This window comes from Homo sapiens, chromosome 5 (genome assembly GCF_000001405.40).
Source record: "Homo sapiens chromosome 5, GRCh38.p14 Primary Assembly".
NCBI classification, from domain to species: Eukaryota; Metazoa; Chordata; class Mammalia; order Primates; family Hominidae; genus Homo; species Homo sapiens.
In genome coordinates, this window is record NC_000005.10 from 95,605,314 (window position 1) to 95,890,166 (window position 284,853).

Here is a 284,853-nt window from a genome sequence, read left to right on the forward strand (position 1 = left end):
GGTCTTGATCTCCTGACCTGGTGATCTGCCCACCTAGGCCTCCCAAAGTGCTGGGATTACAGGCGTGAGCCACTGCGCCTGGCCTCCACTTGTCTTCTTTTATAATTTTATTTTTCACCTTTGGATCTTTGACCCAGCTGGAATGTATTAAACATATTAGAAATCTAACTTTGGTTGTTTTTTTAAATATGCCTACCCATTGATCTTTTATTGAGTAAACTGTCTCTTCTCCCATTCGTAAAAATGTCACTTCATCATATAATACCTTTGGTTGAGTACATTATCTTTTCCTCCATTGATTTGCGATGCCATTTTTATCTATACCAAAGTCCCATTTATACTTATGCCATTTCTGAACATTTTATTTTCCACTGGACCATTCTATTTTCTTTGTTTCTGTTTTGTTTTTTGTTTTTTTGAGACAGGGTCTTCCCTTGTCACTCAGGCTGGAGTGCAGTGGCACAATCACTGCTCACTGCAGCCTCAATCTCATAGGCTCAGGTGATCCTCGCACCTCAGCCTCCCTAGTAGCTGGGACCGCAGGCACGCGCCACAAAACTCAGCTAATTTTTTAAATTTTTATAGAGACAGGGTTTCACTGCATTGCCCAGACTGGTCTTAAAGTCCTGCACTCAAGCAACCTGACTGTCTCAGCCTCGCAAAGTGCTGGGATTACAGGCATGAGCCACCACACCCAGCCAGACCAGTCTATTTTATTAGTCTGGTAGACAGTATCTGGTAGGACTAGTCCCTTTGCAATAGTTTTCTTTTTTCAGAATTGTCCTTCCTAGCAACTCTTGATTTTTCCATACAAATTTAGAATAAGTTTGTGTAGTAACAAAAATGAAAAGTCCTGTTGGCTTTTAAATGAAATCATTAAATGTATAACCTACTTTAGAGAGAATTTAATTCTTTATGATAGTTATTCTAAATAATTAGCATGTTTTTCCCTTTATTCAAGTCTTCTTTTATATCCCTCAGTAGTAGTCTAAGTTTTCTTCATATAGATCAATTTGTCCGGAAAAATTTTTGAAAAGCAGAGACTTTAAAAAATACCCCCCTAGGCTCTACACTACACCACTTGATTAGAGCTTCTGAGACAGCCTGGGCCTGCTGTGCTATTATTGTTGTCTTGCTGGTCAATCCCTCCAGCCATGATTCTAATATGTAGCCAGAGGTGGGTTTATTTCCAGTTGTTTTATCAGTTATTGTGATTTTAAGTGAATCTTCCTTCCATTATATCCTCTAAGAGAAGATCTTCTTGTTTATATGTGCACTCCATTTCCATATATTTATTTTATGCTGAATCACTTCATAGTGAGTAATAGTTTTTCAAGTGATATATTATTTTCCAAGTAAAAATCTTACCTGCAAATAATTTTACCCAACTTAATACTTCTTCAAACTGTCTTTGAAGTTTTCTTCATGAGTAAGTTCATCTCCTTTATTTATTTGTTTATCGTTCTTCAGTGAATTTATATGAGCTTACCTTTGCAATTATGAATTTCTGAGAAATGATTTTACTTTTGAATATATCTGATTTTTATTACATATGTATATACACATGCATACACAAACACACATATTCTGAAGTGAAACCCTTAAAAAGAAAGACTGAGTATTAAGGTTAAAATTAAACTATACAAATCCACCATCCATCTCCTAAATAAGCCTAAAGAACACAAGTAGCTAAAGTATGGGTATATATGCTAATCATAGAGAGAAAAGCAATAACAATAGAAATGTGGTCCTGAAAATAGGCTTGTGAAGATAAATCTACTTCATTCTACCCAAACCCTTTAAGATACACATTCATTGTAAGAATTTACCAAGCATCTGCCATGTTTTAAGCATATTAAGTACAGGATCATAATTAGGTACAGTTGAATATTCAGGACAATATCTAATTCAGAATGGTATCTAACAATCATGAAAACCGAAAATTAAGAAAAACGCACAAAATCAAGACAATTATCTAATGCCAGAATCTGAGAGGAACTGACACTAATTAGAAGCTGGAATGAGAATAACCTTTGGGCTTCCATTTTTACTACCTCCACTACTAACTTCTTGTTCTAATCCACCATGATCTGTGCTTGGAATTTTGCTGTTGACTCTTAAGAGGTCTCCATGAATCTGTCCTTGGCTTCCTTCAGTCTGTTCTCAACAGCAGCCAGAGTGAGCCTGTCAAAATACAGATCACACCCCTGGATACTCAAAGCTCCCACTGGTTTCCCATCTTTTTCTGTAAAAGCCAGAGTCATTACAATAGCCTGTGGGCCCCAAATAATCTGGTAGCATGTTCTCTCTAAGACCGCTTCTCCTCCTATACTCCTACCTGATTTACTGTGCTCCAGCCACATGCATCCCTGTTGCTTTCCAGACAGACACACCAGGCATGCACCACCAAGACCTCTTTGCGCTTGTCAATTTTTTCTGCCTAGAGTGCAGTTCTTCCTTCAGATTTTTTCATGGCTCACTGTTATTTCCTTGAGGTCATGGCTCAAATGTCACCATCGCACAAGGACTTTCCTGCTTTATTTTTCTCCATAGAAATTATTACCATTTAATTTAGTGTGTGTCTTACATAATTAATGTGTTTGAGCTGTCTTTTACCCTTTCTGACGGTACTAGAATAAAAGCTCCAACCAGGCATGGCGTTTTGTCCCTTTTCTCCATAAAGTATCTCAAATGCCTAACACATAGTAGAAGCTTAGTAAATACTTGTTGAATTAATTTACTGGGAATTACAGCTTTTCAAATATCACATTAGTTTAGAAAACCAACAAATTTGGGCTGTAGCAGGGTGGGGAGTAAAAGGGAGTAGGCTTTTTTTTTTTTTTTTTGAGACGGAGTCTTGCTGTGTCACCCAGGCTGGAGTGCAGTGGCTCCATCTCAGCTCACTGCAACCTCCACCTCCTGGGTTCAAGCCATTCTCCTGCCTCAGCCTCCCAAATAGCTGGGACTATAGGCATGTGCCACCACATCCGGCTAATTTTTGTATTTTTAGTAGAGATGAGGTTTCACCATGTTAGCCAGGCTGGTCTTGAACCCCTGACCTCAGGCAATCTGCCAACCTCGGTCTCCCAAAGTGCTAGGATTACAGGCATGAGCCGCCGAGCCCGGCCAAGGGAGTAGTTTTCTTAATAAAGCAAAGCCTTCTAGAAACAGTAAATTGTAGCAAAATCTTGCACAAAAGAGCTAACAAATAGACACTATCCCCCTTTGTTTTATCTTTTTAAAATCGACACATAATAATTCTACCTATTGGCCACGTGCGGTGGCTCACGCCTGTAATCCCAGCACTTTGAGAGGCCAAGGCTGGTGGATCACATGAGGTTGGTAGTTCGAGATCAGCCTGACCAAGCCTCTGCATGTCTTAGTAGAGACATGGAGAAACCCTGTCTCTACTAAAAATACTCTGTCTCTACTAAAAATTAGCCAGGTGTGGTGGCGCATGCCTATAGTCCCAGCTACTTGGGCGGCTGAGCCAGGAGAATCGTTTGAACCCGGGAGGCAGAGGTTGCCATGAACTGAGATTGCGCCATTGCACTCTAGCCTGGGCACAAGAGCAAAAATCCATCTCAAAATAAATAAATAAATAAATAAATAAATAAAATAATTATACCTATTTATGGACTACAGTATACCTCTATACATGTATACAAGGTGTAATGATCAAATCAGGGTGATCAGCATACCAATTACCTCAAACATTGATCATTTCTTTGTGTACATTCAAAATCTGTTCTATTTGAAAATATATAATAAATTATTGTTAATTACAGTCACTCCGTAGTACTATAGAACACTAGAATGTATTCCTCCTATCCTACTGTACTTTTGTATTCGTTAACCAATCTTTAGCTGTTCCTCTCTCCCCTTACCCGTCCCCACCTCTAGTAACCACTGCTCTACTCTCTACCTCCATGAGATCAATGCTTTTTTACGCTTCTGCTTGTGAGTAAGAACATGCAGCATTTATCTTTCTGTGCCTGGCTCATTTCACTTAACATAATGTTCTTCAATTTCATCCATGTCGCTGCAAATGATAGAATTTCATTCTTTTTACAGCTAAATAGTATTCCATTGTGTATATATACCACATTTGCTTTATCCATTCATCTGTTGATGGACACAGGTTGATTCCATACCTTGGCTATTGTGAATAGTGCTGCAGTAAACATGGGGTGCATGTATCCCTTTAATGTACTGATTTCCTTTCCTTTAGATATTTACCTAATAGTGGCGTTGCTGGATCATGATAGTTCTATTTTTAGTTTTTTGAGGAACCATTTTACTGTTTTCCATAATGGCTGAACTAATTGACGTTCCCACCAACAGTGTAAGAGTTCCCCTTTCTCCTCATCCTGCTAGCATTTATTATTTTTTGTCCTTTTGATAATAACCATTCTAACTGGGTGAGATTACACCTCATTGTGATTTTATCTTTTTCTATTAAAAAAAGGCTAGATACTAAATATTTTAGGCTTTGTGAGCCATATGGTCTCTTTCACAACTACTCATCTCTACCGCTGAAGTGTGAAAGCAGCAAGACAATATGTAAACAAATGAGCGTGGCTATGTTCCAATATAGCTTTGTTTACAAAAATGCAGGATTTGCCTTGTGGGCCATAGTTTGCTCAATGCTGGGCTAGAATAGTTTGCAACCTTGCCGCAAATTGGAATCACCTGAGGATGTTTAAAAACTATTATTGCCTGGCTCCTACCCCAGGCTGCAGGAGTTTTAAAGCTTCCCAGCCTGTAATCCCAGAACTTTGGGAGGCTGAGGCAGGCAGATCACCTGAGGTCAGGAGTTTAAGACTAGCCTGGCCAACATGGTGAAACCCCGTCTCTACTAAAAATACAAAAATTAGCCGGGCGTGGTGGCGCGTGCCTGTAATCCCAGCTACTCGGGAGACTGAGGCAGAAGAATCCCTTGAACTAGGAGGCAGAGGTTGCAGTGAGCTGAGATCACGCCACTGCACTCCAGCCTGGGTGACAGAAAAAAAGGCTCAAAAAAAAAAAAAAAAAAAGCTTCCCAGGTGATTCTAATGTGCAGCAAAATCTGGGAACCACTAGTCTGGAACCTTGTTATTCAAACTACCATCCTCAGGAAAGAAGCATCCATATCGACTAGGAGCTTTATCTTGTTTTGGTTTTTGTTTTTTAATGGATTTTGTATTCTTTCTACTGTTTGTGGTTTTTCAATTTATTAGACCCAGGAGATCCTCGTAAAAACTACTAGAATGGATGGAATTTGTTAAATGGCTGCATATACAAAAATAAAAGGTCAGGCGCGGTGGCTCATGCCTATAATCCCAGCATTTTGGGAGGGTGAGGTGGGGGGATCACCTGAGGTCAACACTTCAAGACCAGCCTGGCCAACATTGTGAAACCCCATCTCTACTAAAAATACAAACAATTAGCTGAGTGTGGTGGTGGGCGCCCGTATTCCCAGCTACTTGGGAGCCTGAGGCAAGAGAATCATTTGAGGCAGAGGTTGCAGTGAGCCGAGATTACACCACTGCACTCCAGCCTGAGCAACAAGAGCGATATGTTGACTCACATATATCTATAAGAGGAATCACTAGGTAAAAACAGAAATTAGAGAAAATATTACATTCATGTTATCCTATACATATTTATTTATTTGTTTACTTATTTATTTATTTTTGGTACAGGATCTTACTTTGTCACCCAGGTTTTGAGTGCAGTGGTGCGAACATGGCTCACTCACTGCAGTCTCAACCTCCTGGGCTCAAGTGATCTTCCTGCCTCAGCCCCCTGAGTAGCTGGGACCACAGGTGTGCATCACCATGCCCGGCTAATTTTTAAGTTTTTTCTAGAGATGAGGGTCTCACCATGTTGGTCAGGCTGGAAAATACTTTACATTTTAATGAGAGGTATACAAACCTAGATTTTTAAAACTATAAACTTCTATTGAAGTATATAAACAAAATATGAATATGCAATGACAGCATGTTCTTGGATGGGAAGATCTAATCTCAAAATATCACTTCCCCAAAATTAATGTATAAATTTTGTGCAATCCTGATTTTATTCCAGAAAAGAGATATTTTTATTTGATTTTTTAAATTGAATGAAATGGTCTGATAGTTTTTATGGAAAAAATAATGTCTGAAATAAGTAATAAAATTATGGGAAAATAATATCGAGGTGGGATTAATATTACTGGCTATTAAAACATACTATAAACCACTGAATTAAACTAAGAACTTGGTAATGAGGGGCCATGAAGCAAAAAAGAGATGACTCAACACAAACTAGGTAGAAGAAGCTCATGTGGAAAGCAGACCATCTAGACCCATGTTAGAACTATTATCCCCCTTCTACACTGGCCATACTCATTTGTGTGCGTATACATATATATTGTTTACAATTATGTATGTATTATTTACAATTATGTATATTAAACTTTCATTAGGTAGAATTTTTACCGCCAAAAAAATTTTTTTGGAGGCAGCGTCTCACTCTGTCACCCCAGCTAGAGTGCAGTGGTGCAATCATAGCCCATTGCAGCCTTCAATCTCCCAGGCTCAAGCAATCCTTCCACCTTAGTCTCCGAAGTAGCCAGGAGTATAGGTGTGCGCCACCGTGCCTGACTAATTTTTTTATTTTTCAGAGACAGGGTCTCCCTATGTTGCCCAAGCTTGTCTCAAACTCCAGGACTCAAGCAATCCTCCTGTCTCAGCCTCCCAAAGTGCTCAGGCTACAGGCGTGAGGCACAGAGCCTGGCCTAACCCAATTATTTTTAATTTTAACATTAAAAAGCTGAGTCTTAAAAAATTCTTGAGTCAAAAAATTATAATTATATGCTATTTTAAAAGTAATAAAAATGAGAAAATTTAGATCAGTCATTCAGGATGGCATGGCTACAGACAAAAATAAGAACATTTAGAAAAATATATGATACAACCAAAACTATACTCAGAATAATATTCTTAGCCTTAAGCTTTTTATTATTAAAGGAAATTTAAAAACTCTTCAATGTTAAAAGTTAGAAAAAATATGCATAAATTTTGCAATATTTACGGTGAAGTTTTGATATCCTTAAATAATGGTTTGAGAATTGTATTTCCACTTAGGATAGACAAAGATGCAAGGGAATACTGCTCCCATGTTAACAACAACAACCAAAAGAAAAAAATAAAGGCAGAAAATCTACAAAATCAAAACTTTTCTTGAGCCTATCAGAGAAAGGAGATTGCCAGGCAACAGGTGAACTAAATTCGAAAAGGTGGCAAGCACCTCCAAGGACAGGTGAGACCTCTGACAGAACACGGGAGGAAAAACTCACAGCCAAAAAAGTGGGTAAAGAAGCAACTGATATTTTGACATATACTTAAAGGCCAAATGCATGTGAAAATAACAGTAGAAACTCTGGGAACCCCCCACACACGGTGTGCCCACTGACTAACCAGCTTTCTTTCATGGACTTAATATGGTACTTAAAGAGAAAGACTAGGGGCAGAGCAGAAGACCTGATGGAGCCCCCTTAGTGGGATGGGTGTACAGACAGAGAGTGGCTGCCTCTTGAGGACAAGCATAAAACCCAGGACTTTTTGTCATACAAAGCAAAACACATCTGCCACTGGGGCAGGATCAGAAAACACTCTCACCCCCAGTCCTCAGCAAAAGGTCAGCTGTCACTGGGGAGGGGTAGATTACAGCGAAAGCTATCACTGCTAAGCAAGATGGAGAAACCTATTCATGCCCAGAATCTTTGTTACAAAGCAAAGGTTTCTCACAAAAGGGACAGAACCAAGAAATTTGCTCTTGGAAGTTACAAGACAGAATTCAGCTGCCATAGAGGGAAGGGACAGGATTATGGAGAAACTCCCACACTTGAGGCTCAGGCCCCCAGGGCCTGAATAAGACAAAGGTTGGAACAGGAAGGCCAAGAAAGCCACCCTGCCCCCATCATGGGCAGCAAACAGCACAGAACTTCTGGGAGAGGGGCCAAAGCCTGGAAAGAAACATCCCCGTCCCCTCCCCCACTCTGGTGGCCAAGTGTGAAGGGCCAGCTGAAAGTTGGGGATGGAGCAGAAACACTGAGAAAAACCTTCTACCATTCCAGGCCTCATAGTTGAAACGCAAGATGTCAGTATGGAGGAATATGAAGTCAACAGTATAATAATGATAACTGTAGTAACAACAAAATCTAAACCTAGCTCAACTACTGATTAGATTTACCACCCTAGTAGCCTGATGAGTGAAGAGGCATGGCCATTTTCAGAAGTAAACACTATTTACATCAGTCACTCTTATTCTTTTATATATAATGTCTGGCACTCAGTAAAACTTACAAGGCAAAAGAGTTAAAAAGAAAAAAAAAAAAGAAGCCAATTTTCAAGAGATAAAGCAGTAAACAGAACCAGACTGAGAGATGGCCCAGAGGTTGAAACTGTCAAAGTAACTGTAAAAATGCTATGATTAATATGTTAAAGGATTTAGTGGAAAATGTGGACCACATGCACGAACATATACAGAATTTCAGCAGAGATGGAAATGATTCAAAAAAGAATAAATTGGATACACTAGACATGAAAAACATGTTATTATGGATGAGGAATTCCTTCAATTGCCTTATCAGCAGACTAGAGATAGAAGAAAGAATTAGTAAACTTGACTACAGGTTAGAATAGAAAATTTTCAAAATAAAATCCTGAATTTCAAAAGGTGGCAAGCCCCTCTGAGGAGAGCTGGAACAGAGAGGGGAAAAAAGAGAAAAAGAAAAAGTGGAGAAAAATAGAGCATCCAAGAGCTGTGGGACAGTATGAAATGGCATAATATACATGTAATTCAAGTCACAGAAGGAGAATAGAAAGAGATAAAAGGTCGGAAGAAATAATTGAAAAGATAATTGCTGAGAATTTTCCAAAATTAATAAAAGACAACAAATCACCAACCTAAATGTTTAGAGAAGCCCAAGCAGAATATATACAAAGGGCTAGGCCCGGTGGCTCATGCTTGTAATCCCAACATTTTGAGAGGCCAAGGCGGGTGGATCACCTGAGGTCAAGAGTTTGAGATCAGCCTGGCCAACATGGTGAAACCCCATCTCTAATAAAAATACAAAAATTAGATGGATATGGTGGTGCATGACTGTAGTCCCAGCTACTTGGGAGGCTGAGGCATGGGAATCACTTGAACCCAGGTGGCAGAGGTTGCAGTGAGGCAAGATAAGGGGAAAATCTTGAATGCAACCACAGAAAAAAAGAAACACTCCAAAAAAAGAAACCAGCCAGGCACGGTGGCTCATGCCTGTAATCTCAGCACTTTAGGAGGCATAGCTGGGCAGATCACCTGAGGCCAGGAGTTCGAGACCAGCCTGGCCGCGTGTGGCACTCACCTGTAATCCCAGCTACTTGGGAGGCTGAGGCATGAGAATCATTTGAACCCGGGAGGCAGAGGTTGCAGCGAGCCAAGATTGCACCACTGCACTCCAGCCTGGGCGACAGAGCAAGACTCTGTCTCAAACAAATAAACAAACAAAAAGATAAGAATTACATCATTACAAAGATGAGCAAAATGTATCAAGCACTATGCAAACTAGAAGACAATGGTGCAACTTCTTTCAAGTACTGAAAGAAAAACTCATCATAGAATCCTATATGCCCAGCAAAAGTATCTTTCAAAAATGTAGGTAAAATAAAAACTTTATAAGACAGAAAAAAAAAAAAAGAAAACTAAGAGAATGTGTTGCCAGCAGATCTGAACTATAAGAAATGTTAAAGGACATTCTTTAAGCAGAAGGAATATGATCTCAAATGAGAAACTGCATCTACGCAAAGGGAGAAACTGGAAAACTCATACAATGATGGTGGGAAGGGCCCAGTCTCTATGGAAAACAGCTTGGCAGTTCCTCAAAAAGTTAAACATGAAATTCACATATGACTCAGCAATTTCACACCTAGGAATATACTCTAGAGAACTGAAACAGGCATTCGCAGAAAAACTTGTACACAAATATTCATAACAGAATTGTTCACTATAATGAAAACAACCAAAATGGAAACAGCCTAAAATAGAAACAACCCAAATATCCATCAGCTGATGAATGGATAAACAAAATTTGGTGTATCCACATAATGAAATATTATTTAGCCATAAATAATGAAATACTGTTACATACTACAATGTGGATGAAACTTAAAAACATTATTCAAAGCAAAAGAAACCAAAAACAAAAGGCTACATTATGTGATTGCATTTCTATGAAATGTCAAGAATAACCAAATCCATAGAGTCAAAGGAGACTAGTGGTTTCTAGGTGCTGGAAGAGGAAAATAATGTGTACGGGTTTATTTTGGGAATGATTTAAAAGTTCTGGAATTAGATAGTGGCAGTGGTTGCACAAACTTGTAAATATACTAAAAAGCACTGAATTGTATACTTTAAAATTCTAGATTTTATGATATATAAAGTATATCTCAATTTTTAAAATGAAGAAATAATGAAGTGTTTTCATCTATGAGAATGACAAACGCTGATGATGCTCATATTGTTGGGGCTATGGGGAAAAAGACACATACATTGCTTGCATCCCTTGTTGAGAATAACTCAGTACTATATGTTAAAATGCATTAAAAATGCACGTGCTCAGCCTCAGCAATTCCAATGACAGGATTTTATCATAAGGGAATAATTGAATGCATGTGCTAGGATGTAGGTGAAGAGATGTTCTTCACAGAATTATTTATAAAGTGAAAATGAGAAAAACTTTTGTCTAAAAATAGGGGGCTATTTAAATAATTGTAATCCATTCAACATTAAACAGATAATTATATCATATTATCACTGACATGGGAAGTGATCCAAATACAATCTTAGGTGAAATGAAAGCAGGATATAAAATGTTGTATGCAGTGTAATCTATTTCTGTAATATACAGATCTAGTCATTATAGCCTGAAATATATATCACTGAGTATTAACAACAGGTTTTTTTGAGCAGTATGTTAAGTGTTTTTTGTATGTGAATATGCATTGTCTAATTTTTCTGCAATTAATATGTACTGCTTATTTAATTAAAAACTACTGAGTTTTCAAAACATATATGCCAAACTTAATATCATCTATATTGAGACAACATTTATATTGAGACAAAGTGGCATTATGCACCCCAGAAATGATACACTTTTGACAGTATTACCTATGTAATGTTCCTGCCAGAAAAGTCAAATCCAAATTTAATTATGTGGAAACAAATACAATTTTAAGGATATTCCGCTAAACATGTGTCATGGACTCTTCAAATGTCAGCATCCCAAAAAGAAAAAGACAGGCTGGGAGGCTATTTAGGTAAAGGCCACTAAATAAGTATTACAATCAAATATAATTCATTATCTTTGATTATGCCCAGCACATTAGATAAAAATAAACCTATAGAAAAACATTTTTGTAAAATTGGTTAGAAAAAAGAGAATAATAACAAGCTTCTAGAAAGAAAAAAACAATGATCATATCTAAGCAAAACATGAATCAGATGGCTTCAGTCTTCTCAACACAAACACTCAGAAGCCAGAAAGGGAATGGAGTAATGCCTTCAAAATTCAGAAGGAAAAGATTTTCAAAAATAGGATTCCAAACCCAGCCAAATAATCAGTTAGGCAATAGGGTAGAATAAAGAAATTTTCAGACATGTGGGATCCCAAATAGTTACCTTCTCTCAAGAAGTCACTGAAAGGTGCTTTCTTCCCAAGCAAGAAAATAAACCAGGAAAGAAAAAAATCCATTAAATCAGAAAACAAGAGAACCAGCATGAGATAAGTGAAAGGAATCCCTAGGACGATGCTGACGTGAGATGCCAGGATGACCGCTGGCCCAGAGGGCAACATGTCCAGACAGAATCTGCATGACTCAAATAAGGAGTACAATGAGGTCTCTTACCACTTAGTTCTCAGGCTTTGTACAACCTTGTAAACCTTATGAAATATTAGATGATGTGTTCTACCAAAAAGGAAGAAATCAAGGAGAAAGACCAGAGATCCAAGAAACAGGAACTGCAACCCAAGAGAAAGGCAGAAAGTTTCAATGACGACAACAAATGGAGGTCCGCAGATGGTAGTTATGCAGTAGGCCTTGGGAGAAATTAGCCCAAATAAGAGAAAAATGAAAGTCTCTGGTAAAGAGGTTTCCGTGAAAAAAAATTGGAGCTGCTATATTACGTTTTGAAACTGACCTTGTGGAAATTGCTTGGGGGGACTATTTGAGGGTACAGGAAGAATTAGCTATGATAACAATGAAAAGTAAGAAAAGGCAATTATTAACTTTAAAAATAACAAAAAATAATATTCACAATATACAACTCAACTGTGAATATTTTTGTTTCATAATAATATAAACACCAAATATAAGTCTAACCCAAAATTACAGTATTGTTCTAATGGTATGGGAAATGGAAATAGTGACAGAGGTGCGAGAGATAAGTCTTTAATAAGAAGTTAACAGATAATATATCAATTTGTTAAATCAATGAATAGCATTACATATATATTATTTACTATTATGAATTAAGTCAATGCCAGAAGAAAGAGCAAATAGAGTCTAAATTGGTTCCCTCTAGAAAGAGGGGATAAAGAAGTGGAGATGTATAGGACAGGGAACTCTTTATGTTATCAGCCTTCTAGTTCCATTTGACTTTCAAAACTATGTGCATTGTATAATTTTAATAAGAATTAGTTTAGGCCAGGCCCAGTGGCTCATGCCTGTAATCCCAACACTTTGGGAGGCCAAGGTGGGCAGATTCTTGAGCCCAGGAGTTTAAAACTAGCCTGGGCAACATGGCGAAACTTAGCCTCTACAAAAAATACAAAACTTAGCTGGGTGTGGTGGTGTCTGCCTACAGTCCCAGCTAGTTGGGAGGCTGAGGTGAGAGAATCACCTGAGCCCAGGAAGTCGAGGCTGCAGTGAGCTATGATCATGCCACTTCACTCCAGCCTGGGCAACAGAGTGAGACCCTGTCTCAAAAAGGGAAAAAAAAAAAAAAAAAAGAATTTGTTGAAAATCAATGTTTTATCAGATCTTACTAAAGTTCTGTGAAATTTCACTATAGTCATTTTGAAATGCTAATATATAAGAGCATTTCAACAAATTTGAGACAAATGATAGACTATCTTGAGAAACACTGAAATGATACTGGCTAGGAAAATCACTGAATGATGAACATTGCTCAGAGAAGGCTCCCTGGAAGAAGTGCATTATAAACTGGGATGATGTGTGTGCATAGAAAAAGGCCTTGGATAAAAAGTTCTAAAGGGAGAGTATGAAAATCAAACCAGGATTTTAGATTTTCCAAGGCTATCACTCTAGCTTTCTTAAATGTCCCACCAGGAACACTTATTCCTATGTCTCCACAGAGCTTCCTTGGGCTCCTCTGGACAATACTGGCATAGTATAAAAGGAATTTTTTCTTAGGTGATGGATTTATAGTCAAGGCAGGCATTTATGCTCGAAGGTATCTGAAAAGCATCGTATATCCACTAATTCATCAACTCAACACATACCCACTGATAACTACAACCTGTCAGACCAGAGCGAGGCACCACAGAGATGATGATGAAAATAACCAAGGTTTCTGGCCAAAGGACAACAGCTTGGGAAATGGGATTCCTACAGCAGCTGGCAGGACTATCATGGAACCCACCAAATCTTCCTAGGCCATGAATCTTAAAGTTCCAAATGTTTCCTCAGATTGGGAATGTGAACCCTAGACAACACTCATACCTCCCTGGCCCCCAGGCCAGGAAGTACAGGAAATTCTACTTTCACCATGATTAACGTGGAGGGTGCATAAAAAGACAAATGGATGCTTCCAACAGGGAAACTAAAATGTGTTTGTGAGGAGACAAGGCTAAAATGAAAGCAGCAACATTTAATCTAAACCATTTCCTGTGACTTGGATTTCTTTTTTAAAAAAATTGGCCGCCTTATCACTTTCTTAGTCACCTTTTCTCTAGGCTTATTGGAGGCGTAGCCCCTCCTAGCAACTTCCCATCTGCTGGAAAACAGAATCAAGAGAATGAGGAGTGTGATGACGCATCCTTCACTGGATGAAAATATTAGGAGAAAAGCAATAAATGCACTACCATTTGCATAAAACCTATTAATGCCCTCTTCAGACTAATGAAATGAATTTTACATCACCAAGAAAGCAGCTGTGACCCACTGCTCCTAGTATTTGGAACGATCTGCAACACTGCCACTCCTAAAAGCAACATCATTGACTTTAGTACCCTCTAATTAAAATACTTTCATTCTTGGACAGAGAAGACACATCTTGATCAAAATTCAGCTAATAGGTCTCCTCTTTGCTCAAAACGCTGTTAGGTTTCTTGTGTTCCTGTTTTTCTCATGCTCGTGCAGATCCATGGCATTTCAAACCTTTAAAATAAAAACTAATGTCTTTTCTATTTTTTTCCTACTGGCAATCACATTGGGGTGGTGGGGGCGTGTGGTACAATCTCAGTCAAGAGGTCCTCTCTTGTGTGGGTGCTGGCATAACACTGGCCGTATACAATGGCCAAGCAAAGCGACATTCTGTCCTGCTGTGCTTTACACGTAAATAGAGAATGGATGAGGTTCTCAGCGCCCAGGGGTCCGCGGCTTCCGCGAGGGTAGCGTCGGGGGCCGCTGCAGAGATTGGAAGAGTACCCGCCGGGAATGGGAGGGAAGACGCGGGGAAGGTGGAGAATAGGAATCATGTGTGTTCCTCGAGTGTACAACCCACATTTGAGTGACAAATCACGAGGACAATCGACAAAAACAACTAAGCGCAAAGCCGCCCGAATCCATCTCCCTCTCTGTGCGTGTGCCTTTTCAACTAACTTTGGGAACTCGTATAGACCCAGCGTCGCTCCCCGCGCCGCCTCGCCTCCACTTTGGTTTCCCGCGTCCTGCCCGCCCTCTTCGGTGCCTCCTCTTCCTCCGGGACAAGGATGGAGGATCTCTTTAGCCCCTCAATTCTGCCGCCGGCGCCCAACATTTCCGTGCCCATCTTGCTGGGCTGGGGTCTCAACCTGACCTTGGGGCAAGGAGCCCCTGCCTCTGGGCCGCCCAGCCGCCGCGTCCGCCTGGTGTTCCTGGGGGTCATCCTGGTGGTGGCGGTGGCAGGCAACACCACAGTGCTGTGCCGCCTGTGCGGCGGCGGCGGGCCCTGGGCGGGCCCCAAGCGTCGCAAGATGGACTTCCTGCTGGTGCAGCTGGCCCTGGCGGACCTGTACGCGTGCGGGGGCACGGCGCTGTCACAGCTGGCCTGGGAACTGCTGGGCGAGCCCCGCGCGGCCACGGGGGACCTGGCGTGCCGCTTCCTGCAGCTGCTGCAGGCATCCGGGCGGGGCGCCTCGGCCCACCTCGTGGTGCTCATCGCCCTCGAGCGCCGGCGCGCGGTGCGTCTTCCGCACGGCCGGCCGCTGCCCGCGCGTGCCCTCGCCGCCCTGGGCTGGCTGCTGGCACTGCTGCTGGCGCTGCCCCCGGCCTTCGTGGTGCGCGGGGACTCCCCCTCGCCGCTGCCGCCGCCGCCGCCGCCAACGTCCCTGCAGCCAGGCGCGCCCCCGGCCGCCCGCGCCTGGCCGGGGGAGCGTCGCTGCCACGGGATCTTCGCGCCCCTGCCGCGCTGGCACCTGCAGGTCTACGCGTTCTACGAGGCCGTCGCGGGCTTCGTCGCGCCTGTTACGGTCCTGGGCGTCGCTTGCGGCCACCTACTCTCCGTCTGGTGGCGGCACCGGCCGCAGGCCCCCGCGGCTGCAGCGCCCTGGTCGGCGAGCCCAGGTCGAGCCCCTGCGCCCAGCGCGCTGCCCCGCGCCAAGGTGCAGAGCCTGAAGATGAGCCTGCTGCTGGCGCTGCTGTTCGTGGGCTGCGAGCTGCCCTACTTTGCCGCCCGGCTGGCGGCCGCGTGGTCGTCCGGGCCCGCGGGAGACTGGGAGGGAGAGGGCCTGTCGGCGGCGCTGCGCGTGGTGGCGATGGCCAACAGCGCTCTCAATCCCTTCGTCTACCTCTTCTTCCAGGCGGGCGACTGCCGGCTCCGGCGACAGCTGCGGAAGCGGCTGGGCTCTCTGTGCTGCGCGCCGCAGGGAGGCGCGGAGGACGAGGAGGGGCCCCGGGGCCACCAGGCGCTCTACCGCCAACGCTGGCCCCACCCTCATTATCACCATGCTCGGCGGGAACCGCTGGACGAGGGCGGCTTGCGCCCACCCCCTCCGCGCCCCAGACCCCTGCCTTGCTCCTGCGAAAGTGCCTTCTAGGTGCTTGGTGGTCAGAGACGGGTCATCTGTCGCTAAGGCGCAACCTCCAGGGAACTCGAGGCCTGCCAGGGTCTGTCCAGATCACAAGGGGCAGGAGAGTCTGTGAGAGAGTGACACTGAAGTTGTCCCCTTCCTCCACTCTCCTATTCCCTTCTCATGTTTACATTTCCCTATGCTCTTCCAGTTTCTCTTCTTCCCTACAGTTCCTCTCATATCTCCCCATTTGGAGACAGTGAGCCACTGGAAAGTTGTAAAAACAAAAACAGTTATTTTTGCAGTTTTCTTTCACGCATTTATAGTGCTCTGGATAATGCCATTTATTTTTGCTGATTACCCAACTTTCAGTATTTGCTGTGTTATCATCTGTATTTACTTATTTTGAATCGTGCTTAAATCAAATGTACCTTCAGCACCTGCAAGTTTGCCTTTTCTTTCCAGGAGGAAAATCCCCACGTTGCTCTCCCTGGGGAGTCTGAGAATTATACCAGTGCTGTCAGAAATGTAATCATGCTGTCATTTCAGAGCCACAGAGTATTTATAAAATAAAAACCTTTCCCACGGAGCAATTGGGACTTTTTTTTTTTTAACATAGTAATGTATTTTCTCAGAAGAAAATCAGCGTGGCCTTTATTTCCAGTCTAGTTTCCACTTCAACAGAAGCTGAGGTTGTAGGAAGGAAACAAAAGCTTGACTTGGTGTCTTTCAAATATACTTGGTTTCTGTTGGAAATCGTCCCTGTGCCCCCAGCAGCCTCTAAAGGTGTAATGCTATGCCCAGATGGAGCCTCTCCGTACAAAGTCCCCAGCAAACCAGAGAAAGGAAGCTTCAAGGTGGTGCATATGGGTGGGGCTCAGTGTCCCAGATGGAGCCTCAAAGAGATTTGCAGCTAGGAAGGAAGTCAAAACCTCAGAATGCTGCATGTGTATATAAAACTCCCTTGTTAAAAAAATGAATTCAATGCCTGTTGGTGTGGATAGCTGAGAACAAGGTCAAGAGCGGATTTGATCAGTAACCTCTTCCTCTCAACTGTTCTTGGTTCTAGACAGAAGTGGCAGCACTTATGAACAATATATCCATGGGTTTATCAGTGATTTTTGTATGAGGATCTAAAGCTTTCCATTATAGTGTTTCTTGTTCATGCACAAATGCAGACCTAAGATGCAGAAAGGGGAAATGATTGTTTAAAGCTCTTTGTAGAGCCAATGCTGAGGGCTGTTTTGTTCACTAATATATTCCAAATGCTTAAACAATGCTTGACATGTAGTAGGCTCTCAATATATATTTGTTGAACAATTCATCATGTGAGTTAGAGATAGAACAAATAAAAGATATACGAAAGAAAATCTTTACTAAGCTTTCTTTACCTTCCTCCAAAATTTTGACAGCAGATGTTCCAGAGTTGTAGCTTTTCCTTCCTCTCTTTGTTCCTCCTTACCCTGTTGAGGATGCAATGGTCTGCAAAATACCAGGAATAAATCAGCCAAAGAGAGGATACAGTTGTCTTCATGAACCCAAGTCTAGATTATACCATTATTTATTCATTAATAAACATTTATTACCTGCTTATTTTGTGCCAGTTAATAAGCTAGGCATTGGAGATGCTGAGATGAATAAGTCACATTTTTCCCTCAAAGACGTTATAGTCAAATGTAGGAAACAATCTGACAATTACACTGCAGTGTCACCTGTGTTATAACAGGGGAATTCAGTCAGGGTGCCAGAAGAACTGAAGAGGAGAATCTGACAATCTTGGGGGACTATGAGGGGACATTAGGAAAGACTCACCAAAAGAAGCTCTTGAAGGCTGGTTTGGGGGTGACCCTTCAGGTCAGGAAAGGTGTTCTAGGCAACGGGAATAGCACTGCAAAGCATAGAAGAGACAGAACATAGCATAGTCAAGTAATGACAATAGCTTTAGGGTGCCTTTGGGGCCTGACCTAATGAGATACGTGGTCAGAGAAATTCAGCCTGGCCCCAGTGAAGACAGGTCTGTGTGCCAAGCCAAGAAAGCAAAAAGTAGCCTTTGAAGAATTTAATCAGTTATAATTTGACCCAATTTCAATTTTAGAAAGGTCATCTCAATGATGGCATGAAGGATCACCAAATGGAAGGGTAGGGGGGAATTCTTAGATGAGAAATCAAGGCAGAATCTCAGAGAGTCTTCAGAATACGATTCCTAATGTTGGACCACTTCGAATGCGCTCAAGAGAGATAATAAATTTAAAGCAGCTGAGACAGGTTTTCTGTTTTCTGCAGTTAAGACTACCCTAACAGAAAAGCTTACTCAGCTGGCTTCAACTTATTATTTCACATGACAAGAAGTCTGGTGGTAGGGCTGTGCCAGGGTTGGTTAAGTAAGTAGCTCAACTTCATAATCAAGGGCTGTGACGGTTAATTTTATGTGTCAACTTGACTGGGTTAAGGGATGCTCAGATAGCTGGTAAAACATCATTTCTGGGTGTGCCTGTGAGGGTGTTTCCAGAAGAAATTAACATTCAAATCGTAGACTGAGTGAAGAAGATCAATCCTCACCAGAGGTGGCAAGCATCATCCCATCTGTTGAGGGCCCACCCAAATAGAACAAAAAGACAAAGGAAATGTGAATCCTCTCTCTCTCTTCTTGGGCTGCGACACCCATCTTCTCTTGTCCTTGGACAGTTCACTTCTGTTCTTGGGCCTTCAAACTCCAGGATTTATACCAGCAGCACAAACCCCCACAGCCCCCATTCTCAGGCCTTCAGACTCAGACTAAATTTTACCACCAGCTTTCCTGGTTCTCCAGCTTGCAGACAGTATATGGTAGGACTTTTGGGCCTTCATGGTCACGTGAGCCAATTCCCGTAATACATCTCCTCTTATATATCTATATAAATGCTATTGGTTCTGTTTTTCTGGAGCAGCCTCACTCATACAAGGGCTCAGATCCTTTTCCTCTTTCCAGTCTGCCATCTTGAGTGGTGGACTTGACACTCAGGCCAGTTCCCCTTGAGGTCACAAAATGGCTGCTGCAATTCCAGGCATCACATTCAAATGTAACAATGTCCAGAAGAAGAAGGATTTCTCTTTTTTGTACCCTTTATAGAAATGAAACAACATGTCTCAGAAGTCCCCAGTAGACTCTCCTAAATGGCTCATTTGCCAGAACTATATCACATGTCCATATTTAGACCTATCATTGCAAGAGAAATGGGGCCACCATGATTGGCTTGAACATGGAACTGAGCATATGAATTGTATTGAGGGAGGGATGAAAAAACTGAGGCTCTACAGTAAAGAAAGAAGAGGAAATGCTAGTTAAAAAGGCAAGAATAAAACTTTTAAACTATTGCAAAAGTGTTATCTAGATTGGTTTTTACAATACAACAGGGGTATTCAGCTCATTGTTACCTAGAAATTTTGAGAATTCTTCATCTGGGTTGGAAATATAGAATACCAACTCAAGAAGTTAATTTGAAATCCGATTAAACTGATGTTTTCCTAGATTTTGTAGATTTAGTTAAGCCCAATTTATACGGAAATGCTTCTCTTCTTTAAGCAAGGAATTTCCTCTAATTTTAACCATATCTGAAACTTGAATACATAACTAGATGACTTGGTTCCCATCCCTGGAGGCATTTGTAGGTTAGGAAATTTGAGATATTTCCTCAGGATGGCCATCCTATTTGTGTTGACCCTAATCTGCATTTCTAGAGGCAACACAGAGATTCAGCTGTGTCCTAGTCAAGGAGGCCCCTGAAGGTTATTCAGATTTAGACTCTTGCTAGAGTAGAACATAATATTCACATCACACAGCAAAGGCAAATACACAGGTTGACCCCGAAATTGCTCTCTTTTCTAGGTTATCACCCAAATAGGAAACGACTAGAAGAGAAACCAGATCTACACACTTGCAGTTTGGAAGAAATCAAAGTTGCCCTATAAAATAGAGACAAACCATTCCTCTATTCTCTACATTTTTTGGAGTTAGATTTTAACCAAACTACTGCACACAGGACTTCAGGGAGCACTTTTCATATTGATGAAGATGTGAACATCACCAGCAGAACTGAGCAATGTGGTGGTCCTGATTTTATAGAACTTTAAAGACTAAATGCAAAGAATTCTACATCTTAAAGAAAAACCTCAGTAACATAAGGCCAAAATAAGTAAATGTGACTTATGTTGTAATTTGAAATGCAAAGAATGCAGAAAACATCCAGGAGTAATAAACCACACTAGTGATTAGTTATAAACAATATTCAAAAAATAGAATAGTCTGGCTTATCTTGTGGAAGACAGATTTAAAGCATTTTTTTCTAAGGTATGTCCTAAGAAACACAGAAGATGTTAGAAAATTTGAGGAGTTTGCCTTCTATTCCTAAAAATGTTCTGACTTGATCAAAGGGAAAATATTCTAATAAAAATGAATTGTTCTTCTTAAATTAAAATATATTTTGCTGAGTTGGGAGGCAATATAATATTATGAAAAGAGTAGAATATTCAGAGTCTAAAGACCTGAACTTGACTTTCATCTGTACAGTTAGTAGCTGTGTGACTTCAGGCGGTTTGCTGAATATTTTTGAGTCTTGGTTTTCTCATCAAGAAAATAGGAGTTAATACTATGTCCTTCATAGGATAATGTACGCAAAATATTTGATTGGGTGGAGGTAAGGGGAATCTAGGTTTGTTTCTTCAGATTCCCTCAATACATGATAGCTAATGTTATTTTCTAATACTGGCTATGAGGGATAAAAATCCAATTGAATAATATTACATGAAGGAAAGCAATAGATCTTGGAGAATTGTCATGGAAAATTAATGCAGCAATGGTAGTACTTAAAAGTAGGGAGTTGGGCCTTACAGAAGGAGTAGTGGGCATTGTTCATTGCCTTCCTAGCATTTATTTCTCCTTTTCTGACAGTTCTCAGATTCTTATTAGAATGTCTATACCTTTTATAAAAAGTCAGCACTTTGAGGAAACCTCGGTGCTCTCCAACTCCAAGACTGTGACTTGATTAGTCCATGCCACTGGAGTAATTTCTCATCCCTCTCGCCACCATATCTCGCTCAGGAATGGTCATGGGATGCAATGAGAGTGAGGGAAGTTTTTTAGGGAATCTAGGAAGGAATCTTTTAACTCTTCTGGGAAAGCCATAGAAGTTAGCATGTTCAATGTCTGTTCACACTAAAGGTAAATGAGGGAGCATGTAACCCTAATGGCTGCTGGCAGCCACTTCTCACCAAGAGGGAAGCCAGCCACAAGAGTAAGTCAACATTGTGGATATGGCAAAGTGGAGAGATGAAAAGAACTTAGGTCCTTAATGAACTCACTGTGCTGACAAGACCAAACGCTACTGAGGCCTGGCTATTGGATGTCCTAGGAAATAAGCCAATACAATTTCTTATTGCTTAAAGCAGTTGAGTTGAATTTTTTGTTATTTGTAGCACAAAGCAATCTCTAACTGAAGTAGAAGTTTGGCAAGAAAAAGAGAGTCCCATTTTAGCCTATTGCATAATGGCTTATGTTCTTTATCAAAAAATAGGAATATTCCAAGTATACTTTTATTTAGTCCATCAACCAGTATGTACTGAGGCACTGCATTGGACATTGCATTGGGCACAATGGGACAAATCCGAGAAAATCCGTTACAACTCTCACATTTTAAAAGCTATGTATTCTACAAAGAACCATAATTTTTATGATAAGCATTTTGTTGAGAAACCTCAACCTACAGTTATTATTATTTTTATTTTTAGAGACAGGGTCTCACTCTGTCACTCAGGCTGGAGTGTGGTGGGGCAATCACATAACACTTCAGTCTTGAACTCCTGGGCTCAGGCAATGCTTCAACCTCAGCCTCCTGAGTACCTGGGATTGCAAGTGTGAGCCACTGTGCCTGGCTTCAACCTACAATTATTAATGTTACAGAATATTATTTGCAAACTCTTTCTATTGCTAATTTTATTAATTAACTCATTCAATTATTTGATACTTATAAAGATTCATTCTATGCAAAGCACTATATGACCTTTATTACATACATAGATATATATCACTTATCACAGATACATGTTTCATTTAAAAGTAGCTTTTGAGTGAAAACTTAGGACCAACTATTGCTATTATGCTGCCCTTTTCCATGGCCAGATTGGAAAGTGACAATAATAAAATGTGATGGGGTAGTGTATTAGTTCATTCTCTTACCACTGTAAAGAAATACCTGAAGCTTGGTAATTTATAAAGAAAGAGGTTTAATTGGCTCACAGTTCTACAGGCTGTACAGGGAGCACAGTGGGGAGACCACAGGAAACTTACAATCTGCTCCTGGGGAGACCTCATGAAACTTACAATCGTGGAGGAAGGCAAAGGAGAAGTAGGCACATCTTACATGACTGGAGCACGAGCAAGAGAGAGAGTAGGGGAGGTGCTGCACACTTTTAAACAACCAGATCTCATGAGAACTCATTCACTACACAGTACCAATGGGGGATGGTACTAAACCATTCATGAGAACTCTGCCCCCATGGTCCAATAACCTCGCAGCAGGCCCTACCTTCAACATTGGGAAATACAATTCAACATGAGATTTGGTGGGAACACAGATCCAAACCATATCATTCCACCTCTCGCCCCTCCAAATCTTATGTCATTCTCACATTGCAAAATATAATCATGCCTTCCCAACAGTCCCCCAAAGTTTTAACTCATTCAAGCATTAACTCAGAAGTCCAAAGTTTCATCTGAGATAAGGCAAGTTCCTTCTTCCTATGAGCCTATAAAATCAAAAACGAGTTAATTACTAGCAAGATACAATAGTGGTAAAAGCACTGGGTAAATATTTCCCTTCCAAAAGGGAGAGATCAGCCAAAAGAAAGGGGCTACAAGCCCCATGCAAGTCCAAAACCCAGCAGGGCTGTCATTACATCTTAAAGCTCCAAAATAATCTCCTTTGACTGACTCCATGTCCCACATCCAGAGCACATTGATGCCAGGGATGGGCTCCCAAGGCCTTGGGCAGCTCTGCCTCTGTGGCTTTTCAGGATTCAGCCCCTGCAGCTGTTCTTAAGGGCTGGCATTGAGTGTCTGTGGCTTCTCTGGGCACAGAGTACAAGCAGTCAGTTGCTTTACCATCCTGGGGTCTGGAGGATGGTGGCCCTCTTCTCAAAGCTCCATTAGCAGTGCCCCACTGGGGACTGCGTGGAGGCTCCAACCCCACATTTCCCCTCTGTACTTCCTTAGTAGAGGTTCTCAGTAAGGGCTCTGCCCCTGCAGCAGGTTTCTTCTTGGACATCCAGGCTTCTCCATACACGGTCTGAAATCTAGGCAGAGGCTCCCAAGCCTCAACTCTTGCATTCTGTGCACTCACAGGGTTAATACCATGTGGAAGCCACCAAGGCTTACAGCTTGCACCCTCTGAAGCAGCAGCCTGAGCTGTGTCTGGGCCCCTTTTAGCCATGACTAGAGCTGGGGCAGCTGGGATGCAGGGAGTAGTGTCCTTAGGCTGTGCAGGGCAGGGGGACCCTGAACCTGGCCCAGGAATTCATTCAGTCCTCCTCGGCCTCTGGGCCTGTAATGGGAAGGGCTGCCACAAGATCTGAAATGCCTTTGAGGCCTTTCCCCTATTGTCTTGGCTATCAGCACTTGCCTTCCTTTTAGTTATGCAAATTTCTGCAGGCTGCTTGAATTCCTCCCCTGAAAATGGGCTTTTCTTTTCTATCACATGGCCAGGCTACAAATTCTCCAAACTTTTACACTCTGCTTCCCTTTTGAATATAAGGTCCAGTTTCAGGTCATTTATTTGCTCATACATATAAGCACAGGTTGTTAAAAGCAGCAAGGTCACATTTCTAAGCTGCTTAGAAATTTCTTCCACTAGATACCCTAAATCATTACTCTCAAGTTAGAAGTTTCACTGCTCCATCGGGAAGGGGCACAATGCCTCCAAGTTTTTTGCTAAAGCATAACAAAAGTAACCTTTGCTCCAGTTCCCAATAGGTTCCTCATTTCCATCTGAGGTCTCTTCAGCCTGGACTTCATTGTCCATATTACTATCAGCACTTTGGTCACAAAAGTCACTAGGAAGTTCCAAATTTTCCTTCATCTTCCTGTCTTCTTCTGAGCCCTCCAAACTGTTTCAATCTCTGCCCATTACCCAGTTCCAAAGCTGTTTCCACATTTTCAGGTATCTTTATAGCAATCCCCGACTCATGATACCAATTTTCTGTACTAGTCCATTCTTGCACTGCTATAAAGAAACACCTGAGGCCGGGCATGGTGGCTCACACCTATAATCCCAGCACTTTGGGAAGCCGAGGTGGGCGGATCACCTGAGGTCGGGAGTTTGAGACCAGCCTGACCAACATAGAGAAACCCCAACTCTACTAAAATACAAAATTAGCCGGGCGTGGTGGCACATGCCTGTAATCTCAGCTACTTGGGAGGCTGAGGCAGAAGAATTGCTTGAACCCAGAAGGCAGAGGTTGCAGTGAGCAGAGATTGTGCCGTTGCACTCCAGCCTGGGCAACAAGAGCAAAACTCCGTCTCAAAAAAAAGAAAAGAAATACCTGAGACTGGGTAGTTTATAAAGAAAAGAGGTTTAATTGGCTTATGGTTCTGCAGGCTGTACAGGGAGCACAGTGACTTCTTTTCTGGGGAGGCCTCAGGAAACTTACAATCATGGCAGGAGGTGAAGGAGAAGCAGTCACATTTTACATGGCTGGAGCCGGAGCAAGAGAGAGAGTGGGGAGGTGCTGCACACTTAAACAACTAGATCTTGTGAGAAATCACACACTATACAATACCAAGGGGGATGGCTTTAAACCATTCATAAGAACTCCACCTCCATGATCCGATCACCTCCCACAAGGCCCCACCTTCAACACTGGGGAATATAATTCAATGTGAGATTTGGTGGGGGCACAGATCCAAACCATATTAGGTAGATTATTACAGTAATGGCCCCCAATGAATAACTCCTCCTAATACCCACTCTTGGGTAATCTTTCCTCACACGTAGTCTGAATTTGGTCATGTGACCTTCTTTGGCCAATGGGGCATTGTGTACAGATGTTTCACAAGTAGGAACTCAATAAACATTTATACATGACAGCTTGCCCTTTCAGAAAAGCTGATGTGACATTGTCATGCTATGAAGACCATGTGGAAACAGAGGCCTAACCACTCAGCCATCCCAGCTGGGCATAGCCTCCAACTGACTCTCCAGCTATTAATAAGTGCACCCGCGTGAGTGGGCCCAGGGGAGATCAACAGAAGAACTGTTGAGTTAACACACAGAACTGTGAGACATAATAAATCATTTTAAGCCGGTAAGTTTCAGGGTGGTTTGTTTCACAGCAAAAGGTAACTAAATAATCGATAGACTGGTAAAATGGTGGTGAATGCATTAAAAAAGGGAGTCAGAAAACCCAGATTTCAGAAGACCTGGATTCTAGTCTCCAATAACATGTCAAATTGGGATGTTTAACTGCTTATCATATAATTTGATGAGATTTCACACCAATAATGAAATGCGAGAGCTCCAAGGGGAAGGTTAAATTCAAGGGATAGAGTCAGGCCCTAACCAAATCCCCTTTTTTTCTTGTGATGAAGCTCCTGCTATTGACATACTTTAGCAGTTCTAGTATTGTTGTATTAAGCAAGATATTCAATAGGAATAATAATAATTGTTAAAATAATTAAATAGGAAGCCATTAGATTGATGTGTCTCTGATGCCCTGGGTTCCTACTTAAGCAAACCAAAAGCTAACTTAGAATTTAAAAGAAAATGAAACTGGAGCTCAGCCAATTACAAGAGGCCAACTGGGCATTAGTCATATTGTCTTGAACTTCCCACTGGGATAATCCAAATGAGGCAACTGCTTAAACTTTTACCAATAAAATAATTTCTTTGCTCTGCTTCTGCATTCACCCTATAAAGGGCTTCCCCTTGAACCCTTTCAGAAGAGCCCAAGCCACTGTCAGTTTGGAGCTGCCTGACTCATGAATCACTGTCTGCCTAAATAAACTCGAAAATTGTAATGTGCCAAAGTTTATCTTTTAACATAATCCTAATAGCTAAAATGTGTTAAATGATTTCTATGAAGCAGGTATATGCTTGACACTTTACAACCATTAACTAATTTAATCTTCATAGCAACCTGAAAGGCATATATCATAATCATCTCCAGTTTACACATAAGGATACAGATAAACAATTGGGGCTAAAGATAACTTGCTCAGCCTGTGTCATGTGCTTCCCCACCTCCTCTGAAAAGATAATAGCCAAGAAGTCAATCGTATCTTAAGCTACAGGTCTTGCTTTATAACCCTATGTATCTGTTAAAGTCTCAGCCAGGACACACAGTGAGAGAGTATTGGATAGAACATGGCTACCTGAAGAGCAAAATGCATTTTAGAAAAACAGTATACAATTATGTTAAGCATTTTCATCATTTCAACCCCCAAACAATCCAAGTAAATGATTCATTTGCTGGAAATGGAGAAGAATGTCAGCTGTCCACCAAAATCCATTCTCCCTTTCTTATGCACTGCTTGGCCAGAGACTACATTTCCCAGCCTACTTTTTACTTAGCTATAGCTGCATGGCTCAGTTCTCAGCAACAGGATATGAGCAAAAGTTACCAGTGTGTCTTCCGGGGTTGGCCTCCTTCATGTTCTCTTTCCCTTTCCTGTTGGCCAGAACACATGATGTGACAGTCACACACTGTGGCAGTGACTCAGGTTCAACCATGCAGATGAGGACAGCATGCTAGTGCTAGAGTAGTAGCTGGGCAGACAAGAACAGGGCAGGAGAGGCCCCCTGCCAGGAATGTCAGGTGATCATCAGATGATAGTCAGGTGTTTGTTAAGTTGTCTCACTAAAATAATAATTGGGCACACCCACCACCAGGGAAAGGCGGTCTCTTAGCAGATAGAAAACACCTGAACTCGTGATCAGCAGCTTCCTGAAAAAGATCTCAGAAGTTGGGCAAGCGGGCTCAAGCATGTTCACTAAGGCAAAATGGGGGAGTTGAACTAATATAAGACCTTCCTCTAGGAACACCTGACTGGTATGGGAAAAATGCCTCAAATGAGCATGTGCACAACTTCAGTAAACACACTGTACATGCTGAGAGCCTGCTCCAAGGAAAAATCAAGGGAGAAGAAACACAAATCTCAGAACCATGACAATGTATAGAAACCCCAAGTCAAGTGTCGAACAGAGCGCTTGGTTCTCTCTCTCTCTCTCTTTTTTTTTTTTTATTATACTTTAAGTTCTAGGGTACATGTGCACAATGTGCAGGTTTGTTACATACGTATACATGTGCCATGTTGGTGTGCTGCACCCATTAACTCGTCATTTGCATTAGGTATATCTCCTAATGCTATCCCTCCCCACTCCCCCCACCCAACAAGGGGCCCCAGTGTGTGATGTTCCCCTTCCTGTGTCCAAGTGTTCTCATTGTTCAGTTCCCACCTATGAGTGAGAACATGCAGTGTTTGGTTTTCTGTCCTTATGATAGTTTGCTCAGAATGATGGTTTCCAGTTTCATCCATGTCCCTACAAAGGACATGAACTCAACATTTTTTATGGCTGCATAGTATTCCATGGTGTATATGTGCCACATTTTCTTAATCCAGTCTATCATTGATGGGCATTTGGGTTGGTTCCAAGTCTTTGCTATTGTGAATAGTGCCACAGTAAACATACGTGTGCATGTGTCTTTATAGCAGCATGATTTATAATCCGCTGGGTATATACCCAGTAATGGGATGGCTGGGTCAAATGGTATTTCTAGGTCTAGATCCCTGAGGAATTGCCACACTGTCTTCCACAATGGTTGAACTAGTTTACAGTCCCACCAACGGTGTAAAAGTGTTCCTATTTCTCCATATCCTCTCCAGCATCTGTTGTTTCCTGACTTTTTAATGATCACCATTCTAACTGGTGTGAGATGGTATCTCATTGTGGTTTTGATTTGCATTTCTCTGATGGCCAGTGATGATGAGCATTTTTTCATGTGTCTGTTGGCTGCATAAATGTCTTATTTTGAGGAGTGTCTATTCATATCCTTCACCCACTTGTTGATGGGGGCACTTGGATCTCTCAAGTTGCCCACTGGGCCCTTTTCCAAGCGTACTTCGCTTCCTTTTGTTCCTGCTCTGCAACTTTTTAATAAAATTTCATTCCTGCTCTAAACTTTGTCTCAGCCTCTCACTCTGCCTTATGCCCCTTGGCGAAATTCTTTCCTTTGAGGAGGCAAGAATTGAGTTGGTGCAGATGCATATAGATTTGCTACTGCTAACACTGGGAGCTAGCAGAGTAACAACATAAAAGGAGTCTGGATTACTCCAGGATTTTGTGGAGTGGAGATAGCCTAAACAGGCAAGAAGATCACATGAGAAAGAAATGCTTTCATATCTTCTTTAAGCCACTGACTTTTGTGGGTCTGTTTGTTACAACAGATTTACTTTTTTTTTTTTTTGAGACAGTGTCACTTAGGGTGGAGTACAGTGGCGCCATCTCAGCTCACTGCAGTCTCAACTTCCCAGGCTCAGGTGATTCTCTCACCTCAGCCTCCCAAGTAGTTGGAACCACAGTCATGTGCCACTAGGTGCAGCTACTTTTTTGTATTTTTTTGTAGAGAGGGAGTTTTGCCTTGTTGTCCAGGCTGGTCTCAAGCCCGTAGGCTCAAGTAATCCTCCCTCCTCGACCTTCCAAAGTGCTAGGATTACAGGCAAGAGCCATCATGCCAGGCCCCAGATTAGCCTTCATCTCAAATAATATTTTAAGTTGTTAAATTCAATGAGGGTATGGGTTTTTTCTTCAGTGTTTTGTCCCAGGGACCCTGTGTGTGTTCCAGGACAGGTTGGTGTGAATTCAGGCGAACCCATGTCTACAATGTGAAACTTCTCAGAGGTGAGAGGTGGCTGTAGCCAAATCATGCCTGTGGGATATATCTTATATTTGCCCCTAAGGAAGTTATTTAACCTCAGGAGACACCTTTCTTTCTTTCTTTTTTCTTTTTTTTTTTTTTTTCCATCTAAAAGCTGGGAATGTTAAAGAAACCTCATGTCCACAGATAACAGTTCAGGAGCAGGCATCAGAAATGTGGCAGGCTCTGTATTGCCCACGTTAGCAGCCATTACTCTCCTGCCCTGCTAACAAACCCTGATTTTATTCAGGATCAACGTGTTCAGTTATCTGTTGTTGTGTAGCATAATATCTCAAACTTTGTGGTATAAAATAACCACCATTTTATTATGTCCATGGATTCTGTGGAGCAGAAGTTTAGACAGAGTACAGAAGTCTGGCTTGTTTCTGTTCCATGATACATGGGGCCTCGGCAGCGAAGACTGAAATGGCTGGGGCTGGAATCACCTAGGAGCTTCTTCACTTGTATGTCTGGTGCCTGGGCTGGTGTATTCAAAAGCTGGGCTTATTGGGAACTATCGACCAGAACACCTCCATGTGGACCTCCATGTGGCTTTGGTTTTCTCACTGCAGGGTAGCCTTGGAGGAGTCAAGCTTCTTATAAGGCAGCTCAAGTTCCCAAAAGCAAGTGTCCTAGTGAACAAGTTAGAAGCCCCCTGGCTTCGTATAACCTTGACTCAGAAGTCACCTGGCATTACCTCCTTTGTGCTCTTGGTTGAAGCAGGCACAAACCAGCTCAGACTCAAAGGCAGGGAACATACACCCCACCTTCTTACAGAAGGAGTGTCAAAGAATTTGCCATCGTAGGTTAACGCTACCACATCAACCCTTAGAATTAAAATGCTTATTTAAAAAGTAATTCCTGACCAACCCTTCTCACCTTGAGACTGTAAGCAGTTTTTACTGCAGGTTTCAAATATGGCAGACAGGCCTGAGGGACTGGCAAGGGGCCATCTTCCAGGGCTTATTTGCATAAGGGACCTTCAGGTCAAGATTTCATCCTAAGGGGAGAGAAAATAGAGACCAGTAATACGAGGACCGAAGGTTAGGGGAGTGAGTGAGTCTAAATCAGTTCAATGTCTGTTGGTCAAATTGTGCCCATCCAGATCCACCATGGTATCTTCCTTGAGTGTTTTAGTAAAATATCTACAGAACCCCAAGACAACAGTATTAGAGACACACAAGTCAGCCACAGACATACGTGACTCCACCTGGGTTTATCAAGCTATCTTTGGAGGAATTTAAAGGAAAGCTAGTATTCTCTGAGTGGTGAATTTGGACTGGAATGGCTAAGTAGATGCTTTAATAAAATAATTTTTTTGCAGCTAGACTTACAGGGCTGAGGAAACACGGATTACAGCTAAAATTTATATTGTATAGTACAAAAAGCAGGATACTTTATCCTATAAACAGCTGCAAAATTCCATGAAGATTATGTTGGTAGTTATAATAATAATGAAAGAACACTATTTTCCCCCCACAGTGGTCATATTAATTACAGTTCTTAATTGTATTATTTCATAAAAGTGATGAGGAAAATGCTCTTTTAAATGTTTTTACTATTACCATCACTGTTATTTGGCTATTTGAAGAACCAGTGCCTTTTTTTTTTAAGTCACAAAAAATACTGACTGATACATTCAAATTTTGTTTTGAAATTGAAAATTTCAAATTGAGTGACTTTTTTTCTAAATAAAGAAATAGAGATGGAGTTTCGCATGTTGCCCAGGCTAGTCTGGGACTCCTGAGCTCAAAGGATCCGCCTTCCTCAGCTTCCCAAAGTGCTGGGATTACAGGCATGAGCCACCGCACCTGGCTTGTCACCAACGCATGCACCATCATGCCTGACTAATTTTCCAATGTTTTATAGAGACAGAGCCTTGCTATGTTGTATAAGCTGGTCTTGAACTACTGGGTTCAAATGATCTTACCACCTCAACTTCCCAAAGTGCTGTGATTACAGGCATGAGCCACCACACCTGGCCCAAATTTAGTGACTCTTTAAGGGGAAAATAGAAGAGAGTTTTCTATCTTTTCCTAATATAATTCAGGACTTTTTAGTTGTCATGAACGAAAATCCAGTCAACCTGACTTAAACCAAAAGGAAATTTATAGGTTCTTGAAATCAAAAGGTCCAAGAACATAAAATTGCTTCAGGCAGAGCTGGATCCAGGTGCAGAGAATATGTTATCAGGAATCCGTCTCTCCCCATCTCTCAGGTCTCCTTTGCTCTGGGTTGGCTTCATTCTTAGACAGCCTACCTCCCTAGTGATGAAGGGGCTTCCAACAACACATACAGCCAGATTAATGAAGCCAGTAGAAAGGAAGCGCCTTGTTTCACATAATTTAAGCAAAATATCTATAATTGACTGCACTGAATTGGGTGCATGGTCAGATCTGCGTTATGTGTACACTCTTTGTATATGAAAGGTTGGGGGCAGGGGTGTGTATGTGGCCCACCTAGACCATGTAGAAGAAGTGTTGCCCAAGAGGAATTCCCTAAAAGAAACTTCTACCAGAAAAAGAGAAAGTAGATGACATCCAAATCAACTATACATCCCCAAATCTCCACTGAAGGAAATCAAATGATACACATTTATAAATGCTATGGATTCAGATTAAAAGTATAAATAATAATTTTATTAATCTTATTCTGTGTACTTTGCATCAATTATGCCTGCAAATTTTTCTTTACATCTCTTCCTGAGAGTGTTCTAACTGATCTATTATTTCATGTAGTTCTTTAAGCACAGAAGTATACAGATGATTAAAACTTTAGGGCCGGGAGTGGTGGCTCACGCCTGTAATCCCAGCACTTTGGGAGGCTGAGGCGGGTGGATCACCTGAGGTCAGGAGTTTGAGACCAGCCTGACCAACATGGAGAAACCCATTCTCTACTAAAAATATAAAAATTAGCCGGGTGTGGTAGTGTGCACCTGTACTCCCAGCTACTTGGAAGGCTGAGGCAGGAGAATTGCTTGAACCTGGAGGCGGAGTTTGCAGTGAGCCAAGATCATGCCATTGCACTCCAGCCTGGGTGACAGAGCGAGACTCCATCTCAAAAACAAAAACAAAAGCAAAAACAAACAAACAAACAAACAAACCTTTAGCCTGGATCGTCATCCTTGAGGTTATACTAAGAGAAACATTTTGGGTAATGCCTACTAGACATTCAGGAATCATTGTGCAAGCTTTGACCTTCATCTGTCTGGTCAATGAAGTCACACCACTATGTCAAGAGCATTAGACCTGCTCTTTCTAAGTTATTGAGATGGGCTTTTAGTGTGCATTTTGAATTTTCAAGAAGATTTTTATTTTTCACTTAGCTTTTATCATTATTGTATATTTTTAAATATAGCTACTAAGAACTTGCCCTAGCCACAGAGTGTACTCTAAGAAGCAGAAGATGCTTAATGTATTAATGTTATTATAAGGGGAACAAAGAGTTTCATAGTCAAGTGTTTGGAACACTAGGTTAAATACGCTTCTTTTTCTTTAACTTCTTATTATACAGTTACAGAAAAGCTAACAGTAACACAAAAGAACACCCACACATTAACCACTAAAGTTCAGCATTTTGCCATCTTCATTTATATATATGTATATAGTTGTTGTTGCTGGTGAATAACTTGAAAATCAGTTGCAGACTCATGATAACATTACACTTCGCCTCCAAATACTTGAGCATGCATCTCCTAAGACATTCTTACATAACCATAGAAGCATTATAACACTTAAGAAAACTAACAATAATTTTCCATAAGGGGATAATACCATGTAATGCCCAGTCCATGTTCAAATTTTCCCTTTTTTTCTCAATACTACTTGTATAGATAACTTTTTCTTTTGAACTAAAATCTAATTAGAGTTCACACATTGCATTTGATTGTTATGTCTGTTTAGTGCCTTTTATTTTAAAACAGTCTTCCTGAACTTTTTAAAAAGAGTACTGTGTTTTTTATGAGACCAAGCCAGTTGTCTTGTATTAATAGAATATTCCACATTCTGGATTTTTCTGAATGTCTTCCCTTGACATCTTCTCATTTATTCTTCCCTTCTCAACCAGGTTTCTTTACAGCAGAAACTCTCAGAGCCTTTAAAGTTCAATGGGCAAAACTACTCTGCAAATGGACACCTTCTAGCAGCCTCTGCTATCTTCACAATAACCTTCCACACTCAATGAAGCACACACATGCCAGAAACACCAGCCCTAGCAGAGGATCAGATGGAAATACGCATGCCTTACCCCTTGAGTTTCATGTGAAAGGACTTCAATTTGACTCCCACTCCTGGATGCTCTCCTCTGTTGGGGCTACAGGGGCCCCATTGAAAATGAAACAACAACAACTAAAAAACAAAAACCAAAACCATCACATCTGGGCTCTAAACTAATGTCTAGGGGGAAATTGAGGCTCAGAGATTAAATTCTCTTGCAAGGTAAAGCCCAAAGTTATCAAAATCTGAAGGGTCACAGTTCGAAAATCAAAATTTTCTGCACTTCTACGAAAAAAATCAGAGCTTTTCCTGTTTCTGATTCTGCATAGCCTCAGCTGGGGGTGCTCCTAAAGCCTTAAGCAGCTGCAGCTACAGTCTATCTCTGAAGCTGTATTTGTTCATTTTCCATTTTCTGAGGAGCCTCACTCTTTTAAAGTGTTAAAAGTCTCAGCAGAAGCCAGAACATTATTGTAGCACTAGCCTCTCACCTACCCACCAAAGTTAGGAAACAAACCATTCTCTGTCCCTGGAGCAATTGCCAAATAAAGATGTACTTCTAGAACCCAAAAACTCTAGCATAGGCTTAGAATCTGAGAGGAGAGACTCTGTGTCTCAACTTCCTCAGGGTGGCTGTCAGTCAGTCAGTGAAGGCAATCCAAACCTATATTCTGTGCAGGTAAACTATTTGGGAGAAATCTTTTCATAAGAGGTTAATTTGGGCATTGTGCTGAACAAATCTGGGGGACGGGTGGGCAGAAGGAGAGCCATTCATAGACACGGGCAATAGTCATTCTGCCTTCCAACAAGTTTAGAAATTTACAAAGGTGGAGGCCCCAGTCTCCAAGTGTCGTTCACGTCTTACCAATTAAAATTCTCTTCATCGCCGTTTCCATTCTGAGCCCTTGTACTTAATTGAGCAAGATCTCTATCTAGTGACATGGAGCTCTCTTGGGAGCATGCTTTCAATCCTGTGCCTCAGTGGCTGTTTTCAGTGGCAGGCTAAACAATCTGCCTTGAGCTACACTTTCTCCAGAGCTCTCTTGACTCCATGGATGATGTGGAGTGACTTTGAGCATGTGGACGTACTACAGGAATCCAAGGTTTGTCCTTCCACAGTTCCCTCTCTGGCCTAGAAGGCAGAATGAAATCTGAAGCAGTGCTGCCTCCCCAACCCCACAGAGACAATTTCCAGTTAGGCACACGCGGAGCTCAGCCGCCTTACATTTTAAATGCAGCTGGGTATAGATTTAGGTGACGAAGTGGGGAAGGGTTCTCTTTAAGAAAAAGATACAAAACAATACATTTAAAAATATATGTAAAAGCGAATATTTAATTAGAAAGAATGATCACAAAAAATACAAATATTTTAAAATGGCCATAACAGCAAACATTAATTGCCAGGCATACCTCTATAATACTTTTTGTCTACAATCTTGTCTACTTACTCTCTAGTCATCCCTTCACACAATAATTTTATGATAATATTTTATATAAATGGAACAGATAGATAATTCAATCTTTCCTACAGTATTAATCTTTTTTTAATTGATAGGAAGCATAAAACAAACTTAGTTTGTAGACTCGGTACAGGTTTGTGTACTTTAGACATAGGAGTTCTGATAAATTCTATTTCACGTGATTCCCATCAAAAAAGACGTGGTGGATTTATAGTTTACATGATGTCATTATTAAGCACATTTCATGTGTACTGTCAATGAGAACAGAATCCCATACTTACAACATTACCGAACATCTGATGATAGAATTTTCTACAGCCTAATTTCTGGCTCCATCCATTTCAAATCTGGCTTCTGCTCTAGGACTCACATACTTCCATGTCGGGCACTGTCCCACCTTCACATTTTGAGAGAACCCTCGCCCTCACCCTCATTTGGGTATACAGGGAGAGTCACCACAGTGGGCAACTGGAGAATTCTTGGAAGCTATAAACCATACAACTATATCCCACTAAAACCAAACTAAATGTATTTCCAACTCAGACGCCCCTTAGCCAGGTCCCCAAAATGTCTGAGTGACAGAAGAAAAACAATGGCCTTGATCCACAGAAGTTAAATTACTTTGCTTTTACACATTTTACAAAAACATTATTATCATTATTCCTCCCTGTCTTCTTTCTCCTTTCTGAACAATTCAGTCCTAAAGCCAGTAGGTGGGACAGAGCGGGGAAGACACACATGCTGGCTAGGGGGATGAGAAGGAGGAGTGACCAAGGTGGCTCACAGAGGAGTGTCAGAGCCCTAGTGGGATAGATGGCAACATGGTGTAGTGACATAGCACGGCCAGCTCAAGCCCAGTGGGAAGGGAATCAAGGGGCAGCCTACAGAGGCTCAAAGTCCAGTCTCTGTGATGTGCCTTCATTACCTGAATCTAATCAGGAGGAAACATCAGATGAACTCAAACTGAGGGATATTCTACAAAATGAATGGCCTGTAATCTTCAAAAATGCAAATATCATAAATGTTAAAGAAAGACTAAGGAGATATCTCAGACTGAAGAAAGCTAGAGACATGAAAACTAAACATACAATCTTGATTCTGAACTGAATTTGAGGATTAGATGGTAGTGTGTCAGTGTTAACTTCCTGATTTGGATGGTTGTATTGTGGTTATGTAGAAGAATGTCCAGATTTGGAGAAAATACATACTAAAGCATTAGGGACTGACGGGGCATCAGATTGGTACTATACTCTCAAATGGGCGTTTGGGAATAGAGTTTCCCTGTATTTTTCTGTATTTTTGTGTTTGTTACCAAATTATATATAATTATATATGTGAGGGGTAGGGGTGAGAGGGCGAGAGCATATGACCATGTGAACACATTACTAGTGTCCCTCAGGACCTCAGGATCTTGGAAGGCCCCATGCAAATATGGGAACCTGAAGCTTCAGTTTCATCAATATCACTACCTCTAACTGCAGCAAACCTGACTCTACCCACTACTGTCTGAAAGGCCAAAGTCCTTAAAGACATAATTTAGACCTTGTCTTAGTTATACCTGCTTTCTTAGGTCTTTGTGGCCTCCCTATCTCTGCTAACACTCAGTGTAGCAGAATGAATATGTTCTGAATGTTGTTGAAGGTCAAGGAGCAGCAGCTTGCACCCGAGGCCCACGTCACCTAAAGCTCTCTGGGGTTTGCCTTTGCTGGGCCCACATAGCTCTGTTGTGTGTATTTGCTAAGCCTGGCTTGGTACAAATGGCCAGTGTTTTGCTTCAGGCTCAATGTAGGTTCGGTGGTATTTGCTGATCAGACTCTCTTCTCCACACCCCCACTTACGTCAGCTGTGTATCATTTGCTTAATGCTCAGGACTTGGAGTCCCACCAGGAAGATAAAAATCAGCAGTGAACAAGAAGTGTTTCAGCTAGTCAAATCTCCAACCTTCACTCACTTCTCCTGGTATGCTCAGCTTAGCTCCTTTCTTCTTTCTACAGATTTGTGTACCTGTAGAGAGGGTACAATCTAGTCTGTCCGCTAGAGAGGACAGTTTTAAGAGAGTTTTGATACATAAGTTTAATTCAGGAGGCTGTTAGTCCCTTTGGCTGCATGTTTAAGCCACCCCAATTGAGACGTTCATAATTAAATAAAGCTCACACCTTGATCTCTTTCTGTGTCTCTCAACTGGTTCCAAACTCAGGCAGAAAATAAAAGAAAGGTGTTATTGGGCCCTCTCAAAGTCCAACACAAATAAAAGATGATGGTACCTTCAGGGTGGTGATAGCAGATAAGGTAAGAAGCGGTGTGATTTCAGATAAATTTTAGGAAGAATTGGCAGGACTCAGTGCTGGATTAGATATGGGGGGATATCAAGGGTCCCTAAGACCCCCTTCACATTTGGAGATTCACTAGATTCTGGGACTCATTACAGTTACGCTATTACAGAAACGTAGTAAGGATACACAGCTGGATTGTAAAGAAAAAGACTCAGGCAGAGCATGGAAGACTTCGTGTGCAGGATTCCTAAGTGTTCTCCCTTTCGCGAGGGGTCACACAGACTGCATTCTTCCTCCAGAAATGAAAATGTAGAAACATGCCTGCAATGTTTTTGCCAGGGAAAGACTGAGCCTCAGCAGCCAGAGTTTTTACTGGACATTGGTCACAGGCACCTCTGCCTAGCAGGTACCAAGTTCTAGAATCTCAGAAGGAAAAGCAAGTGCATTGTTTGTACAAATAGCTTACGCACAGGGAATCACTTTTATTATTTAGGGAAAGCTTTGTATGTGTAGGTGTAGGTGTCGGATAAACTCACCTGATAGTAATAATTTATGCATACCCTCAGAATGACCCCATATGGCAGATGCACCTGAATGTATGTTCTGAGCTAGGGAATCTGGGAGTAGCTAACCTGAAGAGTCATTCTTTATCTATGAGAAACATCTAATATAGGGGACTGAGGCCCTGAATTTTGGGATACATGAAGGTTGCCAGGTGGAGATTGTTAGGGGGAGGGTATAAAGTGAAAATACCATATAAACTGCATGATGGTTGCAGGCGGTTGCAGTTTTCCTGCCCATCCCACCACCACTGGACTCTGTAAGCACCTAATAAAACACCATGTTTTGTTTGCTGGCTCTAGGTCTCTTCTTCGGCCTCTTGAACCTGGTTCCTTTCCTACTGAGGTTAATAGGGCTTTGGCACGACAGTAAGGGACTGTTTACCTGCCAAGTTCTCACATGTCAGCGAAGGGCCAACCTTACAAGCAGACCTTTTTAAGGATAGCAGTCTCAGGTCAGCTATGCGAACTCCTTTCTCTACAGACGGGCAGGAAGGGGTGCGACAAGGAAAAGGGAAGAGTCAAGGAAGACATGCAGATTTCTCCCTTAAGCCTGAAGATGGACAGTGTTGTCACTTATAGAGATGGAGAAGACAAAGAAATGCAGATTTATGGGAGAGAACTAGTATTTCGATTTTGAACACAATGAAATTAGAGATAGCTATGAATTATCAGGTTAAACTATTGTATGTTATAATAAAAAACAACCTTAAAATTCCAGGGGCCTTAACATAATAAAAATTTATTTCTCACTTAAGTTATGTGACTTTCACGGCCTAGTGGAAGTTAGGAAATTGGTGGGGAGATGTAGTCTCTGTTCTGCATAGTCACTCAGGGACCCAGGCTGGTGGAGGCTCCACCATCCAGAATGTTGTTAATTCTTATGACAGAGAAAGAGGCAACTGGAGAAGTCTCATCTCAGCTTTTCTATGCTTCAGTCTACAGCCCATTGTTCAAAACTGGCCATGTGGCCGCAAAAAACTGTAAGTGGAGCTGGAAAATGTGGGGTAGTTGATGGGATATCTGGTGAACACCACTGTTTCTGCCACAATAGCCCCATAGAAATGTCAAGTAGGCATCCCCAACAAACGTATGTCTGGAGACATTCATTTAGGAGTCATAAGCACATAGGTGGTATTTAGAGCCACACTCACTGTCATGTAATCTGAGTTCCAGGGCCTAGTAAGGGCAGTATTATCACCCTTTTCTGGTGTGAAGGAGTAGGAAATCCAGATTGGTGGACACCCTTCAAACTTCCCTGTAGTGAAACTAGCAGCACACAGGTGCCTTCACTAGCAGTCAAGACAGATTGTGGCTTAGGATTGAAGGCAAGTTTTTAACTTCTCTAAGAGGGGAGTCTTGGTGCCTGAAAAGTCTGCCTAGAAACAGCCTGATGCTCACGGCAGAGGGACTAGGCTCACAACTTTCAGTTGAAACCACACATGAAGATATTGAGAGCCAAAATCAGGGGGAAAGCTGGCCACAGGAACCACTAGGTGTCACTAATAGGCCAAAGTTAGAAGCGCGGAAAAGGAAAGGCTAAAAGAACAAATGAAGGAAGGAAAGAAAAGGTAGTACCTGCCCTAAGATGGCCACAGGTGAAACTTAGTGGTAGCATTGCTAACATTGTTCTATTAAAGAAAAAAAAAAGGCAAAATAACAGTAGAAATTATGAACTTTATTCTGAACAATAATGACTTCCAAATAGACTGGATGGGTTCTTGCTGTTACCTAATGTGCATGCCTGTGTGTGAATGGTTTTGTGCATTTGTGTGTGTGTGCACTTGGGAAGTGGAGAAGGGTAGTTTATTCTGACCTCCATTATAGCTTTCCAAACATCACATGACTAACCATATGAATACTTTTGGTAGAGATAAAAGAAAGTTTCTCTTCTTTCATCCTACTTGTGTGTATATGCATGTATAACTACTGAGGTCTTCAGTTTATTCAATATCAAATTTAAGGTCGATGGATCTAAGATGTGTCCTTTTTTAATGCCCAGAATATGACAAAGCAAAAAAGGATTTCTAAAATGGCAAACCTTATTTAATCCTTCGATGACAAGCTGGGGACTACTAACACCTTCCATGTGCCAATAAAATCATTTGGGATGACTAACAGATAATGGAAATTACAATAAATCAAAATATATTTTATATCTTTGATAACTGATACATCAAAACTAGATAGTTAATTTGTGTTTGGGTCAGTGAAAAAAATGGCCAAAAGGGAAATGACCCAATAAAATATTATTGATCACCATAAAACTGTATTGAAGAGAAAAAAAACAGAAGAAACTAGCACTGGAAACAAATTATTCTGAGCTATTCAACTTCTTACATGTTGAGGCTCATTTAAAAAATGGCATTTATATAGCACACTGAGGTAAATGGACAAAGTTCCTGGGTTTCGGCTGCCCCAGTTCATTGGGCCACCCTAGAGCCTGAGATCACTATGTCACCATACTAAATACAAGTTGTAGTGTTCAACCTTGGGTTCACACTGGAATCACTCAGGAAGTTAAAAACATACATTGAATCTGCCCACTCCCTTCCCACCCCAAATAATCTGTGTTTTATTTTGTTGGTCTGGCATACAGACTGGGCATTACGACTTTTCAAAACTCCCAAGCGACTCTAAGGCATAGCCAGGGTTAAGAATCACTGCACTGGAAAGTAGTCAAGGAAATTAAAAACTTAGGCTCATCTAGTTTCCCAGCTCGGAACACAAATATGAGGGTTTTGGTGGTTTTCTTTGTTGTTGTTGTTGTCAATTCAGGGAAGTACAATGAGAAAAAAGCAAAATTGCAAAGTTCATAATATGAAAGTGAAAACTCTCCATCTCCTCCCAAAGCAACCACTATTGTTTCTTTTGATTTTTCGAGAAAAAGTTTATGTACATACCTGCATGTTTGTATTTCAAAAAATAATTGTTTACATTAAAGAGAGGACACCATATATAGTATTCTACGCTTTGCCTTTAATATTCATTACATGATGGGCCTGTCCTTTGAGTATACAGTACACAGCTACGAAGTAATTCACATGTCTGTACTGTTGTGCTGTGTTTTATTGAACCATTCCTCCGTGTTATCACTTCAGCTATTTTCACTACTTCACAGCAATAAACATTTTTTTTTTTTTTGAGATGGAGTTTCGCTCGTGTTGTCCAGGCTGGAGTGCAACGGCGCGATCTCGGCTCACCGCAACCTCTGCCTCCTGGATTCAAAGCGATTCTCCTGCCTCAGCCTCCTGAGTACCTGCGATTACAGGCCTGGGCCACCACGCCCGGCTAATTTTGTATTTTTAGTAGAGATGGGGTTTCTCCATGTTGGTCAGGCTGGTCTCAAACTCCCGACCTCAGGTGATTCGCCCGCCTCGGCCTCCCAAAGTACTGGGATTACAGGCGTGAACCACCGCGCCCGGCCTTAACATCCTTATACATGGGTTACCAGCATCGCGACGACCTTCTGCAAATATTTTTATAGGGTAAATAACTGAATGAAGTCGCTGGGCGCATCTAAAATTTGAATAAATGTAATGAGATCAACAAACAACTAAAAAGTAAACTGATGCTATCCACATTTGTCAAGTACACGAGTATGCCTGCCAGTTTGAAGGTGCTGGCGCGGCGCTGTTGGCCAGAGATCTCTATCAACCAGGGTCATCTGCCGGCAATGCCATAGAGGCGGTCCCGGGGGCGGGCCTTCTTGGGTCACGTGGACGGCCTCGCCCCGCCCCCGTCGAGGCGCCGCGCACGTCTGGAGCTCTGGCTCGTGCAGTAGCGTCACGCGGAGGCGGAGCGAGGACTCGGGGACAGTAAGTTCTGTTCTCGCCGCGCAGGGGGCGGGCTGGCGGGACCAGCTGCTTCCGGCTGGGCTGCGGGCGTGGACTCCTCATTCCGGCTGTGGCCGCGCCGCTGCGGGGCCTGAGGCCCTCTTGGGTTTTGGTTCAGCGTTAGTTAACGGTTAACCCGCCAAGGCGGGCTTCCGCCCAGGCACAGGAGACTCACCGAGCTTGTTCACCTTGAAACTTGGGCCACACCTGAGACCTGCCACCTAAGGGGGGTACGCGGGTCGTTTTTAACAAGCTTTCATGGCATTTGTGCCATGAAAGCTCTAAAGTATAGAAGCTGCTCCAGGGCTTCCGCAGCCCCGGCCGTCCTGGAGATACTCGCCTCCTGGAGTCTGTGTCGAGAATTTGCAGCACCTGGACAGCCACGTGCAGTCTCAGAACTGCAGGCGGTCTTTACCGAAATGTTAAACACAACTTGAAGTTAGGCAGGATAACTGCCAGAGCTGGATGGACCTTAGAGGTGCCAGCTAACGCGCTGTGAGCGTTTTCTGCGGTTAGGCCTGCTCTAAACATTTGACATGTGTTAAAGCATTTATGTGCTTTACCCACACCCCTATGTGGCGGGCCCTTCTTAAAGTAAAAGAAACTGCAGCACAGCGAAGTTAAGCAACTTGCCCCAAATCACGCAGAACTGGGATGCAAACCCAGGTCTAGCTCACTCGTGATCACAATTCAACATCATACGATGGTGCTGATTTCCAGAGCAGCTCTGTGACTTTATATAAAATTATTGGGCAAGCGTTCAATTGTAAACATTCGTGAACATAGCTGTTGCACATTAGCGTTCCTTTTTTTTTTTAATTCAGGACCATCTTTGGTGACAAATATAAATATCAATACTATATATATCACCAATATACATATTTGCTTTGCTAAAAGGTTTCTGTGTCTTCAGGATAGTTTACTTGCAAGCCTCATGTTTTTATAAAAACGTGGGTGCTACCTGAATAAAACTAATGCCTACCCGTTGGCGGTTTTGTGAAGACTAATGAACTATTATATTCAAAGGGTCCAAGCAGTAGGCATTTACTAAAGGACAGCTAGTTTTATCTGTTATTATTCTGCCATTCAGAGAGATACCAAAACTACTCTCTAAGGCATTTCTCTTCCCTGCATGTAAAAGCAAGGGTGTCATACTTGAGATAAGCATTCTGATAATGTGTAGGCAAAGTTTCCACACTTGGTAAAAGCATCTTAGTCATGGTTCAAGACGAGTGACAAGTAAGTACGTTTCACTTCATGTTTCTTTTATCTCCCGTGTCTTGTGGAAATTTGAGTTACACTAAATATTTTTTTAAATTCCACTTGAATTTATTTCCTTTGTTGGAAAGGAATCTAATAGTGACCGAGTATCCATTTAGCTAATTTGTAATTTTATATGGAGTTAGCACCTTTAGAAACCAATTTTAGGGACAGGCCAAAAATTTTTCTCGAAGAGAACATGAAACACAACGACTAAGTTTTTCAGGGGGATGTTTTCAACTAGCCGTCAAACTGTATGAGTTGTTTAATTTTCTGTTTCATTCAGTTAAGATTCTATTATCTTAAAGTAGACTTAAAATCGAAACATATTGGGAGTTTATGAATAGTTCATCAAAATAACGATAATTAAGGTGAACACGTGGGCTTTCCCTATTGTGTGAATGGATCATGATATTCACAATAGTAAGAATAATATGGGTGTTAAATGTAAAAAGTCCTCAAATAGTATAAATAGTACCATTTAAGATACATAGAGGAAACTATTATTTGACATATAAAATTATACTTTTCTAAGCAAAATGCACAGCCATAATCATAGTTCTCTGAAACCTTTATCATTTAGCCCCAGTCTTCTCTGCTCCTTTTTTATCAGTCCCGTAAAAGTTCACCAGTTTGTCGGGTTGGAGGCAAACCTTGCAAAAACTGTAAGTTTGTAGTGACTCAAATTTGAGAAAGACCTGTATTTGGTTCTCATTTATTTGGGAGTTGGGAAAACATAATTAACTTTTGATATTATACTACATCTCTTGTATTTCGTTACTTTTTGATAGTAGTGCTTTTTTTTTTTTTTTTTTTTTTGGCCTGGAGGAAAACAACTATTCATTTATTTCCTCCTTTGGTGCCAAGTTTTGAAATTAGCTGTACAAAATTCTCAAATAGTTAATTCATGACCTATGCACAGGCACATTCTCTGAGGATAGAAAGGGCAATTTTGTTCCATTTTTCTTGGGTTTGGGGTCATTTGCTACATAAATATACATTAGGATACAACTTAAATCTTGAAAAGAATAATTTTAATTATAAGAAAAAAGTAAATACTTTTAGACATTTAAGAAATGTTTATTATCCCCTTGCTTTTCTTGATATATTTACCCTATAGTACATATATCCATGAATAATATACTGTTTGGTTTTGCCACTTTTGTGATAAAAACGGAAACATACTCTGAATTCCTTTTTAAATTTTTCACTTGCAATTATGTTTTTTGAAATTAAGCCAACTTGATGTAGAGATACATTTTTCACTGCTGTACAGCATTCCATTGAATGAACATACACATTTTCCATTCTACTGTTGATGGGTTTTGTGTTGTTTTTGTTTTTTGCTGTTATAACTATTCTTGTGTATGTTTCCTGGTGTACCTGTGTGCATTTCTGTGGCATATACCCAAAGTGGGATTATTATTATGTTTAACTTTACTAGGTAATGCCAAATTGTGGTAGCACTAATTTATGTTATCACTAGCAGTTCCATATTTTCACTAATACTTGGTATAATTTTTTGTCAGCCTGGTGGATAGAAAATAGTATCACATTAATGGCCTTGCTTTGCATTTCCTTTGCGTTTTCCTACTAATGAGATTGAGTGTCTTTACATATACTGGCCATTCAGATTTCTTTATTTGTGAAATGTTTGTTCATGTCTTGCCCATTTTTCTATGATTATTTGTTCTTTTTTTACTGGCCTATAGGAGTTCTTCACATATTCTGAATCTCAAGAGTTTGTCAGTTATATGTATTGCAAATTCCACATTTCTTTCTTTTCTTTTTCTTTAGCCTATTTCCCCTTATTTCAGTTCATTCCTTTGTCTGTTCCCATTTTTCTTATTACCCCTCTGTTCTGTCACAAAATGTGATGAAGGCTGCATGCCCAACTCTGAAGGCAAATACTACCACCTGATCAATTTGTGTTCTTTGAGTACCTGCCAAAATCAAATAAAACCAGATGACCATTCAGAGATAGTATTCTTGCCTCCTATCAGCCATAGCTAACCCAGAAAATCATGGCCATGGTCCTCTTTGCCTTTGCTTTAAAATAATAAACTTTTGCTTTTTTATTGTGAGATAATTTTTAAAAACAGCATATGTATTACTTTTCTATCCCCCCCTTTAAAAAAAAATTAGAGCAGAATTAAAAATGCAAACTTCAGAGTACAAATTTGACATCCCTATAATTTTCTAAGTTTGATGTGTGTAATGCCTTCTTTTATACATTGAATTCAAAGCCCCTGTCTCTCCCCATCAACACACATGCACACATGCACAAACATGAACACACATATCTCTCTACCTACACCTCAATTTTGGAGCCCAGCCTTACAATGATATCTGATATCTGTCTTCCACATGGCTCAGAACTATTTATCTCAAAATAGTGACCTATAAATTCTCTTTTTCTAAAGCTCACTCCTAACACACTAACAGAGATTTTACTCTTAATAATTTTTGTTTTATAAACTTACTTTTTAAATGAACCATGCTCTTTTTCTGCTAACATTTTAAAACTTCCAATCAGTTATATGGGATTAAATAAATATTTAGAGAAGCCATCAGGAAAATTATCTGCAGAAGTCCTAAAGTCACTTGGCACTTCCATGAAAACAATTTCCCTTTTTTGGGGAAGCGACTGGCCCATAGTGTGTAACCATTCTAAGCTAGGTACACCGAGGTACAAATGCCTTCTTTAAAGAAGTTGGATAGGGCCGGGCATGGTGGCTCACGCCTGTAATCCCAGCACATTGGGAGGCCGAGGCGGGCGGATCATGAGGTCAGGAGATCGAGACCATTCTGGCTAACATGGTGAAACCCCATCTCTACTAAAAATACAAAAAATTATCCGGGTGTGGTGGCGGGCGCCTGTAGTCCCAGCTACTTGGGAAGCTGAGGCAGGAGAATGACATGAACCCAGGAGGTGGAGCTTGCAGTGAGCCCAGATGGAGCCACTGCACTCCAGCCTGGGCTACAGAGTGAGACTCCGTCTCAAAAAAAAAAAAAAAAAAAAAAAGAAGTGGGATATATGTGTTTTTATGTAAAATGGTAACCTAAGACTTGAGTGGAATTACAATGCAGATTCCTTTTGATCAAGGAAAGGTACATTATCATGTTGCTTAACTCCTGTGAAATGCTACAGTATTACTATATTTGAAGAAGGTGTGGATGATGAAATATCTTCCTAAAGTTAGAATATTTATTTGAAGTTGACAACTGATTTGTAATTTTGTTAAATATTTGTAGACAAGTGTGTGTTTAATATCTTGAGCATTCCACAGCAAACTTTTTTTAAAAAAATATTTTTAGAGACAGGGTCTCACTCTGTTGCCCAGGCTGGAGTACAGTGGTATGATCATAGCTCACTGAAGCCTCAAACTCCTGGGCTCAAGTGATCCTCCTCCCTCAGCCTCCCAGGCAGCCAACCCTACAGGCAAGTACCAACCCACCTGGGTAATTTTTTAAAAACATTTTTATGTAGAGCTGGGTCTCAGTATGTTGCCTAGGCTGGTCTTGAATTCTTGGCAATTGATTTTCCCACCCAGGCCTCCCAAAGTGCTGGGATTACAGGTGTGAGCCACTGGCCTGAGTCATTATTTTGATTCAAGGGCAGGATCAAACCTATAATCCTTAAGCCTGTTCCTAAAAATAATATTGAGATATTTCTTAGTCTTGATTTTTTTCCCACCTTTTAATTTCTATATTTGGCCAAAAGGATATTAAAGAGTGGAATAGGAGACAAACTTTAGAAATACAGGGAAAAGAGAGTAGTAATGGTTATATTCTGAATATAAGCTCTTACTTGGATACTAATCAGTATTTGATTTCTAGGAGGGTGGATGTATAGGGAGTAAGTGAACTTACAAAGAGAAAAGGGTACAGGGTAGGCACAACTCTTTATAGAACAACCAAAGTTTCAGGACAGTTTCCTAAGAACCTCGAGTTTTCTTCATGTATTATTTATTGTTTAGTACACAGACGTGACCAGCATTGGAATTTATGTGGCCTCATTGCCTGCCTTTTTTTTTCCAGGTTACCACCTATTTGCAATTCAAGGAGAATATAAGACAGAGAAGAAAGCTGTGAATGAATTTCATTTGATTAGCAATAGATTGGACACTCTACTGATCTTGCCTCTCTACAACCTCTCTTCCACCTGACCTCTAAATGTTGAAGTGTTTCAGGAATTGTCTTAGACCTTCTTCCTTATCTACACTTCCTCTCCAAGTGAGTCCATAGAATTCTATGACCTGGAAACTCCCCAGTTTTTCTCTCTAGAAATTCTCGACTTTAGTCTCATATATCTGGTTGTTGACTTGACATCTCTACTTGGATGTCTCTGAGATACCTTAAACTCAATATGTGTAAAATATATATAGCTCTTGATTTTCCATTCTGCAAAAATACCATTCATTTCTTGGCCTTTCTCCTCACAGTCTTTGGCACTACAGTTCACCTAGCTGCACAAACCTAAAACTTGGGAGTCATCTTTATTTATTTTTCTGTAGCATCTTCATTCAAGTTCATCAACCCAACTTCTCTGTACTATAAAATTAAAATAATACCTTTTTAGTAACATGGAGGATTAAAGGAGTTAATAAATAAATGTAGCCTTTGAATAGTGCCTGGCACATAGTTAACACAATATAATTGTAGCTACTACTGCTACTGTTGTTATTACTTTTTATCCCCTACAGCATCAACCCCCTGCGGCAAGCCACCACCTTTTTCATGGACCCCTAGCTTTCTGATTTCTGGGCATCCATTGTTGTTTTGCTATAATCCATTCTCCACAGAGCCGGGAGCATTCTTTCAAAAAGAAATCAATTCACACTTTCCTGCTTTATACTCTTCAGTGGCTTTCCTTTGCTCTTAGAGTAAAATCCATACACAGCACTGCACAACCTGGCTCCTGCCTGTTTACCAATCTTGCATATTATGTTCCAGTCTTCTGGAACACATTCACCAAGACTTTTCTTTCCTTCAGGCTTTTGTATTTGCTCTTCTTTCAGTATGGAATTCTCTTCCCCAAGCTGTTGGCATGTCTAGTTCATTTGCATTTTGGGCATTTCAGCTCAGCTGTCATCTCAGTGACCAGTTTTTATCTGAGGTAAGAAAATGAAAGGTTTTCATTCATACCCACCTTCTCTTGCTGTAATAGCTATCTGGTTGTGCCTGTAAGAGCCAACTGTGTACTCCAGGCAAAACCAAGTGGACCACCTTAGCCAAGAGGCTGAAGACTATTCAGACAATCAAAGAATCCTGCTTTCAGCAGAAGGCTGAAAACAATGCAGATAACTGAATGTTGTTTAGTGTTGAATTTGATAGGAAATAAAGGGATAGTGAAACTTAAATCTCTATGTTTTACAAGTTCTGAAATTTCCTTCTTGACCTTGAAATGAATCTAATACAACTCTAGCCTCAGATTGAGGAATCCTCCCTAATTTTGGCAGTCTTTAAGAGTCTCTAACGCAAAGTAATGACTACCTACTTAATATAATCCAGTATTTATGGCCGGGCGCAGTGGCTCACGCCTGTAATCCCAGCACTTTGGGAGACTGAGGTGGGTGGATTACTTGAGGTCAGGAGTTTGAGACCAGCCTGGCCAACACAGAGAAACCTGTCTCTACTAAAAATACAAAAATTAGCCAGGTGTGGTGGTGGGCTCCTGTAATCGCAGCTACTCGGGAGGCCAAGGCAGGAGAATCCCTTGAACCTGGGAGGCGGAGGTTGCAGTGAGCTGAGATCGTGCTACTGCACTCCAGCCTGGGTGACAGAGTGAGACTCTGTCTCAAAATAATAATAATCTAGTATTTATAAATGTTTTATATAGCTACAGAAAGTGCCTCCATTAATCTTGAAAAGTCCGAACTATTCATTCTTAGGGTTATCTCCATTAAGCTGGAACCAAATTAGTGAATACTTCTTGTAACTTTCCTTCTTTATGTTCAACTAGCATGAATCTTGATGGCTCTGCACAAGATCCTGAAAAGAGGGAATATTCTTCTGTGTGTGTGGGCAGAGAAGATGACATTAAAAAATCTGAAAGAATGACAGCTGTTGTCCATGATAGAGAAGTGGTCATTTTCTACCACAAGGGAGAATATCATGCTATGGATATTCGCTGTTACCGTAAGATTTTATTTTTCATTTGTAAAACTTTAAACCATGAAACTATCAAAATTTCAGTTTTTTAGTGACTGCAGGTAATATTCAATTCCTTTTCAGACTCAGGAGGACCTTTACATTTGGGAGATATAGAGGTATGTAAAATTAAATTTATTTTCAGCAAATTCAGCAAATAAATATATTCAAAAATAATTTATAATTGGTTTGAACTATATTTTAATGCTTTGAATATAATTCCAAGTATTCTGGGAATTCATAAGATAAATGAGAAATATGCTTATCTTTTGACCTAGCAATTATACTCTATATCTATTCTATGGCCATAATTGCACGGATGTTTAAGTATTTGTATAGGAATGATTCATTGTAGCATTATTTATTATAATGAATAATTGAAGGCAACCTAAATGTTTTAACAATCGGAAACTGGTTAAATAAATTATGATACAGCCATGCTGTGGAATAACTGTACCATGCAATCATTAAATTAATAAGGCAGATCTATATGGGTATGGAGAGATGTGAACAATGTATTTGTGACTGAAAAAAGCACGTCATAGGATGATAATAGTCTTATGAGATCTCTTTTTTCATCAAAAAGAATATTCACTTTTTACTGTATACACTGTGCATAATTTGAATTTTTAAAATGAGTATATATTATTTTTATAATATAACAAAAATATACAGTATAAATATATTTTTAAAGAAATAAACCACACTGTAGTCTTAACTGAGGAGGAACGGGGGAAGTTGTCTTTGCTTCCTTGGATTCCAAAACTAGTCACCTAATTTCTTGTTTCTTCATGAAATTGGTCTCTCTCTCTCTAACCGATGCAAAGTACAAGCTTGAACTTAGCATTCCACTCTCTCTACACTTGATGAGTGTACACACCTGTCCTCATGTTAAAGAACGTATGTGTGTTTATTTTTTCTATTTTTTCCCATTGTCCAAACCCACATATGTGAATCTTTGCTGACAGTTTTATGTAATGTAAATTATGAAAATGTGAATCTTTGCTGACAGTTTTATGAAAGTACAAATCAGTATTCCTGCACTTTTGGATATAGAGGGGAAAATGAAAGCACCCACTTACATGTGTGAGCTGATAATAGTTCCATAGAATTTTCTCCAGTTTCAGTCCATAATGAGAGCTTGAAGACCTTGCTCCTCAAACTGTTGTCCATAGACCAGCAACTTTGGTGTCACATGGGAGCTTCTTAGACATGCAGAATCTTGTCACCCCAACCCCTTAGACCTACTACATTTAAACAGAGAGACATGCATTGAAACAAGATCCAGGTGCTTCCTATGTTTTTTAAAGTTTGAGAAGCACTTCACCAAGACAGTTAAAAAGTTGAGAATTAACTACTTTGGATCACAAATTGCTCTTCTATTATCATATGCACTCATGCCTTTAGTAACTCCTTTTGAATTTATATCTGAACCTTACAGTTCTTCTAGAAGCTAGTGAAAATTCCTATAGAAGCACTTGAAGTCCTTGCCCCATTTCTGTCAAGGAGGCGACATTAACATCTAATAGATAACAGCACAGCTGCAGTCACATGGTTTAGTTGCCTGAGCATGTCAGTCTTCTGATAGAGCTCTAACTGGCTTTCTAATCAACTGTAAAAGAGCTTGATGACTCTTCTCAGATTAGGATCTGCTTTATGCTGAATAATTTGTACATAGGAGGAAAAAAAGAAAAGCTAACCTGTTTTTTTAACCTGGTTCTTCTGCAGCAGACTCTTCAGAGTCTATCAAGAACATTTGACATGTCAGAATATTAAATGAGTTATTCTCTTCCCCAGGATTTTGATGGACGACCGTGTATAGTTTGCCCCTGGCATAAATACAAAATTACTTTGGCAACAGGAGAAGGTCTGTACCAGTCTATAAACCCTAAAGATCCATCAGCAAAACCCAAGTGGTGCTCCAAAGGAATAAAGCAAAGGATTCACACAGTGACAGTAGACAACGGAAATATTTATGTGACTCTTTCTAATGAACCTTTTAAGTGTGACTCTGATTTTTATGCCACTGGAGACTTCAAAGTAATTAAGAGTTCTTCCTGATAAAAAATATATAGAAATGAAAAATGTTGTGTATGCTTGAAAACATTTTTAGAATAACTCTGCTTCAGTTTTAAAGGTGATGAAATTTTTCAACATAGGCACAACTGTTTAAAATTCACATACATTTGAGAGGTTTAAGAGCACACATACTTAGTATGATGTAAGGATTATCATCAGGATCAATAGAATACATTTTATCGAATCTTCTGGATTAATTAGAAACCTGAAGGTTATAGGTTTGGGATGTTCTGTTTAAGAAGGATAAAAATAAATTTGGAGTAAACAAATAATAGGTAAAAATTAAGGATTAGTAAGAAAAAATTTTTTAATTTAAAAAATTTAATTTTTAAAATAGGAAAAAATCCCTGTTTGATGTAGCAGACTTAATTCTGGAAAAGTTTTAGTATATACAAAGTAAACAGACTATATAATGAACTTCCATCACTCAGCTTTAACAGTTATCAGCATTCTTCCATTCTTGTTTTATTTATACCTCTGTGGATTTGCTACCTCTCCTATTTGATTGTTATTTTTACATTTTTAGGAAAGTTTAAATACATTGAAATGTTCACCTCTGAACTGTGCAACCTTCCTAAATAACAGACTTTTTATACTTAAAAAATGCCTCCAAAAATGAGATAGGTTTACCTGCTGAACTTGAAAATAAGAAACTTAACCACTGTTAAGTGATCTGTGATCAAGGCAGATCTTGAAGTAAGGAAGCCAGACACAGCTGCTGCCCAGCCATGAGAGATGTAAAGTCTCCTATTCAGTGAGCCAATGTTCTTTGAATGCCTATATGAAATTTTCAAATAAAGATTTTTAAAAACGTTTTAGAACTTTGTGAATGTAGGCACAACTAAGTGTCTCCTATAAATATTATAGAGAGGAGATCTAGGGTTTTGTTCCTTGGAGTTCCCGAGCAAGGTTGATGTTCAGTTGGTTCACCCTGGTTTTATCATGTCAGTTATTTATGGTCAGTACCATTCAGTTGCAATGATGGTCATACCGTACCAGTTGTAATGTATTTAAAATAACACCCCAAGCACCCACCATGCAAAAATCAGCAGCACATAGTGGTGATTTTTGCATGGTCAGTGCTCATGCAAAAATCACCACTATGTGGGACCAGAAATAGCTAAAATGAGTAGATGATGAATTCAGAGTGAGAAGAACTGTCAAGATTGGAACCTAGTCTCAAAGCACAGTAGTATTTTTAAAGGAATAGAATTAAGAATCTAAATCTAATACTTAACATTCTAAGGAGCCGACCTGGACTCTTTCTCTTGGTTATTATAAAAATAGTAAATGAGTAAGGTCCGTATAGTAAAGACTCTGCTTACTTACCTTTACTACATATTATTACACTTCCTTTTCTGTTGGAGTTTGGATAGCATGAGTAGCACTTGGTCCTCATTTCTCAGACAACCAACGAACCAGACTTGGGCTTTTTATAGATACTGTTTGTGGTAGCAGCTACTTACTAAGTACAGAAAATGTACTATCTCTCAGGAAGGTACATCCCAGTCTATTCTATCATGTGATAATCCTTCAATGCCCAGTCAGGTCTTAACACATGTCCAGAATATAAAGTGTACAGAAGAAATCAAAGTACTTTCTTCAGGCAAAAACTAGCCCTGGTTTGCAGGAATAATTACAGAAATATTTTCTCATAGGAGCCACTGGCAATAATGAGTAGTGTGCACTTGATTTTTCATTCTAAATTTGTATCTCTAAATCTAGAAATAAAAATCATATCATGTACTGTCTTCATATACAGAAATCTTCTCATCACATTGGTAAGTAATATTTTGTTTTATAAATTTATGACATCTGTGAATTGCAAATCCTTCATAACTTTGCAAGTGATTTACAAAATAATAATAGGCAGACTCAAACTCTCCAGTCTGCATATAAAAAATAAATATTCTTTTATTTTGATATGCACCATCTTGATGGGGCTTTTTTTCCTCCCAAGTAAAGAATTAGACACTCAAAACAAGTCTTTAATAAAAACATTAATGTATTATAAATATGCTTATATTATAAACCACAGTGTAAAGTCTAACCTACCAGAGGATGGATTTTCTTGTTCATTAAAAGTATGTAGTCAGTACATATATTCCACATCAATATTCATTTTATTTACTCTATCATGTAAATACTAGAAAATGACATTTTAATAGTAGCCCCCTTCTCTTTTTTTTAAGAAAGCAGAGCAATTCAGAATATGTAAACTAGACTCTGAGTTTTGTCAGATGAAATGTGCCATTAAATAGATAACTCTTAAGTTCTGTTCAGTGATACCTGTATTCAGATTTGCTCATTCATTTCAGCTGATTGGTCAAACACAGAATGTAAAACTTGGATGTTATTACTCTGCTTATTAGCAAGAAGCTTGGGGTAATCTGAAATGTCTGGCTTCTCCGGCAATGACCTATAAGGTTTTGCTTTGATTTCACCTTCAGCAAACATAGGCTCCGAAAGCACAGGCTCAGAAAAGGCTTTTCTACAATTTTCACTCTCCTCTCTGTTTTGCCTTATGGATTCTTCTTCCTGGAAGATGTTCTTTACCTTCTTCAGCACAGCATTAACACAGACTGCCTATACAATAAAAAGAGTTTGTAAAGTGAAGTTTCTTTTTAAGCTACTAACCACAGATTAAAAACATACAATATAGTGTTCCACATAAAGTCATTTAATCTACATAATCTAATAAAAAACACTTCTTTTCAGGACCTTCAGGTACATAATATAATAAGCATTGGGAGATTGTTCTAAATAATACATTACAATCTAGAGAGCAATTTAAAACCTAGTATGCTTCAATAAATATATGTTTTACATCTTTTCCCCCCAATTCATTAGCTGTTTTACATCTTTATTCTCTTGATGTAATTAAATGAAACATTTTCTGAGAGATGGAATTTGTCCTCAAACATGGTTTTTCTCAAAGTAGTTTTTTTGTTTTAATTTTCTTCCCCCTAGACTTTGCTTATACTTACATGTGCAATGAAAGGACATCAACATATCAGTAAGAATTTAGTAAGCTACTATCAGTGGTTTCTGAGCAAATATGTGATCCACTGTCCCCTCCAAATATGCCACTCAGTACTTTAAGGAGAGGAGTGTCAAAAATAAAACAGAGAAAAATAACTTCAGAAATTCAGAACCACTAAGGACTGCATTAATTAAACTTACTCTGTAAGTTTACTAATGATGAAGATGATGATGATGCTGAGTATTCAAGGCACGCGGTGAGAACGGAAAATTCATGAAATATGAGAAGACTTAAACCAGTTTATTTCACCGAAGAAATGCCTCAAGGTAATATAAAAGATTATAAACACTTAGAAGGTTTTCCGAAAGAGGTAACAGCAAAAGGATTGAGGTCCTCAGGCTTGAACAGCCTCAACTTCCTCTTGCCCTCCTGCCTCCTGCCTCCTTCTTGCCTGCCTCTTGCTATAGAATTGAGGAACACAAGACACTTTCCCTCACTTCCCTGCAGTTAGTTCATTAGCTACCCTGTAACTAATGAAATAAAATGATATGTCTGCTGGGATGGAACTCAGAAAGGATTTTTGGAAAAGTTTTTCCTCCTATATAGACTGTCTTTTCCCTCTACCTATCTCCCTCTTCCTTCTTTGAACACTGATAGTATTGTGATGCTTGATCATGAGGCAACAAACCTAAGGACTAAAAAGTTTTTAGAAGAAAAAGAGGGAAAGACCCTGTTGTCTTAGGCTTTTAGGGCTGCTGTAACAAAATACCATGAACTGAGTAGCTTACAAACAATAGAAATTTATTTCTCACAGTTCTGGAGAGTGGGAAATCCGAGATCAAGGCACTGGCAGATTCAGGGTCTGGTGAGGGCTGGTTTTCTGTTTCATAGATGGTACCTTCTATCTATGTCCTCATATGGTGGAAGAAACAAGGCAGCTGTCTCAGGCCTCATTTCTAAGGGCACTAATCCCATTCATGAGGACTCTGCTCTCATTACCTAATCACTTCCCAAAGGCCCCACTTGCTAATACCACCACCTTGGGATTAGATTTTAACATAAGAATTTGGGGGAAGCACGGACATTCAGACCTGGGCTTTGATAACATGTTGGACCTAATTGTACAAACCTGGGAATTGCCTAACTCCCAACTTATAATTAAGATATTTAAGTATCTTTATCGATTAAGATACTGTCATTCAGATATCCTTTGTTACTTGCACTTTTATGTATCCAGACCCAGCACTAGAAACCTTTAAAGTCATGACCTTTAGCTGTAAACAGCCTCATCCATTTATCCAAAATATGATCATTCTCTGTGAATTCATGTTGCAAAAAAGGTTGGAAAGTTCTATCCTATTTGAAACATTCTCTCCTCCCTCACCAACAAAAAATTATATTTGTGCACATTCTAACCACCTTTTTCCCAGTCTCAGGAATGAACGGTCTTGATCAAGGTCAGTATCCTTCTATCTTTGTTTTTAACCTACATCCTACCATCTTCTCTATCAATTATTCCTTGTCTCTTCAGCCTCTTTACTCTTGACTGGATCTTCCCCTGCAATTTATAACATACTTGAGTATCTTCCATCCTAATATTTAAAAATTAAAAATCTCTGGGAATCTGCTTCTCTATTGACTGCTACACACTCTGTCTTCTTAGTCAAACCAGAGTCTGTTTCCACGTTATTACCTTCTGTTCACTCTGAAACCTGCTTATTTCTGTCTTCCTTATCCAGTTATGCCGCTGAAATCATTTTTGAGATGGTTAACCTTGACATCTTTACTACTATATCTAATGGACACTTCAAATCTTCATTTTACTTGACTTTTTCTGCTTGTATTTGACACTTAACTACTCACAACATCCTGAGTCTATTTCCTTGGCACTATTTCTCCTGATTTTCTTTCTGCCTTTCTGATTGTTGCTTCTTGTCTCCCAAATGGATTCTTTTTTAGCTCACTTAAATATTGCTGTTCTTCATATTTCTGTTGACTTACCTGTCTTTTCTCTTGATATGGTTCCACTCGTAGGACATTAACATCTAACATATATATTGCTTTCAAAACCAAAATTGTAACCTGACCTCTCCCAGGCCTTAGATACATATATGACCAATTATCAGATCACCAAAAATTTGTTTCTATTACCTGCTTATAAAGTTCATGGCGTGATAAATTGTGTGAGATGATTTCAACAGCCTTTGAGAAATTGAAATCTAATTTTTGTGTTAGTCTAGTTTTTATTTCCCCATAGACATGTCATCCTGTTCATTTTGTGCAATGTATTTACATCCTAGCTTAGTTGAATGCCAATTTTGTATAAGATTCACATTTAAAATATTGAGCACTTCTTGAAAATTTAAAACAGTGGCAAAATAGTTGATAAATTTAGTTTTTAAAAAACTGAATTAATATGTTTAAAAGTAAGTTCTACCTTTTTTCAAGGATATTTAGCTATTCTTGACCCTATGCACTTCCCTATATATTTTAGAACTATCTAGTCAACTTACATACACACACATACACACACACATGCACACACCTGCTTGGCTCTTAATTGGGACTTCTTGTATGTTTTGATATATTAACAAATGTGTAAGAATGCTAACAAAAAAACATAAAAATGATTAAAAGAAATTAAAGAATATCAAAATAAGTAGAAGGATATATTATATTCATGAACCGGAAAGAGGACTTATTCTCCCAGTTATTAAGATATAAAGCTCCTGTAATTAATACAGTGCTCAATTGGTACAAGAATAGACAAATAGACCAACTGAATAGAACAGAGAATCCATAAACAGACCTACACATAAAGGACACTTGATTTATGCAAAAAAGAGTATTCTAGGACAATAGAAAAAGGGCTTTTTTTAAAGAAAAAATAGATTAATTGGATACTCATGGGGAAAAATTTGACTCTTACCTCATATTAGTTCCAGATGGATTATAAATCTAAACGTGAAAGGTAAACTAACAAAGCTTCTAGAATACAACAGGAGAATATTTTCATGACCTTAGGTGTAAGTCAAGATTCTCTTTGACACAGAAAGCACGTAAGATAAAGGAAAAGATTAATAAATTGGATGACATTAAAATTATGATATGCTTTTATTTATTTTAAGACTGGATCTCACTATTTTGCCCAAGCTGGTCTCAAACTCCTGGGCTCAAGGTATCCTCCTGCTTCAGCCTCCCCCGTCAGCCTCCTGAGTAGCAGGGATTATAGGCACACACCACCATGCCTGGCTAAGAATTTCTTCCTTAAAAGACATTATTAAAAGAATGAAAAGGCAAGTCACGGAGTAAGAGAAGAAATTTGTCCATATATAATCAAAAAAGGACAGGCTCCTAGAATATGTTTTTTAAAGTAAAAATCAAAAATTGTTTTAAGAAAGACATCTCTCAATAGAAAAGCAAGAAGAGATTTTAACAGAAATTAACAAAGAGGATATCCAAATGTCCAACTAATATATGCAGAGGTACTCAATCTCATTAATAGCCAAGGAGATGCAAATTAAAACCACAATGTGATGCAAATTAAAACCACAATGTGATTATACTACATGCCCACAAAAATGGCTAAAATGGAAAAGATTGACAATACTGTCAGTAATGATGTGGAGCAACTTGGACTTAAAACTGAGATTTGTGTTAATTGTTAAAAAACCATTTTAGAAAACTCTTTGGCAATATCTACTAGGTATCAGCACATGCATACCTTATGGCCTAGCAGTTTCACCAAAAGATATGTACAGGAATATTTATAGCAACCTTATTCATAGTAGCCAAAATGAAATAATCCAAATGTCCATCAGCAGTAGAATGGATAAATAAATGTTGATACAGTCAATCAGTTGAATACTACACAGCAGTGAAAATGAACAAACTACTGCTACAGGCAGTGAATGATCTTAAAACAGTGTTGGGCAAAAGACAAACACAAAAGAATACATACTATATGACTTTATTTATATAGAATTCAAGCAGTCAAACTATCAGTAGTATTACAAGTCAAAATAGTGATATCCTGTATAGGAAAGGGTAGTGATTGTGAGGGGCAAGAAAGAGGCTTCTGGAATTATGGTAATGTTTTGTTTCTTGACCTGGGTAGTATAGAGCTTAATAGATTTTGTGATAATTCATTAAGCTGTACACTTTCCTTTTTGTGTGTTACAGTTTTTTTAAGTGGCTATTAATAGAAAATAAAACCCTTATAATTAAAAAATCTTTTATATTTTTCTCATGCACAGCACTTGTAATCCAAAATACACTAATACCTGCGTTCCCCAAAGTGAGAAACCCCAAATGTTAGAATACTGAACTTTAGCCAACCATGGTACAATGGCTGAAAAAAACAACTGTAGCTAAATAACAGTAAAACTAAAAATTCTTGACCAAAAATATTCAAGTGGTAATAAACTTTATGAAAATAAAATTTTAGTTATTTAAGCAAACTGGGTTTTGGTGGATTGACCTGGCTCATCAGAAAAGGAAATTTTTAATATAAAATTGTTTTGTGTAACGAGACTGTGAATGGTAACATTAAATATTGTACAGTATACTATTGCACAGTATTATTAACATTACACAAAATAAGTAGATTTATTTCTAGATTCTAATAATTTTCTTAACTTACCAAATAAATTAGTGCTGCATATGAAGCATATATTATGCTAGTTAAAGCAGTCTTTGCTGGAAAGGAGATGATTTCAAACAAAGAACCCTTTCTGACCTGCAAAAACAGAAAAGATTTTCTTAATAAACAAACATTTTCAGTGTTTCAATGTCATATTGTACAATGTTACTGTAAAATGAGAATTTATTTTTTTCTAAAGAAAGTCATCTACTTTAGAGCTATCTGGGCTTTTTCACATTGTGAAAATTATTTTTCCTTTTTTAACAAGAAGACAGTTTCTTGTGCTAATCAAAACCTGTGACAAATCTATAAAAATCTTGCATTTCTGCGATCTAAATGACTAATTTTTGCCAATTACCAACTGTGCACACTAGGAGGTGCTGCTGTGCATATTAGAAAAACAGTCTTTCCTTTGTTAAAATTCATGTAATCATTCTTTACTAATTATTCACAACCTCAATTAAGTAAACAGCAATCAAAATAATAAGCTTTTCCTAGAGATTAATGACCTGCTTGGAAATGTTAATCATGAGACTGCTGAAGGCGAGCATTAACCTTAGATGATCATTAAGCTTCAGAAAATGTTCTGTGCTCATATGCAACAGGCTCTTATGAAACACAGAGAAGTTTAACACCAATAATGAAGTTGCCTCTCCTGTGTTTCTAGTTTCTGGCAGTAGGTGTACCGGCCTGAAACATATCAGCTTAACATACTTAGTTATACTGTCTCATGGGCCACCTTTGTTGCCTTGAGCAGGGTATGAAATGAGGACTTTAGGAAATACATTCCCTTTCCATTCAGCAGTGAAGTGACAGTTAGCCAGGCTCCTCTGAAGTAAGAGCCAAGCAACTTAATGGCTTCGATGAACTTCCAAAAGGTACAGGCTGTAGCTGATAAAATCATATAAATGCATGGTAAAAACATGCACATAATGTTCATTAGACAACGTTCATTAAAGAGTTATAACATTGAAAAAACTAAAACAATGATCGTTGATTAAAGAGTTATAACATTGAAAAAACTAAAACAATGATTCCAGAATAGTTAGGAAAATTATGTTATATCCACTCAGTGGTATATTATGCAATCTTTTTATTTTTTCAAACCTTTTATGTATTTTTAATTGACACATTGTAATGGTACATATTTAAGGAGTACAATTTGATGTTCCCATAGAAGTCTATGTTATATAATGATCCAATCAGGGTAGTTAGCATCTGTATCACATTGTGCATTTATCATTTCTTTGTGGTGAGAACATTAAAAGATCCTCTCTTCTAGCTATTTTGTAATACATAATATTTTACTGTTAACCGTAGTCACCCTACTGCGCAGTAGAACACCAGAATTTATTCTGCCTATCTAATTGTAATTTTGTACCCATTTAACAACCTCTCACCATCCTTCCCTTTTCCCCTTTCCCTACCTAGTCTCTGGTAACCACTGTTCTCCTCTCTGCTTCTATGTACCAACTTTTTGTTGTTGTAGTTGTTAAAATTTCACGTGTGGGTGAGATCATGTGGTACTTGTCTTTCTGTGCCTGGCTTATTTCATTTAATGTGATCTCCAGATTCATCCTTGCCATCACAAATGACAGAATTCTTTTTAATGGTTAAATAGTATTCAATTGTGTATATAAACCACATTTTCTTTATCCATTCACCTGTGGTTGGACACGTAGGTTGATTCTATATCCAGGCTATTGTGAATAGTATGCAGCCTTTTAAAAGGTATTTCTGGGCCGGACACAGTGGCTCACACCTGTAATCCCAGCCCTTTGGGAGACCAAGGCAGGTGGATCACCTGAGGTCAGGAGACCAGCCTGATCAACATGGTGAAACCCCATCTCTACTAAAAATACAAAAATTAGCCAGGCCTGGTGGCGCATGCCTGTAATCCCAGCTACTTGGGAGGCTGAGGCAGGACAATCGCTTGAATCTGGGAGGCAGAGGTTGCAGTGAGCTGAAATCATGCCATTGCACTCCAGCCTGGGCAACAAGAGCAAAACTCCATCTCAAAATAAATAAATAAAAGGTACTTCTGAAGAACACGTGATAACTTTTTGTTGAACGAACACTTACATGGCACTGTCTACCAGGTCCTGTTCAATGTACTTTATAAGTATTCACATTTAATTCTTAAAACAATCCTATGAAGTTGGTATTATTATTATCCTCATTCCACAACTGGAAAGCAGAAAAAAGAAAAGTAGGCAACTTGCCCCTGGTAATATAGCTGATAAGTAGCAAAGTGAGGTTTAAACTGGAAATAGTACTCCAGGGCCCAAGTTGTTAACCTGATCATTAAGCTACGCTGCCTTGGGATACACTACTGCTCATGAAGAGTGGTAAAGGACTGCATTACAGGGATGGACTCTGGAGTAAATAGATGTAGTTAATTTCTAGCCCCAGAGTTCTTGAGTAATGAAATCTTGGACAAATTAATTCTTTCCTCTAAGCTTTGTTTCCCTCATCTCCAAATTGAGAATAATAGCTAATGTTTATCTCATAGATTTGCTGTAAAAATAAGAAAATGCTTGTAAAATTTTTAGTAAAATGTCTGTGCATGGGTAGTATTAAGGGACATTAATAGTCCCTTATTAGAGAGGGAATATTAATAATAGTAATAATAATAGAGAAAGATCAAGGTTCAAAATAGTAAGCATAACAAGTATGATTGATTCCATTTATATAACATACAAAAACAAGCCAAACTATGCTGTTGGAAGAAAAGGAAACAATTATCCTAGCAAGGGTGAGAATTAGTGACTGTAAGGCAGCAGCATCATGAGATTTCTTGAGTGCTGCTTACCAAGATGTGTTCAATCTATGAAAATTTATGGAGCTATACACTTAATTTGTGCACTATTCTGTATACTTCAGTATAAAGCTTAAAAATTCTACATCCCATGTTTTTATGATTAAACACAATTAACATTGCATAGAAAGAAGTTTGGACAGAAATGCACCAAAAGTTTAATTGCTGTTATGATTTAGTTATGTGGCTTTGTATAGTTAACATTTGTAGAACACTCATTACATGCTAGGTTCTATTCTACTGGCTTTCCTTGCATTCTCTCATTTTATCCTCTAACAAACCTATGAAATAAGAACACAGGTTCAGAGAAATTAAATTCTTTCTTGTTTTCTATATTTTCTATGTTAGGTTGAAAGTACATATGGTATTTTGTAAATGAAATTATTAAAATATGTGTACATCCTGTTCTAGTATGCTCAGTGTTCGCTTAGTGCTGCCACTACTGAATGCAGAACAAAAATGCCCACTGCAATTTCCTTCTTCCCTCTTAAGTGATTTACAGAACAAGGAAACCAAGAATAGGATCTAGCCTAGTAGCTAAGAGTGGGGGGGTGGGGGTGCTGGGGGTTGGGGAAAGGCTGTTTTCTTTCTTCCTCCTTTCTCTTCGGGCCGTACTAACTCCTAGATGTAGGGATAGGTAGGGAAAGTTTCTGCCCACTCCCTCCATAGGTCACCTGCAGCATTTCCCAGAATTCCTGGCTTCTGGAAAGAGTTTCCAGGAAATGAAGCAGCTGCTGCTTTTTCTCTCTAGAAAGAATCAAATTGATAGCATGCCTTTGAATCCCACTTTTAGGCTACACGGAGACAAATATACAAGTAGAGAGCAGACTCTCTAGGAGGAAGAAAAGCAGATATACCTCCTAGCAGAGTGAAAAGGTTCTTAAGCTTGTGAATATATGAATTCACAGTGGGAGGTCCATGTTCAATCATTGGTAGGCCATATACAATAAAAATAAAAGTTGTGTTGTATGGGTTGGATCTGTGTCCCCACCAAATCTCATGTTGAAAGGTAATCCCAAATACTGGAGGTGGGTCTGGTGGGAGGTCATTGGATCATGGGGGCAGTTTCTCATGGTTTAACACCATCCCCCCTTGGTGCTGTCTTCAGGATAGTGAATTCTCATGATATCTAGTTGTATAAAAGTGTATGGCCTCTCCCACCTCTCTCTCTTCCTCCTGTTCCAGCCATGTGAAGTGCTGGTTTCCCCTTTGCCTTCCACCTTGATTGTAAGTTCCCTGAGGCCTCCCCAGAAGCTGATGCTGCCATGCTTCCTATACAGCCTACAGAACCATGAGCCAATTAAACCTCTTTTCTTTATAAATTACCCAGACTCAGGTATTTCTTTATAGAAGTGCAAGAATGGACTAGTACGGGTGTCTACATGAGAAATTACTCTTTCTGTTTTATTACATCTTTCTTTCTCAGGTTTTGTCCTTCACCTAAAAGTAATTAAAGCTGATTAGTTTCAAAATAAATTATGTACTTGATATATGGTATGCTTCTGAATAATTAATCTTTATATTGTTTAAGGGTCATATTTAAATATTTTAATGCTTTTAATAATTACTTTTTATTCCTGTAACAAGAAAATATATTTCCTCCAAAATATATGTGGCTCCTGGCAAGTAGCCATTTTTCAACTTTATGATTCACTTAAAAAACATGTTTTTCATATTATAAACCATGCTGTTTCATTTTTGTCTTGCTTTGAGCAGAAATAGTGTATGGTAAAAGCTAAGAGAAAAAACAGGAGAAATTTGGTAAGTGGCAGTCTTTAGATGATCTTGGCCTATTTCAAAATTTTTATCTCAACCTTGTTATATTAATTTCACTTTATGTGCATATTTGAGTTAAAAAATGTCTTGGTATCAATGTTATGTTCATATATTTCTTTTTAAATTTGGTTATGTAAAACATGTAAAATATATGGATATTTGAGCAGTAAAAACATTTTGAACCTTTAATTCAACTTTTTCCACAGAATTTTGACTGCCTTATCTCATAAAAGAAGTATGTGTGTTCATCTTATTTTCACTATTGAGATAAATCACACAAAAAACCCAACAGTGAGCAGTAAAGATTCACTTATACATGACCTGAAGGTTGGAGAATTACCAGGCCCCATGTAGTTTACATTGTCCAAAACCACCCTGACGAGAGTTACAAGGGGAGTCATAGGGGAAGTTCTAACTCTCAGACAAATGTTGCAGGAAACACTGACTGCTACTTATAGAGAGGTCCAGGAAATAAAGTATTCCTGTTAAGTTTGGAAAAGCTGCACAAATGTGTCTTTACTTAGCAACTCACAACACCTTTGAATACAGGAAAGACTCCTGACTTTAAAGAAAGCTACCTGACTTTATTAACCCCAGTGTTAACATTCTGTAGAACATTGTTCTTAAACAAGCTTTTAATCCGGTGGTCCTGTAAAGGCTCAAATGTCCTAATCCCTTTGCCAACGTGGAGGAGTACTGTATGTCTTCAAGAGCCCAGGAGTTCTATCTAGGAAATATCCTCTTTCCCCGGGTCTAGATTATACCAGCCAAGTTAGCCTCATGGCAGGCCCATGTGGGACCTACAGAACTTCCTGATATTTATGAGGTTTATAGTTTAAACCCCAAATTGGAGTCTAACTTAGAGGGTGGGGTAAGGAAGAAACTTTACATAGGTAAGTTTCTGATCCTTATCCTGAAAAAAGAACACGAGTTCACTGGGATCCACCTTACAGCCCAGGCATTGTAAACGCTGAGGATTTTCTTCACTTTGGTCCCTATCTTATTCTATACCATGCCGCAGTATGCATACAAAGTAAAAACAGTCAACTCTAATGCCATTATAGGGATGAGTCTATCACAGGAAGAGCTCTTGGTCCTGTGGCTCTGCATTGGCCTGCCAGAATCAACAATGATGTCTGGGAGCTGACGTGTCTTGGCTGAAGTCAGCATTCAAGGCGATTATCTAGGTCACTGCAGCCTAGAGCAGCTGCGGACTCAACTCAGGCAGGCAACTCACAAGGCTAAGCAGATGCACCATTCTGTAAATACTGGCACTGGAGATGTTGAAAACTACCAGGAAATTCTCTACTAAGAGTTTTCCATTCCTGAGGCTTTTTATAGAACTAGCCACAATTCTATCACTGCAGTCTCATTCCTGCAGAACCTGGAGGGGTTTGAGGAATAATTTTATTCAGCATCCATAGAGCCAAGTACAAAAGAACCCTCTTCTAACAAGGTGGCAAGCTGGAAAGGCTTGACCCCAACCATCTGTGCACATGTCTCAGGCCATTAGAATCGCTTTAGGCCATTCCTGCCGGTTGGGTCTTTGGGAGGCTTCTATTTGGCACAACATTTCAATACGCTATGACATATTAAGCATGCTCTAGAGCTGAACATCCAATCAGAAAGGCCCGGGTGGATGGCAGAGGGAGCTCCTGAGCCAGTGTCCATTCTTCACCTTGAGAAGAACATTAATGGATGCTGCATTTCAGAGCTCCCCATGTCGAAGAGCTGAAACACTATTCTAGTTATTGTTTGTGTCCTAATGAAAATGTTCCTCTATTTCTTTGTTTCCAAAGGAAGTCACCTGCCTCACTGGTATTCTCAGCCATATAATAGAGAGTTTTGGTAGAGCTATTTAAGGTGCTCCAGCTACAAATGCATTTTTTCATCATTTGTCATCCACAAAACAGTGACCAGACAGAACACATCCAGAAGATATTTGAAAGACACCTTCAGGTAAGTTAACCAGGCCACTTACCTTCTTACAGCTAAGTTTTCCTAGAGTGATATCTTTCATGCATCCACAAAGCATATCCCCTTGCATGGTCCTTCCAGCTTTCACCCCTTTTACTTCCCCACACAAAGCTCCATCTGAGACAGGCAGTTTGACAATTCTTAAAGGAATTCATGCTGGAATCCACTCTGGGTAAGCTGAACTCTGTCTGATGCGGCTTCTCATACTACTGTACTTTGCTCTCAGCACACTCTGGTACCATGGATGCACTCCATTTACAGACCAATCCATTGACCTCTGCCACATCTCATACATTCCGGTTGCACCTTTGACTCTCCAGGCCATTGTCCTCATAGTCAGTTCTGTTTCTGTCCTCACTGAGCCTTTGAGATTTGAGAGACGTTGTTTACTACAACTTAGTTTTCCCTCACTGGCAATTCTGATTATCAACCCTAGCTACTGTATACTCCCCACGTAAAGCTTCTTCCTAACCCCAGCCCCCAAGGACCCTGGAACCTCTGACCTGGGACTGTTCTCACTTGTCTCACTCCAGCCATACAGAACTACTTATGTTCTCCAAATAAGTCATGTTCTCGCTCACCTCAGTATCTTCATATATACTGTTCTTTTCTTGGAATGATTCTCCTACTTCTCATCTAGCTAATTCCTACTCCAAGACTCAGATACAGTATCCTATCTCTAGAATGTCTACATGGACCACTCTTTGGAATGCTATGTCTCTTCTTGATGTTTCTGTAGTGCACTTTGCATACTTTGATCATCCACTTGCTACATCCTACTGACACTGCTTATTTGCCTGTGAGCCCCACAGTCCATAGGGCAAGGGTGAGACATCTCTGAGTCCCTGGTACCTAATCTAGTGATTTTGCATATCAGGTTTTCAATAACTTTTTTTTTGTTTTTGAGATGGAGTTTCGCTCTTGTTGCCCAGACTGGAGTGCAGTGGCACGATCTTGGCTCACTGCAACCTCGCCTCCAGGGTTCAAGCGATTCTCCTGCCTCAGCCTCCTGAGTAGCTGGGATTACAGGTGCCTGCCATCACGCCCAGCTAATGTTTGTATTTTTAGTAGAGACAGGGTTTCACCATGTTAGCCAGGCTGGTCTTGAACTTCTGACCTCAGGTGATCCACCACCTCAGCCTCCCAAAGTGCTGGGATTACAGGCATGAGCCACCACGCCTGGCCGCTATTTGTTGAATAAATAAAAATGTAGAAGTATATTTCACTTCCAATAAATTTAATCATCTTAAAACTTGGAAGATATTAAGAAGTAAAGCTGAAAAACATCTGGTTCCATACACATGGCAGACTGAGCTAATGTGGAGCATCTCACACAAAAACACCTAGAAATGTTTTAGGGTACATGTACCCTAAAACTTAAAGTATAATTAAAAAAAGTAAAAAAAAACCAGAAATGCTATAAAAATGAAGTTCAAAAGATGTAATACAAAATTGAGCTTACAAAAAGGAAAGGGACCTTCCCCCCACCCCCAATGCCACGAACAAAAAGGGAACTAAAAGCCAGAGCAGCAAGTGTGTGAGCTTATATCCCAGGAACTCTGGAGATGTTACTGGACCCTAAAATAATGGTTGGGTGCTTGAGTATTAATACAGAGACTGGATATGAGACTTGGGTAGATGTGAGGTGGGGATCAAGCCTTTGCAGAACTGCAATTTCAGTGAAACTGGGACTCAAACAATTGCATCCACCAGAACAGGAAAAAAGGAAGCTGGTCTCCATGTGGGACTCCCATGAGAGATTAGAATTCCAGGCTTTCCCCTTATAAAGGGATCTGAATTTACCCTATCAGTGTGATGCAGGAAATCCTAAGCTGAAAAAAACATAAAGATTGGTCTCAGGTTGCTGGAACCCCTGGAGCAACAAGCACAATTTCTCTAGAGGGACAGTTTCACCACCAAGGCCAAAAGAGGTTTTTTTTTTTTTTTTTAAATAAACAAAACTCTGAAGTTCTTTTCTTTTCAAGTTTCAGTTAAAATTATAACATAAGAAAATTATAAGTGAGATGCAATATAGATCACATAAGATAATTAGAATAAGGGCAAAGAAGAAGAGATTTCATAGTCATGGATTTTAAATTAATGTCAGAAAAGATAGTCACAGTTAACATCCTGACCTTACACAAGTCACTTAGTCCCTAAGCCTGTTTTTCTTAGGTTCCTGGAATAAGTTATCACACTTGATCTCTAAATTTACCTCAGAAACTCATTATCAGTCAAAGTAAAAAGGCAAACAGATTATGTCTCTTAGTTCTCATTACTGGATAAAAACACACAAATTCAACTGGAAAGACAGATTTTTTTCTTGCCACTGAATTTTCATGAGTGTTGGGAGATAAGTCTCCATGGATTTCTCTCATTCCTGTGCAGATTGGCCCTTCTGAGCAAAGGACATGTTTGAATAGCAAACAGCCTTGCAAAGTAGAAAAAGTATATCCTTCTAGAGAGACATGTACCTCCCTGAACATGTCATAGGCCATTAAAAATAAAGCCCTCTCCTTTTTCCCTGAAACATGTACTTATATTCCAGGGTAATGAATAATTAATCTCTCTCTCTTTCTCCCTCTCTCTGTCTCTCCATCTGTATATCTTTTTGGAGAGGAGGCTAGGGAGATGTGCCAGTGTCCCTATAAAAAGTCCCCAGGGTCTCCTGATTTCAAGGTTCCTCTCTCCTGTGATGCAACGTACTGTGTGCACAGGCAACATTTGGCCCACATCACATTGCCCTAAGGAATTCAAGCTTAGGGAACCAGCACAAGATACTGCTCTGGCTGATGCTTTTGCTGTGAATAATAAACCATGTGTTCGTGACCCAAGGCTCGTTGTGTGTGTGTTTGTGTGTGTGTGTGTGTGTGCATGTGCATATGTATGTGTACAATTGTGGCAGGCTAATTTGTTAGCTTGTGGGTAGTGTAAGATCTCAGATCCTTCACAGTTCTGACTTAGTAGAGAAGCAAAAAGGAAGACCCTGAATAGCATAATGACCTGTGTCTTTAAAGATTATTTCATATTAAATACAGAAGTATTCTTCAAAAGACATTTCTTCTGCCAACCCTCTATAAAAAACTATAGGTTTGACAATGCAAGGAAAGAAACATGAAGTCAAAACATTAGGTTTAGAAAGATATTTCAGTGGGGATTTAAGATAATATGGTTTAGCTTTGTTTCTTTTTTGCTTTTTATTTTCCTTTTTTTTCTTTTTCTTTTTTTCTTTTTTTTTTTAGACAGAGTCTTGCTCTGTTGCCCAGGCTGAAGTGCAGTGGTGCAATCTTGACTCACTACAACCTCTGCCTCCCAGTTCAAGTGATTCTCCTGCCTCAGCCTCCTGAGTAGCTGGGATTACAGGCACACCACCATGCTGGCTAATATTGTATTTTTAGTGGAGACAGGGTTTCGCCATGTTGGCCAGGCTGGTCTCAAACTCCTGAGCTCAAAGGATCCGCCCGCCTCAGCCTCCCAAAGTGCTGGGATTACAGGCATGAGCCACAGCTATGTTTATTTTCAGTGATCTAAAGATACAGGATTAAGGCTTGTAGTTCATAAAGAATCCAGTGGTTGGCAAACACAAACCATTTTTTACTTTCTCAGACATCAGAAATTATAAAAGAGCCTTTTATGAATGCTGCTCTCAGGCAATTTGTAGCTGAAATATATGATGATTTCTAGAAATGTCAAAATCTTTCATTAAAGAGAGACTCCAACATAAAGGGTATTTGTTGATTTCAGCTATCCAGGATCCATTTCTTACCTTCTTGAAGCAACCCAGATTTTTGAGGATTCCCTCATTCCACACCACTCTCAGGTCATGTGGTCTGGACAGAGCTCCAACCCCAGCTCTAGGGATAAGCAGGTAATCAAGTTCTAGGCCAATCAGTGCATCTCATGTCCTTGGTTTAGAGGTAAGCACTGAGAACACAAGCCATGCTCTTGGAATGAACCTGGAGACATTCCCGTTGGGGTCAGGGGTTTTCTCCCTCTTTTTTTTCTGCTGGAATTGAACCTGGAAGATTATAGCCAAGGAACAGCTGCAAATTATCTTGCAACTATGAGGGGAAAGTCAGCCTAATAATGGAGTCAAGACAGAAAGCAGAACCAAGACACTGAGCAAAAGCGAGAAAGGATCCGGAAGGTATCGTTTGAATACCTGTATCCAGCCATGTCGGGAATCTCAACAGCTCTGGGTTGTTTATGGGAGCTAATACATCTTCTTTTTTGGTTTAACTCAATTGGAGCCCCATTTTCTTCTCCTTCAACAAAGAGTTCAAATTAATTTGTCCTGCAGTTTAGATGCCAGAATTGCAAAATTCTGAATCTTTTGTAGTGACATTTAGGATGCTTTGTATAATGCCCAAATTGAAAAACTCTGAGTTCTGTGCCACGAAGTTTAGAAAGCAAGAAATTGATTCCAAAAAAGTTTTAAGAGTTGTTGTCCTCAACAAAATATAACACAGCCTCAATAAGAATGTAGAAAACGTAATTTGAATTTATAGGTAAATATACTCAATATATTATGTCAAACAAAGGTTGCCTTGGAAACATAACAAAGTTATGAGGAAAAAGGAACAAAACACAATAATTTTTAAGGCTAGTTGTAAGATTTCTGTTAGATTTAACATAAATGGTAATTTACATGCATATATTTAAGTTGCACCATTTGAAATGGACAGTTTCATATAGTTCAATTAAACAATAAGGTAGAAAAAAGTCCACGTTGCACTATATTTTAAAAAGCCCCAACCATTCATTTCTCTTATCCAAGTATATCTGTTTTACACTGGACAATCAAGTTCACCACATTTTATTTTTCAAGTTTTGCAAATTTAAAAGTTTCTTAAAAAAGGGGAATTGTGCATATGCAGTATTCCCTTACCTGAATGTTATATAGGGGTTGCCTCGGCGCATTAACTTCCCTCAGCAGACGACCAGATATGTCCCTTAGCTCTAAAAGTCTGCATGCAAGCTGAGGATGCAGAAGTTTGGCCACTGATTTGGAGGATCTGGATATGCTGTTTAATCCACGAATTAATGTTGCTCGATTAATCTTAGCTAAAGCAATAGCCATCCTGATTTTGGATGTTTTCTGCGCAGGTTCTCTTTTCTGAAAAATAGGCCTTTGAAAAGTAACTGATGTGTAATCTCCAGTGCATTATTAAAACTACTTCCGGCAGAGACTGACTACTATATAACTACATTGTGCATGGTGTCATGCATATATTCAACATCCAATATTTCTGTCCCCCCATGAAACCCCTTGAATTCCCTGCCATGTACTTAAACCTTTTTTTTTTTTTTTTTTTTTTATGGAATTTCATTCTTGTGGCCCAGGCTGGAGTGCAATGGCACGATCTCAGCTCACTGCAACCTCTGCCTCCCAGGTTCAAGCAATTTTCCTGACTCAGCCTCCCGAGTAACTGGGCATACACGCAAGCACCACCATGCCCATCTAATTTTTATAGTTTTAGTATAGACCGAGTTTCACCATGCTGGTCAGGCTGGTCTCAAACTCCTGATCTCAGGTGATCTGCCTGCCTCAGCCTCCCAAAGTACTGGGATTACAGGTGTGAGCCACCACACCCGGACTTTAAATCTTTATATATGTATATTTTTTTCCCTGGGATAAATATCAAGAATTGAAGTAACCAGCCAAAAGATACAAATGTTTCATTTTCCTCCTAGATTTACATATTTTGTGTACTGAATTTTTACTTAAAAAATTATTTTTTAATTTAAATAGGTTTTTGGGGAACAGCTGGTATTTGATTACATGAATACGTCCTTTTGTGGTAATTTCTTAGATTTTGCTGCACCCATCACCCGAGCAGTGTACACTGTACCAAATGCACACTGAATTTTTAAAGAGCTATTAAGTAAACAAGAATTCTTCTTAACTGATTTCTCCATTTGAGCTCTACTCTTTAAATATATATCTTGCTTTTCTTTTTTTATTTTCTTCTTGCTACAGCCATGCCCATTTCTTTGTCATAGGCAATTATAATGCTGAACTTTACTCTTCTATATCTGTCAAACTAGCCTGTCAGAAAATCTTACTAAATTCTTTCTCTACCTTGTCCCAGAATTTGACCACTTCTCATTACCCCCAGTACAGCACCCAGTCTATTATATTTGAATTCTACCATCATCTATTTTCCAGATTAGTGAATTTGCCTCCTAAGTGGTTTCTCTGCTTCCACCTTTGCCTATTTTCATTCTGTTCATCAATACACCAGCCAGAGAGATCTAATCAAAACTTATGTCAGATCATATTTTCCTTCTATTCAACTGCTTCAGTGGCTTCCAGTTGCTCTCAGTGTAAAAGCCAAAGTACATACTGTGGTCCACAAGGCCCTACAAAGGTTGTCTTTTCTTCACCTGTTCAGCCTCATCTTTTTCTCTTTCCTTCCCTTCCCTAAAAACTTGTCGAAGTTTTTAGGTGTCTGGGATTTTGCACTAGCTATGCCATTTGATTCCTCAAGCATCCCAAAGTTCACTCCCTCACTTCCTTCACATCTTCATTCAAGAATCACTTTCTCACTAAGACCTTCTTGGTCACTCTACCAAAATCATCAGTTGTGCTCTCTATCTCTGCACCTCGATTTTGCATCCCTTCTCTGCTATAGTTTTTCTTCTCCTTAACACTTACACTAATGTACTATATTGTTTATTTTCCTTGTTCATTGTTTTTTACTTGACTGGAGTATAAATTGTAAGTGTTTTATATCCATTTAGCTTGCTTCTTTTTCTCCAGAGCCAAAGTAGTGTCTGGCATGTAATACGCACTCTATCTTTGTCAGAATGAATGATTGAAGAGTATCAGAAAATAAAACAAATTAATCTTGAGAAACATCAAAAAAATACCAAATATTACATTAGAAACCACACAGAAAGTTTTCAGTGCACAGTTCTATAACTTTCACAATAATGATAATTCTCCACAAGAAACAACTCACCAAAGACAAAAATATAATTGAATTAGCATTCTAGTGACAGTCATAGTCTCATTACTTTCAGAAACCTAAATGCCATTACAGGTAATTTCCAAACATCATTGGTGCCTTCTTAGCAGTTTTTTTTCACACATTAACAATAACCAACAACAACAAAAAAGCATAGAGAATTCAGAAAAGTACATCTAAGGGCATAAAACTCCAAAATTTTTGGCATGGATTCTCATATGTCCTGTCTACAACTTCTATTTTGTAGTATATATGGTTAAGTACAAGATAACAGAAAAAAGATATATTCATCTTTCATATTTAAAAACTCACAAAAATTGACTGTATTTATCCTAAAATATTTTTCTCTTATTCCAAGAATGAGCATCTAAATTAAAATTTTTTAGATACCCAATTGTAGTACATAATTTAAAGGTTTACTACTTTAAATTCATCATATGGAAATCTTTTGAAATTTGCAAGTGTAAACCTTTAAAAATTACTCTTTACTAAGGAAGTAGATACTAAGGCTATTATCTGGGCTGGTTGGGACAGAAGGGTTGGAAAGAACTGAACCCCAGAAGCCATCATCTCAAGCCAAGATTCTAAAATTAACTTTCTGGCCAGGCACCATGGCTCACACCTGTAATCCCAGCACTTTGGGAGGCCAAGGCGGGCAGATCACTTGGGGTCAGGAGTTTGAGACCAGCCTGGCCAACCTGGTGAAACCCCATCTCTACTAAAAATACAAAAATTAATCCAGCATGGTGGCAGGCACCTGTAATCCCAGCTATTTGGGAGGCTCAGGCAGGAGAATAGCTTGAACCCAGGAGGCAGAGGTCGCAGTGAGTGGAGATTGCGCTATTGTCCTTCATCCTGGGCGACAGAGCGAGACTCCATCTCAAAAAAATAAGTAAAATAAAATAAAAGTAACTTTCCTAGCCTCAAAAAGAAGATTTCCTTCAAAATCTATCCAGGAAGAACGATTTAGTAATCATTATTCTGGTTGTATTCTAGGTATATTCCTCTATAAAAATTCCATTGTCACTCCCATCAAATCTTTTTTTGTTCTAGGCCAGCAAGATGGCCTTTTCGTAAATAAATACATGCCTGGGTGGCGCGGGGGAGGGGAGGAAGATTTAAATACTAATCACAAAATTTAGAATTTTAAGATACAACCCAATTAATAAAGCCCTCTAAGAATTTTTAAGACCATTCCTTTCACTGTTTGGGAAGTATGGATCATCCTGGAAATAAAAAAAATTTGCCGCACTTACAATCTAACCTTTTAAAAATAATCTGCTTAACAACGGAGTATTAGTAATGTTTTCCACATAATTTATATTTGAAGGGTAAATAACTTCAAACATGTGATAATATCCCCTAACTACTCAAGTTTCTTGCCAATCTCAGCAACACATTCTTCAAAGGAAATAGTGGGAAAACAGCAATATTAAGTGTTTTGAAAATGAGAAATAAAGTAACTAATTATGTTCCTATTTGAGTTGGGTAAAGTTCTATCAGGAAATTACTTCAATTAGTTGGAAATAGGAACTCACAGCTTTATCTTTGGGGATCACAATATTCAACTGATGTCACCATAAACCATGCTTATGGTTCTAATGATAATGAGGCTATTCAGAAGGTAGAAATGAATGAATGAAGTTGCCATTTCTTTTATTAAATAAAACCCCAGTTTCTCTGATTTCAGCAATGGTGGGAGAATCAAAACTTGAAAACGATAACAAGGTTTTCCATGCCTGTCTCTGGCTTCCTAGGATTCACCCTGAGCCTTCTAAACAATTACTACTGTGCTGGCCTGAGCTATTTGACATTGACCAGGCATGTACATCTGCCCATCTCTTTCCTTCCTACTCCAGAGCATAGCCAAAATAGTTTCCAGTGTTTCAAAAGACTTTATACCAAGGCTAGGGGAATGCAAAAAGGGGGAGCAACTGGATGCCAAGGCTAAGATACAGCATTAGAAAACCCAGTTTGCCCTCAGAAACTCTTAAGCCTTACCTCTCATGCTTAGCTGATCTGACCAGCACTTGGATGCCATGTTACTACTGTGCCTGCAGATTCCTACACTTTAGTATCACCCCTCCTCAAACACTAGACCCAAGAGAGGGCCGGCCAAAGGCAGAAAGCAGTTGCTTCCCCTGACACTAAGGCCAACCTTCCAAGTTCTGGTGTCCTGTATCCAATATGACCGCCTCTTCCTATGATGACTGATACTGGGAATGTCCACTTCCCCCAGGGCTATTATCTTACAGGCTAAATCAGTATTGTCTTCTATTATACCATCTAGGAGTCCATTCTACAAGTCCCAGAACTCTACTATAGCTAAGGGAGTTCAGTAGGTCCTGACAGTTAAAACTCATCCGATTCAATGGTAAACAAGAATGCATATCAGTTAACTTTTTGTTTGTTTGTTTTTTTGAGACGGAATCTCGCTCTGTCGCCCAGGCTGGCGTGCAGTGGCGCGATCTCGGCTCACTGCAACCTCCGCCTACCAGGTTCACGCCATTCTCCTGCCTCAGCCTCCCGAGGAGCTGGGACTACAGGCGCCCGCCACATTGCCTGGCTAATTTTTTTGTATTTTTAGTAGAGACGGGGTTTCACCGTGTTAGCCAGGATGGTCTCCATCTCCTGACCTTGTGATCCGCCTGCCTCGGCCTCCCAAAGTGCTGGGATTACAGGCCTGAGCCACCGCGCCTGGCCCAGTTAACGTATTTTTAGAAATGTATAGGCTCAGTAATTTGAATCAACTGCATATATAACAATTACCTTCTATTCAGAACAGAACATTATTTTTGCTAAATAAGAGTTTAAGTCACAGCAACCATTATTGGTGAATGAGGGGTTCCACGTAAGTAAATTTTCTGGGTAACTAAAATTTTTTCCACTTAGTGTTGGCTAAATTTTTACTGACATGCAAAATAACTTTAAAAAATGTATCCCATACTTGACATCTTTGAGGATTCTGACTGCTGCTAATTCCTCTCTCCTTTTTCTCTCCACTTCAATGGCTTTCATAGAATTTCATTCTCTTCATTCTCTTCTTTTCTCTGATGCCCTGCTAACCCTTTAAACAATGGCATTGTCGGGGGTTCTATCCTATGCCCTAATATTACTACACAATCTTCTTGAGCAGTGATGATTGCCATTTTGGTTTAAATGTACACTACAGTTAGTTAAAGACATGGTTTAACTATACACTATAACAACACACTATACACTGATGATTCCCAAATATACATCTTCAGCCGGGCTTCTCTTGAGCTTCCAACCTACATATGCAATTTATAACTCAACTCCAAGGCTTGGACAGGATGTGGCATGACCCCTTAAACTGTGATCCAATCAAACTCATTATCTCCAAAGCTGCTCTTCCTCATCTTGTCTTTGGTCCTAGTTAACGGGATCACTATTCTTCTAGCCACCCACGAAATCCAGAATCTTCCTCAACCTTTACACATTATCTCTCATCCCACACTGTCAGTTTCAAAGTATGCTAAATATCTCTTGTGCTCAACCCATTCTATTTCCAATGTTAATGTCCTTGTTCTTAGCTGTCATTTGCAACAAAATCTTCCTAGAAGCTCTGCCTCCATTCGGATCTCATTACCACTAAAAAAGTATTTTTGTTGTGCAAACTGAATGTCATTTCCAAGCCCAAAACCTTTCTGTGGCTGATATCTGTGTTACCTATAAGGGAAAGTCCAGTCTTTTTCACATGGCATACAAAGACCTCCACCCCGTTTTCTACTATTTCCTATCTCAACCCTTCTATCCTACATGCCTGTAATTTATATTTATTTGACATTTTGGAAACATGCTATGCTGTTTCCTACTTTTTGGCCTAACCCCCACTGCCAGTGGAATATGCTTCCCTGCCCCTACCCACTGATCCCACCCTTTTCTTTACCTTGAAAACTACTATTCATCCATTGGGACCCAACTTAAAAGCATGCTTCCTCCATGAAGCCTTCTTTGACCTTCCTCAGTAGAGTCATTCACTCCTCTAAATTACATACAGAGATGTAACACTGACCATATTCTAATGCAATTACTCCTTTACAACTCTATCTCCATTAGATTAAGCTCATTAGCGGAAAGGATCACGTCGTGTTTATCTCTGTATTTCCTCTCTCCAGTCCCAAGCAATAGTGAGGTGTTTACTAAATGTCTGATGGCTGGTTGTCTGCAGGCGTGGTTAAAGTTAGCTCTAATATCCCTCCTTTGGAATGAAATATGTATACTTTGTGATTACTGTGTTAATCAGAGTGCTTTTTGTTAACTGCCAGGTTTTGGTTATATACCTCATGTTTGACATTGTCAAGAGTCTGACTTCTGGATAAGTGGATTGTTCCTGTACCATGTACCTTCACAGCATATTCTATTCCAACTATGATCAAAATGACCGAACCACATTTTTCCATTAAGAGCTGTGTGCCTTTGAGTAAATTAGGTTACATGTGTTCCCTAAACAAGTTGTTACTTTTTCCTGACTTTATGTCTCTTCAAAATATATACCTCCCTCCTCTTTCACTCCCAATATTTTATCTGTTTCAAATCCTTTTTGGAACAGAGGTTTAAAAAATATACATGTATACCTTATTTAAATTGATACTACTGTTTTCTTTCCTTATTAAACACACATCCATGTTGTATTTATCTTTCCATTGTTACAATTTATCTCAAGGTTTTGCACTGATTTGACATAGATTTTTGCTAAAGTGTATCTAGGTATTTTTCTGATTTTACATTGCAATTGTAGTGTTGAGAGACTGCCAGGTGTTTACCCTAATGACATAGTTAATGTCTTTAAACTTAATTCTCAATCTACCTCACTTCTTGGTCCACAATCTCTCTGCTTCCCAAAGACCCCTCTTAATGAGTAATATTTGAAATTTGTTTTTCTGAGGCAAAATTAGTGTTTTCTAAAGTTTTGATCACTGATCTCAAAATCAAGCATTAAATAATGGGTATGATACTAAAAATAGAATATATTTTTTCTATTCCTTTTAAAGGTTATAAAATCACATTACCTGATTAGACTGTGATAATCTTAGGATGGTGGGAAATTCATCTTTAAACTCATCTACAAGGTCCATGATTGCTTTCTGGATCCCCTCGACTAAGACAAAAAGAGGTTAGGAAAAAGAAAACTTTGAAAACATCCCCTAAATGTTTCAAAAGAACATGAAACACTTGATCAAATTCCTAGATGACTCGGAAAGTAAAGGAACTCTAGGGGATCTTATTCCCAATTGTTCCCACACCCATACGCCCTTTACAACAAGATTGTGTATACTTCTTCCAGAAAAGTTCTTCAACACCTGCCCACATATCCACCCAACAGGTTTGATTGGCATGGTGAGTTCTTGCTTGGGTTCCTAGTCCTTAACAAGCTTGCAGGCCTGGGTAATGCTTGTCCTAGTCTGCCATTAGTGAAAGATGAGGGTAGCCTTCCACTTGGGAAAGCCAGCAAGGACAGAACTCACAGCTCACTGCTGGAATTCTTTGTTACTGTACAATAGGCTTCCGAGAACCTGCTACAGAATCTTCTGACATCACTCTGGCAGTGAGAGGAAGAGGAGTGTGTTTGGAGGCATAAGGGAAGGAGTGAGGGGATTGAATAATAAAGTACACTAAGGAGTTCTATGATATAAGTTGAAATTTGTCCCAAATTCTGCAGTGATACCACAAATAATGGATCATCTGAGAACAAAAGGTCCCTTTGAAAAAAAATGGCATGTGCTTTAAAAGAAATGCTTTATATATGATGCCAAATAGAAAAGAAACACCAGCAGTGAATTCAGAAAGACTTCTGAATAGATTGTTTTTGCTTCACCAATGAGGATCACTAGGTCAAACTCGGGCAAAACTGTAAAGTCTTTGGTTTCTCTGCTTTATAATCTCAATCTCTTTTCTTCATCTTTTACCCTCCTAGTACCCTCACATGTCAGATGACCATTAGTTCCCCCGATCAAATATGGGAAGAACTTGATACCATGCAGACTTGATTGACTGCCTAGTTTTATATATATATAGTTTGTTTGTTTGTTTGTTTTTTGAGATGGAGTCTTGCCCTGTTGCCCAGGCTGGAGTGCAGTGGCGCGATCTTGGCTCACTGCAACCTCAGCCTCCCGGGTTCACACCATTCTCCTGTCTCAGCCTCCCGAGTAGCTGGGACTACAGACACCCACCACCACGCCTGGCTAACTTTTTGCATTTTTAGTAGAGACGGGGTTTCACCGTGTTAGCTAGGATGGTCTCCATCTCCTGACCTCATGATCCGCCTGCCTCGGCCTCCCAAAGTGCTGGGATTACAGATGTGAGCCACCACGCCCGGCCGACAGCCTAGTTATATTTTAGTGTGAATGAAATAGTTGGTTAACCTGAATCCCATTCTAATTTGAAGCCCTCATATTTAATTGCAGCTAGACCACTTTCTTCAGCAAGCATAAAGCCACGGCTGCTGAAAGTGTCTTCATGGGAACAGTTTGGGAAAGAGAAATCTTCATCCCAGGATTCCTCTAGCATGGGAAGCCTGAAAATCCCCAGCTCTCATGGTGTTCTTAGTCCACAATCTGCCTTAGAACACCCTCCGCCATACCACATTCACCTCTCCTAACCAAAATAGAACCTGCTTGCCTCTCATGACTCTCATGGTTAAGATAACTATGCCCTTAACATTTGGAAAGTGCAATCCATCGGTACAAAGAAAATCATACTAGACAATGATGAATACACACGCTGGGAGTCTATGAGATAATGAAATACTTTATCTGTCCTAGCAAGATAGTTGGTCATCAGCGTCCACTGCAGATGAACACCTGGCAGATCCTTCTCTTTCTGGTCTTCCTCCCTGTTCTCCATTCTCCTCCCTTCCACCATCCCCTAGTTCTTTTTATCCACTGATTCCAATGTCATTGCCCAACTGGTTTTACCCAATTTTCTTCTCTTTTCATCAGTCCTCTCCCTCCTAGGCATCCTATAAAATTAACAAATCTAGAGGAAAAGCATTTCTCAGGCTAATGTTTACTGCACTTAAAGCATAAGCAACTCTTTGTGTTTGCTAACAACGTCCTTTTTGTCTTTTCTTACTTAAGAGCCCTCTCCCCAGAAGTAGAGTGGTGAAAAATGACAGACGGTGATGGAGTAAGAAAATCTCACCCTGCAGCACTTACATTATGACCTTATAATATTTTGGTTTGTGTTTAATTATCTTCTTATGCCAATAATCTTATGCATCTTATGTTATTTCAGATAATAAACTTAGACAAAAGAACCCACAATGTCTGTTTTTTTCTTGTTAATTCTTCATTATGTTATTCTTTAGAGTTCATAATAGAGTACCCCATAATTATAAAATAAACTAGGAAACAATTAAAAATATCTCCAAATAATTTTTATGACAGCTGTACAGATTTATCTGTACTTAAAAGGCTTTAATACAGAAGAACAGAACTTTTGTTTTGCACACAGCTTTGAAGAAAATGAACATTTTACATAATCACATATAGACAGTATAAACTTAGTGATAGAAATATAGAAATCTGGGGGTCAGTCAGACCTGGGTTTGAGTTTCAATTCTATCACTTACCAGGCTTTGCCGTGGGCAAATTACATAAGTTCTATAAGCCTCTTACCTTTTAAAAAGGAAACAATACTTGATGAACATTAAATACCCAATAAGTGGCAGGTTTCATTAAATATGCACTGACCTTTTGGTTTTGGAAATTTTGCAAAACTTGGGTAAAACTCAATGCTGGGCTTGCCCGATTCACCTGGGCTTCAGCATTTTGATTTGCACCAAACTGGCTAGAACCCTAACAACCTTCCTAATTGGATCCTTCCCTCAAACCTACTTCAAATTCAACAGAGATGAAGTCATACTCCTCACTTCATGTATTACCTACCAATCCTCAAAACCTATCTGCCATGTGAGACTTCTTTAAGAATTGTTGTTGGCCTTAGATCAAGGATTTGGACTCGAAGTAACCTCCTTTGGATGTCAACCCAATAAACAGATCAGTTCTGTTGGTCCCAGTACTATGTCCTCCAGCTCACAGTGTGCTTTGTGACTATGCACATCTAAATGAGTGGCAAATGTTTAAAAACGTCAAAGTAATTTTAAAACTTATTATCTGGAGGAAGAGAACTGATATAGATTAAAGTCCAACTAAGTACTAGTAACTGTGCTAGGGGCTAAGTTAACATCATTTATCTTTTTTAATTCACTTAACAATCCTATGAATTAGGAATGTTTTGAACACAATCTAAAAGTATCAATACAAATACATTGGTATTACCAATATCAATTGTCAATCCTCAATGATAGTTTTTTCGTTTGTTTGTTTGTTTCTTTTGAGATGGAGTCTCACTCTCTCACCCAAGCTGAAATGCAGTGGCGCGATCTCGGCTCACTGCAACCTTTGCCTCCCGGGTTCAAGCGATTCTCCTGCCTCAGCCTGCTGAGTAGCTGGGACTACAGGCACCCGCGACCACGCCCGGCTAATTTTTGTATTTTTAGTAGAGGCAGGTAACCATGTTGGCCAGGCTGTTCTTGAACTCCTGATCTCTCTCAGGTGATCCACCCACTTCAGCCTCCCAAAGTGCTGGTATTACAGACGTGAGCCACCGTGCCCAGTCAATAGTAGTTTTTATAATGATAGTTGTGTCATTATATGATATATGCAGGGCTATTCTGAATAGTATAGAATGGAAATAATTCAGATACCCAACATTCATTAAATGGTTGCTACCTCAAGACTATGGAAAAGTTTCTGTTCATTACGTTTGTAAGATGTGGATTCTATATTTAACTATGTAGGTAAAACTAATTTACAAAAAATTATGTAAAACAATATAGTTTATAACCATCCAAAATTATATGTACACAAATGAGACTTAGAAAGGAATCTAGTAGTAAAAAGCCCCCAAAACCTCCAAGTTAAAAAAAAAACTAGGAAATATTATTTCCATAGGATTGTTCACTTACGTCTAATTAATTAAATAACAAGTTTATGACATGAATTGAAAGTATGATTGTGTATCACCTTGCTTAGAGACTAGTGAAAAGTTTTATATAAATCAATCGAGCGTGCAGAAGAAGTCTCAACATCTACTATTGAAGACTCAAACAGGTCCTGATGTTGGAGAACTGATGGGGCAACCTGATGAAATCCTACATGCATGAGACTGCAGGACCCTCCTGGGGGGGTAACTCAGATTCAGTGAGGCATCCCACTCTGAAAAATCCAATCTGGTAGCAATGCCTTAATAATCAGAGGAGAGATGTGATTCTGAGCACAGCCTGGGGTATGTCCCTCAGAGCTATCCTTGATCTCACATTCCACAGGGATTAGGAGTAGATGGGAGGAAAAGATAAGCCTTAAGTAGTCTTCCTAAACTTTCTAAGGCAGTGGACACAAGTTAGCTATACAGCTAGGGTATTCCTTTCACGGACAGCAAAACAAAAAAGGGAAAAGAGGCATTCTCTCGGACTTTGCCAAAGATCTCTGGCTCTTTGAAAGTGTTGCTACATCAGTAGTGGTACCTATTGTGTCCAGAAAATAGCCAAAACCAAAGCAGATCCCAAAGGAAACATGAAGGTATTCATAGAAATAATTAAAAGGGCCAAGCAGATGCCACTTGCCAGGCTGCTTACCAGATTTGTTCCTGATAATTAGACACCCCATGGGAATTCCCAAAAATACTTAGGAGACAGCAGATTCAGGCCTTTGTAGAGACTTGAAGTTTTGCAGATGGGGCAAAACCAGTGAAATCCAGGTTATCATTATTCTTGTGATCCCACTTTCAATCATAGGTTGGCCAAGCTTGGGAAATCCTGGGTCACAAGAGAAAATGTTTAGACCTTCTCATTCTAATAAGAATTTGAAGCCTTTTGTGTGTAAATAGGAAATTTGTAAGTTGAATCATTTAAAATGTATTAGGGGAGTGTATTCTTTAAAAATAGCCCTAAATAAAATTCTCCTGTAAGGCAAATAATCATTTTAATAGCAAAAATAAATGCCTGCTACATAGCTCACAAATATGTTTCAAAACAGATATATTGATAACATTTTGATTCTTCTTAAAAATTCTTTAATTACCATATTTTACAATTCCAGTTGGGTACCATTAATAAGGAGCAGGCAATGGGAAAGACTAATGGATGTCTTCAAATAGTTATGGTAAAGTAACAGGCTATATAGAGGAGAGAATCGGCAACATTAGCATTGTTACCCAGGTTTGGGAGTTGCTGAGAGTTGGTTAGATGGTAGGAAGCAAAAATGGCCAGATTTATTTGTTGTCTGTTTCCCCTATCAGATTATAAGTTCCCTGAGTTCTGGATCTTTGTTTTGTTCGAGGGTGTATTCCCAATACCTAGACAGTGCTTTTACATGATAGGCACTCAATAAATCTTTCCAGATGTTGGTGAGAATGCAGAGAAAATGGAACATTTATATATGGTTGGTGGTAATGTAAATTAGTACAACTTCTATGGACAACAGTATGGAGATTTTGCAAAGAACTAAAAATAGAACTACTACTCGATCTGGCAATCCCACTACCATGTGTCCACCCAAAGAAAAAGAAATTATTATATCAGAAAGATACCTGCATTCTTACATTCATTGCAGCACTTTTTACAATAGCAAAACATCATCCTAAGTGTGCATGAATGTGTAATTGAATAAAGAAAATATGGTGTGTATATACCATAGAATACTATTCAGCCATAAAAAAGAATGAAATCTTGTCTCTTTTTTGTGAGACAGCATCTCTCTCTCACAAAGTGCAAGAGGTGCAGTGGTGCAGTGGTGTGATCAAAACTCACTGCAGCCCCAAACTCCTGGTTTCAAATGATCTTCCCACCTTAGCCTCCTAAGTAGCTAACTACAGGCATGTGCCATCATGCCTGGCTAATTTTCTAAAATTTTTATAGAGATGGGGTCTGGCTATGTTGCCCAGGCTGGTGTTGAACTCCTGACCTCAAGCAGTCCTCCCACCTTGGTCTCCTAATATGCTTGGATTACAGGTATGACCACACCTGGCCAGAAATCATGCATTTTACGCAATGTAGATGGAACTGGAGGCCATTATGTTAAGTGAAATAACTCAGAAGCAGAAAGTAAATTACTGCATGTTCTCACTTATAAGTGGGAGCTAAATAATGCATAAACATGGACATATAGAGTGGAATAATAGACACTGGAGACTCAGAAAGGTGAGAAGGTAGAAGGGGGTGAGGGATGAGAAATTACCTAATGGGTACAATGTACAATATTTGGGTAATGATTGCACTCATAGCTTAACCTTCACCACTTCACAACATATCCATATAACAAAACTGCTCTAGTACTCCCTAAATATATAAAAATAATAATTTTAAAAACCTTCCTGAATGAATATAATAAAATCTATTAGTTACATCTCAGCCAAGCTGAAAAATTTTATCATTAAAAAATTCATTATGGAGTCAACTAACATATATGTAAATGCAAGCACCGAAGACACATAAGACACACATATAAATACACATAGACACACATGTTTTATCAAACATTATAGAAAGAAAACTTTTTCTCCACAAAACACTGCATTTTAAAAACTGTAACCCGTTATAGTGAATACTGGCTCATGTGACACATCCCAACAACACGATATGAGATCCATAAGACCAGAAAACAGACACAATAAGAACATTTCCCTTTCTGCTGTTTCCTGGTAAATAATACCGACTATATTAATTGGAAACAGTCCATTATTGTATATAATTAATTGCAGACAGTCTATTATTGTACATCTCTGAGACTAGAAAATAAATGTGTAGCAGGTTTATGAGGGTAGTATTGATAAATACATGAGTAAGGTAAATGTAGATATGTAATGCAGTAGAGATCAAAAGAATATACATGTAAACAATTTCAAAATACTTATTTTTAAAAAGGAATCCCTAAAATTTTTTTAAAGCTGTATATCAAATTGGTTATATAATAACACCTAGAAAGGATTTATTTGGAGTGAATTTAAAACACAGTACAAGACATTGCAAGGACAATAAACCAAAAAGACATGCTAAGTCTCATTCAGTCATTTTCTTGTTAGTATTAATATTGGTTTTGTTATTTGAAATTATTTTTCTTATAGTGCAGGACAAACACATTATTGGGTTAATAATGTTAGGAATAAAAAATTTCAGTGTAAGAGAAGACCCAATTAGAAGACATACTTTTGCAGCCACCAAGCATATGAAAGTATGTTCAACATCACTAATAACTAGAGAAATGCAAATCAAAAACACAATGAGGTACCAGATAAAGAAAATGTGGTATATACCCACCATGGAATACTATGCAGCCATAAAAAAGAATGAGATAATGTTTTTTTGCAGCAGCATGGATAGAGCTGAAGGCCATTATCCTAAGCAAAATAATGCAGGAACAGTAAACCAAATTTTACATGTTCTCACTTATAAGTTGGCACTAAGCAACAAGAATACATAGACACATAGAGGGGAACAACGAGACTGGGGCTTTCTTGAGGGTGAAAGTTGGAAGGAGGGAGAGGATGAGAAAAAATATTGGGTACTATGCTTAATACCTGGGTAATGAAATAATCTGTACACCAAACCCCCATGACAAGGGTTTACCTATATAGCAAACCTACACATGAACTGCTAAAATAAAAGTTAAAAAAAAGAAGATCAAAGAACAATGTAAAATGCTGTAATGTTAAACAGAATTGGAAATATCATCGTAAACTCAAGATTTTTAAGAATATATTTTTCCTAGATGTACAGGCTGAAACGGCTAGAATCATGGCCAACCCAGTAGAAAAGAGCACCCTGGTATCTAAATTCTGGGCTTTAATACCATTTGTTAGTACAATGAACCAGGACTCCTAAAGAAATATGTGATACCAAGTCTGGGGCAGGATAAGCACAAGGTGAGCCAGGGAGATCTTATGCCAAAAAGTTAGAATAATTTTGAAGGTTAATGGAGTCCTTTTAAAAGGAAACTCAGGCCAGCTTGAGCTGGTTCCTACTGGTCTTAGTTGTGATGATTTGGGCTTTGCAATGGAAGAATCAGGCCATCACCATGCTAATCTAGTGGTCAATATTGACATCACTAATATGGGACAAACAGATATTATGGGTTTCCTAATGTAATGCAATATGAAGTATGTACCATCTATGATATATTCCAGCCAAAAAATTCCAGTATGATCTAACTTTTAGATTTATCTTCCAGTTTCCCAGAAATATAGGAGATAGATGAACAGCCTAAATAAGAGCTTCTCAAACTATAGTGAAGCCAATACTTTTATAGATTAAAAGCAAATTACCTTTTAAAAAACACATTTTTAAAAGACAAACAATATTTCTGGTTTATTTTTTAATCTATATATAGTCAAATAAAACTGTCTTTTCTTTTTAAAGCTTCTGATTTTCCTTTCAAGGAGTTTTTTTCTAGGCCCTCAGTTATACATGTAGTCTCTCTAATTTTCTTCTGTTTCTTTTCTTTAAAAATTCATTTATTGGTGAAACCCCATCTCTACTAAAAATACAAAAAATTAGCTGGGCCTGGTGGCGGGCGCCTGTAGTACCAGCTACTTGGGAGGCTGAGGCAGGAGAACGGCGTGAACCCGGGAGGGGGAGCTTGCAGTGAGCCGAGATCGTGCCACTGCACTCCAGCCTGGGCGACAGAGCAAGACTCCGTCTCAAAAAAAAAAAAAAATTCATTTATTATTTCAACATTTCCTTCCATTAACACTTTATTTTTAATAGGCTGTTACTTTCATCCATCTGAATATCCAATTGTTTTAGTACCACAGATTAAATAAACTGTTGTTTTCTCATTGATACGAAATACCACTTTTGTCATATATGTTTATATATAAACACATACACACATATATGTTGGGAACTATTTCTAGGATTTCTATGCTGTCTCACGGATCTATTTGTCTCCTTCTATGTCATTAAAATACTGATTTGACTACCGTGGCTTAATAGTATGTTTTACGTTCTGTTAAGGCAAGATTCTCACTCTTTCATTCTTTGTAGTAGTGTTTTTTTCCTTATGCTAATCTCAGTTTTTCTGCTAATTTCTCAGATTTTCTACAAATTCAGTATCTTCAAGGAGTTACAAAAGATATTTTTATCTCTTCTTTTTCCATGTTAATGCCAATTATTTTATTCTCCTATTTTATTGTGTTTGCTAGAACTTCTAAAACAGTTCTGAATAATTATTACAGCAGGATCACCTATGTTGTTCCTGTTTTCAATTAAAATGGCTTCAATATTATACTGTTTACTGAAGCCAACACCAAACATTATTCTAAATAATCTTTATCATATTTAGTTTCTTTCTATGCCAATTTTGGTTTTGTTTGTTTCTGCTGGGATTGATTATCGAATTTTATCAACTTCCATTTCATAATCTATGAATATGATCGCTTTTGCCCCTCAATTTGTTGACATAGCAAAGTATGTATTGGCTTTCCTGATATTTAAACTGTCTTTACATTTTTGGAAAAAAGAATTTGTATTTGATTACATTTGTATTTGATATCTTGCTAGATTTCATTTATAATTTTTGCCACTATATTCATAAGTGAGATTGGTCTATGGCTTTTTTTTGTACTTAACAGATTGGTATTAAATTTTTGTGAATATGAATTGAAAAGGTTTGCATCTTTCAGTGGTGCCTGAAATAATAACATCAGAATATTTCAAATTTCTTTTTCTTTCTTAAAAACGAGGCATAATTTACATATTTTTTTAAAAAGCTAGTTAGAACTCAGCTGTAGAAATATTTGGTCCTGATATCTTTTTAGAAGCTAGTATCACCAAGTTTCAAATTTTCACATGTGGCAATTTGTACATTAAAATTTTCTTATTTGGGGACCGGTTTTGGTGATTTATGTCTTACTAAGAAATACTCATGCAAAAATTTCAAATATGTTGCCACAGAACTGCATTTAATTTTTAGTCTTCTGGATCTATATTATTTCTAATCTTGTATATTTTTTCCTTTTTCTTTAATCTATGCTCAGGAAGAATTTAAGGTTAAGTACAAAGTTTCCTTACTTTTAGTTTTTCTTCTTTAATAATGAAAGTACTCTAAATATGCCTTTCACTATATCCCATTTATTTTTGAAAGAAGAGTTCTTTTCAATGCTTCCTTTGATTTCTTTTTGCTCCAAGGACTATCTTAATTACATTTTATAACTTCCCAGTAATTAAGGTTTAATATTATATTATTATTTCTTTCTACTTGATTGACTTTTAGATCAGAGAATATGGTCTATAAAATCTCCACTTTTTCTGATTTCAAGGTTTTCTTTGTAGCCAACTACATACCAATTTTTTTCACAAATGTTCTAAATCATACAAAGGAGACATATTACTCTAGTCAAATAATGCAAGAATACGATACATTGAATTTATTGACTGTATTATTCAATTCTTTTATAGCCCACTAATTTTTGCCTGTTAAATATATTACTGAAAAAGAAATGTTAAAGTCTTCCACAAATTGTATTTTCATCAAGTTTTCCTTGCATTCTTCATTTTCTTCATTGTTTTTGTATTATATCAAGGGCTAGCAACAATGTAGAGCTCAGGAATGCTCACGCACTGATAGCGAGAATGTAAACTGGCATGCTTACTTTAAAAAACAATTAGTATCATCAAGTACAACTGAAGATTCCCATAGCTGTGATCACTGCTTCCAAACCTAGAAATATCCCCACCAGCACCAGGAGACCTAGATATGAGAATGTTCACTGCTACAATTGAAATATTAAGAAATTGTAAGCAACCCAAATATTCATCAACTGTAGAATTAATAAATAAAGCATAATATATCCATAATAGCTGCTGTACAGCAATAAAAATGAATGAATTATAATTATATGCAACATAATGAATAAATTTCAGGGATGTAATAATTTTGAATGAGAAAAAGCAAGGTACAGAAAAAAGGCACAAGATTTTATTTATATGAAGCTCAAAAACATTTAAAACTAAACAATATGTTAGAAGTACACACATATGTTGTAAAACTACAAAGAAAACCTTGAAAAACCATTTCTTTCATTAGTAACTTGCTCACATTTTGAGATGAATGTTTGATACCTGCATTCTGCAACACTTGAAAAAGTTAACTATATATAATATTAAATATTCCCCTGATTAAAAAATAGGTCTTATTTTCGCCTTAGAAAATTTTTTGTTATAAATATATTTTAAATTGACATCTTTCTCTTTTTTGGATCTTAACAATCTGTAGTCATCACTGTCTAGCTGAGTATCTCCTGATAGAATCTTCCATGTTGGAAATAGGCAAACTATAATTGAAGCATTTCAAGAAAAGCAAAGTCCAGACCAGGTGGTTCACACCTGTAAATTCCAGAACTTTGGGAGGCCAAGGCAGGAGGATTGCTTGAGCCCAGGATTCTGAGACCAGCCTGGGTAACACAGCGAGACCCCATCTCTTCAAAACATAAAAAAGTAGCCTGGTATAGCGTCACACACCTGTAGTCCTAGCTACTCTGGAGGCTGAGGTGGGAGGAACACTTGAGCCCAGGAGGTCAAGGCTGCAGTGACCCATGCTCACACCACTACACTCCAGCCTGGGAAAGAGAGCAAGACCTAGTCTCAAAAAAAAGGCAAATAAATAAGTATTACATACATTTTAAGTATATATATGTAAGTACATATAAGCTTCATATATTGTTATGATCTTTAGTTAGAAGTCTTAGATTTATCTACTTAGATGGTAACCTCTGCAGAGCATGACTTAAAAGTACAGATTTTGTATTTTAATCCCTTCAGCTATGGTCATAGAGTATATTACTTAATTACCTAGCTACTTAAGCAAATTTCCTTGGTCAAACCAACAATGTTGAAACATAAGGAAAAAGAAAACTGGTCATTTTATGTAAATCTACATAACTATAAAAAAGAAAAGTATCATGTTCATTCAACAGTGCTAAAAATAAAAATGCTAAAGGATGCATCCCACCCTTTCTTTTAAACCCAACATTGCCAGCAAGTTGATGATGATACCTCTTCAGGAGGGAGCCCAGACATGACATAATTCACTATGTGTGAATTTATTTAAATTTTCCATGAAACCAAATTTATTTTCAGCCAATATGAACCAATCATCTTAGAGATTTCTCAATTACTTTGTACAAAAATAATTCTTACATGTGAAGGATTGAAGAATATGCCACTTCAAAATATGCCACTTTGACATAAGAATTATTTTGAACTGAAGTCAATTAAAAAGAAACAGACACAAGAACAGCTCTCTGCCCTCCCCTTTCTACCAGGGAGGGCAGGATAATTCTTATTTGTCCAAGACAACTCTAGATTTAGTCCAGCGATGGCACCAGAGGAAGCTACATAACACACCAATCCAACAAAATCATAATATAATAAAATCACTAATTATTGAAAGCTACTAATCTAAGTATTTAATATATGGAATAGGCATCATTTAAAAAAATTTAAGTGATGTGTTTCCAGATGTTAAAAAATATACAGTACATACAGTATGAAGTCTTTATACCACATCTACTGTATACATGCATGTGACAAAGGCTACTATATTTCAATATGAATTTCTGTATCTCATAGTGCTATTATAAATACTATTTTGTAGGTAAGAGTTTATGGTTATGAATAATAATAAAAGTAAGGCACATATTATCAACTCCTGAATAATGTCCTGCAGCTTTACCATGTCAAGTCAATATTTGTATTTCTAGAGCAGTAGTTCTCAAACTTTTTAGTCTTAAAAACACGTTTGGCCAGGCTCAGTGGCTCACGCCTGTAATCCCAGCACTTTGGGAGGCTGAGGCAGGCAGATCACTTGAGGTCGGGAGTTTGAGACCAGCCTGGCCAACATGGTGAACCCCTATCTCTACTACAAATACAAAAGTTAGCTGGGCGTGGTGGCACGCACCTGCACTCCCAGCTACTTGGGAGGTTGAGGCAGGAGAATCGCTTGGACCCAGGAGGTGGAGGTTGCAGTGAGCTGAGATTGCGCCACTGCACTCCAGCCTGGGCGATAGAGTGAGACCCTGACTCAAAAACAAACAAACAAACAAACACATTTACACTCTTATATATTGTTGAGAACTCCCTAATAGCTTCTGTTTATGTGAGTTATATCTATTTATAATTATCTTATTAGAAACAAACACTGAGAAATATATGAAATATTTGTTAAATCATATGATATGCAGCTTCTTAGATAGCCCAGTGATCCCTGCCTCCTGGTCTTCATGCCCTGGTGTAATCCACTTCCCTTGAGTGTGGCCTGGACTTATTAATTCCCTTGAATACAGCAGAAATGATGGAATGTTACTTCAGATATTAGGTTACAAAAAGGCTGTGGCTTCTGTCTTGCTCGCTCTTTCTCTCTCTGAATCCCCATCTCTCTCTAAGGAAAACCAGCTACCATGTTGAGAGCTGTCCTATGGAAAGATCCATGTGGCAAGGAACCAATGTCTCTGGCCAACAGCAATGAAGACCTGGGTCCTGTCAATAGCCATATAGTGAGCTTAAAAACAGATCCTCACCCAGTGAAGCCTTAAGATGACTGTCACCCCACTGACACTTAATTATAGCTTTGTGAGAGACCCTGAGCCAGAGATACCCAACTAAGCTGCACCTGGACTCCTGACCCACAGAAACAATAAGATAATAAATATCAACTGTTTTAAGCTGCTAAATCTTGTGGTAATTTTTACATAGTAAAATAAAACTAATACAATTCATTTAAAACTAACAATAACATTTTCTATGAAAAATAACTATTTTCTAAAATAAAAAATGTAGTAAGCTGAGTGGTACTGTTTGCATTTTTGCAAATCTCTTCAATGTCTAGTACCATAGAAAACATTTGTTTTCTATATCTGCTTCTGAATTTAAGCTGTTGAAGTACATTGTTTTGGGTGAAATACATAAAGAAAATCCTGCTTCACACAGATATGTAATTGTAAAAGAAAGGAGTATTGTAATAGTTTTTCCAGATAACAGTGGGCATTACTCTTTGATCCTACAGCAGCACTCAACAAATGATGCCTTGGCACGGTGGCTCATGCCTCTAATCCCAGCACTTTGGGAGCTCGAGGCAAGAGGACTGCTTGGGGTCAGGAGTTCGAGACCACCCTGAGCAACATAGCAAGACCCAGTCTTTACAACAAATTAAAAGAATTAATCTGGTGTGCAGGTGGCTGAGATGGGAGCAGCACTGAGTCTAGGAGTCCAAAGTTGCAGTGAACTAAGAGCTAGGATTGCACCACTGCACTCCAAGCCAGGGGACAGAGCAAGACCCTGTCTCCAAGTGAAACAAAACAAAACAAAACGGTAATTTCTTAAAGATTAGGTGCAACCTAAATACCATATCAGTGAACTTTTTATGTTCTGTTACATTAAAATTTATAAATCTATCCTCCACTTTGGCTCATTTACTAATGCATAATTTTATAACATCATGCATTGATTATTTGAATAATATTGGTTCTCTCAATATCTTTGCATAGCAAATTACCCCAACTCAGCAACTTAAAACAATAAACTTTTGTTATCTCACAGTTTCTTTGGGTAAGGAATTTAAGAGTGGCTTAGCTAGGTGGTTCTGGCTTGAAATCATTCAAGAGGTTGCAGTCAAACTGTTGGCTGGGCTATGGTCTTCTTAGGACTCAACTGAGAGATGGTCCAATTCCAAGCTCACTCGTGTGCCTTTTGGCTGCTTCAGAAGATCTACTCCCAAGTTCACTCCCGTGGTTGCTGGGAACCCTCAGTTCCTTACCATGTGGCCTCTCCATAGACTGCTTCAGTATGTCCTCAGCTGGCTTCCCTCTCTCAGGGCCACCTCACAACCTGGCGGATTGTCCCATGGTGAGCAGTTCAAAAGAAACAGGGGTGGCAAGGAGAGACACACAGAGAGAGAGAGACAGAGAGAGAACAAGATAGTCTGCTCAAGATGGGAGCCACAGTCATTTTATAACTAATCTCAGTATGATAGCTCATCACTAGAGACAATCAACTCCACAATCAAGGGGAGGGAAGGTAACCTCCGTCTCTTGTAGGGCGCTGTATTGAAGAATGTGTAGCCACAGCTACAAAACCACCACAAATTGTCAAGCTCATCATTGTGGATGCAAGTTTTCCCGAGTTCTAATTTTTGCTTTAAAGCTCACATTTATCATTGGCAATAAACACTGTCAATTGTTTTCCTTGAAATGACAGACTCGCTTCTTTTACATTCGAGAAAATACCTGCCAAATACCCAGCTCCCTATAACCATAGTTGGGTGTTTTTGTCAGTCATTCTTTCAAGTGAAAATGACATTCCATGAAATGACATTCCATGAAAATGACATTCCATGAAAAAAAAAAAAGCAGCTCACAGCTCAATTACACAAGTACATTTCCTTGAGGCAATCATGTGTTTCAGTAAGCAGCAGAAGTGCCTATGCCTACTACTTCATATTTAATTACATGGAATGTTAAAAATGATGTGTACCCTGGGGTCAATATTTAACATATGTACTCAAGCTTCTTAAGTAAAACTGATTTCTTCTTTTTTCTTTTGGTACATAATAGAGTGCTTGGGACTTTCATTTGGGAAAATCACTGTGGGAAGGAATAAATAAGGCATTGCTTCATGGAAAAAGGTGTGCACTGCGATCAGATGGGAATTACATTGAGATTGGCAGAGAGGAGGAAACGTGGGAGAGGAAAATAAGCAGACAGTGGGGCTGGAATGAAATGAGCATGTTATGGTCTAGACTAAAGAGAGGGAAGGCTAAGTTCACAGCAAGCTGTGGACTTGATGCAAGCATCTGTGAAGGGAGCCAGTCTGAAATTCTCACAGCAGGCTCCATCTGAAGGGGCAGTGTCAGGCAGACTCCTAGACGCTCAGGGACTAGATTGTTATCTGGCCAGAAATGCAGTAGAAGGTTCCCGGAAGGCTTCCAAGAGACAAATAACCTCGGGTTATTTGCCACTCCTAAGGGCACCAATGTCAGTCATAACCATGCAGTTAAGTAAGAGCTTTTCCTATCTTACCTTTTCTCCTTCCCTCTTGCAGCTTTGAAGAGGCCAAAAGCAGAAACCGATGAGGGAGGAGAGCTGAGGAGAGGAAAAGCAGCTGACCAAAGTTCCCTCACTCTTCCACTGTAGACTTCCAAGCCTGGAGCAAAACTCAACGGGGAATGGGAAGAAGTTTTAAATGAAATGAGATTAACATTTGGTTTATTACATCGAACTGGACTCAATTACAAAAATAAAAAGACTACTACTTATTACCTGAGAGCAACAACAAAATTATCATTATTTATTTATTTATTACAGCAAACTCAACTCAATTACTAAAAAAAAGACTATTCATTTACTACCTGAATGCAACAACATAACTATAAAATCTCCCTGAGATTTGAAAGGGGTGGGAGTGGAGCACTATGAGCTGGAACAAATGGAAGGCGCAGGCTTGAAGGTCAGTGGGAGCTTTCAGCATGCACCCTGCTCAGTTCAACTCATTTAATAAAGTGCTTTCAATGCTGCGATTCATTGAGCTTCTATTTTTGCCAGGTTGAGGTTCTGCTGGGTATATTTTAATGAAGGAACAAAATGTATTTATATTTAGGAGAATGGTGTTTCATAATGATTGTAACCAGGCTAACCTGAGTTCATATCCTGGCTCTGCTACTTAAATAATGTGGCACATTTGTAAATCTCTTGGACCGTCGGTTTTCTCATCTATAAAATGGGGATAAATCATGCCTACTTTACAGGGCTATCATAAAGAGTAAATGAGATAATATATGTACAGTAAGTATCACAGTGCCTGGTATACAATCAGCACTCCATAGGTAGCATCAAGAATTATGATCATGCTCTTAGTGTGGTGACCTGGCCAATGGGAAACATTTACCAGGAACTAGTGCACAAAATAGACTGAAGAGGAATCAAGACTAAGAACAGGGAGAAAAATGAGAAACATTTAGCAATATCAACAAAAAATGCTAACACAGTAGCCATAGAAATGAAATAGAAGGGACAAATATAAAGGATATTTGAGAGGAAAATGGACATAAGAGATAACTGCTTAGACATATATGGTAAATAAAAGTGAAGGAAGAGTCCAAGGCAGCTTACATTTTAAAGGCTTAGTTGGATTGGAAAATAGTAGAAATGGGAGAAATACGGAAATTGCCAGAGTGAGCAAGTTTGGTGGGTGAGCATAGTGGGAAGAAATACTGGTTTTGTTTTGCTATATTTTGAATTTAGAAGACTCTGAGAGTTTCAAGTACAAATATCTTATAGTTATTTGAAAAGTTATTCATTCATTCATCTAATATTTCTTGAAAGCCTACTTTGTGTCAGACACCATGCAAAGATCTAGCAAGAGCAATCTAGTAACGAGTTGGAGTTTGAATGGGACATCTGGGCCAGACAGAAAGATCTGGGGACTCCAACATAGAGCTAGCCCCTGAAACCATGGATATTAATTAGTTTTCTATGAAGAGCGTCAAGAAGAAAAAACTTATGAAAATATTAACAGGGAGTCATGAGGAATGATCAAAGGGGTGAAAGCTAAAGCAGTGTCTCATGTTGTAATTATTTTTATATTAAATTCTAACCACCTATAGTTTATAATATTTAATCATGTCAATAAAGCAATTTCATAGTAGCTATCTATATTTTAAAATTTTTATTTTAGATAGTAGTGGGTGCCCATTTGCCCTTCATGCAGTTTCCCCCAATAACTACATTTAAAAAAAATTTTTTTTTTTGTTTAGATGGAGTCTCACTCCATCACCCAGACTGGAGTGCAGTGATGCAATCTCAGCTCATTGCAACCTCCACCTCCCAGGTTCAAGCGATTCTCCTGCCTCAGCCTCCAGAGTAGCTGGGATTACAGGCACGCGCCACCATGGCTGGCTAATTTTTATATTTTTCATAGAGACAGGGTTTCACCACGTCGGTCAGGCTGGTCTTGATCTCCTGACCTCGTGATATGCCCGCCTCAGCCTCCCAAAGCGCTGGGATTACAGACTTGAGCCACCGCGCCTGGCCAAAAATTTTTTTTAGAGATGGGATTTTGCCATGTTGGCCAGGCTGGTCTCAAACTCCTGGCCTCAGCGATCTGCCCACCTCGGCCTCCCAAAGTGCTGGGATTACAGGCATGAGGCACTGTGCCCGGCCCCAATAACTACATCTTATATAACTATAGTACAATATCAAAACCAGGAACTTGACATTGCTATAAACCACTGACTTGATTCGGATTTCACCAGTTTTACATGTACTAGTGTGTGGTATGAGTGTAGTTCTAAGCCATGTTATCACATATATGGATTCATATAATTTTCATCTTTATTTCTTAAAATATTTTCCTTTTTATCACTTCAGTTACTTAGATGAGGTGAAGAATCCACACCACAAGAATTTGAAAAAACAAATTTTGTAGTTTACTGATACTCCCTAATGTTCAAACATTATAGCAAAGGCCACAAAGATTTTTAAAATAGTTAATTAACAAGTAACACATATGTATTTTACAGTACTTTATCTGTAAAATGTGAGTTATCATTTCTGAAGTCCCTTATAACTCTGAAATTCTACAATTCTAGAATTCTAATTCCTAGGTCACTTAACCTCTTGATATAAAGCAGAAAATTGTGGCAACTGCAATAATTCTTTGGAAGCAGGCTCAGTCTCTTACCTTATCAGGACAGTGCCCAGTGGGACACAATTAATCACTGTCTTATTGTAGTAAAAACACTGCTAGCTTGGGAGATTTAACCAGGTTCCCACAGGAATCTGCTTCTCCAAGAGGACTTTGTAAACCTTTGGTAAGGAGAAAATAAACTAATCCATAGTTGCTCTAACAAAAAATCTACCATTTTTTGTAATAAAAATATTTTTTATCATATTGTTTTAATAATATTTTAACTAAAACATCTATACTGGTAGCATACAGTATATTAGTATTGAGCTTCATTCCCACTCACTTAAATCCAAATCTGTAGTATTCTGATCTTGGCTAGACAAAGAGAAAGCATCCTCAGTTTAGGAAGAAAATAATATTAAGCTAGTTGTCAAGAAAATCATTTATATACTAGATCCCCCCAACAGGTCTATAATTTATTTCATGAAAATAGTGAAAGCTTTTGTGCTTAGACAAAATGTTAGAAAATCCCTATAAGTAAGATCAGTGTCAGAACAAATATTTGCATGCTGAGAAAACACCACTTTGTGAAAGTTGCCATGAGATGTAGACTTTGTACAACAGTTACATTTGAGAGCTTGACAGACTTCATATGTTTTACAGATTGATGGCAATACACAGCAATCATAAAGCTACATTTCTAATTCAGTAATGTTCTAGAAAAAAACAGTAACAACAATAGCGGATTACATAATTTGATGATATTCTTTTACTGAACAAAAGTTAATGGAGTATATTTAAATCCTTAAAGGATTGTTCAGTAGCCTTTTCCATTTTAAACTGTACTAGTACTTCCATTTCATGATACCAAAATTCTCTCAAGAGGAAACTTAAGAGCACATAGTACTTGCTTTCAGTCAACAGAGTCAGTAGGGGAAGAAACCAAAAAGCCTTCTCACTAAGAGGAGTAAAACATGACACCATAAAGCCCAGGTGTTAAAAAAAAATTATGGCAAAACCAAAACACACACACACACACACACAATTTTTCATGTTATCTTCAAATTTTTGGTAGAGAACCACAGCACATCCTGGGGCTCAAAAAGTAGTTTGTCCTCATATTTAAAAATACGTATCTGATTTGGAAATATCCATCAAGGGATAGAATTCACATAGAGACCATTTGCAGAGCACTTCCAGGCACAACTCTGGGAGAGAGGCCTGAGTGTCCCCAGTTTACAGAAGCTCAGAGGCATCAAGCGACTTTACTCTACCACTCAGCTGCCCAGGGGCAGAAATAAAATAAGAACCAATTTGTCTAACTCAAAAATTTGCTGCTCTTAGATATATTCTACATTACCATCTAAGAGTCATTCCTGTATCTTTATTTAAATAGTCAGAGGCCAGGCACAGTGGCTCACACCTGTAATCCCAGCACTTTCAGAGGCCAATGCAGGACCACCACTAGAGACCAGAAGTTCCAGACAAGCCTGGGCAACATAGCAATACCCCATCCCTACAAAAAAAAAGTTTTATAAATCAACTGGGCATGGTGGCACACACCTATAGTCCTAGTTACTCTGGAAGTTTAGGAAGGAGGTTTGCTTGAGCCCATGAGTTTGAAGCTGCACTGAGCAATGATTGCACCACTACATTGCAGCCTGGGTGATAGAGCAAGACTCTGCTTCAAAAAAACAAAAATAAAAAAGAAAGAGAGCAAAAACTCTACTGCGGAACATGCAGCACTTCACTCCTATAGTTTGCATTGACTTCATTTATTTCTTTAAAATTTCCTATAAAGTACCATTTGCATTAAATCTGAAGTATTTTTCATTTGACTAAGTCTAACTATATGTTTGAGTATTATTTTCTGTTCTTTTGGTAAAGGAAAGTTTAAGTATAAGCAGGGGAAAACAGTATTTGGAACATATTTAGCAAAGGGCTAAAATCCTCACTTCATATGGAATTTATAAATGAGTACAAAAACATTTGAAATTAGGGAAAATGGCAAAGAACTTATACAGATGATCACAAAGTATTTCTCTGTTTCTTTAACAGATACTTTCTGAATGTCTACCATGCTGTGCTATGTATTAGGGATAGAATGAAAAAGTATTTATTGACTCCATGCTACATTGTTTAAAAAATGGTTTATTTAGGGCCAGGCACAGTGGTTTATGCCTGTAATCCCAGCACTTTTGGAGGCCGAGACAGGTGGATCCCTTGAGGTCATGAGTTCGAGACCAGCCTGGCCAAAATGGTGAAACCTTGTCTACACTAAAAATACAGAAATTAGCTGGGCCTGGTGCCACACGCCAGTAGTCGCAGCTACTTGGGAGGCTGAGGCAGGAAAATTGCTTTAACCTGGGAGGTGGAGGCTGCAGTGGGCCGAGATTGCACCACTGCATTCCAGCCTGGGCAATCAGAGTGAGAGCCCATCTCAAAAAAAAGTAAAAAAAAAAAATTCATTTTTCAAAAATATCTGGAAGGATATATATCATATATTCATAAAAATATATGGAAATGTACATATCAAGTGATTATCAATGGGTGGTTGGATTATTTATTTGAAACAAAATAGTAAACATGTATTTCTTTTGTAATAAAATAGTTTCATAAAAATTAAAAACCTATAGGCATTAAATCATCAATTATTCACATATTGTTCAGAGTTTTGGGTAATTAAAATATATTTCTTTTTTCTTACACATGGAAGATAGACTCCAATAGAAATGGACTTTTTCATTTTATACCACAATCATCCCCTTCCTGTATTCTACATTCAAGACCCAACAGACACACAAACACTGACAAACGTGCATGCAGATACACAAATAGAAGACTGTCTCCCTCACAGTGCATATACACACATACACACACACACACACAAACACACAGTCTCACTTTGATGTAAGTGAAAAAAGAGTCTGGCAGAGATCTGATGGTTTTGACCTTGGAAATAGTTTTCATTATTCTCTACATTTCTCTAGATTTTTCTTTCATTTGCAACCCCTGAATGCAATATTTTTCATGTTTGTGTATTACAAAATGTATAAATTCTTTCATTGGAAAAATAGCTCTCTGTCTGACCCCTCTGTTTGTTTTTGTTCCTAAATAATCTATTCTATTAGCTCTGGGTATTAGACAGTCTAAGGACACGTGGCAGACACATGACTGTAGCAGCTGCTAGTCTAAGGAGATGGCAAATCTTTCTGTGGAATCAAAACAGATTAATATGAAATAGTTGATAGGAGGTAGTAATTTTTTCCACTTAACTTTTATAATTATTTTATTTAGACTCATGTATAGAATGTTACATGTCAATCTATAAAAATAGTTTTAAATAAAATATAGGTCTCCTTTAAATGATTAATAAAATAAAGTATCAATTAAAGAGTTAAAACCAGCCCCATAATATGTTCCTTATAAATATATTGCCTTAAAAATAAATAAATAAATAAATATATTGCCTTAGTCCATTTGTGCTGCTATAACATAGTACCTGAGACTGGGTAATTTATAAAGAACAGAAATTTATTTCTCACCGTTTTAGAGGCTGGGAAGTCCAAGATTGAGGCACTGACATTTTTTGAGGATCAGTCTCCTTTTCCAAGATGGTGCCTTATTGCTGCATCCTCTGGAAGGGAAGAATGCTGCATCCTCATATAGTGGATGAGACAGAGGGTCAAGAGAGTGTACCCTTCAAACTTGAGCCCTTTTATAGGGGTATTAATCCCATACATGAGGATAGAGTACTTTTTTTTTTTTTTGAGACAGAGTCTCCCTCTGTCACCCAGGCTGGAGTGCAATGGCAAGATCTCAGCTCACTGCAGCCTCAACCTCCCAGGCTCAAGTGATCCTCCCACTTTTGCTTCCCAAGCAGCTGGAACTACAGATGCACACCACTGCACCTGGCTATTTTATTTATTTATTTATTTTTATTTTTCGTATTTTTTGTAGAGATAGAGTTTTGCTATGTTGCCCAAGCTGGTCTCAAACTCCTAGGCTCAATGATTTGCCCACCTCAGCCTCCTAAAGTGCTGCGATTACAGGCGTGAGCCACCATGCCTAGCCAGGTTGGAGTACTTATGACTTAATCACCTGCCAAAGGCCACATCCCTTAATATGGTTGCATTGGGGATAAAGTTTCAACGTGAATTTTGGAGGGGACACCATAATTTAATCCATAGCATATATAATTAAGTATTTCATTCATGAAATTCAATAATTCCATGTTACTAGCATGTCAATGACCATTTAAAAATATATTAATGGTTTAATCACAACAAAAAGTTCTCTGATTTTCAACTTTTTCAGTTTTATGTACAGAACTAAGTGATTAAAATTTTTCTTTAAAAATTCAGTAAAGGTCAGCTGGTAATAATGTGTATGAAGTACACTCCTCTAATATAACTTTATAAAAAGAAAATGAATTGAGTATTTGTGGGGAGCTTGCTTTAAACCCAACTCTATAATGATTATAAACTAGATTAAATTTTACTGTAATGTAATAGTTACCCAGTTTTTTACTTCAATATGAAAAGCCTTTTCATTTTCAATGATTATTTTACAGCTAATAACTGTCAAGAAACACACAAACATTAACTGACATCTCAACAAAAGAGTTGGTCAAAATCTATCTCAACAGAATTATATCTCTAGTGTTTTTCCATGGGTTTTTATTACTCAGAAACCTTCCCAGATTTTCTTTTTTGATATTCCAAAAGGATTTAGCTATCTCCTTACTTTTCTGTTTCTGTAAGGAAAGTAAAGGATGCTGGGAGGAGAAAGGGAGAAAAGACAAAATGTTACCTATAATGTTTTGGGGTTCAACAATTCCTAAAACACATCCATGGACCTCCTCCCACTCCCAGCAAAAACAAAAACCCATGTCCCAGACCTTTTTTTAGACTGGTTTGTAACAGATCCTTTAATGGCCCACTTGAGTCCATCAAGCTATGAAGTCTTCCTGAATAAGGAGTGGATTCACTTACTTCCTAGAGGAACTGCCCAGTTCATATGGTTTGGATTTGTGTCCCCACCCAAATCTCATGTCGAATTGTAATTCCCAGTGTTGGAGGAGGGGCCCGGTGGGAGGTGATTGGATCATGGCGGTGGATTTCCCCCTTGCTGATCTTGTGATAGTGAGTGAGTTCTCAGGAGATCTGGTTGGTTAAAAGTGTGTAGCACCTCCCCCTTCCCTCCCTTCCTCCTGCTCCAGCCACAAATGGGTGGAGTCGTGCCTGCTTCCTTTTCACCTTCTGCCATGATTAGAAATTTCCTGAGGCCTCCCCAGAAGCAGAATCCTGTACAGCCTGCAGAATTGTGAGCCAATTAAATCTCTTTTCTTTATAAATTACCTAGTCGCAGGTATGTCTTTATAGTGTGTGAGAAGAGACTAACACACCAGTAGATAATCTAAGGTAGATCTCCTTTACATCAGACAGGTAAATTAAGTTGTTTCTCTCCCTTCTCATTCCTTTCATCATTTAAGTAAATTCTTAAATTATAATTTTTTTCTTCAGTAACTAGAAAAGAGGACAATTTCTCCCCTTCTCAGTCTTATCTAAACAGAAACTCTGAATACATTATCTAATCCTTCAACAATATTTATTGTTTTATATGCACACAAATGCCACATTTGCATATATATATATAATTTTGTATGCAAAGTATACCTTTATTAATATTTGTTTAATATTTTGACTTTAATATTAAAGAGACAATAAGATCCCTGCTATCAGAAACAAGTCTTCTCAAGTTACTTGTATAACATAACAGGGCAATGTAGAGTTTGATTTTGTCATTTTGACCCTACTGTTTTTGGCCCTGAGGGTATTTTGATAGAAAAGCATTTTTTAGTAAAAATATGTAAATCAGAAACTAACATTAGTGAATCTTAGAATTCTTAAGTCAGCTAAATTATCATTCAAGAATAAAAGTGAAATGAAAGCTTATTTTCAGACAGAAATCAGAAGAATTTACCATGAATAAGCCCTAGCTGTGAAAGAACTACTAAAGGAGGAATATTAGGAACAAGGAAATCTTGGAGGAAGAATGAATGTGAGAAAGAATGATAAGAAAAGAGAGTGATTAACACATGGATTAGTTAAAACAGACATGGACCTTTAGAACAAGAATAATTGTTGTACCCGAGCGAGTTAGAAAAATGCCACACTGAGACGAATTAAGAGTCCTTTATTAGCCGGCGACCGAGAGACGGCTAATGCTCAAAATTCTCTCGGCCCCGAGGAAGGGGCTTGATTAACTTTTATACCTTGGTTTAGGAAGGCGGGGGGCCTAGTTAAAACAATTTTACAGAAGTAAAGTAGTCAAAAAGTTAAAAGGATAAATGGTTACAGGAACGTAAACCGTTCCAGGTGCAGGGGCTTTAAGACTATTACAAGGTGATAGACCCGGGGCTTTGGGCGTTATCAATCAGATGAATTCCTGGGAACTGCTGATATAGCTTGCCACAGTATCTTATCAGTTAATTGCATTCTTGGACGTGCTGGGAGTCAGCTTGCACAAGTTAAGTCCTTGAGGAGGGAGCTGCCAGTGAAAGAGCCAAGATGGAGTCTGTCTGGCTCTCTTAGCTAAGGGAGAGTCAATTCAGGTGGAAAGAAGGCTAGGTGATTAAAGGAAAAGGGAGAGTCTAAAAACAGAGTTAGTAAAAACCAGGTTGGGCATTACATTCCCCACTTGTGTTTTTGGGGAATCAAATCGTTGATTCCTCAGTTATAACAAGGGGGTTATATTGAGTCTTAAGATACATAAGTTTGACAGAAGCTATGCATTGTTTTACAAAATTAAGAAACCAATTTAATATACAAGGCCCAAAAATTAAAGTTAATAGTATGATGAGGAGAGGTCCAGCTAACTCTGATTAAAGTAGTTAGCCAGGGGTTCCAGTTGAACATGTTTTGATACCAGGGGATGTTATTTTCTCGTTCCTGTTGGTGCCTATCTAGATTTTCTCGAACTTTTGGAGTGTATCTTTTATGACTAAGAATGGTGGAGGAACAGTTAAATCAACTTTGTCAGGGGGTTTCTGGAACATAGGGTCACCTAGAGCAGTCAAAGGCCGGATTGGCTTGCATGGGCTCCATGAGACCAGGATTTTTTTTTTGGATGGTGAACATAGTGCCAACATTAAATCCTGGGATATGAAATCTTAATTCCCATGACATGCCATAATATTATTGAGTTGAATTAGGGTCATGGACAGTTATAGTAAGAGGATTACAATTTTTTCTAGTACATAATTTAGGACAAGGAGCACGAGTTATAGAATGAAGATCTGGTTGATCCCCCAAAGTAGGTGGCTAAAGTTACAAATGTCCAATCAGGGCAGAAAAACTGATAAGTATCTCGACAGCTAGCGTCAGGGTGATTCCCAGGACAGAGGTAAAAGTCAACATTTTGGAGTTCTTTTTCTGTACCTTTGGAGCTTCCACATCCAGTTTGGCTCCCAGAGTGTCCAAATCCTGCTGCAAGGTTGACACTTTCTGCTCCTATGACCGGTAAGTTGTGTTGTTCTTCATGGGTGCGAGCTGGCTCTGAGAACAGTGCACATAGATCGACTGCAAAGGTGACTTCCTTGGAAGTACCGGCCCTCCAAGTAGTGTTGACGAATACACGTCCTGTTGTGAAAGAGGTGAGGAGGAAGGAGTAGGAAGGCACGGAGGACATAATAGGTGAAAACAAACAAGAGAAGTAAATAAAAAGAATTAATCTAACAGTTTCACCCGACTTAGGCGCAGTTTTAAGGGGCCTGATCCAGCCTTGGGGACCCATGTTTCTAGTTGGGCTCTGTTGGCCTTTTTGATGTGGGAGTGATGAATCCAAGCAGGAATTCAATCCGCCTTCAGAGCCGTTGGCATCGTGAGGATGACGGTGTGAGGTCCCTTCCAAGCAGGAGTGAGTCCTTCTCTCTGGAACTTTTTAATAAACACTAGGTCTCCTGGCTGGAATGAATGGCAGGGCCCCATCTGTTCAGGAATTGGATTGGGATGGGCTCCTCGAACAAGTGGCAGAATAATATCTTGTACCTCTTGGAGAGACTGTAGGCACTGCAATAAATTAGCTTGTGATATTTCTGCCAAATGGGCATCTCTTAGCTTAGGCAAGATAGGTGGCGCCTGCCCATACATAATTTCAAAAGGCGATGACCCAGCCTGATAAGGGGTGCACCTTACTCTTAAGTAGGGCTAAAGGAAGGAGACTCACCCAATTTTCACCGGTTTTTAAAATTAATTTTGTAAAAGTGTTTTTTAGGGTGCAGTTCATGCATTCTACCTGCCCAGAGCTCTGGGGTCAATAGGCACAATGGAACTTCCACTGAATGTTTAACGTCTTACTGACCCACCGAGCTATGGACGAGGTGAAGGCAGGTCCATTATCAGACCCTATGGCAGCAGGCAGCCCGTATCAAGGGATGATTTCATTAAATAAGAACTTAACTACCGTATTGGCAGTTTCGTTTTTGGTAGCAAATGCTTCAGTCCATCCAGAGAAGGTGTCTACTAGTACTAGAAGGTATTTGTACCCAGCCCGGTGTGGTTTTACTTCTGTAAAGTCAATTTCACACTTTTCTTCTGGCAAGTTTTTTCGGAGACAGTGGCCTGGGCTGGGTTTAGGACCTTGCTTGGCATTTACCTGGGCGCAGGTTGTGCACTGGAGAGCTGCTTGATCTGTTAGGCTTTGAAGATGGGGGATTCTTCTTTGTTTTTGATAGCCTTTCCTGCTGAGGTGAGTAGCCTGCGCTCCTGGTAGATGGCTCCATGTACATGCACAGTAGCAAAGGTGTACCTGCTGTCAGTGTAAACGTTAATACGTTTATCCTTACCCCATCGGAGAGCCTGAGTGAGGGCCATCAATTCAGCTTTTTGCGCTGAGGTGTTTGCTTGTAAAGCCTGAGCCCACGGCACATCTGTCTCCATGGTAACAGCTGCACCGGCCTTTCATACTCCCTGCTCGAGAAAGCTGCTACTGTCTGTGAACACAGTGGCGTCCACCTTCTCTAGGGGCATATCTTGAAGATTGGGTGGGCCAGTTTCGGTAGTTTCTAACAGTTCCTGACAGTCATGGATAGTAGCTGGATTCAAACACCATGTGGGAGAGAAAGTCAAACGAGGCTGATCTAACAGTAAACTGATACTGCAGGATGCGAGCATTTGACATCCATTTGCCAGAAGCACTTTGAAGTAAAGTCTCTATGGCATGAGGAGTTGTAAGGGTTAAATTTTGGCCCAGAGTTAACTTATCAGCCTCTTGGACTAGGCTTGCTGTAGCTGCTACTGCTCGCAGGCAACTTGGCCATCCAGAGGCCACGGGATCCAGTCTCTTAGATAAATAGGCCACTGGGCGTCTCCAGGGTCCTAAAGTCTGAGTAAGCACCCCTTTAGCAACTCCCTGGCTTTCATGGACAAACAGGTGAAACGGCTTTGAGATATTAGGGAGGGCTAAAGCAGAGGCTTCAGTTAATGCCTTTTTCAGGTTTCGAAAAGCCTGTTCTTCTGTGTCTGTCCAAATTAACGGGCCATTTCATTCTGTACCTCTTGGATAGCCGCCACTAAGATTTTTGTTTGTCCTTTGAATGCTTTATCAGCAGCCTTTTCAGCTGCCTGTGTTGCTTGTTTTTGTTTTTCAAACTCTTGGTTGTCAAAAACCTTTTGGGCTATTTCTAAAAGCTGACTGATATTCATTCCAGCAAATCCCTCCAGTTTTTGGAGTTTTCTTTTAATATCTGGGGCTGCCTGAGCCACAAATGCCAAATTAAGAGCACGGCTATTTTCGGGGGCCGCCGGGTCAAAAGGGGTGTAAATCCGATAAGCCTCCCGGAGGTGCTCTAAAAACGCTCCTGGTGACTCATCGGGCCCCTGGATGACTTCAGTCGCCTTAGACAAGTTTATGGGTTTCCGAGCGGCTCCCTTAATACCCGTGAGGAGATACCAGTGAAAATCGTCCAAAGTTCTCGTTCCACTTGAGGAATTTGGGTCCCAGTTAGGCCGGGTAGAGGAAAAGACCTTCTCAAGGAGGTCTCTAGCTTCCTCCTCCGGTCTATTGGCTGATGCAAGGAAGTGCTTTCTGGCCTCTCTCCAGATACGCTCCCTCTCCTCAGAGGTAAAGAGAGTTAAAAGGAGCGGTTGGCAGTCATCCCAGGTGGGCCGATGGGTCTGGAGTATGGACTCCAACAGTGAGGTCAAAGCCTGGGGCTTTTCAGAGAAGGCAGGATTTTGGGTTTTCCAATTATACAAGTCAGAAGTAGAAAAAGGGACATAAACCAAGAAGGGGGCTGAGCGCTCATCACCCGGAGGGACTTGTGCCTCTCTCAGTGGTAGTAGAGGGGCTGCTTCCTCCCGCCGCGGCCGCAGTCGAGAGGCAATGGGTGGCGAGCCCACAGGGGACGTCGTCAAGGAGATATGGGACGACCCTAAGGGAGCAAGTTGGTTGTAAGGCGGTGGGACTGGGTGAGGGAGACTCTCCTCTTCTTCAGAGGGAGGCAGTACAGGGGGAGCCGAACCGGCAGAGGGTTGAGGCGAAAACGCGGCCTGGCTCAGGAGGACTTTGGAGGTGGAATTGTGAATGGCGCATGAACGGAGCCATGGAGGAGGATTCCTGACCAAACTTAACCATTGATTTTTACAGGGAACCTGATTAGGATAGCCGGGAGCTTGGGTAACAACCCGCCACACGGCTTGAACAATTGTAGGATTCAATGACCCTTCAGAGGGCCACCCAACTCCAAACTTGGGCCATTCTACTTTACAGAGTGTCCGGAGCTTGCCTTTCTTAAGGCGGACTCCATAATCCTCTGAGAAACCAAGAGAAAAATTTTTCAGCATGCACTGGAGGGGGCTCCAACCCTTGCAAGGCCGGGACTCCATAAATGACTAAGTTTTACAGTTAAAAAAAAGAATGCTAAAGTACTGGACAACAATTACATGTAAGTTGGGCGTGGGGACATTCACATAAGATTTATATATTAACTAATAAAAAATTGAGATTCAAATGATGGCAAGCTGTTTCATCCAAGAACATGCATGTCAGATTACGTTTTCCAAAGATGCTGCAACAATATTTCCTATCCCACAATGTGGCCTTGATACTCCTCTCATTAAGAAATGGGGTCTATGTCCTCGCCCCTTTAACCTGAGCCATCTTGTCTCTGAGTTGTAACTGGTAGAATGCAGCTGAAGTGACACTGTGTGAATTCTAAGACTAGGTTGTAAAAAGTGATGCAACTTTCTCCTTGTTCACTGGCACACTCACTTCTGTACCCCCTGAGCCACCATGTAAGATGTCCAACTACCCTGAGGCCTCTATGCTGTGAGGAATGCAAGGGCAGGGTGTGTGTAGGGCATCTGGTTATCAGCCCCAGCTGAAGTCCTAGCCAACCGCAAGCATCAACTGTCAGACAAGAAAGTGAAGGTGCCTCAGGATGATTCCAGCCTGAGTCACTGGGCCACTTGAAGATGTTGAATCACCACAAGTCATTTGAGTTTTCCCACCTGAGGCCCCAGACATCATGGAGCCGATAAAAGCCATTCCTATTGTGTTCTGTCTAACCTCTGACCCACAGAATTTGTCAGTAAAATGAAATGGCTGTTTTAAGCCCCTAAACTTTAGGATAATTTTATTTGTTATCTTAATAGTAACTAGAACAAACAGGGAATGCCTTTTCCATGTTCAGTTTTTTTAATTGCTTTTTTTATCAATGTTTAAAGTTTTCTTCATATAGATCTCATGCATTTCCTGTTAGCTGCATTCCAAGAGATTTTATCCTTTTTGTTATTACTGTAAGTGAAATATATTCTCCTATTAAGTTTGCAAGTGGGTGTTGTTTACATATATAGATTATGCATGCATACATTTGTTCCCAGACAATTTACTTAATTTTTCAATTTGTTTTAGTTGGTTTTCCTGTTGATTCTCCCACTCCCAGCAAAAACAAAAACCCATGTCCCAGACCTTTTTTTAGACTGGTTTGTAACAGATCCTTTAATGGCCCACTTGAGTCCATCAAGCTATGAAGTCTTCCTGAATAAGGAGTGGATTCACTTACTTCCTAGAGGAACTGCCCAGTTGATATGGTTTGGATTTGTGTCCCCACCCAAATCTCATGTCGAATTGTAATTCCCAGTGTTGGAGGAGGGGCCCGGTGGGAGGTGATTGGATCATGGCGGTGGATTTCCCCCTTGCTGATCTTGTGACAGTGAGTGAGTTCTCAGGAGATCTGGTTGGTTAAAAGTGTGTAGCACCTCCCCCTTCCCTCCCTTCCTCCTGCTCCAGCCACAAATGGGTGGAGACGTGCCTCCTTCCTTTTCACCTTCTGCCATGATTGGAAATTTCCTGAGGCCTCCCCAGAAGCAGAATCCTGTACAGCCTGCAGAATTGTGAGCCATTAAATCTCTTTTCTTTATAAATTACCTAGTCGCAGGTATGTCTTTATAGTGTGTGAGAAGAGACTAACACACCAGTAGATAATCTAAGGTAGATCTCCTTTACATCAGACAGGTAAATTAAGTTGTTTCTCTCCCTTCTCATTCCTTTCATCATTTAAGTAAATTCTTAAATTCCAATGTTTTTTTTTCTTCAGTAACTAGAAAAGAGGACAATTTCTCCTCTTCTCAATCTTATCTTCTAAACAGAAACTCTGAATACATTATCCAAACCTTCAACAATATTTATTGTTTTATATGCACACAAATACACATGTGCATATATATATATAATTTTGTATGCAAAGTATACCTTTATTAATATTTGTTTAATATTTTGACTTTAAAGTCTCTTGGGACTTCCAGGCATACAATCATATCATCTGAAAATGATGATTTTATCCCTTTTCCCTAATTTTTTATATCTCTATTTTATTTTTCTTTTATATTTGCCTTGGGTAATATAAATTCCATACATGCTGAGTTTGCATAAATATATTATTTTTAGACAAAGTTAGCTAATTTTTATTATTAAGCTTGCTGGGGAAGGATCAACTGGGGATGACTAGGCAATTGGATATACAGGCTCGAGGCTCAAGAGAGTAATATGGGATCTGATAATTTGAAATCTGAGAGTCATCAATGTAGGAGCAATCACTGAAGCCATGAGAGCAGATGAAAGGGCTCCAGGAGGAACAATGTATAGCAAGAGGAGAGAAAAGAGTCTAGGACAGAACCCGAAGAAACATCAACATGTAGGAGACTGACTGAACAAGTAATCCTGTAGCAGAGAAGTTGAAAAAACAAAAGTGTTTTGCAATAGAAGGAAAAAAAGATGGCATTTCAAAAAGGGGGAAAGGTCTGCAAGCTCTTGAGAAAGCTAAGGAGTGTCCTTCGGATTGGGCAATTTGAAGGCTGTTGGTGACCTTGAAACAGCAGTGTGACCGGAGTGGTGGAGGAAGAAAATTTGTTTGTAGTGAGTTGAGAAATGAATGGCATTTAAGAAAGAGAGAATCATTTTTAACAAACTTTGAGGAAGTTTGTCTTAATTATTAGAATTAATAATGGGACTTAGCAGAGTTATGAGGGCAAATCAATTTCAAAAAAAAAAAAAAAAATCACTGTATTTTTATACACCAATAAGAAAGAGGTAGATGATGAAATAGGAAATGGATTCCCTTCATATTCCCTTTATAATAACATCTAAAAATATCCAGTATGTAGGAATAAAACATTATTGAAGAACATTAAAGAAGACTTAAATAAGTGAAGAGATATATACTATGTTCATAAATTGGAAAACTGAATCCCATATTAATTCATAGACTTAATGCAATCCCAATTAAAATCTTAACTTCTTTTCTTTGTGTAACTTGACAGTCTGATTATAAAATTTATGTAAGATTGTGGCCGGGTGTGGTGGCTAATACCTGTAATCCCAGCACTTTGGGAGGCCAAGGCGGGCAGTTCACGAGGTCAGGAGATCAAGACCACCCTGGCCAACATGGTGAAACCCCATCTCTACTGAAAATACAAAAATTAGCTGGGCGTGGTGGTGCATGCCTGTAGTCCCAGCTATTCGGGAGGCTGAGGCAGGAGAATGGCATGAACCCGGGAGGCAGAGGTGACAGTGAGCTGAGATCATGCCACTGCACTCCAGCCTGGGGACAGAGAGAGATTCCATCTCAAAAAAAAAAAAAAAAATTATGTAAGATTGCAAAGGGCCAAGACAAGACATATTTTTCAAAGGTGAAATAATTAAGGCAGCATAGTATTGACAGGATAACCAAGTAGACGAATAGAAAAGCACAGACACTTAACACATGAAGTAGATGACACTGCAGAGCAACAGGGAAAGGAAACTCTTTTCAAAAAATGAAATTCAAACAATAGAATATCCATGTGGAGAAAAAGAAAATTGTTTTCCTGTTTTGTGTTATGTATAAAAATTACTTGCAGGTAGATTAAATACCTACATGTGAGAGGCAAAATATAACACTACTAAAAATAATATAGAAAAAATTTTATGATCTCAGGGTAGGGAAGAATTTCTTTAACAAGACAGAAAAAGTCCTACTTATAAAGGAAAATATTGATAAATTTGATTTCATTAAACTAAAGAACTTCAGTTCAGCAAAACAAAGAAACTAAAAGATTAACTACAGAATGAGAAGCCATATGTAACAGATATAGCTAACAAAAACTAAAATCTAGAATACAGAAAGAATTTGTTCAGATCAAGAACAAAAACCACTCAATGTAAAATACGGACAAAAGATTTCAACAGATACCACATAAAAAGACAAATCCAAATGACTAATAAAGCCAATCTTATTGTTGTCAAGGAAATGCAAATGAAAATCACTATGACTCACTGTCCACCAGAACTGGCAAAAATACAAAAGTGTGAAAACAACAGGATGGTTACTTTGGTGAGGATGGAGAGTAGAGAGGATAGAGAGTAACAGAGGGAAATATGGGGTGGGAGCCCCCACACAGAGACCCCACTGGGGCATTGCCTAGTGGAGGTGTGAGAAGAGGGCTGCCATCCTCCAAACCCCAGAATGGTAGATCCACCGACAGCTTGCTCCGTGCACCTAGAAAAGCCACAGACGCTCAACGCCAGCCCATGAAAGCAGCCAGGAGTGGGGGTTACACCCTGCAAAGCCACATGGGCAGAGCTGCCCAATGCCATGGGAGCCCACCTCTTGCATCAGTGTGACCTGCATGTGAGACATGGAGTCAAAAGAGATGATTTTAGACTTTTAAGATTTGACTGCACCACTGGATTTAGGACTTGCATGGGGCCTGTAGCCCCTTCATTTTGGCCAATTTCTCCCATTTGAAATAGTATATTTACCCAATGTCTGTACCCCCATTGTATCTAGAAAGTAACTAACTTGCTTTTGATTTTACAGGCTCCTAGGTGGAAGGTACTTGCCTTATCTCAGATGAGACTTTGGACTGGTGGACTTTTGAGTTAATGCTAAAATGAGTTAAGGCTTTGGGGAACTGTTGGGAAGGCATGATTGGCGTTGAAATGTGGGGACATGAGATTTGGGAGGTGCCAGGGGTGGAATGATATGATTTGGCTATGTCCCCAAGAAAATTTCATCTCGAATTGCAGCTCCCATAATCCCCACGTGTCATGAGAGGGACCCAGTGGGAGGTAACTGAATCATGGGGGTGAGATTTTCCCATGCTGTTCTCATGATAGTGAATAAGTCTCATGAGATCTGATGGTTTTATAAAGGGCAATTCTCCTGCACATGTTCTCTTACCTGCCACCATGTAAGACATGCCTTTGCTCCTTCACCTTCTGCCATGATTGTGAGTCCATTAAACCTCTTCCCTTTATAAATTATGCAGTCTCAGGTATGTCTTTATTAGCAGCATGAGAACAGACTAATACAGCTGGGTCATGGGGTCCATATATTCGGTTGCTTCTGTGAAGGTATTTTTTGAATGAGATTAACATTTAAATTGCTGGACTTTGAATAAAGCAGATTACCCTCCGTAATGTGGATGGGACTCATCAAATCAGCCGAAGGCCTTAACAGAATAAAGATTGTCCTCCCTCAACCAAGAAGGATTTCAGCCAGCAGACTGCCTTTGAACTCAAACTGCAACTTTTCCCTAGGTCTCCAGCCTGCCAGCCTATCCTGTAGACTGTGGATTTATTTGAGTCTCCACAATTGCATGAGCCAATTCCTTAAAATAAATCTCTCTCTGTCTCTCTCTCAATATATAGATATGTGTGTGTATATGTGTGCATATGTGTGTGGGTACACACACACGTATCTATTTACATTATATACATGTATGTATATGTTTGTATATACACACACACTACACACACACATATATATACACACATCATGTTGGTTCTATTACTCCAGATAACTCAGCTAATACAGTTGGTGACAAAGGAGACTCTGAAGGGGAGGAGCCAGGGGAAGAAAATATCCTGTCTCATTCTGCTGCCTCTGATCTCTGCATTGACTAAACCTAACTAGAAGCCAGAGGCCAAAGGAATCTGTCGATATACAAGCTAGCTTCCCAGTGGATGGAGCAGGATGGAGAAGAGGAAGAACGGGCCTGGAGGGACAAACAAAGGGTTAAAAGAAAAGGTGAGGAATCATTATAATAAAATTCAGGATGGTGGTTGTCTCTAGAAGGGTGAGAAGATTGATTTAGAAGGGACATATAGGATGGGGTTATTTCCTTGATCTAAATGACAGTTAAGCAGGTATTTGGTTTATAGTTATTCATTAAACTATACATTTATGTTTTATGCCTTTTGTATATTTTGTAATTTAAAAGTTTAAAGAAGAAAACAATGCTGAGCAACTAAGAACTTATAAAATATTTGAATGGTAAGTGGTAAATAATTTTCCAGGTGAGCAATTTTGTAGCATTTAAAACCAGTTAGCTTTAAACACTAGAAAGTATGTTATGGACCATTATACAAGTCTTAACAAGTGAAAAAGTTAAATAAACCTGAACTAAAAGATACTTTCCCTCTTTTTTTTTCTTTTAAAAAAAGTTGCTTCTAGCCGTATGGGGAAGAAAGAATAATAGCTAGAGACTTGCATATGTTTAAATGCTAACAGCAAGAGCAGTAGAGAGATAAGAGTTGAAGACAGGGGAGAAGAAAGGGGAAGTAGATGCAGTACAGTCCCTGCAAGTTAAAAGGTCTACACAAGGCACTATCAGAGGGATCAGCCTGAAATCAGATAAGGCATTCTTATTGAATTTTGACTGGAGGAAAAAGTAAAGAACGGATGTGGCTACATGCAAATTTGTTAGCTAATTGTGGGAAGCTGAGGGAAGTTCCCCAGCTGATGCCTCCGTTTTCTCTGACAGAAAACATGAGACTGAGGGAAGAGATATCCAAGTTAGAGACAGGGGTAAGTGAGAAGACTGGAACCACTTTGGAGAGCCAGGCAATACCAAATGCTCAATTGAAGTTGGAGGCCATGAATTTATAGTGCCATCAATATGCACTATTTTGAGATTTTCTACAGCAATATTTTACAACCCAGATATGGGAATCGAAAAATCACACACTAAGGTTGATCCAGGGTTGGGGTTTTAGACTGAAAAGCAATAGAATGGGGCTATGAGAACAGACAAGAGATGCAGCATGAAATCTCAGTTGGATAGGGAAGAAAACGAAGACAGAAGAGGTCTAGCAGAGAGGGAGAAAGCAGGAGGATCAAGAGTTAGGAGGTCCCAGGAGAGCACAAGCAGGGAACAACTGGATGATGGAAACAGGGTAGAAGGCTGCTTGTCCAAGTTGTTGGATAACTGAATGTGTTGTTTTAGATGTGGAGCTGTTGTAGGCAGTGATATTATCTAGGATTTGCCCATGGTAAGGAGGTATAAAGTGGAGGGGAGGTGAAGGTCATCATGGAAAAAGGGGCTGAGATGTTGAGGAGTTCATGAAGACATTGAGATCATAGAGAACATGGACATATCTGGGGTCGAGAGAAAGACAGAGGCTAGATACTGAGCATTTAATGAACAATGTGTGTGTTGAGGTTCCGGAATGAGGTTAGGTGGTTGACTGGGAGGTTGCTAAATGACAGCAACTGGAGAGAGACAGACGGGAGTATAGTAAATGTCTTCCTTGAATCTCAGAAGAACAGAAGTGCTTCAGGAGGATGAAAGAGTAATTAACTGACTCTCCCTCTCTACCCAGATTGGAATTCCAGAAGGTGAACTAGAAAGATTCCGCAGGAAGCAAAGCATGGGTAAACCTAGATGGGTAAACCTAGATGGCCAAGATAAGTTACAGCTGGGCCTGTAATAAGGATATCAGGGAATGGGGCAAGTTAGGTTAAACTGGCTCTAAAATTTTCAAGAATTCATTTTAGTAATACCCTGATACTGGGTAGTGAGCAGTATTGGTCTAGCTCTGGAGATTCCAAGTTTTTACATCACTACTTGATATGAGAATCTAATAGTAAAAAACATATATACATTACATGCAATTATTTGCATACCTGTTCAGAGAGTTATAAGATTTCTTTGAACCATATTCAGAGACTGGCTTTGTGACTGTGGCTCTTCGATGATCCTTGTAGTTAATGCCATCATGCAGATAGGTCACCAATCTTTCCTAAATGGCTGAACCTGCCAATCAGAAGAGAAAATTTTAGAAAATTGGTCAAGGCATAAATTGGCTTAATGCAGTTTGCTCTGGAAATGATATCTCTCTGTGATAACTCGGTGTTGGTATAGTTCTAATAAAAGTGTTTATAGACACAAAACATCCTTGGGATCAAAATGACCTGTACTCCAGGTGCTTAAAAAATGTCTGTTGAACTGAAAAGATAATAATGGGCTTCCCATGTAGACTTTCCTATAAGGGAAGACAGTGTTTGCTACCTATTATAAGTTTCTACCCCTTTAATAGTCGAGAGTCTCATTACAAATGAGCAAATTAGTATTCTAGTTTACACATTGGCCTCTTGTGCATTGGATTGAGACAAACCTAGTCCCCTGAGTGTGATCAACCCTGGGCACCTTGACAAAATAAAGTTTCTGGACTTGCAAAACTGAAGAATGAGCCTTGGATAATGTGACTTAAGAGGCAATGTCATCCTGAGGCCAGCCTGAGCAGCCCAGCTGGCCTCTCCCCATGACATTTCTAGCTCAGTTGTTTAGAATAGTGACTCTATTTAGATCAATTCACTTCCTGCAATAAAAATATTTGAGATTATGATGGGGATCATTAGCAAAACGTTGTTGTAATCATAGTTAATGCAAAAGGACTGAGGAATTTATATTAGATCATAGTGAGTTAATAAAATGCACTGGTTGAAAATGTCTCCTAATTCTAGAGTCTAGCATGGAGAGTTACTAATAGTGTACAATTTGTGCCTGTTTGTGGGTGGTGGCCTAGTAACAGACTGTTCCATTTCAAGGCTAAAGCTAATGAGTACTACAATGCTTGTGCTGAAACAAAATGAAGCAAAGTAAACTCTGCTTTTTTTTTTTGGTCTGTTTTGTTTGTATTACATTATACGTCACTGCTTCTTATGTTATACCAGGGCTTCACATTTCTGAGTGTCTCATTCTTTTTGTTCATAGATAGACTCGTAGACTTTTCCCATGATTCTGAAGAGTTAGACATAATAATCAGTAAAAACAGATTTTTGCCAATATGACAAGCATTCTAGTAACGACTGATTATTCTTTTGTTTCTGTTCACCTACAAAAAGAACTGTGCACTAACTTGTTCAACAAAATGTCATTTGTTGCCATATTTTACCGAAGAAAAGGATTTTCTGGCTCTTTAGAATTTAATGGGTTCTTCTTATGATTTGTCAGTTTCTATGGTGGTAAACCAAAGTATATAAAAGAAAAGTCACAGTCTAAACATGACACATCCCTTAATTTTACCCGGTGGTAATTAATCCTTATTTTTATATTAAATCAATAAGGATACACTATGACTTAAAGGCAAAAAACCTTGGCAAGATTTTGAAGAAATCTGGGCTTGCACTGCACTATTTACGTTGCAGCCTGAATGAGATTTTAGGGATGGGAATAGTGGAGGCTTTTTTCAGGTATCTCTAACTTAGTGGAGAAGTTTGAAAAGCTCTGCTTGCCACTGAAATTAGTCCAGAAGGATCTTTGCTTGGCTGTCCGTACTTATCACATCACTGAGAAAGGTCTAAGTGTCTTTTAATGTAGATGGAGAGTGTCCTTGTCCTACCCAGGTCCTAGAACTGGAGGGAGCTGGTAACACAAGAACATGCTGAAGATGAACATTGAAAACACTCCTTCATTAGCAGAAACAGAATGGGCCTTGTCGGAGTTGTGACAGTTACTGACTGGGCAGGGGGTTTGGATCTGGCTAAATATAGCCAGGGGAAAGAAACTAGTAGTATAGCTGGAAAGATGGTAATGATTACACAAATGCATATGTTTTAATTTGAAGGTAAAAGAGGAGAGAATATCAATCAGAGATATTACTGAGGTCCCAGCTTAATATTTTAAATATTTAAGGAGCTCTAAAGAGGAATATCTGATTCTACTGAGAGCATTAAAAAAAAAAAAAAAGGAACATGAAGATCAGAATAAGTAAGAATGTGTCCAAGGGAATCTCAGGAGAGAGTAATCAGCAGGAAAAAAACAGAAAGTGAAAAAATGTCTGTAAGATAAGCCAAAATTGTTAAATGTTTCAGCTAGGTGATCTATTAGAATGCCAAAAGGACTATTCATGAGGGGTAGAACTGCCAACCTAATATATAATGGCATTAGCAGGGCTTTTCTCAAAAAAGGAAAAATCTCTAAGAAAATTTTGATTACTATTAACTGTAAAATCATTTTTAACTGTAGACAGGATTATAGAGTGAGAAGTGAAAAGTTATAAACAAGTTGAGAAAAATGAGGACCAAATGTATTGTGTGAGGGCAGATGAGGTCAGGGGAAATGATCTGTGATAGCTTCTGAATAAAAAAGGAGAACATTTCTAAGCATATTTGTAAAACGTGCCAGCTGGGATAGTACCCAATGGATGGCCATAGCAGAGATGCATGTAAACAACACAGCAAGCAAAGGGAGTGCAGGAGATGGGGAAGGCTTTTAGTACAGTTAAAACATGAGCCAAATTATAGCAATACTGAACAAAATCTATTTTTTAATATATTAGAGTTTGTTGGAAAGAAGATATACCAGCAAAGTATTATACCACTTAACTCTAACATACTGTATTTCTGTATGATTACAAATGGAAAACTTCCAAAAAATTATGCATAACTGCATAATACACAATCAATGGTGCTTGATAATAATACTTGTATTTATTTATATACATCCCTGGGGGTGGTATTTTATAATGTAAAAGAGGTTTTTTTTTTGAGATGGAGTCTCGCTCTGTCACCTGGGCTGCAGTTCAGTGGCGTGACCTCGGCTCACGCAACCTCCGCCTCCTGGGTTCAAGCAATTCTCCTGCCTCAGCCTCCCAAGTAGCTGGGACTACAGGCTCCCGCCACCATGCCCGGCTAATTTTTGTATTTTTAGTAGAGGCAGGGTTTCACCTTGTTGGCCAGGCTGGTCTTGAACTCCTGTTGATCCTCCCACCTCGGCTTCCCAAAGTGCTGGGATTATAGGCGTGAGCCACTGCGCCCAGCCTAAAAGAGTCTTATCGCTTTTCAAGAGCTAAATAACAGAGCAGGCATATTAAAGGCCAGATTACCAGATTTCTTTGGAGTTCAACCCTTCGAAAAATACTAGTAGAAACAGGGAGTTCTGATTCAAAGAAACATATGTTCTGCTATTTTTAAGTAATATTTTAACTGTAAAACCAAACAGTTGTTTTAAAAACATCACTGAGCACAATGATAGAGGTGGGTGGATAACAGAAATTCAAACAAAGAAACAAACATAGACATTTTCTGAAAGAGTTTAGGATAGCTGGATTTCACATGTACATAACATTCTAGATCAGGGCTTCCCTGGGCCACACTGGAAGAAAAAGAATTGTCTTGGGCCACACATAAACTACACTAACACCAACGATAGCTGATGAACTTAAAAAAAAAAAGATAGCAAAAAAATAAAAATCTCATAATGTTTTAAGAAAGTTCAAAAATTTGTGTTGGGCCACATTCAAAGCCATCCTGGGCCACATGCGGCCCTTAGGCCACAGGTTGGACAAGCTTACTCTAGATTCTCACTTGGACTTCTGCAAACACAACTGAGATTACAGCCTTGCAATTTAAAAGAAATTGACAATTTAGAAGAAGACTGTAGTCTCCTTCTCTGGGAAGAATGACCCAGGGAATAAAATGAGTAAAGTCAGCTTTGCTGAAGACTGACTAAATGGTTATTGGCTTTGGTGAATGACTTTGCTTAGTTACTCTCATGAAGTACGTGCAAACTCTTGTTGTTTTTTGTTTGTTTGTTTGTTTTTTTAAAAAGCTAATCTTGAATTTTATAAATTTTGTGTAAATTTGCACACTTTATCTCCCATTAGATTAGTTAAAACAATACAAATACATTTTTCACAGAGCTGATTTCTAGGCAAGTGAGTCTGCAGCTTATCTGTGTTGCTTTTCCCTATCTCTCCTTTACTTCCTGTCTCGCAGCCTCCCTTACCACAGTAGCCAGCCCCAGTGCTGTGTTCTGCATCCTGGCAGTCCCAGCTTCACTGTGCTGTCTCTAAGCTTGTCCTCCAGAGCACAGCCCAAAGCACCAGCCAGGAGTCTCTGAACTTTTTTGACCGAGCACCCCATCAGGAAAAAATGTGAGCACACTCCCAAGGGCTATAAATTACATGCATATGTTACTAAGAATACAATAAAACACAAACAGAAAATTTTTAATAGATGAGATAAAGATCAAATCAATCATAGTTTAATGTATTAATGGTGATACGTCATTTGATAACGATACATACATTATGAAATTTTCCTCTCAAAAGTTATTGTGAATAAAGCTTTACAGGGAGAAGGATAATTGAATATGTCTCATTTTAAAATCTTGGTTTATACTTCATGACACAGCAATACAGTTATCTGGTTTTATGATTAGTTTATTTAAAGGCTCTCTGAAAAGAACTTAAAAAGATATGTGGAATTTAATGAAGAGCTGCTTCATGACTCTCATTTTTCAGTCCCATTATGCAAAGGTTTTTGTTGATATTTGATGAATATATTTCCCGCTTGCAAAATGTTACTCATCTGTTTCTGAAACTAATCAGAAGTGTAATACATTTTTACATGTTTAACACATAGTTTCAGAACTGACTGAAATTATATTTGGAAAATGTTTGGGGAGTTAGAAAATTCTATAAGATAGAAGAGTTTTTGTAGGTTACATGCATTGTTTTCAATCACAAACATTACATAATGAAGGAGTTAGTTTCAAACACTGGGTAAGGGCACAGACCCTGGGGCCAATTGTCTGAATTGGAATCCCAGCTCCTCTACTCCCTACTTGGGTAGCTGGGATTACAAGCTCCCACCACCACGCCCGGCTAATTTTTGTATTTTTAGTAGAGACGGGGTTTCAACATGTTGGCCAGGCTGGTTTCGAACGCCTGACCACAGGTAATCCACAAGTTTCTTGCCTCTTTTTTCAGGTGGCCAAGTTTCTTAACCTCTTTGTGCCCCATTTTCTCTCCAGTAAATTAGGATAATAATAGAACCTACTCCATAGGGTGGCTGTGAGAATTAAATGAGTCAAAATTTGCAAAGCACTTAATGTAATGCCTGGTACATGGTAAGTATACTTAAGTATATAAAGAATTATGGAGCTGGGCATGGTGGCATGCACCTGTAGTCCCAGCTACTTGGGAGGCTGAGGTGAGAGAATCAATTGAGTCTAGCCTAGTCAAAAAAGTGAGACCCCATGTCTTAAAAAAAAAAAAATTATGTGTAGAACCCTGGACATACACATGCCATGTGACCTAGCACACCCACAAATATACTACATTTTGAAGCAAAAGTGATCCTAGCAGCTTTGTTTATAATAGGCAAAAACCTGGGAATAGCCCACGAGTGTATCTACAATGGGATGGATAAATAAATGGTGGCATATATTTTCATTGGATGCTATTCAGCAATGAAAAGGAGAAAAACAAACCACAGCTACATCAACACCATTGAATCTTACAAATGATGATGAATAAAAGAATCAAGGCACAAATACCTACAGTGTGATCCCACTTAGAAAGAGTTCAAAAGGAAGCAAAACCAAAAGATCTGTTTAGGAATGCACATAGAGGTTGTAAAAATCTAATGAAAAATGAATAATCATTACAAAAGCCAGGCTCATTATCTCTGAGGGAAAGAGGAAGAGGGCTGTAGCTGAAGAGGGGCGTCATGTGTGCACACACACAAGCGCACGCCTTTGCGTGAGCCCTGAGAATGTTCTCATTTTTGACCTGAGAGATTTTAGGAATGTTTATTTTATAATTATTTATTAAATCATCTGCATAACTTTTCTGCACTTTTTTTGTGTGTTGTATTGCACAACAAAAACTTTTTCAAGCTGCTATAAAATTCTTGTTTCCACAAAATTTACTACTTGTATAACCTCTTACAGTGCTGTGTATTCTGCCTCCAACTTCTTTGTTAGAATAAATTGCATAGGAGATAGGCTGTGAATGAATTTCATGTGGTTGCTCTCATTGTAATGTTAGCTTGGAATTCTTCTTTTTTTTTTTTTTGAATGTTTAGTCAAAACAACTAATCCATCAGTGGTTACATGTAAAGAAGTTTTGCATAAAACACAGTTTTTATTTTTAAACAGTCAATTATTGTTTACAGTATTGTCAAAAGATGTAGAAGAGAAAATATGTCTTCTCTACTACAGCTTTTCTTTAGTGGATCACAAAAAAGTTATTTCAAAATGTATTTCATTTATTGGAACACAATGTAGTAAATACTACACTGAAACAGAATTTCTCAAATACCATAAAGTGGAACATATTAAAAACATCTGTGCTTTCAGTTTAACCTTATAGTAAACTTCCCACATTGTTTAACTTGTTCAAATACTTATGACTGGAATTTTAGCAAAACTTCATGTGAATATTCTCAAGGTATTTGCTAACAAAGGAATGCAGTTGTTTTTTTCCATTTGCGTTCTATGTATTATTTTAGATATTTTTATCTTGGCAAGAAGAAAACTAAGAGTGTGTTGCTTTTTGACTTTCATTTTTAAGACAGCTCAGAAGAGACTTTGTAGCATTTATTCTTGGTGACTTTTCTTGGAAGTATTGACTTGTATATAGTACACTACTTAAACATGCTAGAAACTTTATTGAATTCGCCTTCAATACTTTGGTGTTTAGTTTTTAAGTTGCTAGCTAATTGTAATCAGTTCAGAATATCATTGTCTATTAACTATAATATGCACTTAGGGTGAAATCAATGTTAGCAAGAATGGTTGTAAATTCATACTTAAAACAGTGTTCTTTATAATCCATTATTTTGGTCAACTTCTTGGCAAATCTGATTAGTCGTCGGTTTTTTACCTTGCAATGTGGCTCCCAAAGAGTATCAGAAACATCAGCTTGGCTGGGGGTTTTTGCTTGTGCTTGCATTTTTAACACTGTCTCCCTTGGTTCCTGCTGTAACAGTAGTTTACTTAAATATCATTCATAAGTCTCCTTAGAAACAGAAACTGCAACATGTGGCAATATATTGAAAGTGAACAAAGGAGGCAGCCCTCCCGCTGCCCCTCACTGTGTATCCTATTGCTGCCATGCCCCCAACACTCCTTGTATCTGCCCACTTACTGGTCAACCTGGGGTACCAGCATCAATCCCAACATTAACTAGTAGTAAAGCTTAATTTCGTTTCCCCCCTTTTTTTTTTCAGTAAAAAATAATGTGTGTGATTAGAAGTTTATTCTGGAATTTCAGGGATCATCTTCTGTACCCCACCTTGAAGACTCTGGCTCTAGATAAGTAGTCTTAAAAATTGCGTTTGTTTTTAACCTTAGAAAACCCATCTTTTTAATGAAAATGAATATGAAACTTTAATATTTTTTTAAAAGACAGCAATAAGACTGCTCTGATTGGCTTTAAGATGCCTTTGTCAGAGTTCAGATCTCACTGCTTACTCTTTTTCTGCCACCTCCTCAAGCTGATTTGAAGATTCTTCTATGCAAACCTAGTTTTCCTTAAAACATAGTTGGAAAAAATCTTCTGCCAAGCCGAGATCTCTAGGCCTGCCCTCACCAATGCTTACTTCCTCTCCAGCTGTTAAGGAACCAACACGTTTTTCAAAAACTGGTATATGAATATTCACAATTTGGGGACTAGTAATAGCCCACTGAATTACTTTACATGTCCTTACTGTACTTTATGCTACATCTTATTTAGGGATAAAAACATCTAATAGAGTAAATATGAAATGGTGGCATTTCAGCCACTAAAATAGGAAAAAAATATTGTTTGGGTTGGAAGCCCTTCCTGTGTGTTCCCCAGTGACCTTGAGGTTGGAGGACATGTGATATCTGTTCTGTTAACACTGGTAAAATAAAATTTTTTAAATGTGCTGATGAGAGAAACTGCAAATACATAAACCAAATAAAAATTTAAAATACAAGGGAAATAACTTTAAAAAAGTGGTCATAAGAAAATTATGAAAAGATCTTTAGGATATCAGGAAATGGACCATCTGTGATATTCTTTTAGCCAAGATAAATAACACTAACTGCTGTAATAATTGACCTCAAAATGTCTGGCTCAACTCACTGAATATCTATTTATCACTCAAATCACAGTACAATGCATTCTGTGAGGAGGCTCTGCTGTAACTAGTCATTCAAGGACTGGTTCCACACTGCAGTGCTAATAGCTTCAAACACCTGGCTTCAAGGTTGACCTGACTTCATGTGGTTGAGACAGGAAGATAAAAGAGAATGGAGAGACACACTTCTCTACTGCTCAGCAGGGATCATATTCCGTTGATGAGAACTAATCATGTGGCCCTACCTATATGCACAAAAGTTGAGAAACGTCATTTAGCTATCTTGGAAGAGAAAACAGGTTTGGTGAGTATGTAGCCAGGCTTTGTACCAGATACTCAATTTGTAGCTTAAGTATCACCAGGTATGACTCCAGAAATCTCTTGGGAAGCCTCCACCACTCTTTTTTCTGCCTGCTTTAATATAGAAACCTTCATGCCAGCACTAACTTCATCTCTTGCTGTTCCTAAGACAAGCCATGATCTTCCATTTCTTTATACCTTTGCATGTGATGTCTGTCCAGTTCTTTGAAATACTCCTTCCCTTCTAACCTCCTCTTCTTCCAAATCTAACAAATTCTTAATCTATTAAGACCTAAGACAATGTTTACTTTCTTTATGAACTTCTGACACAGAAAGCACAGATCTCTTCCTAACATTCACTGAACTTATCTTTTACTTTGTACCTATCTCTTTTACTGACTGCCTTTGTACCTATCTCTTTTACTGACTGCCTAGGCCTAGGTCTAGGAACTAGAATGTTTTCAAAAGGATTGAGTGTGCTAATATTCACAAACTAATTAATATGTCAGAGGGGTCTGAACCAGAATGACTCCATCTTGAGTAGAGGCTGGGTACACTAAGGCTGAAACCTACTGGGCTGCATTCCTAGGAGGTTAGGCATTCTTAGCCACAGGATGAGATAGGAGGTCAGCACAGGATACAGGTCACAAAGACCTTGCTGATAAAACAGAATGCCGTAAAGAAGCCGGCCAAAACCCACCAAAACCAAGATGGTGGTGACAGTGACCTCTGGTCAACCTCACTGCTCATTATATGCTAATTATAATGCACTAGCATGCTAAAAGACACTCCACCAGCACAATGAGTCTACAAATGTCACGGCAATGTCAGGAAGTTACCCTATATGGTCTAAAAAGCAGAGGAACTCTCAGTTCTGGGAAATGCCCACCCTTTCCAGAAAAACTCATGAATAATCCACCCCTTGTTTAGCATATAATCAAGAAATAACTATAAGTATACTCAGTCGAGCAGCCCATGACACTGCTCTGCCTATGGAGTAGCCATTATTTTATTCCTTTACTTTCTTAATAAACTGGCTTTCACTTTATGGACTTGCCCTGAATTCTTCGCTGGAGGTCCAAGAACTCTCTTTTGGAGTCAGGATTGGGACCCCTTTCTGGTAACAAATTGCTTTAGCTTCTTAAGGTCAATGACCAAGTCTTATGTACCTTGGGATCTCCTATGCCTACCCAGCACAGGCTTGGCTCACCTATTGAGTAACTAAGGAAAAAATGAATACTTTCTCCCTTTCTGACACTTCCAAGTTGTCAGCAACTTTGGTGTCTATTTTTGTTTCATTTTTGTATTAATATTTTTATATTGTCATAAAATATAACAATAGTTACCATGTTAATCATGTTCTAGTGTTCAGTACACGCTCTAGTGTTTAGTTAACAATGTTCTAGCGTTCAGTTCTATAGTTCAGTATAGTACGAACTATATATGCACCTCATGCAACAGATCTCTGTAACTTTTTCTTCCTGCAAACCTGAAACACTATACCTGTTGAACAACGCCCCCTTTTCCCCTCTCCCCAGCCCCTGGTAACCATGATTCTACTTTCTGTTTCTAAGAGTTTGACTACTTTAGATACTTCATATAAATGGAATCACTTTTTGTGATTTGCAACTGGCTGATTCCACTTAGCACAAGGTCCTCAAGGTTCATCCATGTTGTAGTTTATGAAGGAATTTTCTTCTTTTTTAAACGCTAATCATCCATTACATGTGTATACCACATTTTCTTTATCCATTCATCCATTCTAGTGTCTTTGTTTTTGACTTATGGGTTTCCGGAAAAGACTGATGAGAAAATATATTTTCTATTAACCCAAGAGAAAAAGTGATCTTGCATGCTGGAATTTTTAAGGATGGTTTAGGTTCTAGAGACTCAAAGAGAAATCGTAGAAAATGCAAAGGGAAATTAGATTAAAAAAAAAAACAGTGACCACATAAAGAATATCTCCCATTATATCCTCTCTGAGCACGAGAAACTATTAAACTACTTTCAACCGAGCAATAAGGGCCCATAATAAAAAGCTGTTGCCCTAGTTTTTTTACTGCCCTACTCAATACCCCCTCTTTCATACCCTCAAAATAGCTCAGCTGAGAAAAGAAACAGTCCAATTTTACAGAAGGGAAAAATAAACAGATAAAAGGATAAGCAAGAACTCTTTTCAACACAGAGTAAGGTACTGGTTAGAATTTTAATACTGTATGGAGGAGTCTAACCCCAGAGTAATCCCTGGCCCATTTTGGTGTTAGTAAGTGGATCCCAGTGTTCGTTTGTATCGAGGTAGTTTGAAGCACGTTAGGGATATTCATAGCCTTTACTTCAGTGCATTATTATGAAAGAATCTAAAGTATCTTTGCATTTACGTGATTATGTTTTCAGTTGGTCTGCGGAGCTATTATTAAATATGTGGCCATAACGTGTACAGAAAAATCTCCAAGTAAACTGGCATTTAACTTACCAACACGTTAAACCCCCATACATAACTTCCTTTAAAAACGATCACACTAAAAATCCCAGCATTTAAAATCCTGAAGTTTTCGGTAAAATACGCTAAATATAGCTTGAAATAGTAAATAATCCCCCCAAGGCGACATTAGCAAATTAATTGGTGTGTGAACAAAGAACTCTTTCTGCAGCAGCATGAATGTTGCCTTTATTTTTTCTCACAAGTATGATTTTAGAAAACAGCTGTAGCGCATGTTGACAAATGAGAAAGCGGCAGACGTGGTAAAGCACTTTCGGTCAAGGCCAAGAGGGGGGGAAATCGGGTTGCTGGGGCGGCACTCGGGCTGGAATCCCTAGCTTCCCTAACCTCCTTTTTCCAGTCCGGAGTGAGCGGGGGCCCCATCGCCCCACCCCCCTTTCCTGGCTCTGGTTACGGCCTTGCGAGTTGAACAAACTTGCTGCAGGCGGATTGGCGGCTGGGAGCTCTCGGGCTGGGGCGTTGTATTTATTAATTTATATTCCGCGGCGCCCCGCGCGGGCGGCTCCTTTGTGTCCAGCCGCCGCCACCGGAGCTCCCGGGGCCTCCGCGGGGAGCGCGTCCCCCGCATCCGCCCGACCCCCGGGGCTGGCACGTGCTGCGCCCGGTCCGCTGAGGGGGCGGAGGCCCCGATCTCCCCGACCCCCCTTCTCTGCTTAGAGGAGGAGGAGCAGCGGCAGCGGCAGCAGGAGGCGACAGCTGCCAGCCGAGGAGGCGCGGCGGAGAGGGGACTGCGGTCAGCTGCGTCCACTTGGGGCTGTGCGGCGGTCCCGCGCCCGGCGATGTTCCCGGGCACTCCCTGAGTAGCGGCAGCTTATCCCCCGCCCGCTAGCCCGCCCTGGTCCCCGGCTCGCTCGCTGGCTGGCGCGGCCCCGGCCCCGCTCTGCGTCGGCCCCGCCGCGGTGGAGGCGCGCGAGGGGGACGCGGCCGGGGATGAGCGGATTGCGGGTGAACTCGCCGCCCGGGGGCCCCGCGAAGCCGTGAGCCGCTGCTTTTCTCCGAGTCGCCGCCCTGCCCTTGGATTTGAGATCATGTACGTACGCGCCGCCGTCCTGCCATTGTCTCTCTCCAGCGCGTGCCGTGCGCCCCAGGGACAGGGGCTGGTGCCCATCCTCGCCGCGCGCTGTCCCCCGCACTTCCTGTTCCGAGGAGAGACCCGCGCGCTGACCGTGCTTCCCTTCTCCCCTCGCCCCCTCTGTCCGTGCAGGTCCATCCACATCGTGGCGCTGGGGAACGAGGGGGACACATTCCACCAGGACAACCGGCCGTCGGGGCTTATCCGCACTTACCTGGGGAGAAGCCCTCTGGTCTCCGGGGACGAGAGCAGCTTGTTGCTGAACGCGGCCAGCACGGTCGCGCGTCCGGTGTTCACCGAGTATCAGGCCAGTGCGTTTGGGAATGTCAAGCTGGTGGTCCACGACTGTCCCGTCTGGGTAAGGAAGAGCAGCTGCTCCGCGCTGAGGCTGAAGAAGCTTTTCTTTCCTTTTTTTTCCCCCTCCCCCTTCTGCCCACTTCCGTGAGTGTGGAGTGTCCGCGTTACATGGGTCAAATTTTTAAACATTTTTGAGAAAATCTTTGGTCCTTTGTTTCACTGGGCAGGGAACAGCCCTGTCAGAGAACACTCTTAGGAAGATAGAAGGCCCCAGTGGGAATGTGGAGCACTTACTGGTACACTTCACGACTGTGGGTTGACCCTTGGTAGGCAGCAGACAGTTGAATGTGCCAACTCCAAGGGACGGGGTCACTAAGTTTCATCAGCAAAAAGCAGTGTTTTTTTATGTCTACCCTATGGGTGATAGTGTAATATTGGTGTTCTAAAAATACATCCCTCTCAAAGCTCAACACAGGCAAAAATACTTTTCACTGGGACAGTTCAGAAATAGTTCCTCTGGAAAGCGGAGGAAAAGACAGGGACTGGGAGTTAATTTTAAATGACTCATTTATAGCACTATTAATTGATCTCTGAAAACTTAATTTTAATAATGCAAATACTCTTTATGTGTTAGCCATTTGTCTTAGTGACTCATAAATCAGAAATAACATTACTAATGTTGTTTGGAAAACTTTTAAAAAATTAAAATTTGTAATAATTGAACAAAATAGTAGTGAAGTGGATAAATTATAGTCCGATTCTTGAGTGTTTGATTAAGGGAGAAAGGAACTTACTTTCTGACACATATAAATATTTTCAGCATACAATAACATTATGTTTGAATGTTTTCCTTTAGTCTTATTTGAAAATCTTTGATTCTTTACTGATATTGGAGTTACGTATGTTTCAGCTAAATGTTACATTTAATAACAGAAGAAAGTTTAGTGCCTGAAAAGATACAAATTATCGTTGTGTAAGATTTCACATTTAAACAGCAATATTAAAAAAACTGAATTAGGACTATAGGAAAGTATCACGCCATTCTAAAAAATGTGTAGAATATACTTGGAAAAATTTCTTATGCAAAGTTCCACATAACAGAACGAAAAGATCACTCGCTCGTGTAAGTTTTCAGTTAAAGAAGAAAGTTATGTTAATTTGGTAAAATAAAAAACAGGCCTTTTCAATTAAGAGATACTATTAAACCCCTAGTTATGATAGTGATGATGCTGTTCATAAGAAGTATTGATGGAGAACTTACTGGTCAGAGTCTATGCAGGCAAATGAAACACTTCTTTTACTTGGGATCTTTCGTTGTGAAAGATCTTACAGCCTAAAAACATGACGGTTCAACATGCAGTTGAATAAATGTTTAGCGAATCGAGTAAATGTAGGGAAAATAAAACTAGCTACATTAGGATGTTAGGATTGCTTTCCCGTATTTAATTTGAGCTGTTAACACTTTCCTGTTTATACTGTTAATTTTGCAAACAGTAATGCTTGTGATCCCATACACTTTGTCTAGTAAAATGAAATCTTCCAAATGGAGAAAATAAACCTCTATAGTACGGATTTTTGCCATATGCTGGTTGTTATGGTTTATCTTGCTAATAACTTTTTGTTTGGTTAGACTCTGGCCCTATTTAAGGCACCAAGTTTGTAACCAGGTACAATTTTCTAGGTTATAATGATCTTCAGATATGAGATTCCATTTCTAGAGTTGCTCTTTATAAGGTGCTTTTCTTCACTTGGTGGTAAGTAAAGCCCATCAGAGATTCTAAAGCTGATTGCATTAATCAACTGTTATTTGACGTATGTACGGAACCAGAATATTAAATATAGCAGAGCAGATAGAGCATAGCCTTTGATATCAAAAGGATCTGATTTCAGATTCCCACATTGCCATTTCAGGTCTGTGTGTCCTTGTTAAATCACTTACCTTCTCTCAGCCTTATTTTCCCTATCTATAAAATAATATGCCTCCTAAAGCTGTGCTGAGAAGTGAATGAGAAACTAGCACGTGTCAAGTTCTAAGTATAGAGGCTGGCATTTAGTAGATGCTCTATAAGTGGTAGCTAATATAAAAATAAAGTGTTACAACTTTAGTTATGTATCACTTATATTAATACTAAGCAAAAGTAAGATTTTCACAGGTCATTCAAGATTTATACAACTACAGTACCAGTACACTGGGGCAGCGATGTTCATACTTCATACATGCAGCCCCACAATCAAGTAAAATAAAATAGTTTCACTGTAGAAATTCAGATTTTTTTTTTTAAAAGATGAGTTCAATTCTCCAAATGTGGCTCCAAGCCTTGTGTTGCATAACCCCGAGAGGAAACCCTGGAACTGATTTACAAGGGGTGGGAGAATTTGATTTTCTTCATAATTCTAGAAATCTTTGGAGTATTTTCTCTTTGGCATAGTTTGAGAAGAGATGTGTTGTTGTTGCCTTGAAGTTGAAATGAGGTAGCTGTGTTTCCCTTCCCTAGTTCTCTTCTATAGATCCTTAGCCTTACCCTGGATCCTTGCCTTATATACTTGGCACTTTTAAAACAAATGTGCTGCAGATTCATTAGATGTAGCACATTATTTAGTGTGTCTTTCTCTCTCTTTCCCATCCGTTTTTTTGGTGTGGTACATTATTATTTCATTTCACGTTTCTATATCTTTTACTGTTTATTAAAAATATTCCACAAAAAGCAGTGAGGTAGTTTAATAGATTTACAGTTTTCTTTGCAGGGTTTGAAGCTCTGATTTGGATTACAAATTAAGTATTTATAGTCTTCACATCCTCAATCCCACAGAGTTAAGGATGCCCAGACCCATTTTTTCATAACATTTTCCCTTAAAGGTCCTCCCCTTCCCCGGATACCTCTCCAGTAACTCTGGAATTTTGAACTATTTGGAATTCAAAAAGCAGCTACTTTTGATTTATTCTCTCAGAGTTAAATGGCTGCTTAATATTGGCCCCACTTTTGTTTAGTTTTTTATCTCATTTGTCTTCCTTGTTATACTTACGCACTCTGTTATACTTGGATACTTTGAACTTGAACGCTGTAACAGATGCAGTTGGAACTGAATGAGCTGTGTGGTTTGGGATTTGGCAGTTTGAGAGTTCTGCTGGGAAGCTTTCCCATTTTTCTGCACTGTGTCCCACTTCCCTTCTGCCCCCTTGCACCCTCTACCAAGTTCAACCCTTTGCCTTTGTTGTTTATAGTCCATATTTTGCCTTTTTTTTTTTTTTTTGGTTCTTTTACCTCCCTTCAAAAATACTGTACACATCCCAGTTTTGATAGGGTATTCATGACAAAAAATTCTGCAGTTCTTGTTACTCTGAGTGTACTTGTGGGAAATGAGTGGCTGGGAGGGTATGGGGAACTGGGGGAGGCACTGATGAGAAGAAGCTCTCTCTTCAGAAGGGCATTGCTGTGTGATACTCCTCCAGAATGTGCCATCGTAGGATAAAAGCTCTGTCACATAGACCTTGGTTGGCTGATTCAAACACTGTTAACCCTGTTTTAGACTCATATTTCAAAGTTTGAACTTTCTTAGCTCAACAGCTTTTGGACCTGTTAGTCAGACCTAGCTATTTTCTTAATCTAGCTTTATTACATCCTAGAAATGTGTACCAAAGGCCACATAAAAAGACAAATGATTAATAGTTAACTAGAATGTGAGAAGAAAACTACTTGTACATTATTTGGTAGTGGAGTTAAGATACCTAAAGATATTTTCCTTACATCACTATTCATACAGAAACTGAAAAATTATATGTAAAATATCAACCCAGGCCAGGCACGGTGGCTCATGCCTGTAATCCTCACACTTTGGGAGACCGAAGTGGGCAGACTGCCTGAGCTCAGAAGCTGGAGACCAACCTGAGCATTGTGGTTGAAACCCCATCTCTGCTAAAGTACAAAAAAATTAGCCGGAATGGTGGTACACACCTGTAGTCCCAGCTACTCGGGAGGCTGAGGCACAGGAATTGCTTGAACTTGGGAGGTGGAGGCTGCAGTGAGCCGAGATCGCACCACTGGACTCCATGCTGGTCGACAGAAAAAAAATCAAAACATTATATTTTTAAGGAATAGTGTTTGTAATAAATTACTTACTGGCCCCAGTTCTAAATAAATATAAATGTTATTAGCTGTAGCACAAAAGTAAATATTTCAGAACTAGAAGAGTTTATCCTGAATTTTTAATTTATGTAGGCAAAATACGTGAATTGAAAATATATTCCTTACCATGTTAACACCTTGTAATACACAGTATCTCTTTTTTTAGTAAAGGAATTTCTCCCTCACCCCACATTCATACTCTTTATATACAGTACTGTCCAAAGGATGGATAAAGTTGAAAAGTATACATGAATTTTGAAAATATGAATAAAGTATATGGAACTTCACAGAATTTAAAATGTATTGCAGTTCAGAACACTGAAAATCCTGCAGTGTCTAACTGGGTCAGAGGAAAACCTTTGAAGCTTCGTTACTCATACTGTTGCTCTTCCATCTAATGCCATAATGTTACACTTTTGAATTTATGAGGTGATAAAAATATAGTGTAATTTTAAAACAAAGGGCTTATTTTTAAGTGCAAATAGTGAAAGAGGTTGCTTATTTTATCTGACTCTCAAGAATTCTCAGGTTCTCCTGTTTAACCATTACATAATTGTCCAGGCTACATGAGTAAGTAAACATTTTTAAAAAGAGAGTTGGCAGACTGCAACACTTTTAATTTCAAGTAGTTACTTATTTTAAAATAATTTTTTATGAATTCCAAAAATTAATGTCATAAATTATTTCAGGATTGATTGGACGATAAGTAGACTAAAGATTGCTATTTGCATTTTGGTTTAGGACATATTTGACAGTGATTGGTACACTTCTCGAAATCTAATTGGGGGCGCTGACATCATTGTGATCAAATACAACGTTAATGACAAGTTTTCATTCCATGAAGTAAAGGATAATTATATTCCAGTGATAAAAAGAGCATTAAATTCAGTTCCAGTAATTATTGCTGCTGTTGGTACCAGACAAAATGGTAAGTATTTAATATTCTTTTTTGTAGTGAGCATGCAAATATTATATATACTTTAAATAGTGCTAAGTTTATTAATGGATAATAGGGTTTGTTTTTGAAAACCAAAATGACTTTGGTTCAATGCCAGCTGCTATCGCTTCATCATTTGATACGATAAAAAAACAACAAAGGAGAGGATCATGAACTTCTGCTGTGATTCCACTGGGTGCAAATCTGTCTTCTAAATGGCTCTTCTACAGTAGTGATGGAAGTCAGCAATTGTATTATTTTGACATATGAGAGGTATTAGGCTGATGCTGAGCCCTAGAAAACTCTTTTTGATGATCTGAAGGTCTACCTGATTGGGAAGGATAGATTGTTCACATGAAGATGTGGGCTTGGGAGCAGGATTTTTAGGTAGATAACAATGAGTGAGCTGGAAACACTGACAGTGCTGCCTAAAAGAAAGGATTGCTTATTCCATGGCTGATAGATTCATTGGGTTCAGGCTGCTTCAGCCATTGCTGCTGTGCATATTATTGTCAGATATCTTAGGGCCAACTCAGGATTCAGTTTGATTTGGTGGTATTTTACAGATCTTCTTAGTGGTATTTCCTAGTAAAGCTATTTTTAAAATTTTATTTTTACACATTATTCTAAAAACTTTTAAATTGAGGTATTGCGAAGTAAAGGACATAAGGTTTACTGATCTTAGAGTGCAGCTAAATGCATTTTTACCTATGTATACAGCCACGCAACCCACATACATCAAGGTATAGAACATTTGCAGCACTTGAGAAGGCTCCCTCATGCTCTTCCCAGTTAATAACGCTCCTCCTCAGAGGTAACTGCTATTCTGACTTCTAACAACACAGATTAGTTTTACCTATTTCTGAACTTCATACAAATGAAATTATATGGTATGTAGTAGTGCCTTAGGTTAGGCTAATTTCAGTTAGCATAATACTTTTGAGATTTGTCCATGTTGTGTTTATCTGTAGTTTGTTCTTTTTATTACTATATATTAGTCCATTGTATGAATATGCCATAATTTATTTATCCATTCTTCTTTTGAGGATGCTTAGGTCGTTACCCAGGAGCGGGATTGTTGGGTCAGAGGGCAGGTATATATATAGCATTAGTAGATACAAGTAAGGCAGGCATGACCTACCCGTGACCCCATATCCCCTCTACTTCCCTATCTTTCTTTTTATTTCTGGTCATGATTCATAAAAGAGTTATCTGCACTTCCTGAGTCCATTTCCTATTCATTCTTCAGTCCGCTACAGTCTGACTTTGACTTTCACAAGTGCACCAAGTTTGTTCTCCCTCAGGGTCTCCAGTTGCTGTGGTCTGAATTTGTTCCCCAAAGTTCATGTGATGGCACAGTGTTGGGCAGTGAGACTTTAGGAGGTAATTAGGGCAAGAGGACTCTGCCCTCGTAAATGGATTGATGCTATTATCTTTAAAGTGGGTTAATTATCATGGGAGTGGGCTCCTGATAAAAGGATGAGTTTGGCCCCCTTCTGCCCTCTGTCTTGTGAGCTCTCTTGTACTTCTGCCTTCCACCATGGGACGATGCAGCAGGAAGGTCTCACCAGATGCTAGCACCTTGATATTGGACATCTCAGCCTCCAGAACTGTGAGAAATAAATTTCTTTTCTTTATAAATTACCCAGTCTGTGGTGTTCCATTATAGAAGCACAAAACGGACTAAGACACCACTTATGTCCTCGTTAGCCAAATTTAATACACTTTAATAACAATTATCTCTTATCGAAGAGATAAGAGATAATAATACTTATCTCTTGTTGAAATTATTGAAACATACCTCTCCCTCCATTTAATAAAGCTACTGGTTCTTTTAACTATCTGTCTCCTTTGCCTTTCTCCCCTCCTCCCACACACACACAGCAGAATTGTTTCCCAGGGTTCCGTCCTTTGACCTCACCTGTTCTTACTCTTCAGCCAAACCATTAACCTGCTAATCTGTTGTCCTGGCTTCTCCTATATAAACACCGATAACTGTTCAGTCTGTCTCTCTGGCTTTAGTCTTGCTCCTGGCACATATCACCATAGACATCATCTTCCTCTGGCCAAATTTCCTGTCTTGGTGAATGATGCCAGTCCTATCCATTCACCCAAACAAGAATCATCCTAGACCCAGCCCGATTCCGCATATCCAGTTGATTAAGAAGCCCTTTTGCTTTTACATTTTAAACAAATCTCAAACTCATTACTTTCTCTTCATCTCCATTGGATTTCGCATTCTAGTCATTTAGTTATTTGTCATGGTGGCCTTCTTTTTGGTCTCTTTAAGGGATGGTTTCAGATTTTGTAGGGCCTCAAACTTACACAATTTGGGAGGTCCTTCATAAGGAAAAAAACCCACAAAATAACAGATACATATATGTACAAAAGTAAATATTTAGAATGATAAGTGAAAGCACAACAAATTACAACTAAAAAGTTGTCAAATACTACAGACATTTTTAAATGTATGTATATATTTTTGAGACAGGGTCTTGCTCTGTTGCCCAGGCTGGAGTGCAGTGGCATGATCATAGCTCACTGCAACCTGGACCTCCTGGGCTTGAACGATGCCCCCCACCTCAGCCTCCTGAGTAGCAAGGACTACAGGCACGTGCCACCACACCCAGCCAGTTTTTTTATAGAAACGAAATTCTGCCGTGTTGCTCAGGCTGGTCTCCATCTCCTAGACTCAAGCCATCTGCCCCCCTCAGTCTCCCAAAGTGCTGGGGTTACAGGCGTGAGCCACCACACCTGGCAACAGATCTTTTTAACAGCCTGATACTTCTTCAACTTTTCTTATGTTTTTTGGGTGACCATAGTCTTTGGTCATCTCTTCATATGATAACCACTGATAGGTTATGGCTGTGTCCCCACACAAATCTCACGTTGAATTGTCATAATCCCCATGTGTCATGGGAGGGACCTGGTGGGAGGTGGTTGAATCATGGGAGCGGGTTTTTCCTGTGCTATTCTCATGATAGTGAGTAAGTCTCATGAGATCTGATGGTTTTATAAAAGGGCAGTTCTGGTCATGCTCTCTTGCCTGCTGCCATGTAAGATGTAACTTTGCTCCTCCTCCACCTTCCATCATGATCATGAGGCCTCCCCAGCCATGTGGAACTATGAGTCCATTAAACTTCCTTTTCTTTATAAATTACCCAGTCTCAGGTATGTCTTTGTTAGCAGCATGAGAACAGACTAATACAACCACTTTATGATATTTTCTATAGAGATGAGAATGATAATCAGTGGAATCTGATTATCAGTTATCACACACTCAACTATACATGGAAGTGACTATAAACCACAAATAGTTCATTAAGCCTAAGGTTAAATTCCCTTTGGCAACATCCCCCAAATGCCCACAGTTACTCCAGAGCTGCCTGATACAAGATGAAGTGATTTGGAGTGGAAAGAGACAATAGTCTTGACTAAATATCTTAGTTTGCAAATTTTACAAAAGAATATGACCATGTGAAGATATATTGCTCAGGTTCTTCCTGGGGCTTGGAAAGGATCCACAAGAAAAGAGTCTTGAAGCTTGAGCTTCATCAGCTTTATGGTAAATTGGCCTCTGGTGTGCTATTCCTGGTTTGTCTCTTTCTGAAATAAATTCTCTCAGAATAGTTATCCTAGAATACAAGTCAGATCATGGCGCTCAATGCTTTGAATTCTTTGAGAACTTTCTTCTTTGCCTCTTATTTTGCAAAATTTCAAACCTAAGAAAGTTGACAAGAATAAGACATTGAACCCTAGATTTTATAAACACACACACACACACTTTTTTTTGGCTGAACTATTTGAGAGTGAATTGTAAACATTATGAGATTTCTTTATTCCTAATTACTTTAGCATGTATCATCTAAGAACAAGGCCGTTATCTTATTAAGCCTAATACAATCATCAATCAAGAAATCTAACATACTATTACATTTTTACTATTATTTAAGATATAATCTGGCCAGGCGCAGTGGCTCACGCCTGTAATCCCAGCACTTTGGGAGGCCGACGCGGGTGGATCATGAGGTCAGGAGATCGAGACCATCCTGGCTAACACGGTGAAACCCGGTCTCTACTAAAAATATGAAAAATTAGCCAGGCGTGGTGGCAGGTGCCTGTAGTCCCAGCTATTTAGGAAGCTGAAGCAGGAGAATGGCACGAACCCAGGAGGCGGAGGTTACAGTGAACCGAGATCGCACCACTGCACTCCAGCCTGGACGACAGAGCGAGACTCTGACTAAAAAAAAAAAAAGAAAAGAAAAAAAAAAGAGATAGAATCCATATTTTCATTTCCCCGGTTGTTTCCTTATAATGTGCTTTATAGCTGGGGTTTATCATTGTTGTTGTCTTTTAACCAATCCAGGATGCAATTAAATATTACACATTACATTTAGTTGTTATATCTCTCAATTCTCTTTTTTTTTTCTTTCTTTCTGTTTTTTTTTTTTTTTTTTTTTAGAAACAGGATCTTGCTGTGTTGCCTAGGCTGGTCTGAACTCGGGCCTAAGCAATCCTCCTGCCACAGGCTCCCAAGTAGCTAGGATTATAGGCATGCATGACCACATCTGCCTTCTAATCTCTTTTAATCTGGAGCAGTACGCCCAGTGGGTTTGGGGGGAGGGACCGTGTCTGTCATAATATGAACATTTTTAATGAGCCCAGGCCCTTTAGTTTGCATAATTCCTTCATTTATGATAAATGTGCTTGCAAAATAGTGATGTTTCTATCGTTCTTCCTATACTTATTGGTTGATATTCTTCTGTAAATGGAGCTTTCCTTTTTCTCTGCTCCCAAATTTTTCTCTTAGAATTATTATGATTCATGGATTTCTATTTTAAATTCAGTATTTTGTGATCTGTTCTGATTATTCTTTTGGATGCTCACATTGCTCCATATTTGCTTGCAGGGAGTCATTTCAAGCTACCTCTAATCAGTTTTTAGCCCCTTCCTTATTTTCTGGCACAAGATATTCCAGGCTCAGACTTTGCCTATCCCAGTCCTAGAATCAGCCATTTCTTCAGGAACTCTGGTTCCTTCTAGGGGGCAATGATATTTAGAAACCAAGGTCTGGGCTCTAGGATGCTCATGACTTTAGGTGTCTTTACTTCTGCGCCCTTTAATTGGCTAGAGCTAGGGATTATACTTTTTATTTAAATTATGGGCACTGATGCCCTTATTTCAATCTGGTATTCGTATCTCATTTCAATAACTTTTTCTTGTAAAATCTTTACCTGAAATACAAGATCCTTCATGAGGTAGCCTCTGACTGTTTCTATAATCTTGCAGGGCACAATCCCCTGCCTTATGTATCAGTCACACTGAACTACTTGAAAAACTTAATGTCTTTCTTTAGGTCTAGGAAAGTCTTAACTGTGTGACTTCAGATATCACCATCCATCCATTTTCTCTATTCTCTTCTTTTGGGACTTTTGTTAGACTGATGTTGGAACTTCTGGATCTCTTCTCTGATTATTTTATCTTTCTTTTATATTTCTTATTGCTTTATTTCTTTGTGTTGCATTATGGGAGAGTTCCTTGGCCTTTTCTTCTGGTTCACACATTAGTTCTGCTGGGTCTGTTCTGCTATTCTGCCTTATTAAATTTTTTATTTCAAAAGCTTTTCATACCAGATCTCTAATGGCTGTTTTCATAAGTTCTTGTTCCAATCTTAAGGATGCAAACTTTTATTTAAAAAAACTCTCAGACCAGGCGCAGTGGCTCATGCCTGTAATCCCAGCACTTCGGGAGGCCGAGGCGGGCGGATCATGAGGTCAGGAGATCAAGACCATCCTGGCTAACACAGTGAAACCCTGTCTCTACTAAAAGTACAAAAATTAGCCAGGCATGCTGGCGGGCGCCTGTAGTCCCAGCTACTCGGGAGGCTGAGGCAGGAGAATGGCGTGAACCTGGGAGGCGGAGGTTGCTGTGAGCCAAGATTGCGCCACTACACTCCAGCCTGGGGGACAGAGCGAGACTCCATCTCAAAAAATAAAAAAATAAAAAATAAATAAAAAAAACTCTCAGGATAATTAATGATGCTTAATAATTCAGTTTTGATTTTTCTATTAAGTTTGGTTTTAAGATGGCATTATAAGTCGTTCTACTTGATGAGATTTTATTTTATGGTATGGATACTTCTTAAACATTGGGGAATTCTTAATTTGCCTACTTTTGCAGTTGACTTTCCTTGTTGGATTGATGCCTTCCTCTTTCTCTGCCCAGCTGCTGTCTGGGGATGGGGGTGTAAGTAGGAAAACACCCAGGATCAACAGGCTTGGCTGCTTCCACTGGGGTTCTCCCACTCATCCCCAGTCATTTGCCTTTGGGCCGCCTCCTCCTTGTTGCTCCCTGCATTGTTGAGCAGGGAGCACTCTAGGTGTGGCTGCAGTGTGAGCCTGTACTCAGAGCTTCAGGAGGCCTCTTCGGTCCTGTACTGCCTGCCTTCATTCTCTCAAGCACTCCTAGTTTCTGGGCTGATGAGGTTTCCCCTCTAGTTTTTGAGTGTTGCTGTGTATTCAGTCCTTCCTGCCTCCCTCCCTGTCTTTCTCCCTCCCTCTCTTTCTCCTTCCCCCTTCCTTCTTTCCTCCCCTCTTCCCTCCTTCCCTCCCTTCTTCTCCTCCCCCCCATTTTTTTTTTTTTTTGAGACAGCATGTCACTCTGTTGCCCAGGCTGGAGTGCAGTGGCACAGTCTCAGCTCATGGCAACCTCCACCTCAGGTTCAAGTGATTCTCCTGCCTCAGCCTCCTAAGTAGCTGCAATTATAGGTATGAACCACCATGCCTGGGTAATTTTTGTATTTTTAGTAGAGGTGGAGTTTCATCATAGTGGCCAGGCTGGTCTCGAACTCCTGACCTCAAGTTATCCACCTGCCTCAGCCTCCCAAAGTGCTGGGATTACAGGCATGAGACAATGCACCTGGCCCCTCTCCCCCTTCCTTCTTTCCTTCCTTCCTCCCTCCCTCTCTCCTTCCCTCTTCTCTCCTTCCCTCTCTTCTTTCTCTCCTCCCCCCTTCCCCCTTTATTTCATCATCTCTGTGATTTGGCAGGGAGGGGAGATCACAGTGTGGGCTTAGCTTTCCATCTTGAAACTGGAAATGAATGTTTTCCTTTCTTCTCACATCCAGTCCCCTGTACATGCTGTATTCTTAACTGTAGTGCCCCTCTACACAGCCCCTATCATATCAGCATAGCAAATTCACACTTATCTTTTAAATCATTACACTTTCTGTGAAGCCTTCCGTAATCCCCCCAGACAGTTAACTTTCTCTCCTCTGTTGTGTGGTGGCTTTGGACATCTTTATTTCAGTGCTTATTATGTTATATTATAACTGTTTGCAGTCATGTCTATCTTCTCTCAGTTGACTATGAGTTTTTATATCATTGCATTTTTATATCCCTGGCACTTGATGTGTGGTAGGTACTCACTAAACGTTTATTCAATGAGTGAATGGTTTTATGGATGATCTGAGTAAGTGAAAAAATCAATTTCACTAACAAGATGAAATTAATTTGCCATACAAGATGTAATTACAAAGTAATTACAAAGCTAAATCTGGCTATTCAACTCGAGGACCTATATTGGCTTCCCCCCATCCATCCCTTGGAATACATGAAACTGTGTTGGGTGCTCTCCTGGTAATTCCCTTGGAACTCTTTTTAACTTTTTGTTTGTTTGTTTGTTTTTTGTTTTAAATAGAGATGGGGCTGGCCACGGTGACTCACGCCTGTAATCCCAGCACTTTGGGTGACTGAGGTGGGAGGATCACTTGCGATCAGGAGTTCAGGACCAGCCTGGGCAACATGGTGAAACCCCATCTCTAGGAAAAATACAAAAATTTGCCAGGTGTGGTGATGCACACCAGTAGTTCCAGCCACTAGGTAGGCTGAGGTGGGAGGATCACTTGAGCCTGGGGGAGGCAGAGGTTGAAGTGAGCAGAGATCATGCCACTGCACTCCAGCCTGGGCGACAGAGTGAGACCCTGTCTCAAAATAAATAAATAAATACATAAAAATTTAAAAAAATTAAAAAAATGGAGATGGGATCTCGCTATGTCAACCAAGCTGGCCCCCAACTCCTAGGTTCAAGGGATCCTCCCACCTCAGCCTTCCAAGTAGCTGGAATTAAGCACACGCCATCATGCTCAGCTTCTTGAAATTCTTTTTAAAGTTAAAAAGAATTCAGCCAAGTATAATCCAGTCTCATTTCTTTCCTTTGTTACACATTTTTGACAACTTTGACCCTATGGATGTCTTCATCATACTTGGCTCTGAATAAATTTTCGGCTTATACTAAATATTGAATCTATCTTGAAAAGAGAATTTTTTTTCAGAATGTGCTTAGAATGTATTCATAGGTTTAAGCTCCCAAAGACAGGCATCCTTTCAGTTATTTCTGAAGCTCTGGTAGAGCCTGGTCCTTTACTAGGCTAGAATTTTTGAAAAGAATTTCTAAAACTTCCAAGCAGTGGCAATGTTGTAAGAATTAACCTGCAGGTTCCCAAAGCCACTACTTTTCAAAGATGTTATCCATTTGAATGTCAGAGTTACATTGTGCTTGCTTTTAAAAAAAAATAGACAGCATTTTATGATAACATCTTAAGCATATAAGGGAAAAAAAGACTATAATGTTAGCTAGAAGTGTAGCACTCATTCAGAGTCACGTGACCATGCCGCACCACAATTTAAAATTAGTTTGAATCCTCTGCTTGTTCCTGATTAAATGGTTAATGTAAATTAATTTAATTTAGAATCGGTTCTACTGCTATAACCAATACAAGCCAGACTTCTACTTGGAATCTTAGATCATATAGCTGACTGATATTGAAGAATATAGGAATGGTTCAAAAGAGAACCACAAAGTAACTATTAAGAAACAAAAGCCTCTCAAGAAGGTTTTAAGAAGTAAGATTTTAGAATCCAGATAAAGGGTAGGTAGCTAAGTGGCAACACAGTTACAGCATAATATGGTGTAGAAAGACTAGACATTTTTTCCTTTCTGGTGAGTGAACAAAAACAAATGTCTTCAGTGACATAGAAGAGATACAGGGGCACTTTCTAGGAACATGTGTAGGTAAGTTGCTTACAACCACGCACAGTGGAAAAACCACCCTGCTAGCATAAACCTGAAATTAGTTGTATTTTCTCCCTCAAATCAGATTGTTAAAAATTATTTTACATTATGTTCACTTCACTTTTCCACTTGAAACACTCCTGTCTCTGCTTGATTTCTGTCCAGAAATAAAGTTTAATAAGATGATCTGGCTACCCACTCCATTCCATCAACATAAGGAGACCTTTGTAGATATAAGAAGGCCTCTGTTTTCAGAAAATCAAAGGCACTGTTTAGGAAGGCTTTGTGAAGAATGTGAAATACCAACATGTTATTTTTCAAGATAGGCTAAATTCTGTATGAAAACTTTATTTGCTCCAAACTTAAAATGATCTTAGAAAAAGTAAAAGTAAAATCTCAAATTAGAATTTATGGCATAATTTAGAGAACTCAAGTTTAATTTTTAAATCACTGTATCTTTGGAATCAGTAATTCTCTACTAAAACTATATTTTTATTTTTCCTTTTGGTGTCACTTTTATTATCAGGTGGAGCAAGTAGCAGTGTTATGATTGCTTCTCTATCTCTAACCCACAAAGAGACTTGGAAAAGCCACATAACCTCTCTGAGCCTCAGTTTCTTCCTCTGCAAAATGAGAATATGAATATATGGCTTCTGAGCTCCAAAATGCTTTCAGTGAAGCTAAAATTATCTAAGCCATGTGTGTCTGTGTGTATGTGTATGTGCATTTTTACATACATGGTATGCATATGCACTAAATATATTTAGCGTATACCCGATATTTACATATATCTGCTCCATCTGTATGCAATTCATTCACAGGGAAGTTGCTGCATATGCGATGGGGGAGTTGCTCAAATGTCCTTTCAGGGCCAGTGTACTTACTCCCTCAGTTATTGGGGCTTGTTGGCTGCTGCTGATGCACATCTGAGCCCCTTTCCATGCATTACTCTGTGCTGATGGGAGCTGCCTTGCCCAAGTTATCCCTGCTCCAGGGGCTCAGCCCTTGTCTGATTGCTGGTCGATTTAGGGATAGGATACAGCTCAGCTACCTCCTTTCCCCAAATGAGGAACAACTCTAAAAGGCCATCTAAGCTCCAGAGCCCCCTGTAGGATCAGCTTTGGTCCCTGTTCCAACAGTACTGCAATTCCAATTTTCCTTCTACCCAGTCCCGCATTCCTCACCCCTGAGAAGCGTTATTCCCAAGATCACTCCCCAATTAACCTTCTCCACACCACTCTTCATCTTAGAGTCTGCCTCCCCACGGGAAGCCAATCTACAACAACATGCATTTCTAGAAATGAATTTACCCTCTTTTGATCTGGCAGCCTTTTTGAATGGTGACACATCTGATGTTGTGGTCACGATACATAACAAATCTGGCTGACAAATATGGAGTTAAACATATATTTTTAGCCTTACTAGGGATGTTCTTATAGATAGATTGTTCTACCACCTTCCTAGCCATAGATGTATACATGGTACAACTGTGAATTTTGGGACTTTCACTTTTTGAGTTAATCCTTTTTATTTCTTCAGTTTTTAATTTTTTAATCTTAAAGAAAAAGATAAAGAATGATTGAACTTGTTCTCTGAAGTCAAATGCGTTAGAGTTTAATGATTGAAATGTCTGAATTAATAGGAATGTACTTCCTATGAAGTTTACAAAGAGAGTGACAATTTTGTTGCCTGGAAAATCAGGTCAAATTGAAGGTTCTGTTACAATAGAAGTGTAAGGTTTACTCAAACTTTGTAAATAGATTTCAAGTTTATTATATTAAAAAAGCAAATCCACTGTTTTCCATGCTCTCCATGGCAATCAAGTTGTTACATTTATCTTCTTTTCTACTGGCCTAGAAATACTGATATTCAGGATGTCAAGGTTGTGTAAAAAGAAGCAGGCCCACGAGTACTGGTTGTTTGTTAATATCCATTCACCTACTTTTAAATTTTTCTATTTTCTAAAATACTATTTATTATTCTTGCAGTGAATGCTTGTTTATTTAGGGAGTCATTGACACTTTGTATTCAGAGTTTAGTGGGTAGTGGATATACTGAATGCTTTTGAACTGTGGCTCTAGTATGAGCTCTTTGTTGTTTAATGTTCAGATTGTCTGTGTACCTTTTTTTTCCTGTTTAATTTCGAAACTCTTTGTTTTAAAATTTGTTTTCTCAGAAGAGTTACCTTGTACATGCCCACTATGTACCTCAGACAGAGGGAGCTGTGTTAGTACAACTGAAGGGATCCAACTTGCAAAAGAACTAGGAGCGACCTATCTTGAACTCCACAGCCTTGATGACTTCTACATAGGAAAGTATTTTGGAGGAGTGGTAAGTGGAAATTCCTGTTAAGTATAAAGTTATTTGTCAGGTTGCCTCTTTAGGTATTTTGTAGAACATCAGTTAGAACTTCAGCTTTAAAAGCATGGTTTGTCTTACTTAACCTTGAGAAATAAAATGAGAGTGAGTGGCAAAGGTTTTATCAGAATAAAATTATAATTTTATTTTTCTCTCCAAATGAACCTTTTCTATTTAATATGATATTTTGGAATTTTTCATTTGGTGATCTTTAGTAGTCTTTGTTGTATGTATCAAAAGCATGTTTACTTAACCAAACCTGTGATGCCACTTTTAATAGTCATCTTTATACAGCTGAATGAGCCTGGCAGCCTGAGCCAGCAGGCCCTGAAAGTTCTCTTTCATTTCCATCTACCAGTTGGAAAGAATAATTTTTCTTCCTCTGTGTGTGCTTTGGCAAAATTTTATATCCTCCTAATCTTGTTGTGGCTCAAACAGATTCAGAGGAACTACTTATATAAATAGCTGCTTGTTGGATATGTGGGAGCAAATTTGCTTGCTTGGTTGCCGTGGCGCATATTGGGTTCTGCAGTCATTTTGATGCTGATGTTAACACATAGCACCTCCCATATAGTATTAGGACTGTAATGTCCTTGGAGAATACTGTGGAGTTGTATCATTTAAGAATTTGCTGACATAGAAACTACATTTCCAAACCTCTAAGAAGCAACTCCTCTCAACAGACAAATCTGATATACACGGATGAGAAGTTAAAAGCAAAGAAAACCTACTTTAAGCAGGAGCACTTTGGCATCCGCCATCGGTTCCCTAGCTCTTCACCAAGTACTCTTTCCAATACGCCCCAATATTCATTATGTAAATTCATGTTAAAATGTTGAGGTTCCACAGATGACTACAGAAATACCATTTGTGTAAATGGGTAAAATAAAGACCAAATATAAATGCTGCCAATTTCCATCAAATATAAATGGCTTTTATTCACCCAATAATATAAAGAAACATTAATATTACAATGTTAAAGAAGATATACTCACAATATTGATATTATCGATGACTGTGAGAAACTTTTGTTGCATTCATTTATAGTGATGAGCAGTGAGTAGAAAGGTGGATAAGAGAAATTTAATCTTCCTTTCAAGCAGATTATATACTAGTGGCTTTTAAAAAAATCTTAATTTGGCGAAGAATGGTGCATTTCCTAAAATACCTGGGAAGCTGGAGAGCAAAAAGATGGTTTGGTTTTGCTTATTGTGAAGGTTCATTTGTCAGATAGTTTTATGCACTAGATTTGGTTTCATTTGTTGAGGGGAGGCCGTTCCCTTGGAAGCCACAGGTCTCCTTGCTCCCTGTTCTAGGATCCTGAACCTGAAATTCCCAGGATCATTCTTCCCACTTTCCCACTCGCACTTTCTCTCCTCTCTTTCTCTTCTTCTGGCTCCTTTTTTCTCTTTCTTCCTAATATCTAATGTTGCAATTAGGGTTAGAGGCATGATGAGGATTGATGTGGCCAAGGTTGGGAGAAAGACGTGGCAGTTTCTTTTTACCTTAACTCAAGCCCTGTTGAGAATATGGAAACAAGATCAGAATGGTATCATTTTAGATGTTTTACTTTCTAGTAAAGTACAACTGGGATCTTGAGTGTAAAATAGAATGGCATTGGCAAACATATGGATGGAGATGATAATGTTAGAATGAAAGGAGCATTGAAAATCTGCATTTAAGGGTCAGAGTTGAAGAGCTGTGCAATACTACCCTTAGACCTAGGCCAGAGAGAAAGCCGCCTGCCTTCCAGCTTTAGAGAGCTCCATCTGTCCGTCCTCCAGTTGCACCCCTCCCCACAGGGCACAAGTCAGTGGAGCCAAGGGTTGTGCCCACCTGGAGCTGGTGGACTTCATTCCTTTCTAGACCTGCGCTGTCCAGTATGGCAACCACTAGCTACATGTGGCTATTTATATTTAAATGAATTGAAATAAAACCAAGTAAAATTCAGTTCTTCAAGCATATGAACCATATTTTAGGTGCTCTATGGCTACATGTGGCTAGTGGCTACTGTATTATATAATGCATATATTACAGAACATTTCCATCAACACAGAAAGGTCTATGGAATAGTGCTAGGACTATGCTCCCAAATCCAGTACCCCAGAATTCTCCGGCCACTGGTCCTGGGTCTGTTTCGGCCTGTGCAGGCCATTTTCCTGGGACAGTCCTCCTGATGGTGGACCACATTGCTGGTATATGCACCCCTAGGCCTGCGGGGTGGCCAAAGGGTGAGTCTTTATGGGGAATGGGGGAGGGGACAGTGGACAGAGCTTTGATGTCCACTTGTGTGCACAGAGCTCTTTAAAGCTCTGTGTTAGAGCAGGAGGTGAGAAGAGAATGGGTGGTCTTAGGGCTCAGGAATTAGGGATCAGCTCTCCCTTTGCTGTATGAACCTCTGAAGAATCTGAGAATTTAAATATAAATCTTGCCTGCCAGGCTTTTATGATGATGTATTTGTCAAAACAGAAGTATAGAATATCTTTTATATAACAGTTTGTTTTCTTGATTTACAGCGTTTAAATATTTAGGTGTGTGGTGGGTGGGCCTCCATTTGGACTTTTGCCCCAGGCCTTGCAAGCTAGGGCACAGGCCTGAAGCTACGTAAATGCACCTGAGAGAGATTTTTAGTTTGTAAAGGACAGATTTTAAAGAAATTTGTTCAAGAGAAGAAAGCGAAGTTTCCTGGCTCATGGGAACATCTGTAGACATAGAGGCAGCTCTGTTCCTGCTTTAATTTCACTAATATTAACTGTGGTGGTTGCCCACTGAGAAAATTATTACCAGCCACACAATTGTAGTGCTTGGCTTTCTCGAGTATTCAAGAGAGTAGCTGCGTGGGATGGCATGCACTTATAATCCCAGTGACTTGGAAGGCTGAGGCGGGAGGATCCCTTGAGTCCAGGAGTTTGAGTCTAGCTTGAGCAACATAGTGATACTCCATTTCTAAAATTAAAAAAAAAAAAAAGAATATATATATATATTTGTTAAATTTGAAAAAGAGAACCAACAATTCCTTCCTTGAAAAAAAAACTTTTATTTTAGGTTCAGGGGTACATATTTGTTATACGGGTAAATTGCATGTCACAGGGGTTTAGTGTTCAGATTATTTCACTAACCAGGTAATAAACATAGTACATGGTAGATAGTTTTCTGATCCTCACCCTCCTCCCTCCCACCACCCTCTCAAGTAGGCTCTGGTGTCTGCCGGTCACTTCTTTGTGTCCATATGTACTCAATGTTTAGCTCCCACTTATAAGTGAGAACATGTGGTATTTGGTTTCTTGTTCCTGTTAGTTCGTTTAGGATAATGGCCTCTAGCTCCATCCATTTTGCCGCAAAGGACATAGTTTCATTCTTTTTATGTCTGCATAGTATTCCATCGTGTATATGCGCCACGTTTTCTTTATCCAGTCTATCGGTGATGGACATTTAAGTTGACTCTATGTCATTGCTGTTGTGAATAGTGCATGTTTCTTTGTGGCAGAATGATTAATAACAATTCCTTCTTGAGTGGATAGTTTATTTATGTTCAGAGAAGGCACAATCTGCTCCACTCGATTCATTTTTTAAATAAAAACATTGTTTATATGTGTTTGCTAATGCATACGTATAAATGGTACTGACGTTTAAAATGTTTGACAATTGTGACTTCAGATGCAAATTTTCATGTTGGATATATAGTTTTGTTGGATCTTCAATTAAAATTTGATTCCTGTTTTAGTTGGAGTATTTTATGATTCAAGCCTTAAATCAGAAGACAAGTGAAAAAATGAAGAAAAGAAAAATGAGCAACTCCTTTCATGGAATTAGACCACCTCAACTTGAACAACCAGGTGCATTTCTTAGCCAATGTCTAGACATTCATTAAACATTCATTACAGATCCTTTCTCACAGGTCTTAGAGCAATTATTCTCAAACTTGAGCATGCTCAGAGCTTACCTGACATTCTGATTCAGTCAACCTGGGATAAGGCCTAGAATCTGTGTTAATCAGCCTCCCAAGTGATGCAAAAGCAGATTGGTACTTGAATCACATTTTGAGAAATACTGCTTTAAAAATTGAGCCTATAGATCCTATGTGTCCTAGGTGGGGAGCTGTTCTAGATTAAAGTCTAATGCTAAGTTACTACTAAATGCAATGCATGAACCTTGATTGGATACTGGTTCAATAAAAACATCTAAAAGATGTTCTTGGGACATGGGTTAAATTTTAATACGGACTGGAAATTAGATTATATCATGTAATTACTGTTAATTTTCTTATGCATCATAATGGTATTGTGATGAATAGGAGAATGTTCCTGTTCCCAGGAGATGAAGGTGAACGTAGAGTCCCGGGCGCGGTGGCTCACACCTGTAATCCCAGCACTTTGGGAGGCCGAGGTGGGAGGATCACAAGGTCAGGAGATCGAGACCATCCTGGCTAACACGGTGAAACCCCGTCTCCACTAAAAATACAAAAAAATTAGCCGGGTGAGGTGGCAGGCGCCTGTAGTCCCAGCTACTCGGGAGGCTGAGGCAGGAGAATGACGTGAACCCAGGAGGCGGAGCTTGCAGTGAGCAGAGATTGTGCCACTGCACTGCACTCTGGCCTGGGCGACAGAGCAAGACTCTGTCTCAAAAAAAAAAAAGAAAGTGTTTTAGAGCCAAAGGATCCTGATATCTGCAACTTTTAAATATTTCAGCTGTGTGTATGTGTGTGTGTTGATGTGTGGATGTGTGTGTGTGTGTGTGTGTGTGTGTGTGTGTCTTTCTGTCTCTCTAGAGATAAGGGGAAAATAAAAAATGTTAATAATTGCAAAATCCACGTGAGGGATATATGTGAAGGGTATATGTGTGTTCATTGCATCATTCTTTCAACTTTTTTGACTGTTTGAAAATATTTTTAATACAAAGTTCAGGGCAAATAAACTTTAAAATAAATAAATTATATCAACTGTTATCAGAATTTTCTGCATGATTTTGTAATAGAAATAGTAGGATAGCACTTTGTTGGATCAATGTCCTTTGGAATTTAAGGGACCTCATCTCTTTAAAAAAGTGCAGATATATAGACCACATATATATATAAATGATACACACTTGGCTTTTAATTTCCTGGTGTGCAAAGTGAAAGGGGAGACATGGTCTATTAGGTTGCAAACCCTTGGGCCTTAAATCCTTTCTGGATTAGAAAATGGGTGGGAAATGACCACATAAATAATGTAGATAGTTAGTTCTTAGTTCTTATTAATCAAGAAGACAAAATATACCAGATCCTCAGAGAAAGCAAAACATTACATGTCATTTAGCTTTAAAAGAAATATCTTGGCCCAGGTATGGTGGCTCATGCCTATAATTCCAGCACTTTGGGAGGCCAAGGTGGGCAGATCACCAGGGGTCAGGAGTTCGAGACCAGTCTGGCCAACATGGTGAAACCCCGTTTCTACTAAAAATACAAAAATTAGCCGGGCATGATGGCGACGCCTGTAGTCCCAGCTACTCGGAAGGCTGAGGCAGAGCTGCATGAACCAGGGTGGCAGAGGTTGCAGTGAGCCAAGATCATACCACTGCACTCCAGTGAGACTCTGTCTCAAAAAAAAAGAAAAGAAAAGAAAAGAAAAATCTCTTGTGTGGGTCTTCATGTGAGGGCACTAAGTGATATAGTGGACAGGGCTTTCAAAAGTGTCTCTTCAGGAAATGCAGCCTCAGCGTTCACAAGGCTGTTTCTTGTACTCTTCTGTTAAGAGAGCTGTGTGTATAACACTAAAGATATTCCAGAGGTTCAGAATAATACAGTCTGGGTACATATTTGGGGCTGATTTGTTCCAAGGACGGATCCTGGGCTCTGGGGCACATGGCATTTAGGGTTCTGTAAAGGGGCCACAGGCAGTAGAAGGGAGGAGGGTGGACTGGAATACAGTGCAGGGAGAGCCTGGCCTCCAAAGGACTTCGTTATTATCTGTTTTATAGGCTGGGGTTTGCTTTGGAATCAAGCATTTTTATTGCTAAAGAAGTTTGAATTCTACTGATTTAGACGGTTGCATACCCTTCAAACAACCCTTCACAAATGTCACTTTCCTCAGCTCCTCTGGATAAAAATGAGATGGCAGATGTTTTACAGTTAGGGTCTGTGGTGAGGGCCTGGAGTGTAGGTATTCTGAGTTGATTGAGGGCTCATCTCTCTTTGTTGGTGATCAAACTAGTAAACTGAAGGTTATATTCTCTTTTAGAAATTAGGGAGCTGAGTTAGCACTTTTGCTGAAGTGTTTTACTAGAAGGAAAAAATGCTAGTTTTGGAATCCAAATAAAGGGGTCACAATGTTTTCAAACGATCGAGTTCAAGACTCTGAGCCTTGACTCTGAGAAGTTGCACAATTTTAACAGCTCAGCCCTCTACCTCTACTTCTGGTCCCAGGAGGAAAAGGACTTCAGATGTGAGATTGGGTTCTTTGGAACTTATTCAGTACTTTGAATTTTTAAAATCAAAGGTAAAAGTAAAGAAGGATGACTGTGAAATACTAAAGTTCAGTATTTGGCGGCTTGTTTTATTTTGGGACACACAAGTAAGAAGAAATGTTATTTTATTGTTCCGTACGTCATTAGTGGGTTTTTCATTTGCTCTATAAAATGTAAATAAACATAGTATTTGTGTGTCTGTGTTATAACATTCTACAGTTCCTGAATAATTAGTTTATATATGTTTATAAATTAGGTTAAGCAGTAGTAGAAAATCGCTGTTTTTGTGCATCAAAAAATGGTTAAATATTGGCTGTTTCTTATGCTTTAACCTAATAATATTTTAAAATATTATACAATTATATTTAAAGTAAACATGAAATTGTTGGGTCTGTAAACCTGAAAGGAGTTTATTATTTTTATTTTCTTTTTCAAAACAGAAAAAATGCCTGTCTTAAAGGCTGAAGCGTCACATTATAACTCTGACTTAAATAACTTGCTGTTCTGCTGCCAGTGTGTGGACGTGGTATTTTACAACCCCAATTTAAAGAAAGTTGTAGAGGCCCACAAGATCGTTCTCTGCGCTGTAAGCCATGTTTTCATGCTGCTTTTCAATGTGAAGAGTCCCACTGACATTCAGGATTCCAGTATCATCCGAACTACCCAGGATCTTTTTGCTATAAACAGAGATACTGCATTTCCAGGTGCTAGCCATGAATCTTCAGGCAACCCACCATTACGAGTCATTGTTAAAGACGCCCTCTTCTGTTCTTGTTTATCAGACATCCTTCGCTTCATTTATTCAGGTATCTTGTCAAGTGGTTCTGGTTACTTACAATCTCATAAGCTTTGGAAATGAAATGTGCCTGTGACACTCAAGGGTACTGGTTAGTTTTACAGTGGTCTTTACCTACCATCTGAGATTAAGATTATACATGAAATATTATTTGCTTTATATATAAGAATTGGTCCAAGCTTTCTGTTTTCCTTACAAATGTACTTGCCTCATCTTTTCCCTATCAATTTCATTTTATTGTGGTAAAATACATAGAACATAAATTTTACCATCTTAACCATTTTTAAGAACACAGTTCAGTGGAATTAAACACATTCATAATGTTGTGTAACTATCACCACCATCCGTGTCCATAATTCTTTGCATCTTATAAAACTGAAACTCTATACCCATTAAACGATGATTCCCCATTCCGACCTCTTTCCAGCCCCTGACAGCCACCATTCTACTTTCTGTCTCTGTGATTTTAACTCTCCTAAGTGCCTCATGTAAGTGGAATCATACAGTATTTGTCATTTTGTGATTGATGTATTTTACTTAGCATAATGTCTTAAAGGTTCATCCAAGTTGTGGCATGTATCAGGATTTTCTTCCTTTTAAGGTTGATAATATTCTGTAGTACATATAGACCACATTTTGTTTACCCATTCATTCATCCATGGACGCTTGGGTTGCTTCCACTGTTTTAGCTATTGTGAGTAATGCTGCTGTGAACATAGTGTACAAATATCTCTTTTGAGACTCTGCTTTTATTTTATTTTTTGCATATATACACAGAAGTGGAATTGCTGGATCACATGGTAATTCTGTTTTTGATTTTTTACTGCCATACTGTTTTCCACACTAGCTATACCACTTTATGTGCCTACAAACTGTGCACAAGGGTTCCAATTTCTCCACATCCTTGCCAACACTTGCTGTTTATTTTTTTTAATAGTAGCCATCTTAATGGGTTTGATGTGGTATCTAATTCTGGTATTGATTTGCATTTCCCTAATGATTAGTGATATCAAGCATCTTTTCATATGTTTTTGTATTTGCCTTGGTTTTAAATCTACTTGTAAAAACCATAATCTGCCAAACAAGTATGTTAATATTTTATTTCTTTAAAAAACATCCAAAATATGAAATGTGAGAATTTATTGTCCAATTTAGTTTTAAAGACATAAAATATTCCAAGAGTAAATGAAATCAAGTGTCTACACCTTAAAACCTAGCTATTCACTCTTCGGTTTGACTCTTAGGTTTTGTAGGGCGTGAAAGAGAGAATTGCATTCAGCTTACGGACTGGAAATCAATATCCAGTGTTAGTTGAGGTCTAATTAACTTTGGCTATGACTATCATAGACGTTACTTTTTTTTTTCCTTACTGTGCCCTTTCTTTTTAAGATTTAGCTTATCAAGTATTTTTCTCTTTGCCCTTTTAAAAACTCAGTAGCAACTATATTTTAAAGATGGAAGTTCTATCTGAGTCATTTTAGCAAATGAATTGAAGGTCTTACATCTAAGTGTCCCATGTAAGAGTGGAAAAGAACAGATGTAAAATGAATTTTAATGTAAGCATCTAAATATAAGTTTTCTCAGAACTCCTGTCTTTAATTTTCTTTACCCACTTCAAATCATGTAGCGATAACCTGTTAGGCTAAGGTCACTCCTGCTCTGCAGTGTGTCTGGAGAAACATTTATAATTAATTTGTTTTTAGGGTTCAAGTAAAGCCTAATTGGGAACAGACAAAAAGTTTAAGGTTTGCAAGGCAAGTATCATTTCATACAGGTAGGGAAATTTGGGGCAGCCTTTATTTAAGTAATTGATGTTAAAAATAAGGTATTACTTTGTTCATGTGGTTTGTGGTCATGTAATTTTATAAGTTAAAACTTAAATTATGATTTTGAAAAGTACAGTTGCAGCACGCAGATTTATGTGGATAAAAAATACATATTGGAGTAGAATGTGGTGCTAGGTTAGTGAAATATTGGCTTGGAAAAAGCATAAATTAAGCACCTGTACAGCACACACCCAGCACATTGCCTTCAACGGGTTCTCTGTAAGTTTTAGTTGAATTAAAGAGTAGGCTCCAGTAGCCGGGCATCATCATATCAGTAAGCCAAACTATTTAAAGACTTCATTTAGTACTATAGATTTTGACGTTTAAACTTAGAATGTCACAGTTCAGAATTTAAGATTTTGAAAAACTAACATGTTTACATGTTAAGAGAAAAAAGATGTTTTTAATCATATGTTTAAGGAACTGTGAGGGATGTGACTTTTGTATGATAATTTTCTGTTGAAATTACATGAATTATTCAGTAGGCTTCCACAATTATTATTGACTACTTTCAAAGGCATATGAGCACTCTGACGTCTTATATCCTTTTTAACATAGTAGCAGTAAAATAGCTAGATGTATCTCCAGTGGCTGATCCTGCCTAGCTTTCTCCTAGGGGGAGTGCTTTATTTAATTGCAAAATTAATACAGGCAGATGGAAAAAAAGAGAAAGAAAAGAAAAAAGTTATCCTTCTACCCTAGACCCTTTCCCCGGAGTCATTTACCTGTTGTAATTTTTTTATGCACTCATTCTGATACTGTTTGAAAGAGATTAATATTCTGGGGACATTTGATTAATAAAAGTGTAATCCTAGGTATCTGCTGCTTTCCAGGGATCACAGGCCGTTTCCCATGGCTGGAGCGTAGAGTGAAAGGTGATGGCTGGTGGGTGATGAGGTGGGCAAGGCCTGTGGAAGCTGTTCCTGCTGCTCTTAGACTTGTGCTAGAGTTTTAAGCATGATCAGACTGGGCTTTAGAAAGCTCATCTCTGGTTGTGGTTGCAGGGTGGAACAGTGCGGCCAAGACAGGCATTCAATCAGGAGGTCCCATTACTCTGGCGATCAGCCTCAGGAAGGCCAACATTCAGACAGTGGGTGGCCCTGCCATTGGCCCTTCATCGTCTAGACCAGTGCTTTTCAAACCTTAAAGTGTGTGCAGATCATCTGAGGATCTTGTTCCTGTGGAGATTCTGATTCAGTTACCTGGAGTGGGGCATGAGATTCTGCATTTCCAGTAGTCTCCGAGGTGGTGCTGGATCTCTGGACTGCCAGAAGCAGCTGGAATACCTGCTTTTGGAAGAACTGGGAACCAGCCAAAACCAGCAAACTAGGGCCTAGAATTCAGTGCAGAGGCCCAGGAAGGCTACCAAGTTAACAGCTTAGGATTCAAAGTAAAAATGGGGTGAGCTGTAAGGCTGACTGATGCAGTGCTATTCAGAACTGGGGCTCTCAGTGCCCTGTGTGTCCCTGACGCGAGGAAAAATGGATGCCTAGTGGTTGGGTGGAAATTAAGTAAGCCTGGAATAGGGATCGGAGGGCAGGCAGGCATGATGGTGTGGAGAGCCTGCTGAGCTACAGGTCTTCAACCAGTTCAGAGTCCTGGCTTCTTAACCTGACACTGACCCGTCCCATTTCGGCTGTGATCTCTCCTTGTACGTCACGGCCAAAGCCGGAGGTGCTGTCTGGTCTGAGCAGGGGCACGGGCCATTGACCCGGGGCTGCAGAGATCCAGATGCTGGTTAAGGAAAAGGGAAAATAACTGGTTCTGCAGGTATCTATTTATTATTCTTTAATTATTTACAGATTACAACCTCTGGCTCAAGGAAAAGTTTCATTTACATTATGTTAAAAAGAGATATCAAAGCTGTATTTGCACAGAAAAGACAATTTTGAAAAATGCTGAAAATTAAGAGAAAAAAATTTACCCAGATTCCACTATCAACAGAAAATGTTTAAACATTTATTGCTTTGTTTGATCCTCTAGTCATTTGTTTGTGTATGAATAAGTGACACTGTTTTTGAAAAAATGTATTTTGTAATCAAATCAAACAAAAATTTTAAACCTACGTTTTTCTCAGAGACTTCAGTAAATGGGCCAGGCTTGTTTTGTTTTGTTTTTGTTTTAACATTTTTAAACCTGTGAATAGAATACAAGTGTTAAGGCACAGTTATGCAGTGGTTTTCCCACAGAAGTGCTGTGGTCTGCCCTTGGGTTATGCTAGAGAACCATTGAAGACAGGAGTTGTTTGTTTGTGTTCCCATCAGATGGGTTGGTAAAGCAGAGGTTGAACTCCATCATGTGCTCAGGAATATTTGCCTTGAGCAAACACGGGCTAGAGAGTTATAATAAGCCTATCTCCTGTCCTTGTTTTTTTTTTTTTTAAAGAACCAGATTACAAAGAATATCTTAATTCTTTTTAAATAACATGCTTTTTTTAACCTTTAGGAATTTGAAATTTGGTGTGTGTTATGTCACCATGAACATTTGGTTCGTTATTTAGGAGCGACCTGTTTAACAACAGTCCGGTTAACATTTTACACCTATCTATTCCTATTCAAATTTTTGATTCAGTAGACACAGTCAAGGTATATCTGTTTTGTATACGTTAGTTTTCTATTGAATAACAACAAACACTGCATAATGTATAAGTACTTAACTACTAATCCTAAGGAACGAGGAGTAATGTGATAAGTGAAGCCAGCCCTTTCCTGGTCTTCAGGGAGTAATTCTTACATGGCATACAATTGTAACATTCTTATAATACTTGATACAGTGTTATGGTTGCACATTCTTGAGTCATATGATCTCAGATGGTTAGGAAGTGAAGTATTTGTAAGAACCTCAAGAATTTAGCTTTGAGCTCTTCCTGCCACAGATGGCCCTTAGAGTTTCACATCACTTATTGAAATGCCATCTGAGTAGACAAATATGTGGAAGCAAGCTTTCATCTTCAGTTTACATTCTCCAGTTCTTAGAATCATTCCGTGGCATGTCCTTTTCTGTATTGCATAAAAACACAGCCTAGTATACATGAGTATACCATGCGCTCTAAAAGTCTAAGTGGATTCAGTGCTTTAAGAAGTTAACTAAAGAAAATCCCAGTCAGTGATGCAAGATGTCATCCTGCCCTTGTCTGCAGTTGATCAATCAGTAAAGTTATGCAAGATGAGTAAGTTCTGGAGACCTGCTGTATGACATTGTGCCTATTGTTAATGATATCGCATTATATACTTAAAGTTTTCTAAGAGGGTAAATCTGATGTTAAATGTTTTTACCACTGGAAAAATAAAAGGAAAGTCCCAGCCTTAGGATTACTGGTTTATTAGGACCTAAAAGTCTCAAAGATGACTTGATTAATGTTTCTAATTATGAAAACAGCCCAATCAGCAGTGTGCTCTTGAGAATTAGTCTTACTTTCATTTTCAGTGAGTGATTCTTCCTGTGTGTGTTCTCAGACAGTTCAGTGGCCTGTGGGGATTTACCTGCTACTGATTCCATCTATTTAGATTATTTGATGCTTGCTTGCTTTTAGATAATCTTCTGAATGGAGATATTTTATAGGTGTTTTTTAGTTAATATGCTTTTACTTAAATAACAATGTAACTTTTACATATATAAGTATGTAAAAGAACACAGAGACAGTACTTATGTTCTTCTTTAGATTGGATGAGTGCAGACATAAAAAATACTTACATGTTCCCTTTCCTGCATACCACTAACACTGGGTTTGGATAATGGCTGAAATTTCTTTCCTTTTTCCTCTTTTTTTTTTTTTTTTTTTTTGAGACAGGGTCTCACTCTGTCACTCAGGCTGGAGTGCAGTGGCATGATCATGGCTCACTGAAATCTCCGCCTCCTGGGTTCAAGCGATTCTCCTGCCTCAGCCTCCCAGGTAGCTGGGATTACAGGCAGACGCCACCATGCCCAGCTAATTTTTGTATTTTTAGTAGAGATAGGGTTTCCCCATGTTGGCCAGGCTGGTCTCGAACTCAGTGGTTGAAATTTCTAAAGGGAAAGCAGTGGCCGTCAGCAGCATACCATGCACATTAGGGTCACCAGGGAGAATTTTAAAACACTGATGCCAGGGGCTTCAGGCCCAGAAATTCTAATTCACTTGATCTGGAGATGAGACCTCCTCTCATGGTATTTTATAAAAGATCTCAGGTATTTATAATACACAGGTATGGTTGATAATCACTGGCATAGAGTAATTTTATTGATCTGGGATCCATTGGCTTCTAAGGGGTTCTTACACTCTCACATTGTTATACTGACTTTAATGTTTGTGTGCACATGAAATTTTCTGGTCATACAATCCCAAGAATTTATGAGATGGGAAAAGAGGATGTGGCCACACAGTTAAAAAGCATTCATGCAGAAAGAGAAAAACAGAAATCATAGAGCTCTTCTACACTACACAGCTTTGAGAATTTGAGGAGGAAGGGGAGCAATCAGTGAAAGCATAAAAAGAGCTAGCAAAGGCAGAAAGAAGCAGTGGTGTGCTGGAGCTGGCACCAGCTTGTGAGAGCCCAGTTGTGTTTATCATCCCCATTTCCTTGTTCTGTGATGTCATGTTGATAGCATCAAAAAATGGCAAATGCTACATATCATTTGACTCCCTCCCCCAGGAGACACTGTAAGTATTAGGAAGGCCAGGTGGGGAGAAGTTGAAAGGATATGCATTAGTGCTTAGTGCTGCAGGGCTCAGCTGTAAGAGCCTGAGAGCTTCTGGACTTGCAATCTGCCCCTTCCAATTGGATTTGGTTTTAGTTGGTACAGACTGGCTGCAATTGCCTGATCTCATTGGTTTAATAAGTGTTTATGTGCCTGCCTCATTCCCCAATATCCATGAAGGCATCTGGTGAGTGCTGAATACAGGAATGAAAACATCAGAAGAAATGAACTGAGAGCAGATAAAAAAGGGTCTTGAATTACCCAGAGAGGTGAAGTGACTCATCACACTAGTAGTTAATAGCTGAGGTAGAACTGGATCCTAGGTCTCCTAACTATACCGCCCACACTAGGCTTCTTGAATTATATTTTTATGAGATAGGACCTTCTATAAATCATAGGATGGATGCGTGTAATCTCTTGGAATGTCATGATCAGATTCGTGCTTTTGAAAACTCACCAGCTTTGAGTAATAGGATGGATTTGATGGGGAAAAGGCTGTTAGGAAGCAGGGAGGTTGGATAGGAAGTTGCTGCAGACCAAGTAAGAGAAGTCCTTGGGGAAAAGGTCAGCTTTTGCTGACCATAGAATAAGAATTTTGCAAGACATAGAGGAAAAGAGGCTGACAGAGTGGGAGAAGTGAAATGAGCCTAGGAAGAGAGTTTTGAAGTGGGCTAGGGAAAGGCAAAGGACAGTGGGGTGATTTTGCTCCGATGACATGAGCTACGTGGACGAGTAGCTCCCTTCCTCAGGCTGGTTTTGTAGAGTTGGCTCTCAAGCATCCCAGTCTGCCCCTGACAATGCTTGAGACCTTCTGAATGCATTCTGTTGCTGCTGCATGTTCCTCTACCTGATGATAGTCACTGCTGCCCATAACTGGTAAGATTTAATTCACCCTTGGGAAAGACCACATCTACCTTTTTACTCAGGGCAAGTAAATAATTTGGGTGCTGGACCACTTGTCATGGGAACTCATATTCTGACCATTGCTGTTATCACTAGCTGCCCACCTATTGCAGAGAGGTAGCAGCAGTCTGGGGAGGAAGACTTCAGATTTTGAGAAATAATTTAGGGGAAGTTAAACTGATCGTTTTGAAATGTGAGTACTGTTTAAATGTTTTAGTATAGTTATAAGGATGTATATCTGGTAAAGAAAAATTAAAGCACTAAAAAAAGGGAATGTTGTATTTAATAAGAGATTTACTTTTGTTACTTCCTCATTTAACAGAAAAATCCAGCATGTACTAATTTGTTTACAGGTGCTTTTCAGTGGGAAGAATTGGAAGAAGATATCAGGAAGAAGTTGAAAGATTCTGGGGATGTTTCAAATGTAATCGAGAAAGTTAAATGCATTTTAAAAACACCAGGAAAGGTAAGTTGATTTGTTGTAAGTTAGTTTACTTTGACCCTCTGAATTATAACTCACATACTATGATGAATATAAAATTGAGTCGTTAGAAGAGTCAAATACTGTATAAATGTAAATGTTTTCCTTAAGTATATTTTACCATTTAAATATTTAAAACATAAACATGGGTTATTTGTATCTTAGATTGTGTGTGTGTGTGTGTGTGTGTGTGTGAGACAGAGACCTGTGTTGCCCAGGTGGGAGTGCGTTGGCATGATCTTGGCTTACTGCAGCCTCCACCTCCTGGGCTCAAGTGATATCTCCCACCTCAGCCTCCCAAGGAGCTGGGACTATAGATATGCATCACCATACCTGGCTAATTTTTAAATTTTTTGTAGAGACGTGGTTTTTCCATGTTGCCCAGGCTAGTCTCAAACTCCTGGGCTCAAGCGATCTGCCCACCGTAGCCTCCCAAGGTGCTGGGATTACAGGCATGAGCCACCACACTCGGCCCTATCTTAGACTTTAATTTATGTAAGAATTAAAATACATGTGAGTCATGTCTTTAAAATGCTCGTTTGCGAATTCTGCCTTCTGAAACATTCCCCTGGAGCTCTGGGAATACACAATCTATATCATGAATAAAAGGCTGTTTAATTTGTCCAGGTACAGTTAAGGTTATTAGAGAGGGTGCCTTCTCACTCCTCACAATTTAAGTCTCAAATAGTTTTTGAGAGGAAGGCAGTTTTGAATGTCCCTTTTTCAAGTGTTCTGAGAAATCTATTCAACGAGGTGGACAGTTAAGGATGATCTCATCAATTATAGGTTCAAAATTATAAATTAGATTCAAGTTTATAAAAACAGACTTTGTATATTGCCATAGACTGGTGCACATTAAAACTCTAGTAACTTGGTATTGTGTAGTCTGTAAGGGCTTTAAAAAACATTTCAAAACTTTAAGACATTACACAATTTAGCCAGTGTATTTTTTTGTCTGATTTTGTGATAAACAAATTGGCTGCAGTAGATAAGTAAGGTAAGTTATATGCAATACTTAGCGGAGTAAAGGTATATATTAACTATAAGAAAAATGATGATTCCTTTAATTTTTTAATATAGATGACTTTTCTGTTTTCTAAAACCTGTTAACATTTTAAAGTTAATGTTTTACAAAAATGAAACTGTACTAGCTTTTAGTGAAGATTCTTGATTGTTCTTTAGTTGAGAAAATAGTCTTTTTTGTAAACAAAGTAACGTGGAATTAAGGGGTAAGATTTTTTTTTTTTTAGTAACACATTGAAGCAGGTATACAGAAGCTGTCCAGTTTTACAAGTATATGGCAGGATGGTAGCTCTTGCAGTCTAATTCAACTAAATAATCATTTGTAAAAATTTGCACATATGCCTATATTCTCGTTTTCAAAACAGTTCATCTAGTTGTCTTGATTAACTTGTTTACGGACCAGTGAAAATGTACATCACGTACATTTGTGTTCTCTCAAACTTCTGCTCTCCCATTTTTTTCAAATTCAAAACAGAATTGATGAGGGAATCTGTTTATAGATTCTCTCCCTCTCTCTCCAGTTCTCTCATACATTCATGTGTAATATACATCTATAAAATATTCATAATATGCAAATTCATAACCTTTATATGGCTGACAAGTACAGAAATCTTGCCTTTTCTTCTAACCCTAAACCTTTTCTTGAGTCTTGATTCGGAACACATTCCTTTGAATACTGAGAATAAAATGAATTCTTATTGGGGAAAGGGAAGGCTGGGTGATACGATTCCATGGTATTGCGCTGAATTCCCTCCTCTGCACGGGGAGAAAGAAGAGTTATTTCACACCTTCTTCCTGTGCTTTCCCAGGGTAAGGGGCTGTCTCATTTACTGAGTACCACACAGGGGTGTAACTCTGAATTGGGACTTGGGAAATGTAGATTACAATTGTGAATCTGCCACAAATCATCTCTGTGGCTTTGAGCAAGTCAGGGCTTCCTATAAAATGAGGGGTAAATTGGATGGTTTCTGAAGCCTCTGCGAGCTCTCCAATTCAGTGACGCTTTTTGTTTTTGTTTTTTGAGACGGAGTCTCGCTCTATCGCCCAGGCTGGAATGCAGTGGTGTGATCTCTGCTCACTGCAAGCTCCGCCTCCCGGGTTCATGCCATTCTCCTGCCTCAGCCTCCCGAGTAGTTGGGACTACAGGCGCCCGCCACCACACCCAGCTAATGTTTTTGTATTTTGAGTGGAGACGGGGTTTCACCGTGTTAGCCAGGATGGTCTCGATCTCCTGACCTTGTGATCCTCCCGCCTCGGCCTCCCAAAGTGCTGGGATTACAGGCATGAGCCACCGTGCCCAGCCCGGTGATGCTTTTTGACTGCTACTCTCGTTAAGCGTGGCGGTCACTTGACTCCCATGCCCGAATTCCTTCCATGTGTATGACGGTTATGTTGTGTATAGGATCTCAGAATGACTTTATAGGACCAGGATTTGTATGATCCTGTTTTGCCTCTCTGTTTTGCTTATGGATACCATTCTGGAATGTTTTCTTCTGCCTTAGGAGGAAGAATAATATCATTTTTCCCCCCTCACCGAAGATTTTAAACTTCCCACCATAGTAGATTAGAGTAAGAAGTAGATGTCATTTATTCTTATTACTGCTGATGTTATATGTTTATTTCTTAGGGATAAAGCTTTCAGAGTTCCCTAGCTAGGCAAGCAGAGGATTAGCATTCTGACCAGGGCTCTCAGGCTCTGAGATTCAGCAGGGGGAATGGGTGGAGACGTCAGAATTTAAAGTGAATAAAATATGATATTTCAATAAAAATCATAACTAAGTCTTTCCAAATTAGGGAACAACATAGACTTTAGGCAAGATTGTGGTCCTAATGAATCCTAGTATTTAAAATGACTTATTATTTCATCATCATTTGGGTAACACTACCTGAAAATATTCAGGCTTGTTTTGTTTATCCACTGTAAATAGACTAAAATTTAAAAAAAAAAAAAAAAAGAGAAAGAAAGCAAAGCAAAGAAAAAAGGGTGGAGGGTATGGAAAGGGAGGCCAGCCCTTGACTTCCAGGAGGGTTGGCACACAGGGGATACCTGAAGACCACAGAAAGGATAAAGCACTGAGGTCTGAGTTAGACAGAGAGGCTGCTCCCGGAGCCACTAGCTCCAGCCAGGCGCGACAGGACAGACGAGTTATCAAGGGTGAGAGTCTCCGGAACGCCAGATCAAAAACCCAGGAAACTCTTTATAGGTTCTAGTGGGCTCTGCTGTGAGTAGGAAGGACAATTAGGATTATAAGATTGGAGATGAAGATGGAGGTGAACCAGCTGGGCCCGGTGGCTCACACCTGTAATCCTAGCATTTTGGGAGGTCAAGGTAGGCGGATTGCCTGAGGTTAAGAGTTTGAGACCAGCCTGGGAAAAATGGCAAAACCCTGTCTCTACAAAAAATCAGCTGGGCGTGGTGGTGCATGCCTGTAGTCCCAGCTTCTCGGGAGGCTGAGGCACGAGAAGCACTTGAGCCTGGGAGGTGGAGGTTGCAGTGAGCCAATATCGCACCATTGCACTCTAGCCTGGGCCACAGAGCAAGACTCCATCTCAAAAAAGATGGAGGTGAACCACTTCATTACTCTACGTTATTTTTTTAACTGTTCACTCCTTTAAGAGAAAATGTTAAGCTAGTAAGTAGAAGAAGGATATGGTGTGATAAGGGAAAGTTGTATTTTTCTTTCTTTTTTTTTTTTGGAGACAGGGTTTCACTCTGTTGCCCAGGCTGGAGTGCAGTGGCATAATCTCAGTTTACTGCAGCCTCTGCCCCCTGGGTTCAAGTGATTCTACTGCCTCAGCCTCCCAAGTAGCTGGTATTACAGGCACATGCCACCATGTCCAGCTAATTTTTGTATTTTCAGTAGAAACAGGGTTTTGCTATGTTGGCCAGGCTGGTCTCAAACTCCAGACCTCAAGTGCCCACCTTGGCCTCCAAAGTGCGGGATTATAGGCATGAGCCACTGCACCTGGCCAAAAAATGTATTTTTCTTAATTACAAATCAAGGACTGTCTTAATGAACAAATTAGGTTGTACATGTAAACATATTTTAGTAGGCATTTGTATGGAGTTGGACTACTGTTGTCTGTTTCTCAACAAAGACTCATAGGGTTTCAGGACCTTGCAGCTTCTCAGCAATGGAGCTGAGTTTTCACTTAGGCAATTTGTTTACTGCTGTGAATGCCAAAGAGAGCAGTGTTGTTCACTGACAGGCAGCCCATACAGTTCTTAAAGGTAAGTTCCTTTGAAACCTGTGATCAGAGATGTCATAGAGTAGGGAATCATATTTCTTTTGAGATTTAGCATAATTTTCCAAATTCCTAGCCTAGCCTATATGTTATCAAAGCATGTTAAACAACCTTTCCCTGTATTTTTGTTTTCCCTTATAGATTAATTGCCTAAGGAATTGCAAAACCTATCAAGCCAGAAAACCTTTGTGGTTTTATAACACTTCCCTCAAGTTTTTCCTTAATAAGCCGATGCTTGCCGATGTTGTCTTCGAAATTCAAGGTACGGATCAACTTTTACAAAGTTTATGATTCATTTTTATTTCTTGTTTTCTTTCCTTGCTTTCTACTTCAGGTTTGAATGTTTGGTGTGAAGGAATGATTATTCCCTACTGAGGTATGTAGATTAATACTACCTTAATGTCAACAAAATCTTCCAGGTAAATAGGAAGTATTTTATTAAAATGATAAAATAAATTTATATTTCCCTTAGTATTTTTTCCTTTGCCATATGCTTCATCAACTTTTAGGGCCTAGCAAGGGATGGGGTGATCTATAATATTTTATTATATATTTTTGTGTGTATTTCTTTAAGATCCTAGTGTTTGCTGCATCTGGAGCTAACCCCCTTAAAATTATTTTATCTCTAGCTTATTTTATCCAGCTCTCTTCCTTTTTATTTGAGCAAAAGGAATTGACCATTATTTTATTCAGCTGTCTTCTGTTTCTTTTGAGCAAAAGGACTGAGGGTTATGCCTGGCCCACCTCAGGCACCCATAGATATTGCTACATTTATTCCTCCTAGCACTCTGAGAATTTTATCACCAGAGCAACTGAGAGCTGCTGCTTATCTCTCTAAGAAAGTAAGACTACCTAATTTTAATGAAGATGAGCTGTTTGAGTGCCCATTATTGATCACTGGCTTGGATAATTTTGTCACTTTAGTAGATTAAGATCTAAAGAATGTGGTGGGAGCTGCCAGCACACAAGGTGCCACCAGGTGGGGGAGAGGCGGAGGGAGGGGACGTGGCTCATCGCCATGTGCGTCTTGCATTCTGTCCCTCACTGGCCGCTGACCTGCCTGACTGCACAAGCTCTGCCGCTGCCCCATAGAAATACTTGGATTACCCAGTCTTTCCGCAGACGAGACCAGGTTACTGGGATCCTCATCTCACTTGGGCTTATGCCAAACATGTAAAATTTGGTGCAGGTGCCTGAGCCTTAATTCTTCAAGGTGTCGACCTTTTAGCCGATGCCGTAGCTGCTACAGTGGGGCCGAAGGGAAGAACTGTGATTATTGAATGAAGCTAGGGAAGTCCCAGAGTAACAAAAGATGGTGTGACTGTTACAAAGTCAATTGGCTTCAAGGATAAATGTAAAAATATTGGAGCTAAGCTTGTTGCCAGTAACACTAAGATGTTGCCAGTAACACAAATGAAGAGGCTGGGGATGGCACCACCACTGCTACTGTACTTGCACTCCCTATGGTCAAGAAAGTCTTCGAGAAGATTACCAGAGGTGCTAATCCAGTGAAAATCAGGAAAGGTATGATGTTAGCTATTGATGCTCTAATTGCTGAACTTAAGAAGCAGTCCAAACCTATGACAACTCTTGAAGAAATTATTCAGTTTGCTATAATTTCTGCAAATAGAGACAAATCAGCAACATCATTTCTGAAGCAGTGAAAAGGGTTGTCATCACAGTAAACGGTGGAAAAACACTGAATGGTGCGTTAGAATCACCAGATCTAATTTTTGTGTACCTTATTAATACATCAAAATTTTTGCATATCTTATTAATGTATCGAATAATTAGGCTAAATTTTTGCATAACTTATTGATACATCAGAAGGTCAACAACATGAATTCAAGGATGCCTATGTTCTGTTGAGTGAAACAGAAATGTCTAGTGCCCAGTCTATTGTACCTACTCTTGAAATTGCCAGTGCTCAGTATACACCTTTGGTTGTCATTGCTGAAGATGTTGATGGAGAAGCTCTATGAACCTTCCTTTTGAATAGGCTAAAAGCTGGTCCTCAGGTTATAGCAGTAAAAGCTCCAGGTTTGTTGACAATAGAAAGAACCAGCTTAAAGATATGGCTCTTGCTGTTGGTGGTGCAGTGTTTGGAGAAGGGGGTAGGCCTCATAACACAGGAAAAGTTGGAGAGGTCATTGGGACCAAAGGTGATGCTATGCTCTTTAAAGGAAATGGTGACAAGTCTTGAATTGAAAATTGTATTCAAGAAATCATTGAGCAGTTAGATATCACAGCTAGTGAATATGAAAAGGGAAAAGTGAATGAATGGCAAAACTTTAAAATGGAGTAGCTGTGCTGAAGGTTGGTGTAACAAGTGATGTCAAAACTAATGAAAAGAAAGACAGAGTTACAGATGCCCTTAATGCTATAAGAGCTGCTACTGAAGAAGACATCATTCTGGGATGGGGTTGTGCCTTGCTTCAGTTCATTCCAGCCTTGGACTCATTAACTCCAACTAATAAAAATAAAAAATTGGTATAGAAATTATTAAAAGAATATTCAACATTCTGGCAGTGACCACTGCTAAGAATGCAGGTGTTGAAGGATCTTTGGTAGTTACAACAATTGTGCAGCGTTCCTCAGAAGTTGGTTATGAGCTATGGTTGGGGGTTTTGTGAATATGGTGGAAGAGGAATCATTGGCCCAACGAAGGATGTGAGAACTGCTTTATTAGATGCTGCTTGGGTGGCTTCTCCATTAATTACAGCAGAAGTCACAGAAATTCCTAAAGAAGAGAAGGACCCTGGAATGGGTGCGGTAGGTGGGATGGGAGGTGGCATTTCTGATTCCTAGAATAGGGCTTGACATTTATTAATGAACGGTGATAGGAAGCTCAAGGCAGTATTTCTCACCAGTAACTACAGAGAAGTCATTTGAAGAAAATGACTGAAGAAAATGCTGGGTGATGTTTTTAAAAAATCACTACAACCATCAGTTACTGATTTCAGCTGACAATAAATAGCAGTTTACTGCTGTCATTGTCCATGCCTACAAATAATTTATTTTGTATTTTTGAAAAAAAAAAACATTTTTACATTCCTGATACTGGGTGAAAGAGCCACGTACCCATGTACTGCTTTAAGCTTAAATCACTGAGGCATTTTTACTACTATGCTGTTAAAGTCAGGATTTTAGTGCTTGCTAACAGCAGATGAGAAGTTAAGAAGCAGCTTTTCTGTGGAGAGTAAGAATAATTGTGTACAAAGTAGAGGAATACCCAATTATGTGACAACCTTTATGTAATACAGATTTGTTTAAAGTTAAAAAAGAATGAATTGTCAGATACCTTCAGTTAGGCAAGAAAGATCGAAGGAGCTGTTTTCCAGTGAAAATCTGAGTAGAACTTTAGATGGGCAATTACTAAAAGGAAGATATAATCTAATTTAATAGTAGAATTGTGTAGCAGCGAACAATAGTCATTTACTTTTAAAAATATTTCCTCAGAAAGATGCACATTACTTTTAACTTTGGTCATCTGCCAAGACAGGGAAATGGAAACTTTCCAATGTACCTTCCGACAAGCCACGGCCAGCCCTGTGTGCAGTGTGAGCCTGGGACGCTGAAAGTAGGGCAGCAAGAGTGACCTTGAGATACAGAAAAACAACTGGGAAAAAAGCTAACAAGAGGACACAGACTTTATATCATGCTTTCGTCATTTTAGAGAGACCTATAACTGGCTCTAAGCCCCTTATATGATCACACCTTGATTTATTTGTTGCCTAAATAAAGATCCAAAGTGTCTATCTAAAGACAACTTTCATAAATTACTCATTATAGGTAGGACACGCCTAGTCAGGGATAAAGCTCCTGGTGATTACAGAATTCTCTCATTAGCTTCTAGGAGAAAACTGTCTGTTGATGAAGACATTTACTAAAAGTGTTTGGTACGCTCTATCCATACCAGAGAAACACAGGAATAGATAATTTTGTACAATCATCTAAGAAGCTTCTCATTTCAACAGAAAAGACTACATCCATTGTTAAGAAGAAATATGATTGGTAAATTAAAAAATATTTCCACCTTTCTAAAATTAGCTTTTAAAAAAAAAGTCTAGTTTATGGAGATCGAATCAGTTTCTGCATTCTGAAAGAAGGAGAATGATGCCGCTGGAGATGGCTGAATGCTGTCTTCCAGATGACTTCCTGGCACTGGGGTCACCTGTGATTTAGGGTTGATTGGACTCACACTGAGCAGACTCTGCAAGATGGAGATAAGGTGGGGGCAAACCATTCCAGTGACCATTATAACAACCTAGGGCACTGCTTTTCATAACCAGAAAAAGAATTGGTAATCTGAAGGTTATATGGTGAACATATGAGAGTAGTGTCTAGTGGTGTTTGATCCAGGGCCTGGTGAGTTCTGGTAGATGTCTTCCGTCCTATAACATAGTGTTGTATTAACCAGACCAAGCATCTCTGATCTTCCTGGATGTTCTAGCTACTGGTTCCATGGCCAGGGCTGACCAGTCTCTTAACATTTGCACAGTATTTGATACAAATTAGGTACAGCATACTCGATTAGGTATTTACTTCCTAGGTCATGAGTATGTTTTAGACCTTTGTCTGCTCTTTTTTTTTAACCTAGGTCCTCTTGATTGGAGTTTCGGATGTTCCCAAACCCCTCAGTCATCCCCTAAGACTCTGGAATTTTGGGTTATTCTCTAAATGACTAATCTCATTCTTTGTGTGTGTGCTTTAGAAGTTTAACTGTGAGAAGGAAGGCATAATTCCTGGTCGCAGGAGGAAACTTAAAATTTCCACTAATAAAGGATCTATGTTGTTACATTGCTGTGTCTCCTACAGTCCCTAGAACTGTGACTTGCCTTTAATAAATGGCTATTGGTAGTAAGATTAATCATCCTAAACTTGGGAATCCACCACTGAAGCATAAATGTGCTTGAAGAAGACTTTGCCTTGTAATAAACTTGTGAAATGAAAGAGGGTCCATCTCTTTGCCAGCGATGTTCATTTTGCAGCATAGTTTGAGAGCAATCTTTTTCAAGTAAATTGAATATGAATGCCTGGCCCCATCATACATTAATGAATTAGGGGTTGTCTCCCATCCCCACCTTTTCTCTTTTGCTGTGTTATAAAATAGCTACCAAATTTGCTTATAATTTGCATAGGAGGCATTGGTATCAAACATTATGTTAGCATAACTCACTGAAAAGATTTTCGAAGGGAATATGTAGCACATGAAAATATATGTCATATTAAAAAAGAGAGATAAGCAGTGATGTGGTGAATCCTTGCTCCTCCTAATGGCGTGCTTTTCTTCCATGATTCTACCTACTGTAGGCACCTGCTCCCCTTTCACCCTTTATGCAGGGCTGGGGTCAGGAAGGGCTGGCTGGATGTCTGTGCTGATGATGTGCAGCAACTGCTGTGGTGCTCTTCATTGCTTCCCTAGCTCTAAAACCAAGTCTTCTTAGGAGTCAGAAGCAAGGAACAGCAGGAATGGTGGAGGCAGGATCTGGGAGCAGCTTCTCTAAGGCCAGCTATAGGCAAGGCACACCAGCTCCTGAGAGTTGGGGAGGGGAGCTGTAGGCAGCAGCAGCAGTGTCATTTCCTCAGGATGGGCCCCAGTTCCAGCCTTGGCTTTGCGTCTTGACCAGTGTGTCTGTGGGCAAGTCACCTGACATTTCTTGTCTTCAAGTCTCATTTGTGAAGTGAAGAGGGTGACGAACCACACAGATAACAAGAGGTTCTTTTTAGTGTTAAGAGTTATGTAACTAATAGCCATCCCTCTTTGATTCTTCTTGCACTACTTGCAGGGTAGCAGTGAGAAAACTAAGAAGAAATTTTGAGTTAGAAGTTGAGTGAATTCTTGTTCCTTTCATGGCTAAAATATGTGACCACCAGCCCACTGAATGAAATGGAGCGTGTTTGAATTTGCCTCACTGTGGTCACTCTGGAAGCAGGCTCAGCTTACCAGGGCCATTTCTCTGATGTACCTTTGGAATTCTTCCAAAATGTATAGGGAGAAGTAGAAAAACCAGAGGCATTCTGAGTGAGGAAATAAGCAGATGACTCAGCAAATCACCAATCTACTTCATCTCCTTGAATAGCAAATAGTTGAATTTCATGAAGAAACTTTAATTTTTTCTGATTATGAAAGTCATATACAATTGTTTTAACCAAGTGTGCACAGAATGATCACACTTATAGAAAATGTCTGTTTTGTTCATAAGTGAATTAAAAAGGTCAGGAAAGATATATTCCATATTATGAACATTTTTTTTAGAAAATGAAATGGGCATGATGATTAGAAAAATGTTGTAAGTGCTCATTGTAGGACAGTCAGATAATATATAAAGATGCAAAAAATAAAAAATAAAAATCACCCATAATCCTATGCCCTAATAACAATCACAGTTTGATTTTGGCATAATTTCCCTCAAGTCAGTTTTCCTCTGCTTAGAAAAAGGGGTTGGGAAAATAGATACTGTCTACTCAATTGTGTGTCTTTTATTTTTAAACTTATGTCTTAAGCACTTTACACTGGATTAGAATCCCCTTGTTAACATTTTTAATGTCATTATATGGCTATATCCTATTTTCTTACTGTAGGTGTAAATTTAGGTATCTCCTTTATTTTCATTATTAGAAATAACAGCTGCATTGAAGATTTAATGTAAATATCTCACTCTGAAATTAGCATTATGTCCTTGGAATAGATTCCTTGTCAAAGAATAGGAACATCTGTAAGACATCATAAATGCTATGAAATTGTATATGTCCAGAAACATTGTACTAATTTACATTCCCATTGGCAGTGTATGAAAGTGCTTGTTTTCATACAAACAAATCCTTGTCAGCATTAAGTATGCTTATATCTTAATTTTTCTTGCAAATTTGATACAACTGTATGTTTTTAATGTTCTAGTCTAGAATCAAGAAGTTCAGACTGTGAAAATCAAAATCCAAATCTCTTCTGATCCATTGAATCTTTTAGTATTGAGACATTTGTATTACATATATATATATATGATAGCATTGACTCTGGCAGCAACTCTGCTAGAGATTATATATGTAAATCTCAAGTCTTGAAACAGTGTTGTATTTTGGTATTGGTATTCACAGCCCTACTTGCCACATGATGGTAGAGCAGAGATTTGCACTTTAACTCAAAGGCGAGTGTGAGAGTGCTTAAAACACCTGGTTAGTGCACCTAGAAAAATTAGATTGATTTCAGAATGGCACAATCATAACTGTGGCTCTATTTAAAGTCAAATTGCATTCTCTCATGTATCCTATTTTACATTCTTGTCATTATCTGAAAACTTATAAAGGTTAAGTACCCTTAATCTAAAAACCCAAAATCCAAAATGCCCTAAAATCCACGATTTTTTGAGTGCTGATGTGGTGCTCAAAGAAAATGCTTATTGGAGCATTTTGGATTTTGGATTTTTGGATTAGAGTTGCTAAACTATTAAGGAGATTAGAGATCCTAAACTATTAAGAATGTGTGTGTATATATATATGTGTATATATATATATATACACATATATATACTATTAAACATTCTTAATAATATATGTATATACATATCTCTCTCTTTCTCTCAAATATTCCAAAATCTAAAAAAAATGGAAATGTTGAAACATTTCTGGTCCCAAGCATTTCAGATAAGGGCTACTCAACCTGTGCCAGGCATGAAGGTTTGCTTTTTAGATCATGTTAATGCCTCTCAGTGTGACAGCCTTTGGGCTCTATGGTTTTGAATTGTAGCTAAATTATTAACAGACAGCTAAATTTTAATGTCACTCTGAAAAATGAATGTCTAATTTTGGGGGCTGTAAATGGGAATAGCAATTGGAAGTGTGAAAGTACTTCTCACCTTGTCATTGATGTGTAATTTAAATGTTTTACACCAAACCAAAAAAAAAATTGGGAAGGAAAATATTTTTATATTTTAAATTTATGTCAAACTTAAGACAGACCCTCAAAGTAAGGATCAGTAATCAGTCTCAAATCTTAATTATAAACTTTTTTTAAGTTACAGTGAAGTCTTAAGATAAACTTACAATTTTTTTCTATACACTTAAAATATTTATGATGCAAAATACACACTTCAAAAGATTCATAGTTGTGAAATAATTCACATTGGAATGTAACTTTGATATTATCAATACAAATTTATGGGAAGTAATTGGAATAATAATTTAAAAATTAGATGATTATCTATCTAAATGTAATGTTTTGGCTGGGCATGGTGACTCATGGCTGTAATCCCAGCACTTTTGGAGGCCAAGTTGGGTGGATCACCTGAGGTCGGGAGTTCCAGACCAGCCTGGCCAACATGGTGAAACCCCATCCCTATTAAAAATACAAAAATCAGCCAGGCAAGGTGGCAGACGCCTATAATCCCAGCTACTCGGAAGGCTGAGGCACAAGAATCACTTGAACCCAGGAAGCAGAGGAAGCTGTGAGCTAAGATCATACCACTTTACTCTAGCCGGAAGACAGAGTGAGACTCTGTCTCAAAGAAAAATAAAAATAAAAAATAAAAAAATAAATTTAAAAAATGTAATTTATTTTATAATTATATTTTGTAATTATTTCACGCAATAATAATAAATTTGAAGTGACATGTAATAAGTCTTTGGCTTCTTTACTCCAGTTTTGAGCGTGAATATTAACCTCATGAGCGGTTTAAGGAAAACTAAATGAGAATGGAATCTATGGAACAATTTAGACCAGAACTGATATACTGAGGCACCTTGATGAGGTGGTAGTGCCATGGGTCAGAAAGGCCTGGTTAAGATCTTTGCTTGGATGCATACTTACTATGTAGGTTTGGCTATGTTACTTTACATTTCTGGTTCTTTTGGTTTTTTGCCTATAAAATAGGGATACTAATTCCGACTTTGTGATGTGGTCACGGGGGTTGAGATAGTGCATACAAAGGACTAGCAGAGGCTTCACCTGCAGACTCCACTCCTCTTCACCTGCAGTGGCAGCTAGTACTGGTGGATCGCTGTACTTTTTCCTGCTGAACCCACGTTCGCAGTCAATCTTTCCTTTAAAGTGTCCCAGGCCTTCCCCCAAAACTGGCTGGAATTAGCCTAGGATAGAAAATGGGATACCATCCCCTGTAATAGGTGATCCTCAAATATATATATTTTCTCTACCACTCCCAATTTGTTGTTTTGGCGTGTAAAAAAAAATTACTATAGCAGTTCTAAAGTCAGTCTTGGTAAATATTTAGAGAGGTACGGATGTCCTTTTGATATGAGTCTGTCACATGAAGAGTTCTTTAGAAAATTACATTCCCTTCTGGTTTACTTAGCTAGTACATATTTTGGATCTCTCTTGAGCTAGGTAGGTATCCTTTTTTAGGAATGAAACCAAAAACAGTTCTAAAAATTTCACTTTTGAAACCTGGAAAATAGTATGAAGAAAGTGTGACAAATGTATTTTATTTTAGTAAACAGTCAAAGATTCTTGATAATCTATGTAAAGTGACTAGAAAACTTGGGCTTTTCATTTTTGTTTCACTCTTGTAGTTCTTTTCCTTAGAAAAAAATTCTTAAAATTGTAACATCAAATGAATACTACAAAGAAAAGATAGTTTGGCCTTGACAGTTTCAAGGAACATGATTATCTTTTAACTAGAAAATGCTATCTTCCATTTCCTTAAGTAATTTCTTTACCTGTATCCTATTGCCAGTTAGTACGTAAACCATAAACCGCATTATGTTCCTTCAGCATATTTTTATATACAGTGTTGAAAGATCTAACCATACTAAGGTATTGTATTACAGTTTCACAACAGAACAATTTATAACATCAAAACAGTAGTTTAAAGAGGTGAAAAACTGAAGTTGATGTTTTCTTAACAGGAAGCGTAATGGTTTTCCAAACTAAATTCCAACCTTGAAATAGGCTTAAAAATGCTTTAAGGTACAGTTGGCTGGGTGCAGTGGCTCACGCCTGTAATGCCGGCACTTTGAGAGGCTGAGGTGGGAGCATCACGTGAAGCCAGGAGTTCAAGACCAGCCTGGCCAACACAGCAAAACCCTGTCCCTAGTAAAAATACCAAAAAAGTTAGCCAGGCATGGTAGCGCATGCCTCTAATCTCAGCTACTCGGGAGGCTGAGGCACGAGAATCATTTGAACCTGGGAGGCGGAGGTTGTGGTGAGTGAGACTGTGCTACCGTACTCCAGCCTGGACGACAAAGCAAGACTCTATCTCAAAAAAAAAAAAAAGTACAGTTGTTCCTTAATGTCCATAGGAGATTGGTTCCAAGGACCTCCTGCAGATACCCAGATCCGCTACGCTCAAGTTCGTGATATTAAATGGCTTAGTATTTGCATGTAACCTATGAGTATCCTCCTGCATACTGAAAATCATCTCTAGATTACTTACAATACCTAATACAATGTAAATGTTATATAAATAGTTGTTATACTGTATTGTTTAGGGAATAATGACAATTTTTTAAAAACTTTGTATATGTTCAATACAGTTGCAGGGTTTTTTTTTTTTTCTGAATATTTTCCACTCTCTGTTGGTTCGATCTGTGGATGTGGAACCCATGGATTCGGAGAGCTAACTGTACTGAGTGTTTTGTTGCTGGGTTTTGCAACTCTGTTATAACCACATTATCAACAATTTCTGTTAAAATTTCAAGGTTACTTATCAAATTCTACCCCCATCAACTATCTACTTGGTATTTTTTGGTAGATCTTAAATCCCTGTGCTTAACCCAAGTGATAGATCATCCAGTTTATTTAAGTCATGCTTCTAATTTTTAAAAATATAGTGCCCTATTTATCTTTAACATTTTAAAACCTTACAATTACAAGTCAAATGGCATGACCTGTTTGTATTCTTTATTAACTGCTGTATACAAATACAGCCAGCTTGCTTTAATTATGGAAACTGGTCCTTCCCGGTGGAGGGACACTGTCCCAGTGAGGCGAGGAGGGGAGTGTGCCTGCCAGGAGGTGAGTGTTGACTGGGTGGGAGGGCTTCCCAAGTTACTTCCCTGCTCCTCAGGTAGGTGTGGCTGTGCAAATGGCAGTGCCGAGCAGTAGGCTCAGAGCTGGCAGTGCCAGGTGTTGCCTATAGATCCTGAGTGATTATTGGCTTTGGAAAAAGCCACTGGGCTTAGATGTAACTCTTTTCTTCTTTCCTGAGACAGGAGATGTTGTGCTTGGATTTAAAAGGGATGAAGAACCCAATAATTGTAAATGCTTTAGAGAAGACTATATATCCCTGATGAGTATGAGATTTTAGAGATGTGTGGGTAAACTCTTGGGCAGGGCTGAGTGGCTTGGTTTGGTTGGAGAGTTACTTCCTGGAATGCGACAGCTTTGTCACTCACACTGGCTGTGGTGTCTTCTACGAAAGTAAAAACTGCTCCAAAGCAGAGGTAGCTTTGTCTTCCTCCTCTTTGTGTCTTCAATTCCAAATGCAATGATTGGCACATGCTGATTCTCGGTAATAATCTGTTGAAGTGATCCAGGCTGAACTGAAGGCTGGCAGTGTGTATTCGTGGTTTTCTAAGGTGGTGGAAGTAGAGAGCCCTGGCCACTCACGGCCCTATCCAGCGCTGCCTTTGTGTGGTGCAGCAGTAGCTAGAGAGCCTAGCAAGCTTTTCCTAGAGAGTTAATTCAGTTCGGTGAGTTCAGTGAGCAGTATGGGCTGAGAGAGCCCTCAAAATTCAACGTAGCACTGGCTCTCCCAGCAGCAGGCATTGTTCAGGTGAGACAGAATGGTTGCCTGAGGAAGTAGTGTGCTGGGGAGACTGCAGGGATTAAGGTCATCCTCTTCCAGATTTTCATTAAGTCTGAAATGCTCTCCTTGGCTCCACAAGAGATCCTCTTGCTATTCCTACTGTGGTGTACGGACAGCTTATGGTTTACTTCTTACAGTTTCCTGTTTCAGATAAGGGGAAGCATGGCCAAGATGGTTCTGTGAGTCAGGCCCAGAAGGGTAATGGGGTTGTTTTCTTGGGAGGCACATGGGCACGGGTAGTATTATTAATATTTCAAGCCAATTGGAAAGGATTGATGTTTCATTATAAAAATATGAAGCAAAATACTTCATTTCAGTGTTTCTATTTCTGGAAATACAAACTAAGTAACAAATTGTTGTCTTGACTTGCAAATTGTTGGTTTCAAGGTCAACATCTGAACTTTCTTTATTGCTCCCTTTAAAATTAAGAAGTTTCTGGATTAATGGTAGTTATCACTCCCAAATTCAGATTCTGCATATCAGCCTAGCTGTCCCTAATGTGGTAGTCTAATTAGAAGGAAAATTGCTGGAATAACCCTGCAGGTTTATCTCACTTGTTTCTTGTTTCCCTTTTGAACCTTTCAGGTACGACAGTGCCAGCCCACAGGGCCATCCTGGTGGCCCGTTGTGAAGTGATGGCAGCCATGTTTAATGGTAATTACATGGAAGCAAAGAGTGTCCTGATTCCCGTTTATGGTGTTTCCAAAGAGACTTTCTTGTCATTTTTAGAATACCTGTACACAGACTCCTGCTGCCCAGGTTAGCAATACAAATGTTGATAGTATCTCAGAATTCTTTCTTTCCTTGCCACCCATTTTGTTAAATTGCACTCTGTGGAATCTATTTTCATTTAAGATTTATTAGTTGACATCACGGAATGTACTAAGCAATTAGAGGTGGTGCTGGAACAACAATGAATTTTCATTCAGTTCAAGTGGAAGTGCAGTGATTGGGTGCCTTTTATGGGTCTCCGACGCCGGCACAAGTTCACATGTCCCAGCCAGCACCTACAGCATGGGGATCACTGTAGGCAACTAGAAATGGAGGTGTCTTGTGGTACCCATGGCTACCGTAATTCTAGAGATCGGGGCAGATTGTTACTTGGAGCGCTGTCTCTTCCACAAGAAGAGGAGGGTTGCGCAACTGCTTTGATGTCTGTGACTTCTGATTGGGGCACTTTTAAGGACTTTCAATATTCTGAGACTTTTTTGGTCTTCCTTCTGCCCAGAGGATGTGGGATTTGTAAAGGCCTCCTTCTGACTTCTGCTAAAGTCAGAAACTCCTCAAACTGACTTCTCTGAAAACTTTTCTTGAGATGTTTAGAATACCCAGTGGACTGTAGGATTCATTTCCAAATTCACTGACCAAGGACTATCTTTGACCAGGAACCAAACATCTGTGACAGCTCTAGGTTGGAACAGATCCAGCAGGGTTCTTCTAGCTGGAGGCACTTGAAGAAATAGCAAAATTTTTTCTACAGGCCTGGAGCCTTGCTTGGGATGCTGGCAGGGAAGCCCTCTGTGAGTAGTCTTCAGCCTTTGGCCACCAGATGGCTCCCACCACAAGCACAACTAGATTCGGCCCCGTGGAGCTCAGTTCAGGAGCCTGAGACCTTGATTAGAGAACCTGGTCAGGCACCCTAATAAACATAAAAAGCAAACACACATTTCAAGCCAGACCTCTCTTCAGATTCACTGCTTTAATTTTTAGAATGGAAAGGTTTCTTACACTGGGTATTGAAATAAGTTTTAAACAAGTCATGAGCCCTCTAGTGAAAGATTTTAGAAGTTCAAAAAGAAGCAAATGTATTTGTGTTGATTAAATTAATTCTGGGCTTGCAGCTTTCTGTAGAGTATTTTGGAGCCAGTTGCAGTTGTTTCTGTCAGTGTTAAAGACTGACTTACGGCCAGGTGCCGTAGCTCATGCCTGTAATCTGAGCACTTTGGAAGGCTGAGGTGAGCAGATCACCTGAAGTCAGTTCAAAAACAGCCTGACCAACATGGTGAAACCCCGTCTCTACTAAAAATACAAAAATTAGCTGGGCATGGTGACGTGTGCCTGTAATCCCAGCTACACGGGAGGCAGAGGCAGGAGAATCGCTTGAACCTGTGAGGCAGAGGTTGCAGTGAGCCAAGATGGCGCCACCACACTCAAGCTTGGGTGACCGAGTGAGACTCCGTCTCAAAAAAAGACTTAGTATTTTTGCCTAATAAAAATGAAAGCATTTGTTCTTTTTGGAAATAAAGCTTATTGTTTATTATTTCATTGTTGGCAAATCTGTATATTAAATTTACAAATTGACCAGATTTGGAGTAATAGGAAAATTTGATTTTCAGTCATCCTCTCACTCAAGTAATTGAAGCTGCTAATATTAAGTTTTACCTTGCTAATTAGAAAATATTACAGAGGAAAGCAGTAATAATGATAGGATTTTTAAAAATTGGCAAAAGTGTGTTAGGGAAAAATGAGTCAAAATGAATAATCAAAAAGTTAAGCCAGATACTGGAATCTGTGCATTGGGAAGATCACAGAAGACAGGTAATGTTATTATGTTAAATATTCACCATACACAGTGTTCTTGGTTCCATAGCTACAAAAGAATGTAAGAATGTAAGGAGGGATAAGAACGAGAATTACATGAAAAACCAGATTTCTAGGGAAGTATTGAAAAAACCCCCAGCCAAATTGGGTGGTTGCCAGGGGCTGGGGAAAGGGGGAAACAGGGAGTTAGTGTTTATTGGGTACAGAGTTTCAGTTTGGGAAGAAGAAACATGTTCTGGAGATGGTGGTGGTGATGACTGCACAGCAGTGTGAATGTACTTCATGCCAATGAATCATATACTTAAAAGTGGTTAAAATGGGCCGGATGTGGCGGCTCATGCCTGTAATCCCAGCACTTTGGAAGGCCGAGGCAGGTGGATCACAAGGTCAGGAGATCGAGACCATCCTGGCTAACACGGTGAAACCCCGTCTTTACAAAAAATACAAAAAAAATTAGCCGGGCGTGGTGGTGGGCGCCTGTGCTCCCAGCTCCTCAGGAGGCTGAGGCAGGAGAATGGCGTGAACCCAGGAGGAGGAGCTTGCAGTGAGCCAAGATCGCACCACTGCATTCCAGCCTGGACGACAGAGTGAGACTCCATCTCAAAAAAAAAAAAAAAAAAAAAAAAAGGTTAAAATGGTAAATTTCATGTTATGTTTATTTTATCATAATAAAAACAAAACAACAAACCAACCAACCAACCTGAAGACTAATGTCAAGAAAAAAAAATGGCAAGGATCTAGTTTAGCTAACGGAAAGATTTACCAGATAGTCCTGGAATTAATTTTTAAGGGCAATTATAGAATCACCTTTTCTGAAGAATTAAAAAAAAATAGATTCACTTCTGAGTATGAAGGCTTGGATTCTTTTTATTTTTACTTTTTTATTTTATTTATTTATTTTTATTTTATTTTATTTTTATTTTTATTTTTTTGAGATGGAGTATTGCTCTATTGCCCAGGCTGCAGTGCAGTGGCATGATCTCCGCTCACTGCAACCTTCGCCTCCCAGGTTTTAGTGATTTTCCTGCCTCAGCCTCCCCAGTAGCTGGGACTACAGGCGCCCGCCACCACACCTGGCTAATTTTTTTTTATTTTTAGTAGAGATGAGGTTTCACCATGTCCGCCAGGATGGACTTGATTTCTTGACCTCGTGATCCGCCCACCTCGGCCTCCCCAAGTGCTGGGATTACAGGTGTGAGCCACTGCGCCGGCCCTTCTTTTTAAAATGGAATAATAGGCCGGGTGTGATGGCTCACATCTGTTATCCCAGCACTTTGGGAGGCCAAAGTAGGAGGATCATTTGAGCTCAGGAGTTCAAGACCAGCCTGGGCAACATAGTGAGACCTGTCTCTACAAAAAAAAAAAAAAAAAAAAAAAAGAAGAAGAAGAAAGGAAAGAAAAAAAAGATAAAATGGAATAAAAGTGCAGAATGCTGACTCCCTCGAGGCTTTTCCTAACCATTCTATTCTATGGTGGATGCTACGGTCAGCATGTTTTTTTAATTGTTGTTTTTTGTTGGTGGGGGGTGTTTAGATCATTAAAGAAATGGTTTCATCATCCACTTTCTCTCATGTCCCTTTTCTCATCAGCTGGCATATTCCAGGCCATGTGTCTCCTGATCTGTGCCGAGATGTACCAAGTGTCCAGACTGCAGCACATCTGTGAGCTGTTCATCATTACCCAGCTGCAGAGCATGCCAAGCAGGGAACTGGCATCCATGAACCTTGATATAGTTGACCTGCTTAAAAAGGCCAAGGTAATTGACTCTGTGTATCTGATAGCCTAGTTTTTTATAAAATATTTTTCAAATTATACTATTTTAAAATTTATCATTTTTTAACATACGTTAATACTAGTCTTAGTTTGGAAGTTTGGCTAATGAGGCTAAAGTGCCTTCACAACAGTTTATCTGGCTAGATAATTTTGAAGCGTTAGGGTTTGTGTGCAGTCCCTTTTATAAGGAGGCAAAATGTCCAGATACGGAATTTTTTTAACTAAATAGTGGCCCTTAGTAGAGTCATTTGAATGTGGTGCTATACTATGTCACATAGGCATTGTAGGAAATAGAATTTATGTTGAATTTCCCCAAACAATCACATCTTCAGGTTCCTAAAAGGGAAATGACAGAATTGGTCCATATATACTGATAGCGATGGTTAAGCTAAACTAATTTACTTCTTCATTTTTTCATCCATATAATGAACATGTTTTGAAGTTTCAGTTGTATGTAGGAGATATTGGTGTGCCTCATTTATCCTTGCAGAATGCCTTTTGTTTTCATGTCTCACCTTATTAGCAATCACTGCCGTATGTGTACATGCTTCTTCTGGGCCTCTTGTAAGCTCGGAGTCTTTTGTTTTCAATAATTATATCATTACTGATTTTAGAGAACGGGGGTGGGGGAGTTACATAATTAAGTTAATTTTAAGTAACTGCAGTTACAGAGGCCCTAAATTATGAATCAGAGCCAGGTCTGTAAATAAACTAGGACTACTGTGTTGAAATCTACTTCCCAAACCCCCAGATGTGCTCACAGTCAAAAACCTGCCAAATCCTTATTCCCACTTTCTTTCATTCCTGGAAGCAGAAAGCTTATTCAGATGGGCCATCCTACCGTTGGCCATTCTGCCATTCCATCCACTGCCCGAGACAGTTTCAGCACTTGTGGTAGTTATGGCACACTCTTGTGTACTCAACTTGTGGTAAGCCGAGCCCTCTAGGTTTTTTTCACAGGAATATATTTGTTCAATCACTACAGAGTGTCAGTACTTCTTGAACTATTATCTGGCATCCAACATGTCTATACCTATCAACTTTGACGTCCAGGGTTACAAAAGCATGACAACTTTTATCTCCATCCACATTGCTAAAATGGAGCCACATGATGGGGCAAATTCCAGATCTGTGACAGCTGAATGCTTGCCTCCAAGCTGAAACGAATTCATTCATCAACACTTCTGTTTATAGAAGGGAATTTATTTGAAGCATCTAGGTCTTCTCCTACTATCTCCTTAACTATTTTGGACTTCATTTCTCTCATAATCAAGTCTTACGATCACATGTATTTAATTAGGGCTAAAAACAAATTTAAAAATTGAGTAGGGCCAGGCGTGGTGGCTTACGCCTGGAATCCCAGCACTTTGGGAGGCCGAGGCTGGCGGATCACGAGGTCAGGAGATCGAGACCATCCTGGCTAACACAGTGAAGCCCAGTCTCTACTAAAAATACAAAAAAAAATTAGCTGGGTATAGTGGCGGGTGCCTGTAGTCCCAGCTACTTGGGAGGCTGAGGCAGGAGAATGGCGTGAACCCTGGAGGCGGAGCTTGCAGTGAGCCGAGATCGTGCCACTGCACTCCAGCCTGGGTGACAGAGTGAGACTCCGTCTCAAAAAAAAAAAAAAATTGAGTAACACTGATCTCTTTTTGTAAAACGTTTACATTCATCTCATGATAAATAGCTCCCCTCTAAATTTAGTTTACAATTTTTAAAATTCTTTCTAGTAGTTTCACAATCTCAGTTCATTTTTGATGTATCATTTTCATACTATTCTAACAAGTTGTTCATACTTTTTAAAAAATTGGACACAAGTTTCTTTTTCCTTATCTTTTAGTATCTTCTTAAATTGTTTATGTATAAGAGAACTTCCCGTGTGGTCACATTGATTTCTTTAGGTGCCTCCCCTCACTGCCCCCCTACACTTGGTTCCTCATCAGAATCATTTTTGATTGCACTGTCAGAAATTCTTGACTTGTTTTCCCTGATTCTCTGGTTTCTGACTCTGTGATTATCCTTATCTTTTCCCCTTGAATTTCAAACAATCTAAGATACAAGCTCATTTTGAATTTTGTTTCTGAAGACTTTTTATTTTCTAAGATTAAGCCTAAATTTACCAGTTTTCCTGTATTCTTTTCCTGGTGGTTCCTAATTTGGCAATTGTGAATTCCAGATAACAGAAGTTTTCTTCCCAAGTTTTCTTTGAAGTTCCTAGTTTGAGATTTCACTTCACCAGTCAGTTCACCCTGTTGGTCAGAATTTGGTTAACTTTTGCCTTGCCATTTCTCTGACTTTTAGGAGTGAAATTGTCTTCTGGCAGAATTAGACTCCCAGTAGCTCTCCAAATAATCAAAATTTCTGAACACTCTGCCAGTTTTGTACTGTGTGTCAGGAAACATCATTCATACTTTCTTAGATAGATGAGCAGTGTGGGTATTCTCTCACTTCTCTGTCCATTTTCCCCTAACCTCTCTCAGTTCTTTACCATGATTTACCTTCAGGTTTCCATCAAGGAGGACTCTTAAAATACAAGAGTTGAGGTGGAGATTCCGTATCTCTACTCCTGTTTAAACCCTATCTGTTCAAACTTTGGTGATTCCTATGAAGTTGTATTTATTCTTGTATTAAAAATTTTAATGCATCTTCTTATTTATAATCTATATGTTAATATTTGGCTATCTGAGGCACAAGTTGTATTTCTGAGAGTTTCCAGGTACTTTCTTGTGAGTTTATGGGTATTTTCTCCACGTTCTTCTTGTAGCTCTTAAGTTCTATTGCATTTGGTTTATGGTTTTTTAATGCCTTTTTAAAAATTCTGTTGCTTATTTCAGTTTGAACCCATTTTCTTACGTCAACACATATCCTTCTAAAACCTAGTTTTTACAGTGAGACATGTTCCATTCCTGTTACAGAGTCCCTAGACTATGAATCTGGGCCAGGTCTGTACATTAGCTAGAACTGCTCTGTTGAAATCTACTTCCCAAACCCCCACATGTGCTACCAATTCCTCATTCCTCAGTTCTTTCATTCCTGGAAGCGGAAAGCTTATTCAGATGTGTCATCCTACTGTATTTAAGATATTTTGGATAATATCTTAAATCTTGGTCAAAAATAAAATTCTTCATTTTTAAGCATGCTTTGTAGCCAGCTGTTTATTTCTGTGACCTCCCTTTTCCTTCTCAGTCACAGCCCTTAAGGCAATGTCCTAACCTCCTGGTGTTTTGTTATCTGCTCTGGGTTAATCACGTAACAGTAGTGGTGGCTTCTCTAAAAAGCTGAAGGTTCTTATTCTTTTCCCTTGAGATTGCACACATTCATCTGCTAAAAGATAAGGGGAGGAAAAAAACTGTTAAAATGTTATGTGGGATTAGATAAACTATAAATTTATTTCCAGTTCAAAAATTGATTTTATATAATGAATATAAGAGGGACCTGTGAATTTGTGTTTAAATACTCTCACACTATACAGCTTTAAAAAAAAAAAAAAGCATATCCTTGAGTTTTTTTATTAAGGTTTAGAGATTACTAATCTTTCTTCAATTTAGCATTACTTGTTGCTTATTTAATATTTTTGCATCTCCTTAGAAGAGCTATACTTAGCCAAAAGGTGGAAACAACACAAATGTCCATTGACAGGTGAAGAGATAAACAAAATGTGGTATATATGTACAATGGGATATTATTCAGCCTTAAGAAGGAGTGAAATTTTGATATCTGCTACAACATGGATGAAACTTGGAAAATATTACCCTAAATGAGCCAAACATAAAAGGACAAATATTTTAGAATTTCACTTATATGAGGTACCTAGAATAGTGAAATTCATAGAGACAGAAAGTAAAACAGTGGGTGCTAGGATCTGATAGGGATAGGGAGAAAACAGATTGTTTAATGGTACAGAGTTTCAGTTTGGGGTGATAGAAAAGGCCTGGAAATGGATAGTGGTGTTGGGTTGCCCCACCATGTGTATGCACTTATTAGTGACATTTAACTGTACACTTAAGGATTGTTAAAATGGTAAATTTTATGTTACACATATTGTACCACAATAATAATAATAAAAAAAAGAGTTCTATACTCATGTGCCAAAGTTGCCTGCCAGCAAGTTACTGTCATCTGCATTGGTGGTTGGATGGATCAGTGAGTGTCACTGGATGGGCACCAAGGTGATGATGTCAGTGGCCTGCTTGCTTGGAGTTTTCCCTCCATTAGCAGCTATTGGAACTCAGAATGAGGAGAATGGAGCTGGAAATCCTGCTCAGTTTACTGTACATCTCATTAAAAGCAAATATTTAGCCACAGCTTTCTCTTAGAAACATTTACACATTGAAACCCATGCCTTCGGCCGATGGTGTTTCCTCCTCAAAATATTTTTTGGCTTGCTCCTCAGGTGAACTTGTTTTAACATTGCTCACCATCATCTACTACACAGATACAGGTGCAGTTATTGAAGTCCGTGGCTTCAGATTAAAAGCTCAAATTAAATCTTCAAGAACCTCAGATGCAGCCATGCATTGCTTAAAGACGTTTGGCCACTCCGGCAGCCGTAGATTGTTATTCGCTGTTGGCCTGGCTTCTTCCGAGAATGTACTTTTAACGTTATTTGCTAATAGTGCTCCCTCATCCTGTCTGCTGTCACAGTATACTGAAAGCTGCATCAGGTAAAGGCACATTAAACATGAATATGGGCTCTCCGTGATTGCTCCCAGGCCGTTCTCTTGATCTTATCATACCAGTGGCCATTATGTGCAATATTATTTCACTTTTCATTTTTCTTGCAGTTTCACCACTCTGATTGCCTTTCAACCTGGCTACTTCATTTCATTGCTACTAACTACCTCATCTTCAGTCAAAAGCCTGAATTTCAGGATCTTTCAGGTAGATTGCTAATTTCTGTTTTGAAAAGAAAACTTTATGTTCTTTGTTCTTAGATTTGAGACATAAGTTGTAGAAGTAGTACTTTTAGCAAAATAAGAATAGTCAATGTAATAAATTTCTTGTAAATTATGCAGTGTGGTAATTGAGGAAACAATTTATAGTCACCTGTGTTACATAAGTGCCTTAACCTGTGTTACACAAGAAGTTTTCTAATGATTATTTTATAGCTCCATCCGTTTTTAAATGCATTTTCTTTCCCTGAAATAGATAAGGTGACAAAATGTGTCCTCAGGTGACATTTGGTTGTGAAAAGTGATATCTTAGTTCTAACTACCTAAGTCAGCAGCAAAGTTTAAACAGTACAGATTTAAAAATTTTTTATAAAGGAATTTAACTCTTGTTAACTATATTATATTTAGCTTTATTGTACTGGATATCTGTATTTACTGAGTATACCTATATGGGAGTCCCTTATATTACTTTGGAATAACAGTTTTTCATATATAAAAAATGTTGTGAAACTTACTGGGAGTGTATGTAATATGCTTTCTAAGGTAAATTATAAAAATTAAAACCAAAGTGTGAACTACTGAGTACTGCATAAAAAGAAAAAAATGAAAATATAATAGTTGTCAGAATAGACAGTTTAGATGCAGTGGTTTGCTCATGTTATTATCTAGCATAGACTCAAGGAAAATTTGAGCTAAAAAGAAAAGGAAGTGAAAGATTACCTGATCAAGGAGTTTCACAATCTGGACAAATAAATCTCCGTGGAGATAACTGAAGTGTCTTCTAGGGTGGGGGACAGAAAGTAGGGAGTGGGTGAGGAGAAGGAGAGAGAGAGGGAGTAAGGGAAAGGGAAAGAGAAGGCTAAAATTTACAGTTCTTGGACTCTTCCCTCCCTCCTTCAGTCATAGTAGTTCCACTTTATCTGTTTCATATCTTGAGTTCTACCTAAAATTTTACTTCGTAAAAAAGACTCTGCTGGTAAAAGATATAAAAATCATATGGTCAAGATGGTGATTCCACCTCGGTGTAATCCCAGCCAACTTGGGAGGCTGAGGCTGAAGGATCACTTGAACCCAGGAGTTTGAGTCCAGCCTGAGCAACATAACGAGACTTCTGTCTCTAAAAGAAAAAAGAGTAAAAATCTCTTGTTTTTATTCAGCTACTTGTGCAGTTAAAGAAAACCCAGGAACACACAATCCGTTTTTGGGAGATGTATTCAGCCAGTCAACAAACATTATATGTCTATTAGGAGCCTCCTTATATAAGTCAACTATTAGTACAGTAGAGAAGCATAATCACATCAAAACAAAACAACAGTTATTTATTAGCTATGTACTTTGTGCAAGGAAAAAACAGTCAGTTCATAAAGATAAGGCTTGTGTATGCTTGCTGTCAGAAGGAACATTCTTCTATAGTTATTTAAGTAGCTGCTTCTATAGTTATTTAAGAAGCTTGCTAAAAGTTAAATGAATTGCACTTTGGTCCTGGAGCCAGTTTCATTATGTTACCTGAGGTCACTCTTATTTGTAAGAGAAGAATAAGATTATTTTCTACTTACTATCTTGTATAGATATATGGTATATATGGAGTACTATTACAACCTTGGGAGAAGGATGGTCTATAAATCCTTTTAGTTATGAATTTTCATTATATGGTATTACCCAATTACCTATAAAGTATGTTATGACACCTGGCATGGTGCAAAGCAGGACTTCCAGTGCGATGTGAGGTGGCAGGCTAAGGAGGAAACGATGTGTCGATGTTGCCTTCTGTTCCTTTGATGGGAATTAAAAGGGAATCATGAGAACTCTCATTCTGCAGTGCCTCTTCCTGTCCAGGGTCCTGCTATGAGGTGTCATCCTCTTGGGCAGAGGAAAAAAGCGCCTTTTGGATAAGGGAGAATTTAATTGTCTAAATCAATAGTTACTAACTGGCCATCTATGGTTTAGGTGTAGCCTGCCAACGTGTTTTATTGGGACCCCACAGTTAAAAATATATAGTACTGGTATTTAAAAATAACCATATTTTGGCTTCTTTTGAAAAATTGGAAGATCTGGCTACCCCAGGCCCATCATCCTAGTGGCAACATGTGGCTTGGCGCTGACGGCCCACCTAAAGGAGCATGCCCTCTCCAGAGGGTCGCAGTCACTTCTCTCCAGTGCTTTACACCTGGCCCACTGCACATGGTCACCTGAAGTTGGGAAAGTTTCTTGTCACGGTCACTCTACAGCTTCCTTATAGAACTGTCCATCTTCAGCTTGAAAAGTTCTCAAATTATTATTGGAATTCTACAACTTGTTTTCTGTTGACTGAGAATTTTTCATTTTTAGAGGTGTTTAGAAATCAAAAAGTGAGACTGGAAAAGATGTCATGTCAGTACAGGCACAGATACATCAGAACCCAGTTAAATAGGTCATTAAGTATTAGATTTTTATATACTGGACTCATGAACACAAACAGCGGTGCACAGGAATATGTTACCCTTGGCATTTATGGATTCATTATTCTCGCAGTTTAATTTAGCTCGATATTATGTGTTCTGTGTTATGGGGTTTTGTTTGTTTTGTTTTGCTGGCTGCCAGAGCTCATCTCTAATAACTTTTCTCTGGTTTTTAATATTTACTGAGGGAGTAGTCTCATGTCACCTTTGCTTCCTCTTGAAACTTAGAGCTGAGCAGCTAGTTTGTATGGTCCTGCAGGCTGAATCAAGACCCTGTTAATCTGACTTATAATAGATGAGGTTAAACAGTAGATGGAGAATCAAGTAATTCTCCTGCCTCATCCTCCTCAGTAGCTGGGATTATAGGCATGTGCCGCCACACCCAGCTAATTTTTCTTTTCTTTTCTTTTTTTTTTTTAGTAGAGACGGGGTTTTGCCATGTTGGCCAGGCTGGTGTCAAACTCCTGACCTCAAATAATCCGCCCGCCTCGGCCTCCCAAAGTGGTGGGATTACAGACATGAGCCATCGTGCCTGGCCTCCAGCAAGGTCTTTATGATCTATATCTTGAGTCGACCTCCTATCTCATTCTGTAACCTAGAATGCCTAACTGTCTGGGAATGCAGCCCAGTAGGTTTCAGCCTCATTGTCCCCAGCCCCTATTCAAGATGCAGTTGCTCTAGTTCAAATGCCTCTGACAGTTGTGCTTCACCAAACCTAGAGAATGAACAAAGCGAAGGACCTGGAGTTCAAGAATGGAGGGATCCAACTCCAAGGCAGGAAGCAGGTCCAGAAAGCAGGCAGGGCAGCAGCAACAGGGAAGAACAGCTTATCTGATGACTGGCTGGGTGGGAAGCACAACTGAGAGGACTTGAAGGACTTTGGAAGACTAAGTTAGCTACAAAGAAAACTAAGTATTATACCAAAAAAACTTATCCGGGCGTGGTGACAGGCGCCTGTAGTCCCAGCTACTCGGGAGGCTGAGGCAGGAGAATGGCGTGAACCCGGAAGGCAGAGCTTGCAGTGAGTCCAGATTGCGCCACTGCGCTCCAGCCTGGGCGACAGAGCAAGACTCCGTCTCAGAAAAAAAAAAAAAAGAAAAGAAAAGAAAAGAAAAGAAAAGAAAACTAAGTATTATAAATGGAAAAAAAAAATAAGTCCGTTATATCCAGGAAAAACAAAAGCTTTATTGGAAAAGAAAAGGAAGCCAGGCGTGGTGGCTCATGCCTGTAATCCTAGCACTTTGGGAGTCCAAGGCAGGCAGATCACGAGGTCAGGAGATCGAGACCATCCTGGCCAACAAGGTAAAACCCCGTCTCTACTAAAAATACAAAAAATTAGCTGGGCGTGGTGTCACACGCCTGTAGTCCCAACTACTCGGGAGGCTGAGGCAGGAGAATTGCTTGAACTGGGGAGGCAGAGGTTGCAGTGAGCTGAGATCACGCCACTGCACTCCAGCCTGGGCGACAGAATGAGACTCCATCTCAAAAAAAAAAAAAAAAGAAAAGGAAAATAATGAAATACTACTCGAAGTAGTGGACAAGATATATATAATTGTAAGTCACATAATAACTTAAATCCTGATACTAATTTAACCAAAATGGTAGTAAATTATTTGGGAAAACTTGTGGGAATGGTAGGAGATGTATCACAGAGCTGGATCTCATCTATTAAAGAGGAAATCAATAGCTGATATCTTAATTGATCCATAATAAAACATATTCGGTTAACAGTCTTTTTCTTAAAACTTCAGTGGAAGAACGCAGTTTTGTTGAAAAGCACAGATGGCCGTCGAATATGTACTTGAAGCAGCTTGCGGAATACAGGAAGTATATTCACTCCCGGAAATGTCGTTGCTTAGTAATGTAACCTGGAGCTTTTATACACTACATTTCTTTTTTATTATTATGAAGAATGGGATACCTCCAGGTTCCAGTAAAATTCTTCTGACCGAAACCAATGTGGGTGTTAGAAAAATTACCATATAGCTTAATATGTTTATTAGTTCTCTTTGGAAAAAAACTACCACTGTGGTCTTAAAAGGGAACAAAATATACCATAGGCTAAAACTAAGGCTTTCACTCTAGAATGCAAAGCTGTTTTGCAGCTGTTTTCCCTTAAAGATGTCCTGTTGCTTTAGTGATATTTAGACCCCTCTCAGTTAAGAAATGCTTAGATTAAAAAAAAAAAATTACGTAGGATTAATACAGAAATTTAATCATGTCTGATTAATTGCTCTATTAAAATAAGGGGCATTTAAAGACCCAGCATAACCATTTGTATAATGAGAAATCTAGGGGAAAACCAATCAGTCCAACATGAGATTTTAGGAATAGAAATTTGCCGGCCATTTGGAAAGTGAAATGCCACTTAGTTCTCAATTGATGACAGTGTTTGAATCATCATAAAAAAAATACCTGCTTTTCATCTGGACAACCCAATTGAGCCACTTTATCTCCTTTTGGCAATCTGAGTAGGCGGGGAACCTAGGCAGGGCTGGCTTTCTTAGCGTGTAACTTGTGTAGCAGCACAGGGCCCACACTTAGAAGGACCCCACACTTGGTTCAAGGCTCTGCTATAGCGGAAATTCTTAATAATGTTTGAAGAAGGGCCCCATGATTTCATTTTGTGCTGAGCCCTCAAAATTATGTCTGTTTCGTGGTGGGAAATATCCTATGTTTTCTTGCTCAAACACCTTTCTCTCTGAAAGCAGAAAAAGGCACTGATATAAAGGGAAGAGAAGGAGGCTCACCGGAGGGAAGAGAACATAGTGAAGATTCCCGCCTTTGGGGAGGTCTGGACCACCCAGGGCCTCCACTGCCACCTTGGCTGGCAAGGGAGAAATGTGTTGTGTTGTCTTAGCTTTAAAACAGTCACAGTTCTTGCTCTATCATAGATGAACAAATACTTTCTTGATCATTCTGTAAGACCAGGAGGTTGGTAAGAGTGACTAACCAGCCTAACTTTAATACACATGTATAAAGATGTTCACAGAGAAAGATGCTCTGTAGAGAATTTGCTACCGAAGTTGGCTCAAGAATTTGTTTTTAGTGTTATTTACCAAGATTAGGACGTCAGTGGCTTAAATTCTTTGAATTCTTTTCAAGGACTGCAAGATTATTTGATAAAGAGTAGCATGAATCTTGTGCTCTAATATTACACAGTAAGTTCAAAGAAAGGATGTAAGTCAAAGACTTGTTACATAGAGGGAAAATGGACTGGGATAGAGGACAGACTGATAGTTTCTTTCTTTCATATCACATGTATAGAGAAATAATTATATCAGAAACTCACAAACCTAGACATGGAAAAACAGATTACTGTCTATTGTCAGCATCATTTTCATCTGTAAGTCACTACTGGAATATATTTTTCTTTTAATTTCCAGTGACTTTAGAATACACACAGTTTTTCCGACTTTTCAAAAATTTGATTAAATGGTTTTATAGTATAATATTGGGACCCCATACCGTTAGCCCTTGTATGTATACCAACACTGCCAAAGTAAAACATTAGGTCAGGCATGGTGGCTCAGGCCTGTAATCCCAGCATTTTGGGAGGCTGAGGCAAGTGGATAACTTGAGGTCATGAGTTCGAAACCAGCCTGGCCAAAACAGTGAAACCCCGTCTCTACTAAAAATACAAAATTAGCCAGATGTGGTGGCGCACACCTGTAATCCCAGCTACTCAGGAAGCTGAGGCAGGAAAATCGCTTGAACCTGGGAGGTGGAAGTTGCAGTGAGCCGAGATCGCACCACTGCACTCCAGCCTGGGTGACAAGAGCGAAACTCCATCTCAAAAAAAAAAAAAAAACCAAAGTGAAACACTAAAAATTCCCTATAGATATATTCCAGGAAATATTTTAATTGGGCTGATTTTAATTAGGCTGTATCATTGATGATTACTGGAATCGATTTTATGTCTTTTGTATTTTAATCACTTGAGTTAATCAACCACTGGCAAATCCCATTTGACAAAGATTAGCATTGTAAAAAACAGATACTGTGGTAGATTTCTAGAAATTCATTCACATTTAAGACTTCTAAAATGGAATAATAGCCTTTTGTTTTTCATGAGCATATTCGCACCCCTATATGAATTACAGCATTTAAAGTTCAAAATCAGTAACTTTTAATCTAGGAAATTGAAAAATATTAAGTTGCAAAGCAAAAAAAGGTATTTTCTTGAAAATACTATTTAATGTTTAACTAGACTATAGGTAGTTCCTTAAGGTTGTTTGACCTGAAGTGGAGTTGGGTTTGGAAGCTGGTGCCCAGTTGGTGTGGAGTGTGTAGTTTTGTTATGAAAGTTCTCTACCACCTACCTGTGTGAGTGACACCAACATCCAGATGTCACAGCTCTCCAGAGCTAGTCAGAAGAGAAATCAAATTAGTGTTTAAACCCATTTGCATATTGACTTGTCAGTACCTTTAACTCAATTTAATATAACAAGAAATCGTAAAATACTTATAACCTATCTTAGAGAAATGAGTGCTGGTTTTGAGAGTTGTTTTTTAACTGAAAGATTATTTCTAGATGGGTAGTGCTTTGTGCTGGTTTCTGCTTCCATATATTTCCCAGTCATTTTAATTAGAGAAGATACTCTATGGTAGAACTAAGGCCTTTCCTTTCTTGGCCAAAGTCTTTACCCTATTTAACCCTTTGTATATTTCTGACTGCTCACTGTTCATATTATAGGGGACCAGATTTGTAATATAGAATTCTCCATAACATGAATGAAATTAATTCTGTCCAAGCCAGCATGGTGGCTTCATATTAAGTAGTAACAGAAGTCTGAACAATTGGATAAATTTGACTTCCAAGACAGCTAAACTTTTCAACTGCAATTTTAAAAACTACACTACACTGTTATAGTTAATCTGACAAAAATGTCCTCAAAGAGTACTTTATTTTATTTAAAGCATCTGTTTAATTCAACCTTTAATAATTTTGCAAAGAAGGGTATGTGTGTATTTTAATATAGCCTGACCTGAATTTATATGTTTTTAGCTTTAGTATTTAACTTTTTGTAACAAATAAACCTTTTTTAAAACAAGTTTAACGAAGTGTCCTGTAATTATTTTACCTTGGATGTTGAAATACTGAAATGATTTGGAGAATGCTGCCTTGTATTTCTCAAGCATAATTATGCTTCATAGATAATTTTCATTATGTGTAAAATATCTAGAATGTTGCTGATACTATAGCTGACTAATATGTGTGGTGAGATAAAGAAATTTATATTATCTTTAAAAGTCAAGACCAGAATTTATCTCAGCAAAATAACTGCCTTTATTTAGAAAAATGCTTTGATAATTAAACATAGAAGTGAGCCCCTTGTAGGCTTGAGTGTTGTCTGGGACCAAGGCTTGGGAAGTGGAGAAGCTGCTCTGATAATAGATGGAAAAGAATTTGGAACTTCCCAGGGCTGAGGAGCCCAGGTAGGGAGGGGAAAGAGACAAGGCAGCCATACCATGAGAATGGATGGTGCATGGAATGATGCAGTCCCTCCCCAGCAGGTTCCCAAATTTTCAGTAAAGCCTACTAAACTCATGAAGGGCTCCACAGTTCCTTTGGAATTATGTTCCTAACACAGATCTGATCTGGACACACATCTTCATAGAAGAGCCCCATTGCCTTTAGTTACCTCCACAGTCCTCTTTGCCATGAGGCCTTTTATAACTTAGCCCTGTCTTTTCTGCCTGAGCACTCCTCCCCCAGGCAGAAAAGGTACTGCCATCTTGACACACTGCACTGTCCATTAAGATTGTGTACTGGCAGACTTTAAACTCTTCCTATGGCTTGGGGTGGGTTGCCATTCCCTGTCTACTTTGCAAACTCCTGCATATCCTGAAAAGCCCATCTTAAATATCATTTCTCTTTTGTTTTCTGTGACTTTCCCAAGAAGAATTTGTTGCTTTTGTACGTGTCTTTCCTTAGCTCTTTATTCATACCTTTGTTATGGTGCTTATGGCATTTCTCGGTATTTGGCTATTGGTGGTCTCTACTGGGCTATTACTTGAGGGACAGGGACCATGTCTTGATTTTTCTTCGTGACCTGTTTCCCAACCCTCCATCTAGCATAGGGCCTGGCATAACCTGTGTAATACATGGAACTGAAAAGGCCAGATTGCTTCAGCTGGAACAATAATTGCAAACTCGCAAATGAAAATGAAAAGCATGCTAACACTTAAAACTGTTTGCTCAATGTCAGGAGTAGCCAGTATCAGCCCGCATGTGGGACCAAGGTGATCAGGGAGGCCAAGTGTATGGGGAGTTGATGAACATATAGAATGGAAAAGTGATAAGTGATGGACCACTGAGGAGATGCAGAACATGAACAAAATAGTCCTTGGAGACATCTTTGCCTGGGAGTCTTCACTGGAGTTTGGGCAGTAAGATGAGATGGGGAGACAGAAGAGTTTTTGTTGGGCATAACGAAGTTTGAAATTCTCTTGGTGCTATACACAGTGTTCGACTGTATGCAGATGTTCCTTTAACTGCATGCACTTAATTTTCCATGTCATGAGGCAGGCTGTGTCTCAAAATCTCAGTTGTCCTCTACTGTTGTAGCTTAATGTTCAACAGTAAACTAATGATCAGCATTATCATAAAAGTGTCTGGCATTCTCTCACGTGTTCAGAGCAAAGAGCTCTCTTATTTATAATTATTTAAGAAAATAGCATGCAATTTATGTCACAGCCCGACAAGTTCTTCCTGCCTGCTGCCTCCCAAAAAACTAATGCATTGAGAAGGGGGTCTCAGGACCAGGTGGTATCTCTTGGTCTGCCAAAATGCTAAATCTGAAAAACACCTGAAAAACCAGTTCTTTAGGTTTCAAAATAGTGATATTATCCATAGGAATAGATGGGGAAATTACAAATTTTGCAGCCTTCAGTTGCGTAACCCTGGGGCAGTAAGCAACTTACAGAAAAGCAAGTTAAGCAAACAATGGATGGTTAGTGTTCACCCATGCCTATTCTTTAGCAAAGTTCAGGCCCCTACCATAATTCTAACCTTGTGACCTTGTATGGTTTCAATTTTTGAACAAGGAAGAGATTGGTTCAAGGAGGGAAAGGACTGTTAACGATTTCCACACAAGAATGAGCAAAAGTACTTTAGACTGTTAGAAGCAAGATGGAGTCAGTTATATTAAATTTCCCTTACTACTATAATTTTTGCAAAGGCAGTTTCATTTAGTGGACACAGTATATTATTATTTTTTAATTAAGGAGAAAGGAATGGGGATCTCAACCTCTTTTCCTTTGTTGGGCACTTGGAAGATCTGAAGAACTTTTTAACTCTAAAACATATGAACAAAGGCCAAAACATTAACTTGCCTTGAAGGTCAAGCCCAGTCCCTCATCTTTGACTTAGTGCCTGTCCTGTTTTGTTCATGCCCAAGCAAGATTCTGTTTCTTCCCTTACTACCTACATCACCACTAAAATGCTTTTGCTTTCAATACTTGTAACCTCTAGGACTCCAAAGGTCCCAGTGGTTTGATCTCTGACATGTCATATTCAAACTCAATGGTTCAACAGTCAGAAATTACTAAAAGGGGTCTCATTCTCTTTATTTTTTGATGGTTAACATTGTGTAAAAGGTAATATATTTGCCTGGCTCAAAGCTCAAAATAATATAAAAAGTCATCTTTGAGAAGAAAGTGCTCCCATTCCTTCCCCTCATGCCCCGCATCCTTCACAGGTATTCGGATTTATTAGTGTCTTGTGCATGAAAACTGTTTATTTATGTGAATACAAGCAAATGAAAGTGCATATTTCTCATCTTCCTCCCTATAGGAAACAGAATAATGGCCTCCCCAAAAATGTCCATATTCCTAATCCCCAGAACCTGTGAATAGGTTGCCTTTCATGGCAAAAGGGATTTTGCTGATTTGACTAAGTTAAGGATCTTGAGATACAGAGATTGTTCTGAGAGGGTTCATTATAATCATGAGGGCCTTTATAGGAGGCTGGCAGTAGAATGAGCATTAGAGGCGAAGGCAGTGTAATGGCAAGAGATTTGAAGTGGCTGCCCTTTGCCCTCAGAGGCCCTGAGCCAAGGAATAAAGATGGGTTCTAGAAGCTGGAAATGCCAAGGGGATGAAGTCTCCCCTGAGCGCCTCCAGAAGGAACCAACCTTGCTGAGACCTGGATTTTAGTCCAGTCATTCTGATTTTGGACTTCTGACCTCCAAAGATGTAAAGAGAATAAGTCTGTATTGTTTTAAGTCACTGTGTTTGTAATGATTTGTTACAGCAGCTCAGTCAGTCCAGTAAACAGTTGGTTTAATGAATTGCTTTGTGGTGTCTTAATAGCTGAAACACAGCATTTTGTTAATAAACAAGTTGTTCTCAAACTGTAGCAGTCATCAGAATCCCCTGAGGGGCTAATTAAAACGGGCTGGGTGTGGTGGAGTGTGCCTGTAGGCCCAGTCACTTTGGAGGCTGAGGTGAAGGATTGCTTGAGCCTGGGAGTTAGAGTACAGCCTGAGCAACACAGCGATACCTTGTCTCCTAAAAAATAAAATTAAGGCCGGGCACGGTGGCTCAAGCCTGTAATCCCAGCACTTTGGGAGGCCGAGGTGGGCGGATCACCTGAGGTCAGGAGTTCAAGACCAGTCTGACCAACGTGGAGAAACCCCATCTCTACAAAAAATACAAAATTAGCCAGGTGTGGTGGCGCATGCCTGTAATCCCAGCTACTCGGGAGGCTGAGGCAGGAGAATCGCTTAAACCCAGGAGGCGGAGGTTGCAGTGAGCTGAGATCGCGCCATTGCACTCCAGCCTGGGCAAGAAGAGTGAAACTCCATCTCAAAAAATAAATAAAAAAAAAATTAAATTAAAATACAATTAAAAAACCCAGAAACAGAATGCTGGGCCTCAGTTGCAGAGTTCTGATTTTGTCCATCTGGGATGGGACCTGAGAATTTGCATTTATAAGAAGTTCCCAGGCGATGCTTATGCTGCTGGTCCACAGATCATGCCTTGAGAACCCATAAGACAATTCATTTCAGTTCTCAGCTCTAGAGCAGCACCCAGCTCCTCGAGGGCCGTTCCTTATCCTCCATTCACTGCCCCAGCCCACAGGGGCTTACAGGGGCTTCCCTTGCCCTTCCACCACCAGCGTGACTTTTGACCTCTAGACCCCAGGCTCCTTCTTTCTCCTTGATAGTTTTTCCAGTTCCGTCACTCGACCCCCATTTTTCTAATTCTGTTTCACAAACATTTGACCAAAAGACCACACTTTTCCCTGAGGCCCAGGGCAGCCTAGCGGCTACCACCTCCCAAAATGATCTCTCTTTGTGAGAGGGTGGGTGGGAGCTGGGGGCTGACCTAGACCTTCTCAGGATCACACATTCAGCCCTGTGCCCTCCCTTCACATTTTGTTGACCTTATAATCTCTCCTGCTCAGGGTTTCTCTGGGCTTATACTGAGCGCTGGGTCCTTGACCCTTTGGACCAATCAATGACCCAGGGCTATGAATTCTCATAGAGTTGATACAGGAGTTATTAAGAAATAATTTTTAGGCAGATAGTAAGGTTCTCGGTGGAATTTTTCCTGTAATAAGAAACAACCCCTGAACCATCTCTTTCCTAACAGAAAATGTGGCTTGAAGGGCCAGGCCAGCAAGCTTTGATATGCCAATGCAGGCCCGTAAAAACTGGGCTCACTTAATATGGCGATTCCTGCCATCTTTTCCTTGTCACCAGGTGTACCAAATGTCATGGCCACCTCCAGATAACACCATGGGTTCAGAACATCATGGCGGCCCGCATTTGCATACTAAAGGGCTAAGGTGGGAGGGCCAGGCTTTTTGCGGGCTAGGTAAATGACACATCTGGTCAAACCAATCCCCTGGGCCCTATGCAAACCAGACACCACCTCCTCCAGCATCGCAATATAAGCAGCCAATTTTCTGTGCACACGGGGTTTTCTCTTTGTTCGAATCCGCCCTCCCTCTGTGTCTGTACTGGAGAGCCACTTTCTTCTTCCTTCCTTGTTTCTTGCCTATTAAACTTTTTGCTCCTTAAAACCACTCCACGTGTGTTCATGTCATTAATCCTATTGGCTCGAGACCAAGAACCCTGGTGTTCCTCCAGTCATCAGAGCTGTATCAGAGTTAATGTAAAATTAAATTCTGAAAAAACTTAGAAACAGTCTTATATGAATTTTAAAGCATTTTAAACATGAAATTTGAGTCCCTCAATATTTTTTGTTTACAATGATAGAATTTTCTACCATCTCAGAATATATATTTTTACCTGAGTTTTCTACCTTTTTGTTAATTTCTGATTTTTAAAAAATATTCAGCTGCCTTGTAAGAATGAGAAGAAATACTGGAGCACGATCATAAATAATAATCTTTTTAAGCCTAAGAGCCTTGCAACACCAAATTTGGCTAAGCAAGTTCTAAAGAGAGTTACTGAGTAACCACTGTCCTCAGGCAGGCTGGCCTGGAACTCGAGAGTGCTTTTTCCTTCCTCCTCCCAAGTGGAAGTATCTTGCTTTTGCCTTTACTTTTCATAAATTTAAGGCTGAGGAAAAATGCAACATCCTCAGCTTCAGTTTCCATAAAATTAAAATTTATATAGGCAATTTTCATTTTCCTCAAAATCTCTTGTCTAATTCTCTCCCCATTGTCAAGCCTGAGTCACTGAACACACCATTGTTTTTGGGGCTTCTGTCCCATTGGTTGGAAGAGGACTAGGGTTGGTTTTCTAAATTTAGTGACTTCCTCTGAGGAGTGGATGGCCTTTGAGGCAATGAAGCCATTCTAGTTTAAAGTAACTACATACCAAAATCCCTGAGAAGCCACCTGGTAGAACCCTGATTGCAATGCTGCAGTGCCCAGGCGAGGTTAAAATGCTTTCTTTGACTAGACGGAAAGCAAAAGTTAAGAAAATTCCTTAGCAAGAACTCAGATATAAAGATTATGTACAAAAGCTAATAGGCGCTATTAAGTATGCCTGGGCATTTTGCTAAGCTGCACATCACCACCACCACCACCAACAACAATAACAAAACCTTCTCTTTTATAACCCTCACAATTTGTGTTTGTTTGTTTTGAGATAGAGTCTCACTCCATTGCCCAGGTGATCTCTGTTCACTTCAGCTTCTGCCTCCCAGGTTCAAGGGTTTCTCTTGCCTCAGCCTCCCGAGTAGCTGGGGTTACAGGCACCTGCCATCACACCCGGTTAATTTTTGTATTTTTAGTAGAGACAGGGTTTCACCATGTTGGCCGGGCTGGTCTTGAACTCCTGGCCTCAAGTGATCCACCTGCCTTGGCCTCCCAAAGTGCTAGGATTACAGGTGTGAGCCACAGCTCCCAGCCTGGCCCTCATGACTTTTAATGAATGTGGTAAGAAAGACTGATCTTGTATAGCACCTTAGTAGGCATTGGGTGGCCCTACACTGCTAGAGGGTGTCCTTGTAAACATATTTGTTGTTTGTAACTTACTTTTTTGTTGTTGTTCACAAATGTCATTTGCTCAGACATCCAAAGAAGATGGGCTACCATTCGCTCTTACTTTTTGTGTGTCTTCTAACACTCTCTCCAAAATATAATAGTTGCTTAGGAAATGTCTGTTGAATGTAACAGAACACAGCGGGGAACACAAAGTCACTGGTCTCCAAGTGGATGGTATTGACTGTTTGGGCCCAGATACCCATTTGTGCTTGGGGCCCAGGGAACTTGGCCAGAGGGCTCAGGGGAGAGGCCTAGGGGACACCAACATCAGTGGAAGGGTGAGGCACCACCTCAAGGGACTTCACAGGCAGGACCTCAGGGAGGGGCAAGTGTGAAAGGACAGGAGGTCCATGGGAGGCATCCCAGAAATAACTTCAGGAGACATTGGGGCCTGGTTTGGGAGCAGGCAAGAGGTGTTTGCATGAAGTCCATAAGCTGGTGAGGCCTGAGGAAATGGAAGTATTAGTTATTATTTCAATATCACCATTTATTGTGCTCTTACTGAGGGGCAGACATTCTGCGTACATGACTTCCTTCAGAAGAGCTGATATGGCACAGGAAAGTGGTCTGGTGGGCTGGTTGAGCATGTGATGAAGCCAGACTGCACAGGCAAATTCACATCCCAGCTCCACCCCTTACTGTGCGACCTCTGACAGGTAAAGTGACCTCTCTCTGGACTTTATCTGCTCATTATAACATGCAGCTAATGGACTATTAACCCCATAGTGTCACTGGGAGGAGTAAACGAGGTCATACGCATTCAGTGCTGAAACCAGTGCCTTGCACAGAGTTAGCACTCTGCAAGTATAACCACTCTTATTATCTCTATCATTTTATTGTCCCAGCAATCCAGTGACCAGGGGCTTTGCATGTCTGTATTCTAAAATGAGTACAGTGAGTAATAGCCTAAGGTCACATGGTTAATAAGTGGCAGAGCTGGGAAGAACTAGGACCTGACTCCAAAGCTCACATACCCTACTGACTAGCAAACAGCCTCCACAAGCATTCTAAGAAAAATGTACAATAATCCAGCAAACACGGAAGTCAATGTCCTCCTTTGAGGATGCTGTTGCATTGCTGTCTTTGGGCAATGTGAGGGAGGCTGGGCATGTTGCCGGGAGACACATTCTTTTAGGTGACTTGCAAGGCTGACTCTCCAAGGTCAAGGAGTTATTAAGGTCATCCTCCCTCCCCACTTTCCTTCCCACCTCTGAGGAAACTATTCCAAAGTCTGACCTGATTAGGATTCTTCAAATGTTGTGACTTGTTAACACACCAACCTTGTGGTTAATATTTGACTTAACCCAAAACAGATAATAGGAAAAAACAGCATGCTTGGTAAGAAGTGTTTGGGGAGAATGGAGAGCTGGTTGCATGGCCCATTCAGCCGCAGGGAAGCCAGAGAGTGAGGTTTCTCTGTTAATCATCTTTAATTTTAATTTAATTAGTTAATTTAATTTTCATTATCCTTAATTCTTATAATAAAAAGCCAGACTACAGAGATTTGCTTACCTACAGTCACACAGTTGGGAAATCACCTAACTGGGATTTGAATTCAGTCCACGTGGCTTCTAAACCATGAAAGGAGCAGGAATTTTAGATTCTAGGGCCAGTTCCTGTTAGGAGCTGAGCAGCTTAAACATTCCCTCATTGAAGAAAATATACTTCAGTAAAGTTGTAGAAAAAGGAAGAAAGAGAGAAGAGAGGAAAGAAAGAAAGGAGGAAGAGAGGGCATGAGAGAAGGAAGGGAGGAAGAAAAGTATAGGTAGCTAGAAAAATGCGTTCTGACTGGTTCTGTAACCACTGTAGACCAGTGATGTGTTCAAAGCAAGGCCAGCAAAACTGGATAAAAATGGAAAAATTTTGTTTCTGGGCAAATGCTTCTCACACCCTCTCGTGATCTTCTTCTGAATTTATTACCCACCGTGACACCCACAATACAGCCTTGTGACACGGAATTCTACAATCCATGAAGAGCAAGTGCACCTTTTTGTGTTTGCTTTTGCTAACTGCTTGCTGCAGTTAGCAGGTCCTAGAATTTATGATTTTCCAGGAGAGTTCAATCTTAACGATGCCATTTATACAGTTGTCGTTGCTTGGGACTGTATTGATAAATCAGCTCTAACAGCTCTTAGCACAGACTTTGGTCTATAATGATGCTTGAATTGAACCAGGAGATGAAGACTCTGATGGACTTTGTGTCATTATTGAGAAACTTGGGACTTACGCCAAGTTATTAGCTGAAACCGTAAATAAGTTACAGAATGCTGACAGAAGAAATGCCAGACATTGACATGATGCACCCATTCAGCATCTGTCTTAGGCTGTTGGAGCTGCTATAACAAAATACCATAGACTGGGTAGCTTATAAACAACAGAAATATATTTCCCATAGTTCCGAAGGCTGGGAAGTCCAAGACCAAGTTCCTGGCTGCTTCAGTGTCTGAAGAGAACACATTTACTGGCTTGTAGATGGTGCCTTCTCACTGTGTCCTCACATGGTAGAAAGGACAAACTAGCCCTCTGGGTCCTCTTTAAAAGGGCACTAATCCCATTCATGAGGGCTCCACCATTATGACCTAATCACCTCCCACAAGGTCCCACTTCCTAATACCATCACCTTAGGGGTTAGGATTTCAACATATGAATTTAGGAGGGGCACAAACATTCAGGCCATAAGAGCATTCCTTGCATGAAATGGTGTTAACTGTGGAAAAGCAAGTGAGAGCGGCAAAGGGGAGAGAAGTCAAAGCACAAAATATTAGCATTTCCAGTGCTTGTGACCCTTAAAATGAATTGAGAGAGGTGCTTCTTGAAAAAAGGATAGGTAAAATCTTTGAGATATAATGGGTACTTAGTCACTACTTTGGAAATTCACAATGCATGTAACATATTAAAGGCTCTGGCAAGTTCCAAGGTCAAGCTTCCAGCCCAGCAGTCTTCACAAGCCTGTGTGAATGTCTGCTAAGTAAATTTACCAAGCTTGGGGTCTTTCCAGTGCTACCCCCTCACTCTGCTACTAGTGTCCTGGACAAATGAAACATGTACTTCTTTCTTTCTTTTTTTTTTTTTTTTGTCTGAGATGAAGTCTTACTTTGCCCGCCAGGCTGCAGTGCAGTGGCGTGATCTCTGCTCTCTGCTCACTGCAACCTCCACCTCCCAGGTTCAAGCGATTCTCCTGCCTCAGCCTCCCGAGGAGCTGGGACTACAGGCACACAACACCATGCCCGGCTTTTGGCTTTTTTTTTTTTTTTTTTTGGAGACGGAGTCTCGCTCTGTCATCCAGGCTGGAGTGCAGTGTCACGATCTTGGCTCACTACTGCAACCTACACCTCCCGGGTTCAAGTGATTCTCCTGCCTCTGCCTCCCAAGTAGCTGGAATTACAGGTGCCCACCACCACACCGAGCTAATTTTTGTATTTTTAGTAGAGATGGGGTTTCGCCATGTTGGCCAGGCTGGTTTTGAACTCCTGACCTTAGGTGATCCACCCGCATCGGCCTCCCAAAGTGCTGCGATTAACAGGCGTGAGCCACGGCGCCTGGCCTAATTTTTGTACTTTTAGTAGAAACAGGGTCTCACCATGTCAATCAGCATAGTCTAGAACTCCTGACCTGAAGTGATCTGCCCGTCTCGGCCTCCCAGAGTGCTGGGATTACAGGCGTGAGCCACCATGCCCAGCCGAAATATCTACTTCTAACATGTTGCAGATACTAATTCCACAGTACTTCCAGAGTGTCTCAAGTGTAAGACTGGATTAGGAGCCCTGATTGAGCTCATCTGCTGCATGACTCCACATGACTGATGCCCTCTTCATCCCTCTAAGCTGGAGGTGCCTCTCAGGGATGCTGTTTTCCATCCATCCTCTGTTACCCTTTCCTATATCTCAGCAAAGGGAAAGAGGTAAATATTTTAAATGCTTTTGGGGTTTAATGAGGCTAAGAGTATCTGTTTTTAAAGTTTATCAGATAAAAGGCATAGACTCTAAAAATGAGCACAAGTCCTGCAGGCCAGCATCGTATAGCCCAGCGTTTCCAAACTCATGGAGCCCATTTTTTCATGTAACATTTGCTGATGTGCCATGGACCCAGTGTTCTGAGACAGCTACTCTGGAGACTCTGAGCTGGAGTAGCTGGGATTACAGGCATGCGCCACCATGCCGGCTAATTTTTGTACTTTTAGTAGAGATGGGTTTTCGCCATGTTAGCCAGGCTGGTCTTGAATTCCTGACCTCAGGCAACCTCAAGCGATCCACCTGCCTTGGCCTCCCAAAGTGCTGTATATAGCCTCTTTAAGTGCCTGGGAAACGCTGCTAAGGATTCCTTATACACTGACCTCGGCAGGAGTAGACCATTATTTGGTATTATCCTCACATGGCAGTGATTTGCTAGATTCTCTGTAAGTAGGAAACTTCAGAACTACCAGTGTCAGCCACCTCTTTGGTTCAGGGCAGTAATTTTCAACATTTCCAAGCTTGTAGACCCCTTTTTTTTTTGCCATAGTAAAAGATGGGGCCGACCACAGCCTCTCCACATATTCTGGTGTGTTTTTGCCATCAACTGAAAAAGCAGAATTGGTCAAAAGCTACTATGAATGCTGGAATACTGTTTTTAAAAAAGTAAATTAAATATTTTGAATAGATAATTATATGTACATGGCAGTTATCCTTGAACTGAGTTTATATTTTATTCCTTGCTGCTGCCGCCACACAGAAAATAAACCAGGAAAAACTTCTAACTGGGTAAATCAGCTGTTCACCTTTATCGAAATATTGGAAAAGGGCCAGGCATGGTGGCTCATGCCTGTAATTCCAACACTTGGGAAGGCTGAGACAGGCAGATCACTTGAGGTCTGGAGTTCGGGACCAGCCTGACCAATATGGTGAAACCCTGTCTCTATTAAAAATACAAAAAATTACTTGGGTGCCATGGCACACACCGGTAGTCCCAGCTGCTTGGGAGGCTGAGGCAGGAGAATTGCTTGAACCAGAGAGGCGGAGGTTGCAGTAAGCTGAGATGGTGCCATTGCACTCGAGCCTGGATGGCAGAGCAAGACTCCATCTCAAAAAAAAAAGGAAAAAATAGATGCAGTTGAAGCTTTGTAGACTCGTACCTCTTTATGCATACACAATGGAAAACAGGATATGTGTATTCTCTGATCCTTTCAATAGGCCTGAGGACCGCTCCTCACCAGAGTTCTACAGTACACAGCGGCTCAATCAGAGGAGAAAAAGTCCTTGTACTAAAGCTCATGCTCCTTAGTGGGGATCACTTATCCCTCACTTACCAAATTCCTGTAAAGGAGGAGAGATTTTTCTTCTCCTTCCAGCTCAAGGAGTGTTGAAGGGGCGCTTTGCATCCTTTGCTCCTTTTCTCACTTGGAGGAGGAGGATTCCTCTGGTTAGATTAAGGACAGTCTATCTGCCACTGGGCCACACCTTCACACAGGGGTGGGGAAACGGACTCAAAAATAACCTAAGGTGTGGCCGCCCCTCCCTTGTGCTGCCAGCTAAAGGCTTCCTGGATGGAGAGGAGAACTAGGGCTCCTTGGTTTTCCTGTGGTTTACCTGTCTGGAGATGCCCACACTGTTCCCTTTCTGGGGGCAGCTGTCCCTGCCACCCCCTGAACTTTTTAATCACACAGTGACTGATTTGATGAGGCTAAAGGAGATCTTCTATGCAGGGGGCTGGATGAAGGCACCCAGAGTCAGCTCTACACAAGGGTCGCATTCTAGATGTCGGGGGACAGCCCCCGTGGCCACAGGTTCCAGCCGTGCTCTTTAATTCTGTCTTCCCAGGAGTTGCTGGTCCTCCATTCCCAGAGTGGGTCCTTTGGTCCCCATTTAACACATCTGGCTAGAACCCTGGGCAGACTGTGTTAAAGATCATCCACACTCAGTTCTCAAGGATGACTTAATAATGGGAGGAAGCGCAAAATCTCCACCCCATAAACAGCTTGTAATTTTACATATGAAATGTTTTAAGTTTCACAAGGCACACAAGAGAATAGGAAGGAGGCATCTCTTCTTGCTTCTGAGAAAGCTCAGCTGCAGGTCCCCAGAGGCTTGAGCCCCGCCAACTAGGAGGGAGGAGTTGAGTGCGCTGGAAGAGTCCGTAAAAAACCCCAGAGCCCCAGCTTGCACGATGTTCTGTGCCGTCATTGGCTCTCCTAGTTCCCCTCTCTCTCCTACCTTCAGCTCTGCACAGCTCACCAGAAAAGTCGCCTGGAGACAGGAAGTATAAACTTGTGCATAAATATAGACCCATTTTTAAATATCCCTTGTGCTTAAAGGGACCAGGCCAGAATTCTCTTCCCCTAATGAGCAGGATTAAATTCTTCCCCTTCAAACATTCGGTGTATTTGGTAAGAAGACCCCTATTAATATAAGAAAGGAACTCTAAGTAAAATATCTCAGGATCCCAGTTCTTTACAATATTTCCCACGACCTGTGAACAATTATTATGGTGTAGTAAATTAGGGAGCATGGCTTTCTCTGGCAACCAAATGTCAAGATAACGACCTAATAATACTCACTGGGGATATAAATAGTGTGGTCTGGGCCACATAGATCCATTTACCACCAGTTTAGGAATTTACCATCAGTTTAAGAATTTACCAGTTCTTTCTCCTTAAGGGGCATCTTTGGACAGCCTTGAATTGGAAGAAATGGCTGTCTGGAGTCTAGCCCAAAGGGCCAGGTTGGAGGAAGCAGAGAAGGTGGTTATTAAAATCAACAACATTCGCAGGAGATTGGATCACTTGCTTTCTTCAGTAAACAGAAAGAGTAGAGCTTTGGCTGTGAATTTTTTGGTGGTTAATTTTTGCTGTTTTTTTCTGCCAGCCCCTATTGCCAATCTCTCTCCATGTTCTTTGAAAGATCATTCTTTCTATCCTTGCAGATCACACGGAATTACTCAGCAAGGAGCAGGGCAGAAAACAGGAGGTTACATGAGAGTCTACACACTGGCCAGGAAGCTGCCAAGTCCCTTTTCCCTGCTTGGCAGCCAGAACCCTGAGGATGAGGCCCAACCCCCAGCTGTGAAGCTGGAGAGACTGAATGGCTCAAAAGAAAAGGTGTCCAGGAACCAATAATTGGGGGATCTCCCAGTGAGGCAACCAGATCTGTACCTGTTCATTTATTCTTTAATTTGTTCACTCAAGAAAGAGCCTACTATCTGCCAAGCAGTCTTGATGCTGCAGATACAGCGGTAAATAGACACCAATCCCTGACCTCAAGGCACTTATATTCTAATAGTGAAGAGACAGTAAACTAAATAAATCATACCATATATTAAAAGATAGACTGGGTGTGGTGGCTCACGCCTCTAATCTCAGCACTTTGGGAGGCCAAAGCAGGTGGATCACTTGAGCTCAGGAGTGTTGATCAGCCTGGGCAACAAGATGAAACCCTGTCTCTACCAAAAATACAAAAAATTAGGTGAGCCTCCATGGAGGTGTGCATCTGTGGTCCCAGCTACTCAGGAGGCTGAGGTGGGAGAATCGCTTGAACGTGGGAGGATTGCTTGAGCCCAGGAGGCAGAGGTTGCAGTGAGCTGAGATTGTGCCACTGCACTCCAGCCTGGATGACAGAGTAAGACCCCATCTCAAAAAAAAGATAAATGCTATAGAAAAAAATAAATAAATTGAAAAAGAGGGATAGGGAATGCTAAGTGAAAGTGAAAGGGAGAGTGTTAGATAGGGGGATGGGGGATCCCTTGCTGAGAAGGTGACATTTGAACAAAGACGCTCTCGATGGTGAAGCTATCCGTTGGCAAGCCTAATCTATGCACACAAGTCTTCCAGTCAGTTTTTTTAGTGCCTCATTCTTTAAATATTTACAGATAGTCAGATCTCCAGACATTTGAGGAAGGCTTTCAAATGTAAAACAGAGAAAGAAAATTGGGGCTCAGAGGAAAAACAATAAAAAAGAGAAAGCTGCAGTTTGCTAACTTTCTTTCTATAGCCATTCTCCCCTTCTTTTGATATAGATCTCCTCGAGTTTTAGTGAGTTTTAGTTAGGTAAGAGGCTTCCCAGGCAGGGGCCCCTCTGCCTAGCCTACCCCGCAGCTGGTGGGGCTATGGCATTAAGTTCTGGCTAATGGGATGTGAGCAGAAGTGGTACATAGGACCCCTGGGTCAGTCATGAACCCTTGGAGCAAATGCCACCTGCCTGCCTCTGGAATTTTTTTGATAAAGAAGCTTCTATCAGGCATTATATCTTTGTTATAGCAGCCTAGCATGTTGTGGGGGAAAGAAAGATAGACTGTTACTGTGTCTATGTAGAAAAAGGAAGACATAAGAAACTCCATTTTGATCTGTACTAAGAAAAATTCTTCTGCCTTGAGATGCTGTTAATCTGTAACCCTAACCCCAACCGTGTGCTCGCAGAAACATGTGCTGTGGTGACTCAAGGTTTAATGGATTTAGGGCTGTGCAGGATGTGCTTTGTTAAAAATGTGTTTGCAGACAGTATGCTTGGTAAAAGTCATCACCATTCTCCAGTCTCCAGTACCCAGGGACATAGTGCACTGCGGAAGGCCGCAGGGACCTCTGCCCAAGAAAGCCTGGGTATTGTCCAAGGTTTCCCCCACTGAGACAGCCTGAGATATGGCCTCGTGGGAAGGGAAAGACCTGACTGTCCCCCAGCCCGACACCTGTAAAGGGTCTGTGCTGAGGAGGATTAGTGAAAGAGGAAGGCCTCTTTGCAGTTGAGATAAGAGGAAGGCATCTGTCTCCTGCTCATCCCTGGGAATGGAATGTCTTGGTGTAAAACCCGATCGTACATTCTATTTACTGAGATAGGAGAAAACCGCCTTATGGCTGGAGGTGAGACATGCTGGCGGCGATACTGCTCTTTACTGCACTGAGATGTTTGCGTAAAGTCAAACGTAAATCTGGCCTACATGCACATCGAGGCACAGCATGTTTCCTTAAACTTATTTATGACACAGAGTCCTTTGCTCACATGTTTTCCTGCTGACCCTCTCCCCACCACTACCCTATAGTCCTGCCACATCTCCCTCGTAGAGATGGTAGAGATAGTGATCAATAAATACTGAGGGAACTCAGAGACCAGCGCCAGCTTGGGTCCTCCGTATGCTGAGCGCCAGTCCCCTGGGCCCACTTTTCTTCCTCTATACTTTGTCTCTGTGTCTTATTTCTTTTCTCAGTCTCTCATCCCACCTGACGAGAAATACCCACAGGTGTAGAGGGGCTGGCCCCCTTCACATGTATTCTAACTCATACATGTGGGCTACAGGAAAGAGGAGACCCAACATAGGAGAGAAAAAGGGAATCCCCAGAATGACAGTGAAGGGAGATCCCAGATAGAGAACTCTGCCTGCCTCAGGACAGAGGGCAGCAGTCCAGATTGGAGCAGTGTAATTTTCCATGTTGAGGGTTCTCTGTAGTTGTATAGTTTTTAACTTGAGGACAGAAAGCTGAAATGGGCCTGAAGCAGATCCTTATCTGTACTTGGCTTGCCTGGTGCCGATGACATTTCCGTTCTCCCTGCTACACAGCTGGCCAGCTGAGGAGGTGTGGGTGTGCTTTGATCTCCTCCTGAAAGCTGGGGGCAGGGACATGCTGAGCTTAGAAGCAGAAAATGCAGAGCAGCCCTCTGCCGTTACCATATTTCTGGGGGACACCCCGTTCTTGGCTCACACAATAGCCTCCCTGATCGTGGGGTGCCGTGTTTCCAAGGACTCACTCAGCACCACTTCTGCTTCCCCAGAAGAGGCTCTGGAAAACTTCCAAGGGATGCCGAAGCCAGTCTATAACTCAGAGTCAATGTTCAGTTTACCTGTTCTTGGGATTGTTCGTCTAATTGTGATATCACCTTTTTCTTACACAGCTAGGTCGGTGTTATTGTTTTTCAAAAGTAAAATGTATTGCTTAGAGATATTATAAGGAGTAAAACTATAAAGTATCAGAATGATTACAAGAAAAATGAAGTAGTGGTTACCTCTATGGAGGGATGGAGAGAGGGAATACCCTTGGGGAGGGGCACACGGCCCTGTAAGGTACTTTACCAGGACCTGGGTTTGAGGCGGATAGAGCAGGAAAGACTTTTAGTACTATTTGGCTTTTTAAACCGTATGCATATATTGCTTTGATAAAACAGCTCTTCTATGCTGGGAACTGGGTTTCCATAGTTAAGTCTAGGTTCTTGCCTTTGGGTACTTTTTTTTGGAGACAGAGTCTCGCTCTGCTACCCAGGCTGGAGTGCAGTGGCACGATCTCAGCTCACTGCAACCTCCACCTCCCAGGTTCTAGTAATTCTTCTGCCTCAGCTTCCCGAGTAGCTGGGACTACAGGCACGTGCCACCACACCCGGCTAATTTTTCTACTTTTGGTAGAAATGGGGTTTCACCATATTGGCCAGGCTGGTCTCGAACTCCTGACCTCATGATCCACCCGCCTGAGCCTCCCAAAGTGCTGGGATTACAGGTGTGACCTGCCGCGCCCAGTCACCTTTGGGTACTTCTGAATTTGGCAGGAGACCAATACAGATGATTAACTACAACATAGCCTGATAAGAGCTGTAGAGTATCTACATGCACAGTGTTTTTGAATTCCAGAAGAGGGAACGATGATTTTTCAGTCAAAAGGCCATGAGAGGAGAGAGAAAATATAGGGGAAATGATCTGTAAATCAGGCCTTGAACGAGGAGGAGTTTCAAAGTAAAACAAAGAAGAAAAGGCATCTCAGGAGAAAGAAACACAATGAACATGGACAAAGAAGTGTGAAAGTGCAGGCAAGTGGTCCAGAGTGGATCAGATACTATAACCTCCGGTGGGAGGGCTTTCATATTGTGCAGTGTGTAAACTGAACAATTATCCATAGCAATCCTGGTGTAAACTGAACAATTATCATAGCAATCCTGGTTGAAGGGAGTGGTTAGGGCCCACAAAAGAAAGAAGCGAGAAGTACAAGGGCCTTAAGTGGGAAATGGCAAAAAGGAATATGAAATGAAAAAGACTGTTATTAAACCCTAAGCATTATTCAGTAAGCCAGGGCTGGCATTTATTTCAATATGAAATTTCAAAATTATATCAGCCATTTGTACTCAGTGAGTGACAGCAGCACGTGTCTTTATTTATAATGGCAGGGCCAAATATAAACACAGTTTTAAGTTAGTGTATTTCGCATAACATTCCTTAATGTCTTGAGAACATGCAAATGAATTGGACAAAAATCACTGAATCATCTATAGGTTTTTTTTATTAGAAAAGAAATTAAGTGTTGTCACTAGAGATTGAAGGAAATTAACAATCTTACAATTCTAGAACAGGCAAACTTCATGATAAGGGATTCTTAAGTTTTCAAAGTGTAGGAGCTCTTTCACAGATACACTCTTGGTGTAGGGGGCTGTAAGTTTTATCAGATGTTTTACATTTCATGCTTTAATCTTTGCTGGTAGTCTAAATAAAATAAATACACAGTGTTCAGGATTATCTGGATAGCCATCTTAAATAACAGAGTGTTCCGCATGACCACAGCCTCTGCACTTGTGCCTCTGATCCATATGACACCAAGACCAACTATGCTTTTCATATGATTTCTCCAATTGGGTCCTGTGACCTTTCACAGAATTGTTGAACATTTCCTATGAGATCTGTGGAGGACAAGGTGGAGAACACTGGTTCAGAGCAGTGATTTTCAAGGTGGGATGGGATGGGGTGGAGTTGAGTGGAGAGATGCATGTAGTTAGAAAGAACACATTCAAAATACCCACTGATTTCATAATACAAACTCCATAAAGTCAAGCAGCAAAATGATTTTAGCTAATGGGCAGTAGCAGATAACCAACTGTGGATTCATCATTGTGGAGAAGGAGTCTGGATAAACATAGTTGAAAAACACTGGCTTAGAGGTAGAGACATGCCGACACATGGAGAACAGTAAGAAACGCATGCCAAAGAGGACAATTGAGGGTCAGTGAGCGAATCCTGGGCCAGAACTTGTCACAGTCTTCTGAAAACCAAAGAGCACATCCAGAAGAAAACCAAGATGGCCCGTCAACCTTCTTGGCCCTGTGATTAAGAGCAAGTTGGTCCACTTTTAAATACTGAGCCAAAAGAGGAAAAAAGCTGTTTGTGCCCCCAAATTCATCCACCAGAAGTGCTGTCATCATTTGCAATGCCATCCAGCTCTTGAGGAGGGACGTCAGCATGGGGCCTGTTCTGCCAGGAAAGAAAGAAGGGATCTCCTTGTAAGGCAAAATCCTTCCTTTCTCTCATTACCAGAACACTTACACCTGCCATTTAAACACACTCTGTTGCAGATGGCCTTGAGATGCAGCTGCCAGTAAAATACTGACAGCATAGAACACTGAAGGAAAAGGCCAAATGCAAATAAGGAGACTTTCTGAATATGGGGGACTCTAATGCCCACACCAAAATAGAAGCAGTTGGAGAAATAACATTTCCCATCTTCTCTCATTCTTAATCTAAGCCTAAATTGCTAAACATGTCCCAGAATAGGAAACCATTAATTGGGTTTGAGTGCTTTTAGTACCAGTGGTAAGGCCAGGAAGTGAACTCAGACAGACATAGGGTGCACCTGCTGTGATGATATCGTAGAATTCTGATTAGAAGATTTATAGCATTGACTATTTCATTTCAGAGAAATCAGTGGTATTTTTTCAGACCTTTTTCCCCCTTCTGTTGCTATGCTGAGTAACCATCACAAATAATGTATACTCATTGCCCAAGAAATGAGTTATTAATTAGCAGGCAATAGATACCCCTCCAAGAACATTTTGGTTAAAGAACCATTCATTTCTCCCTCAACTAAAGCAGCATTTACATCTCTCTGGGTACAGGTCTCTGAATTGGCCTGCTTGGGAGCTAGCTAGCGCTAGCTGTGCTGGGGAACTGGGGGAGGGAGGAGCTCAGACTCCAAAACCATCACGGTTCCCTTCTGAAATGTTCATCGCCCTGTGGTTTTCCACAGAGCCAAAGATCTCCTTTAGGTTACTGATTTTAGAAAACTTTGTTTTGGCTTTTGGGAAGCCAATTAAATAGAGTTGATTTGCCAAGTGAACACAGGTAAAGCCAAAATGACCTGTGTTTCACATTGCGTTTTGAATAAATCCAAATTGTTTACCATGGCCTGGGTGCTCTGGCCCCTGCCCACCTTTCTCGCTATTCTTCCTTTTCACTGCACTTCATTCACTCTATTCCTGCTTTCTTTCTGTTCCACGAACATCCCTTACCTGTTGCCACCTCAGAGCCTTTGCACTTGCTATTCCCTCTGCCTGAAAAGCTCTTCTGCTTCATCTCTGCATAGCAGTCCCCTTGTTAACCAGGTCTCAGCTCAACCCTTCCTGAGAAAGGCCCTCCCTTACCATGTTAGCTCAATTTTCTCCCCACCCCATGACATATTCTGTCACATTATTCTATTCTATTTCAGGATTTGCTTGTTTTTGATCTGTCTACCTCTCTAAAATATAAGTTCCAGGTTATCATTTTATGCATCATTATATTCTCATGTGTCTGGCACATGCTTAATAAATATTTCTTAAATGAAGCTTGAGTGAAAGGATTTCTCTCATTGACACGATCTCTTTGTAAAGTGTGAAATTCATAAGTGATTGACATCACCATTCCTCAACTCACCCCAAATCATTTCTTCCCCCAACCAGAATGCTGTCATACAGTATAACAAACCACGACAGAAGAATTCCACGGTCTCCCATGTTCCTGGCCCAGCACCTCACCTGCCACTCACCTGTGGTTACTGCAGAGCTCCAATCTGCTTTAGCCGCGTCAGCAGTTCCCCACTCTGTTGCAAAGAGACTAGATCACTGCATCCGCCTATACAATCTTTACCAATAAAGACTCGAGGCACCTAAAAAAGCACACGACCCAGGACATTACTACATTACTAGATTAGACAGAACATTTCTATCCTACCACTAAATATTTCCCGTGATTCCAAACTTTTCAAATCACTTTAAAACCTCCTTATGTATATGCTCACAGGACAGGACTTCCTTTCTGTTATAAGGGGTAACATTATTAACTCGAGAATGTTTTTACGCCAGAAGAGTTTTCAAGTTGTGTGCTATGCATGAGCTTGTCCAACTTGTCAAAGGGATTTAAAAATTTCACTCTACAGAAACATGTTTCAGAAGGAGAATTCTGATTGGCTGCAGTCAGACCACCTAGATTGAACTCTGCTTTCTCTGCATCAGGGACCACACCTAAGATTGTAAACTGGGTCACAGCAATCAGGAAGGAAGGAGTTCGTTTCTAAATACAGCTGGAAAAGTATTTGCATTACGTCTCTGATTTTTCAGGTCCATGGTTTATTAAGTACAATCATCTCTCTGTGTTGTTAAAACACAGGTGAGGGCCAGGCACAGTGGCTCATGAATGTAATCCTACTACTTTTGTGAGGCTGAGGTGGGAGGGTCGCTTGAGCCCAGGAGTTCAAGACTAGCCTAGGTAACATCGTGAGACCCCGTCTCTACAAAAAATACAAAAATTAGCCAGGCATGGCGGTGCATGCCTGTAGTCCCAGCTACTCAGGAGGCTGAAGTGGAAGGATTGCTTTGGCCCGGGAGGTCGAGGCTGCAGTAAGCTGTGATGGTGCCATTGCACTCACACCTGGACGACAGAGCAAAACAAAGAAAGCAAAACAAAGCAACACAAGTGAGCTCTGTCCTCAACCAGGGGGGTGTAGTGGTGTTTGAGTCTCCTTTAATCGCTGGTCCATCATAAGATGGTTAACTCACCCCGGATGAGGGTGCGTCACCCACGCCAAGCCACAGTCATGACACCTGCTGAATAGGCTCCTCTCTAGTTACACACTTCCTCCCTGCTGCTAGGAGCAGACACATTCCAGAATTCCAGAGGGCTTTTAGAATCGCGAGGGAGGAGGAAATACCCTCAACGTGGCTGAATTTATAGGCCAGGAGTGTTCCACCAAGGCTGCCTGGCAGTGAAGAAAAAAGCCCCATGGAGGTCACCGCGTCATCAGAGCCAGCGGGCCTCTCCCCGAGTACCAGGAACGCACTGGAGGGGAGGGAGAGGTGGAGGCAGAAAGCAATGAGACTATTTTTCAAAGCTTTGGGCTTTCCTCAGAAAGCATAATAATTGGAGCAAATTGTCCAAAAAGTGAGAAAGGTGAGAAAAGGGGCTTCATTATTGTGGATAAGTTCTTACAGCACTTTTATTAAAAAGGGGGTCTGGGTGAAGGTAGGCATTAAAAATAAAGTCTAAAAATTAAAAACAAATCTTGCACATTTCCATGGCTATTCCCTGTGCTCTCACAGGATAACTGAGGCTTTGAAAACCCACAGCCCTGGAGCTGCCCCCCAGCCTCCTGAGATGACCCTGAAATGTGACCAGGCTGCTCCCAGCGTGGAGTTTTGTGCTCAGTGTCTGGCAAAGAAGCGAAAGGCTCCTTTACCCTCACACCCATCCTCTAGTCTGGACAACTGCAAAACTGCCATAAATCGTATCAGTGAATGGTACCCCTAACGGGAGCTGAATGGCAGGCTGTACAGACGGCACGGGGGTGCTGTGGCAGTGAAACCAAAGCAAGAAGTACTGTTGATAAAGTTGAGCAAAGAAGAGGAAATACCCTGTGCTGCTTCCCCTCCTGTCCCTTCCCGTCCCAGCCTCCTCTTTAGAGGAACTTGAGAGTCCGCTACTGTCAAGGAGAGGAAAGAACTGCCACCCCAAAACGAGTTTGGTAATCCTGTGGTTCTTATTCTCCTGCACTAGGTTTCCCCAGCCTCAGCCAGGCAACATCTCCTGTACGCTAGCTAGGGTTACACAAATGCAACTACTCAAAAGCAATTTCTCAACACTCCTCGGCTACCTCCCTGGTATAAGCCACCTTCATCTGTCACCTGAATAACTACTATAGCCTCCCAATGTCTCCCAGCTTCAACCTTCACCTTTGCCCTACTGTCTCTTCTCCCCACAGCTGCCAGAGTGGCCCTTTCAAAATGGGGTCAGATCAAGTGACTCGTCTGCTCAGCACCCACCAGGGGCATCTCATCTCACACCGAGTACCAGTCACAGTTCTTCCAAGCTCCTATTAGCTCTCAGACCTCACCTCCACTAACTCTCCTACTGGCTCACAGTGCTGCAACTATACTGGCTTCCTTACTATTCCACAAACCTGCCAGGCAAACGTCTACCCCAGGACCTTTGCATTCACTCTACCTGTAAATTGTGTACACCCATCTCCCTCAGCTCCTATAGATATCTGCTCGAATGTTCCCTTCTCAGTGAGACCCAATGGCTCCATTTAAAACTGGACCCTGATGCTTCCTCCCTACCTTTCCTACTTTTCCTCATAGCACGTGCCACTTACCAACTCCCAACATACTGTTTTATTACTGTATTTGTTTGTCTCCCCCACTAGAATATAGGTTCAACAAAGGCAGAAGGGTTTTTTTCATGGCAGAAAAGGCAGAATTTTTTCCCCAATGTACATAAAAGTGTCTGGTACATAGTAGGTGCTTAAAAATATTTGTTGCATCCAGTAAAATCATCATTCAAATGCGAAGGAGAAATACTTTCTAAGGTAAACAAAACTTGAGGGAATGTGTTACCAATGGAATCACCTTGCAAGAAATGCCCAAAGAAGTTCTTCAGAGAGAAGGGAAATGATATAGTTCAGAAACTCAGATCTATGTAAAGAAAAGTGCATTAGAGGAGAAATAAATGAAGGCACTAATTTAGGAGCTGTGACTATAGCAAAACAAAAACAGGTTTTACCAAGTACATGGCTTGATTGAAGCCACTAACTTTCCATAATCATGTCCTGCTGATTACCTACTAGATACAGCTACTTTATAGAATAATTAAGACTGCAGGATCAGGCCGGGCGCCGTGGCTCACGCCTGTAATCCCAGCACTTTGGGAGGCTGAGGCGGGTGGATCACGAGGTCAGGAGATTGAGACCATCCTGGCTAACACAGTGAAAACCCGTCTCTACTAAACATACAAAAAATTAGCCAGGCATGGTGGCAGACGCCTGTAGTCCCAGCTACTCGAGAGGCTGAGACAGGAGAATAGCGTGAACCCGGGAGGTGGAGCTTGCAGTGAGCTGAGATTGCGCCATTGCACTCCAGCCTGGGCACAGAGGGAGACTCCGTCTCAAAAAAAAAAAAAAAAAAAAAAAAACCCTCGGGAGCTTTCAGACCCTTTGAATACAAACACTTCCCTGTTGGGGATCAAACATGCAGCTTTAAAAGGCTTGTTCTTCCCCTAGGAGGAATGCACTCAGAATTCAAGAATCTGTGAAAAACATTTTTCTAAAAATGAAAAACAGGCTTGTTGAGGTGGATCACATCTGTAATCCCAGCACTCTGGGAAGCTGAGGTGGGAGGATAGCTTGAGGCCAGGAGTTCAAGACCAGCCTGGGTAACATAACAAGACCCCCATCTGTACAAAAACTTAAAAAATTAGCTGGGTATGATGGCTCATGCCTGTAGTCCCAGCCACGGGAGGCTGAGGTGGGAGGGTCACTTAAGCCCAGGAGTTCGAGGCTGCAGTCAGCTATCATTGCACCACTGCACTCTAGCCTGGGTGACAGAGCAAGACTCTGTCTCTTAAAAAAAAAAAAAAAAAAAAAAACCTTAAAAGATTACTACAAGAAATATTGTTGTTCTACAAAGAAATGAAAAAGCAATTGTTGACCAGGTGTGGTAGCTCACACCTGCACTTTGGGAGGCTGAGGTGGGTGGATCACCTGAGGTCAGGAGTTCGAGACCAGGTTGGCCAGCATGGTGAAACCCCATCTCTAATAAAAATACAAAAATTAGCTAGGTGTGGTGGCAGGTGCCCGTAATTCCAGCTACTTGATTGCTTGAACCTGGGCGGTGGAGGTTGCAGTAAGCCAAAATCACACCACTGCACTCCAGCCTGGGCGACAAGAGCGAAATTCCATCTCAAAAAAAAAAAAAAAGCAATTGTTAAATGAACACATGAAGAGGTTTGCTTTACCTCCTGGAAAATAGATGCTGTTGGGCTGAGAACAATAATCCCAATTGTGTTGCACATTGGAATCCCCAAGGGATTTTTCCAAATAAAAATCCCAGGTGTGGTGGCTCACCCGTTTAATCCCAGCACTTTGGGAGGCCGAGGTAGGTGGATCGCCTGAGGTCAGGAGTTCGACACCAGCCTGGCCAACATGGTGAAACCCCGTCTCTACTAAAAATACAAAAATTAGCTGGGCATGGTGGTGGGCGCCTGTAATCCCAGCTACTTGGGAGGTTGAGGAGAACCCAGGAGGCAGAGGTTGCAGTGAGCCAAGATTGCACCATTGCACTCCAGCCTGGGTGACAAGAATGAAACTGTCTCAAAACAAACGAACAAACAAAACTAATGCTTGGCTCCCACCTCTGACATTGTGATTTAGTTATTGAGGGGCATAATTTGGGCATAAGGATTGTTTTAAAAGCTCTCTAGGTGATCCTAATGTGCAGCAAAGTTTGGGAACCAATGGCTAAAAGGTCCTCAGGGTGGCAGCCACAGTGGGGCCCGTAGTAGTGTTTGCACTGCCCTTTACACCTCTCAGGGCCTGGGCATCCTATGCAGCTGGTGGTCCCACTAGGCAGCAAGAGCTTCTCTCGTCATTGTGTATACTCCAGGACCTCAGCACACAGCAGTAGGATAACACACTAAGCCCCCTTTCTGCACCAAAATGCTGACTTCTTATTAGAGAGAAGGGGAGAGAAACAACCTCCAATGCTTTATACTCAGAACCCAGAGACAACCTTGTAAGTCAAACTAAAACTGAAATAGGATATGTGCTTGGCCTAACACTGTGCTGTAGAATTCGTGCATCGTAAAAGAGAACTTAGCTGAGCTGGTGGGACATTTCTCATCCCACCTCACAGCAGAACTGATACAGGTGATGTGGCTGGCATCCCTCCTGAAGCCCAGGACGCAAAGCCAAGGATGCTGAAGAGAGGGAAGTCTTTCGGATGGAGGAGAGCAATTTTTAGAGGGTCCCACAGTCTATTCGTAGCAAATGGGACTCTGAGGTCACCTAATCTGGTCTTGCAGCTGGGATCTTTGAGGACTACTGGGGTGGTGACTTGCCCAGGATCACACAGCCAGCCATTATAAGAGCCAGGCCAGAACTCCAGGCTATGATTCCCTACAATGTGGGGCCTGGAAACATCCATAATTAATTTAGAACAAGGGGCAGATAACGGTACATTAGATTTTTCCAGTGGGAGGAATTAGATAAGGAAGAATGAGCAAATTAGAAAAAGAAAGCCTAGAGAAAAGAATGAAGAACATGAATCTCATGTTAAATAACAAACACATCACACCCGGCCCTCCACCCCAGCTTCCACCTCCAGCCCTGCCAACTGAAAACTGTCATTTCCTGGCAGTGCTTAAAACAAAGACTCTAGATAATTCCCCAGGGACTCACCGGCAAGCTGCTGGTCCCACTTACCCTGCCGCACAGCAGACATCAGCTGTACTCCCTCTTCTGCCCCGTGAAGACCTTTGGCTGCAGTGCCGCCGCTCATTCAAGTGACCGAGATCCTCTCTAAGGCGCCCTCCCCCACACCCCCCGCCCCGCACAGCCCTCTGGACGCCTTGAAGTACGGAGCCGCAGCCTTATCCTAAAGAAAGGCACAGCTCTGACAAGAAAAGGCAATCCGGGAGCCTTTCCCTAGCCGTTTAAAATGAAACTCACCGTTCTTGCTCCCGTGAGCTGTTGCAAATAATCTTGAATCTCGTTAGTGTGGTTGGTGGCTGTGATATCGACAAATTCCAGAAGCCCTTGTTTGATGGGCAATTGACTGAGGATCTCTTGGGCCCTCCTGCAGTACGGGCAGGTGGGCTTGATGAACACAACCACCTTCCCAGGCTGGATTTTGCAGTTCACAAACTCTTGAGCCATGCCGATGGGCTGCGGTCTCCCCGGGAAGAATCCTCAGTTGCAGGTATTGCTTGGGGTATTGAGCCCCGACCCAGCCAGTTGGCTCCTATTTAATAAGGAACCTCCCTGGAGGCGGAGTTTGCCTGGTAGCTTGCTCGAGTTTTAAAGGGACAGCTTCGAAGACATTTCCATCTGGTATACTTCACTAGTTAGCAATGCCCAGGAATGCAATACTTGCTATTTAATCATTGGTAGCTATGAAAGACACTCTGGGTATCTTTGTTGTCCTTGGACATTTGGGGAGTGCCTGCCCATTGGCAATGATCAGAGTTTAGTCACCTCTGGGGAAGCATAAAGTGCTTACTCACAAAGGGGCTGAGGAGGCAGTGACTTCTTAGAGCAAATTCTTGTTTTCCCTCTAGGAGATACAGTTGTATTTTAAAATGCAAACAGAATCACTTAAGAAACAGAACACTTGGAAATCTCTTTAGAAGAAGTGAAATTGAAACTGTGACTTTGCACTCCTCATGAAGGTTGCTCTCACAGCATTTTGCTTGGACTGTATGGTGGGTGTTTGTTGTTGTGATCTTTTTAATGGAATTCATTCTCAGTATTTAAAAATCTGGAGGTCTCACAAAACAATTCGGACTTAAAACTTCTCTCTGAAAAGTCAGGTCGGGCAATACAGAGCTTGCACCTTTTAGTGGAAGCTGCTGGGGCTGACAGCTGTTGCCCCCTTTGTATAGGGCAAGTAGTGGCTTTGGTTTGCCACAGGTCCCAACGACAGGCCCATGCCTGAGACACCGGCTTCACCCCATAACCATTTGAGTTGGTAACCCTTGAACAGCAGTTTAATATGGAGGCAAATTCCAACACAATCCTTGATACAAAACTACAGATGAAATGAGAATCTTTTTTTCTGGTTGAGCCTATGTTTGTGACCCTCTGCTTTTAACTGTTTGTGAGGGGAAGTAGTGTTGTAACTCAGACACCACATTCACTTCAAGTGTTATAAGACACGGGTTGTAACAGTAGGAAATCTTTCGCTCTTCCCCAGGGTGCCCATTCTCCTTATCCCGCAAAGCAAAGTCCTCTACTCCTGGGTCTAGTTCCGGCCCCCTCTAGTGTATGGTAGCTTAAATAAACAAATCAAGGAAAAACTATGTCCTTTAAACGTGAATCATCCTTTCCCCAGGAAGTTTTATGGTGAAACCAGAGTATCTTCAAAGAGGCGGGGCCAAGGCCAGAGCTGGACACCACGACTGCCACGTAAGAGGAATCCCAAGCATACTGCGATCAAGGGAAGGGAAGAAAATCCACTCCCAGAAGCAGCTTTTTACTGTGACTCTCATCGTTACTAGAATTAAAATGGCAAAATGAGAAAGCCAGATTCTGAGTCACGGAGGGGGAGCTAAGTGACAGCTCTGTCCAGAGAAAAGGATGTGGCAGGGCTGGGAGGCCCCTCACGTGGTCAGGGCTCCGGACTTCCCACTTCCCACTTCCCTCCAAAGTAGGCTCTGCCACAGAGTCTGAGCCTCCTCTCTTTTTTCATTCTTTTACCTCAGAACCCTGTGGCCAGGCTCCTTCCAGAGGCCCCTGCCAGGAGGTCCAGGGTCTGTTTCAGGGCCCTCAGGCTGTTGCCTTAAGTTCCCTCAGCCTGAGGTTTATCCACACGACTTGCACCTGCTACTCACTCAGAGCCTTTCTCTTCTCCGGTCTGTTGTTGGCTCCTCCCTTCCTGGTGCCTCAGCCTGCCACTGTGTTCAAGTTAAAAGCCACCACCACCACCACCACTCCCCATTTCCTGCTTTCCTGCCTCTGCCCTTTCATGAAATTTACTGTCTGTACCTTTCTCACCTCCATTCTCTCATTTTGTTGTTATCTGACCTTGTCAACCATTCTGCTGAATTGTTGGCAGACACTAATCATGGCCTCTATGTCACCAAATGACCATTTAGCTAGGTATCCTGACCTTTTGCAAATTAGTCACCTGCCCCAAGAGGCTGGGATCCAGGGAGACTATTGTCTGCCTCTCACTCAGTCCCGGGGACTGCCTGGTGTCTGAAGCCTTAGGACAGATGGCCATAAGGCACAAGCTAAAGGCAATTTTTTTGTGAGGCACCATGTGGAAAATGGGAGACAAAGAGATGGCAAAGAACGGGTGTCCTCTCCATTTCTCAGAAAATGCTGTGGCTTCAACTCAGTGAAAAATGACAAGCATAGAAGCCTCTGCTGCATTGTACAGCAGGAGCTGAAACCCAGCATGGACCTTAGGGCATCTCAATGGAAAGCCGCCATGGGGACTGCAGATGCGTCAAGTGCTGTGGATGGAAAGAGGGTGTGCGTGTGGACTAACACGTGTGGACTCTCCTTTGGCTTGTGTGAGACACTCCCAGGCACTCTCAGAAAATACACCTTGGAGGGTGGGAAGTGAGGGCATTTTTTAGGGGAGAATCAGTCCTGCTTTACAGATGGTTGGCAACAAGCTAGTGAAATATGTGTGGTTACTCTTTTTTTTTTTTTTTTTTTTTTTGAGACGGAGTCTCACTCTGTTGCCCAGGCTGGAGTGCAGTGGCACGATCTCTGCTCACTGCAAGCTCCGCCTCCCGGGTTCACACCATTCTCCTGCCTCAGCCTCCTGAGTAGCTGAGACTACAGGCACCCGCCACCATACCCGGCTAATTTTTTGTATTTTTAGTAGAGACGGGGTTTCACCGTGTTAGCCAGGATGGTCTCGATCTCCTGACCTCGTGATCTGCCCACCTCAGCCTCCCAAAGTGCTGGGATTATAGGCGTGAGCCACCGTGCCCGGCCAATGTGACTTCATTTGTACTCACAGGCTGATGAGGGCTGCAAAAAATGTGGCCACAAACGAACATTCTTCAGGGTTTTTCCTTACCCACTGTGCAGGGTTTGACCTTGTAGATCACTGCAGGCCTCTGGAAGTTCTCTTCCCACTGCCCATTGCAGCATGATCTTTTTGCTCTTTCTATTGGATATTGTCTCAGTGTCTTTGTTAAGAATTTTGCCTACACATATGGTCTATCTTGGGGCTTGATCTTCTCATTGTGTACACACCCACTCCTTGAGAGGTCGTAGCTCCACACATGACTCCAGCTGTCAGCTTTTTACTGATGAGCATCACGTTTTTCCTTATCTGGACCTCTCTCCTAAGCTTCAGGGAAGGCTATCTCATTGCCTACTGAAAAGACCCACCTGGGGATTCCTTAGGCCTCTCAGCCTCTAGGCAGCCAAAACTGAATCTCCCCTGAAGCCACCCTCTTTCCTCCATACCTGCTCATTGAGCCTGCATGCACCTTCATGTACCTTTTCGGCCAGGGCGGAAACCTGGCAGGCATCTGTGCTGGCCTCTGCTTTCACTTATGCATAGTGGCCAAACCCTACCAAGTTTGCCTCCTGAGTGCCTCCCTGGTCTGAACACCTGACTGCTCCTGCTGCTCTAGCCCTCATTAGTTCTTCACTCCCTCTTGTAGCACCTCCACCCTCGCCTCACTGCCTACTCCACACTGCTGCTGGGGCAATCTTTAAAAATACAGAACCTATCTTGTTCCCTCTTAAAACTAGTCCATGGGCTGGGCGTGGTGGCTCATGCCTGTAATCCCAGCACTTTGGGAGGCTGAGGCGAGCAGATCATGAGGTCAGGAGTTTGAGACCAGCCTGGCCAATATGGTGAAACCCCATCTCTACTAAAAATTTAAAAATTAGCTGGGCGTGGTGGCGTGTGCCTGTAGTCCCAGCTCTTTGGGAGGCTGAAACAGGAGACTCTCTTGAACCCGGGAGGCAGAGGTTGCAGTGAATGGAGATTGTGCCACTGCACTCCAGCCTGGGTGACAGAGCAAGACTCCAACTCAAAAAACAAACAAACAAACAAACAAACAAAAAACTAGTCCATGTTTCCCCAGGACAAAATCCAGATTTCCCTGTGGGGATGTGGCCCTGTGTGATGGGTCCTCCCTACCTTGTTCATCGTATCCCAGCCTCCCCACCAACATTTTAGAGACAGGAGGCAGCCAAGGGTCCCTGGTGAAACCCTGCCTCCAAGTCTAAAACAACCTGAAGGCTGAAAAACTGGACTGCTGTCCTAGTACTTTGGGAGGCCAAGGCAGGTGGATCACCTGAGGTCAGCAGTTCAAGACCAGCCTGGCCAACATGGTGAAACCCTATCTCTACTAAAAATACAAAAAAAATTAGCTGGGCATGGTGACAGGCGCCTGTAATCCCAGCTACTTGGGAGGCTGAGGCAGGAGAATCACTTGAACCCAGGAGGCGAAGGTTGCAGTGAGCCAAGATCGTGCCATTGCACTCCAGCCTGGGCAACAAGGGCAAAATTCTGTCTCAAAAAATACCAGAAACAAAGACAAAAATTGGACTGCTGGTCCTGGATGAGGCCCACCTTTTCCTGACTGATTCTTTCTGAATAATGCCCACCTGTGCACTGGGAAGGCGGAATGGAACTTTGGGAAGTTTGCACCGTTTGCAGCGAGGAGGAGCCTGGCCTCTCCTGTTCCTGTGTGCTGACCTGGAACTCAATCTGTGAGCCGGGAAACCTGCTATCAGGACTCTCTCTTGCTTTGCTGAGAATTATTTTTCCTTTTTCCTTTTCATCCAATAAATTCCATTTTCCTCACCCTTCTGTGTGTCCGCAAGCCTAATCTTTCCTGGTCGTGTGACAAGAGCCCAGTTTTACCGGAACTAAGGGGAAAGTTCTGCAACAATTTCTCCTTTGCTCCAACTGTGTGGACTCTGAGCCATTTCGTCATTGCTGCCACTCACACTTTGGACCTGCTGCTCCCTGTGCCCAGGGTGCCCTTCCTCTTATTTCTGTGTGGCTGACTCCTGCTGGCCCAAAGGGACTCAGATCAGGATGGTGTGTTAGCACCTCTAGGAAGTACCCCAAAACACACACCTCTTTCCCCCATGGGATGGGTGCCTCTCCATGGAGCTCACATGTCATACTGCGCCCTGACTCATCACATGTCATTGTTCCTTTGTATTAATTTTCTGTCATCTACAGTGAGTTCCTTGAGGGCAGGGAAAGGGCTTTTTATCTCTGCATTACCAGAGCCCAACAGATACACACTGGTTCTTATCCATCCACCCATTCATCCAACAAACATTTATTAATCAACTACTCTCAGCCAAACACAAACATCCATCATACAGCCCCAGGTCTTAGGAGTTTATAGTTTAGTGGGCAATATAAACAAGGAAAATGGACACAAGTGTTAGAAAGTGTTCTAGTTAACAGAAGTGTGTATGGGCATTAGGTTAACCAAAGGGAGTAGTCACTCCCACCTGGAGGGTGACTGGGGAAAGGGCCCACATCAAAGGAGAGCTAGGCTGAATCTTGAGGGATAAGAAGAAGCTTCTGAGTGTACAAGGAAGGGAGGGGCATTGCAGGCAGAAGGAGTAGGAAAAGGAAGAACAACATAAACGGTGCTCGACATTGAACATGGATAGAGCATTAGGGGTTTGCGTGGGGAGAGGAGAGACAACTGGAGAGCAGGCAGAGAATAGGGGAACTTTACCACACTGCAGAGGGAGGAGTTCACACACAGGCACCAAGGAGCTGGAACAGGCATACTTTATATATGGATAGATTTGTAGTCAAACGTTTGATGTATTAATGATGGTGTCACATCTCCCAAGTCACACAATGAGTACCTAAATGCAGTTTGATCACAGAAGGGCTCTAATGAGTGACAGGAATGCTTTGGAGCTGGCAAAACTTTCAGGGTCCCTCTGTGTTCACCCTGGGACCAGTCCTGGCTTCCACAAGGCTTGAAGTGGTACGAAGGGGCGGCTCAGGGGGTGGTGGGCTGCCATTGCTCCAGCTGCCCTCAAGGCTGCTACACTAAGCATGGCTGCCCATGTGGCCCCTTAGGCATGCTGCTGTGGGGGCTCAGGTGAGAGAGCCTTGGTACCAGCTGCCTTTTTCAACCTCAGACAATGAAGGTTCTGGTTTGGGGCCGTGCCTTGTTTTCAGAGTCTAATTCTTTAGGAAGCTCTCTCTGGCCCTCTCCAGATTTGACTGCGGGGGGCACTGACTCTGGCTCTAACTGCAGTCTCTCTGGACAGATGTTTCCTTGCCTTCTACCTCTATGCAGGGCTGTGTGATACTGAACTCAGTAACACTGACAGCTACCATTTACTATGTACCTACTGTGTGCTGGGCTCAGTGCTAAGAGCTTTATATGCATGATCTCTAATCATCACAGCAACTTTGAAAAGTTGATATTTTGGATCCCAAACTGACTAGAAGAATAAGGAAAATCTTCCTAACTTGAGGGACTTGAAGTTCAGCCAAGGTCAGGAGTACGGGCTGCCTCCCTACAGGCTGCCTCCCTACAGGCTCTGCCATACATTTGGAAAGTCTCTCTTGTTGCCCCGTGTCTGCAAACAACCATTCCAGAGGCAATGGGAAAGCGTTAATCTAAAGTTTTCCCACACCAAACCTCCCCTTGTGTTATTGGTTAAATTGCATCACAGGCTCATTCCTAACCCAGAGACTAGCAAAAGGAATGGAGTGACCACCACTTTTAGAGAAAATGAGGCCCATTGCTAGATTAGAAATGGTTTGACTTCTTTTTTTTTTTTATTATACTTTAAGTTTTAGGGTACGTGTGCACAATGTGCAGGTTAGTTACATATGTATACATGTGCCATGCTGGTGTGCTGCACCCATTAACTCGTTATTTAGCATTAGGTATATCTCCTAAAGCTATCCCTCCCCCCTCCCCCCACCCCACAACAGTCCCCAGAGTGTGATGTTCCCCTTCCTGTGTCCATGTGTTCTCACTGTTCAATTCCCACCTATGAGTGAGAATATGTGGTGTTTGGTTTTTTGTTCTTGCGATAGTTTACTGAGAATGATGATTTCCAATTTCATCCATGTCCCTACAAAGGACATGAACTCATCATTTTTTATGGCTGCATAGTATTCCATGGTGTATACGTGCCACATTTTCTTAATCCAGTCTATCCTTGTTGGACATTTGGGTTGGTTCCAAGTCTTTGCTATTGTGAATAGTGCTGCAATAAACATACGTGTGCATGTGTCTTTATAGCAGCATGATTTATAGTCCTTTGGGTATATACCCAGTAATGGGATGGCTGGGTCAAATGGTATTTCTAGTTCTAGATCCCTGGGGAATCGCCACACTGATTTCCACAAGGGTTGAACTAGTTTACAGTCCCACCAACAGTGTAAAAGTGTTCCTATTTCTCCACATCCTCTCCAGCACCTGTTGTTTCCTGACTTTTGAATGATTGCCATTCTAACTGGTGTGAGATGGTATCTCATTGTGGTTTTGATTTCCATTTCTCTGATGGCCAGTGATGGTGAGCATTTTTTCATGTGTCTGTTGGCTGCATAAATGTCTTCTTTTGAGAAGTGTCTGTTCATGTCCTTTGCCCACTTTTTGATGGGGTTGTTTTTTTCTTGTAAATTTGTTTGAGTTCATTGCAGATTCTGGATATTAGCCCTTTGTCAGATGAGTAGGTTGCAAAAATTTTCTCCCATTTTGTAGGTTGCCTGTTCACTCTGATGGTAGTTTCTTTTGCTGTGCAGAAACTCTTTAGTTTAAAGGGAGAGCTCTGATGGGGAGAAGTAGATTCCTTAGCAAACAGGAATTCCCTAGGAAGGAAGAAGAGAAAAATGGTTGTGGGGTAGGCAACCAACAGTGTTCATTGCCAACTCCTAGCACAAACTCCTTAGAACCAGTGAGCCACCAATAGGAACTTTATCTTGCTTAGACAGACAAAACTGAAAACACTGAAATAAAAGGTGGGGCTTGTGCTGTTGGGAAGAAGGTTTTATCTACTCCAGGCCTAAATGTTTTTCAGTGAGGTTATCGAAATGATATTTATTTAACAAATAAATATCCCATTAGAGTAGGTATCAGTACCTGCCATTTGCAGGTAAGAAAACAGACCCAGGAAGGTTAGGAGACTTTGTCCCGGGCTTCCCAGCAAGGAAGCGCCAGATGTGGGATTCAAGCTCAGGTGTTGGGTCCAAAGCAGATGCTCTCTCTGCTGCTCTACAGAGCAAATTCCAAGGTCTTAAAGGAAGGATAACACAAGCCTGAAAGGGGTCCCGAAGACCATCTATTCTAACCCCCTCGTGAGCTTGCCTCCATGCCATGGCATTTTTCCCACTGGGCACTTGTCCAGCCTTCCCTTGAACCCCTCCATGGAACAGGCAGGAATTCACATCTATGAAAAGAATGCTGAGTGTCCCTCATGGAGCAGGAGCCCACTCCTCAGGGAAACTGAGTGCCTGCACCCAAGGCACACACAACTTTCAAGTAAGAGGGAACATGTCATAGTGTCGTTCAGGATCTCAGATCCAGGATCAGGGAGAGGCAGCACCTGTGTACATGACATCATATGAGATAGAATCACAGCCTTGCTTGTGAGAAAGAAAAAGAGTGGTCCCAAACAGAAGTGAATTTAAATTCACATGGCAAGGCTTTTCTGAAAACACACCTGAGCACATTTCTGCTTGAAATCTATTCGTGATGTTTCTACCAGCTGCTGGTCTATCTGAGCACCAGCTCCATCCTAAGCTAGGCTTACTCCACACAGCTGATAGAGGCTCAGCAAAGCTTAACTAGGCCTGTCATAAACTCGCCCCACAACTAAAATGAGACATTCCTGTTATCTTATTCCTAGTCTAACTTTTATCTGGATAATTCTTTTTGTCTATACACATCCAACCCCCAAACAATCTATGTACTGGATATCTTTTTGTTGTAAATAAAAAAATAAAACATTGACAAGTGTTCAACTTAAATACTCCTTAAAGGGGCACTAATTTAGAAATATATCAATATAATGAAATACTTAAAAATTTTTTTTAAAGAGGCAGAATTAAGTCAGTTGATATGAAATAATCTCTAAGATATTAAGATGCAGCACAGTGGCATCAGTATGCTAGCTACCATTTATGTTTAAAAAAATGGTATATTGAGTGGGACTTTCTTGTTTGTTAGAGTAGAGTTGGAAGGGGAAAGCTGAGGATTATGAAGGATAAATAATGCACCTTGTATAGAAAGCCACCAACAACAGGCCAGAATTCCTTTCTAGGGCTTTCTTAAAGATGAAACAACTGACCTTACAGCTATCAGCACATACTCCCCACCTTCCCACCCTAGTTGGCCTAGTAAGGAGTGTTGGAGTTTTTCCTTTCCCACCACGCCCCCCTGCAAGCCACATGAAATGGGTCCCAAGAGAAACATCATTAAAGATTGGAGTTTACTTGCAAGAAGAGGAGGCTGGTGCCTCATTTACCAGTTGGTCAGCTGCTTAGGTATAGTTGATGCATTGATCTGCCCTGTGCCTGCTGAGCAGGGGCAAAGAGCCTTGGGAGAAATTGCAGAGTCTGGCTTGAAAGGGACATGTGAGTCTCCCATGGGCAAGTGCACATGGAAGGTGACAGCCTTGAGTTGTCTTGTTTCCTATCACTGGGCAAGGAGAGCCCAGCATAAGAGGCTGTGGGGTGTACACAGAGGCAGAGGCTGAAGGGGCTGGAGGAGGTCAACCTGCAGCTTGATCTGCCACATTGGGGAAGCCATGTATGTGAGAGAGCCTCTTTGAAGAACTTACCTGGCAGCCTCAAAGAGCCTGTTTTAGGGTGCCAGCTATTAAGATGGTTAGTGTTGGCCAGTGAGGCCATGAGCATTCACAGAGAAAGAACCATAACATAGGAAGTTCAGTAAGGAAACAGTTACCCTCCCTCTCCATTGCCTCTCCCAGTCCCCAACTTTGATAAAGGAGGGGCAGGAGCTGTCATTGAACCTGATCATGACCCATCCCTCTCTACTCCAAGAGGAAAAGTGAAGGGACAGGAGTAAAAGACAGATATGCCCTCTGCCCACTGCAGGTGCCCCCAGGTCATGATGGGGGTGGGTGGTTTGAATAGATATGATTGTAATTTTACACTCGATTAGACCAGAATTTTTAACAGCTAAAAGTGAGAAGAAAGCTATGGGACCCCTCCATTTCTGCCTCCCTCATAGGGATGGGAGATTGGACAGAGCACAGTTGTAAGTTGTGATCAGTTAAACCCCACCCCCCACTGCCCCACATTTTAGGTTAGTTTCCCACAGCTCCATATATGTGATATGGGCAGACTATCTCTGGAAGGATAGAGAAGAAATGAGGAAATGCCTCTTGAAGAATGACTTGCAGACTGACCCCAGGCCAGGTATACTTCCTGCATATTTTTTGTGCTAGTTTTTGTTTGCTTGTTATCACATGCAAATATTACACAAAATAGGCAGAAGGCATGCCAAAGCAGTGAGAGGGAACAGGGAGGATGGAAGAATGGAGACAGGACCCTTATATCTCAGAAAAAATCAACCAAATTTATCTCTTTAAGGTAACAGGTTCACACTGAGGTGCAAAACTCATATCTATTATTTGCCCCAGAAGGAATGGGTGCCGGGGTGATGGACGCTACTTTGCACACAGTTTGGTCCTGAGGGGCAGAGGAAGTGAGGATAAATGAGGATACTCACAGACAAGTTGCATGCTAGAATTGGCCTATCCGGGTGGCAGGAGACAGAAGAGACACTGGGATGCACACAGCCCTCCACCTGCCTGTCCTCTGCCTAAAGGAGTCTCTTAACCACTTCCTGGGTCATGAGAACATTCCAGAAAGTGGAACCTGACCCTGGCCTTCCCCACCAGACTGCGTGCAAAGGAAAAATCACTTCATTCAAGGATGAGTAGTCGGAAAGCGCCATCACGAGATCTGTGTACAGATAATAACAGAGGAAAGGGGTGTGGGACAGGGAGAGAAGAAACATCACCACGGTATTACAGATATATGTACAGGATTCTCCCTGTGACACTGTTTGTAATAATGATAATAATAATAGTAACTTTAAAACTTGAGAATGGCCTAAATATCCATGAATAAGGAACTAATTCTACAAATCATGGTACATCTATATAACTAGTTCTTTTGAAGCCTATTTTGTGTAATATTTGTATGTGATAACAAGCAAACAAAAACCAGCACAAAAGGTATGCCGGAAGTATACCTGACCTGGGGTCAGTCTGCAAGTCATTCCTCAAGAGGCTTTTCCTCATTTCTTCTGTATCCTTCCAGAGATAGTCTGCCCGTATCCATAAAATCATGAGTTCTGTCTGTACATGCTAATATGGAAAGATATTCAAGATATATAACTTTAAGCGATTTATTAAATAGGCAACATATAAACATAGTATAAAATCCTAATAATACAAAAGGGTATACAGTGCAAAGGAAGTTGCTCTTTTTTTTAAAAACCACAAATATGTTTATTCCTCTAAAAACAGTATACCATCTTTCCAGTTTTCAAAATGTTATCATCAATTATCTGCAGATTACTCTCATTAATCTGATTTTTTAAAATCTCAGAGCAGAGCAATTCACCAGCACCATCATCAAGCGAGCTACAAATCTATCCTTTACCAAAGCAAGGAGACACTTAAGATCAAGTCAAGAGAAGAGCTTTCAGTGTTTGCATAAGGGGTACTCACATTCATTTGTCACACACTTCAGGGCCCCATATCCCCCTTTTAAACTGTCTAACTCCTAACCCGGTCTATTTTTATAGTCTGAAAACAAGGAGTCACCCAAGTGCGATATTCCTTCAGAGCACTGTTGAAAATGGATCAAACATGGAGATCCTCCAGATCCCTGTTCTCAAGTGTTAAAAAATATTTTATATTAGCACATAGAATATCCTTAGATATATTCTGTTATGTTCTAAAGAGTTTGTGTTTCTCCCTTTTTGATGATGTCTTCAATTTCTTCTGAGACCTTTCCTGTATAGTCATTTGGTTCTATTGCTTTTAACTTCTCTTGATACTCCAGCGGCAAACCATTTTTATTTTTGCACCCATGCAAATAATCTTTTTATACTGTGAAGACGGAGGAGCACTTTCGTAATTTGTCATCAGATATCTTTGACAGGTTATTTCTCTTCCTTCTTGAGTTGAAACTTTAACTTCTATTACAACATATGTTCCTTTTTTTTTTTTTTCTTTTTTGAGACGGAGTCTCGCTCTGTCGCCAGGCTGGAGTGCAGTGGCGCAATCTCGGCTCACTGCAAGCTCCGCCTTCCGGGTTCAAGCAATTCTCCTGCCTCAGCCTCCTGGGTGGCTGGGACTACAGGCGCCCGCCACGACGCCCAGCTGTTTTGTATTTTTAGTAGAGACGGGGTTTCACCATGTTGGCCAGGACGGTCTGGATCTGCATGCGGGCCACACAGAAGCCCGCCGCCGAGGGGTTTCGGAGGTGGATACTCTCGTCAGCCGGTTGCTACCGTAGGCGAAGTACAGAAAAATGTCCTCATCCGGGCCCGGGACGTCCCTGCAGCCCAAGTTCGCCATGTCCCACTGCTGCCTGCACGGGAGCCTGGAGCAGAGCTGTGAGGAGCCGCCAGAGAGCGCAGCGCGGCGGCCCAGGACCCCGGCCCAGTGACTGCCTCGCCGCCGCCTCCAGGAAGTTGCACTTTTACCTCATCCCTCAACAGTTCAGATCCTCTCACCAGGGGCAACCCCTATTTTTGGATTCTTGTGCTAGGATATGTTATCAAATTTTTTTAAAAAGGTCAGACCACCGTATGATTCCATATGTGTAAAATTTAGAAGATTACATATATATTTGCAGGTGTGGGTATGTGTACAATATATATATGTTATACATATACACAATACAATATATAAAATCAATATATATTATTTTTTCTAAAACGGGACTGATGACTCAATTAATTAATTAATAATTTCCCCATCAGTCAGATGGGGAAGGGGCTTTTTATTTTCCATCTTTCTTCATTGAATATTTACCATATGCACTTTCACTTGTATGTTTAATCTTTTTATTTATTTAAAGTAGGTACTGGGATGTAGGGAGTTGGAGAAACCCGTTTGGACTAGACTTTAAAGAACTGTGGCAGAAGGGTATGAGATACAATAACAGCTTGAGGGAATAGCAGGATTGAGAAAAAGCATCTTTCATTTAAGGGAAACTCGACTATGTTTGTTTTATTTTTTTCCTTTTGCAGAGAGGAAGCAACTAGTTGAGGGGGGAGAATATGAGAGAGAGAGACAGAGAGAGAGAAAGACGATGCTTGATGGAGCAAAGTCACCAACAGCACTGGAGGAGGGGACAGAGGGCCAGGCAGTGGGGCTGACCTCAGAGAAGAGGGGTGCACCTTTGGAGGGTGCACCGGGAAGGGAGGGGACAAACAAGGAGGGTGCCGAGGCTGAGGATGGGCAAGCTAACTGGCCACAGTGCAAGCCCAAGGGGACGAGGGATTCCAGACTCTGGACACACGGCCGAAATAGCCAACTGTGGGCTCCTGGCTACAGAGGAGGTGAGTGGAGCCAGGAGAAGAAGATGAGAGAAGAGAATGGAGAGGCATTAAGTCAAGATGAAGAATAAAAACTGGTTCAGTGCCAGGGTTTAAAAAAACAATAATATTTTTAAAACGTTATGCCCAGTGACAGGAAATTCAGGCTCTGGGTGACAGGAAATTCAGTAGGCACTCGGTGGCTGCTGGGCTGCATGACTCAATTTGTGTAGCAATGTCGAATGCTGAAACAAAAAATAAAAGTTTTTTAAAAAATACTTTCAAGGTTTTGGGAAATATAATTTTGGTTAACATGACCCCACAATTAAATGAGGTCTATTTAATTAGGGAGGCAGTACTTCTGGAGGAAAACAAATTGCCTAGGCTGTCAATTTAGCAATGCAACAAAACATGAAATCAATAGTTTATTAATATCAGGTGTATGGGTATACACCTGCCTTATACAGAAGTAAGAGCTGTATTCACACACCTAGTTGCAAAGAAATTAAACATGAGCTGAGATGCTCAAAGAAAATGAATCACTTAGGGATAGAGCATCTCTAATTCGAAAGGACAGTTTGTCCCACCCAGAAACAATCTCTGGGCTCATGTGTAGATGGAACTGTCACTTGGAATGACTTGTCAAAAGGGCTTCAGGTAAAACTAAAGCTGAAACTGAAAGGTAAAACTCTGAGCTAATAATAACTATTGACCCACATCACCAGAAAGTTTTGGAAATGAATCAAGAGGAAACAACAGCCACTTAGCCCTTCCTCACCCAAGAATCCTCTCTGCCATTCCTTTCCATCCAGCACTTTTTCCCTGTGTAATAACTTTTGGCTCTCATATTTCATTACTCCTCCACAGAATATGAGGTTCAATTACAGGACTCTCACACAGATAGATGACAAGTGTACTTGTGACAAAATGTTCTCTAGTGGGCTTCTGGCTAATATATTTTTGGCACATCCAAATTATGAAAGAGGACACAATTGTTGGTAAAACCAAGGAAGGCATGTATGTGCTGAGTATTCTGTGTCTAAAATCAAAGTAGGCTGGGCACAGTGGCTCACGCCTGTAATCCCAGCACTTTGGGGGACCGAGGTGGGTGGATCATTTGAGGTCATGAGTTCAAGATCAGCCTGGCCAACATGGTGAAACCCCATCTCTACTAAAAACACAAAACTTAGCTGGGTATGGTGGCATGTGCCTGTAATCCCAGCTACTTGGGAGGCTGAGGCAAGAGAATCGCTTGAATCCAGGAGGTGTAGGTTACAGTGAACTGAGATCACAGCACTGCACTCCAGCCTGGGCGATACAGTGAGACTCCATCTCAAAAAAAAACCCCAAAAAACAACAAAAAAAACAAAAAAACACAAAACCACTCACAAAAAAACAAAAAACAAAGTGCAGAACCATGTGTATAGGATAATCTCTTTTTTATGAATATAAAAATCTAGGGTATGAAAACATTATATAATGTGTGTGTATATGGTTATATATGAATGAGATAGAGCTGTATATCCTAACATGAAACATTTCCAAGTGAAAAACATACTAAATTTGTTACTTTGCAAAGTAATATCTACATCTAAAAAATGAAAAATAAAAAAATGACACATGCATAGACGCATGTGCTGTGCAGCGTGGGTGCCTAGACAGGGTAGTAGGAGGAGGCACAGCCAGCCGTGGGCAGTGCGACCTTGAGGAGGAGTGAACTGGAGCGGGATGGTGCAGGTTTTCAGCTTTGCTCTGTAAACTTCTATATTATTTGAAACTTATACAATCAGGATATATTCCTATATGACTTATGTAAGAAAATAAAGAGAAACAGTAAGCACCAAAAATGAAAAGTGTGTAATCAACTCTTTGAGGCCTTCATAGGAAACTGGAGAACCAGACAGGAGTTAACACAAACATGAAATGACACATCCAGGTCTACTAATCATGACTACACTGGGAAAGAGGGGACAGAGAATTTGGTAGTCATGGCAGACCCAAGTATCTTACTTCTGCAGATTTGAGGAATACCAGAGAACTGTGAAGAGACTGAGCTTGAAAGTCCATCTCAAAAGGTCTTTGCCCTTCAGCAGTGACATGGCAGTGGGGAGGAAGGAAGAAAACAGGCTGTCTTTGTGTGGCTGGTGATGCCTAAGTGCTGGAGCGTGAGACAGTCCCCAGGCCCTGTGCCATAGCTGACATGCAGGAATAGGCGTTGGCACTGGGGAGAGCCAGTCTGCTTGTGACAGAAGCAGCAGATGATCAGAAATGGAGGGCGCTTTCTGACAATGACACCATCATCCCACAGGGAAGGAACATCTGACTCTTGGCTCCCACTAAGATGCTGCCAGAGCGGCTGGTCTCAAAGGGCAAAACAACAGCCCCTGATGGAAAGTCTTCACGACGCAGCCTCCGAGGTCCTTCCGCTCAAGGTAAGAGCCCTGCTTGCCTGGCTCTAACTGGATTCCTGAAAACACTCAGGCACAGGGCAAGCTGAGGAAGGGGTGGTGTGGGGCGGGGCGGTGGCAACAAGTCAGTCTTCTGAATCCCCTATCAAAAATCTGGGAAAGGTAGCTTTTTACAATGAGGGTTGGAAACACTGACACAGAGGATGCTGACTGGGGAGGTTTGGAGCCAACCATGGGACCAGGCCTGTCCATTACAATAGAACCAACAGGGCAACCTGGAGTCACATAGGCTAATCTAAACCAGCCTGACTGATCCCCATGTCCTTCCCAGGACTTCACTGCTCCAAGAGTAATCAGTCACGTGTCTCAGTAGCAGGAATGAAATCTTTGACCTCACAGCAAGTGAAGCTGGTGAAGGAACAGAAGAGAAGTGAGAATAGGTCCATCTCCACAATGAGGGGAGGACAGCATGGAAGAGGGAGTCCAGGCCCTGCCAGCTGAGGAGATGGGGACATAAGGCACAGCTGTGGTAACCCTGGGCCACCACTCTCCAGCGTCCCCAAAGCCTGCTGTGGTACTCTGTGGCTGCCCTCTGCATCCTGTCTGGCTACCAAGGCGAAAGGGTCTCAGCTGTTTAGGCTAGTGCCAGCCATGCTCCCTCTAATGCCTAAGTGAGGGTTCCGAGGCCTCCACTTCAGCATCTGGGATACTACAAGGGGGACCCAGGAGGAGAAGGGGCCCTAAACATGATCAGGGGATTTTGGCATCCAAACGTGTTGGCCTGGAGACTGTGGGGAGCATAGAAGCTTGGAGAACACACAGCAGGTGTTGATGTGAGGCTGGGCGATGGGGAAATGGAGACTGGGGTTGGGAAACCAACCCCTGGAACAGAGGAAACACAACGCCTTAGGCCTTTACATAACCAGCTTTCAACCTGTCTGCACAGGAGAGTCTCCTGGGAAGCTTTAAAAATACCTGTCTGGGCCCCAACCCGGAACAACTAAATTGGAACCCCAGGGGTCCTCTTGGACTTATGCTCCTTCTAGAGACCTTTCTTCCTCAGTGGAAAACCCACTCAAAGGTGTCTTTTCCGTCTTTGCCGGAAGGCAGAAAATTCACTTGGCACACAGGCTTCTCTGCCAAGTCTTGGGAAGTTTACCTACTCTGTGAGGTGCTGTTTCACTATGAAATTTACTCCCCGTGACGTTCAATCCAGGAAACTGAGTCTCAAGGACCCTGGCTAACAACGGCCCTCACCTCCCTTTGGGTGTATCCCCATTTATTTATGGAAAGTATTTTCTGCCACGTGAAGCACAAAGATTTACTGAGAGGAGGGTGTAGCAGAGTGGTGGGTTAATCCTGAGTGGAGTTGCTTTGCTGTGCAGGTAACTTCCTCTTCCCCCTTACAGCATGAACAGACAGGCCTTTGTGTTCTGAGTTCTTGATTCCCTTGTCCTGGGTGTGGAATGGACAAACACTAAGCTCTTTTGCTTTTTAGAATGGAGATATTGTTTTGAAATGTAAGCTGGAGAAAGGTAGGAGACAGCAACTAGGCTTTGAGAAGAAGGGAGTGGCCTGGCTCTGATGGTAGAGAGAGAGTGGCCAGTCTTGAGTGGTGGGGACTTGCATGCCACTCACCATCCAGCACCCAAGTTGAGATGTACATCTCAGGTGAACTGAGTGAACTGAGGCCATGGACACCTAGGGATGAGACCCGGAGTCTCAGGAACTGGGAGCCAAGTGAAAGGGCCAAAGACCTCGTCTGACCTGGAGATGGTGGGGGCCACCAGAGGAGCCTGCAGATGGGGGCATCGTCCTGGGGACCTGGACAATAAGCAGCTCACTGGCTACCATGCTGCACTAAAGGCCCCTGCCCAATGTTCCTGAATGGTGGAAACTCTAGGACTCTAGACTTCTTTGATCTTCCCAAGGGAGGGATAAGCACAAGGTGATTGGGGTCTGGGCCAGATTTAATTTTCTTTAGAGAAATTAAGAAATGTGGCAATTGTGTTTTTTTTTTTTTTTTTTTTTTTTGAGACAGAGTCTCACTCTGTCGCCAGGCTGGTGTGATCTGGGCTCACTGCAATCTCCGCCTCCTGAGTTCAAGTGATTGTCTTGCCTCAGCCTCCTGAGTAGCTGGGACTACAGGCACCCGCCACCACGCCCAGCTAATTTTTGTATTTTGGGTAGAGACGGGGTTTCACCACGTTGCCCAGGGTGGTCTCCATCCCTTGACCTCATGATCCGCCCACCTCAGCCTCCCAAAGTGCTGGGATTACAGGCATGAGCTACCGCGCCCGGCCAAAATGTGGCAATTCTTATGCTCTAGGGTAGTGGAGTGATTCACACGACCTATATAGATTTGTTGGTTTAAGCAGATCATTGAGGGAGGGCGTTTCCATCCAGTGGCTTTGAAGAAGAGGGTAGAATTAAAGTCTGGTGTATGGCATGAAAAAACCCAACAGAGCCAAAGGGGTGATGCAGGAAAGCCAGGGGAGGAGATCCTGGTAGCAGGTGTTCTAAAAGGAACTTTGGAACCAGCAATAACTAGCATTTTCTGTGGGATATGGATCTAAAGCTCTTCTGTTCCTCCTCTAGGGCATCTTCAGTGAAGTTGAACCTGGTTCCCCAAAGTTTACATGTGATGGCTTCTCTTACCCCAATTCCTCCTTGGAAAATTTTTAAAGTAGCTGTGATTTATTGTTACAAAAACTCCTATAGAAATGTGTACTTCCTCTCATTCCTGACCCCTAGCTTCAGTTCCTCTCCCCAAAAGCAACCACTGTTACCAGTTTCTCGTTTCTCCTTCTGGGGATGCCCTTCATGTATTTTTTCTTAAACAGTATCATTTCTGCTGCTGTTCCACCCCAGCCCTGGTCACTTCACAATTGACCTTGAGCAGATGTACCCCTAACTCATTTTTAGAATGCTACTCACAATTCCATTTTGTGAATGTACCCTCATACATTCAACCAGTCTCCTGTTATTGGAGTTTCCAACATGACTTTCCTTTCTGTGTGAGTGTTTTCTTTTGGAGAGCTCAGAGGTACCTGGGGGGTACTCAGGAGCTTGAGGTCAGAGGACCCAGAGAGTTGAAATCCTGGGGAATTGCTAATATTGGGGAACTTTGGGGTTTCCCCAGCCAAGGCATTGGAGATTTGAGGTGATACTAAAAATATCTCAAGGGTTGATATTTCAGTTTTTTTCCCTCCTCTGAATCCCAGAAATTTCTGGACTAAGCTCCCCTTATGTGCATTAGTGGAGAGATGAAGAGAATGCACCTTTACATGCCCTGCAGTCTGACCCAGAGGCTCTCCATAAAATTGGATTGAATTGAATATACCTTATGTTTGTGAACAAAAATATAGCATTTGTTGCACAGTTTTTTTTTTCTCCTCTGAATCTTCCAGTAGAGAATGGCAATCCTTGCAAAGACCTTCCTATTAGTTTTGGGAATCAGCAGATGGTGTCCGACATGCACTTAATTTGTTTTTTCCTTCCCCCCAACTCTGGCCCCGTCTTTTTTAGGCCCTGCTATTTTGCTGGGCTGAGCAGTATTCCTGCCTTTCAACATCACCCTGAAGGCTCTGACCTGTGAGTACTGATTCACAGGCGGTGTTGGAGGCACTTTAAGATTCCTGCCATGTCATCCTGTTCCTCTTCTGACACAGGCAAGAGCAGTAATGTTCCAGTTGGGCGTTGACTTCTTCCAGGACTGGGTCAACATTCAGGAATTATGAAACTAGTTGCCTCATTTCCTCATGATCTGAAAACCCAAAGGCAATTCCCTCAGGAGGAACAAGTGGGTGGCTGCCATATAGACACCAGCTGGATATCCTCATAGTCGGAGTTTGAGATGAGGAAAGGGTGATGCCCCTTGATAGCAACTTAATGCACATGGGGCATTATTCTGACACACAGTGACACACCTGGCTGTTGTTACTCCTCTTGGATTATTCCATCCCTTGTACTGAGAGCAAGGCCAACCCCAACATGATGAAGCAATTGGTTGGGAGGAAGGTTTCCATAAAAGAAAGGAGAAAGAGAATGATGCAATCTCCATTTTTGTTTCTTCCTCACCTAGTTGAATTCTATAGCAACATTAGCAGAAACACTAGATCCAAGCTCAGGATTCCCAGTTGTGGTGGTGGGAGAGGTGCCCCCAGGAAGTATTGTAGGACTCCTGGAAGTATACACAGGGCTAATGCTAGGCTGCAGTTCAGCAGCATGCGGCAAGGACCAGCAGCAGTTCTGATTGGTTGGGGCCAACGCGATCTGGGGCGTTAATATTTTAAATATGTCTAGATGTATTCTGATATTTAATATTACATAAACATTTTATATGTGGAAAATAAAGGAGGGGAATTTTGTAATTCAAACTACAGGAACTGGTAGGTGAGATGGAGTAATGCAAAAATCACAGTGGGAGGAAAGAAATCCCTGGGGACCACCCCAGCATTTGGGATGGTGATAGTAAGAATTTTGCACATATCAGAAGGGCACATGAGTAAAATATGGTTGAGAAACACTACATAAAATAGAGGTGGTTCTGGTTTGATACCAGCAGGGGTGATACATGAAGAAAACCCATTATAAATCTTCCGTGCATGCCGTTGCGGGGTGGTGCGTTGTCAGACATAGAGATTGAAATCACTCAGCCTTGTGGTCATGAGGCGTGCCAATGGCTTTCCTGAGTCTTTGGGGGCTCCTGAGCAGTGTTCCAGGCACCCTCGTTTGTTCTCACCATTCTGTGATTTCAGGCTCACGTGTTGGAAAAGGGCTTCCTGAAGTAGAGGCCCACAGAAGGCACTACAGTGTGGTGGTGAAGAGCGTGGTTTCAGTCCCAGGCAGACCCAGTCCCAGTTCCTCGGCTGCCACTCACTGGCCACAGAATGCAAGCAAGTGACTTAATCTCTCCGGCCTCCAGTTTCCTCTTTGGTGAGGGTCACAGGACTCACCGCAGAGGAGAGGGGAGGAGCATTTGAGATGATATACTGATAATGTGTTTTCCACAGGGCCTGGCCTAGAGTAGGTGCTTAGTAAGTGGTAGCTGGCACTGCCAGTGCACAGGAGTGAGAGAGCTTGTGAGTCCCACTTCAGCCACAGAAGAGGAGGCAGAAATGCCATGAAGGTTGAGAACTGGAAAAGGGTGATGATCAGGAATAATGACCCTAAGGAAGCAGGAGGTCTTCTGAATCCTCGAAGATTTCCCTGTCCCCAGTAAATCTCCAGTCCTGATGAAGAAAAAAATCTTGTTTCTTGTTTTCGAGAGTGTCAGAAGTAGCTGGAAAGATGTGTCCTGTGCCTAGCCAAAGTTAGGAGAAGAGAAAACACCTAGGAACCAGAGGCAAAAAGAAAAAAAAAAAACCTGGAACCTGGGGCTTGCAGAAAGGCAAAAAAAAAAAAAAAAAAAAAAAAAAAAAATAGTAGCTGACAGTCAGCCAAGACTCGAAGTGTGGCCCCAGGGGCTTGGCCAACAAGAAGCCTGTGGCAATTCCTGACGCAGTAGTTCTGGGAAGTTGATTTACCCAATAAACCTCCCTGCATGGGCTCAGTTTAAGTTTGCAGCTTACTATAAATAAATGTTTGTTCAATGAACACAACTGAATGGGCAGGCTAGCTTGGCTAATAGTATCTATGATTTAGCTACTCTAGAGCCTTCCAAAGGTATCAGGTGTGCCTTATCCATTAGCACAGAGAGGCACAGGGCTGAGCAGGTGAAGGGAGTACACCGCTGTGGTTTGACCTGCTCAATATCCCTTCTTCCTGAAACAGAATCTATCTTTTCTTCTTGGGGAGCCACCCCTCCACTACTTTTAGCCCTTGGCTTAGGTTCTTCTTTTAAGACTCAGTTCTACCAGGAGGTAACCTCTGGTAAATTCTCAAATCCTAGTGCCAGGGTTAGGCATGCGATCAAGGCAATATATCCAAGAAGCGGTATGGGAGGCAATTTGAGCCAATGAGATGCAACTCAATACCTGGAGCCCCTGGGCCAGAGACTTGGAGTTTGTATATCTGCAATTGTTGGGGTTTTGCCTTCTCTCCAAGAAAGCCTGAGTGAGGATGAAGACAACAGGATAAAGCAGAAACGAGAGGGAGAGATGGATTCCTCCTGACACCATTTGAGCTCCTCCTTCTCCAGCTGAGCGTGAGCTAGCCCTGCATTTTCCCGTTGCGTGGGCTCGTAAATTCTCTTTGTGCTTGAGTGGGTTTGAGGTGGGCATCTTTCACCTAAATACAATGGCAAACTGAGAGGGTACCTTCTGTTATCTCTTCACCAGCAGAGTGGAAAAGCAACAGAGTCCTCCTTGTGACCTGAATTATAGATTTCACAGCTCTTTTCAAGGGTTAGCCTCTGTGTTGACTTTTGGTCTTCCCAACTCAGGTGCTTGATTTAAGCTCTAGTCTGAAATTAATTCCACATTTTGTAAAATAAGGAGGAAACAGGAGCTGGTGAGGAAGCATCAACATTTTACAATAAGATCGATTTATATAAAATTTGCTAAACATCTGCCAGTGTATCCACTGCCGAGCCTGGATTATCATCTCCAGCATGGAGTACTGTCTTTTTCTTAACTGCATGGGAGCCATTCTGAGAAACAGTAGGAAATAACTTTGTTAAAAGATGGAGAAGAGTCATCTGGACAATGGAAATTAGTATTCTATTACCTTTCAAGTTTGATGAGTATGGGTTTGGGGTTTAGTAAGTAGTAAATATGGTTTGCATGTCTGTGTCTCTGGCAAGAGGATATATATCTCTGAATAGAACTTGGTCAGCAAATATAAACTGCCTTTAGGTTCATATAGTTTGACAAACATGCTTTTCTAACCTGTGGGTCAGATGGAGATGTGGTTCTTTCTTGTTCCCTGCAGACACCCTGGTCTCCCTTTGTATTAGTCCATTTTCACACTGCTATAAAGAATACCTGAGACTGGGTAATTTATTAAAAAAAAAGAGGTTTAATTGATTCACAGTTGAGCATGGCTGGAGAGGCTGCAGGAAACTTACAATCATGGTGAAAGGCAAAGGGGGAAGCAAGGCGTGTCTTACATGGTGGGAGGAGAGAGAGAGACAGCAAGGGAAGGGGACGTGCTACATTTTTAAACCATCAGATCTCATAAGAACTCTCTCACTATCACAAGAACAGCATGGGGGAAACCACGCCCATGATCCAATCACCTCCCACTGGTTCCTCCCTCAACACTTAGGGATTATAATTCAAGATGAGATTTGGATGGGGACAGAAAGCCAAACCATATCACCCTTCTTCTACATATCCAAAATGTTCCCTACCTTTTCAATTCAAGCCATGTGTGAGATTGGGAAAGTTCTCAATGTGCTTCAGTGATCTTATCTGTAAAATGAGCAGCTTGGACTAGATCAATGGTTCCAACTTTAAAAAAAGGAGTAGAATTCTTTGTTCAAACAGAACTTACACTGAACCCCCATAAATAAACAGATAAAACTGTTGCTATTAAAATGTGGGTGGGACCTGGAAGCCTCCTTGGTTGGCCTCAAGGATGGCTCTTGAGGTACCTTCATGAGCCTTTAAGACTCAGATGAACAGCCAGGCCTGGTGGTTCATGCCTGTAATCCCGGCACTTTGGGAGGCCATGGAGGGCGGCTGACCTGAGGTCAGGAGTTCGAGACCAGCCTGGCCAACTTGGCAAAACCTAGTCTCTACTAAAAATACAAAAATTAGCCAGGTGTGGTGGCGGGCACCTGTAGTCCCAGCTACTCAGGAGGCTGAGGCAGGAGAATCTCTTGAACTCGGGAGGTAGAGGTTGCAGTGAGCCGAGATTGCACCACTTCACTCCAGCCTGGGCAACAGAGAGAGACTCCATCTCAAAAAAAAGACTCAGATGAACTATTTCAGAGCCTCAGACCAGATGTTCTCCAAGATCTTTTCCATCTCCCAACATTGCAGTCCTGTTTTTAAGTGCCACATCTTCTGTGAAGCCTTTTTAATACCCTGACTCATGCAGATTGCTTCTTTTTCTGTGCCACTTAGCGTTTGTGACTATGCACACACACTGCCCGTGTTTGTACACTGAACCACGTATGGAGATTGTCTTTCTTTGAAGCTTGTACCTCTATGCATTTCTTTTGGAAACTGACTCAAAACTGACTAGTAAGGTACAGAATGTAACTGAAAGAACTCAGGAAATGGGGAGATAAATTTTGTTCACAGTCCAGGGAAAGGTCTGCCCTCCTGGGGCAAGTCGCCTGTGCTGGCATATGGTGAGCTGCTAGCCCAAAGCAAATAAAATCTGGATAGATATGAAGCATGGGTACCAGGCACAGATGGGCGGCACAGACCTAAGGTCCCCATAATTGGTCCGTCTCCCAGATCTTTTTTTCCTGGTGCTCGTGTTGGCCAAGCTGTGGTAGTTGGAAGGCCATGGAAGATGTTTGCATAGCCTCACCTTTCAGCGTCACTGGGCCAGCCACTGCAGTAGATGGTTAGGTTACTACTAAAGACACCATCAGGGGGAAAAGCCTGGGCTTGTCTCTACTACCCCACCTGCCTTAGTTGTTTTCTTTCCACTGTGGGTCGAGTTCTGCTTTCCTGAATAGCGGGCTTTTTTACTGTCATCCTCAGTCTGGGGTTATGTGTAAACTTTAGGGAGCTTAGAAACATACCTCACACTGGATGTGATTTTTGCAAGACCAGCCATGTTCAGTGGGACCTACCCTAGGGCAGTATGTAGTGAACAGATTCTGGAGGCTCAGGAAGAGACATTATGGCTGGAGCACCACCTAGTGGCAGTGAAGAACAGTGCATGTGATGAACCAATGATCTTCCCAGTGAAGTGTAAATGGGTAAATATTAAGTTAAATCGCTTTCAGAGATTCCCTTTCTCCAAAAACAATCCCATTTAAAATATGCTTTAAAGCAAAAACTATACTGGACATAATTTTTAGTCTTTTACTAATTATTCCAAATATATCAGTGTCATCATAATGAAGACTTATTATAGAGTTCTCAGTGATAAGATGCTTAATATTAGCCTGTAAATGATTGCTATCATTTACAAGAGGAATTAGGAGAAAGAATGTGGCTAATTCAGTGGAAACTCACTTCTGAAAATTATTCAGTTTGCCACAGATCTTTTGGAATATTGAATCTTAGAATCTTTGTGTTGTGAAAAGTCTCAAGGATACACTAGCCCTGTGCTGAACATTTTCTTAGCCATGGAACTCTTTCTTCTAATAAAATCTTATTCTGCCACCTGTATTACCTTCAAACCCTTAGAATGGTCAACAAGGGAAGCCATGCAGTTGTCTATATGTTCGAATTTGAGGTACATATGAGGTATAGCTTATGCTGTGGTCATACTGAGCTTTTCCACAAACCTAATAAAACATATCCAAAAAATTATCACCACTAAAGGAGTCATCTTCAGAGGCAGTACTTTTATGCCAATATAACCACCACTGATCAAGACAATTTGGGGACTTCTCTTTTAAAATTGCCTTTGTATTAGTTTATACTGGTGACATGAAAATCATATTACATTACTTTGGGTCCTACTTGTTTGGAACAAAAAACTGCATTACACAGCTCAGTCGACTTTCTTAATTATCAAATTGATCCGATATCCTCTATTTCTCAAAACTAAATCTTTCCAAAAGGTAAGAAGATGATGGTCATGGATTTTGCAGTACATCTCTGTGCCTCTCAAACTCTGGGAGATGATTTACCCTTGAAAGAGCTCAAGGTGATGACCTTTAAATGGTTTGCAGATACAAGGAGAGAGACAGATGGGCAAAGAAGTGCAGTTCATTTTCGATTAGAAAATATTCCTCTAATTTCTAATTAGAAAAGTTTTAAAGTGATGTAGAAGGTAAGACTAGGGTGAGTGGGGGTAATGAGAATGAGAAAGTCTTTAACAGGGGGACTGTTAAAAGACTCACTCCTTCAGGATGGCTTTGGTATAATGTGTATGATTGTAGAGACAGACTTGGTTCCTACGACAACAGATGTAAAAAAAAAAGAGGCAAATATTCCTATTTTTTTCATAAAATATCCAACATTTCACAGCAGTTTGCAAAGGTTAAAGTCGGATCTCAAGTTAAAACTGGTGTGTAGCCATAATACTAATCATACACAGTACTCTTTGTTCATTTAATTTAGTTGAAATTAAAAACAACTTTATAAGTATAATTTTAATAATGAATTATTTTAAATAGGCAACATACATATCAACAATTGGTTTTGAATCTGTGCTTGCTGGCTGAGAAGAGGGGTTAAGAGTGTGAGCTCTGACTTCCCAGGATTGAATTCTAGCTTGACCTTGGGCAAATCACATAGTATTTCAGTGCCTTAGTCTCCAGCTCTGGAAAATGAGGATGATAATAATTGCACCCCCTTAAAAAGTTGTTGTGAGGAATGTAAAAGAACATTTTCTCCTTACAGGAGCATTTCTCAAGGATGGATCATAACTGACTATTGTGTGTCTCAAGGTTGGCTCCAAACCAGCAGAAGCTGAATAAAGAACTGTGAACTTGGAATGACTGTGGGACGCTAGGCTCTTACTGGTCCTAACTGAAGACTTTTTCCCAACAGCGAGCAATGGGGCTTCTTTTAACCAACTCTATTTACAACCTTAGATTCATTCCGTTCTTTGCAAAGTACTGGATTTCAACACTTAATTAGCAATAACCACATGAACCTACCCTGGCAAGCCCTTTAACAACTCTGAATTTTCCCTCTCAGTGAGCTACTACTTAATTCAGTAAATTTCTCCCTATCCTGTATTCCTGTGGCTAGCAAGTCAATAGACTCAGCTTTTATTTTATTTTGAGTTGGAGTCTCGCTCTGTCATTCAGGCTAGAGTGCAGTAGCTTCATTTTGGCTCACTGCAACCTCTGCCTCCCGGGTTCAAGCGATTCTCTTGCCTCAGCCTCCTGGGTAGCTGGGACTACAGGCATGTGCCACCATGCCCAGCTAATTTCTGCATTTCTAGTGGAGATGGGGTTTCACCATGTTGGCCAGGCTGGTCTTGAACTCCTCACCTCAAGTGATCCACCGGCCTCGGCCTCCCAAAGTGCTGGGATTACAGGCATGAGCCAGTGCTCCTGACCTCAACTTTTAATTTTTATCTATCGATCTAGTCTATTATTACCCGCTACTTACCTACCCATCCATCCATTCATCCATCCATCCATCTGCCCATCCTTTTTTTTGTTTATTAGCTCTGGTCTTTGTTATATTTGTTGATAGGCCCAAGTAAATTAGTATGTGTAAAACTCACTTAAAACAGTGCTTAGCACATGGTAAGCATAATATGTGATAGCCCTTATGATCTAGTAACTCACCAGTATCTTGTGTGTATTAGAACAATGTGTCTCTGTAATATTTTAATTATATCTCTATAAGAGCATACATAAATGACAATATATAAATCTCAATAACAGAATGTTTCTAACCCAAGTTTTAAGTAATGATATGTGTTCAGGAATACTTCATCTGGCATCTAGGGGAATGGTTGGGAAGATTTTGAGCTTCTCCAGTGGGAAAAAGGCTGGCATATTCAGGTCTAACTTCAGAGTCAAAGTCTTTGAAGTTAATAAATAGTTTTTAATTTTGAATAAAATAAAAACTATTTTTTTTAGTTTGAAGAAAGACTATTCATTCTCCAGCTTATGAACTTTTTTTTTTTTTTTTTGAGACAGAGTCTCGCTCTGTCGTCCAGACTGGAGAAATGGCGCAATCTTGGCTCACTATAACCTCCACCTCCCGGGTTCAAGCAATTCTCCTGCCTCCACCTTCTGAGTAGCTAGGATTACAGGCACCCGCCAGCACGTCCAGCTGATTTTTGTATTTTTGTATAAACGGGGTTTCACCATGTTGGCCAGACTGGTCCTGAACTCCTGACCTCAGGTGATCCACCCACCTTGGCCTCCCAAAATGCTGAGATTACAGGCGTGAGATACCATGCCCAGCCGAACTTAAGAACTTTTGAAAATTATAACTCTGAGCTTTTTAAGGACACAGGGTTAAAAGGTGGTTTGTTGGCAGATGGGCATCAGCAAAGCCTGTTTCGAAAGCTCAGCATGAGTGCACACATGCAATCAGCCTTGGCCTTGCACTGTAAATTTTTAGCAAAGTACACAAGTATGGGGTTTTGTTGCCAAGGAAATGGCTTTGTTTCTCTGAGGAAGGAGACATTGAGGACACTTCTCTGTAAGTGATCACCGAGCAAGGCCATATTGTTTCCCAGACCTGCTGTTCTGTACAACGTGAAGCTCTTCGGTCCTGTCTGTGCTTCTCTGGCCAGTCTTCATTACAGTGGCAGCAGGCAAGCCAGGCTTTTGCTGACATCTACCTTCCCTTTCTACTTGCCTAGGCAATTGTGGCTTGTGTTTGAACTGAACGATGAAGAAAGATCTCAGGCAGTTTTGAGTCAGCCTTCAGGTTCCTCAGAAACTTTAAACACAGGAATCAATGAGGTCACTGAGGTCAGGAACTCTAGGCGCCCCTGCCTCATGCTTGGAGCATCAACTTCTGGAGGTCAAGGGTAGGACTATCAGGGACTGCATGACGAAGATGATAGTGGTAAGAGGTGACAGCGTGCTGGCAGTCCTCACAGCCCTCGCTCGCTCTCAGCACCTCCTCTGCCTGGGCTCCCACTTTGGCGGCACTTGAGGAGCCCTTCAGCCCACCGCTGCACTGTGGGAGCCCCTTTCTGGGCTGGCCAAGGCCGAAGCCGGCTCCCTCAGCTTGCAGGGAGGTGTGGAGGGAGAGGCGCGAGCGGGAACCGGGGCTTTGCAGGCGGCGCTTGCGGGCCAGCTGGAGTTCCGGGTGGGCGTGGGCTTGGCGGGCCCTGCACTCCGAGCAGCCGAGTGGCCCTGCCGGCCCCGGGCAATGAGGGGCTTAGCACCCGGGCCAGCGGCTGCGGAGGGTGTACTGGGTCCCCTAGCAGTGCCGGCCCACCGGCGCTGCGCTCGATTTCTCGCCAGGCCTTAGCTGCCTTCCCGCCGGGAAGGGCTCGGGACCTGCAGCCCGCTATGCCTGAGACTCCCACCCACTCCATGGGCTCCTGTGCGGCTGAGCCTCCCCGACGAGCGCCGCCCCCTGCTCCAGGGCGCCCAGTCCCATCGACCACCCAAGGGCTGAGGAGTGCGGGTGCACGGTGTGGGACTGGCGGGCAGTTCCACCTGCAGCCCAGGTGCGGGATCCACTGGGTGAAGCCAGCTGGGCTCCTGAGTCTGGTGGGGACGTGGAGAACCTTTATGTCTAGCTCAGGGACTGTAAATACACCAATCTACACTCTGTATCTAGCTACTCTGGTGGGGCCTTGGAGAACCTTTATGTCTAGCTCAGGGATTGTAAATGCACGAATGTGCACTCTCTATCTAGCTCAAGGTTTGTAAACACACCAATCAGCACCCTGTGCCTAGCTCAGGGTTTGTGAATGCACCAATCAACAGTCTGTATCTAGCTACTCTAGTGGGGCCTTGGAGAACCTTTATGTCTAGTTCAGGGACATACACCAATCAGCACTCTGTATCTAGCTCAAGGTTTGTAAACACACCAATCAGCAACCTATGTCTAGCTGAGGGTTTGTGAATGCACCAATCCACACTCTGTATCTAGCTACTCTGGTGGGGACTTGGAGAACCTTTGTGTGGACACTCTGTATCTAGCTAATCTGGTGGGGACGTGGAGAACCTTTGTGTCTAGCTCAGGGATTGTAAATGCACCAATCAGCGCCCTGTCAAAACAGACCACTGGGCTCTACCAATCAGCAGGATGTGGGTGGGGCCAGATAAGAGAATAAAAGCGGGCTGCCCCAACCATCACTGGCAACCCACTCCAGTCCCCTTCTGCACTGTGGAAGCTTTGTTCTTTTGCTCTTTGCAATAAATCTTGCTACTGCTCACTCTTTGCGTCCACACTGCCTTTATGAGCTGTAACACTCACTGCGAAGGTCTGCAGCTTCACTCCTGAAGCCAGCCAGACTACGAACCCACCGGGAGGAACGAACAACTCCAGATGCGCCACCTTAAGAGCTGTAACACTCACCGCGAAGGTCCCGCAGCTTCACTCCTGAGCCAGCAAGACCACGAACCCACCAGAAGGAAGAAACTCCGAACACATCTGAACATCAGAAGGAACAAACTCTGGACACACTGCCTTTAAGAACTGTAATACTCACCGTGAGGGCCCGCGGCTTCATTCTTGAAGTCAGTGAGACCAAGAACCCACCAATTCCAGACACAGTGGGATCACAGAGAGAGCCAACAGTCCAGGCCATGACAAGCTGGCACCCAGCTCTGCTTCACATGTAAGTTATTCCTCTTCTAATTGTCCCGCTAGGTGAAATTGATTAATCATTTATTCAGAATCTCCACTTCCTGCTAGTTGTCCAACTGGCGTGGCTGTAGCTCCTTCCTGCAAGGCAATGCTGAAGAAGCTATGGAAGCAAGAAGGAAGCATGGATTCTAAAAACTGACAACAAACCACTTACCCCTATTGCTCTTCTTCCTAAAGCTAAAGGTAAATCTTGGCTGGAGTTGCAAATGGGAATGTTAGCAAATGGGAATAGGAATGGTGGTTCTAATGCTTGGGGCTCACCACCTTCCCTCCCTTATACTCCTTTCCTGATGCAGAGTGCCAGAGTAGCCAATACCCCCTTTCAACAGGAGCTCACAGGACAGAAGAAGGTCAAAACTTAAGGAGGAAAATTACATTAAAAGAAAGATCAAAACTGTACAAGACAACAATACATACCACCCAAAGCAAAAATATTAGAGCAAACAGACCAAGGAATTTTTTTTTTTTTTTTGAGACGGAATCTTGCTCTGTCATTTAGGCTGGAGTGCAGTGGTGTGATCTCGGCTCACTGCAACCCCTGCCTCCCAGGTTCAAGCGATTCTCACACCTCCCTAGTAGCTGGGACTACAGACTATGCCCAGGAGAACCCTAGGACCTTCAGGACACCATTTGAAAATTATTCATGGAGAACATGGCATCCTAGAATGAGAAATCCACATCTGGTACTGTCAGCCAGGGTTCCTAGCTTTCAGCAGAGAAAGAACTTATTAAAAATAGATAGGATAGCATAGCTCACCCCACCCCTAAGAGGGAGAGATGACAAGCTTGGAGATAGGAAGAACGGCCTGGATTCACAATGCAGTGAAGATCCTGCTGCTGCCAGGCACAGCAACTCTGGCTCATATCACTAGACATGGGACCTGGCTGGGGGGCTCGTACCAGGAAGCCTGGACACAGGACCCTGCTGCTGGGGCTGTGGCTGCAGGGCTTCTGGAGGGTCTGTGTTGCTGAGACTCCAACTGCTGCCCCCACCCACTGGAATGGAGCCTGCCCCAGTTTCTGATTCACAGTCTGAGGCAGGAGTGTCTCACTGGAAGATCTTGCACCACGGGCCTGTACCTTAGCTTTAAAGAAGGCTGTGGAAAGGCATATATGGCATTTTTGTTTCTGTAATTTGAAGTAGCTCTACCTAATAAGACAGAAAATTCTCCAAAAGGAGAAGGAGGTTCAGATGCTAAGGGAGGAGGAAATAATGACAAATGCTTACTACAGGAACTTTGGCAAGTTGCTTTATCTCTGAGCATTATTCCTCTAGGAAAAATAATGGCCCTTCTAAGTCATCCATCCATCCATCCACCCATCCATCTGTTTATCCATCCATAGCAAACATTTAGTAAGAGCTGTTCTAGCTATCTATTGTTTCATAATAAATGACCCCAGCTTCGTGGCTGAAACAATCATTTCAAGGTATCTCATGACTTTTGTTGGTAAGGAACTCACACAGGACTCAGCTGGGTGATTCTGCTCCCTGTAGAGTCAGCTGGAGTCCTTTGAGATATTCAAGTAGCAGCTGATCTGATCTGGACTTGTCAAAATGGCTTTGCCGACTTAGCTGATCCCTTGACCGGGATGGCTGGAAAGCTGGACTCCGCTGGGCTCCACTCCCTCTCCATGTGGTCTTAGGCCTTTCCACATGGACTCATCAGCAGGGTAGCTGGGCTTCTTACATGAAAGCTCAGGGCTCCAAGAGACAAGGTTTGCCTTAAGGCTAGGCTTAGAGGTGTCATAATGTCACTTCCACCATACTCAGTTGGTCAAAGCAGTCACAGGTTAGCCCAGATTCAAAAGGGGAAATAAAATACATAGACATCACCTCTGGATGGGAGGCATCAGTGAATTTGTGGTAAGAGCCTTTAATCCACTGTAAAAACCAACTATGTGCCAGACAGTGTTAAGAGGGGGAGATACGAAACCAAGACATGGCCCTGTCTTCAAGGAGCTTGCAGTCATACAAGGTTACAAATGAAGGCAGTTAATGAGATCAATGTCAAGAAGCACTGTAAATTGTAAAACAATTTTAATATGAAGGATTGCTTTGTCTCTGAGCTTTATTCCTAAATAATCCTAAAACTAGGATTTAACAAATCCCTATAATGCTCTGAAGTATCAGTTACTGTTTGTTGACTGTTCACCAAGTATCAGGCACTCGGCTAAGAATTGTTTTGGTATAATTCTTCCCAATTCTCAAACCAATCTCACTGCATTAATTTCTTTTTATTCTTTTTTTGAGACGGAGTCTTGCTCTGTCAGCCAGGCTGGAGTGCAGTGGCTTGATCTCGGCTCACTGCAAGCTCCACCTTCCGGGTTCACGCCATTCTCCTGCCTCAGCCTCCCGAGTAGCTGGGGACTACAGGCGCCCGCCACCATGCCTGGCTAATTTTTTGTATTTTTAGTAGAAACGGGGTTTCACCATGTTGGCCAGGATGGTCTTGATCTCCTGACCTCATGATCCGCCCGCCCCAGCCTCCCAAAGTGCTGGGATTACAGGCGTGAGCCACCGCACCCAGCCCATTGCAGCAATTTCTACATGCCAAAGCCTTGCCCATGCTTCTTGTTTGATGACATGATATCTTGGGTTTGGTCTTATATCAGCACCCACCACTCTACCCATTGATGCCACTTAATAGATGCTTCTCGACATGCCCACGCAGGCCTCTAGCCACTTAAGGAGAGATTTTCAATTTACAGTGACCCAACCAACCACTCGTTAGATGCTCTGATCTGTTCCTCTCACAATTATTACTTTAATTTGCTGTCCTCTCTCGGGCCGTGAGGCGACAAGCTTGTAGGCTGCAAGGCAGACAGAGTTGAAGATGTATTTAAAAGTGCTTATGCGCTATTAGCAAAACTTACTAAATTCCTGCTGTGTTTAGGGAACTAGACCACAGAGCACTGTGAGCCAACACAGTTCCTGCCTCAGAGAATAGTCACCCAGACAAGATTTTAAAACTTTTCATTAGTTTTACCTGATTGATAAAATTAGAATGGAGAAAATCAGAAAAGTAAAAAACGAAAAAGCAGCTAGTCATAGTCTCACTATCCAAAACCAGTGCTATTCATATTTTGATTTATTGCCTTCTGGTTATTTCTTTATTTATTTTTAGTTTTAAGAAAATTAATACACTTCATTTTTTAGAACAGTTTAAAGTTTATAGTAAAATTGAGCAGCTAGGACAGCTGTTTCCCTCTGCCCTCCTTCCCTGAACATATTCCCTTCCCTATTATTAACATCGTGTAACAAAGAACTTGTATTAGTGCCATATATTTGTTACAATTAGTGAACCAATATTCATACATTATTATTAAATAAAGTCTATCATTTACTTTAAGGTTTATTCTCTGTGTTGTACAGTTCTGTGGGTTTTGACGAATGCAGGTCAGTATCCATCATTTCAGTATCCTACAGAATAGTTTCAGCATTTATCTTTTGTACCGTCAGCTCCTACCATTGTACACTCCTGCCTGCAGCTTTTTTTCTTGTTTCTTTATTTTTCATATGTGAGCCTAACACAAGCCTTCCTTTATGCTATTGTACCCTTCCTCCACATGTTTATAAACTCTTATAAACATCATGGGATACAACATTCTATACTTAACCATGCCCCTAATGTTGGACATTCATGTTGATGACAAGCGTTCAATTATCATATAGGATATTTTAAAATCATTTCATGGAAATAGATTTCCAGGATCTAGATAGCATTCAGGGGAAAAAAATAATTTAGAAAGAAACAGCATTGTGTGGTGTCCCCCAGCACCTCCCAGACAAAAGGCTTTTGTCTGAAGGTTGGAGGCCTGTGCTGTCTTGGCCTAGTGAGTGCCAGTTTCCGCATGGCTGCCCCTCACCCTTGGGAAGGCTATTGGGGGGTGGGCAGTGCTGGCCTGGGTCTTGCTTCCCTGCTCCTGCAGGAAGGTCTGGGCTTCCTCATTCACTCCCTTCTACTCTCATCCATCAGCACCTTCAAACCGAAACCTGGAACTATGGTATTCTCTTTGGCTCTTAGGACGGGTTGGCTTAATGGGGGAAATATTAATAGCACTGGTGTCGGTGGAAGTGACCTTGAGCCATGTAAAAAGATTCTGATAAAACGTGTCACTCTTGTTACCTATCAGGATCAAACTGCATCACGGAAGCTGCACACGATGACACCCTGTCTGGAAAGTTTTTGCCAGAGGGCAAAAGACTGCAAGCAGAATATCCCTTTGCCATTTCTCATGTAAGTGCACACCAGAACTAATAAGAATAATTTGAGAATAAGAGTACTTTCTTTTTTTTTTTTTTTTTTTTTTGCTGTGAAACTGATAACCATAAAATTTGGTATCTAGAGTCCTGGAGTGTAACAGCTCCTTCTCATACATTAGCTTCCATTCATTACCCCACAACAGTTCTGCATGCTAGCTGGCGTTATTGCCACATTACAGTGAGGGGCCTTGGCGTCTTGGGTTCCTGAGAGATGACATTGCCATATGTGGCTCTTCACGACTGTCCCACAGGCCCTCAGCTGGAATGTGGCAGAACTGGGAGCTGAATCCAGGACAGTGGTTTCCTCATCTGCTCTAGCCAGGAGCAGGCCAGGCCACCCTTCTGGACACAGTCTATCCCACGTGGGGACAGACTGGCCAGCCCCAGCCCGTGGGTCTCAACGCGGCCAGAGCTGCTGTGAGAAATCTTGTTTGTTTTAGCCTTTGGAGTCCTGTCTGTTCTCTGACCTCTGACCCAGAACTGTGTGTTCCAACCACTTCCCAGTCTGTTGTCCTGGCTCAAAACAAAGTGAACGAAAGCTCTTTCCTCAAGCCCTGCTCTCATACTCCAGGGCTCTGTGAAAATGAGTGGTATGGGCACATGGCTGGTGAGTCACTGTGGCCCTAAAATGAGCGGGAAAATAGAGGGCAGGTCCGGGCCTCGCAGGGCACTAATGGCAGGGAAGCAGGAGGGTCAGCATCAGGAGCCTGGCCTTTGGCCCGCAGAGACCTGAGTCCTCCCCTTACTCCTGAGCTGTGTAACCTTAGGCAGGGAACTTACCCCTCTGGGCCTCAGTTTCCTCATCGGGAAAGCAGGGCTGATCATAGTGCATGGCTTATAGAGCAGTTTTGAGGATTTCATGAACAAAAAAACAAAGGTAAAGCACTTAGCCTTCTGCCTGGCATGAGTAAACCCTCAGGAAACTGTAGTTATTATTTAGTAGCCAGGAAAATACAGAACACTTAATCTGTTGGCTCCCTGGTGTTTCTCGAACTGTCAGCAAACACTTCCACATCACCAGCCAGCAGAGCCATTCATCAAACACCTTTGCCTTTGTCTGTCAGGCCTCCCACTTCAACAAGTGTCCCTGGGTTTAAGTCAGTAACCTCCTAGGCACGGAAAGTTGCCTCACGCATGTGACATGCGAGCACGTCTCTAAAGGGGCAGAGGATCTGGCAAAAACATAGACTCGCAACTTGTCTGTTTCCTGAGACACCCACAATTGGCCTCGTGGAAGTGGTTGACTTCTTCCCATAGCTGCCTGTGTCTTACTTCATCGCCTCCTCCAAGCCCAGGGCCAGCCCTGCCTGGCTGGGGGATCATGACAGTCTTTGTTCCCATATGGGCAAAGTCTTTTGAAAAGAGGGAAAGATCATTAGTTAGCTGTCAGCCTCCAGCGTGGTTAGGTCATGAGTAATTCTTCTAGAGAGCCAGAGCACTGGCAATTCATTTGGTCGAGAACGTTTTATCTACTTGAACGGCGTAGCGAGGAAATAAATGGAACAAGTTATATCAAAATCTCTGTCAACTGAACAATTCCTTACCAATCCAACAAGGAGTATGACGACGATGCCACTTTTCCTACCTTTGAGAGGTCATGCACAGACACCGCACATGAACACACCACATTATACCCCCCCCACCACAAATGGGTGTACCCCCTCTCCCCCCACATACTCACTGGTGCACATATACACGCCACACCACATTCTGTAGTGGGGAAAGGATCATGTGCAGCCTTAAGGGCTGGTTTGCGTAACGGGTGCATATTTCTGCTAGTGTTTTTGTTCTTGCAGTCAGGACTGGCCGTTGTCTGAAAGCAAACCTCAAGGACAGGACTTCTGGACTCCGCAGCCACTTCAGGCTGCTGCTCCATCGCATGAATTCCAGCAGGTGGCGCTGCACCCCGCGCGGACCCGGCTTGCCTCTCGGCCCCAGGGAGGTCGGTTGATGAGCAGTCGGGAAGTGGGTCTGCGCGCACCCCGCTGCAGCTGTGGCAAACGCAAACGATGACACACAGGCTTGACGAGGGCCTTTGTCAGAAGCAATGGGGATCTGGCGTCACCGCACAATGGAAAACAAAGTGCTTCTGCCTGGCTGGCCAGAATGCACGTTTGCTCACTATTGATGCTGGGGCATTTACAGGCAGAATGAGTTCATGTGAAATTTCAGGATCTGCCATGACTCAGATTCACTTTCTGTAAACCAGAGTCAACATTACATTTCCCTTTACTCTGGGCCATTCCTTGAATTTTTAGGTCACCAGTTGTTTTTGTACTAACTGAAGGGATTTGAGTATTTCACAAGCACCTTATTTTTATTAGCATTTTTAGGGCATTACCAATTTGGGACGGATCTGTAGTGTGAGAGATTGTTGTCACTCTTAGCTCCAAACATAGGTTGACTTTATATATTATTTACATGTTCAGAATTATACTGTGTAGAAATTCAAATGAAACTTGCAAAATACTTTTCTGGCAGGAAGCCCTGGAGAGGATCGTTCATGGAAACAAGGATGACGACTGGGGTAAGAAATGCAGGTGACTCGTGAGTGGTCAGGGAGTGGAAGAGAAGACGGCTGGAAGGTTTTAGCATTCAGAAAAAAAATGGAGACAACTAGAGTTGATCTGAAGATTATGGCAGAATTCAATATTGGGGGAAAGAAACAAGATGGGGGTTAGAAATTAGAAACAGCAGAGCTCCACAGGTTGGAAAGGTTGGAAAGGATTTGAGCAAGAGAACAAGGAGCCTGCTAATAGCACCCTGGGTTTACATCAAGAGAAGCACCTGGAGAGAATTAACTCGGGAGGAGGTGGGGGCATGGGAAACCTTTTCATCTCCAAGAGCGGGCAGGAACAGCAGCTGGCCTGAACTTGAAGGTACACCAGGTAGCTTGCGTGGGCCAGGAGAAGGTGATTCTCTTCTATGCCTCTCTCCAACGCCCTGCTTCTGATGCTGCTCCTCTACCTGTATTGAGGGGAAGATACATCCCTAAGAAGTTCCCTGAACCCCATTCTTTGTTGTGGCTAACTGGTCCCCTTGGAATTTTTCTACTAATTTTCAATTCCCCCTCTCACCTGGTGAAATCTTGAATCTTACTGTTCAATAAAAGTTCTTCTACCGAAATTTCTATACCACGTTGAATTTTTTGTGTTTCCTTTGTTTTTAGTTCTTTGGGAGTTTTACTTAGAAAAAAAAGCCTCTGGGGACTAGATAAGGAAGGAAACCTTCATGTGGACCCTCTTGAGCTCTGTTTTCTTTCCTGGCCTCACTGGTGTGGGCTCTCTGGCTGCCCTGCTGATCTCTTGCTTTACTGCATTTGGGTGAGGACTGAGGAGAGGGACAGGAGTGTATTCACTGGATACTATTCAGACTAAAGGATTAGATGTCGTAGGTGAATAAGCAAGAAAGCAAACACATAAACAAAACATCTGAACGTTTTCAATCCAAGTGGAGCAGAATTTAGCTTTTCCAGCTAAACTGCCCCACCCCTGGCACCCAGGGAAAATGGTGCTCGTATTGTAATATATTCTCCCATGGATGCATGCAATATTATGAGTATTTTTTGCCTTGTGATGTAAATTCTCTTTCTTCCTCACTCAGAAAAACATATTGTAGTTGAAAGGAAAAAAAAGAATTCTGGCCGGGCGCGGTGGCTCATGCCTGTAATCCCAGCCCTTTGGGAGGCCCAGGCGGGTGAATCATCTGAGGTCAGGAGTTTGAGACCAGCCTGGCCAACATGGCGAAACCCCATCTCTACTAAAAATACAAAAATTAGCCGGGCATGGTGGCAGGTGCTTGTAATCCCAGCTACTCAGGAGGCTGAAACAGGAGAATCGCTTGAACCTGGGAGGCAAAAATTGCAGTGAGCCGAGATTGTACCACTGCACTCCAGCCTGGGCGAGACTCAGTCTCAAAAAAAAAAAAAAGAAAAGAAAAAAGAATTCTGATCCTTTTTGAGTGTGTGTGTGTATGTGTTTTATGTGTGTGTGAGAGGACACAAATTCAAACTGAAACTTTGCTAAGTAATAGGTTTTAACTGATCTGGATACATCAGGGTAGTGAGAACAGTAAGTCTGGAAAAGAAAACAATAGTTATCAATACACATACACTCTCCCATACATAGAACAATGCCTAGGTCTATTGCATTTTAATATCCGCCGAATAGGTAGCATGAATTCACATCATTTCAGCGATGGGGAAATGGAAACTCGCAGAGAGCTTAACTGAATTTCCTGAGACCATGGGATGTCAGAAGGGCCACTAAATCTTTCAACTTCCAACTCATACTTTAAACTCCTGCCTCTTATCCTTTTTGAAGTGACTGGGGAAGACCAGGTACAGATCTGTAAAATGCTTCATTCCATTTTCAGAGGAGCTGAGGTCAGGTGCTTCCTACAGTCGAGGTCTCGCCAAGAAGACGGTGGCCACGTTCCTCAATTCTCAGGCGAGTGTTTTGATGCCTGGGTGCTTCTGCCTGATGAGCCCAGCATTCATGAAGTACATGTGACAAGAGGACGGCTGGAATATTGCTCAATATTTTCAGGCCGACGGCACTGGCTGCATGTAATTTGAGAGGAGTGTAGAATGTCAGCCGGACTTTTATGACGCACCCCTCTCCTCTTCCTGAGAATTGTTTGCATGTGGAGATTTCCTGCCTATATTTTTAGCGTCAAATTTTTTTGTGGTTGCTCAAGTACCTTCGGCCATGTTTTAGTGACTTACACAGAAGCCCTGATGCCCCTGATAAAACTGATGACCATCGAATGGAAAGAAGTCAGTGTAGAAAGCCCAGGCATTGTCCCATAGCTGGCCCTGTGTGTTTGCACTGATTCCTCAGAATAAGTTTGCAGATAGCTTAACTTCCAGAATTCCTGAGTTTCACTAGTCCCCCTTCTTTATGATGAATTGGAAAAAGGGTATATTCTGGGATAAAGCAAGAGGAAACTGGGTGCAGCAAAGATCCCTAGACCATTTTTCCCAGTGGCCCATTGCTCCTGCTGCTTTTTTCATACCAGCTGAATCTCCCTAAACCCCACGTCTGCGGCAAAGTCTTCGTGGTGAAACAGGTGAGTCACACTTTTCTGCTTCTCTGCAATTACAAATGTTATCACCTCATCTGACACAGAGAGGGTGTTGGTTGGAAATACGCATTAGGAATAAGCTCTTTGGAAACAGCAAAACTGCCTTCATGAAATGAAGACTTTTTTTTAGAAAGTCTGGAGCTAAAGTTATAAAAATAAAGAGGCGTCATCTCCCTTTCCTTCTCCTACAATAATGGAAATGAAATATCAAAGTAAACAGCACCACATCCATGTCCTCAGCACATGTGACTCGCTAACAGAACCATGCCAGCCACCCCATCCCTTCTCTCCCATATTCTCTGCTGTTCTCACTGTCTCTCAAGACCTGATTTAAAACCACCTTCACTAAGAAGTCTTCCTGTCCCCCTTCTGGTCCTTCACGGAATATTATTTTGCTTCTGAAACTTAAAAAAACAATTTTGTTCTCAGGTCATTCTCTGTGTACATCCCATCTCGTCCATCCTACAGATTAGATGTTCTTCCAGGGTAGAGGCGACCCCATCTCATGTCTTTTTATTCTCCCTCTGCTTTTTATTCCCACAGGCAGTCTTCAGTACAAGAAGCGTCAATCTCAGATCTTACTCATTTCCAACCTGTACCAATCAAAGGCCCTCCCAGCCAAGATAAAAGCAAAGTCTCCCTCCTCCAGAGCACATGGGAATGGCCCCCCAGTAGCTGGGGCATGCAAGCTAATGAAGTTTCATCTTCCACCTCTATCCAAATATGACCTTGCTGATACCATCTCCTATTAGATGACAAATCCGGATGTTTCTATTGCATGGTTGTTATTTGCCACATGCTTCCTGGACAAGTTTCTAGGTAACCTTAATGTCTGTGCTTCTGGGGAAGGAGGAGTAGAAAATAACTCACCTCTTCAGTAAGTGGTTTTAAAAATATAACAGTGTTTAAAAGCTTTTAGAGAGCAGCTCTCCTTCCGGCTGCTCCAGCTCTGTTTGCTTTGTGATAGGAGCCCCCGTAACACTTCGTGCTTGGCAACATCTGACGAGGACAGAAGGCAGGTTTAAAGCTGAGAAGATTGATTTTTCCTTTGTAGGGCTTTCCATGAGGGGCGTGGGAGAGAAGTCACTTGGGGAAGCAGTGGTCAGTGAGGTTTACTTCTCCATATGCTCTGCATTCATGTGTAAGGCTAAACAAACGTGTTGTCTCCGCAAGCAAATCCCACACCACAGAGAGGAGCAGTTTGTCCTGGAGGTCCTAAGGAGGTGACCAGTGACCTGGAGGGTAAAAGGTTGGGGCTCCTGAGACCTTTCTTCCAACTCTCATTTCCATCCTAAACTGGCAGGGGAAATGTACCCAAATTGCCTGTGTGTTTCGATTTGATGTGGACACACTGTGACCACTCAGGATCGCTCTGGTGCTGCTGAACTCCATGGTTCATATTAGGCCCGACTGTCTAGTTTTAGAAAGTGGGAGGAGATTTCCCCTCTGCCAGGGCTTGGGGTTTATGTTCCCCAGAGCATTGAGCAAGAGCCTCATGTTTACAGAAATCTCAGGCCCCATGATTTCTTCCTGTCAGGGTAGAAGGAGAAGGAGTAGGCACAGACTGTGGAGTAGATCTTGCCACTTCAGTCCCTTTGTTCTTGCCCAGCATGAGGTTACCAAGGAAAGGATACCTGGGGCGCTGGGGGTGAGGGTATGTATTGGTTGTTTGAACTCTGAAAATATAATTTTAAAATTGGCATTGTAAATCAAATCATTAGGTCTTCTGCATATAGTTTTATTTTTTCTAAAACTTCATAAAGCTGTCAAAAATACCTACACTATATTTTAAATGCTGTGGGCAATATAGTTTTTAAAATTTTATTGTGAAGTGCTGTTGTAATTCCTTTAAGAGATGTACACTGTCTACCTGGTTTATTTTGTGTGCAAATATGTATATATACACTGTATATATACATATACATATACACACAACTATATACATACATGTATATATACACACATATATATTTCAAAGTTTTTTGAGATCTAGTGCTCACACAGCATTTGGTAGTAACTAACAGCTGCTAAGTCAACTCCTAACCTTCTCAACCTCATCTGGTGTGACTTAGAGCAGAAATGGTCCAACCAGCGCAGCAACCATGTACCCACCCAAGTTGACTCCTATGGGCGTAATGTCCACAGGTGCTTCTGCCTTGGTGTGTCAACTCCATCTTACAATTTAGGAGAATTTGGTTACATAGCACCTACTAGGTCTTAAAAATAAAAATATCAATGCCCATTTTATATAGTGGGTCTATGTAGGATCTAGTGAAAATACGCACTTAAGTCTTTTAGAAGACAGGAGAGATTGGGGTCATACAATTTTTTTTTGCATATGTGAAGAGAGTAAATACTTAGTGTTCATCAACTCCATGAAAATGAAGATTCCAAACTACCACAAAACTAAGGAATAAAGCTTTATCATTTGGCTTTAAAGACTCTGAAAGTACTGGGTTCTATTATTGCCTTAATTGGGGTCATGCAAGGGTGGAACAATAGGAGCTAAATAGTTCATGTTAAGGCAGATCAAGGCTTGACAAGTTCCAGATTTCCAGCAGGATTTAACTCCTGAGTCACATCAACTTGGGGTACAAGATTCACTGGGAAGCAGGGAGGAGCAAAAATCAGTCTGTAGAACTCTAGAAAGCAGTACCTGATAAAGACCTTTAAAGTCTCCATGAATCAAAGATATTAAGATTCGTTTTCTGCTACCCCATCTTCAAAATGAAAGCTATTCAAAGCCACAACATAAATATAAAAATTTCTCCCATGGTAACCACCTGGTTGATTAAAATATGTTTAATTTTTCCTTTTCTTCTGTGAATTGCTGCTGCCCTAAGTATGTACGTGGTCTGCCTGTTAGCTTCCTAAGCACATCTGGCAAGGTGGGGTAGATGAAGAAGGGCAGCTATGGAGGTGGGCATTTGGGAGAATGTAAATGCAAGGCTGGGGACAGCTCTCACTGGAGGGTAGCATGACTGCCCAGCCAAGGGCCAAACTATAAAGGGACAGCCCCGGCAAGTGCTCCAGAGTAGGTGGATTTCACAACGTATGGAACCACTCCTTTTAGGTCCGAAGTGCTACATACTTAGTTTATGATTTGCAAACATTCATCTTCTGGCTGGAAGGCTGGAGACAAACAGACAGCTCATTAGGAAAATAACCAAAGAGCTAAATAAAATGGAGGAAGTAGGCAGCAGATCCCAGGCAGACAAGTGTGGCTCACAGTCCTTCATGAGAGATCAGAGGCCAAGCCAAACCAATGCGTCCGTCCCTCAAAGGTCATTCGTCTAGGGCTTTGTCAAACCAGGAAGGGAAGGGAGTTTCAAAGGGCCTTTTGTGGAACACACACAGCTCTGGCCCCTGAGATTCAAATCAGGATCAGGAAACCTGTGTAGCAACTGGCTGCATGTACAATGCTTAGCGACCAGCCAGGGCCCTCCAGCCTCCTTTTCTTTTTATGAGCACGAAGTTTTCCCTGTAGATGGGAAAGAGATAATTAAAAAACAAAACAAAAATCTGTCCCAATTGCAATAAAAAACAACCAAGACCTGGAGTTATTTACTTATTTGTGAATAGAACCAAACATGTTAGATATTTTTTGTTGTATGTGATTCAACAAACTATATAGAAATTATATTTAAAAACCCAAGCCATTATTATTTGCATCATAGATCATACTATGTAGTGGCAGCATGAAAAATGCATCAAATATACATGCAGATATTATTTATATATTTATGTGTGTGTATATATATCAAAACAAAGCAAACGTATGAGTAGATCAGCAGTAAACTTGTTAAAAATTGAGATAGAACTTAAGGTAGATTCTCTGTTGTTTCTGATCTCCAGGTTCTTTTGCTGGATCCTACCTTTCATGTACATGATCATCTCTTTCTTTTCCTTAGAATGGCCAATGATCCTTCTCTGTCCTCTTCTCTCTTCTGTGAGTGTTATGAACATTAAGAGCTTTCCCAGAAAACTTGGGCATTGTGCCTATATTTAGTTTTTGTTGTTGTTGTTTTGAGACGGAGTTTCACTCTTGTTGCCCAGGCTGGAGTGCAATGGTGCTATCTCGGCTCACTGCAACCTCTGCCTCCCGGGTTCAAGCGATTCTCCTGCCTCACCCTCCCACGTACCCGGGATTACAGGTGTGCACCACCATGTCTGGCTAATTTTTTGTATTTTTAGTAGAGATGGGATTTCACTATGTTGGCCAGGCTGGTCTTGAACTCCTGACTTCAGGTGATCCACCCGCGTCAGGCTCCCGAAGTGCTGGGATTACAGGTGTGAGCCACCATGCCCAGCCTATATTTAGTATTTTGCTACTCAATCTCATTCACTTTTCAGTCAGCACACAGTTCTTTGTTTTTGTTTATGTCATTTTATTTAGTTTCACCAAAGGGCTCTGGGTTCCTCAGATGTTGTGTTGTGAGAAGAAGACCAGGCCCAGAGAGCAGAAGAATCCCTGGCCTGGGTCAGGACTTGCTTTCTCGTCTGAGGCCTCCAGCTGGTCCTTTAGGTTCTCTGAGATTCAGCTTCTGCAACTGCTTACCTCACAGAGTTGCTATGGACATCAAACCAAATAATGACTATAAAAGCACTCATGTAAATTATGTGTTATTATTAGAAAAGTTTCCATTTTATACCAAGACAAAGGAACACTGTTATTCATTTGACATGTTTTCTTTTTATTCTTATTCATTTTACATGTTTTCCCCTTCTATTTCTGTCCATGGTTCTCTTCAAATTTTATAATTTAAAATGATATCATCATTATTGAGTCATAACTGAGTGAGCCATTGAGAATATGAATCAGCTGAAACTGAGGGAAAAATAATCTCAAGTCCAGTAGGACCTGACATTACAGAGTCAATTTCTGTTGGTGACAACCTTATTTCTTGTAAAGTTCTAAATGAAACCCTAAGTCAAAGTTATGTTAGAACTTCTAGGACAAGGAATCAGGGAACTCAATGGGCAATACATAGGGAGTCAGGGGAGTTCACAAAAGCTGCAGAGGGCAATTTTGAACCTGAAGGCCTAGTAACCTGTAATCATCCTTGAAGTCAAGAATATTGTAATCTCAACAAGCTGAATAAAGGTGGCCAACTAGTGAATCAAGCCTGTGGTTATGCAATGGTTTGCCTTGCAGTTCTGAAAGCTTGCTGACAGTAGGTTCTCTTTATCTCCACCCTTTCACTGAAGCGTCTTAGCCCAGGAGGGTTGAACCCGTATTAGAAGCCCATGCCTAAATTAAATTTCTTAAGCATTGGCCATTATCATCCACCATGTTTCTGTTGTGATTGATGTATCTATAACTGACAATTCAAGAAACCTACTGCCGGGAGTGCCAATCTTTGATTTAGAAACATGGTGTCTTTTAGAAGTCTTGTAGAACCCTTGACTCTTTCTCACAATGCTGTTTTTAAAAGCATAAAACTAAATACATAGGATACCAAAGAAACCAATTATACTGAAGAATAGTTATCAAATACTTTTTAAAAATATGTGATATAGTTAGATGCTTCTTTATTAATACATTAAATAAGATCTACTGATGGATTTAAATAAGTATTGTATCTTCAAAATGGTGATGAACTTAAATGATGTTTCAAAGCATTAGCAACAACTGTTGGTGACTGAGTCACAGGTGTTGATTGTTGTTTGTTACTGCTACGGTTTGGATATCGTTTGTTTGGCTCCACTCAATCTCATTTTGAAATGTGACCCCCACTGTTGGGACTGGGGTCTGCTTGGGGGTATATGGGTCATGGGGGTGGATCCCTCATGAATGGCTTGGTGCCATTCTTGCAGAAGTGAGTTCTCATTCTTAGTTCTCAAGAGAACTGGTTGTTGAAAAGAGCCTCTCTGGCCAGGCGTGGTGGCTCATGCCTGTAATCCCAGCACTTTGGGAGACCGAAGCAGGTGGATCATTTGAAGTCAGGAGTTTGAGACCAGCCTGGTCAACATGGTGAAACCCCGTCTCTACTAAAAATACAAAAAAATTAGCCAGGTGTGGTGGCGGGAACCTGTAATCCCAGCTACTTGGGAGGCTGAGGCAGGACAATTGCTTGAATTCAGGAGGCGGAGATTGCAGTGAGCCGAGATCGCGCCACTGAACTCCAGCCTGGGAAACAGAGACTCAGTCTCAAAAAAAAGTAGAGCCTCTCACCTCCCTCTTTCTTCCTTCTTGCTGCTTCTCTTGCCATGTGATCTCTGCACCTGTTGGTTCCCCACTGCCTTTTGCCTTCAGTGAAAGCAACCTGAGGCCCTCACAAGGAGCAGATGTTGGCACCATGCTTCTTATACAGCCCACAGAACCATGAGTCAATTAAACCTCTTTTCCTTATGAATTACCCAGACTTAGATTTTTTTTTATAGCAACACAAATGGACTAAGACAGTTACCTGCCTTCTTAATTGAAAAAATTGCTAAATTTTAGTTACAGGTTAGTGAAAACAAATAAGTGGGTCTTTCCCCATCCAAGTTTATAGAACCTTGGAATTCTATCCAAGAGCCCCTTGGGTGTCTGCAGACCTCAAAGTCAGCTCCTCTGCCAGGATGGCTTCTTTGCTACTGGCCCAAAGGACAATCACAAGAACTAAAAAGAACAGTATCACCTGTACCTTCCTGGTATATCTGCTTATAAAACCCAAATTTCACAGCTTGTCCCCAACTGGCAGGCTTCTATAGCATAAGCTTAATGGCAAGAAATGATAAAATTCATGTGAGATCTACAGCCAATGTATATTTGCTTTGTGTTTTTGCTAAAGTGACCAGATATTTCTACAACAGATAGTCATGGCTTTAGACTATTTGTCAAAATAAACTTTTAGAGTTGTCTTGACTTTGATGCCTTCTAGGCCCCTTGAGGGAAGCTGAGAAGGCAAGTACAAAAGTGGGCTAACAGCTACATAAAAATAAGCTAAGGCCCACATCAAGATGTGGTGTGAGGCTGGGCATGGTGGCTCACGCCTGCAATCCCAACACTTTGGGAGGCTGAGGCCAGGAGTTCAAGACCAGCCTTGGCAACATAGCGAGACCTGCTCCCTCAAAAAAACAAAACAAAACAAAACAAAACTGGGCATGGTGGCACACACCTGTAATTCCAGCTACTTGGGAGGCTGAGGTGGGAGGATCACCTGAGGTCAGGTGTTTGAGACCAGCCTGGCCAACATGGTGAAACCCCAGCTCTACTAAAAATACAAAAAAATTAGCCAGGCATGGTGGCATGCACCTGTAGGCAGGAGGATCGCTTGAACTCAGGAAGTGGAGGTTGCAGTGATCCGACATCATGCCACTGCACTCCAGCCTGGGTGACAGAGCAAAACTCTGTCTCCAAAAAAAGAAAAAAAAAAAAAAAGAAAGAAAAGAAATAAAGAATGAAAAGTGGCATGAGAGTAGGAGCAGAAAGAGGCAAGAAATATTTGGGCTCAGGCACCAAAATAAGCCCAGGCTAAACCAAGTTTCACAAAACTTCATCCCCCAGCCCCAAGCCTGGGGAACCACAGTGTGGGCACAGTGAACACGTTTGCAGCCACTTCCTCAGCATGAGCTGAGATACCACATAAGAAGAAATCAAAACAAAACCTACCTCTTTTTTTTTTTTGGCTTGAGGGAGCTAGTTTTATTTTAGGGGCTAAAAAGAGGAAAAGGATGTACTGATTTCCACAGTTAGGCAGTATCTGTACAGAATGTTTTAAGAAAGCAAAGAAGTTTAATAGGTGTTAGAAATAGTATGCTTTAACCTTTTCAAGTGGCATGGGTTTTAATTTTGGCATAACTTTTAAAGGAGACATTGCTATCTTTTTTTTCTTTTAATGTGTACAACTTATGCAGTAAATTATAAGGGTGTTGGCCAACACATTTTATATATATACATATATATTTGTGTAAAATATATATATGTAAATATTTTTCTGTTTTTGTTCTATTAGCTAATACATACAAAGAAGCTAGATACAAAAGCATCACTTCTAGAAAATAAAGGATACTAAACCAAAAAGATGATACAGCAGTGCTCATGCTTCCTTAGTTGTTTGTTGTTGAGTCACTTACATGGTTTTTCCAGACAAATGTCTGAGGGAACTATACCTGCTTTGATAAGGGTTGAGTCAAAAGTAGATGAAGGAACTGCTATGAATAGAAAAAAGGAAACTCAAGCTGCTGGTAAGCTTAGGAAATGTGGAAATGAGATCATATTCAGAGAACAAATTTACTTTTAGTTTTGAAATAACCCCTTCTCTGAATGGGTAAGTTCTATGTAGTCCAGCCTGTGGAAAATACTCAGTGATTAAGGGGCTGCCAGTGGCTATGGGAAATGGACTTGGTTGGCTTCTACTGGAGGTGGGGGTTTGCTGCTCCTCCTGAGAAATGGGGCTGCTAAGGAAAGGAGTCAGCTCTGCAGGTCAGGCCCACGGATTCTCAGTGTTCAATGCCATGTGCTTCACAACAGTCTGAGTGTGACATTCTCAGTGTTGCTTTTGATTTCTATGTTTCTGAGAAGCAGTTAGTCTCACATTGATCTCAGCTTGGTGGTCCCTGGGTTTAGTGGGAACTCCCCAGCCATGGTTAATACCATCCTCTGCGTCCGTGGTGACACTGGTTCATGGACTTGCCTCTTTCTTCATTCCCTTTTACAGAAGGCTGATGGTTAAAGTCCCAGCCATAATCCTACCCAGGAATATAGTTCCAAAATTTAACTATGGGAAAAACATGACCATAAGTTTCCCTAGAACTCATCTTTGCAGTGTTTTAAATGGAATTCTGGAACATTTGTGGTCTCTTGCTCCTGTGAAGAGGTTGTTTCCTGCTTTGCTTTATAGATGCCATTTCCTCCCTGGCGCATTTAAAAAACCACTGCATACAGCATTCTGGGAGCTATAGAAGGATTAAGAATGACCTTTAGCTGAGGAACGAGACAGCACAGCTACAGGAGATTCTGATCTATTTTCTTTTTACATGTACAGTGTTGCACCTCTATGGAAAGCACTGGCCAAGTTCCAAGCCAGCCTCAAGCAGACCCTAAATATTCCAAAGAAATAGCCTGCAGTCACTACAAAACTTGCCTAAAGACATGCCAGGGTAAAAACCCAGTTCAAATCTGCTAAAGGTGTCTCCCACTCAAAGGGTAGAGGGCAGGGATTTCTTTCTAAATGAGGGAACATAAGATAAGGTACACATTATGATAATACCATTTCCTACACTTGATAGTTTGAAAACCACTTTCACAATGGTTCTCTTATTTGTTTTTTGTGGGGTTTTTTTTGGCCAGGAAAGTACAGTGTACATCATTTGCTTTTTAGACATAAGGTTAATAGAACAAGAGCAATGATACAGCTAAAAGTTATACAATCAATTACATAACAGATATACTTAACAAGAGGTAAGAACTTTTTTTTTTTTTTTTGACACAGAGTCTCATGCTATCACTCAGGCTGGAGCACACTGGCGCGATCTCAGCTCACCGCACTCCACCTCCCGGGTTCAAGCGATTCTCATGTCTCAGCCTCTTGAGTAGCTGGGATTACAGGCTTGAGCCAACACACCTAGCTAATGTTTGTATCTTTAGTAGAGATGGGGTTTTACTGCGTTGCCCAGGCTGGTCGTGAACTCCTGACCTCAAGTGATCTGCCTGCCTCGGCCTCCCAAAGTGCTGGAATTACAAGTGTGAGCCACCGCTCCCAGTCAGAATATTTTTTAAAAAGTCTTTATATATGTTAGATAGTTAATACAACAGATAATGGCAATTAAGGAATGAAGCATGTTACGCAAGTAGACTTAATTTGGAAGGAAAATAAACATTTACAAAACAGCTACTATGAGCCAGGCATTGTGCAGGGATCTTGACATGCATTATTCCACTTGATCCTTACAGTAGGTTAGTAGTATTCGCTAATTTTCCAAAGAAAAAGAAAAAAACTCTAAAGTTCAAAGAACTCAGTGGTTACACTGAGGCACATGGAAATTGTACGATCTGAGAGGTGAGCCCATGTCTTGCCATTACACCACCCTACCTCATTACTTAGGATAAATGTTGCCCATGATTTCTTCTTTTTCCTTTTGATTTTACCATCCCTTCATCTGAATGTGATTACACTCATTTCACTCTTTATAGCTCCTTTCACCATCATCATCACTCTCATAATAACGGTGATCGTTCACTGACCTCATTTAATGCATCTTATTATAGTTATAGATTTCTCTTCTTACCCATGTTAGTTATACCATATGTTTCTTGAAAGTAGGTCTCAAGTCTTATTCATTTTTATATATTAAGCAGCATCTTACTACCATTTTACATCTATTCTCTTCCCAATAAGTGTTTTTTGAATGAACTAAGTGAAGCAAAATGGCATGCCTGCAGTCCTAGCTACTTGGGAGGATCCCCTGAGCCTAGGAGTTTGAAGCTGCAGTTAGCTATTATCATGCCACTACACTCCAGCCTGGGTGACACAGCAAGACCTTGTCTCTAAACAAAAAAGAAAGAAAAGAAAAAAACCAGAGCAGAAATGACTTTTTACAACAGACTGAGAAAAAGAGGACACATTTTTGTTTGTTACTGGATCATCATAACAGTCATGGTCAGTGAGTTAGGATGATAATCTGATGAAACCGATTTGCTCACGAGTGTCCTTTAGATTCTATTCCCATCCTGGCAGCACTTCTTGGGTACCATCCAGGACCTGCTGTCCACAGCCTCCAGCCTGAACCTCTTGCCTTGACCTGTTCATCCTGCTTCATCCTGTCATGCTCCAGACCAGATGGGCCTCCAATGTCATTGCTTGGTTTCTGGTTTCCATCTCTACCTCATCATTTGGACTTGATGCCTGACAGAGCTTTGGATTCTCCTCTCCTGTTGGTTGTCTCAGGACCGTTTGGAATGCTCTTCTGGGGACACTGATTTCCCATGCAGTGAAAAGACACAGGCTACATGAAACTTTTCTTTTCTCCTTCCTTCTTCCTTTCTTCTTTCTTTCTCCTTTCCTTTCCTTCCCTTTCCTTTCCTCCCTTTCCCCTTCCCCTTCCTTTCCTTTTTTTTTGGACAGTCTTGCTCTGTCGCCAGGCTAGAGTGCAGTGGTGTGATCTCAGTTCACTGCAACCTCCACCTCCCAGGTTCAAGCGATTTTCATGCCTCAGCCTCCTGAATATCTGGGATTATGGGCACGCACCACCACATCCAGCTTATTTTTGTATTTTTAATAGAGATGGGGTTTTGCCATGTTGGCCAGGCTGATCTCAAACTCCTGACTTCAAGTGATCTGCCCTTCTTGGCCTCCCAAAGTGCTGGGATTATAGGCATGAGCCACCGTGCCCGGCTAGCCACCACGCACGGCTGATTTCTGAAAAAAGGAACTTATAACCTTAGGTCACTGGTCAATTTCCACAGCAGTACTTAGTGATCAAAATTTACTATTTGTGGATTAATTTACAACTGGCACCAGTGATTACTCAAAAATCAGAGAACAACACTTTTAGCCTAGGGTGGTGAAGAACATGGACTCTGTGGCCAGACTGCCTGGGTTCAAAGTCCAGCTCTGTGACTTACTAGCTATTAATAGCTGTGTGGCCCTAAGAAAGTACTCAACCTTTCTGTGGCCCAGCCATACAATGGGGATAACATTTGTAGGTTATTATGAGGAGTAGCTGACTTAATTATTTTCAAAGTGCTTGCAGCAGTGCCAGACGTACAGCGAGAACTATATAAGTGTTTGTTAAAGAAAATGTTTGCTTTCTCTGTATTCTTCTCCTGGGAATACTTGGCTCTGACATTCACAAACTGTTAGCCCCTTGAGGGCAGGACTTTGTTTTGTTTACTGTGTTATCCTCAGTACCTAGAATGGTGTCACATGGGAAATGTGCCATAACTATTGGTTTTAATGAATGAATGGGGATTCTGGAGGCAAACCATCACAATCATAAGAGTTGATTATTTATTAGTCCTGTCTTCTCTCACATTTTTTTCTCTCCTTTATGTTTTTACATCAGATGCTTCTGCCTGGGACAGGCTGGCAGAGGCAAAACCTTGACTAATAGCATCATAGACTCTATATCTCATTCAGCTGGAAATCAGCTAACACTCAACAGCTGATAAATAGAAAACTTCTCAGAAATAAGAAGAATCCCAATGCTAGTTTTTACAAAAACTCATAAGTTTAGGGCTGTGGTCCTATCCTAAAGGAAGTATTGCTAAAGGGAAGCTGTGAAGAGAAATGTTACTTAACAGCAGAATCTGCACTTCTGAAATTAGATTGTAAAAGATGGTGGCTTCCATCTTAAGTGCGATCACTTGTGTTCTCTCTCTTTCAACGCTCACTTTGGGAGAAGCCAGCTGCCATGTGTCAGGACACTCAGGCAGCCTGTGGAAAGCTGCACATGGTGAGGAACAGAGGGCTCCAGTCAAACGACCAATGCCAACAACCATGTAAGTGAGCTTGGAAGTGGATTCCCCAGCCCCTGTCAAGCCTTGAGACAACTGCCATCCCAGTCAATAGCTTGGTTGCAACCTTGTATGAGATCCTGAACTCAAACCATCCAACTAAGCTGCTCCTAGAAACTGTGTGAGATAATAAATGCTTGTTGTTTTAAGCTGCTAAATTCTGGGGGAGATTTTTTTAGACAGTAATAGATGTACATTTGAAAAGTATTGTTTAGGACATTCAGTGCACTCTTCCAGAATTTCTGGGATGACTAGGTATTTATGAAGAATGCTCATGAGACTAAATAGGTAAAATAGGAAAATCACATTTCCAGAAATACTATATAATCTTTTAAAACATATGGCCATTACAAATTTCAGATTTTTATCTTAGATTTTACAGGAGGTAACAGTTGGAACAATGGCAGTTTTGGAGTTTTTCTTTGCACTTGTATAACTCTTCTGTATACAGATAGTGCAAGGAGTTTTTAGAGAGAGAGGTTTGCAGTAGTACCAACCTATTTTTTCATTTTAAAGATTATACCAAAGCTATCTATCTCTAATCTTCTAAACGGGATTAAAAATAGATGATGATAAATATTGCTAAGTCATGAAACTATTAAAAGAGATGAAATGACATCACTGACTACAGTTGTGGGGAGGTAAAAATATACGCAAACTAATCAATTGTGATCGGGAACAAAACTTAATATTTAGTTTCTGACACAAGACAACACAGTGGGCACCAAAGTTCTCATTATCTAATTTAAGGAGGTACACTGGTTCACCCAGAGAGATATACATTTTCCCCAGCATAAACTCTAAGAAAACTTTATTATATAATTTTATAAAGGATGCTGGATAACAGAGTTGTTGAGAGCAACGGTACAAACAATCAAACAGGGATGTTCCTCATATCACCATTACTTACAGGGGCCTTAGCTATGATAAAGAGATGGCTTAAGAGGCAGGGAACTGGGCTGGGTGCGGTGGCTCACACCTGTAATCCCAGCACTTTGGGAGGCCGAGGTGGGTGGATCACTTGAGGTCAGGAGTTCAAGACCAGCCTGGCCAACATGGTGAAACCCCGTATCTACTAAAAATACAAAAATTAGCTGGGCTTGGTGGGGGGCACCTGTAGTCCCAGCTACTCAGGAGGCTGAGGGAGGAGACTTGCTTGAACCCGGGAGATGGAGGTTGCAGTGAGCTGAGATACTGTGCCACTGCACTCCAGCCTGGGCGAGAGGGAGACTCTGTCTCAGACAAACAAAAAAACCACCAACAACAAAAACAAAAGAGGCAGTGAAGCAGAGCACAGGTGCATGGCATTCTGGGGACCTGACTTGCTGTAGAAATAGCTTTTAGCATAAAACCTTAAGTAGCACTTCCAAAATCTGTGTTCCTTGGAAAATTGATTCTAAGAGACTCTCATAAAAATGGGCACACTGTGGTCTCTATGCCCTCTTGGAGAACATTTCAGCATATTAAAGGTGTATAAAAGTCCTTCATAAAAATAAAAGTGTTGGCTGGGCGCGGTGGCTCACGCCTGTAATCCCAGCACTTTGGGAGGCCGAGGCAGGCGGATCATGAGGTCAGGAGATCAAGACCATCCTGGCTAACACGGTGAAACCCCCTCTCTACTAAAAAATACAAAAAATTAGCTGGGCGTGGTGATGGGCACCTGTATCCCAGCTAGTTGGGAGGCTGAGGCAGGAGAATGGTGTGAACCCGGGAGGCAGAGGTTGCAGTGAGCCAAGATTACGCCACTGCACTCCAGCCTGGGCGACTGAGTGAGACTCTGTCTCTGAATAAATAAATAAAGTGTTAACTATTAAATCTAGCATTTTTCAAATGCTACAAAGGCTACAGAACTCTTTTTGGGTAATGCCTACATTCCCCTGCATTTATTTGGGAGATGCCAGTCTTACCTAGGAAGCTGATCCTCACTTTTCACCATTCATTTGAATCACCTGATGAATTTTACAAACACCCTCTGCCTAGGCCTCACCCCAACAGATTCTGGTTCACTTGGTCTAGGTCGGGGCCTGGGCAATGGTGTGGTTTAAAAAAAAACTCCCCAGGTGATTCTAATGAACTAGATGGTGGAGCACACAAACAGCCTCAAGTAAGAATCACCTGGAGCACTCGTTAAAGCACTGATTGCTGGGTCCTACCCCATGAGTTTTCAATTAAGCAGGTTTGGGGCAGAGCCTGACAATTTATATTTCTAACAGGTTCCCAGGTGCTGCTGTTGCTGCCGGGGGTCAGAGGATACCCTCTGAGAACTGGTGCTCTGACAAACAATGGGTAAGCATGGCTGTTGTTAGGCTATCCTTATCAGTGTGAGTACAGATCAGAACAAGGGTGTAGAACAGATTTCCTTTTGTTCTGAGCTGAATGCAAACAGCAATTACCATACGTTGCACCAATAGGTGGAAACTGAGTCTGGCCATGATGCATTGCATCCCACCTCCAGGCAGAATACAGGAGGAGGGGTGGTTACAATAGTGGGTGGGGGCCCTGAGGGCTGTCAAGTTATCTGTGGAATGGCCTCAACTCAAGGGTAATGTTAGCAGGAAGGGAGGCATTTTCATAGCAGATTGAGGTGTTTACCTGGTTGAAGAAGCCGAGGCAGTGAGGAATGCCTGGCCCAGAGCAGAGCAGGGCAATGGAAATGTTACCTCCTGTAAAAAGGGGTTTACATCAGTACTCTTGGGAGAAAAACTTTCAAGGAGGCAGAACATGACTGGGCTGTGAGGAGACCTTACTGGGTCCCTCCAGTTACCAGGCCAATTTTGGGGCTCAGCACCAAGCCTGAGAGGATGAGCTCTTAAGGCAGGCTGACAGGAGGTGGGTACAGTGGGGGAGATAAGACCTGTGTTGTTTTTTGTTTTTTTTTTTGAGACACCGTCTCACTCTGTCACCCAGGCTGGAGTGCAATGGCGTGATCTTGGCTCACTGCATCCTCCGCCTCCCGAGATGAAGTGATTCTCCTGCCCTAGCCTCCTGAGTAGCTAAGATCACAAGCGCCCGCTACCATGCCCGGCTCATTTTTGTATTTTTAGTAGAGAGAGGGTTTCACCAGCTTGGCCAGGCTGGTCTCGAACTCCTGACCTCAGGCAATCCGCCCGCCTTGGCCTCCCAAACTGCTGGGATTACAGGCCTAAGCTTCCACGCCCGGCCACGACCTGCATTCTTGGCTAGCGCTGATACCGATGGACCTTTCCTGGCCTGTTTCTTCTTGGTGGTTTATCCCACCTCATGCTAAAAATAGTTTAAAAGAAGGGCCCATTGAGAAAGCCTGGAAACATCTGTAAAAGGCATAAAGAGGCCGGGCGCGGTGGCTCACGCCTGTAATCCCAGCACTGTGGGAGGCCGAGGTGGGCGGATCACAAGGTCAGGAAATCGAGACCATCCTGGCTAACACGGTGAAACCCCGTCTCTACTAAAAATACAAAAAATTAGCCGAGCGTGGTTGCGGGCGCCTGTAGTCCCAGCTACTCGGGAGGCTGAGGCAGGAGAACGGCGTGAACCCGGAAGGCGGAGCTTGCAGTGAGCGGAGATCGCGCCATTACACTCCAGCCTGGGAGAGACAGAGCGAGACTCCGTCTCGGGAAAAAAAAAAAAAAAAAAAAAAAGGCATAAAGCATTGATTGTCAAGTGGTCTGGTAAGAAAATACTTACTGCGCTTCCTTACTTTTGCTCATTTTTCATTCCCAAAAGGGCTTCTTTTCAGTTTCTCTGACCCTCGGGCATCTTTCTCCCAGCCCCCTTGTTTCAGTTTCCTGCTTGCCCACCAATAACCTCGTTAGAGCCACACCACACACATGGTTCGCCTGCTGCTGACAACAGACAGAGCTCATGGGCAATTTTAATAGTGCAGATGTTATTTCTCTTCTTCTCAGAGGAACGGCCTCTGAGAGCCCCACAGTGATGGGGCTATAACCCCAGAAACCTCCACAAGGGAGGGGCCAGCCAGTCTCGGCTCTCTGCACTCACTGTGCACCAGCCTCTGGCCTCCAGGAAGACGGAGGGCGCTGGGGAAGGCAGTCATGGTTCCTCCCCAGCTCAAACTTTCCCATGTGAAATCCCGTGGGCCAGTTTGAGGTCCACTGGCCACTAAAATGCAATCTCTCTGTTTTGGAAACTTTCCTCAGAACTAATTAGCAACAAGAGACGCTCACAGATAAGAACCTCAAATACCAAAACACCACTGATAAGGCACTAACTGACATGCCTAGACCTGAGGAGGGAATCATGTCTGGGCTTCATCTCCCCAGCAATGGGTAGTAAAGGCAAACAAGCCATTGAAGGAACAAGTTCAGCAACAAAAAAGCAAGGCCCTAAATAGCTTTTGTTAATGAGAAGTGATTTGGATACACATACATTCAGTGAGCCTAAAGTCCGTCTTACCTTGGGGCCTGTCTACCATGCTCTTTATGGAGCTCTCCCCTCAACAAATATTAGCTTTAGCCACCTCTTGGGGAAGCCTGACCCCACTGCCTCACTGTGCCACGTCCCCTTATTATTAATTCTCACAGCCAACCTTTTATTTTGGAGCATTTACCACAACTGGAATCAAGTTGTGTCATTTGCATTTCTCTTGTTCAATGGTGTATTCCCACCACCTAGCACAAAGTCTATGTAAATATTTGCAGAACAAATATGCATGGCTTCTATGACTGAGGAACTCACAAATATATATAAGAGGGTTTCATGCAGGACTTGCTGACAGCTTTGGTTGAAGTCACAAGATGTGCCATCTACATCCACAACTTCCACACTGTAGTGTAACTCAGATTCTGAACCCTATATTGCAGGACTCACAGAGAGGAGTAGTAAAAAAAAAAAGCCAGTTTTTCTCCCTTCACTTCTGGCTCCTCACTGATGTAAGGGGTGGAAGTAGAAAAGTCAGCTCATGTTAGAAATCAGGGTTTCTATAGAGGGTTGGCAGTGAGCTTCCCTCTTGCCACAAGGCTAAAGAGAACAGCTTCATAAAGAGTACTTAGAAAAAGTAATTTGTGACACCTCAAGCTTGGGGGACACACAGGGCTGGTATGTGACTTGTGCCTGAAAATAAAGGTCTAGCAGAGTCAAGGATGCATTTGGAAGTCACTACACTCACGGATACCAGCCCAAAAGTGCTGATTGGTCTATGACTGGGGTGGGAGTGTGGGTGAGCGACCAGATGGGACACCTCGAGTTGGCATGTTGGTATGATCATTTTTAAATGGGCAGTAAGCTTACTAGCTTCTTGCCTGAAGTGACGGCAGTATGCTATTGGAGGCAGATGCTGAAGGCCACTGCAAGGGCCAGCCATAGGAGAGGTCAGAGGAGTCCGAGGCAACCAGGGTGGGCTTTGACAATGCCCAAAGGAAACCAAGGCCAAGGACTTCAAAGCTGTCATTCAATCAGCCCTCTCATGCTCCTTGTCTCTCCTCCCTACCTTCCCACCCTTTCATCCTGGGAAATGCTGGGTGGTGGGAGGAGTGGGGAGGATGGCAAAAAGCACTTGGCTTCCAGACTAAAGCAGGCCTAAGCTGGACGAGGGGAGAATATTCAGTTCTAAATGTATTTCAGAACTGTGGCTGTTACATGACTGGACTTGTGAGTTACTGAAATGAGGCCCTTGCTAAAAGTGAATACAGGACTTATTTAAAAGTAGCTGTCTCTGAGGAATTCTGGGAACCGCCAGAAATTTCATCTCTGAAGGCAAACAGCCCCCAAAAAGTGGATTTGTAGGGACACACATGACAATCGCTGTTGCTTTATGATTGTCCCTCATGGTCAATGTGACAGTGTTTAAACTTCACAGGCATTATCCTACATTACCAGGGATGAAAGAAAGAAGATCTAGGGGTTTAGGCAAATTGCCCTGGGTCAAAGGTAGGTGAATGTCACAACTGGAACTCAGGCCCAGGGTAGAGAACTCCATGTTCCGTTCTTTCCCCCAATACCACAAAGCATTTTCTATCCTCCCCAATTTTTCATGCTTTTAGGTCCCTATTTCTGACCTGGCCTTGTCACCATCTATATGTCAGGTCATTTTTAACCAAAGACAAGGGGAAAATGGTAAGATGTGCATGCTAACAGAAGAGGGGAGCCAGGGTCATTCACTCAGTCAAGAGGAGGGAGTGAAGAGAAGGGAGGAGCAGGTGGGGAGGGTGAGTTAAGGAAGGGAGGGGTGGATGATAATTGGCTACCACAGCAATAAAGATTTGTCAACAGGGGCAGAGAAAGAGGAGGGAAGGAGGAGGGTGGAGAAAAAGGTGGCTTTGCTGACGGTCCCTAGTGTCCCCTTACAGCTGTTCTCAGCTGCAGAGTTCTGAAGCTCAGGTGGCCACGAGACCCCTAGAGACCCTCCTGGCACTCCTTTGACAAGGCTGATTTAAATGAACTCTATCCTTGGGAGGAGAAGGAAAAACTTACAGGTGTAAGAAAGAGTGATTTTCACAGCAGCCTTTTATCCAAAGCATCTTACCTGTAACGAACAACCCCCTCTAGTAACTAGGTGGCAAGAAGCACTTAGGCTTCCAGACAAAAACGCTCTTTTAAAAACTGTCCTCTATAAAGACAACTGGAAAAGAGAATAGAGAGAATATTCAAAGTTCAGCTCAAGTTGAGAACAAATGCATCAGCACTGTGTCTAAGTTACTGGTAGCCAAGATGCCAAGAGAAGCTAATGTGGGACTTGAAAAGATTCACAGAGGGCCGGGCGTGGTGGCTCATGCCAGTGCTGCTAATCCCAGCACTTTGGGAGGCCAAGGTGGGCAGATCACGAGGTCAGGAGTTCAAGACCAGTGTGGCCAACATAGTGAAACCCCGTCTCTACTAAAAACACAAAAAATTAGCCGGGTATGGTGATGTGTGCCTGTAATCCCAGCTACTCAGGAGGCTGAGGCAGGAGAATCGCATGAACCCGGGAGGCGGAGGTTGCAGGGAGCTGAGATCGTGCCACTGCACTCCAGCCTGGGCAACAGAACGAGACTCCCTCTTAAAAAAAAAAAAAAAAAAAGATTCACAGGAAAAAAAAAGTATTTCATAGAGAAATCTGATTTTTGATAGAGAAATCAATAGCAGAGCTTTTAAAATGTTCTGGGCTGTGTCCATTTACCGGGGAGCTCAATCAATCACTCTTATGCAAAAATCTAAATTAACCTAATAGGGTTGTTCAGCTCTGACTGGTTGCTTTGCTACATATATTGCTACAGAACTTTCCACCTCTGAATAAAAGATGGAAAGAAATAATTTTAAAGTATCCAATAAAAATACATATAGTAAACTTATGAGGTGCCAGACACCTCTCTACGTATGTGTCAGCCCAGCAACCTCCAAGGCAGGTACTATCCTGTTCATGATGGGAAACAGAGGATCTGGGGCTTTATAAACATGCCCACAGTCTGTGGCTTGTGAGTGGCACAACAGGACTCTAAGCCAGGCTGTCTGGCAAGACTCCTTGCTCTGAAGCCCTGTGCCCGCTGCTTGTGCTCTGGCACAGCTTGCCTGGCACTTTACCACTCCTTGTCTTCGTATCATTTTTTGGAAGTGGCTGCTGGGCTGTTCTCGGCACCACCTAGGAAGAGTGTGTAAGCTCCTGGGGTCCCATCCTGCCTTCCCACGTGCTGTCACTTAGACGTCTTCATTTCACCATCTACAATGTGAAGGGTTGGGATTCCTGTAACTGGAGAACTAGCAGAGCCCATCAACAGCATTGGGCTCTGCTAGTTCTTGGAAGCACTTGGAAAATTACACAAATGCTAGGCATAAAATAAATGTCAATAAAAACACGTGGCAAAAGGACTCGCAAAGTCAAGTCAGTGTCTTAGTCCATTTGCATTGCTATAAAGGAATACCTGAGGCTGGGTAATTTATAAAGACAAGAGGTTGATTTGGCTTATGTTTCTGGAGGCTGTACAATAAGCATGGTGCTAGCATCCACTTCTGGGAAGGGCTTCAGGGAGCTTTTACTTATGGTGGAAGGCAAAGGGGGAGCAGGTATGACACATGGTGAGAGAGAGGAGATGCCAGGCTCTTTTTAACAACCAGATATCCCATGAACTTATTACCGAGGTGGGGTGGGGGTGGGGGTGGGGGGCGGATGGAGACACCAAGCCATTCGTGAGGGATCTGTCTCCATAACCCAAACACCTCCCACCAAGCCCCACCTCCAACACTGGTAATCACATTTCAACATTAGATTTGGAGGGGACAAATATCCAAACTCTATCAGTCGGTTTGTCATGGGCACCAGTCTGCCATCATTAACTGATTCCTAATCATGACTTTGGGAAGATAAAGTGGCAAGGAACACAAACTTGAATGAGATAGCAGATTCTTGCAGTAATCCAAATCCTTGGGCCACATGAATTTTAAATATGACCGATAGAAATAGTTTGCCTCATTCATTCTTTCAATAAATTATTACTGAGCACATTTTATATGGCAGACACTAGTCTAGAGGCTGGGGACACCCTGGTGAACAGGACAGTTTCTACTCCCACAGAACTTACTAATGCAATTAGTATCCAGTTATAATTATGATAAATGCCACAAAGGAGAAGTATAGAATGAAAGAGAGCATATACCCAGAGGACCTGGGTAGTATGGGGTGGGGGCAGGGGGGCGGTTAGGAAAGGCTTCCTGAAGGAAGTGATGCCTAAGTGGAGATCTTAAGGATATGGAAGACTTAGCTAAGTGAGGAAGGGGTGGAGGGTGGTATTGGTGGTACAGAGTCTACTTAGCACATGAGGCCTTTGGGATAGGAGGAGCAAGGAGTACTGGAGAGCCTGAAGGAAGGTGTGTGTGACTGGTGTGTGGAGAGTAGGAGGAAGAGGCAGCGAGACTGGTAAGGTAGATCATGCTATCCATGTACTCCACAATGGGATTCTGTAAGCCTATTTGGAATTCAGCAAGTATGGAAGGGCAGTCAGCATGCTTCTAGAAGCCCCAGCTGTAGAACTCAAACATGCTGGCCAATTATGTGGGCTCATCTGCAGGGAGCACACTTCTACATTTATAGTCCTAGACAGACGTGAAGTTCTTATTGTCCATCTACAAATGCTCACATTGTACCAACCATTTAATTACAGTAAGAAAAACCAGCCAGGTTGGTCAGTTGAATGAGGCAAGCAGGAGTTGAAATGACACATCTCCACCATTGCACCTGGCAGAATCATCTGATCCCCAACTTGAGAATTAAGCAATCATATCAGAGCCTCCTACTGCCACTACCACTGTCAGCTTTCTGTCCCAGTCTCAGAAAGGTAAAACCAGTAGAGCAGGTACATGTACACCCAGCATTCAATAAAACAAGCCCCAAACACCTCACCTTGAAACCTCTAGCTACTGCCTTTGTCCCCTTTGCAATCAGTCAAAATGAGTTCATTCTCATATGGAAAGTAATGCTTCAAGAAACACTCCTTCTTGCATTCAGCCGATAATCTGTAAAGAACGATTTTTTTCACAGAATTCCCATGTGCTTTTATAAACAATACTGAAACCCCTCCACGCCTCAGTAAGAAAAGCATATTTTCATTTTACAGCTGAGGACAGGAGCCTGTTAAAGGTCCAGTGGGAGAAGGGACTGGGGAGGGCTCCCGACCGTCATGTTGTGAAACTCACTCATCCTTGAGGCTTCTTGTAAATATGACCAGAGGAACCGCCCACATTACTCACTCTGGGTTTTTAATACCAATGTTTGATTGAGGCTTTCTTCCCTTCCTCCTCCATTATTCCTTCAGAAGATTTTTAGAAACTGGAGGTTAAGGATTCAGCTGGGAGAATGCCCTTATGTCTTCTCAGACTGGATACCCCTAAGCTGGAGTCTGTTTCTGAGATAGGCTTTTGGTATGAAGAGAAAATGATATGATTACGAGACTGTACCCTTTCCTCCTACCTCCACCGCCCACTTTCAAATACCCCATTGTTAACACTGTACACTTCCAAAAGTAAAGCGAACATAGGGGAAACAACGTTTTCTCAAAAAGTGTGCTAGTCTCCCTTCAAATGTATTCTGTCATTTCCAATAAATCAACTCCCCCAAAATAATCCACTAGAAATCACTCCGACCCCCACATTCTAGCCTTTGGAACCAAAAGGACTTATCTAGCATATGTGGTATCACTGGAATTGTCACTTTGAAAAGATTAGTCTTATCCTATATAAACATATGAGGCCCAGGATGGAGAAGTGGTTAGGAACACAGATGCTGTGGTCAGACTTCCCAGGCTCTGCCATTTACTAGCTGTGTGATAGGCAAGTTTCTTAACTTCTTTATGACTTAGTTTGCCCACCTGTAAAATGGAGATAACAGGTGGTGAGGAGAAATGGGATAATGCAGCAAAAATGTGTAACAAAAAGGAAACCTTCCATAAATGGTAACTATGATTATTGTTCCCCTAGTAGAAGTTGTCCCTGGAGGGCCTGTCCTACACTTAGAAAAAGATCCCTGGAGCAAATTCCCTGCTCCCACTTCCTAGAGCCCTAACAAGTAATATCTCTGCTAATACTTTGTCATAGGCTCTTTCTGTTTGTTTTTAAGACAAAGAGGCTTGAAATGAGACAAAGGAAAAACAAGTACCAGAATTGCAAAGTTAACATTTTTATTGAACTGAAATTGGTGTAGAACAGGGGCAACCACAGCTGCTGAGCTCTGTAACAACTGAAAAGCCCCTGTGACATTTTACCTTTGAGAGTCCTAACACGGTTTGAGTGGAACAGCTGAGAAACAGCATATATATATTTTAACACCTCAAAATAGTTTGAAATGAGCCTCACAGCCTTGTTCAATCTTCAGATTACAAATAACATTGATAGCATCTCCTGTGGCCTTCAGTTAGTAGTGCCAGTTAATATTGTTTCTGAAAACTTTCCTCTCAAAGTGCTGGCTATAATTTTTTCTCCATCCAGTACACATAAGAAAAGGATTTAGTAACACTTGGGCAAGTAATAAACTGTAGAACTTTAAAAGTAGTAAAGGCATATACCAAGCATACGTGACTCCACACATTGTCAGAAAGGCAGTGGACTGGCTAACGAGTTTCTGCCAAGTTTCAGAAGCAAAGAATGCACTAATGAAAAGGGTAAGGCATCCAAGCAGAGTGTCTGAATTGATGGACCACTTTTGTCTAAAACTAATTTCAACATCTTCCAATATGCAAGCAGGCATTTGTTTTACATAAGGTGAAACACTTTATAAGAGAAAAGAAAACTCCTATAAAGCTTATAAGATCAGAAAAAATTAATACTGAATTTTTATAATCAATGCATGGAGCAATGATATAAACTGACCATAACAATTTTGTGAGAACAAGTATAAAACTATCCATTACTACCTTAAAGAGTTGAAAGTTAAGCCCTCTAAAGTATTCAAAGTGGAATAAATAACAAGGTAGGAAATGCAATACCTATATATTTTAAAAAGCCCACATCTAGTTAATGTTCTCTTAGTTTGTTTTAAATCAGTTGTTCATCCAACCTGGAGTTGATTTAAGGATGTTGGTAAAAATCTTCAAAAGTCCTTCAAATCATTTTAGATGAAATGTGATAGAAAAAACTATACAACTCATTCTCTAATCTTGCTATTTTTCACACCATCCTTCCAAAAAAGAAAAGAAAAAAAACTAGATAAATTCTTCCACCGGAGTAACTGACATTAAGTGGCCACTATTCCTGTAGTAATCATTTGTAAGAATCTAAAAGTCTTGCAGTAGGGGACGAAAAATGATTATAAATATTTTAATAGGCTCATGCCTCATCTTCAAAAGGGATGAAACTTGGATAGTAGCAGATTCAGAGATTTATAATTTTCAAATTTACAACTAATAGACAGACACACTTTTGCAAGGATCTGTCCAACACATACAACTAACATCTAAATTAAGGCTTTTACTGGTATGTGATCAGGTCTAAGGGTATGCAATGCTGGATTTCCATTTAGCATCTCCAGCTTTCATTGTTACCCAACTTGTAAACCAGAAGATGTGCTGATGTACAGGGTAGGAGCTCCAATGGCTAACCATTCACCAACTGGAAGGCTTGTTTGTAAACAGGTTCTGAAACAAGAGTTGGCAGTGAAACAACTGAGGAGGTGCCTCAGATCATGCAAAGGGGAAAAGTGATTTGCACCTGCTGACATGATGGACATTAAAAAAAAAAAAAAGCCAATAGTTGACCTTCAGTTCAAGATTTCAAGATTTACAGACCTAAAAGTTTAGAACTACATCCAAGCCAATGGTTCTCATACTTTAGCTTGCAGAAAGTCACCTACAAGAAACCTGTGAAAATGCAGATACTTGGGCCCTATACCTAGAGATTCTAACTCAGGTGATCCAAATGGTCCAAGCACCTTTTGCTTTTGAGAAACCTTGCTCATAGCAAATAGCAGCACACAGTCTTTGATTAAAAGGCCAAGATGTCCAAGAAATAACACCAATGAGTTCATTACCTATAGACGAACCACTCAGGAGACTCTATCATAATAATATGATGCCTGAATTTATCCCCAATTAAGTTTCCCTTTCCTTTTTTCAATTAAAAAGTTTGAAATAAATTAACGTTTAATAATGATTGTACCAATTCTGAGGTAAAAAAAGAGCACCAGGGATCTCAATGCTAAAAGAAACAGAATTCCTTAGGAGGTCCATGCTACATAGAACCAAAATTTCTGCGGTAATGTTATAGAGTTGTAGTGCAAAAGGGACTTGTTTCAGTCTTTGTATAGTCTGTATACTTCTGTATACATTTAGTATATTATCTAATCTTTCCAGTTAATGTTTTAGAACTCCAAAGAGAAAAGTTAATCTACATGCTCTCTCAAGTTTTCTAGATAACCAACATTTTTCTGGTTTACAGTGATACACAACAAAGTTATTCATTTATTTTTCTGGATGCTGGAGACAAACATCTTTATTAAAGACACTACCAAAATTTTGGCAAACATTTCAAAACAGATTTGTAAACATAATGCTTCCCTTTTCAACTGGCAGCACTTTGAAAAGACAATACAATAAGACAATACAACTTGAATCAACATTAATTCAAAATCCTTATATTTTTGACCACATAACTTATGTTCCCACATGATAAAACAAGTGACAGTTTAAATCAATGTCAACAGATAAACTCCATGAAATGAAAGTTTGTGCTGTTTGATGAATCACAGTATGTTATGGTTAAATATATCCACTCTTTTTTATATTCCTGGCACCAGGATGAAAAAAAAAATCTTTAAATATACCTCTTATGTAGGTAATAGCTTCTTTGCATATCTCTCTTCAAAAAATACTTTATAGCAGTATATAAATAGGTTACCTACACATTTCATTTTATAATTTTGTCCCAAAACTATAGATCTGTTTCATTTTCATGACATATCAATTTTTGCCCAACATTAATAAAGCTGACAAACTCGTTGAAATGGAAATGCTTTTGTCTTCCACAACAAAAGTAGCAATTTGATAGAAGAAAAAAAACAAAAAAACAAAAAAACACCCTACAGTAACACTCGTCAGTTGTTTAACCTGAGCGTTTGGCCTACTAGGAGTAGCAGCTTTTTTTCCTTCATGCACGCTCACATCCACACCACCTCTGCACACATACAGATCGAGCACACACTTCCAGATGCTGGTAGGCCACAGTATGCTTCCCATTGCTCTAATCAAGTGGGAAGCAGTGTAGCTAATGATTAACCACACTATGTACACAACTAGCAAACACCTTAAGGCAACCATTGCAATGGGGGGTTAACTTGCAGGGCGGATTTAATGTTCTAGATCAAGTCAGCCTGTATATACATATGTGTATGTGAATCTATACACATACACCTTTCTATTTTTTAACCCTCCAAGACAATGTTTATTTTTTTAATTTTGTGCAAATTTCTAAATATTCTACCATTTAAGGCAAAGAGTTTGCATTAAGAAACGTCAGAAAATAGGCTTACGTTTATCCAAAAGCATTTCACCTTGCACATTACTGTTGTTGTTTTTTAAACACATACAACTTTTAAGTGTGGACACTGGATCCCCAATATCTAAAAAATCATTTCTAATAACAAACACAAGTTTTTGAGGAAAAAAAACTGATTTGAAATATAGACAATGGATCCCCAATACCTAAAAAAATTATTTCTATTAACAAACACAAGTCTTGGGGGTGGGGTGGTGGGGAGGACCAGAAAGAGCAGCTTCGAAATGCAGGGAAGCAAAGTAAAATGGAAAAGAAAAAGTAACTCAAGTTTACTAATACTGAAACTTTCAACAGCCAAAGTTTCACCTTTTTAGAATCTAGAGCAACTCATTTGGAATTTTAAATAAATAAGCTTAAGTTTATTCACATCTTCTGGTCCAAGCAGAGTTCTAGGACCATGACTCTGCTTGCTGTTGGTCAAATTCACCTATTAGCCTTTTGATGTGAGCCAGCTTGTTATGAAGATATTCACATCTGTATTTTTCTTCATGGTAATTGGGACTAGACTGCAGATGAAAAAAAAAAAAAAAAAAGAGGAATGAGATTGCAGAATTTACAACATTTTTCAACCACAGGTCAGAAAATCAACAGTGATGATACCTACCTGCTTTATCTTCTGATATTCTTGTAAGACTTCTTCATGAACATTCTACAAAATTAAATATTAGAAATCAGAAGAGAACAACTTCTTTTGTGTGTGGCAATACAAATAGATAACATGCATTCAGCAAGAGTATAGGAAATATTGACTGTGGGAATGTAACTTGAAACAATCTTTATGGAAGGCAATGTGGCAACAGCTATCAAAATAGTAAATGCAAAATCGACTCAGCAATTCTACTTATCCTATGGACACACTTGCTCCCCAGTGAATGACACATATACAAGATTATTCACTGTAGTGCTGTTTGTAAAGCAAAAGACAGTAAACAAAATTGAAATGTCCATCAATCTATACAAAGGATACTAAGAGGCCATTAAAACATGCCAAAGTGTTTTATGTACCAATATAAAAAAATTCTCTAAGATGCATTATATTGTTTAGTGAAGAAAGCAAAGTGCTGAACAATATGGACAGCTTGATACCATTAGTTTAAAAGAGAAAAACACAATAGTATTCTAAGAATTCCATTACTTGTAAGATGCTCATTTCTCCCCATTTCAATGAAACCAGTACAAATAATAATGTATCATAATTTAAGTTATTGGGCATAAAACAATGGTGTAGCTTACAAATGAAGAAACCTTAGATTCAATTAAATACGGTATATATGTTGAAATTACTTGTGTAGATATGTACATACATTTTATACCATGTGTACATACATGCACATATCACACACATAAACACACTTCGAAAGAATACACTGGAAACCAGTAACAGTGATTTTCTGTGGGGATTGGTGAGGGGGGGAGTCAGGTGCCTGGGGGGGATAATAGCCTAATGTATGTACCAAGTACCAGGCATGGATCCAGGCACTTTACTGTGCTTACTTATGTTTATTCCTCATAACTCAATGATTATCCCATTTTATGGATGGGGAATTCAAGGCAAAGAGGCATTAAGTAACTTGCCCAAGGCCACACAAATATTAACCACTCCTAACCAAGTAATCCTTGGAATTATATTCTAGTTTCAGTATAATTATATACATTGATAAATGACTATATAGAAAAAAAAATAA

At 40.9% G+C, this 284,853-nt stretch overlaps 6 protein-coding genes, 6 long non-coding RNA genes and 2 pseudogenes across 44 annotated transcripts in view, besides 29 other annotated features; 8 read left to right on the forward strand and 6 right to left on the reverse strand.

Annotated features, from left to right (window-relative positions):
• Positions 14,330–14,945: an enhancer, noted in NCBI's record as "H3K27ac-H3K4me1 hESC enhancer chr5:94955347-94955962 (GRCh37/hg19 assembly coordinates)". NCBI's record gives its function as "activates a minimal SCP1, AML or CMV promoter by ChIP-STARR-seq in primed H9 embryonic stem cells {active_cell/tissue: H9 hESC(primed)}" and the evidence as "EXISTENCE:reporter gene assay evidence [ECO:0000049][PMID:30033119]".
• On the forward strand, positions 14,774–16,829 carry GPR150 (G protein-coupled receptor 150). The gene has a single exon (NM_199243.3). It carries the CDS (start codon positions 14,963–14,965, stop codon positions 16,265–16,267), a length of 1,305 nt encoding a protein of 434 aa, NP_954713.1. The 5' UTR covers positions 14,774–14,962; the 3' UTR covers positions 16,268–16,829.
• Positions 15,115–15,514: a silencer, noted in NCBI's record as "silent region_16182". NCBI's record gives its function as "represses an Ori minimal core promoter by ATAC-STARR-seq in GM12878 lymphoblastoid cells {active_cell/tissue: GM12878}" and the evidence as "EXISTENCE:reporter gene assay evidence [ECO:0000049][PMID:35858748]".
• Positions 15,605–15,654: a silencer, noted in NCBI's record as "silent region_16183". NCBI's record gives its function as "represses an Ori minimal core promoter by ATAC-STARR-seq in GM12878 lymphoblastoid cells {active_cell/tissue: GM12878}" and the evidence as "EXISTENCE:reporter gene assay evidence [ECO:0000049][PMID:35858748]".
• Positions 15,672–15,966: a silencer, noted in NCBI's record as "tiled region #2204; HepG2 Repressive DNase matched - State 4:PromP, and K562 Repressive non-DNase unmatched - State 23:Low". NCBI's record gives its function as "represses a minimal TATA promoter and a strong SV40 promoter by Sharpr-MPRA in HepG2 and K562 cells {active_cell/tissue: HepG2 | K562}" and the evidence as "EXISTENCE:reporter gene assay evidence [ECO:0000049][PMID:27701403]".
• Positions 15,672–16,124: a biological region, named in NCBI's record as "Sharpr-MPRA regulatory region 2204".
• Positions 15,675–16,124: a silencer, noted in NCBI's record as "silent region_16184". NCBI's record gives its function as "represses an Ori minimal core promoter by ATAC-STARR-seq in GM12878 lymphoblastoid cells {active_cell/tissue: GM12878}" and the evidence as "EXISTENCE:reporter gene assay evidence [ECO:0000049][PMID:35858748]".
• Positions 16,142–16,641: an enhancer, noted in NCBI's record as "H3K4me1 hESC enhancer chr5:94957159-94957658 (GRCh37/hg19 assembly coordinates)". NCBI's record gives its function as "activates a minimal SCP1, AML or CMV promoter by ChIP-STARR-seq in primed H9 embryonic stem cells {active_cell/tissue: H9 hESC(primed)}" and the evidence as "EXISTENCE:reporter gene assay evidence [ECO:0000049][PMID:30033119]".
• Positions 16,345–16,404: a silencer, noted in NCBI's record as "silent region_16185". NCBI's record gives its function as "represses an Ori minimal core promoter by ATAC-STARR-seq in GM12878 lymphoblastoid cells {active_cell/tissue: GM12878}" and the evidence as "EXISTENCE:reporter gene assay evidence [ECO:0000049][PMID:35858748]".
• A 710-nt stretch (positions 16,830–17,539) lies between the features above and the next one.
• On the reverse strand, positions 17,540–27,027 carry LOC112267933 (uncharacterized). Its single transcript, XR_002956221.2, has 3 exons — positions 26,889–27,027; positions 18,053–18,128; positions 17,540–17,722 (listed from the first exon to the last, which is right to left on the reverse strand). It is a non-coding gene; the product is annotated as an uncharacterized LOC112267933 (long non-coding RNA).
• Positions 26,738–26,887: an enhancer, noted in NCBI's record as "active region_22798". NCBI's record gives its function as "activates an Ori minimal core promoter by ATAC-STARR-seq in GM12878 lymphoblastoid cells {active_cell/tissue: GM12878}" and the evidence as "EXISTENCE:reporter gene assay evidence [ECO:0000049][PMID:35858748]".
• Positions 27,028–41,463: 14,436 nt separating the features above from the next.
• RFESD (Rieske Fe-S domain containing) lies at positions 41,464–52,769 on the forward strand. 7 transcript variants are annotated; one of them, XM_011543360.3, is made up of 7 exons: positions 41,566–42,761; positions 43,366–43,447; positions 46,824–47,018; positions 47,804–47,901; positions 48,748–48,923; positions 49,020–49,054; positions 50,733–52,769. In XM_011543360.3, the coding sequence occupies exons 3-7, from the start codon at positions 46,959–46,961 to the stop codon at positions 50,994–50,996; spliced, it is 633 nt and encodes a 210-aa protein (XP_011541662.1). In that variant the 5' UTR covers positions 41,566–42,761; positions 43,366–43,447; positions 46,824–46,958; the 3' UTR covers positions 50,997–52,769. The 7 variants fall into 7 exon arrangements, with proteins under 7 accessions (XP_016864902.1, NP_001124538.1, NP_001362323.1 ...); XM_017009413.2 differs by lacking the exon at positions 43,366–43,447 and having other exon boundaries at positions 41,464–41,752; NM_001131066.2 differs by lacking the exons at positions 41,566–42,761; positions 43,366–43,447 and adding an exon at positions 41,464–41,504.
• SPATA9 (spermatogenesis associated 9) lies at positions 46,868–126,789 on the reverse strand. Of its 16 annotated transcripts, XM_047417809.1 has the most exons (12): positions 126,380–126,789; positions 114,331–114,460; positions 111,604–111,768; positions 103,322–103,522; positions 99,425–99,516; positions 95,934–96,058; positions 93,275–93,409; positions 81,843–82,022; positions 77,215–77,303; positions 70,099–70,326; positions 58,640–58,735; positions 53,002–53,600 (listed from the first exon to the last, which is right to left on the reverse strand). In XM_047417809.1, the coding sequence occupies exons 8-12, from the start codon at positions 81,871–81,873 to the stop codon at positions 53,310–53,312; spliced, it is 735 nt and encodes a 244-aa protein (XP_047273765.1). In that variant the 5' UTR covers positions 81,874–82,022; positions 93,275–93,409; positions 95,934–96,058; positions 99,425–99,516; positions 103,322–103,522; positions 111,604–111,768; positions 114,331–114,460; positions 126,380–126,789; the 3' UTR covers positions 53,002–53,309. The 16 variants fall into 16 exon arrangements, 8 of the variants coding, with proteins under 8 accessions (XP_047273765.1, NP_001336232.1, XP_011541966.1 ...); NR_125327.2 differs by lacking the exons at positions 81,843–82,022; positions 93,275–93,409; positions 95,934–96,058; ... (3 more) ...; positions 114,331–114,460; positions 126,380–126,789 and adding exons at positions 46,868–47,896; positions 50,018–50,182; positions 50,636–50,764; positions 51,645–51,791; positions 77,481–77,678 and having other exon boundaries at positions 53,304–53,600; NM_001349303.2 differs by lacking the exons at positions 81,843–82,022; positions 99,425–99,516; positions 111,604–111,768 and having other exon boundaries at positions 93,275–93,398.
• On the forward strand, positions 65,033–79,460 carry LOC105379090 (uncharacterized). Its single transcript, XR_948588.3, has 2 exons — positions 65,033–65,192; positions 79,282–79,460. It is a non-coding gene; the product is annotated as an uncharacterized LOC105379090 (long non-coding RNA).
• Positions 110,887–111,060: a silencer, noted in NCBI's record as "fragment chr5:95051904-95052077 (GRCh37/hg19 assembly coordinates)". NCBI's record gives its function as "represses an EF-1alpha promoter that drives an FKBP-Casp9 reporter gene in an ReSE screen in HepG2 liver carcinoma cells {active_cell/tissue: HepG2}" and the evidence as "EXISTENCE:reporter gene assay evidence [ECO:0000049][PMID:32094911]".
• RHOBTB3 (Rho related BTB domain containing 3) lies at positions 112,311–191,048 on the forward strand. 3 transcript variants are annotated; one of them, XM_017009237.2, is made up of 12 exons: positions 112,311–112,452; positions 126,546–126,771; positions 131,576–131,762; positions 143,020–143,174; positions 146,926–147,037; positions 150,083–150,448; positions 158,195–158,307; positions 162,733–162,853; positions 174,939–175,112; positions 178,484–178,650; positions 183,449–183,545; positions 187,746–191,048. In XM_017009237.2, exons 5-12 carry the CDS (start codon positions 146,938–146,940, stop codon positions 187,859–187,861), a joined length of 1,254 nt encoding a protein of 417 aa, XP_016864726.1. In that variant the 5' UTR covers positions 112,311–112,452; positions 126,546–126,771; positions 131,576–131,762; positions 143,020–143,174; positions 146,926–146,937; the 3' UTR covers positions 187,862–191,048. The 3 variants fall into 3 exon arrangements, with proteins under 3 accessions (XP_016864726.1, NP_055714.3, XP_011541581.1); NM_014899.4 differs by lacking the exon at positions 112,311–112,452 and adding an exon at positions 126,023–126,371; XM_011543279.3 differs by lacking the exons at positions 112,311–112,452; positions 150,083–150,448 and adding an exon at positions 126,023–126,371.
• Positions 122,621–122,790: an enhancer, noted in NCBI's record as "active region_22799". NCBI's record gives its function as "activates an Ori minimal core promoter by ATAC-STARR-seq in GM12878 lymphoblastoid cells {active_cell/tissue: GM12878}" and the evidence as "EXISTENCE:reporter gene assay evidence [ECO:0000049][PMID:35858748]".
• Positions 125,446–125,655: an enhancer, noted in NCBI's record as "active region_22800". NCBI's record gives its function as "activates an Ori minimal core promoter by ATAC-STARR-seq in GM12878 lymphoblastoid cells {active_cell/tissue: GM12878}" and the evidence as "EXISTENCE:reporter gene assay evidence [ECO:0000049][PMID:35858748]".
• Positions 125,816–125,945: a silencer, noted in NCBI's record as "silent region_16186". NCBI's record gives its function as "represses an Ori minimal core promoter by ATAC-STARR-seq in GM12878 lymphoblastoid cells {active_cell/tissue: GM12878}" and the evidence as "EXISTENCE:reporter gene assay evidence [ECO:0000049][PMID:35858748]".
• Positions 126,006–126,385: a silencer, noted in NCBI's record as "silent region_16187". NCBI's record gives its function as "represses an Ori minimal core promoter by ATAC-STARR-seq in GM12878 lymphoblastoid cells {active_cell/tissue: GM12878}" and the evidence as "EXISTENCE:reporter gene assay evidence [ECO:0000049][PMID:35858748]".
• Positions 155,241–155,290: an enhancer, noted in NCBI's record as "active region_22801". NCBI's record gives its function as "activates an Ori minimal core promoter by ATAC-STARR-seq in GM12878 lymphoblastoid cells {active_cell/tissue: GM12878}" and the evidence as "EXISTENCE:reporter gene assay evidence [ECO:0000049][PMID:35858748]".
• HSPD1P11 (heat shock protein family D (Hsp60) member 1 pseudogene 11) lies at positions 164,384–165,870 on the forward strand (annotated as a pseudogene).
• Positions 175,932–175,981: an enhancer, noted in NCBI's record as "active region_22802". NCBI's record gives its function as "activates an Ori minimal core promoter by ATAC-STARR-seq in GM12878 lymphoblastoid cells {active_cell/tissue: GM12878}" and the evidence as "EXISTENCE:reporter gene assay evidence [ECO:0000049][PMID:35858748]".
• Positions 203,074–203,123: an enhancer, noted in NCBI's record as "active region_22803". NCBI's record gives its function as "activates an Ori minimal core promoter by ATAC-STARR-seq in GM12878 lymphoblastoid cells {active_cell/tissue: GM12878}" and the evidence as "EXISTENCE:reporter gene assay evidence [ECO:0000049][PMID:35858748]".
• Positions 203,374–203,463: an enhancer, noted in NCBI's record as "active region_22804". NCBI's record gives its function as "activates an Ori minimal core promoter by ATAC-STARR-seq in GM12878 lymphoblastoid cells {active_cell/tissue: GM12878}" and the evidence as "EXISTENCE:reporter gene assay evidence [ECO:0000049][PMID:35858748]".
• Positions 203,884–203,963: an enhancer, noted in NCBI's record as "active region_22805". NCBI's record gives its function as "activates an Ori minimal core promoter by ATAC-STARR-seq in GM12878 lymphoblastoid cells {active_cell/tissue: GM12878}" and the evidence as "EXISTENCE:reporter gene assay evidence [ECO:0000049][PMID:35858748]".
• Positions 208,536–217,413, reverse strand: GLRX (glutaredoxin). 4 transcript variants are annotated; one of them, NM_001118890.2, is made up of 3 exons: positions 217,143–217,413; positions 211,194–211,313; positions 208,536–209,076 (listed from the first exon to the last, which is right to left on the reverse strand). In NM_001118890.2, the coding sequence occupies exons 1-2, from the start codon at positions 217,347–217,349 to the stop codon at positions 211,200–211,202; spliced, it is 321 nt and encodes a 106-aa protein (NP_001112362.1). In that variant the 5' UTR covers positions 217,350–217,413; the 3' UTR covers positions 208,536–209,076; positions 211,194–211,199. The 4 variants fall into 4 exon arrangements, with proteins under 4 accessions (NP_001112362.1, NP_001230587.1, NP_002055.1 ...); NM_001243658.2 differs by having other exon boundaries at positions 208,536–209,494; NM_002064.3 differs by having other exon boundaries at positions 208,536–209,644.
• Positions 215,785–215,924: an enhancer, noted in NCBI's record as "active region_22806". NCBI's record gives its function as "activates an Ori minimal core promoter by ATAC-STARR-seq in GM12878 lymphoblastoid cells {active_cell/tissue: GM12878}" and the evidence as "EXISTENCE:reporter gene assay evidence [ECO:0000049][PMID:35858748]".
• Positions 217,841–217,930: an enhancer, noted in NCBI's record as "active region_22807". NCBI's record gives its function as "activates an Ori minimal core promoter by ATAC-STARR-seq in GM12878 lymphoblastoid cells {active_cell/tissue: GM12878}" and the evidence as "EXISTENCE:reporter gene assay evidence [ECO:0000049][PMID:35858748]".
• Positions 218,161–218,661: an enhancer, noted in NCBI's record as "H3K4me1 hESC enhancer chr5:95159178-95159678 (GRCh37/hg19 assembly coordinates)". NCBI's record gives its function as "activates a minimal SCP1, AML or CMV promoter by ChIP-STARR-seq in primed H9 embryonic stem cells {active_cell/tissue: H9 hESC(primed)}" and the evidence as "EXISTENCE:reporter gene assay evidence [ECO:0000049][PMID:30033119]".
• LOC124901029 (uncharacterized) lies at positions 223,923–247,392 on the reverse strand. 2 transcript variants are annotated; one of them, XR_007058875.1, is made up of 4 exons: positions 228,879–229,376; positions 228,403–228,512; positions 227,870–228,105; positions 223,923–224,985 (listed from the first exon to the last, which is right to left on the reverse strand). It is a non-coding gene; the product is annotated as an uncharacterized LOC124901029 (long non-coding RNA). The 2 variants fall into 2 exon arrangements; XR_007058876.1 differs by lacking the exons at positions 227,870–228,105; positions 228,879–229,376 and adding an exon at positions 247,273–247,392 and having other exon boundaries at positions 224,861–224,985; positions 228,398–228,512.
• Positions 228,642–229,255, reverse strand: GGCTP1 (GGCT pseudogene 1; annotated as a pseudogene).
• Positions 229,374–229,483: an enhancer, noted in NCBI's record as "active region_22808". NCBI's record gives its function as "activates an Ori minimal core promoter by ATAC-STARR-seq in GM12878 lymphoblastoid cells {active_cell/tissue: GM12878}" and the evidence as "EXISTENCE:reporter gene assay evidence [ECO:0000049][PMID:35858748]".
• Positions 229,514–244,544, forward strand: LOC102724720 (uncharacterized). The gene is made up of 3 exons (NR_157807.1): positions 229,514–229,953; positions 233,007–233,130; positions 243,528–244,544. It is a non-coding gene; the product is annotated as an uncharacterized LOC102724720 (long non-coding RNA).
• Positions 229,604–229,653: an enhancer, noted in NCBI's record as "active region_22809". NCBI's record gives its function as "activates an Ori minimal core promoter by ATAC-STARR-seq in GM12878 lymphoblastoid cells {active_cell/tissue: GM12878}" and the evidence as "EXISTENCE:reporter gene assay evidence [ECO:0000049][PMID:35858748]".
• Positions 237,668–237,787: an enhancer, noted in NCBI's record as "active region_22810". NCBI's record gives its function as "activates an Ori minimal core promoter by ATAC-STARR-seq in GM12878 lymphoblastoid cells {active_cell/tissue: GM12878}" and the evidence as "EXISTENCE:reporter gene assay evidence [ECO:0000049][PMID:35858748]".
• Positions 237,798–237,907: an enhancer, noted in NCBI's record as "active region_22811". NCBI's record gives its function as "activates an Ori minimal core promoter by ATAC-STARR-seq in GM12878 lymphoblastoid cells {active_cell/tissue: GM12878}" and the evidence as "EXISTENCE:reporter gene assay evidence [ECO:0000049][PMID:35858748]".
• Positions 241,751–241,800: an enhancer, noted in NCBI's record as "active region_22812". NCBI's record gives its function as "activates an Ori minimal core promoter by ATAC-STARR-seq in GM12878 lymphoblastoid cells {active_cell/tissue: GM12878}" and the evidence as "EXISTENCE:reporter gene assay evidence [ECO:0000049][PMID:35858748]".
• On the forward strand, positions 246,919–254,820 carry LINC01554 (long intergenic non-protein coding RNA 1554). The gene is made up of 3 exons (NR_026936.1): positions 246,919–247,401; positions 251,565–251,668; positions 253,491–254,820. It is a non-coding gene; the product is annotated as a long intergenic non-protein coding RNA 1554 (long non-coding RNA).
• Positions 254,821–256,470: 1,650 nt separating this feature from the next.
• Positions 256,471–276,293, forward strand: LOC105379091 (uncharacterized). Of its 2 annotated transcripts, XR_001742813.2 has the most exons (3): positions 256,471–258,433; positions 269,110–269,206; positions 271,435–276,293. It is a non-coding gene; the product is annotated as an uncharacterized LOC105379091 (long non-coding RNA). The 2 variants fall into 2 exon arrangements; XR_007058880.1 differs by lacking the exon at positions 271,435–276,293 and having other exon boundaries at positions 269,110–269,379.
• Positions 256,655–257,854: an enhancer, noted in NCBI's record as "CDK7 strongly-dependent group 2 enhancer chr5:95197672-95198871 (GRCh37/hg19 assembly coordinates)". NCBI's record gives its function as "activates an origin of replication core promoter dependent on BRD2, BRD4, P300/CBP, MED14 and CDK7 cofactors, with strong dependence on CDK7, by STARR-seq in HCT116 cells {active_cell/tissue: HCT116}" and the evidence as "EXISTENCE:reporter gene assay evidence [ECO:0000049][PMID:35650434]".
• Positions 258,110–258,611: an enhancer, noted in NCBI's record as "NANOG hESC enhancer chr5:95199127-95199628 (GRCh37/hg19 assembly coordinates)". NCBI's record gives its function as "activates a minimal SCP1, AML or CMV promoter by ChIP-STARR-seq in naive H9 embryonic stem cells {active_cell/tissue: H9 hESC(naive)}" and the evidence as "EXISTENCE:reporter gene assay evidence [ECO:0000049][PMID:30033119]".
• A 3,491-nt stretch (positions 276,294–279,784) lies between the features above and the next one.
• The window catches only part of ELL2 (elongation factor for RNA polymerase II 2), a 76,754-nt gene continuing 71,685 nt past the window's right edge, over positions 279,785–284,853 (reverse strand). For 4 of the 5 annotated variants that reach the window (NM_012081.6, XM_017009240.3, XM_047416959.1 and 1 more), the window contains 2 exons: positions 283,773–283,817; positions 279,785–283,674 (listed from right to left, as the gene is read on the reverse strand). In NM_012081.6, coding sequence (NP_036213.2) covers positions 283,558–283,674; positions 283,773–283,817 — 162 coding nt within the window. In that variant the 3' untranslated portion in view covers positions 279,785–283,557. The other variant, XM_017009239.2, reaches the window with a different exon arrangement.

Bases quoted from the DNA above. Each gene is read 5' to 3' on its own strand.
- GPR150 (NM_199243.3), top strand. From the start codon at position 14,963: ATGGAGGATCTCTTTAGCCCCTCAATTCTGCCGCCGGCGCCCAACATT.
- RFESD (XM_017009413.2), top strand. From the start codon at position 46,959: ATGTTGAAGTGTTTCAGGAATTGTCTTAGACCTTCTTCCTTATCTACA. The intron at 47,019-47,803 runs GTGAGTCCATAG...CTCTTCTTTCAG, and splicing joins TATCTACACTTCCTCTCCAA to TATGGAATTCTCTTCCCCAA. The intron at 47,902-48,747 runs GTAAGAAAATGA...ATGTTCAACTAG, and splicing joins GTGACCAGTTTTTATCTGAG to CATGAATCTTGATGGCTCTG.
- SPATA9 (NM_031952.4), bottom strand. From the start codon at position 77,541: ATGCCAATCAAACCTGTTGGGTGGATATGTGGGCAGGTGTTGAAGAAC. The intron at 70,327-77,214 runs GTAATGTGATTT...CCTATTTTTCAG, and splicing joins GATTATCACAGTCTAATCAG to AAAAGAGAACCTGCGCAGAA. The intron at 53,601-58,639 runs GTAAGTTAAGAA...TTTATTGTATAG, and splicing joins ATGCAGCACTAATTTATTTG to GCAGTCTGTGTTAATGCTGT.
- RHOBTB3 (NM_014899.4), top strand. The intron at 158,308-162,732 runs GTAAGTTGATTT...TTTCCCTTATAG, and splicing joins TTTTAAAAACACCAGGAAAG to ATTAATTGCCTAAGGAATTG. The intron at 162,854-174,938 runs GTACGGATCAAC...TGAACCTTTCAG, and splicing joins TGTTGTCTTCGAAATTCAAG to GTACGACAGTGCCAGCCCAC.
- GLRX (NM_001118890.2), bottom strand. From the start codon at position 217,349: ATGGCTCAAGAGTTTGTGAACTGCAAAATCCAGCCTGGGAAGGTGGTT. The intron at 211,314-217,142 runs GTGAGTTTCATT...GTGCTTTTTTAG, and splicing joins AGCTCACGGGAGCAAGAACG to GTGCCTCGAGTCTTTATTGG.